At 43.5% G+C, this 243,793-nt stretch overlaps 3 protein-coding genes across 7 annotated transcripts; 2 read left to right on the forward strand and 1 right to left on the reverse strand.

Moving 5' to 3' along the window:
• Positions 1–51,699: 51,699 nt before the first annotated feature.
• HMG20A (high mobility group 20A) lies at positions 51,700–91,609 on the reverse strand. Of its 2 annotated transcripts, none has more exons than XM_063169457.1 (10): positions 91,587–91,609; positions 69,810–69,902; positions 67,572–67,719; positions 66,080–66,295; positions 63,831–63,963; positions 63,415–63,446; positions 59,176–59,251; positions 58,125–58,340; positions 56,729–56,872; positions 51,700–54,440 (listed from the first exon to the last, which is right to left on the reverse strand). In XM_063169457.1, the coding sequence occupies exons 2-9, from the start codon at positions 69,896–69,898 to the stop codon at positions 56,736–56,738; spliced, it is 1,047 nt and encodes a 348-aa protein (XP_063025527.1). In that variant the 5' UTR covers positions 69,899–69,902; positions 91,587–91,609; the 3' UTR covers positions 51,700–54,440; positions 56,729–56,735. The 2 variants fall into 2 exon arrangements, with proteins under 2 accessions (XP_063025527.1, XP_063025526.1); XM_063169456.1 differs by lacking the exon at positions 91,587–91,609 and adding an exon at positions 91,478–91,577.
• A 485-nt stretch (positions 91,610–92,094) lies between these two features.
• On the forward strand, positions 92,095–205,116 carry PEAK1 (pseudopodium enriched atypical kinase 1). Of its 4 annotated transcripts, XM_063169459.1 has the most exons (8): positions 92,095–92,187; positions 140,448–140,617; positions 158,320–158,410; positions 168,181–171,444; positions 177,627–177,743; positions 179,519–179,709; positions 186,820–187,568; positions 197,787–205,116. In XM_063169459.1, exons 4-8 carry the CDS (start codon positions 168,287–168,289, stop codon positions 198,939–198,941), a joined length of 5,370 nt encoding a protein of 1,789 aa, XP_063025529.1. In that variant the 5' UTR covers positions 92,095–92,187; positions 140,448–140,617; positions 158,320–158,410; positions 168,181–168,286; the 3' UTR covers positions 198,942–205,116. The 4 variants fall into 4 exon arrangements, with proteins under 4 accessions (XP_063025529.1, XP_063025528.1, XP_063025531.1 ...); XM_063169458.1 differs by lacking the exon at positions 158,320–158,410; XM_063169460.1 differs by lacking the exons at positions 92,095–92,187; positions 158,320–158,410 and adding an exon at positions 92,740–92,761.
• A 15,829-nt stretch (positions 205,117–220,945) lies between these two features.
• TSPAN3 (tetraspanin 3) lies at positions 220,946–242,582 on the forward strand. The gene is made up of 7 exons (XM_063169463.1): positions 220,946–221,082; positions 231,835–232,026; positions 233,047–233,121; positions 236,525–236,626; positions 236,949–237,101; positions 237,336–237,419; positions 241,634–242,582. The coding sequence occupies exons 1-7, from the start codon at positions 221,020–221,022 to the stop codon at positions 241,724–241,726; spliced, it is 762 nt and encodes a 253-aa protein (XP_063025533.1). The 5' UTR covers positions 220,946–221,019; the 3' UTR covers positions 241,727–242,582.
• The last annotated feature ends 1,211 nt before the right edge of the window (positions 242,583–243,793 follow it).

Consider the following 243,793-nt stretch of genomic DNA (forward strand, 5'->3'; position numbering starts at 1 on the left):
TGCCTCAACTCCTGGGCCCTCCTGTCCTCAGGGTGGTGGGTGAGGATTTAATCCTGGGCCTCTCTTGGGGCAGAAGGACTTGCAAAGGTGAACACAGCTGTTTGCTGACTGCTGGTGCAGTATAGTGTCAGTAAAGGGGACCTTGCCCTTCCCTCACACCAAGCATCACAACACTCAGCACATAGCAGTCCCCCAGGCAGAGCTGCAGCCATGTGATAGCTGAGGATCACTCACCATGTATCCAAACAGGAACCAGAGGCAAGGCAGGCTGAACACGCTGATCAAAGTCTGACTTTCCAGGGGGGTACAGAGCTGGGACAGGAATCTTCAGATCCCTCCTTCCTGTTCCTCACCATCTTAGCTGCCCTCTCACCTTTCACCCAAACCCTCATGCCAATGGCTCAAGTCAGCTTTGCTGTTTTTTGCCAGTCTGTCCTTCAGGCTTACCCATCCTGGGCTTTCACCCCCCAGGCTCCCCAGGATGCTGGTAGGAAAGTTGTACTTCTGTAGCTTTTTCAACTTTGTCACAGCTCAGGTGCAGAGAATAACCAGAACATGTGGTCACACGGGGTTTTCCCTTTGAGCAGCCACTCACAGAAATCCAGGTGAGTATCCAAGCCTAGAGCTGCTCCTTCTCAACCCCTCACACAGGGAGTGTGATCCACTATGACACAGCAACTGGAGATCCCTGACCTGTTTCTCTATCTGCCCTTGAATTACCTGAATGGCTCAGGTAAAAAGAAAGGTGTTCTGCTTTTTTTTTTTTTTTTTTGGAGGTGAGAAAAACTGTGCAATGACTCAGTAGTTCAGCCCAGTGGAACATTCACCTGGGATACAGAAAAGGGTCAGGGTCCTATGGCAGACTCCACTGCTGCTCCCTAAGCCTGTCTGTGACTGCCAGGTGCTACATGAATGCAGAATATTGCTCTCTTACAGATGATTTGGACAGGAACTATGAAGGGAGAAGCAGCAGGGCACAGCTATAAGAGAAGTGAGCACAAGATTAGCAAGTATCCAATTTAGTGACTACCATAAACCAGGCTGTATGAATAAGAGACATTAATGGAGCTCTCACAGGCCTTTGCTATCACTTTTTCACATGAGCATCACAGAAAAAGGAAGTCTTGTAAGTTGAATTCCTTGATTCATTACTCCCTCCAAAGTCCTAAAAGCCCCACAGTGAGACACAAAGCACCAAAACAAACTGCAAGCAGCTTTTCCCTGATCCAGAGGAGTTTTACCCTTTGGGAGGTGGTTGGCCATTTGTACTGATGTCCTCCCTGCCAAATCCACAAGATTTTCTGAAATCCCTCTGCAGAACAGTTGGCTTTCCAACTGTGTTGCCTTCATGCTGAGAGTATCCCTAATTTATCTCTGTGGGGATGAGAGGAGCCAAGAGAAAGGAATCCAGGTCTTGTTCAAAGAAATCCACCTTTGCTTTCAAAGAAAGCCCAGGAATCTCTCAGTTGGCATTTCTGTCCATGGCTAAACACTGGTGGAAGGTGTAATGCGTGGCTTAAAGGAACAGCTCACTATCAATACAAAAAACTGTCAGGCTCACATTGCCTCTGCTTTTCAGGAGGACTCTGGGCTTTGAAAGGCTTTTCCAACTCCCTCTCCTCTGCATAATTAAAGAGTGATTAGTTTTGCAATGCAGGATGGAATCACGTTCAACATCCTGTGGGCAGCAAGAAGCTAAAGCAGGGAGAGAGAGGCACATTCTGCAACCAGAGGAAAAATGGCCTTCAACAAATTGTGGAGGAGGAACAGAAATTGCAAGGAAAAGAGAGGCTGGAAGTGAGAGGAGGAGCCATTCAAGTCCTGTAGGGCGCAAATTTTGGCAAAGTACTTGCTTCAAGATCAGGGTTGAGGTCCATTGAGCAGAGCAGCGGGGGAGAATGAAAACTAAATTAGCAAAGCCAAGGAATTCTGCCCTGTTGCTTGGTGCAGGCTCAGCTCAGCACCTACTGCAGCCACTGGAAATCTTCCAAAGGACTGCACTGACCCTCCAGGCCAGGCCTGGGCTGGGAATCACAAACAGGAGCTGCCCAGGGCCCAGGCAAACCTGCAATCTCTGAAACACACAGGAATGTCTCAGCCCTGTGGGAGAGAGGCCAAAGCCTCTTGCAGTGCAGGTGAAGCTCTGATCAGGACAGGAAACTGAGAGAAGGGGCTGACCCCTGTGGCTGCATGCTCAGTGTCCCTAGGAAGGACAGGAAACAGAGAGAGGGGGCTGAGCCCTGTGGCTGCATGCTCAGTGTCCCTAGGAGGGACAGGACAGGAAACAGAGAGAGGGGGCTGAGCCCTGTGGCTGCAGGCTCAGTGTCCCTAGGAAGGACAGTGCCACATCTGCCTTGCACAGAGGGACAGCAGCGTGCCTGGCAGCTCAGGGAAGGCTGGCAGGGCACAGCACAAGCACAGCTCAGTCTGTCCTGTGCTGCCACCCAGCCAGGCTCACCCTAGCCCAGCATGGTGCTGGTGGAGGCTCAGCAGTGCCTGAGCTGCCCACAGAGCAGGCAGAGCCCACTTGTGCTGCCTGGGAGAGCTCCTGCAGCAGGGCCACTCCTTGCATGTGAAACAGCCAATTTAAATTGGGCCCTTGCCTGTTTGCAAGAACAGCAGCCTCAGAGTGATCACATTGTTCATACAAAAAGTTTTCTTCCTTTTTTTTTTTAATCTTTAAAGCAGCTCTGGCACTGATTTCAAAGGCATGCAGGCAGTGTGGTGCTTTCAAGAATCCCTTGGATTCAAGAATCAAGAACCTGACTGTTTTGGGACACTTAAAGAGCCCACAAAGTGCTTTTGAACAAGGAACTTGGCCCCTTGAAGGCATTTTGTTACTGTGGATCCTAGAGCTGGATGGCTTCAAACTGGTTCCATAACAGAGATTGATCCAACACCTCATGGTATTCACTTCAGACTTTTTTTTCTCATTTTCACAGGCAAAATAACCACTTAAATTTGACTTTGCATCAATAAATTGCCTGAGATAATGGGATAGAAGAAAAGAAAAGCTGACTAGCAGGAAAACACAATAAAAAGGTGCTTGACTGCATGAGTCGGTGCTGGCCTGTGTGTCAGCAGCACAATTAGTCCTCCCCTTGCAGGCCACATGGTTTCATGTTGTATTTGACAGACAAATCAATCCTCCCTTCTTCTAAGCACTGTCTGATGAATAAATCAACAAGGTCACTGGTGCTGCTGCTTTCCCCTTTTGCTGCCAGGCAGCTGGGGCTGGACCTGCTGCCTGCCTCCATCTGCTGTGCTTCCAGCAGGATCCTGGTGTCCTCCTGGGGAGCAAGAGGAGCAGGTAAAGCACACAGCTGGGCAGCACAAGTCCCTGGGTTTGCTCCTGACTGCTGGGTTGTCTTGGACAAGTCACAGCAACCCTTAGGCCAAACAATGCACTCACTCCACAGAGCTTGGCAGGGGAGCCCATGGAGGGAGAGGGGGAAATCAAGGAACAAATACCAAAGGACTTGATGCCACTGGCATGGAGGGAAGGAGGACACACTGCAACCCAGCCCACCTCAACCAGGCCCCTCCTGCCTGGCACAGCCCCTGCAGAGCAGGCCCGGGGCTTTGTGGAGAGCCCTCAATGTGCATAAAGAAAGCAATTGCTGAGATGATCTGGGGCCCTGAGCTATTGATGCAATAACAACAATGGTGGCAGTCATTTACTCAGCACCAAGTATGCTTCAAGTGCTTGCAAAACACACTGGCAGATGAGGCTGCTGTCCCAAAGCACTCCCTGTGAATGGAGAAGGAGAGATTGGAAAACACACACAGGGGGATGGCTGAGAATGGCAGCACATCTGAGACCAGCAAGTGGAGCTTCTGGCAGACCTGTTACAAACCCAGCTGTGCTTGCTTTTTTTGTTTCACCCAAGGCTGTTCCCATGATGAATTTACCTCAGAACTCCATACAAGACCAGCATCCTCTCCACTTCTCCCCCAAGTAAACAATTTCCCACATCTCCTCTAGTTCCTAGTTCACCATTTAGCACCCCTGAAATTCCTGCAGAACAGCATCCAGGACCAAAGTGGTTTTGGGGGCCCAGAGAAGGTGCTTCCCTCAGCCTGAGCCAAACCAGGGGCAAGAGGTGACCATAAGTTCTGTGGCAGCCACAGGAGGGGTTGGGAAAGAAGAAGAGGCAGCTGAGAAGGCAGAGGAGAGGGCTGGAGGGGGAAGGGGTGACCCAAAGCTCTCCAGGCCTGAAGTCAAGCGAGGAGAGTGTCACACTTCTGACCTTGTGGAGAGGATTCCCTGAGAGAAGGGCACATATCCCCTGCCCAGGCATGGGCAGCAGTGCCATACATAGGAGAAGCATGTCTGAGCTGGAAAATGGCTGAGGGCTCCATGTGCCAAAACCCCAACCTCAGAGGGAGGCATTTTCTCATTCATAGCCCCTCCCTCACTGCCCCTGGCACTGCCAGTCCATTCCCTAGCCCACCATGCCCAACACCGGCTGTCCTCCTTCCCAACCTGCTTCTACCCACCCTCCCTTTTCCCTGCCAAGCTGACAGGCTGCTTCCAGCACCCAGGGAGCTTCTCCCCTTTCCTAGGCAGTGAAGTCTCTGGAGAAAGGCCCTTCCCTTCCCTCTGAGAGCCTGTGATGCCGTGGGAGCCAGTGGCTGCTCCATCCCACTGGATGCTTCTCACCCACACATCCATATGATTGGTGGATGTGCTGGCACACAAACACGGAGGAGAGCTGTAGGAAACTCATGCAGGGCTAACCCAGCAGCCTGGCACAGCAGGAGAGCCCTGAATACAAACAGCTGTGAGGGGAAAAAACAGAAGCAGAACAGAAGGGAGAGCAGAGGCAGGAGGAAGAGACAGTGTGGACTTGCAGGAGGAACAGAGGAGTCAAGCAGTGCACCTCAGTGCAGGGCAAAGGATCCAGCAGGGGAAAAGTAAAAGCCTGATGAAGTCCTTGGGGAAATGATCTGTTAAATCAGTCCCTTTTCCTTGATATTAAAATGAGAATAACACCTCAAAGTTAGTGGCACCTACTGCTAACTTTGTCTCCTGGAATGGGCAGGAAACCCTGCTCCTGAGGGAACTTTGTGGCCAGGAGAAGTGTTTGTGTGATCTCCATACCAAGGGGCCACCAAAGGGACAGGAGTTACTCCCAGGAGCAGCAGCAGAACCAACCCTGTGCCTGAGATCAGCCAGAGCAGATCTCTGACATCCTCCCTGAGGCATCCACTGAAAGCTCCATTCAGATACAAAGCAAGAAGAGGAATGCTGCAATGCCTTCTGTGTCATGCAGCAACTGAAACCACTTCTGCTGGAGCCCAAGAGCTCTCAGAACAGCTGGCTGCCCTCACTGGCTGTTAGCCACAACATCAAAGAAAGGCCCTGCCAGCTGCTGAAGAGAGAACGCCCATCCAGTAATGAAAGATGACTAACTGTTAGGCCATTGGTACAGATATTAATTACAAATACAGCTTTCTGCCATGCAGGCATTCTAGTAGTCATGTAAACAACAAGTTCAACTGCCTCTTTCCATCAAATTGATGGAATAAGAAGGCAGTCCTCTGGGCTAGCATGAATCACCAAAATGCAGCCACCCCCAGGGTGGGATGCAACTGTGTGCAGTGACAGCACCTAATCTATAAAGGCAGAAACAAGCATGACTGTACCAGCCACAACAGGAGACAGAAGTGAAATGAGGCAGAGAGCACCAAAATTCCTCCCTGCCACAACTTTCCTGACATGAGAGGAGAGAAACCAAAGGCAGGGCTCCTGTTACTAACCCTGCCCCTGGCCTTGATGCACAGTGACCCTTGCTGGTGACTCCAAGGGCTGAAGGGACCTCAGAGGCTCACACTCCTTGAAGACATCCCCATTACCAACCCTTTGCTCCTTCCTCACAGGTGTAAGTGTGGCAGGGGCTGAGGATGTTGTAAGGACAGAGCAAAGCACCAGGAAGATGCAGAGCCTGTTGGACTTGGCACGAGGCTTTGCTCCACACCCTGCACTTGTACCATCCCTCCCCACACAAGCCTCCCACACCCAGGAGCTCTGTGGGAGCAGAGATGTCTGCCTGCTGCTGCTGCCTTGTTCTGGGCTCCCTGCACTGCCTCCCTGCTCACCCAGCACTGAGGAGCCTCTTGTGTGTCAGCTCCAGCACACCAAGGGCCACAAAAGCTGCAGCCTTCTCTCCTGTGGGTCTGCTTGAGCACTGAACACCTCTTCTTCCCCTCTCTTTTACAGTCTGGGTGTGCAGGTACTCAGCTGTAAATCCAGTTCCAAGACAATAAGTTCAGCTTGCTGAAAACACACACTCATTGCCAGTGAGCACAGGAACCCAGGGTTTTGCAGACAGCAAGGCTATTAAATGCTGCTGTCACAACAGGTTTATTTGAGTGCTTCAGCTTCTGTAGATATAAGCAAAATGGGATTTAGTCCTGCTTGGGATCACCCCCAGCACTGCAGCCTGGGAGTACAGGCAGTGGCCACTGTGCCTGCTCAGGGGCAGAACACACAGCACACTCATCAAGCCATCAACACAAGAGTAAAACCAGGCCCCAGGTCCATGAGCAAGGCTAAGCTTTACAGCTGGTTTCTTTTGTCCATATCTAACTTGAGAGACAGAACTACTCCAAGTTGAAGCTCTCAAAGGAGTGTCAGGAAACAGCAAGGTCCCGCTCCCCCATAAATGCAGACCAGCCTGCAGGCAGAGGTGTGGACAACAACCTCCCCAGCAGGATATGGTCCCACAGCACTTGAGGCAGGCAGTTAAAAACAGCTCTATTAATAAATCATCAGGCAAGAGTAAGATAACAAACCAGGTCTGAGGTCAGTCCAGGAAATCCAAACAAGTCTCAGTTCAGGAAAGGGCTGGAGGCAGATACAGTGAAGCTCAGGAAAGGGCTGAGGCCCAGGGCTGGTGGGTAGAGGTGGATGGAGGGCCCAGGTGAGGGTGATCAGGGCAATTAAAGCCTGTTAGGCACACTGCCCTGCCAGGGAAACACTATGTTCTAGGGCACAGCTCTGCTGCCCTGTTCCTCAGGAAGAGTTTTCTGAAGGGAGAAGGGCTGCTTGAACTTGTTCCCTCCTTCCAGAGCTGCTGTCAAAGAATATTGAGCTGAGCATGATGAGGAAGCTGCAAGAGATGGCAGACTCTGAAGGAGGAAGGGAAGATGAGAGAAGGGAAGAAAAGGGAAACGAAGAGCCAGAGAAGGCAGAGGACAGATTATAGCCAGTAGGCAGATGCAGGAAATCCTTGCTGCTCACTCACACATGTCCCTTCCTCCAGGCCCCACTGAGGTCCCCAGCCAGCCCTGCCATGCCACAAGAGCAGTGTTCCTCTCCAGTGCAGACAGGACAGGCAGGCAGCTGGGACACAGCCCCTCTGTGACCCACTGATCCCATTTCCCACTGCAGCACTGGGATTAAGAAAGGCACAGCTTTCAGCAGGCAGCAGAGTGGGAGCATCTATCTTGGGAGCACAGAGGCAACATCTCCTCTGCTGAGAATCCCTGGAAGAAATTTTGCTGCAGGACATTTAGAGAGGTGACCCAGATCCCACAAGGATGCTGAGCAGATGCCCTGTAACAGTGACCAGCTCTTGCTGCAGATAGCTGAAGTTTATTCCCAGCAACATCCAGGGGAATTTGAAGGAGATTTTCTTGTTTCACACAGCTTGCTTCACTAAACTAGAAATAAATTGGTCCTTGTTTTCCTGGAGCATTCAAAACAAAGTCAAATTCCCCATGTGCCCAATGACCATCACTTCACCTGCTGATCCCCATGCTTAGAGTGAAATTTGGGCTCTCTCTGGAAAAAGGATTTACTTTGCAGAAGCAGCCCAGGATCAGTTTCTATCCCAGTGGAAGCCCTACAAAGCCACATCACTGCTTAGTTACACAGTGATGCAGCCCCATGAGACTCACTGCCAGGTCCTCCCAAGCTGGAAAAGCCAAGAAGTTATATCAGATCTGAGTGCAAGAGGACAATGAGAGCAGCATGAAGCACTGGACAGAAATGAATGACAGGTGAATCAGGCCTTGCATGTGGAGGCATCACAATTTTTAGGGTCTCTGCAGAGCTGCAGGCAATGGAGCTGGGCCCACAGGTAGGGGGCACAGAGAAGAAATCAGAGTCAGAGCAAACACTAAGCAACATGGGCAACCCTTTTGACTTCAGCCAGGTGCCCACCAGACAGCTATCTGGCTAAGCAGGGCACATCCAACAAAATTCCTCATTTCTGCTTTTATGAGATTTCCAAAGTTGCTGGGAGGGGATTTTTAAATTCCACTTTAAATTAATGTGAATCAAGTATTGAAACCCCTATGGTAACTTGGCAAATCTCTGCTTTAATATAGAGTCTGCCTGTAATTAATATCTGATTGTGGAGCTCTGGGAGGTACTGCAAGGAGGTCACTGGAGCGTCTCTGGCATTTTCCTGAAGGCCTCAATTCAGGCTGAACAATAAGGAAATCCCATGGGGCAATCACAGCAGTTTGTGCTTTCCAAAGGACACAGCCCCGCTCCATACCAGCTTACACAAGGAGGGCTCAGCCAATGCTCCTCATGCCCCTGGGAGCCCTGGAATTACTTTGGAATTGTATTAGCAGGCCCACTGTCAGGGTCCAGAACTCATTTTGCAGCATTCAACACCTCACTTAGGAAACCTGACAAGGTGTGCCAATCAAAACTGAGCAGGAAGACATTCTCAGTGCATGCTCCTGTTATTAGCCAGGGCAAGGGCCCAGCCACTGCTGCCCAGCAGAACTGGCTTCGTTTCAGTGTCTCTACACACAGCTATCACAGGTCTGAAGTGCCCCACTGCCCTGGGCACAGTGACCCTGACTCCTCCCCACAGCAGAGCAGCTCTCTGAGCTGCCCTCCCCAGCCAGGGCTCCTGCAGAGAGCAGGGTCCCCCAGAACTGCACTTGGGCCACCCCACAAGTACCAGGGCACAGATCTGGGATATTCCCAGGGGAAATGGAGTGAGCAAGACACTGTCAGGCGTGCTGTGTTACACTCACCCTAACCAATGGCTGCCTTAAATCAACAGCAAATAAGATGCTGAGAAGCAGACAACAAAACAATGAGGAGTGGATGAGGAGAGACCAGGAAGGAGTACTTGGGGCTTCTAAATAAATCTGACAGGGAATATTCGTCTTAAATCAGGGCTGCCACAAGCTAGCTGGAAATCTGCCTGGCCAATTTTCCTGTCATCTTGCCAGTTGCTGGGGAGACAGATGAATTTGCCAAGAGTGGGTTTTTAATATCCAAGACCGGGATTTGTTGCACAAGCCCAGACACACTGTACATGCCCAACTGCAGTGACAGCCTTGGTTCTGCTCATCTTAAACTGCTCTCCCAACAGAGCCACACAGGTGTTACATCAATTCCCAAGATAGGACCAAACTTATTTAAGTGGAGTCAGGAGAGCTGTGCAACTAAAGCATGGACACAGAGCATGCTGCACCCCCTCTGACCCAGGATTTAGAATAAAATCACCACAGACAGCTCTCAACTCCAGTCTGGACACATTTTTGTTGTGGGTGTGAGCAGAGATGAGATGCCATCTATGCCAAATCACTCCCATCTTGGTAGCCTTCCAAAGCCTTTTCATGGTTTCCTTTCAAGAGCCACATTGGCCCACAATTGGCCACAAAGCTCCCACAGCACAGAGAACCATATAAAAACCCTGAATACAACATAGAGCGAGGGAGAGCAAACAGGAAAGACTCAGGATTGCAGGTGGAATTTCTAGGATGGACACTTTTAGCACAGACAGCTTGACCCAGCCTAGGTACTAAGCAGGCTGTGTCTCCCCTCAGACAGATTTTAACACATGTCAATTAAATTTTGGCAATCGTGCATAACCTTGTGAAGCTGAGGCAGCAGGTGCTTTAAGCCAAGAGAATGGGGCTACCAGCACTGACAGCTAATCTGGGAAGAAAAGGATTTTAACTGGTCAGAAACTGATCTTTTTCAAGGAGGAATGAGATTTTTTCCAAGGCATTCTGCTCCAGCTTTATTTAGCCACTGGGAAGCCAAGATTATAAACCAGCTTCAGTAGGACCAAATCCAGACAACCTTAACATATCCAAAAATCCAAGTCCTCCCCAAAAACATGCACAGCTCATGGAGAACAAGGGTTAAGAAGAAACCAGCAATTTTCTGTCTGGCATTTGCATAGTTGGATTCTAGCCTGGAAATAAAGGAATATAGAAAAACACTTGTAAAAATACAAACATGATGTGTTCAAATCATGCTTCCATTGACTTTGAACAGTGTTATGCCTGGAGTGAAATGACTCTGCTGAGCTTAAGCTTGTCCTCAGAAATGCATTCTGAGTTCTCAGCAATGCCATGGGAACCACACGGGCATCTCCAAGGGAAGAATTTGGCCAACTCCATTTAACTATTTAAAATTCCAGGGTTATTTGCAGAATACAGGCCAGAGTCCCATAAAAGCAAAACAATTTGAAGAGAAAGATATTGCAGAATGACTGTGAAATGGCAAACTGCACCCTCTCCTCTCATCAAAAGGCATCCGTTTACAAAGTGATCAGCACGGGTATTGATTCAGGCAAGCAAGAGGCAATATTTACCTAAGCACCTGCACTTATGATGTGTCAACCCACCAAACAGCCTGCAAGCCCAGCAATCATTTACCGTGGGAGAGGAGGCTCTATCATTTCAGCCTTAAAAGAGTCGTGAAGCAGCAGATAGTGTACTCCAAAGTGTGCATTTTGGCAATGTGGGAATAAGTCATTCTGTGCTGGAGCCAGAGCCTTCTGTTCTGGGCCACGTGGACTCAAATGAGCTGCTAACATCCATTCTCATGTGCTCTTCTCCCTCTTGTCACTGCAGTCATCTCTTAAAAATCCCTGTGCCTCCGACTTGAGCAGGAATTTCTCTCCCAACTTTCTCACAGGCAATAAAAAGCAAGCGCAGAGCTCAGCAGAGAAAGCACAAGAACCATTTATGCCTCTTCCCACACTCTTGTCATGTTTCTCCCACTGCCCCCACCTGCTGAAGCCAGCCTGGGTGTTGTGAACAGCAGAAGAGGATGAGCAGAGGGGTTTAAGCTCATCCTGGAGAGTCCCCAGCCCTGCACTCATGTGCTGCTCAGTTCAATCCACCCCTGCTAACTGAATCCCCCTATTCCCACATGCCAACCTTACAACCAGTTGTTTAACAGCTAACTCCAGGCATAAAAGAATTGGACATGTAAGGAATGAGACTGGGGCTCTCAGCAGAGAAATCTGCAATATCAGGGATCAGTTTAAAGGGCCTGAACCACCTCCCAGAGCAGATATTGATGTTTCCAGAACATGGTTTCCTGGGCTGTCTTTAATAGCATTTTCCAGAATAACATCAGTGTGCTCATCAGCCCCAGCATCCTGCACTCCCTGCAAAGGTAAGGAGGGGTGCTGGACTTCAAAAACCATTAACACAGAACAGGGCTCACTTTGGACCAATTTTTTTGGAAATGCTTTTGTGGTGAATGGCATCTCCTCACCACTGAGAAAGCCAATCTGAACCCCAAAGAATTCTCAGCACAAGGCAAGCAGGTTCCAAAAAGCACACACTGCCCAATGGTGATTATTAGGATATTTTATGTGCCACTAGGTAGTGTTTGGATACCAGAAAATGCACACAGGCAATCCACAACCAGCACCTCCAGCCTCTGTGCTGGCAGCAGAGGAAACCCAGGAAAGAAGATAGCAAATGCAGATTTAAAATATTCTCCCCTATTAGCTCCCTCTTGTCAGTGACTGGAGCAGAAAGGACCTCATCCTGAGAGACAAGCAGAACATTTTCCTGCTCTGCTTACACAGAAACTTTTGGATTCAGTCCCACCTCAGTTTTGTCACCATAGCAGGACAGACACACACATTGCAGGACATCCCCAATTTACTCTCCTGTGCCAGGGCTGGCTCCATGACAAGCCCAGCCCAGCAGAACAGGACAGAACCAGGGCACAGCTTGCACTCCTTGACAGGCAGAGAGAGCATTTCAAGGCCCCCCAGAGGAGTCTTACACTTCATCCCCTCTCTCAGCACAAGCCCTTTTCAGGGGAAGCACTGGGTGTTTCTATCCTGCCAGCCCTGAGCTGGGATGGCCAGGCTCCACCAGCCGGGGGACAGCTGGGTCACACACAGTGGCACAGAATGGTACCACAACAATAAACACAGAGTCACCTCCGTGGCATTTGGTGGCAGGGATGTGTGGGATGGCAGCACACCTGTGCCCGTGGCTCCCAGCACATTTGCAGCAGAGTGCAATGCCCAGTGTGCCAGGCTGGAGCTGGCACACCCTCAGCAGGCATGGCCACGAGACACTTCTCATTCCCAGGCCATTCCAGCACACTCCTCAACAGTTCTTTCACAATTTCATGTGTTCCCAGAGCTGCAGAGTTTTGAATCATCTCTGAAAAACCTCTTCAGCTGCTTGTGAGCTACAGAATGATGAAAAGCACACTTTGTGGTGGGAAAAAACCCCCAACAAATCTCAAAAGCCTTGCAGCCAGAAGGTGTGGCTGGTGCTTGAGACCTGACACATGGCACCTCAATGAGGAGCCTCTGCTTCCCTAAATTGGAAAAAGTTGGGCTTTGATTTAACCAAGTTATGAGTGGATGAAAATTGCATACTTGGTATGCAATGTGGGAGAAGCCTTTGTGCAGTCTTAACTCTGCATTAGCATATTCTAAGTCATTTAATTAAGTGTTGCAAATTGTTTTTCTGTTAATTATTTTGGTATTGGACATTATTATTTTCCCTTTTGGAAGACAGAATCTATTTCATGAGGGTTAATAATCCTGCTCTCTCTCTTTCCCTTAACTGTTCATTGCTGCTGATAAGGTTCCATGTGCTTTTGTCAGACTGTAGGCTTCTAGCTCATTTATAATTGGATACATCCTGTACCCAGTATCTCTAGAAGTGCTGATATGATATCCCAGATGGTAATATTCCCTCTTTTCTCTGTGTGTAATTTCACAAAAAGGCCCACTGACAGCTAGTGTTTAAAGGAAATTCGTGTAAGCAGACATGGTAGGTGATCTGATCTGCTTTCTATCAGGGATGGGTAAATCCATTCTGATGAGGGAGAAGGAAAGAAGAGTGAATCAGAGCCAGGGAGAGGCACCTGGGAGTCCTGGGCTTTATTCCCAGCACTGCCACTGATCTGTTACAGAACCATTAAACTGCTCCACCTCAGACTTCCTCATCTAAAATGGGCTTATTATTGACTGTACCTACCTGGTAGGTGCCTAGTGGGGATTAACTAATATTTGGAAACACTTGGAGAACCTCTGAGGGAAGGTACAATATAAATGCAAAGCAGTTGCACTGCTGCTCTATTAACTGTTGACAGCCTGCCCTGCTCCTTTTTAACTGCCTGCCCACAGACCTGAATCAACAATGAGTGCCAAGAATTAAGATGAGGAACAGCCCCAATCAAAAAGTCATCCAGAGGGGAGTCCCCATGTCTTTTCCAAGGAGTGTGTCTCCCATCTGCCTTGCTATTAGTACACAAAAGCAAAGCTCTTCATGCAATAAGGGGCTGCTCAGCAAACCATAAAGAGCTGAAGGCATTATCAGGACTAAACACACATTAAATCCTCCTCCCATAACTTATTCAAACATTTCACATCTGCAAAGCTGAGCTGGGAATCTCAGAAGAAGGATCTCACTCTCTGTCCCATGGTACTCTCATCTACATCATCTCCCAAAAATTTATTTGTGACCTTTTAGCTGGTTTCATATTCCTGCAACCTGAGACCATTCTAAACCTCTGCAGGAAAAAAAGAACAAAAACCCAGTGAGGACAATACTTCTCAACCTTCAGACAGCAACTGGTCCCTTCCTTCTGCAAAATCACCCACATCCCCCATACAAGAGCAACAAAGCACAGGACAGTAAGGCAGTAATTTTTCAGAAGGCCTATAGGCTGGCCCTGCCCTGAGAAAGAATAACAGACATTGCACTAGAAAAACTAATGTATTTTAACCTCAAAGCATCACATAAACATTAACCTCATCAGCCTGAGCTCTAGGATGTGATATTATTCTTTCCATTCTGTAGAACAGTCTAAAAGATTGAGGAGCACCTTGCTCTGAGATGCACTCCAAGCAGCCTGAAAAGGCTCTGCCCCTCTTCAGCCTCCTTCCCTCTCTCTTCACCCAAAGGTGTTTATCTTTCTCTTCAACTCACACACGTCCCAAAGTAAATTAGGAGGCCAGGGCAGCAGGCAGGGCCAAAGGCTAGCACACAAATTTACTGTGCTGTCTCCAGTCTCCCAGCAGCCTTTCCTGAGTCCTAATAAAGATATCTGAAACAAGATGCTAATGCTGGATTATCCAGGTAATCTCCCAGAGTTACTTCCCAGGTTTGCCTGGTTATAAATAATGAATTAGGCCTTCACTTATTATTTCTCCTGCCCTTTGGGGTCGCTGTGAGGCTAGGGAAGGAATGCAAATTTAAGAATATTAGATCCATTTATTAATATCAATTTCTGCCAATCCTGCATGAGAGATGTCCCTCGCCCTGTGTGTGCTACTGATACTCTGAAGGGGCTGGGATGTTAATGGCATGGATCTAATAGCTATGAACTGGCCCAGCCTTACTCACCATGCCCAGAAATTGAATTTTAAAGAGGCAGATGGGTGCTTCATAAGTGGAAACAGAATCATGTGCCAGTTTTCATTTCTTTTCCATTCCTGAGCACTGGTGAAATGAAGTCTCCCCACTAGCTTTGTCCACATAAGCCTGTTGTACCAATTTAGTGCCCATCTTTAGAGCCTCTGTTATTCCCACACTGGATTTCTTAAAGCACCACCTTAACCCTTTCTCTGCTGAAGAGAATTCAGCTGCACCCATTCAGCTGAACACAGCCACAGCAACCACCCAGGCTTCCAAGGATCCTTAGGGTGAGAGAACAACATCTGTCCCACAGCCCCTTCACTTTCTCCCTCTTGCCTTATTCCATCTGCTCTTTGATAGAAATGTAATTAATTCCAGCCATTACTATGAGCATGCCTGCAGCACTCAGTGTGCTGGAAGTCCCAAGCTGAGCCTGTCTCAAGGGACTGGGATTAATTTCACTACAGCCTGAATGCTGCCAGGCTCCTTAGTGCACACAGCTTTTACCTCAGCCTGCCCACGGGTCCTTTGGCAGCACCAGCAATCACCAAGAGCCACAGCAGTGAGCTCACAGGTGTCAGCATTCCCCACAAAATCACACAAAATGCTTCCTGCACCAGTGGGAACATGAGCACTCCTGATAGGCTCCAACCATTTAATTACCTTAATGAGTCTCATAATAACTTCAAAGGCCCCTCACTAAAGGGATCAGTCACCAGCCATCAGCTGAAGGGAGTAGAAGCCATGGAAGCAAGAGTGTTAAAGAGTGTTTAGTTTCTATAATTTGAATGTAGATACATTTTTGAGAACCCAGACCTGCTCAGAGCTGGGCTGGGCAGGACATGGTGGGATCACTGCTGAGCAGTCTGCATGAGCTCTCCTGCCAGGCACAAACTGAGGCTTCATCAGGGCCCTCAGCAGCGTGCACCTCTTTAGCAAGAGGGGCTCAAATATCAGGCCAGGAGCTTCAGGCACAGAGATCACTTCTGTGCTGAGATCTTGGGACAGAATTCCTCTTCATTCCAATCTTCAGGGTTTGTTTCAGCCAGCTCTTGAACTGCCAGGCTGGGTGCAGTCACTGTCCCTGGCTGTTCAGGGAGGGCATCCTTGTGAACACAATTTCCTCTGGGAGCCTCCCCTGCATCTCCCTCCTGCAGCACCCGAGGCTTGCCCAGTGAATGCAGCAGCACACTCCACCACATTCTCTTCAGACTCCAGATTGTGCTCATGTTGCAAAAATAATTGGAAATCTCAGCCAAAATATATGAGGAAAACAGATTTTGCAGTGCAGAGTTTCTCTAGGTTTCAAAATACTTCTGAAATCTTTGTAGAGTCAAGAAATGTGCTGTTTTCTTCCTTTCCCACTTTAATGTCATTTCATCTACACCTTTGAAACATGGATCTCCTTTCTTAAGTATAAACACAGCTCCTCAAAGCCCTCTTATGCTTCAAATGCACTTTTCAATATCAGCCACACATTTGAAACCAAGCAGAGTGTTGAATCACGGGCATTGAAGGTTGCTACATAGCTAAAGGGAACAGGCCTGAGTGATGATGCCCAAGCAATGGGCATTGTCACTGGAGATGTTTCCCTGGAGCACATTTCATGGCCCTAAGGATTTGCAGCTGTTTCCCATTTGCTCATGGACCCTCTGGAAGTCAATGGCAGAAATTAGAGATATCCTCTCCTACAGAGTGCAAGGCTGGCTCATGAGGAAAGAGCAGGCTGCCACAGCCCTTGAATTAGGACTTGACGTTCCCTTTGAAGCACAGACCATTTGCTCCCCTTCTCTCTCAGGTGGCACACCTGAGTCCCTTGGGGAGGGCTGCTAAAGGGAAGTGAGGCTGTGAGCAAACAGAAAAGGCAGATGGGTACAGCTGAGGGCTAAGCCAGATGCACTTCTGAATTCTGCTGCCAACTGAAAGCCCATCCCTTGGAGCCTGGGGGATTTCAGCCATGGCCTCAGTGTGGGGTCATAACAGTGGATATCCTCTCTTTTCCAGGCCTAGGTGATGGCCACAGAGGAGCTGGCTGATCACCACACCTGAGGCATAACCCCCTAGGATATGCTCAGCACCCAACCTGAAGGTTTCCTTATAATGTTGATGTATTTGGGATTCCATCCCCTTGAATTTGCTATGAAATTGTTATCTTGTAGCCTTCAGAATCCCACAGGAAGCTTGAGAAGGATCAGAGGGAAGTGTGGGAAACATGAAAGGCAGAACACTGTGCTGTTCATATCTTGTAGCCCAGAAGAAAGGAAAGTCTCCAGACCAGTTCTACATTTCACTGACAGCCAATATGAACATTTTAAACCTGATGTTGATCAGCCAGAGCTGGAAAACAGTGAGAACACACACACAAATTGCTGCTGCTTCTGGTGAATTTTGTAAAAAATGGGGTGATCTCAGAGGCCTAAGAATGATGTATTCAAAGGGCCAGACCCCAGAAATGCAGGAGCAAGCAGTTAGATGCCCATGCACTTGGGAAAACAGGAGCAGGCTCAGCCTTGCCATGTTTCTGAGGCAACTAAAACAAAACAGGCAAAGGGAGAGAGATATTGAGAGAGAGGGGGCAGGAATTTCCTCATTGCACATTAGAAATACTACAGAAAGGTTCAATTTTAAACCCACACACCACAGTGTTTGCAATCATTCTTTGTGGATCACTTGATACAATCCCACCAGCACAGCATCTGAGATCAGCCTCTGCAGAGCAGCCTGCAGTAACACCAGGCTTCCAGCTTTTCACAGCCCCAGAGGTAAGGATGTGCAGGATCCCTGTCCAGTCCTGGTGGGATGGGCAAGGTGGCAGCTGATTATGCCCCTAATATCACTCATCTGGAGACAGATCTCATGCAGAGGAAAACCCAAAATACAGTTAACTGCATCTTGTCTGCTCCAACTGCTCCTGGAGTAGCTACACTCAGCTCACAGTCACCCTTGTCACCTCAAACTGGCTGCAGCCACTGTTGGCATGGTCTGAGAGTAGGGCCAGCTCCCACCTCCCCCTGCCAGCTGAAGCTAGGGGCATGAGGGGGAAGATTTTCTCCCTTCTGTGCCCTTCAGCCACATCATTCATCTCCTGCCCAACAGTGGCAATAGTGCAGGTTTTCAGGCATGGCCAGAGTTTATCAGTGGCTGCATATGGCTGATGGAGTGATCCCTGCAGTGTAAGGTCTCTGTTCACTTCTGTAATACTGTGTCACACACTCCTCTCCTGAGCACAGGTCAGGTGTTAAACAAGGACAGAGGAAAAGCAAGTTTAGATGCAGAGGATAAGACTGAGGCAGTAGAGATTAGAGCAGGCAGAGGAAAGCTGAAAGTCATTCTGTGGCATCCCATTGCCTTGTATCTGACAGACCTGGCTTTTAAACACCCCTCCCATGTGTCACTTTGGGCAAAGACTGCTCCATGAATTTATTTACCAAGGCAATCCAAGAAGAAAACAAAGGAAAAACAAAACCCACAACAGGAAGTTACTCAGATTACAAGTCTGCACAATTAGAACCTTGATATTTCTGGCACTGTAAGACAGAGGCACATTAATAAATAATACTTTGCTCGTTTACAGCACTTTTTCTCTAATGATCTCCAAGCAATTTACAAGTTTTTGCTAGCTGAGCTTCACCAAACCCCTGCAAGGCAAGGCATAGATAAATTGAGTCCCTTTGCTCCCAGCCAAAGTTAAGATCTCTGGGAAGGAAACTATGTGATCCACCAAAGCAGCTCTGCCAAATGCATACAAGTACAAAAATAAGCCAAGTGCAGCATTTTAAAATGTTCAGCAATATCTAAAACACCGGCTCAAGCTGAGCTTCACCATGCTGGGCACTACCTGACACACAGTAATGAAATTCCTCGAGCCAAGGACACAAGACCTGCAAAGAATAAAAGAATGTGGGGTCAGGACAGATAGGAAAGCACCCAAGCAATGTGTTGCATGCATTGCAGTGCTCTAATCAACACACAGCATGCCCTGGCTGCTGGGGCTGGCACTCTGTGCAGGAAGGATATTTTCTGAACACCTGAGCTGGCAGGGCCCAGGTTTCCCTCAGGAAGGAGTTATGGCAGCATCTCTGGCACCCAGACACAACAGAGGCCCAGGGCAGCAGATGGCAGCAGGGGTGGGTGGCAGCCAGCTGGCTGGGCTACATGGAGCTCTTTGGGCAGCTGACCAAGGCCTCCAGATGACAGGAATGTCACCCAGGTGAGGACTGCAGAGCTGAGCAGATTCACAACTACACAGAGGAGCCTGGAGCTGAAGTGGATGTAGGCTTCAGTCCCTGTATCACTCTGGAGTCCTTCCTTCCACTCTTTTATCCCTGTAAAGTGTGAGATTGTCTCATGCACTCTGACAAAGAAAAGTCCTTCCTCCTGGGAGCAGGAAAGCTGCTGGGTTAGGAGAGGGGGACCCCAAAGGCTGGAGTGCCTTCAGGCCACAACCCCTGGCTGATCCCTGAGGGCCTCACACTAACACCATGATCTCCCTGAGCTCCTGGGAGCTGCAGGGACATTCTCTGCCTGTTTTGCCCTTAAAGCTCAAGAGATTGACCTTTGCTTATTCTTTCCCAAGCTTGTTAGAGCCAGGTGCTGAGAGTTCTGCCTAATGATGGCTGGGTTTAGTGCAGACCAGGCTGTGCTGCAGACAGAACAAAGCCTGATGCCTGTTCTGTGTGAGGAGGGGTGCAAAGGCAGAGGGATCCCTGTGGTTTTTTGCACAGGTTGGTTTCTCCATGCCCAAAACTGCAGGGCAAGCACAGCAGAGGGGCACTGCACAACTGCTGGGTGGGCTTGCTGCTCACTCTCTGGCCTACTGCCAAAACCAGCTGATTTACCACCCTGTCAAGAAGAGAAATTAGATGCCCTGCTTAGAGGTTTATATTTATTGGAATAGAAAAAAAAAACCTCAACAAAGAACCTACTTGGTGACTGCTAGAAATATGTGTAAGCCAGTTAAACACACTTTATAAAACCTTGCAACAATAATACACTTTTACTGAAACAATCACAGGAGCAATTTCACCTGTACTTACTGTCCAGTCATCTGAGCACAAACAGCCCTGAGATTTATGTGCAAGTGGAAACATAATTTCTATTATCTCCCACATTAAACTTGGCAATGGAAAATCCCATGCCTGGAGTGCAAAATCAATTTCAATAACCAGAATAGCAAGAAGTCAAAGGCAGGACTTGGAAAGGACATGAGTTTTTCAAAAAGCCAGCCAGCTTTCTTCATAATGGGAATGCCACTGGGATAGGATGGGATGGGCAGTTGGACATTCTGCCTAGATTTTCTCTCTCAGCATGAAATATTGCTGTAGTTACATGAGGCGGGTTCTGGACCACAGTGGTGGCTCTCAAACTTTGTTTTTCCTGTCAAACCCCACACTTGGGGTGCACATGACAGGAGAGCAATGACTGAGCTGCAGGATTTAAAGCTGCTTTTCACAGCTAGTCCACAATGCTGGCTCTGAGGCAGGGCCAGGTGTGTCAGAGCAAGATGTGCTCATTCCTACAGGAGGTGACCTGTCCCCATCCCAATCCCCTCTGCAGCAAAGGCTGGTGTGAGAGGTTTCCTGGCTGACAGCTTGGGGACAAGGGTGGGGCTGGTCCTGCCTGGGGAGGGCAGATGAGTCAGGGAACCTGCCAAGATCCAGGCCAGGCTGATCTGCTGCAGGCACAAGACATTGCCTTAACCCTGACACACAAACTTTATATCTCTTCCACTCTTGAGGGTTGAAGGTGACAGAGGGGAGTTGCTGTAACAACTCTGCACTCCCTTGTGCCAGTGAAGGACCAGCCCCCCCTGCAAGCTCACCCCAAATTGCCATTTTCTGCTTTAGAGGCAAAATGCTCACAGCTCTCTGAGCCCTGAAGCTGCAGACACCTGAATTCAGGGTTTGCACCAGCTCAGATGTGATGGCAGCAGCTCCAGAGGTTTCTGAAGCCATCATGCCATTCCTAGAAGTACCAGCTGCAGATGGGGAAAGCTGCAATTAATGGGCTTAGAAGTGATGCCTTCCCACACTTACATTTATGCATTCTCTTTTAGGACCTCCTCACTGGGGACTGCTTTACAGAAAGCTGGAGTGACAGTACTGCTAAAGCAAGTGCTCAGATCCTCTCTGCACCCTTGTGCAGACAGCACTTCAGCTGCCCTTTGCCTCACTGCCTGTGCTTTCCAGGCAGTCATGGCAGATTTTAATCCATTTCTCCACCCTCTGGGGACCAGGACAGGCTTGTACTAGGACACCCTTGCCCTGCAAAGGCAAAACTTTTGCCCTCACATTGCAAACACTGTAGGTTCCCCTCTGCAGTAAATTCAAGATTCAAACACAGAGCCAGCATTTAAAGTTTATCAGAAGACATACAGACACAAAAACCTTCTAAAAGAGGCAGTGAAAAATTAAATGCCATCTTCAGTGCAAGAATATTCACAAGCCACAAAGAGCTGAGCCTCTGCCATGAACTACAATCAAGAAATGAACCCAAGGCATGAGCCTCCCTCCCTGCTCCCCTCACTCATGTCTGTGTGATAACCAAGAGCCTGCACTGCAGAAAAGGAGAGAGACTCCTGAGTGATCCTCCCTAATAGATTCGTCTTTTATCATGTTTTCATGACCTTTGTAAAAGGCAGTTTAAATTCTAATTGTCCTGTGAGCACCACAGGAATCAATTAGTGACAAGAGATGTTAATTGTGCAGACTGGGAGGAGGCATTGCTGGGCTGCTCAGCCCCAACACGGGGTTAAGAGCCCAGGGGAATGCTGGGATGGCTGGGGCTTTAATCAGCCCTCCCTTTCTAATAGTTTCCATGTTGTGCTGCAGTTGTCAAGGTCCATTAGTCTTCTGGAGCACTGAAGGAAGCAGTGGCATCCCCTCCACTCCTGCACTCCCCAAGCACATGCACAAAGGATCAGAAGGAACTGCCACTGAGAAAGCAAATCCTAAAACCTCACTCTCCTTTTGTTCTTGCTTCCCCTCTCTACAGACCCGCACAGAAATCAGGTTTGGGCACTGGCAATCACAAAGCAAATGTTTAATGTTGGTGGGTTGTCAGGGAGGTGAGCCTGGTTCTGTCACCTCAAGATCCAGCTTGAGCTGTGTGTGAAAAGGAAACCCTGCTGGTTTTGTACTAGGGCACAGTGCTTCTCCATGAGGAGCCTGGCACCAGTCACACTGACCCCTGAAATGCCAGACAAAGGGCAGGCTGCATGCCCAGCATTTAGACTACACAAGCATGGACAGTGAAAATTTGTCTGAGCCAGAACGAGAACATGCAGCTCAACAGATGCCCAGGCCATCCTGGCACAGGTACCTCTCAGAAAAGGGGACCTGGCCCAAGCACCCTGAGATACAGCATTTGTTATCTCCTCCTCCTCAGGGCAGAGCAGCACCCTCACCTGTCCCCCCTGGTGGCACAGTCACCCAGTGCCTCAGGAGTCCTCAGCATCTCCAAGACATGTAGCATGACTTCATGCCAGGAAAGCTTGTGCTGTGCCAAGTCTGGGATGGTTAAATGCCCCAGAAATAATAACCCAACCCCTGTTTTCTATTAAACACCATCACAGGCCACTATCACCCCCTAAATCCCTCTACATTACCCACTTGGCCAGCCAGCAACCTTGGGAGCTGCCTTGGGTAGATGCTGTGCCTTAAATGCTTCTGTTCTAGCTGGAACAGAGTAAATACTCTTTCTTTCTCAGCAAACGTTGCTCTTGGGGAATGCCCTCCCCATGGACACATATTGATTTGGGTTTTAATTCTATTTTATTTTTTAAATGTATCACTTTCTCTAGCCTCTGGAATAGGTGTTAGGAACCATTTTCTAAGGAGCACTAAACACAATGGGAATGTCCCATATGACACTCCATCACATATCCTGTGACATGATTGACATTTTCTAAACTGAGCTTTAGGCACCCCACCCAGAAGAAATGAGAACAGAGAAGACCTCAGAGTCTGTGAAAGTTTTGGTTCTGCTACTTGGCATCAGAATCTTCCCTTAATTTATGAGCATAAAGCGGAGCATAGCTTTAGCTACCTGTAATTTGGAAGAAATGGTTAACCTGTTTGCCAGGGATCTTACATTTTTATTACAAATCTCACATTGCAGGAAGTTTCCTGAGGGCAGCAAGGCTCAAGCACACTGGGAGGATACTGGATGGAGGATGGCCCAGGTCAGAAAGGTTGCTTAGGGACTAAGTAAGGCACAGGGAGCATGTGGTGTGGCCAGGTTTGATGTGCAAGCCAGAGGGGCAGGAAGGAGCCTGGAATTCGTGTCACACTGAAATTTCTGAGACATATCCTCTGCAGGGGACCCAGAGCTTCACACCAGCACAATGGGCTCCTGTGGTGCAAACAGGAAGAAAACCTGGCAGGTGTGAAGTGCAATCCCCACATGAGGTTCCTCCCAGCCCTTGCAGAAAGTCCTTTCCAGCTGCCACATCCATTTGCCTGAGCAGTGGAACAAAGCTGGTTTCACTTCCAACAGTACAGAATTAGCAATTTCTCTACTCAGCCTCTGCCCAGCGCATCTACAGAGCCTTTTCTGAATTTCCATTAAAAATAATAATGCATTTCGTTCTGCTTCACCAGGCCCATTGGTCACCTGCCTGTATCTCTTTCAGACTCCACTAGTTCCTCCTTTCTTTCACCAGCATAATCATTTTATGCTCTCATCTTTTCCTTCCATTATTTGGGTGAATGTGGACACGTTTTTATTGCTAAGATTTACAAAACAGCTCAGTCAACCCAGCAGAGCTGTCCCTGCTCTAGCAGAGGGAAGCAGTGATTGTGGGAGTTGATCCCCAGGCTCCTGAGGTGCAGCAGCTCAGTCTCACACCTGGGCTTGCCTGAGCCCCCCATGGCAGAGCCCAGGGCTGGCAGGCACAGTGCTGCACACATGGGAGGGGGTTTGTTTGCTTCCTCTGCAAGCTTTGATGCCCTCACACAAAATTAGCAAACAGTGAACCCCATCTTTTAAACCCAAACAAGAAACGAGTGCCTTCTGAAGGGCCATGACAGAACTAAGTAAAACAGGCTCATCCATCACAAGATTCCCTGAGGCACCACTTGCCCGTGCCGAGGGACCAGCTGAGCAGTGAAACTCCCTCTGGAGGCTGCTAATGCCTTCCTCTGCTCTCTGAAAAGGATGACAGAGGCAGGCTTACTCCTTCCTTTCCCACTTTATTCATTCCCCAGCATCTGCATTGCGTGCTAACACAGCCTGCATTATCCCTGAGCATTCAGGGAGGGCAGGAGAGCTCCAGCCAAACCCAGGGCCTCAGCAAGGGCTGCATTCACAGCCCAGCACTCAGCTCGACAGGGAAGCCTCGTGTGGAAGCTGCTCCTGGACAGGAGCTGATGTAAAGAGCTGCCAGAGGAAACCTTTCTCTTGGCACAGAAACCTCTAACACTTCCATAAATCCGAGGAATTAGTCTGCATAACATCTAATCTGCTAATAACATGGATATTGTATATTATATGTGCACATGCCATAGATATTAAATACAGAGGTGTTAATATAAAAAATGATGAAGTGTATCTTACACACCTAATTACCAGTCCTTACTGCAGACAGAGCCAGTTTTGCCTCTGCCTTTATCTTCAGCATGCATTGAGTGTGCCCTAGGGGTCCCAATTTTCCTAATCCTAATCCTAAATGTAATCTTTAACCTTCCTTTTAACCCTCCAAAATTGCTGCCCTGAATGCATCCTGTGATGCTGTTACTTATTCACAGCTAAAGGCAGCATTATTTCAGCAGCCCATCTACCTCTTGCTCTCCTGATTCTCTCTATTCACAGGCAGCTTTGCTTCTTTTCTTTTTCTGTTCACCTGGAATAGCCTGTAATGGCTCCCCCATGGATCCTCAGTACCCACCTGCCTCAGCCCAGGCAGGACAGCTGGAATCAGGGGCCTTGCTGAGAGCAGGCACTGCTGGTTTGCATGAGCTGAACTGTGCCCAAGGCAGGTGTTAAAGCTTCACCAACTTTTGCTTTTTTTTTTCCCCTCTGCTCCTGCAAGACTGGTCCTATACAAAAGGAGAGAGGCCCAAGCACAGGTACCTTCAAAAGCACACCAGATCCTACACCTCAGCAACCAAACATTTCTTCAACCAGACACTAAAAGGAAAGAAAGGGAGTGAAAACAAGTAGCATGAGAATTATGCTACAGTTGCTGGGCTACCCTGAGAACTGGGCTGCAGAGAGTGGCCATCAAGACAGAAATTTCATTTGCCAAATAGGAATTTTAACTGATTGGCTCCTTGTACCACAGAGTGAATGTTGACACTCATTTGACTTAAAAGCCACTATTATTTTTCAAAGCCATTTTCCCCAGCTGCCAGAAAAGACAGCCACATCCAAAAGTTACAAGAAAACATATCAAGTTTCACCAACTGAACTGCAGCCAAGTTCCCATGATGGCACCTGGCATTAAAGTCAAGCCACTGAGTCCAGCAGCAAAAATGCTTCTTGTTTATTTTACTTATTTTATCTTTGTAGCACCAGCCATGCCTGTACCAAGTCCATATAGCCCTGAGGCTACAGATATAACTCAGCCTCCTGCTGCCAAAAATAAAAAAAGAAGAAGAAAATTTGGGTCTCTCAGCACCAACTCAGACCATTTGTGTCTGGGCAGAGACTGCTGATGGAGCCTGGCACAAAGTCTTTGTCTGGCTCTAATACACTCATTCCTGTGTCTGGCCATCAGGATGCTTTGGTGGAGCTGTGTCTGCCTTGCTGGGAAACATTAACATCTCCTCTAGAGCTCTGCTAGAAACTCCTGCCCTTTTGTCTTCACTAGTCTGATGCAGAAGAGAAAGCCATCATGTTCTCTCTATGCTGAGGTGTTTTATTTTTTCCCAATCACAGAATTGTACAGGTTGGAAAAGACCCCTACAGTCATCAAGTCCATCCATTTGCCCAGCACAGCCAAGGCCACCACTAAGCCATGTCCCCAAGTGCCACATCCACACAGCTTTTAAATCCTTCCAGGGATGGTGACTCCACCACTGCCCTGGGCAGCCTGGGCCAGGACTTAACAACCCTTTTAATGAAAAAAATTCCCTAATATCCAATTTAAAGCTCCCTTAGTGAATCCTGAAGCTTTTCCCCCTTCCCTGTTGCTTGTCACCTGGGAAAAGAAACTGATCCCATCTGGCTACAATCTCTCCTCAGGTTCTATCTGATGCAGAGATATTGTAGCTACTGTTCACTTGCTTTTCCCTGTTTCCTGAAACTGAGTTTTCACAAGGAAAACATGACATTGTGGCCAGCAAACAGTACCTGTGCACCATGGGACCTGTCCCAGCTCTGTGTTACACAAGCTGATGGTCCCTGGACAGTGTCTAAAACACCTTTCCCAAAGCTGAGACACCCAACCTTTTTCTGGAATCCAAACTACAAGGAAATGAAAGCACTGGGGGTTGACATGACCACAAACAGCATCTAGCTTTAAAGGTTCCTTTACTTACATTTGCACAAATAAAAGAGCAGAAGGGATTTGTGTAGCTGCTGGTGGTTCACCCCTGCTAATGTTCCTAAAGCTGGCATTCTGTGTCAGTCTGAGAGTCCCACGTTTTGCCAGGCACTGCTGAGCTGGGGAGGAGGGCTGGGGCACAGAGCCCTGGCTGCAGCAGCTCCATGGGGAGGCACAGGGGTGTCTGTCCCACGGCAGTCTGTCCCTCTGTGAGCGAGCCTGCACTGCACTGCCAGGGGCAGAAATCTCTCACTGCAGCCCTGGCTGCTCTCAAAGTCTCCTGTGTCTGTGGGATGAGGGGGACAATGTGCTGGCAGAGCAGGAACATGGGAAGACTGGATGTGAGCTGAAGCTAATGGGAGGAAACAAGATTGTTTTAACAGCGGCAGCCACTGGGTGGTAGAGTCTGCCACCGAGAGAGGTGGCCAAGGAGGTGCTGCTGCTCGGGGCCACGGTGGCCCATGGAGAGGAGGAATTACTAATTCAGGGGTGCCCTAAAAATCCTGGGTCAGCTCCAGCCCAGTGGTCCTGCCAGCCCCACTCTCCCAGGTCACAGCAAATCAAAGCAGAAGGAACATGTCCTTGGGCAAAAGGAGGGCACAGGGTTACACTGAACCCCCCAATTAAACCGAGGCAAGATGGATAACACAAAAGTCAGCTCCAAGATCAATATTTCTATTCATTTACAAGCATAACAAGGTTAGAGAGGTGAGCAGAGTAAATAATTAACTCATTTACAAGATTTTGATTTTTTTTTCAAACAGAGTCACTTTATTCTCCTGGGAGATTAGCTATGCAGTTGACATTAATCACAACTGCAGCAATTATTTGAAGTATTTGATTAATCAATCCAGGAGAAAAAGAGCTAGGCCAAACTAGCCTTGCTGGTCAATCAGTCAATACACAGGTGCTGGCTCTCACAAAGGTGTCACATTTCCTGCAGGCTGTGAGGAGTCCTCTGGCTGGCTGGATCCAGCAGTAAGATGGATATCACACTTCACATGGGGAAGATGCAGACCAAGATGCTTTCCAGCTGAATTAAAGAGTATTTATTAATGCTAGACTTGCTGAATTGGGAATCTCAACCTGGTGCCCTCCAGCTACTCAAAGACAAATCCAATCCAATGCTTGCCCAGACCTGATGATACATGTGAAAATACCATTATAGAGCAGACAACACTGACAAGGGGCAGAAACTCCTAACTCTTTCCTTCTCACCTATAATCTGAGAAGTGATTTTAATTAAGGAATAACAAGAAGCCTAGAAGGTAGTCTGAGCATTATTATTATTATTATTATTATTAAAAGATCAGGTTGGAAAAGATCAGGTGTATACTTTCTTTTTCTTGCTATTTTTCCTTCTAATAAACCATTCCTGGAATTTCTGTTTACGACTCCTACTCCTGGTGGCAGTGATCTTCAAACTGAATTGGAAGAAGCTGCAGACTTGGAAAACCACTGAAATCAAGTTTCAGCACCTTTCTGGCAATTCTCACACCTACTGACAGACAGCTGGTAATGTGCTATATTATAATACATTCTCATCTGCTTTTGCTCTGGATTAGGCTGCTGCTTTCAAAAATGCAAATGTTAACTCCCAGAACAAACTTTGCTTGATGATGTTAAGCTTATGTGTAAACTGAAATGCAGCAGACTTTCATTACAAGAGCTCAACCATTTAAAAAGATGAAAATTACAAGATGGGGCACATTTTTAAAACAAATATTAGAACATTCAACCTGTATTTTATTGATTATGTTTCCCCATCTAACACTTCTACTGCTGCATATAAATGAAACTAATGTTTCTTTAACACAAAAACCATAAAGGATCCAAAATCTTTTGGACTGCTACAACTCCTGGAGGGAATTTGCCTCATGTTCATGGCAATGTGAAGCTCTCCTGTGTGCAAACAGGACACCAGAGTGCCACACTCCCAAAACCTCTGCACACAGATCCTTCATGCACCAAGGCAGGAGGTTCCCACTCCAGGAGGAGAAGCAGGGTCTAGAATAAGCCACTACACACATACATGCTTTTGGTAAGATCAACCACTCCAAGTTTTTTGTCTGCTCCTCAAGCAGCATATTTCTTACATCTGGCGTGCAAAATACTGTAATAGTGAAGAACATCCCATTTTGATTTAAATGAATGCATTTATTTCCAAAAGGGAGACCGTAAGTTAAACAAACACATTTCTCTCTTTGCACATGAAAGCATTGTTTTGTCACAGATGTACAGTATAATACATTTATTTTCTCAATTGTTTTGTATTTGTAAGGCACTGCCAGTTATTTGGATGGGTTTGTAAGGATGAAGCAAATTGCTCTGTGGGGCTCTATTCAGGGAACATAACATTCCCACAAAAGCACCATAATTCTGCATGCAGCAACACAAACTGCCACGACACTGCAGCAGCTGGCAGCGTGGATAGAGTTAGCATTATCAAAACCAGCATGACAACTCCACTCCAAAAGCCCCTTATATGCATAAATTAATGATGAATGTACATTGATTAGCCCCCACCCAGACTCCAAGGAACCCTGCCTTTCTGCAATGTAATTTGGAGCCTCACCACAGTTGCTTTGTCCACTCATGAGGCCTGGGGAGCACTGCAGCTCATCCTTGGATGGCACTGGCCTTGTCCAAAGCTCTGGAGCTCACAGGTGAGCACTGGGGCACATCAGGGACTGTGCTGCAGCCCTGAGCCACAGGGAACAGCCAAGAGCACAGAACAGCATCAGCACCGTGCCAGGAGGGGCATTTTGGGAGCTCTGCCACGCACAAAGCTGAGAGCAAGAACATCCTGCCAGGGATCACCTCTGTGTTCCAGAAGCTGGGTATGAATCCAGCTGTACCTCTCCTTCTGAGAGAGGAACTCCCTTCTCCAGACATGCAGGATGGCAAACAAGCCGTCACACAAACACTTTCCGAGACTGCATTTTTCATCACAACTACAGCAAGCTGGAAACGTGCCCAGTGGACATTGCTGCCCCCAAACTCTCAGGCTTCTCCAGCTATTGGCCAGCTTCCTCCACAGCTCTACCCAGTTCCCACTTGGCACACTCTGGCTTCCTGAAATTTGACCATGGAGGCCTTCCTATCCATCTCTGAGTCCTTCTGGTTACACAAAAATGGCTTTTAAAAACCAAAAAAATATGTGTTCTGAATATAGGCTGACTAACCCACATTACTTAACTCAGGTTAAAGCAGGACTAAGACAAGGCAGGTTAACCTGGAGGCTCAAGCAAAACAATGTGGGAATTCACATTTCAAGTCAACTTGTCTTGTTTGATATTGAATCTGACTGCAAAGCTTTTAGCATGCGCAGGTAAATAGGTTTGTACTGAGTATATAAGACAATAATAATGAAATATAGTCAGAGTGAATACCAGATCCAATAGGGAAGCCTCCTGTTCTGCTGCTACCTCTCTAAAATATCCCTACATTTGCCTATATCAGGTGACCTGACCTTTAGTTAAAGGCACTTCCTTCACCTCCTGACTAGCTTCTATCAAAACCAGCATGACAACTCCACTCCAGTTTCTGTGGGGCTGCTGAAGCCAGGCTGCTCCCTGCATGCTGATGGCTCCTCTCAGCCCAGGAATGTGCTTTTGGGTGCTGCTGCTGTTCCCATACACAAGCTCAGCTTGAGAGAAGCCAGTGCAGCCTAGTTGATATGAGCAGGTGCACTGAAACTGAGCAAGAGAGGAAAATCTGTGTCAGCAGGAAAACAGAGAGGAGCAGTGCAGGGGGGCCTTAAGGAAACAACCACCCCTTGCCTTATTGTCTTCTACAAACAGCAGAGCTGGAAGTTTCATGAAGAGGTCCAATGGTGATTGAGACATTAACTTCAAGGTCCAGTCTCTACTGGAATCCTTTATCCAGAAGTTGTCTGGGATCCCATGGTTCTTCTAAGCCAATCTTTCCATCAGCTCTTTGCACACAACATCATTAGCAGCTTGTAACAGCTCATGACCTCAGAAAATTTACTACTTAGAGCACTGACAGATAATAATAACAATGCAGAAGGGAATTTGGGCAGAAAAGAAATCTCAGCTTTTTGGGTTTTTTGCAGGATAGTGTTAGTTTTGATCAGTCAGCTCTAATGTGGAAGCCAGGAAAGAGCTGACTCAGTGAACACACTAAGTGGTGATTTCACACAGCATCCTAATGATGACAATGATGATGTTGTGGTAACTTGTGCACAGCTACTGAGCAGCACTGGAAGAGAAGGAAGAGCCCTGCAATATATTGCTGTGATTCCTAATAGACCAGTAGAATTCCTGCTGTCTGAGTCCTAAGGGAGGTCTTGAAGCACTGCTGGAGCTGGGAGGTGGCAATAAAAATCAGTGTCAGCAAAAACCAGTGTCAACTGAGTTCTCTAAACTCTCTGCAAAGGTGAGTCAGACCATTATCCCTGTTTTGCACACCTCTGTTATTAGCTCTAAGTGACTTGCCCCAGATGAGCACCCCTCATCCAGCCCATCTCTTCCAATTCCCAGCCCGTCACTCATCAAGCTACAACAACAGATCCCTGGAAGACTACAGTCCCTGACTTCTGAAGTGGCTGTGACTAAATCTCATAAAGAGCATGAGAGCTGAGATGATTTTCCTGCTGCTGGTTGTTACCTAGGAACATTCTAGAGAACACTGCTCTCACAAACAGGACAGAAAGGCAGCGCTGCTGCAGAGCCAGGATGCATCCACTGCATGGGTGGGTTGCTCCCTCTGCCAGCCACAGCAAAGAGAATAACTGCACAGAAATAACTCTGATAGGAGCAAGCAGATTCTCTGTGCATTTTCTAGCAAGGTGAATAAGGGTGTTGCAGCGTCACAGAAGGGTTTGGGTCGGAAGGGACCTCAAACACCAACTCATTCCAAGCCCTGCCACGGGCAAGGACACCTTCCACCAGAGCAGGACAGTCCATGGCCTCCAGCACTGCCAGGAATGGGGCATCCACAGCTTCACAGGGTCTGCAGGACCCCAGTGCCAGAGCCTCACCACCCCATCAGGGAAGAATCAGTTTCATTAATGGCATTCACCAAATTCAACTACACTGGGCTGGTGGGGAGCAAGGGAGAAGAGGAAGCCACTGTGGCTGGATGGATGCACAGTGACAGGTAAAATAAATTTACAAGGAGTTTGAAGTAGGAACTTCTCAGCACAAGGCAGCAGTTGCAACAAAACACACTAATATCACACAGCAATCAATACAGCAATTGAAAATTGTGTCAGCTTTACAAAGCACCTCCCTATTTCCAAGAGGATCATTAAGAAACAAAAAAAAAAAAAGTGCAATTATTCAATGCCGTTTACACAGCTGAATCTGTGTTTTATGTCTAGGGCTGAAGTCATGGCGTGACTTCATGTCTGAACTGAGCGAATGGAAAAGCACGCACGGGAAGCTGGCCGGGCTCGGCGCTGGGCGCGCTGCGTGCCTGCTGCCCGCCAGGGGTCCCCCGCGCCCAGCCCCACCCTCTGCGGGGAATTCTGTCCTGCAGGATGTGTGTCAGCCCAGCCCAGCCCCCGTGCTGCCCAGGATGCCACAGCACCCTGACACCAGGCCACCGACACCTCCCAGCTCCTCACCACGCTGAAACCAGCGGCTAATGACATCTCTGGGGTTTGTGCATGTAATCCCACAGCAGCCATTCCCGGGCAGGAGCCACAGCAATGAATCCACGATTTGTCTGCATGGGTACAACACCTGTACATGCCTGAGATGTGTTCACATGGGCCAAACACCCCTCATCTAGAGGCAAACACATCCTTGCTTCTCAGAGGCTGCAGGCAGTGCAGTGATATCAGATTTCCTGGGATGGATTTGAGCCTTACAAATCCACATGTGAGAGTGCCAGTGGTTACAAAGCATGGACTGTAAGTAACTGCTGGGTAATTATGAAGGGATGTGTCTGTGTGGCTCAGCTCCAACATCAACAGAGGGAAGAGCTCTGCCTATTGAGTCACCCATAGCACTTCCTTCCAGCCCCTGGGTTTCCCGACAGGTCCCCTCTGAGTTGCTGCCCAGACCCACAGTGGCTAAGCTCATAAAAGCTGCTGAGCTCACAGGGAACAGGGCTCCAGGCCCCCACAGCCAGGAGAGCTCTCCTGGCCACCACCATGCTTCTAGGACATGGTGCCTCACCAGCCTCTTCATTACAGCAACTGAACTGAATGGCAATGACATCCCAGTCCCAGCCAGCACAGAAGCTTCAAAGATGCCCTGCAATCCCCAAACAAGGGTTGCAGGAACCACCCCAGAGTTTTAGTGCCCCATCCCTTTGGTTAGCCATGAGTCCCAAACTGAACACAGCCCAAGGGCTGCCATGTAGGAATGAAATCAGCATTTCCTCTGTATTGTCATCTTATTACAAAAGTCCCCTACCTTCTTGGTGATTTCTCATGGTCACCTCCTCACAATGACTCCTTCACAGCACAGCCAACAAACTCCAACTCTCCCCTCACGCAGCCAACCCACTCTTTTGTAGCACTCTTCTTCTTATTGGACACAGCTGAGGCCCATTAAGGGCAGGCCTGTTCCTAATCTTTGGTGATGAGTACAGCTGCAACTCCTCAGGGATGAGACTGCCTCCTGCACTATCTTTATTTTCTTACATTCTATCCCTCCACACCTCCGCAGGAAAATAATTTGGCTAATGAGAGATTATTAAACTAGAGGAAGATGTTTCTTAATCAGAGACCAGATCCCATCAAAGACAGCAGAAGTGTGCCAGACCTTCACATGATCCCAAGGGCAATGAATACACAGGCATTTTTATTTTACCTTTGCGGTGTGCAAGGTTTCCTGAATTCTTCTACACTTTGTTATTTTCTGCTCTTTGGTATAGACTTTTCATTCACTTTCTAGTTTGTCCTAGTACTTCCTTCTGGTTTTCTTCTTTTTCTATTCCTTTCTCAGTTCCACATTTTAGGTTCTGTTTCTTCTATTGTCTCCATCCCTTCCAACAGAGCTGAGCAGTGAACATGTGCTGATATGTCTGCTCCATGTCATTCCCCAGTGTAACTTTCACTTAACAGATTGGTTAGCCCCATAAAATAGCCACTGAAAAGTTTCCAACAATAAGAAGGACTTAGGACTCCAAAAACCTCATCTCAGTGGATCAGGTGCCAGACCACATGAACAAGCTAAAGCAACTGGTTTGATGGAGAGCAGAGGGTGTCTGCCAGGGTTCTGCAGTAAAGCATCTGCTCTGCTGCCTGTGGGCTTTCCTGTGCTACTGCAGCAGCACCTTCACATCTCTACCAGAACACAGTGACTCCCCAGGTCTGCAGGACATCTGAAGACATTTCTGAAGACCAGATAAGAGAAAGCTGAAAAATTCAGCTTCAGAACTCCATGTATCTCTGAAGCAATAAATGTTTTGAGTGATCAGCATTTCTAGGCAGTGAAACAAACGAGTGTTTCCATTCCCCAGGGGAAGTAGGAAGCAAGCAAGCTCCATTCCCCTGTTCTGTAGCGTGCAGGAAATCACAGTGATTGATGGCAGCAGTAGGGAAATGCACATTCAGCTCATATTTCCAATGTAAATGACTTGCCACCTCACCCTCTGCTTCCTGTTCCTTCACGTAGCCCCCACACTCCGGCTGGTAGTTGAAGCATGTGTGAATCAGGGAGGAAAAAGGAAACAGGACTTGTTAGACTGCTTCCCCCCAGCCCAATTGAAATGAGAAAGATAACATGCTAAACCAAGGGGCAAACAGCTGTTCAAGCCTGAGCTCTTCTTGCCCACAGCCCCAGGGTGGTGACATAGGGATGGACTAAGGAATCCTGCAGCATTATTGCCAGACCCCATCTGTGCCAGGTGCAGAAGGCCCCTGCTTACAGAACATCTCCTTGCATTACAAAGGTGAAAGCAGAAGGCAAAGAGGCTTTTTAGGATGCTGCACACCATCTGTGGGATCTGCTTGTCTGGCAGGGATGCTGAGACACAGGAAGGCCAGGGCAGGAGAAGGAGCCATGGGAGGCGTGGCCCTGCTCTTTCCCAGGCAGCTCACTGAGAGGTGCTTATTTGTACAAAGCAGCCTCTGACATCCTAGAGAACCAATGCTGTCCTGGTGCCCTAAACCAATGAGTATGTGACCTACTCGTTCCCAGTATGTCCCTTGACCTTTTCCCATAGCATTCTCCAAAAGCATCACATGAAAAATAGCCCTTCTCAGCTCTCCAGAGGCTTTAGAGACATCATCAAAGCTCTGTGCTTATAAACAATTCCAGCGAGGCCAAAATGCCATTCCAGCATCAGGGGTCCCAGGATTTCTAAGCCTGTCACAAGGAACTGGAGGCAGAGGGGGCAGGGCAGAGCAGCATGTGTTCCAAGGGAAGGGGGAAGCAAGGGCCAAGGCAGCTGCAGTGTGAGCTGCGCTCCAGGGCTTGAACAGGACCTGCACACACACCTGAGGCCACACAGGATCCTTCTGCCTCCTTGCTCATTACAAACAGCTCTCTTAGCAGAGGCTGAAGGATCATTTACCTCATTGATCCTTCAACCTAATGTTCTTTTCCCCCTTCTCTCACCTTGCTCATCCACTAACACTCCAGCGTCCATTCTGGAGAGGAATTCACAGCCAGGCGAAGACACAGAACTCAACAGACTGCAGAGGGACAGTCCTTGAGCATCAAGACCAGTTATTTGTTAACTCTTCAGGCTTTGAATAGCAGCTGTCCAACAGATACAGGAATCCCTGTCAGCTCCCTCTGCTGTCTCACACCATCCTTGGCACACTCCTACCTTTAGCTGAAGAAACTTCAACTCCCAGTTTTTGTGTTTTCTGATAGCTCCAGATCTAACTTCCCCTGGCAAGAGCTGCACACATTCCTTGAACACCCTCTAAAAAGCAAATGCCACAGAAGATGCTCCATAATTGAGTGAGACTTTTTCCTCAACCATCATCCTCTTCCTGTAGCTTCCATTTTTTACCTGTATTTGTTCCTCCACATAATAATAAGAGCTGCAAGGGACACACAAGGATTCTCAGTTCAAACTCTGCAGTGAACAGCCCATCCAGGGTGCAAACCCACAACCCTGGTGTTATTAGCATGCTCTAACCAGCTGAGCTGATGATCTCAGGGGTTTTGTCCTCCTGTTCCTGCCACAGATTACGGGCAAGGCCTTCAGTTGGGCAATCCACAGCAAAGGTTGTTTGAGGACTAATTACAGCTCCCTGTCCCTTGTTCCAGTGCACTACTTTTTGCCAAGAAAAGAGACAAAAAAGGGGTAAGTTTTTGTAACCATCTACCAGAACATCACCAGCTCAGCCAACTGGAGCTTCACCAGTTGAGCGTGGGTCCCACACTCCCAGTGCAACCCAGCAGCCAAGGAAAAACCTTTTTATGTCTGGATACGTGGAGTGCTGCTGGTGGCAGCCAAGCAGGTTTGTGTTTGGGTAGCTCTTACATGGCAATAGGGACACTGCCCTCTTGCAGGGCAATAATTTCAGTCCCAACAAGGAAACTGGATAATTACAGAGAAAAGCAGCAGGCACTTCAATCATTCCTACTGTGCCAGGTCTTTTAAAATGTCATTGAAAAGGAATGGTGGGATAATGAATGCCTTGACTCTCTTTCAAAGCACCTGGCAGGACAGACAGGAGGAAGCAACAAGGTTAGGAGGGCTCCATCATCCTTCCTGGTTCCTGGGGACTGACCCTAGAGGGTGGGAGATCTGGGACAGGATGGTGTGATCATAGGATAGCATAAAAATAGCAATGCAGTCATGTGAGTTCTATTGCTGTAGATGTCTCCGTTTAAGAGCAAACTGCCTGACTTTATTCTGGTTGATCTTGTTCGTTCTGTATTTTAGTTGTGGCCCTTCTTCACCATTTTCCCTTTTATATAGCATCAGAAAAGCATTAACTCATGACTTTGTTTCATTCCACTGACATAACTGCTTAAATATCCTTCCTGATGTTTTGACATACATCACTTGGACAGACATTTAGAAACTTAAACCATGGAATCTCCAGGACATTTTAAAAAATTAGAAAATATGTGAACAGTTCTTCTGTTATTTTAACAATATGAAGACTCAACACTTGTGTAAGTCTGACAGCAAATGCAGGGAAATATGTGCTTACCTGGCATAAATATTAAACTGAGCGCATAGATTTTTAGAGCCATGCATTTACTACACACCCTGCACACATACTCTAACCCCCACATTCACAAAAACAAATTTACAGCACATAAGGCTGGCACAGATAATTTTCAGTGCAAAGCACCTTTTTCTATAGGCAACAGGAGCATATGTACCAAGGGAGCACACATACACTGAGCATGCAGACAAAACATCCATTCATTCCATGTAGCAAAGATTTATGTCTACCAAATGAAGAATTGCACCTGTATATCCATTTAGAATAAATTTAACATTAGCAAATGCACAGTTGCTGTGAAAGGAAATAATACATCTGATGCACTCAAAAAACCACCCTTAATTGTTCAGCCTAGAAAACAGGAAAACAGAACAATCAAATGAAATGCCACACACACAGTGGCTGTGTGTGCACAGAACGTACACTGGGGAAAGCACTCCCCACCATAAACAAACACAGCATTCCCAGAGGACTCCTCCATACACTTCTGTTGTGCTCAAGTGCACACAGGCAGATCCTTAACCGTACACTCACCTGCACAAATATGTCTCAGAAGAACAAAAGCCCATTACACATCATAAGGAGTCAAAAATGCACACTTTAGAAATGAGGAACACACTACACAAATACCCAATTCATGCATGTAAGTGTTATATATGTGCTCCACAGAAAATAATTCCTAAGTCTCCAATGCAGGCTGCAGTTGTTAATCCTCACACACTGGGGGCTGCATTTCACCCTGCAGCTCAGAGCACAGCACTCAGAGCAGTGGGGCTGGGTCACAGCTGGCCCCACACAGCTTCAGTGCCTGCAGTTCATGTGGAGAATTTCATCTTCTCCCAGAGTAAGCACCTGCAATGCTGCTGTAATTCCCCAGAGCCATCTTAGAACTACATAAGCTACTGTGTCTGGACTGCCAAAATCCATTTGGAGATTCATTGGCAATTCTCCCATTTTTCCCCCTGTCTAGGGGGGCCCAAGAATTCGATTTTATAGAGGATAAACTAATGCAGCCCTCACATGGGCATCTCAATCAGCCCTGTGTCCTCTCACCTTACTACCTCTACAGCTGCAGTGGAGGGCAGCCACTGGTTCCACTACAGCACCAGTCACTACCTGAGCAACAAAGCAGCTGCTGGAGGATAAAGGCATTTTACTCCCTTTTATTGCCCAGATAAGACCTCTGATAATTTTACAGTCAGACTATGGAGGACCTAAAGAGAAACAAATGCACATAATCAAACACACCAGTGGGCACTGCCAGAGCAGCCAGCCAGGCAGGACTGGGGCAGGAATCAAAAGCAGGAAGCAGAACAGACTGAAGAGCCTGCTGCCAGCTGAGGCCTGCAGAGAGCCTTGCACACACACAAACACTCCTGTTCCACAGCTTCTGTCCACCACAGAAATCCCAGAGACACACTGGGAGACATTCTGCCTTGCAGCTTGAGCACCAGACTCTGCTCCAGCTGCTCCACATTCCAAACCTACCCCAACTATGGACACACAAAGAAATCCTGTGGCAGGTGATTCCTTTAATCTATTGCACATCATTTAAAAGTACCTGACCTAACCCCATCATAAAGGCTTAGAAACAGCAAGGCACATGCACAGCATGTTGGCTTCTGCTTCCAGAAATGCACATTGCTCTCTGCTGTGATGAAATCTAGACTTAGATACAGCTGTCCATGTTAAGTGAAACAAAATGCCTTCCACATCTCTCCTTTGGTCCTTTGTCAGGGAAGTGGGAATCAGCACTGCTCCCTTAGCTCTGCTGAAAGCTGCAGTCTCTCTAAATGCTATAAACTTGCACAGTCCCCCACATGCAGAAGGATCTCACCCTGCTATCACAGCCTGATGGCACAGCCACAGAGACACTGACACAACCTGGGGTCTGCCTTGTCCCTCCCAAACAACTCTGGCCAAGCAAAGGTTGGAGAAACCCAGAAAAATGGGGAGTATCTTTTCCTCCAGGTGCTCTATGTGGTAAGCAGAACAAAACAAAAGAAAAACAAAACAAATCAGGAGAGACTAATGAATAAAAATAACAGACTCTCTGCTTTTCTCCTTGTAATTTCCCCACCCCAGACAGCTGTAATGTGAAAAGTATTGAAATTTAAATCACACCTCAGCCTAACCTCAGCTGACAGGCTGCCAATGCAATAATCTCAGCCTGGCTATCTTCTCTCAGGGAGAACGACAAACCAACTACAGCAAAGTGATAAATTTTCAATTTTATTTTAAAATATACCAGATGGGAGATTTTAGTGGAGTCATAAATATGTCAAAAGCAATGTTGGCATATGATTGGAGATTGCCCCCTCCAAGGGATCAGCTCTCCTTGTTTAGAAGTGCCATCAGATTCTTAATAAGAGGCTCCAGTTCCACTGCAGCAAAACAGTCCCTGTATTAAGCCAATTGAATGTCTATTTGCCAGACATCTTTCTTCTCTGCCAGCTCCAGCTTCTCAAACAGGAGAAATGAGGGTGCTGAGGTCAGACCCAAGCATCACAAGTTTGAGTTCTCATTTTGTTGTTGGAAAATGGCTGAAAAGTATTTGATTTCTCACCAGTATTTGAAAGCAGAATTTCATGTCAGTCAGTGAAGCTCCCTTTGATTTCCTAGAATCCCAACCAGCAGGTGTCAACCAAGTTCAGCCTCAGATTTAAAGCAAATCGAATTTCAAGCCCTTCATCCTAAACATGGGTCAACCTCAAATTACAGAAATAGCACATGGCCTCAGTCCCAAAATTTCATGTGAGCTAAAACCAGTTCTAAATCCCACCAGCCACTTCCAGAAATATGAGCTGCCTTTTGTAGCCTCTGCACCTCTCCTCCTTCTACCACTGGTGCTGTGACAGATCACAGTAGTCTAACAGGAAGAAGTCTGATATTTATTCCTTTTCATCATTTCAAAGGTTTTACAGACTGGCTCTACCAGCTATGTCTCTGAGCATGATTCCCACCTTCCAGCTTACTCAAGAAATCCTCATATTATTATACCAATAAATTCAAATCAATCAACTCTACCACCACTGATTCCCATCACCACAGAATCTGCCTCACTGAAACTCTGACACTGAAACCTTAATGCAAGGCAAGTGAAAAACAACAATAACCTGTTATTTTATGTTTTTTCATATAAATGCTTTGCAGATTTAATCTTTTAGCCACAAAACTGTAAAAAGAGGATAGAGAATTAGTAAGAGAGCCAATACACAAAATATTACAAAATAATATTCTGCAGTTACAGCCAATCTGGCAGTAACAGCACCAAAGAGGGTAAAGCAAGAAAGAAACTTAAGCCAAAAGTGCCATAACTTTGTACAGGTTAGAGGTCTGGGGTCTTTTAGACATTACTGATTCCTCACAGTCAAAGGAGTGCCAGATGCTCTTTCAGTATTCTCTCTAACAGATTGATCATTTGCTGTAGAAGGCTTTTAAAAAACTTTGTGAACACAAAACACCATCAGGTACATTTATCATAAAATATCATCCTCCTACCCACAGCCTCCAGTCCTGGACATGCCATTCATTGGTCTTGAAGCAGCAGATGCAGCAAGACAAGCTGAAGCTTTTAGCAGCTTTTTAATCTGAAGGAGCAGATTGAAATAGAAGAATCATACCCATCAGTCCCAGGCTTAAAATATTTTGACTTAATGTACTACACAGTGAGGCTGGCATTCCTCTGGCTTCTGCAGTGTTTTTGATGGGCACTTGTACAATTCATCACTGATTGGCACAAGGTCAGGGAAACCTGGTGAAGCACAGACCAGCCAGGAAAGAATTCAGCTCACATTGTAATGCTTTTGACAAAACAGAAACCATGCTGGGGACATGAAAGAGGGTGGCCTGGCTCTACTCTTCCACCCTCAGGAGGACTCAGTGAGAAAGCAGAATTGGCCTGTTCCAAGCACATTTGAAACTCTCATTTCCCAAGATTCTGTCTAACAAGCAGTGATAATGATGGAAGAGCATGGACAAAGCTGAATTCAGGAGCACTGCTGCTTTCACAGGTTAAAAGGTCTGCAAGGCCATTTCCATTACAGAACCTGTGGCACTATTTGGGGCACTAATGCCTCTCAGGGTGCTCTAATGGGCTGATGCACAATAGTACAGCCAAGCTGTGAGTCCTCCAGGACACAGACTGCAGCTCTATGTCTGTGTAATATTTAGCACAATTGAGCTTCAGCTCTAATAGCAGCCTCTGAGTGTAACCATGCTACAACAATGGGCAGTGTTAACTTAGATAATAAAAATAACATAATGCATCAGGAGTATCTATGGCATAATTACAAGGTTTATTCAAAGCACCTAATCAAATTGTTCAGCAGCTTAGCATAAACAGGGACATAGAGGCAGGTACTCCTAGATTAAGGAGCAAATTATGATTAGTGCAGGTAGAATTGCCTTGGAACTCCCCACACTTTCAGTCAGGCCAAGGACTGACTAACAGCATGTTCAGGCAAGCACACATTTCTCCTTGTGGAAGATAAATCCCAAACACCTGTTTAAAGGCAGTCTGAAAATGCAAGGATCCTTGAGTTCTGCACCTCTGAGCCCAGGAGGAACCAACCTCAGGCAGCTTGGTTAGCTTCAGACTTATTTAAGATGTCTTCAGGGCATTCTAGTTAAGGTGGTGCACTAGTAAAGCCTATTTAATGATTTGAATAAACTTTACTATTTAATAAATCACTTAACAAAGGAGTGAACTCATTTAGGTATTGACTGGTTAACCTACCTGGCAAACAAGGAATACCCAGGCAAGTAGGAATGTTTCCAGTCCTTCTAGTGATGGGCAAACCTGCTGTCTCACTGGAAAGCTGTCCCATAAAATCACTGCAGCACACAGGACTACAAAGGTCTCAGGAGATTTTACTGTACTCTCACATTTGGCAGCCATATGACACCAGACCATAGAGAAGGCCCTAATATAATTTCAAGAATATAAAATGCTGACATCCAGCATCACAGGATCCCATCTAGCACAGGACACCCTCCTGTCCAACACACCACTGAACATCCCTCCAGTGCTGTCAGATGTCACACAAACTCACTAGTGCTCCTGCTGCTATGTGTTTGTTCACCTTCAGGAAAAATCCAAGCATCAATTCACATGTAGAGCTGGAGGCCTGCAAACACACAGCCACCTTTAAATGAGGCAGCAGCACCAGGAACAACCCACAGGGGTGGGAAATCAGCAAAAGAACCATCTGCAACCAGGTCAGCTGCCATAGTCCTGCCAGGACCCCTCCTTTTTGTTTCCCTGATCCTGCTCCCATCCTAGCATCACACCAGGACCTGGACACACAAGCAGACACGGCTTCCCTCTGATGCAGCAGCTACCTTATAAATTATATAACAAATTAAAATGACTTTACAGTGATAACACCATCATCTGTGGCGTTCAGGGGTTAATAAATTGTGCCCATGAACGAGCATGTGCTGACTCACTAACTAAGCTGCAAACAAGAGCCGTTCATCTCCTCTGCAGTACCCTGAAAACCAGCATCCCCCCTCTGCCAGGGAATTCATTTTCCTTGCTTTGGAGAGGGGAGAAGGAGGGAATTGCTTCCTCTTGCTGCCTTTCCCGCATTAGGAAAGCCCTGGAGGTTATTTAAATGGGAACTTCAAAAGAGGTGTATGATGGGCTGTTTACTGCTGGAGGAGGCTCATTTTACACTCAGATTTAAAAGCCTCTCTGACTCAGAGGCAAACAGCATCACTTGCAGGCTTTGAGCCCCTCAGATACAGCCAGCTCAGGTGCAGGGGGCCAGCAGGAATGGGACAGACAAAGAAAGGATTTATTTTTTTAAGTGTTGTTCAGGAAGGATTTTTAGGCTCGGTAGGGAGTGATAGGGAATGGTTCTCCATGAATAGAGAGCCTAAATGCTCCAAATGGGGACTAAGAGGCTGTTTGGTCTTTAGGACAGTAAGGGAAGGGAATTATGAAAAGTGGTTCTGAAGCACACAGGCAGTTATAGAGGGGAAAAAAACCATCAGAGATTCTCATGTACTGAGCCTCCTGCACACTTACGCACCATGTCTTTTCATCAGGCCTTGAGGCTACTGTGTATGAGCTGCAATTGGTTCCTTCCATCACTCTTTCCTCCTGGGGATGGCTGGGGGTCAGGCAATGACTTACCTTGGCAAGCCTTATTAAGCAGATTCACTAATACAGAAGGAAGATTAAAAAAAAACCCCTGCTCCTGGCACTTGGAGTGGAAGGGCATTTGTGATGGGTCTTTGTTCTCCTGAGCACTGATTTCCCAGTCTGACATTAGGGTGGATTTGGAAGGGAGATGAGGTTTGGAGATAAGGTAATTCCCCCAGCACCAGATTAGATCCAACCAGCACGATGAGCAGTCCATGTCACATCAAGGCAGCTTAACTCCACCCTTCCACAGTTCCACTCAGCTTTGGCCACTAGAACCTACCCCACACGTGGAATTTGGGTGGATAATTTTAATCATGTTTGTAGGTGTGGAGTTTGGGGTTTTATTCCTGGAAGCAGAGAAAATCTCCTCACCTCCATCTGTTTAGGCAACCAAGCTCATGGAAGAAGCAGGCAAGAACAAAGAAACCATCTTCCCTGGAGAGCCTGTAAGTAGAATTTGTAAATTCAGGAGCTTCTGCAGCTGGGCATAAGGACTTGTCCCTAAAACTCATGCTGGCCAAACCACAGAACTATGAATTTTCAACTAAACCTAAAATTTTTTTTCCCCTCCATGGGCATAACTAAAATGGAATCTTCTGAGAAAAAGCCATTTAGACAAATTTTCTGACACATTCTCCCTAATACTGCCTACAGCAGGAAGCAGCAAGATTAGCATGGTAGAAATACCACCTTGTGGGAGAAATAAGCTCCAGGTAATGCCAGCACTTACATATGGTTGGCTGTAACTGCTCCAAGCATATTTCAACTTCTGTCTCCATCAGGCTGGGAAATTATTGCATATATATTCATTTGATACAAAGAAAGTGGGCCCTTGGAAGAATATTTCTGCCCTGTGAAAAATAAAAAAGGGTTGCTTTAATTAGAATCTACCAGCTAAAAGCCTGGTTTTGGAGCAATTGCATCAATTTTGTTCCATTAGCCACCATATGAAGCCGGATCAGGAAAGAACTTGATATGTAGTTGAAAAAAGAAAGTAAATGAGAACAGAACAACAAAAGCCACAGCCTAGAAGCAATCAAGCACCCAAGAGTATTGGAGAGGATGAGGAATGCATCCCCTTATTGATGTATTTCATGCTTTTTCCCATGCCTGCAGTGCACAGGAGTGACAGCCAGAGATGATGGGCTCAGATGAAGCACAGGTGCAGCTCTGGTGAAAGGCTCCATCCCAGTGATCCCTGCAGCTCCCAGGCAGCCACTCCAGATCCCCACAGATGTGTGACAGATGTGTCTGCTCTCTCCCAGCTTCACCAAAACTGTACTGACAGCACTGCCTGGACTGTTCAGTCTCTTGAGGCAAAACTGTTATGGTTCCACCTGCACCTCCACCAATTACAATGTATTCAAGGGTGCACAGATCAAACTCTCCCTCAAGTTTCAGATTATTCAGGCTTGCATGTGACAATGGCTGTGTCTTCAAAGTGTTCTGAAAGAAACTAGCTGGAAGGCATGGACATGTTAAACAAGGGATTGTTTTTGCAAAAACTTTCTGTCAGTTTATTCAGACAGATGGGAAGGCTGTCCTCTGTGAAAGGCCCTGTTCTAGGAGCTCAGAGATGAAAAACAAAATGTAAATTCAACAAGTGAATATGCATAAGATGAAAACTTCACAAGACTATTTTATATTTAGAAGGCTTTGCTTGAGAACATACCTCCCAACACCAGACATTTAAACTAATGAACCATCCAGACTGACACTACCTCTGAACCTTCTCATCACACCAGCTCAGCAAATTATGTCTCTTGGGAGATCTGGAGTTGACAGGAACCCTTCCCTCTAGGGCAGCAACCTAGCCAGCTCTAGATCTACCAGTGAAGCCCAAATCTGATCTGTTCTCTTCAAACGTCAGACTGGGCTAATAAAACAAGATTTCTGTAGCTGAGCAGCACTCAGTGTTCTTCCTCTCCAGTCAAACCCCTTGGGTCAGCCTGTCATTTGTTCTAAATCTTAAAAAACCCAGTAGAAACACATTTCACACTGACTCAAGTGAGGAACAAGACTGAAGTGCAGGAGAAATTAAGTAGCACACAAAGAGAAAATATAGATTGTGGAGACTGGTGAATTTAGGACCCTGAGAAGCAATTTTTTTGCAATGGTTATTATTTACTATGCATTGTCTTGTCTGTAGACATCAAACCCAGACAGGGCTCATTAGTATGCTAAATAAACAGCTTTTAAACTGATACAGTTAAATTATGTAGCCTATATAGCCACTGATTTTTATATTGGATCATTTTATTAAAGTATCCACACCAAAATTAAGAATTTTGACATAAATGTATGTCCATACAGACTACACCTTTATGGCTAAAGATGGTGTAAAATCCCATTTTCATGGTACTGATAATTTCTGGTGAGGTGAACAAGCCCAGGCAGGAGGTTATTTCTGGCTGCTGCACTCAGTCATGTCATTCATTTTCTCTTATCCACTACTCTTTCCTGATACATTTTCTGACTACTCTGTCATGCAAACAAAACAGGAGTGTTTTCAGAAGGCTACACAAGACCTTTGCCACCTCCTTGTATAGGTACCAGCTCCACTTGTATTCTTAAAGGTCAGAGCTTGAGAAAGAATAATGAAAATAGGATTCAGCTGCAAGAGTTGCACTATTTCAGGCAGTACAGCTCAAGCAGAAAAAAGACATCACAAGTCTACTTTAAATAATAATTAAAAAGCCAACAAGAAATTACTATTTCCAACGCCAAATCCTCTTGATCATATCCAAAACTATCACTGGAGGTTGCTGAATTAACAGAACAAAGCCTATAGATTCCTATGCAGTGGTAGTTCCTGGCTAAGACACAGCCCCCTTTTCAGGCAGCTCTGTCTAAAAGGATAATGTTTACTCTTTTCATTTGCACAATGAAGAACTGAAGCAGACCAAAAACAGCCCACTGCCCAAAAACTCTGTCTCCATCAGTTCTTCTAACATCATCATCACTGAACTGAGTATCTTTCACTAATTTGTTGACTGGACCATGAAGCAGAAATAGAATCTGTCACACAGAGAGAGCCTGAAAAACAAACTCAGATCCTCTGGATCCAGGCTGAGTCCTCCCACCCCACCCTGGGAGCACTTTCATTGCATTTGCCCATGGTAGTGAAATACTGGATTCAGTGAAACTGCTAATGGAGAATTGCTTGGGAATCCAAGTGAAATTTCCTATCATAAAAGAAAAAGTGGCAGCAGTGACAGAAAGTAACAGAAGTGTTTCTTTAAGTGACAGGACTGACATTTTGGTGATGTGAAGCCCTCCCACTGCTAGGATTTTGAAGTGCTGATATTTTATCATCAAATTGGAGCCCAGCTAGTAAGTATCAATAACATGAGAAACTCAGCAGAGAAACAGTGACCCCATTATATGTGAAAGAGCAGTGCTATTTTAGCTGAAGAAACATATGCTTTGTCAGCCTGGTAATGCATTGCAGGAGTTCCTCCTGGATTTTCCTTAGGAAGAGCCCCCACACAGACTCCTCTGTGAAGCTGCAGGATTGCAGACACTTGATGAGTCCAGGAAAAGCTGGAGACAGTTTCAGCTTCCATATGGACTGATAATCCATAACCACACATATAACTGCTGAAGACTGCAGATGAACTCCTGGCTCCAGCAATGTCAATAATTAAATTTTCATTAATTTCATAGAGGCCAAAAATTTTCCACTGAAGCTTTGGCTTTAGAAAACAGTTGATCTGATTGTGAAGTGTTTCCTACTGGATAAGTACGTCAAAACCACATGACAACACACTGAACTGAGACCTGATATTTCATATTAGTTCAGGCAAAGTTGTGCTTTAGAAGAGTCTGCTGAAGTTACAGCAGTCTGTTCTCCAAATCACCAGGTACAGGTGACATTGTGTCTCTCATTCACACTAAACACATGCTGCCCAGTAATTTAACATCCAAATGCTTTTTAATGTTCATGAAACTGTTGTCTGTGCTTTTACCACATAGGAGTTGTAAGACCACCTGTGTAAGAGGACTGAACAATTGAGCTTTGTGTCCTGAGGCATCAATGCTGATCTACACCATCCTCCCTCACCAAACAGCCACAGCTGACAGAAGTCTTTATAAAAGTCTGTCATCCTGCACAGTTTGTCCACTTTAAGATGACATTTTATCTTTGTCTTTGATTTCTCCTCTTTGTTCTGTTAGTGCTTCAGCATTATAAGAACCCATTTCTTTAACTTTATGAATGTCTTATACTGTAATTCACTTTAGATTCTGCTGCAGTATCACTGAACTCAACTACCAAACAGTCTCGTTTGTAAAATCTGACTTCAGAATTCATTCCTCTTATGCTTGCCTGTACTGCCAAGAACATTTGACACAGACTTGGGAACAGACCAGATGCAGTGCCTATGGATCTATTTCCTCAAAGAAGGGAGATAACCCTTAAACTCAAAGCAGAACTACCAGGAAAATGCATGCAAGAGATATGATGAAGAAAACAGAAACCCCAGAATAAGGTAAGTGTGTCCAGGCATCATTGCCAAGCTCAGCAGGTATGGTACAGAGCATACCTTCACTTCATCTGGCTTCAAATTGCTCCTTTTGCAGGCAATAAAATTACTGCAGAAATCCCAGGGAATAAACTGAGTTAACACTCCATTAAATAGAACAGACTTCCAATCCAAGGTAAGGACGTGCCCAGATTAAGCTAGCCCTGTACAAACTGGCCCATGGGTAACATACATCACTTCTGCTGACTTATGGGCTGAAAGACAGAAAGAAAAGAAAAAGCTGAGATGAATTTCTACAAGGTAAGAAAAGATTTGTTCTTTGAAGCATGCCTAAACAGCACAATGTATTCTTCCATAAACATTCTTTCTACAGCTGAATGCACACCCCAAGGGAGAAAGCCTGGAATTTGTTATTTTACATATTTTCTTTTATCAGTAATGTGATCTTGCCCCTCATCCCCCTCCCCCAGATTAAGCAGCATTGATTTTATCCCTTCAGTTTGTTTTGTCAGTATCTGGCTTGGAAACTGGTACCAGAAAGAAGAGCACTGTTGCTGGGCTGATTTGTTGCCCTCATTTCCCAAAAAACAAGACAATTTAAAATACTTATTTCTATAATTTTGCCTTTTCTAAATACTTCAATTGCAGTACTTGTGAGCCCCTCCTAAGTCCACTGGATAGTGACATTCCAGTGACATTCCTAAAAAAGACTTTATAAAAAAAATCTTTCTTGGTGGAGCCACCTAAGTCAATTTTAGCTGGTTTTAAGCTGAAACAGCTCAGCACAAAGGAAGAGGGGAAGAGAGAGAAAGGCAAGACATACAGAAAAACATACAGATAAGGGCAACAGCATGAAGCCAGGAGTTATATTTTGGTTGTCATGTATTTACTGACAGCCCTAGGTGCGGAAAAGGAGATAATTCTCTACAGTCTGTGCTCCCACATCAATTCAGAATGCAGTCTCATGAAACTGGGAGCCAAAAGGCAAGCAGGGTATACCTCCAGAAAGGAGCTCCTGCTTCCCTTCCTCTCCTCTCTGCTCCTCTTGCTCACTTCACAAAAACCCTAGTGCTTGCCAGACTTCTACAGCAGCTCAGCCAGTGCACAAACTACAGACAAGGTTCTATCACAACCAAAAGCTGTGTAGTTTTTTTTAGTATTTTGATGCACTAGTGAAGCCCAGGGTTGGACAGAGGTGCTCCTGGCTGGAGTAAGGCCATAGAGAAGCAGCTGCCACCTTGCTGTACACCTGAGAGCTGGTGGGGCTGATGAAGTGTGAAGCTGCTGCAGGCTTCCAGAACAAAAACCAGCTCTGCAAAGACAGGGAACTGTGTAAATACCAACAGCTGCAAAGCTTCCATTCCATGGATTTATGTATTCATAGCTCCTGCTAGCTCCAAGTCAGGCAGGCTGATTTTGCCAAGACACAGAGACAGCTTTAGCCAACCAGAAATCTTTATCACAGTCAGAATGATGACCTCAAAGACAAGCTAACTCAGGTCATGTTTTCTATGCTGCTGTCCTTGTAACACAGGAATACTTGCTGAACCACTTTAACCCTGACAAGCTCTCAAAGTGTGGTAGGAAAAGAATAATTTATCTGCATGAAACAAAGACCTGAATCTGTTAAAAAAAAAAAAAAAAAAAAAAAAAAAAAACCAGATACCAAAACCTTGAGAAACTGCCATATGCCTAGAACAAAACCAGGGAACTGACTTAAATTTTCACATTCAAAAGCTCTGGCCTTCACTGCCAGGCTTTCTCACTCTCATTCAGAGATACCAAGATGGATCATCAGAGGGCACTGCTCCCCCCAGGAGGAAATCTGTTAACTGGATAGAGATTTCAGAGATCTGGAAATGCACATTTACCACATAACTGTGAAGTCCTGAAACAAGGGTGCAGCTGGAATTTCATTTTATATTTGCTACTCTTCCTCCTCAAAAGCACTTCAAGAATGTATGGAATTTGCAGGTCTGAATTCAAATTTACTGAGGCTGAAAATTCAACCATTTCTGTACTGGCAGTAAGTGAACATTAACCTCAAGAACAAAGGCAAATTCTGTTCTTGTATCCTCTTCTTCAGTCCTTATCCCACCACTTCCCTTAACAGATTTTTAACAGGGTGAAGAAAGAAGGCAATTCTTGCCAACTTCACACAAAAGGAAAAAAAAAAAAGGCTGTAAACAGAATTTGTCTCTGTGTATTTACATATGTGTGAGCCACTCATCATTAATGCCAGTAAGCAAAAGAAAATTTAACCCCTTCCTCCTGCACATCAAGTTCATACATATGCCTAAAAACCACTACACAGAATTACTGGTACAGGAGCAGATGCTTTGCTTGGGTAAAAGCAATTTCAGAGAACTGAAATCATTGGATGACCATGTCAACACTCTCCATAACCAGCTGTTAAACACAACGAATGCAGCCTGTGTTTTGCTGCATGTACAACATTCATCCTAAAAGCACTGCAGTTCTTTCTGGGAAAGGTGTTTGATTAATTTTCCAGAGCTTTTCACTCTCCTGGACTCAGCCACCCTGCTGGCCTGCACTTTTGATAAATTTCCTGCTAATCTGCCCCCAGTCCAAACAGTTTACTTCTCTTCCTTCAATATTCAAGACACAAACCCAACACAGGCAGGAATTTGAAGTGTTACTGAGAAAAAGGAATTTCCTCTGAGAAGAATCCAAATACTGATACAGTTGTTAACACCCACTTTGAAGGGGGAGGGCTTCAAACAGTGTTTGTAGGCCTTGAATTTCAGCTGGGGATTTCTTTGCAAGTGTCTTGGGCTTAAGCAGTATTTCAAATAAATTAGATGAGGGAATTCTCTCTTGATTAACACTAGAATAGATTTAATAAAACTAGAACTGCTGATATGAGATAGAAAGAGAAATCCCACAGGGCTATTGCTTCAAAACAAAAACTAGAACTCTCTCTCTGATTTCCAGCAAGTCAGGTATTCAGTGGGAGTAACATTGTTCCACTCAATTCAAGGAAAACAGATGGTATCTAGCAGCCCAGGATTTGGACAAGTAGAACTCTTTTTCATTAAAGTTTTAGGGTCCAAATCTATAAACAAAAAGATCACATGGACTTCAGTGCACAGACATATTTCTATGGAAAAGTGAGAATGCCTTTTGCCTTCCAGAGCATGCACAACCATTCAGTAAACAGAATATTTAGCAACTTTAGGAGAAGAGCCATTTCATCAACAGGAAGAGACAGCAGAGACCCTTACTATTACCTTACATCTTAGAATAACTTGCATTTTTACATCTTCAGACACACAAACCATTAGTGCTTGCACAGTAAATAGCAAAAACATCCAAACCTCCACAGAATAAGAATTACAGGTTAATTAATAAAACCCATAAATCAGTTAAGTATATATGCTACGCCTTGTATTACATAATGGATGTGGATACTTCACCACACACAAAATGGCATAGTTCACACAAAATCCAGAGATTTTGCAATTAAGATAGCAAATCATTAATATATTAACGTTTTAAAAACCTCAGTACTATCAGCAATGAAGGAGAAAGCAGCAGCAAAACCCTTGATGGATCCCAAGCAGAAAGATGGTATGGTAAAAGTAAAGGAGAGGCATCAGTGTATTCCTGACTCTGAAGGATTCAACTGAAATGAAGCAGAAGGTTAAAAAGGACCCAATTTCAGATTCCAAATGAATCCACATTCCACATTATCAACAGGAAGCTGCCTGAGCAGAGAGGAAGTGATCTCTTCCTCTCAAGAGCCCGAAGGCCTCAGATCCCCCCACTTCCCTTGGATGATAATTAATCCTCAGTCCAATTGCCCAGCTGCAGAGTAAACAGGGGGAACAAACAGGAACAAACAGAGGAAGTATTACACCACATTGCTCAAATTGAGCATGATTTACCACCATCTGCTCCTGGTGCCACAAACAGGAGCACAGGTTACAGAGGAATGAGGTTTTTCTCTCGTTATGAACTCACTGCTGTTCTCCTCTTACTCTTTCCTCTGGGTGTGCACCTGTCTTGCTGTTCCTGTCTCCAGCTCCAAACCAGCCAGTGGCACATGGCAGCTGATTCTCCTGTGCAGCTTTTCCCTACATCCTTTCTACTTTTAGTATCTTTATCATTACACAATTAGTGGTTTAAAAAAATCTCCAAAGCACTCTAAATCTCAGGATGGTCTGTCCCAGGAAGAGGACAGTACCAAGCCTGTTGGTATAGACAGAGCAGGCATTAATCTGTCAACCAAAATAATGAGATGTGACCACAAAAGTAGCATAAAGACATGGCTGCTCACAGCACTGTGACCTCAAAAGAGCATCAGCAGAGACAAAAGTCATGCAAACTCCTCCACAGAGCACCTACACCAAGTACAAATGTCATGAGGCTACAGTTTGCTCCATTCTCGGCCAGCAGGTGGGTAAAGAGAGGATAAAAATCTAGTAGGGGAAAAGAAAAGCAAGTAGGGAGTTATGAATAGTTATCAATAGTTAGGATACAGAAGGTTCTTAAAGAAAATCACTATGATGGTGGGAAATTAGGGAGGATAAAGGAAGACAAAGATGTAAAAAAAGGGATGAATGAGACATTTTTAAAGTTAGTCCAGTTGGGGAAAGACCCTGGCAACCATCAGCTATAACCAAAACCTCTGATGCTTTCACCACTGTAACTAATTACCTAAATTCCTTCAGCTTTTCCAGAGGAAGGTACTTAGGATGGAGAGGTGGAAGAGGCACATTTCTGTTCAAAGGTTAACGTGGAATTGCCAAAATCTCTGACAAGAGGTCAATGTAGTAACAGTTCTTTCATGAAAATGCAGTTAAAATTGAATCAGAATGGATTCAGCGTTGAACAATTTTAATGAAGCAGTGTCAAACAAGCACATCAACTTCTTAGAAACCAAGGAGCTCCAAAGTTTAATTACAAAAACATTGTACAGAAAACTTGGCATTTAAACAATTCCAAACACATTAATCCAGCAAATGGATTCTGCTTTCATATATTTCTCTTAACATTTCTGCAAGTGACAAAATCATTTTATTCTTCTCTTCTCCTTGACACCCACTTCATTTTTTTTTAATCAGTCAACACTGAAAACTGTAAACTGAAGTGACACTCTGAAAACACTGGAAAGACAAAATCCATTTTTATAGGGTTAATAAACATAAATAAGAAGCTTCTTAATGAGACAAAATATCATCTGTCACATCATCAGTGAGCAAGAACTCAGCCTTCTCCCAGCTGCTTCAAGATGGATAACGCACCCCACCTCCTTCCTTGTGGGAAAAGGCAAGAGATTTGTCAGCCCCCAGCTAATAATATCACCTTGAATTTCCTATCCCACAACACTGGCATGCTTCTCAGCAGAGATGGATGAGCAGCATCCATGAGCAGATTTCTGTAAGCAGGCAGCCTGAAGCCATCTGACCCTACTGATGGATTAGATGTGTTACAGCCTGGAACTGCATCCTACATTACATGGAATTTCTGGAGTCATTATGGGATACAACTCCAGGTATTAGGTAGGACGCCACAGACAGAACTTCAGGATTTTGTAAATCGGTTTTTGGCTATGCAGTGCATTTTGGCCACTTCAACAGAGAGTCAAACATCACCAGTTCTAAAAAACCAAGATACATACATGAGATGAAGGTGTAGGTGCTTCTACCGGAGGCATTACCAACCTCTAGGATTTACAACATTCTTTACAGAACACACTAAAAAAGTTCATGGCAGCATCAGTTGGTCTCACCCATGCTAAGGAGAGTGGAAATCAATGCAGCAAACTGAGGTTCCTTTTTGTGAAGTCTTGAAAGCAAAACATAACAAGAGAAAGGAGTTTCCTCCCTGAAGGAAGACTTGATTTACATGGAAATCCTTGCTTCTTGGCTACAGCAATAACCCCAGGAGTAAGCTGAGACCTGGCATAAAGGTACTGACCTGAAGATGGCTCCAGGCCAGCATGAAGTCCATGTGTACAGCACAGGAAAAAAAGAAACTGGTATTTAATCTTCAAAATATTCGTGTCCAGGTACATTAAAATGATGCTGACAGCAACACAAACAACCTCCACATCTCAACAGGGAATCTTAACACATGTCATGAGCTGGAGCAAAGAGATTGTCATGTGGGAGCAAGAGCATTTCAACCACCCCCATAAAGCCCAGAGATGTCCAACAAGTGCTGAGCCAAAGTCAAAACCAACAATTTGACAGGAAGCAAAGGGCAGGGAAAGCTTTGCATAAGCCAATGCAGGCATTGGGTGCCCCAGCTCTGCCAGGAGGTATGGTGTAGCTCTGCAAGATCAGACTCAAACATGCAGAGCTCTACTCAATGCAAGTGAAAGGCCATTTAGGTCAGCTGGAACACAAAATGCTGAATGCCATGGGCAGTACTGGACTGTACAAAAGGTGAGAGCAGAAACAAGCTGCAATGCTGAGTTCTGTGGGCTATGCGGACCTAGTTGCTAATAACCTTCTCTGCTCTAATAATTCATGCAAAAATATATGTGCTCCTTCCAGACACATTGATTCCCAGCACAGCAATTTCAGGAGGGCAGGGAAGGAAAAAAATGCAATCCCTGTGCCCATTTCTCTTTTTACAGAAAACTGCTTTCCCCATGAGATCATTCTCTCAAAAACAAAGCAATAACATTAAATTAGACTGAACAATGTATCAGATGAAGGGCAAGCTTTGTGGGTTTAGTCTAAACTGAAGAATCCCATTTTCCCTGCTGAGAAGAACTAATGTTTCACTTTCTATCTTGATTTTCACTGATCTTTGTGATAGTAAAATGCTCCAGCAAACATTTTCAAGAGATGACAGGAGACCTTCACAGAAGAGCAGGATGCAATGTGCAAGAGAGGTTCTTGAAGAGAGGGGAGAGAAGAAGTCTGTCTCATAGCAGAATCAAGTCACAAAGCATCAACCACAGCCAGCCTCTAGCAGGGGCAAACTCACATTGTAAGAACTGCAGGCTAACACAAAAAAAGCCCCAGGATTTTGCTTAAGAAAAGCTCCTATAAACATAGCAGGAGGACAAGACAGTGCACCAAGGAAAACTCCCTGTTAGAGCAGAGAACACAAGCACTGCTATCCGGTACTGCAAGAATCAGGGAACAAGATCAAAAGAAGAGAACTGAAGGAAGGTAACCCCACAGAATAAACATGAAAACAAAATAAAAGACACTAGAAGACATTAGGCAATATAACACATCAAAGTTATTACTACAACATATACGCTGACTCCATTTCACAAGCTGAGATTTCATCTCCACAGCCAGCCAGTCCACAGAATGCAGGCACCCTCACACCCAGCAAAATCCATAAAAAAATGTAGATTGCACAGAAGTTGCATGCTCTTAAATGGTCACACAGAGGACAGTTCCAAATGCTTAGTGGGCGGTGTCCGTGGCTTCTTAACATCTCTTAATGCATTGATCTGTTTGTCTCCCTGACAAATCACACAGGCAGGGCCCAGCACAACCCTGCCATCCTGCCTCCCACCCCAGGCTTTCCCCCATGGCTTCTTATTCCACACTGGCCAAAAAAACTTTGTAAAGCTTCCCCGGGTCACGAGACCTGCAGACGAAACAGAAAAATAAGGGTTAGAAGGCTACAATCTGCCAGGACCAAACAGGCACCATGACAGGGGTTTGGGTGTTTGATCTGAAAACACAACACTCAGGATAGTAAAGCAGCCTCTAGAGACACAACTAGACTGAGTTCTGTTTCCATCCAGTGCTAAATAACAAAACCCTTCCTCTTCTCCCCATATACTGTTTGCACAAGGAAGTTTTTACCATGCAGTACAGAAAAACCAAAATATTGACCAGTATAATCAAATATCCCTAAACACAATGTACAAAGCCACCAAAACCCACCTCAGATCTGTGAAAGAGTTGTTTTCAAGAGCATTATGGCACAGTTTTCTGTGGTATTGATTTGTGATGTGTCCCAGCCTCAAACAGACCACTTGGTTGACAGAGATTACATCCAGCATTAATATACACATGTGCACATGTGTAACAAAGGGACACTGGTGATGACAGTTTGTTGATGCAGTTCATCATATGCCAGATGAACCTTCAATCCAAAACTTCCCTGTTTTCCAGGGAATCTCTATTTTCTAGGTTTGCATCCAACAACACCCAACCTTCTTCCTTCCAAAATTTAGTCTCAAAATATAATCAGTGCCAAGTGAAAGTCAGTATCATTACAGTCCCAATAATTATTTGATCATTATATTCCATTACATGCATGTCATTATCCAGTGAAACTATGTGATTATTAATCCCATTTTTGACTGCCTCACACTGTTTTGCTGCTGAAAAGAGGGAAGGCATTGGTAGGAAAAGAAAGGAAAGAAGTACTATTTTTCAAGTAGAGGTTAGAAGAAAGAATTTTAAAGGAAGAATTTTAAAGCAAGAATTACTTTTTCTAAATCAATTACAGCCAAATCTAGCCTATCCAAGAAAATTATATGTTTGGGAACACAGGAATTGTCCATCCTTTAGGAAAGATGAAGCCAGCTGGCAAGAGAATGAAAGCCTAGATTTTAGTAGTTTTGTGATATGATTTTTCTAGCAAGGTGCTTAAAGGACAAATATCCATTTCTGGGCCTGGCATACCCTTCTAATAACTGATGGATGAGAAACTGCTCTCCCTGTTAGCCATTCTGTAAACCCTCCCCTCCCAATTCTCCCTCTGAGCCTGAGAACTAACTGAAAACAGTATACAAAAAGGAGGAGGTTGATGAGCTGCTGAAAAATCCCAGACCTGGATCGACAAGCTGTTCCCTTCACAAATAGCAGCAGTAAAGGCACCTCTTTATTCTGCTGGGAGCTCAGTCATCTCTTAGAACTACAGTCCGTTCCATCTGGCTACCCTCCTGAAGGACAATGATCTCCCAGCTAAAGCCACACTATAATGGGAAATGTGTAATTAACTGTTCTACACAGCACCACAAAAGGTCAGAACCAGAAAGGATGAAAAGCCCTGTCTTCATATTTGCAGATGGCACAAGGCAGCTTTATTTGCATTTCTAAACACTATTCAAGACATGTACAGTAGATCTCTACATAATAAATGCCTGAAGAATGAAGGTATGCACTTTGTTAAAATAGAAATAGGCAAACTCCTCATGGCTGCCTAGTGCTGTGCATCATGGGCAAGTGGGGGAGTGAGAGGTGTGGGAAATGCAAAGCAGCACACTAATGCAGAAAGACTGGTATTTACTTCTTTGTTAATTTGTTTTTCTACTCTGTTCTCTATTACAGTTTTCCAAGCTGTTAAACAGCAGCAAAAATACAGAATCATGAGCTCAATAATAATCTACGCACATGCCACATAAACATTAGTCTTAACAAATGCTATGTACAGCTTAAACCATACCTCAGTGTTCCATTTGCATCTAAGCCTTCCTCATTACAACAGCTTGACTACAGGTGCCACTGAGCAGAGGTATTTTCAATTTATAACAGAATTGAGTTCACCTGTAACCTCTTGAGACAAATAGAATTTCCCCATGGCCATCAGTTTCTACAATTACTGCTAAAATCTTCAGATTTACTTCACTCAAGAAAGGAATCTTCTTCTAAATTAGTCACCCTGTTACCATTCTGTCAGAACTCTTACTCACCTTACACAAATACATAAAGATCTTGGAGCTAAAGGGAATTTCAGAGCCCTTTAATGCCGTGGAATCCTTTCAACCCAATTTGACTTTCATTAAGACAACCTGCTCCTGCAGCTTTGAGGAAGAAACCTTTTTGATTGTACAATATGGTGAAGAGCAGAGGCATCAGCAGCAGAACAGGGGCCAAAGGCAGGGAGCAGGCAGCAGGAGCAGCCTGGGAGGGAGCACTCACCCTGTCACTAACGCTCCAGCCTGTTGACCACGTCGCGCACGGTGGCGATGAGGTTCTCGTTCTCCTGGGGGTTGGCCAGGATGATGCTGTGCAGTCTGTTCATGTAGGAATCGATCGTCTCCATCGTCGGGGTTTCCCCGCTGCCTACGGTGAATGAGCCACAAGGTGCTTTGATGACCACAGCAATTCAAAAAAGTTAACACTAAGCTAAGGGTAATTTGTGCCAACACAAACTGCTCTTGTGACAGATTCTGCTAAACAATGTCCTCCTAACTCCACAAAGTGAGTAGTTCCAAGGATACCAGGACTAATGAAGCATGGCTTTCTTTTATTTGGGTCGCATAGTTGATTATAACAAACTCTTTCAGCTGGGCATTCATAGAATCTAAGCAGGTTCCCTGGCAGCTGACAATACAGACACAGCCTTTATTTTAATCAAGGAACTTGCACGTCCTGTCTATTCTATTCAGTAACATTTTCATAAAACAAGTGAAGGAGAGCCAGGACTGAATATGTGTCTCACTTTATTAGGAAGAGTCGGAGCAATAAGAAAATAAATGTCATGTTGAAATAAAGCACTGACTCTACACTTCTCCCTGCATGCATTTTAGTATTTCATTATCCCATGCAACAAAAGCTCAGAAACAGCCAAGAGCACAGAAGTACAAGAGCAGCGTGTGGTGGTGTTCACAGGGGTCTCAGGACAAGGGAAGAGACGAGAATCTTGACTCCATGTTTCAGAAGGCTGATTTATTATTTTATGATATATATTATATTAAAAGAAAATTATATATTGAAGCTTTACTAAAAGAATAGAAGAAAGGATCAATCAGAAGGCTAGCATGGAATAGAAAGGAATGATAATAAAATCTTGTGACTGACCAGAGTGTCCAAGACAGCTGAACTGTGATTGGCCATTAATCAAAAACAACCACATGAGACCAATCACAGATGCACCTGTTGCATTCCACAGCAACAGATAATTATTGTTTACATTTTGTTCTGGCTGGCTCCCTCATTGTGTGATGAGGATGAGGATTAGGGTGGCTTTGAATGCAATGCAGAGGAGCATTAATTCTGAGGCTGAGAAGGTTAGAAGGATGAATAGTTGAGCTAGGATTACTGTGTGGCAAAGATTCGTTTGTGGGTGACGGGTTCTTGTTCTAGGTGATTTTGGCTTGCTATGATTATGAAGGAGAGGAGTCAGCATGAAAGGACTAGCAGCGGGGAGGAGATTCGGTCAATGGATGTTCAGGGGGTTAGGCCTTTGTTTGTGTAATATGTTCTCAGCTTCTCAGGAGAAAAAATCCTAACAAACGGATTTTTCATAAAATATGTCTGTGACAGCAGCCCACAACACAATATAAACACGAGCAGTTTGATGTCCCAGGCCCACCTGGCAGCGGGACTGCAGCGAAGCTGCTGGTGAGGGCCTGCCTCAGGCTCTCCAGGTGCTGCTGCAGCACCGTGTTGCGGCTCCGCTCCTGGATCACGTCCACCTCCAGCTTCTCCACGGCCGTGCGCATGCTCTCCACGTGCTTCTGCAGCGCCGCGTTCCGCTCCTCAAACTCCATGTTGGATTTGCGCAGCTGCCGCAGCTCCGCCTCACGGGCTGCCAACACCAACCCATCCCAGAGAGTCAGAATCTGCTACAAACATCTCTAGGACCAGCAGGCAATGAGACAGAATGTTCTGGAGTGCTCAGCGGATAATTACAAATGGTGCCGTTGTGGTTTATAGATAAAGAGCATCACATCATGGAGTGACAACAGCACCTACAGTGGCACTTCACAGAGATCATTCCTAGAGAGAAAGACAACTAGGAAAACATTCAAAGCATCAGAATGGAAATGAATGGGGGAACTGATCAGGGAGGAAGACTGCAAGGCTGATTTCAAATGCAATCAGCATGACAAAGTTTAGTGGCTAAGAATCCTGCAATCAAGACACCAGTTACAAAAATAATCTTCTGTTGACCATGGAAAGTATCTGAATCTAAATTGTGTTCAGTCAAGAAAGTCTTCAAGAAATCTGGCAAAAAATACTCAACTCTTGAGACACACAGATATGAAAACTAAACAGAGTAACAGAAAATATATCAGTGTAATCTTCCACATATGGGGGGAAATAAAATACTGCTAACCGGCCTCAATCACTAACAGGATACATTTCAAATATTTCTTAGTCCTATAGAACAGTAGACAGTTTGAACTGGCTGGAATAAACATTAGAAACATTCTCAAAAAAGGCTGATTTGGGAAGACAATGCCAGGAAAAACTGCTTTTCAACCATTGTGTATATACAGAGGTAAGGTAATAGCAGAAACTATACCCAAGTCTTTATGTGAGCTGAGATGGGAGGAGTGCAAGGACTCTTCAGCTGGACAGCATTTGCCAAAAATTTTGGAAAAGCAAAGAGGAAAGTATCCTAGAAAAGTTAAAATTACCTTTACTATGATTCAGGAACTCTTCTGTGAAGATTGGGATATCAAAGACAGATCTCTCCTTTGTATCTGCTTCTTTCTACAACAGAACAAGTAATAATGTAGCTAAACAGTTTGTTTTCAGGAATTCATTTAACTGTTTTGATCATGAGAATAAAAGGCCAAGGAGACCAAAACCTGAGGCAGCTAAAAGCTGTATGGATATTAAAGACACTTCCAGCTCCTAGAAGGCCAAAGGAAGTGTCTTAGATTTTCAAGATATAGGTTTAATCAAACCATCATTAAGAAAGAACATACAACGTACTAAAATATACTCTTTCATCCTAATGGCATTATACATGAGAATCATTATTATTTTAAATTATTATTATTTAAACTATCTATCTGAATGCATTCATATTTTCCACCATCAACTAACTGACATATTCTGAAATAGTCTTTACAGGAATATCAACAAACAGGAGACAGAGTGAGCAAAATGCACCATAGGTTTCATGGTTCTTGGCCTTTCAACACTAAAGAGAAAAAACAAAAAACACTTGTAAATCAGGAAATGCTCTATAACTTAGTCAAAAAACTCTACATAATGTGATTTGACTCAAGGCAAAAACCCCCTACTATAACATACTTCAGTCACCACTTCTAAATCAACAGGAATTAATGCTTGTTTTAGCACCTGAATCATTATGGACAAAGCCAATGTAAATTTTGTTTGATAAATTGTAGCAACTACAATCAAGCTGTAACTTAACACAGAAATAAAGTTAAGCAGGAAAGAGTGTGGAGAACAAAAGCTTTTCACAACTCTCAAACACCATGGCTGATAACGAATCAAACTCAACATCCAGAATGGCAGTGTTACACGTGACTGGTGTCCTCCAGCAGACAACCCCAATGTCTGACAGCTGATAAGGGAATTGTGGCCCCTGAGTTCAGGGTACCACGGTGCTGTCTGCCACCGAGGGGTACCTGAATGCCAGCTGACAACCAACCAGGACAGACAGGACTAGATGGAACTACAGCTACTCTGTTTTGCCCTGAGGAGACAGACTGTCCATTGACTGCCTTTAAAGATAAGCTAGCTTTTATTGTGTGGCACAATTACAGCTGAGGAGCTCTGTATTTACTGAGTGAGAATTCAAACCTCACTTGGCCTGAATCAGCTGGAGACACGTGAGAAACAGGGAAGACTGGAGAGAAGGGCAACTCTTCCTAGCTCTGTGATGCACAGTAGGATTTATTTAGGGTTTATGATCACACCTGCTTTTCACTGAAGTTTTTGTACGTGCTGCTACAGGGCAAAGGTCTCAAGAGTATATTTAGAAAGAGAAGACATACACAGAAGTGTGAATAATCCATTTGTTTTGTCTGAACGCTGCCTAGATGGCTAAAGAATTAATTTCACCCCAGAATCCACGATCTCAAAACTAATGTGCACTAAGAAATGTTGGCAGTTATGAAGCTTGGTTAGAACACTTATAAAACATCCATTTTAAACATTCTAATTTGTGCTCACTGTTACTACCTGTGTGCAAAGAGCCACTGGCTGGGATCATCACTGGCTCCTACAGAATAGATGGTGGAGGAGACAGCACTGCCAGGAAAAGATATTCTCTTTGCAGCCCTAGGTTGCAAAGGTTCTTCAGACAAAAACCAAAAATATTAAGGCTTTAGATGTAACTGCCCAGCTTCCAAAAGGCAAGAAATTCTACTAAGCAGAAGAGTGATCATTAAAACCATCAGCACTCTCCCATTACAAAATACATTACCCAGCACATAAAAGATCCTCTTGAGAACCCCAAAGTACTTAAGCCACTCTGAGGTTCACTGAAGATTAAAATCCTCATTTAAAAGGCTTTGATTACCTCCTACTGGAAAGGACCCAGTCTGTTCAGTTCACGAATCATTTAGTCATCCCTCAAACCAAAAGAGAATCAGAATTCTATCATTTACCTTAAATAAGACTGAGATGCTTCAAGAGTCAACAATCTCATCTGGTTATTAAAACTGAGGCTGAACTCTGAAGATTCTGCAATGAATCAGGCTTGAAGTTCTTAGAGACTTGGTGAAGTATGGTAATGAGACAGCTGAGATTTTGGGGGGTTTAAGCTCACTTTTGCTGCCATGGTCAGGCTGCTGACAGTGGAAGGAACAGATACAGCAAATGTACTACCCCATTAAGTGTTTTCAGAGTAGGCACCACCAGGCAACCCCTGCTCTCCTCAGTCTGTGTGCAGACACCTTTGAAAGCTTTCCAGTAACAAGTGTAACTGAGTGCATGATGCCAGACCCACTTGGAATCAAGCAGCTTGAGAAAATAAACAATAACAGAACAATGGAGAACAATTATCCAGGGGTTTAGCCACTGCTGATGACAACAGTTCCACTGTATATTGCTATATGTGATATTTATGAAACTAGAATTTGAAGGAAGAAAAATGTTCTCTTTCATGCATATAGATGAGCTCAGGGACAGCGTGTGCATGTTTTTCAAGGCAATATCTATTATAAGTTCTCTCTCATCCTTTAGTTATTTTTTATTATAATCAGTATTTGAATTGTCCATCATGAAACTCTTTAGAGGTCAACTCTACGTACAATGTTGAAAATATCTTCAACACCGACTCACAGAAACCACGTCAGTAAACACTTAAGTTGAGAAAGGGAAAGAAAAAAGCTTTTTGATCCTATTTTCTTATATTCTCTCAAGAAATAATTTCATCAGCTTGTACCTGCTAATCACAAACACAGCAACAGAAGTCAGTGTGGACAGGAGAAAGCAGCAAGATGACAAAGAGCTTTAGCCTCACTTCCAGTAACAACGTGAGCAGATACTTCTAAAAGCAATCTAAGCTTTTCTGCTTATTCCCCTCCTATACAGGATTATAATACTTGACTTCCCTGCACAAAAGATGCAAAAGCACATCAGGTGATAAGCATGTGGGATATTATAAATATAAAGGTGAAAAACACCAAGTAGTCAAAGGCACAGTTCAGAGTAGGATGTCTGACTGACAGGTTGATGTTCAGCTGTATCTGATGAAGCTTAAATGTCCTGCAGGGTGAGGAGAATTCATTTTTTACTGCATTTATGATGTGAAACATCAGCAATGATAGCTTGAATCAGAAGGGTAAGAGGGAAGACTCCAAATTTGTAGTCTGCCACCTATATAACTTAAACAATATGTAACAGTCACAGCCAACCTAGAACTTGAGGCCTTCAGTTTATGTACAATTAGAGACAAACTTTGATTCAGTGATTGTAGAATCAGAAAACTTGGGGACCATGTACGTCCAAAGGATAACCTCACTGCAAGCACTTCCTTTAGGAGTTAATAAAAGGCATATAAAAAACATGCTACCAAAACATTGTCCTGAAAGTGAAAGGTACTTTCCTTCAAGACCAGTAGCTGCCTCTCAGCAGTGCTCAGCCTTGTCACTATTGTAATGAACACATTAGAAGCAAACTGGATTGCTTTCCCAAGGCAAAAAGCCTCACAAAGAAAAACAGATCTTTCAGAAAGCCCTATTTCTTACAAGTGAAGAGGCTGCGTATAATCAAGATTATTTTCCCTGCTCTTTGTTTGCAATTTATTGGTAACCATTACAGAAGCACTGTGGCCCTAGGTGATACAACTGGAGAAAGCTGCAGTGTTTCAAGGAGAGAGAAATCACAGTCAGCCAGGACACATGAGATTTGTGGTAAGATGCCTGTGCTGTAGCTGATGAGCTCCAGACATTATCACTCTGACATTATATGCAGAGGGCAAGGGAGGGCAGGAGAGGGTTTCAGCCAGAGATTTTCCATTTATTTGGTTGCTTTACCCATTTTCTTCTCAAGGAAGCCACAAGCATTTGTGCTACTGCAAAAAATTAGTACCCGAAAACAGCCACCTAAAGGTGCTGACTTGGCAGGCTTATGGAGGTCTCACACTGTTTTTAAGTTCTTAACATTGCATTACAAAACAGACCAATGTTTTCAGTGTATACTATGCTCCATTCCATCATTTGGACCTGTCCAAGACTCACCAAATTGAGTTTTGTCATACCAATGAGTGTAAGAATACTCAGTCATTTCTAACTTTCCAAAACCTGCATCAGGAAGAGTTCCTTCCTTACTAACCTGCATTAGTAAGGAAGAATTCACACTCAAGTTCTGATATACTGGGTTTTGACTTCACTAAAAGTTTTTTTCACCTGAAAATAATCCACTGATGTAAATGTAGAACTAAAGAGGTTTACCTCATGATCATGAGCTGGCTGTCTTGCTCCATCTGAAAAAGAAAACAAGCAAGAAGTCTCTCAAAATAAACAAAATTTAAGAAAACAAGAAGCAAAGAATTAAGGCAGTTACACAACCCTAATTACACAACAATTCTAGACAGACTTGTGCAGATCTCCTACAAAGCCACAGAGAAGCTGCGCTTAACTTTGATGTTCTTAAAGCATATCCTCCAACACAATCTAGACACAGTTAAATTCACCTAAGTCTAATTCCCTTTACACACAGCTGAGGTAAATGCCACAGAAAGAACATATTTAACCAGCCTTTTTAACCAGCCTTTAAATGCAAGGCTTTTTAGGAGTGTCAGGCTGCGTGGCTGGCAGGGAATCTTCTATTGTTCTAGCCAGGCACATCCTTTTGTCCCATTCAATACCTTGTCTGTGTGATTTGCCTTTTTGTCTGTCCTGTGCTTTCCTGCTGAAGACTTTGTAGGCTTCAGTCTTCTGGTACTGCTCCAGCTCCCTCATGTAGCGCTCCTTGTCCCTGTCTGCTTCGTCCAGGTAGCGCTGAAACAAAAAAGTCCCAGGGTTTCAGGGAGTTCCCTCCCCTTCAGGAGGAAGGGAAGAAAAACAACTTGTCAAATGAAGTGCTGATCCATTTCACCTATGCAAACAGGAGAGGAGTGAAGAAACAATGAAGTGGAACGACAAAAGATCTCTGGATAAATTACTGTATTCTGGTGTCCCATTTTCTCTCTCTTTTTTATAATAACTATTCTCTTAATTTTTTTTTTTGCTAGGCCTAGGAGTAACTTGCTACCCTACTCAACTGAACATTGCCAACATGTTACAGACCAGACACTTCAGAATTCCTGTTCTGTGGCTAGGAGGAAGTGCTGCCAAACAATAACATCTTATCAGATGATAGATGAGATGATGCTTTATGGTTCAGACCTATAACAGCAGACTTCCAAACACACACTTGTTTTCAGGCCCCACAGACAAAAAAGCACCACGAAAAAGTTGGCACAGCTGAGAGGTGAACAAAACATCACGGCTATTGCAAAGAGCAGTGTAAAGATAAAAAAAGCCTGGTTTTAATTGATATAATCTAGCTGCGTTTTGGTTTATAGAAAAATTTTCAATTTATATAATCCATCTGCATTTTGGTTAACAGAAGCCTTTTTTTATTAGCCTGAAGGCATTTCACACATCTGCAAGACAGAATAAGCTTAGCTGGAAAATTCTTTGAGGGAACTGATGAACTGAAAAACATTTAATGAATGGTCACAAGGCTTACTAATGGGATCCTCTCAAGAAAAAGAGTCGCCTTCCCAATTTTTTCTCCAAATGAGTTTAAAATTCAATGAATGTAAGAATTAAATCAGTGAACCTTAGTCACTTGGTATTCTCTAAGTCATCATGGCAATACCTGTAAGTTATGATTTCCATACATTTGCAACACAGTTTTGACCTGGCTGATGACAATAGTAACATTCTGGATTGAGCTGCAAATTTAGTGATGCTTTTGGGTTGGCACTGCTTTTGGACATGTTATTTCTCTGAAAGATATTAAATCTTTTTTTCCACCTCCAGCAATGCGTTGCTGAAAGGGCTCAGCAGTCTTCCCTTGACCTGCTCTGAGTTACAAACTTACAGCTTTACTTGAGGACAGATTCCCTGGGGATTTAAAAAGCAGCATACAGAAGAGAGATTTGAACTAAATTTCCTTTTTCAGGTTAAAAATCTGCCTGAGACATGATAGGAATATGTTAAAGTGCAGGGAACAGAGGGGCAGATGTCTTTTACCATTCTCTCCCAGCAGACATTTTCATCACCACAAGACATCTTCTCCATGGATGCAAATTTCCAACTTTACACAGGAGCAATCCTGACTTTTCTCTAAGCAACATCATGCTCACTATCCCTGTTACCAAATCAATAGCTTTGCCTTGCCACATATTTTCCATTATGGTTCAATCACAGTGCCTATGCACCATTTTATATCATCTCTGTAAGTGGTATTCTACAAGCTTAGTAAAAAGCAACAAAAGGAAATCTTGGTTTTTTGTGTCATCTCATTATCATTACACCCTTAAAACATTTTTTCTAAGTTCAAATATGAAGATTAAATTCATATGAGAGCATTCAGTAGCAGTATGATTTAAAAACTGCTTTGCAGAAATCTCCGACTGGCAATCAGGAGTGGACAGTAAGACAGCAAGACATTAATTAGCAATTAACCCATTAACAAGGTTCTCTCAAGAAGGCCCTTAAAACCAGCCCAAACACAGCCTTGAGCTTCATTCACTTGTCAGATAGTGCAGAATGCCACAGGACTCCCAGTTAGGAGACATCGCATTTCAAGACTTTGGCTTTACATGTGTCAGATGTATCAGAGTTGGTACAGCAGAGTTACATCCAGATGGATCACATGAATGGTGGGATGTCTCATTAGAGCAATGCCTCCATTCTGGATGTATTCTTGCCTTACCTATAGGACACAGCTCTCCTCAAGTCCCCCCTGGAGGAGATGCCACGGCCCTGCCAGGATGCATCATGTGAACCTGTGGCCCTCATTTTGAAATAGCCTCCTAAACACGATTCCAACCACCAGCCCGTGTCACCTTCCTCACTAACAACATTCCCACTCAGCAGCAAGGACAAGGAAGTGCAGTGGTACCCGCTTCTCCTCAGGGGGCAGCTTGCTCCACTCATTGCCCAGCATCCTGGTGATCTCAGGGAAAGGCACCTCCGGCCGCTTCGCCCGCAGCTGCTCCCTGCGCTCGTTCATGAAGCGCACGTACCCGGTCAGGGGCGACTTGGGGGCATTGCTGTCCCGCAGGGGTTTCTTCCTCTTCCTCCCCTTGGCCCAGCCTCCTCGCTTGGTTCTTTGCTGCTGCAAGATGAAAATGAAGGTAATTCAGGCTGAGTGAAAATAACTCCCTCTGGAAGGAATAAACAACTTCATCAGGAGTACACGGCTGCAATCCTCTCCATGGATTTTCAAACCCTACTTTAGTGATATCCTGACTTTTGTCTCCTAGTCCACAGGGACAACAAGATAACATTGGCATCAACTTCTGATTGTAAAATCACAGGGACTGATAATCCACAACATGACCATCTCAACTAATGCAACTGCAAATATTCTTTTATTACTTGTTTGCTTGGTTTTAGTTATTCTCACCCTCACATACCCTCCCCTACAAGTCATTTACTTCAATAGGTTTTTTGGAGAGATTTTGTGTACTAGTTAATAATAGATAAGCAGTCATTTCCAGATCTTTGTCCTTCATGCACAATGTGCCCAAAATGTGGCTGTAAAGACAGTAAACAGGCTTTTCTACTCTCATCTGCTAAGTAGATTGTCTTTCCCAGTAACCACCTCCAATGGAGCAACAAACCAACTCCAAAGGAGGGAATATTGTAAGATGTGTCTGGGGCACACTTGTGAGTTCACAGGAATAACAACATTATCACTCATCCTCTTGGCTTCAAATTATTTCTACAGCAAGCTCTGGACAACACTATTTTCTAGTGCTATGTACATACAATTATTTTCAGCACTTCTAATCTTTCCCCAGATCAACATGTTCCTGCCATCATGTTACTTTTTGTTTCCCTCCTGGAATTTTATTACTCAATTAAAAAAGGACCTCACAGCTGAAAACAAACTACAGGGGAGAATATCAGATACATCTATCAAAAAAAAAAAAAAAAAAAAAACCAAACCAGAAAACCCCAAAACCTCTTCCTAGTGCAACTTCAGGTCCTTCATGATTTAGTCACCAAAAATCAATGTTGGATGGTACACAAGGTATAGTCTAAAGCAGCAAAAACATAATGGTTTTAAAGACCTCAGTTACTACCAGAACATTACAATGGCTCACAAGAGAGAAGATAATTTGTGGCAGTTGAAGATTCAGTCCTGAATGCAGCACCAGCTTGTGGCCCCTCTGGCTAAGCTGAGGCCCATGTGCTGCTCTCTGCACTGCCAGCTATCTGTGTGCAGCTGTGCAACACAGGAGGAAATTAGGCAATCAGAGGATGAACATGGCAAATGGATAAAAATTTGTGATCCTATTAAAAATAAAATCCGAGCAGGTAAGACAATATAATGACAAAATTCTATGCCTTTGCTTCATTGAAAAGTTACTATTATTTCATCTCACCTCCTCCTCAGGCTTCTGCTCAGTGGTTTCAGCAGCATTAGAAGACTCATTTTGCTGCTGCGGAGCCTGTGACAAGTCCTCCACCAAATCTGGGTTATTCACAGGCTGTGAAGCTCCACCACTGAAAGAACTCTCCGAATTAGCTAATCTGAAAAAGCACAGAAGTGGAGAACAAAAACTTTAATCATCATTCCTAAATCACTTCCTCCCTAATCTTCTAAAACATGTAAAAATGTTGCAAATATATTCATTCTCACACTAGCAAGAAAAATGGGATTTAGAAGTGATTTCTGAAGAACTGGCTGTTCCATCCAAGCAACCACTATAACTACCACAGCTCCCATGGACTTTCAGACCAGTTTGATTTTTAAAGTGGTATTTTGTTTCATTTTTAGTGAAGCATTTGATCATACAAACAACTTGCAGGCAAGTGAACGTTTGCATCAGAAACCAGTCAGTGTGAATCTATCCTTCTTCAAAAGTACCATAAGGCATTTGAAATTAAAAGCTTAATCATCAACCAAGATACACCTTTCTGGATGTATTTAATATATTTCTCCACAAACACATGTAGAGATCTGTGATTGAGTATGATCTTGGCTTGAACTTCATTCCACACACTCTCCTGTTCATACACATGGGGATTTAAACACAATTATGACTAGGTCCCAACAGGCTCCAGAATGGCTCTAATTTAATTTTGCTGCAAGAGCTGTATCAATCTACCTTACTCCAAAAAAGGGCAAGATGGCTGCAGGCAAAAAAGAAGAGCAAACGTGCAGAAATACTTCTGAAGGTAGACTGACAGTGCTGAACACATATTTTGGGGCAACAACTCCATGGACATTCTCAGCCCTGTGCTCAGCAGGCAAATTAATGTAAAATTTTTGGACTCATCTCAGATTCTAAACCCTTCTTGAGACTAAAGAATACTTGGCCTTGCCCAGTTACATTCACGAAAATTCCTTTAACAGCAGGATATGCTTCAAGTCTCCTTTGCTCATTTATTCCACTCTAAAGCTACTCATGTCTATGGCAAATTTTAAATATTCAAAATAACTGTTTCTATTAATGTAGACTACAGCTATAAAAAATTGATATATATTAACAGAATTGTTATTTGAATGCCCATGGGAATATCTGTCTTCAGAGAGAACAGCATATTTTCATTACTCACTACAATCAGCAATTGTGACATAATTACTGGTAAAGACAAAAGGGCTGCAGAGATCCATGGCTGACTTTGAGACAGCAGATTGAGCTCACATTACTGACAATTAGAGAGGGACCAAGGGAACAGAGCAGACATCCTCCCTGAAGTTAATTATATTTGCTATGTGTCAGAAAGAATAGGAACAACATAGCTCTGGATTCACGTTAGGGTTTGAAGAGTACTTCAGCTTTCCTCTCCATTCCCCCTTAGCAGAGAAGTTCTTTAAACTTCTCTACAGGAGAAACTTCATGTGATGCAGTTATTTGCAACAAATACTGATGAAAGCTCGGCCAAAATATTAACACCTCTTAAATACAAGCCTCATTTGAACATGGATCTCATTTGGCACCAAGTTTGAAGTCCCAGATAAGTAAATCCAAATTCAGACCTATCTAGAGTGAAAGTGTTCACATTCAATTTTACCTGACTGGAAAATCTGAATTTTACTGTTTAGGGCTTTCCAAAATGGAAAAGAAGCTTTAATTATAAAAATACAGCAAAAATTTCATGTATTCTTAAAAGAAAACTTCTCTTGGCAATGTGATTTTAAGAGGCCATTGTTGCATCCTCTAAAAACAGAGTCAGACTGACAAAAATGACATATCAGTGTCAGTGATCAGTTTTGGACATCAGTTTCAGAGATCCTTGATATACATTGATGATATCCTTAATTGAAATAATTTCCTTAGCAGAGGCCACTACGACCAACAGATACTTCCTCCCTCTCTGTCCCCATAATGTCACTTTCTTAAGACTGAAATCCTAGGGATTTTCCTTTTAAAGCTAAGAGATACTAAAGAACAGTCTGTGACCACTTCCATCAGTTAAGAAGAGCTCTGGTTACTCCTAAACAGAGTCCTGTGATCTTCTATCAAGGCCAAGGGAACGTTGCAAAATGGAATTCTGTCAGGTTTATTTCTCTTATTTTTACAAATTACTCAGAATGCCCTCCTCCACTGAAACAATCTCCCTGACAGGTGCTGAGATAGTATCTACCAGCTGAAGGTGAAAAAGGAGTTACTTACCCAGTTACATTAATTTCAGCACCTTCCTTAGATCCATCCTCATCTGTAAAAAGTGGAGGAAGATTGGAGCCAGCTACCAAGTTCTCCATACCTCTGGGGAAAAAAAACAACGATAAAAAAGGTTAAGTTAACCATGTCATTGTTTCCCTTCAGCAGTCCTTCAAATCAAACATCATAACACAGCAGGAATTTTTTACCCCATGAACCAATTGGCCTGTCCCAGCTGATGGCTTCAGGACAGATCCTGTGCTTAGGGACAGAGAACAAAGACCAGAAGTGACACTTCAGTTCCAGTTGCCATTTTAACTGAGCTCTGTGCCAGTGCCTCAGTGCTGCTGGAAATCCCTGCAGTTGTCTTTTATCCCTCAAGACAAATCCTCATTCACCATCCTCAGCACACAGGTAGGCAGATCCTGCTCCTCCAGTCCACCTGCCTGATCATTCCTCACAGTGCACCCTTCACCAGAGCTTTCTGTTGACCCCAGAAGAAAACTGAAACCAAGGCCCCTCTGAAGTTTCAAATTAAGATTGTACTAATAATTTCTTGTCCAGATTTTCACCATCAATCTAAGTGTGCATAGAACACAGCTATTTAGAGTATTTTATCTTCAATCCCACAGAACTGTTGCTGAAGCAAATGATTTAAGGACTGTGTATTTCTCCTTGAAACTACCTCCAAATTAGAAGTAGTTCCATTTGTAACCCTGTGGCCTGTCATTGCAATTTAATGTGAGACATGAAATCTAAAACTTACTTTATCCCCTTCCTTACTAAAATACAAAAATGTTGTATTTTAGTGAAAACAAAACCAAACAAAACCAAAAAGCCTTAATAAACTCACTCTACAATTATGAGTTGCTAGTTCAGGCCATTTTGAAGGGCCATACTACTCAAATTCCTGTTCCTTCAGTTTCAGAATCACCTTTGATGAGCAGCAGATACTGCACTCAATTCCTGCTGTCCCTTTCACCCATTACACTTGGCTTTAGGCCTGGAGGGACTGAGGAGAGCTATCACCCTGTACTGCTTTCTCCTGGGTTGGTGCTTTCCACCCAGCACTGAAATCCAAGTGATCTAAGAATAAAATCCTGCTCCATGTTTCGAATATTTGATGCTTTCCCACATCCCACCCCAGTTGTAAAGGTAGATGTTTTCTACAGACAGAGGTAGAAATGCTTCTTGCATTTACAGATTTTGCAGATCTCTATCACAAGTACAACATGCCTGATATTCACCCTTTTCTCTCCTGCTTTTGCAGCTGCTGAGATCCTTAGAACCACCCTTAAGCATCCCATCATCCTGACTCCTCATCTGGAAAATAACTAAAGCTAAGCAGACTCCTCCTGGGTGGTACAGGCACTGATCTCCAGCAGAGGAACACCTTTACTTGTGTGCAGGCAAGGTTCATCCAGCAGTGAACAAACTGAATTCCTGCTCTGCCCTACAACCCAGGGACTGGTCCAGTTTTGGGGGCTCACCCTTACAGCTGTGGCACAGCTGGAGACTGAGCAGCCAGGGCTCCCCCAAGATGCTCAGGGCTCTAAGGGATGGTGGGAATGGGCTTGAGCAGCCTGCACAGGGGCCCAACCTGATGGAGCTAAAGGCACTGGGGGGAAGTGGCACAGAGGACAGAACCAAATCCTCCCCAGCTCTATTGGCTTTGCAGGTTCAGGCTGGACACCAGGATGTGTTCCCAGAGAGGGGGAGCCTATCCTGGCAGATTTTAAATGCTGAAAGCTGTAACTGACCTAAGCCAATGTCGGCAACAGTCTTGCTGTGAGTGGGAGGCTGGACTAAGATGACCTCCCTCCAGATGTCCCTTCCAAGCAACATCTGCAGTTATAGGAGTCACAACTCCACATTATGGGGTTTGTTTTTTTTTCAAATACCAGCATCTCTGACAGGAAAAGAAGGACAACTCAAATAATATAATGCTGTGAGAAAAAGTAGTGAGATACTCTGCTGAAACAAATAGGATTTAAATCCTTAAAGAAGGCAAACAATCCTTCCTCACACATGGATAAGAATCTACACACAGAGAAAAGAAACTACATAAAGGCTGGGACTTTATGTATCACAAGAAATCTGAAAATTCCACTGATTTGAAAATTATGCTCTTCACTGCCCAGGAAGCTGTTTAAGCACAGCTTCTAAACACACACCATAGATTGCTTCATGCAGTTATCATCTAAGAGGGAAATTAAGTTCTGCTTCATGGTGCACTATATTCATCAGTCAAAAAATCTAAATTATGATTTTCAAAAAAGGAAGCCAAAGCAATTATGCCCACTGTGACCTTCTCACCAGGTCCTGGTCTGTCTGCTCACATCTGGCCCAAGCTCACTTTCAAACTGCAGGGAGGCAGCTGGACACCAACCTTAACAACACACAAACACAGGAAGCCAGGAGAAGATACTGTCTAAAGCATATGGGTTAAATAAAAAAAGTGTAGCTCTTTCAGAGGATGCTGACCCACATCCTAAAGAAAAAGTAACATCAGTGAATTTACAATGGCTCCTAATCAGTTCCAGAGAGCAAAAAAACAAAACAGCTCCCCTAAAACTCCCCAAGAGCAGGTGGGAACCTACAGAAGCTTTTCAGTCCCATTTCTCAGGGATAACCTCCCATACCCCTGCTCCAAAATCATTACCCACTTCATTTGAGCCCCACTGCAGAGCTCCAAGTTTATTGAAACACATTTAACTGAATTCAAGGCAACAGAAACAATGTACATTTAGTTTTCTAGTGGCTCACACATATACCCTATTTTCATTTTTTAACTACATCTACTCAAATGCAAAACCAAAACAAACTGCAGTTAAACCCTAAACCCTACCAGCCCTACAGTTCAATGCAGGGAAGCCTCTCCTTCAAATAAAATGAATTCCAACTGGAGCAGCTCTGGGTTCACTACTGCTACACTACTGGCTGTGTTGGCTCAAACAAAGCAACCAGCTACACATGAATAGAGAGACTGATTTATTCATTTACAGCAGTATTTGACAGGATTTCAAAGGTTAGCATTAGTTATATGAGTTAACCTCTATATGAGGCTAGAAAAAATCCTACATTATCAAGAAAGTGGCTTAATTTAGCTTTTCCTTTCCCTCTCTTCCCTGAGCAATCATGACTTCCTGACAAAGAAAGTGGACAACAGTATTTTATAACTTTCAGTTTAAATTTTTCAGCTGGACACTTTGGTTGCATGCCACAGAGATCATACTTACACAAAATGGTACAGAGTGTACCAACATGGTCTGACAGAGTTACTCAGGAAATGACAGCAAAACTTCTACAGCATAAAGATCTAAATGCTACTACACACACCAAGGATCAAACAGTGGGTAATTAAACACCATTCAAAACCAGAATATGGTTTAAATAACCTTTCTCAAGTTCTTCTCACATTACCTTTTGTAGGCCACGATATGTAATTATTATTCTAGTAGTAAAGTAGTCGAGTTACATTTTGCATAGACTGAAAGCTACCATGTGATCAAATTTCTAATCACACTGGTACAGCAGAGAGGAAAACTCAGAAGGAGGCAGCTTTAAAATCAGGGTGAGAACAAATCCATGGCTGGAGCTAGACAGAATGACTCACTTTGCCACAACATTACTGTGGCTGCACTGTTCACAGCACTCCTATAGGGCAGCACATGTAAGGACATGAGAAAGTTCAAGGGTCCTTAATACACGCTACAAACGAAGGGTAAAATTTACCCACAGCCAAAGCATCAGGAACAGCAAAAATGCCATTTAAAACGTGCCAAGAATTTTATCCAGCAGAGTCTGGCTGCATTGCTGGGTGTCAGGAGGCAGCTGCAGGGCCACAGGCAGCCCTTTCCTGCCCCTGGGCACTCCCGGTCACCAACAATTCACTGGCATTGCAGGGTGAGCACAGCTCGGGTCACCAACAATTCACTGGCACTGCAGGGGGAGCACAGCCCTGGTCACCAGGGAGTCACTGGCACTGCAGGGGGAGCACAGCCCTGGTCACCAGGGAGTCACTGGCACTGCAGGGGGAGCACAGCCCTGGTCACCAGGGAGTCACTGGCACTGCAGGGGGAGCACAGCCCTGGTCACCAGGGAGTCACTGGCACTGCAGGGTCTCTGCACAGCCATGGCTGTTGTCATCTCATTGCAATGCTCTCGTGCCTTCTCAGTGATTTCTCATGGACAGCTCCTCGCAGCACTGACTCCTTCTTCACAGCTCAGCCAACAAACTCCAACTCCCTCCTCACCCAGCTATCCCACTCTTTTGTAGCACTCCTCTTCTTACTGGACACAGCTGTGGCCCATTAAGGGCCGGCCTGTTCCTAATCTTTGGTGATTAGTACAGCTGCAACTCCTCAGGGCTGAGACTGCCTCCTGCATTATCTTTATTTTTTTACATTCTATCCCTGCACAATTCCCCCTTTTCTTTTAATTACAAAGCCTGGTCACCAGTGAGGCACTGGCACTGCAGGGTGAGCACAGCCCTGGTCAATAACTCACTGGCACATGCACACTGATTTCCTTCTCATCCCAAGGCCAGACCGAGCCTAAGATGCCCCTGAACACTGGGAAAAGGGAGAACAGCCTTAACAATGTTGCCTTTTCAATGGCTACATTACAACAGATAATCTTATGAATAATAAAAAAAATAAATTGCTAAACTCTTTAGCCATCCAATTACATGGTGAGATTATTTATTATGGTTAAGCATATTTGAATATGAAGTCAGCATCAGAAATCCAACTTACAGGCTGATTATAAAACACTGCAGGAGTTCCAATTACCTCATCACCAGCTCTAGTTTTAGAAACGTTACTGCTGAGTGGAGAATTTTTCTCCTCAAGTCTCTCATCTCCCTTTGCCAGAGTAAATATGTCCAAATTTTACCATTCAGAGGCTAACAGATTACAAAAATCCAATCAATCTGCTACATCACAGAGGAGTCACAGTATTCCTTATCTCAGCATCAGAACCCAAGCACTTCAGAATGCAAACAATCTAAATTCAGATGACTGAGAAAAAAAATCAGATTCACTAAGAGAAAAACCAAAAATACTGAGGACTATCACTTCCTCTACCTTTCCACAAGTAACCAGAACATCAGAAAGAAAACTGAACCAAGTCCATCTCCTATTAAAACCACAACACTTTTGGAGCTGCCAGAGGAAGTTCAGATCCCTCTGACAGAGCCTTTTCTTCCATCAAGCTGTAGCACAAGCTCAATATCTAAAATACTTCACTGCAAAAAATCAGATTTTACTTCTCCTCTACAGGCAACTCATGAGACAAAGGTTTTTGTGACTAGGAAAATTGCAAGCTCAACCTAATGAGACGAAGGTTTTTCTGTCAAAAAAAGTTTTTGTCAAAAAATACATACCAGAGAATAGCCAACTGCTTTTATTTTTACTTCTTGCCAGTAAAAACAAAGAAACACCACAGACCAAAATAGAGACTTGTAGGAAAAAATTCCAGAGTTCCACTGCATTTCCAAGCAGCTTAAGGAAAGAAGGGAAAGATGTAAAGCTGAGGTTTATGTTTAGTTTAATTGGGTCTTTGCAGCAAACACTAACAAAGCTACTCATACCCTGACCTTAGAAACAGCTGTCAAACATCTGCAAACATGTATTTTAAAAACACAAGTGTTCAATTCTGCAGTCTACTCTAATTTATATAAAGTTTTAGGATGAGGCACATAGTAAATATATACACATATTACATATAAATATATACACATATTACATATATATATGTGTGTGTGTGTGTAAAACCTTGGTGTTCTCTGGAATGAAAGGAATATGCTCACCTCTCCAGACAAAGGCAAGAACAGTCCCACATTGATTCTCTCCCTTCAAATACATGAGTGAAATTTTGCATTACTAATAAAACAGCTTTTAGATCACTTCAGGGAAAACAAAAGCGCACAAAGAGATGAAAACTAATTGTGCTACAGACCCCTGGATAGCTAAAACCAGTAACTGTGGTTACCTCTGATATCCAGAGGGAATGCTTTGCTATCTAGCCCTTCACTGCAGGTATTACATACCTATGGATTAGGATAGTTCATTTTATTCTGAATTAACTTTGTTCATGATAGCATCAATTGCCATTTAAACTAATACCATTAACAAATACAATTCTGCAAAATTCATTTAATTCTCATGTTACAGATCTCATATGAGAAAACAGAAACCATTCAGATCACAAAAAATAAGTCTCAAAAGAAATCTTGAGAATTTTTTATTTTTCATTAATCACTCTACCTAAAGCAAGTTCAATAGATGATTACCAAGGATGGGAGCAGGTTTTGTAATCTGCACATAAAAATACCTTCTGAATTTCCAGTTATTATAGGCAATTCAGTCTTCTTCACCTGCTCTGCCACTTGAGAACTCCTCTGGCAGCTGAGGACCTTGAATTCCACAGGACAAAGTTGTCCAACAGCTCCTTTCCCGTTAAGGAGGTACAAGGGGCACCCCACAAACCCCAGAGTGTCACAAACAGTGCCTGGAACAGACACTTCCCACAGCCCAGCAGCCAGAAAGCAGCCAGCCCTCCCCAGCAGTGAGCAGAGGTCACTTCCCTTCCAAACTGGAGCTCCATTCCTCTGATCATTTATGTCTGCAAGACTCAATCACTCACTGTTTGTGCAATGCAAACATAAAAGTGCCATAAGCAAAGCAGTTATTAAAAAATGTAAATGAACAGACTGAAGTTTTTCATGGTGTTTACTCAGTTCAAACATTTACCAGCATCACGCCAGTGAAATAAGAAACAGTATTAATTAATGCTTGAGGAATACTTTGATTTAAAATGCCAAACAAGTATTCTGAACTAGAGATAACTGAATGTCAAGGAATTCTGATTGGGATTGGCCAGAGAAATGCAAAGTCACATACTTGAAAATAAAATAATTGAAGACTGCATATACCTGATGAGATTGGAAAGTCATTTTAAAGCTATTTTAGCACTTCTGCTCTTCCTCAAAGCTTTATTCATCACAGAAGTTGTACAGGAGTAGAGCACATACTCCAAGCTCACTTATATTCTGCAAGAGGAAGCTCTGGCTGCTGCCACAGAGGAATACAGATTGGAATTTTTCATGCACATCCCCACCAAAACAAGTCACTATGGCCATTTACAGCATATGGGGTCAAATACTTTGGATGTGAGAATGCACTGAGAAAGAGACTGAGTATCTGCTTACAAGAATGACTCACCACAGGCATCATGACCCAACACAAAAGCATCTACTCTGACCTCAAAAGCCACAAAGACAGCATGGAACTGGATATTTTAAATGCACTGATATGGGGACAGGGACAAAGGTTAGAGGAAATGAAGTGTGGGAAGAGTCAGTGATTCTCACACAAAACAAGCAACTCATTCTGTTTTCAGAGAAGATCCATCTTCAGAAAAAAATATGACATGTCAGCTTCCATACATTTTTGTTCTTATTTTCTTATATTGCCATACAACATAAAACAAGTATGACATTTTATTCCAACATAAAACGAGTTTGAACCCTCAAACCCATCATTGTAGAAAAAAATCACAATTTTTAGATAGCCTTAGTTGGGCAAAAGAACAGGCATACAAATCTGAACAACAGAACTGCTATTAGCAAATACTTTCTAATAGCAAGAATAGTGAACAACTGAGTTGGGCTGTTTGTTTCTAATCTGACCCTAAAACTCTCTGGTACCAGTTTAATATCTATCAGAAATTAAAGTTCGGAGGTACATCACACAAAGTGAACCAAAATCCCTTTTCAGCCAAGGCTCTTCTTGCAATCCCACAGGGTACCATTGATATCACAGGGTAAGATTTGTAAAGGCCTTGGAAACACTCTGATGGAAAAACTAATAAGGAAAGTGAGAACAAAGGAACAGACAAGTGGTTCATGTAAGCATCAATACATCCGTGGACACTGCTTACAAAACCTTGTCTGGATTCCTGAACAGAAAAGAAACAGAAAAGACAGCCCAGTCCTGCCAAAGCACCCTCTCCAGGAACAGCAGTCAGATTCTTTCACCACTGTTAACAAGATCTGAAAGCTGTCTGAGTTCACAGACAAAATGTGTTCAAATGGATACTAGAGGAAAAGACTACACCAATAACAAAAATTCAGGAAAATATAAAAAAGCAAACTTTGTGCTCTAAACTAGGCACATGCCAGCACACCCCTCTCAGCACCAAAGGGAGAGATCACAGAAATTTTAAAATCATGAAAAACCCCGGAACTTCCATGGCTCCATAAAAGAATCAACTTAAATCAACCACAGAATTCAGACAAGTTAGAATAAAGCTTTCCTTATACTCATCTTCATCCAAAAGCAAGAAAAGACAATAGTTAGCATCATGAATGAAAAACAAAGGAAAAAAACAAAATCATAAAGGCACTGGAGTGGTCTGACTGTTCTCCAGTGCTCAGCAATCCATGAGACCCAGAGAAGCACGTGAGGGATGGGAATATTCAGGCAGAGGGCACATTTTAACACCTGTAGCACAGGTAATGAAAACAGCTCATTTTGGAGCTGAAGTAGCATTGAGAAAAAAGCATCCATGCCAGCAGTGTGCCTAAATATCCTAGGCTGAGTGCTTGGAACAACAGCAGCACATTTGTAATACTGCACCTGATCCTCAGACTGTCCTCAGCAGCCCAAACAAACTGCTCTGGGCAGTGGTGAACTTCTCCTGCAGCCTCTTCTCTGTGCATCTCCTGCCACAAAACAGGCAAGAAGGCAAACAAGGTGAGGGAAAACCCAAAAGAGCAGAGTATCACTGCCCAGGGCTTGGAGCCAAAGAGCAAAAAGAACCTGGCAAAAGCAAGACCAAGACTTAATCTACTCTTCCAACTCCCCTCTTCCACAGCTGCTCCTCATATGCTGGAAACAAGAAACTGCAGGTGGGAAACATGCTCCAGCTTTGGAAACTGGAGCTGATCAAAGCACTCAATAAATTTAGCCCTAGAAGAGAATGTAAATCTTTTCCAACAGGTTGATGACTGAACAGGCATGAGGATGGAGGTCTCACACAACACTGTGTCTTCAAGCACTTGCACTTGGAAAGCTTCCTAATTTATGTTTAGTTACAAGTGTTCTGAAAGAAATCTGGCATTCAGGTTTGAGTATTTACCATATTTAGCAAACAGCAGATTTATACTGCTTTTACATTTCCTTTGCATGATTTCATTTCTATATATATTTGTTAAGTAAAAATGGTTCCTCTGAGCTAAAGCAGAAATATTATCCCAATACCCCTATATATGAGTAGAGATGTACAGATGGTTAAAAGGTCATAAAGGAAATCTCCCAAAGCTAAGAATACAACCAAACTTCAGAAAAACTCTGAAGCACTACCAATCTTAACCTTTATTTTGGACAGCTGAACTAATTGTTAGTCTTTGCTTGGATTCTGAGATCTCAAGTTGTGCTGAGACTCTGACCTGAATACACATCATGCAATTCTTACTGCAAAGAGAAATAAGAACTAAAGTCCTTGTGATCCTTGCAAAAGGTCAGCAACACTCTGCTTTACACAGCATTAAACAGTGGGGAAGTGGAAAAACATTTCTATTTTCAAAAGCGCTACAACACGGATTTCACCTCAGTATAATATCATAACCTGAAGTTCATTGCCTTGAGCAGAAACAAAGGCAACTGGTGGAAAACAAGAGTTCAGGCACTACTGTCTTTTTTGATTTGTGGGAGCCTAAACATTTTACAGTTTTTTATTGGTGGAGCCGGAACATTTTACAACAGAAGTGCAAGCACAGAAAAGTTGCATTCTTTGATTACCTTTTGCACTGTTAGAAGTAAGCACACAGATTAGCTGAGGATCAAATACCACATTTAATCTCCAAAGTTAGCTCAAGAGCCTTCTGAGTTAGACAAGTGCCTTCTCAGTCACCAGCACTCCCTTTTCATTTAACAAGACTCCTCTGAAAAAACACTCATTTATATTTTGCTCTTCCCTACATCTCCCTAAACAAAGGCAAAAAGCACGATATTGCTTTTTAAACATTATATTTTTTAAAAGTATAAGGTCTTCATATTTTATGAAAACTTGAATAATATTTGAGCTTATAGATGTCCCAAGATAAAACATTTATTACAGTAATGGAAGCTTGTTTTTCCTGGTCTTTAGCAGTCTCCCAAACCAGCATATTCCCACCCTGGAACTGTTTCCTGACCTACAGAAAGGGTCATCTATGTATAACACAGACAAAATATGGCCACAGCATTCCAAAGCTCCGTGGTAAGAGCACTAAAAAGAACTCAGCAGGTTCAGTTCACATCTGAACCGAGCTTTGTTTTCCATGACAGAACAGTCAGAAGGAAGGTTTGGGTTTGAGTGAAGCCCTCCTGGCTGCTGTAAGGTACATCCCCAGTCCCAGTGCTGCCTGATCAGGAGCAGCAATGAGGAAACCTCAGAGCAGGCTGTACTGTGTAAATAAAGAATCCTGGCAGAGGACACTGCACCAGTCTCTCCTTAACACCTCCCATCCACAGCACAGCAAGCCCAGGTCTTGGAGTTTAGCAGGTAGGAAACAAGCAGTTTATTATTTGAAACTGTGCCAAAAAACCAAGCTGAATAGGAAATCCTGTCTGAAATTTCAGTTTGTAAAAATTGTGGCTTTTGACAATTGAAGTGTATTTCATTTACAGCTAACAGTTCAATTAGCAAGAAGCAAAAACATTCACTCACTTCATGATTAAATTTTCTTCTACTCAAGTATCCATGTCTTAATCAGCATGAACTCATTTGTGTTCCTGTTTAAAATGCCTTTCTCAATAACACTTGCTGACATCACCCAATAGCTACACATTTTATACACAAGTATCCCCTAAGCATACAAAAAAAACCCTGAAGATTCCAACTAGCTTTGCTGGTTAAGATCCACCCAGCCAAGCACATACCTAGCCACCACAGCTTCTTTGTCAGCTGAAGGGGAAAAAATGGAAACAATGTGAGAAAGGTCCACATACTGAATTAAACCTACTTCCAGAAATCAAGGAATACATCTCCTGACTGATTCAAATTTAGTGATTCCAAGTTTTAGTCTAAAGTGGCTTCTAGAGGTCCTTTGATCCCAACACCCACACAAAACCAAGGTGAAGTCATCTTCATGGCAGACACCACGCTACACTGTCTGACTCAAATCCTGATCAACACTGATTTAAATCATCAAATGCCCTCAACTGCTTTGGCTTTTTTGCTAGGAAGGTTACCAAGAGCTGAAGAAATAAGCACTGCTTATTTTCAGGACACAGACAGTGATGGATGGAAGACAGGACAAAAGCAGTTGGAAAAGCCCTTAGAGTGGCCATAGGAACACAGGTGTATCACACAACACCTCCCCCAGTCCTGACAAAGCTGGAGGGACAAGAGAATAAAACAGCACAGGAACAGAGAGAAGGTTTTCACTGTGTTCATCTATTAACCAGAAAATCCATCAAGAACAACCTTAGCAAGGAATCCAGGATCTTCCCTCTATGAAGCTAGAGCTGGACTTCCAACACTGACCCTAATTCAAGACTCCCTCAGCCTCTGAGTCAAGCTCAGGTTTACTCTCAATTCTGAGTACAATAAGCAGTATTTACCCCAATTTACTCAAACCATTTCAACAAACTGTAAAAAACAATGAGGAGCTGCCATTTCCAAGAAAGTCCCACATTAGGCTCACCTCACAGAACCCAACTTCCAGTGATTTCAAGTAGGTTTAACTCAGTAGCAGCTTTAAACAGGCTCTTTTTCTTTTCTTCAAATGGAGAGCTTAGCTCAGGGCTGCTGTGTTTGCTACTCCACTTGTTCAATCTGTCCTTCAAGTGGAAGGCACAGCAAAATGAGCTGCACACACTTTCACAAGATGAAGGGACAGATGACTGAGGCACCAACAGGATACTGTAACATCAAGCCCTTCATTGCCTATGAGCAAAGGAAGTTCTCATTCCTAGCCTGACAGAGGATATATTGTTATCTGCATGACAAAAGGGCTTTAAATCTTAAAAGAAACAGTCAGCACTATATGAAAAATTGAAGAGACATTCTGTGCCAAAGCTGGATTATGAATCACCAACTAACACTCCTGCCACCAGCAGCATGAACCCATCTCTGCAGTGATACTCAAGCCCTACCTGAATAACTGCTGCAGTAATTAACACATTGTAACCCCCTCTACATTCAACACCCAAAAAGCAACTGATTTGTCAACTGTTTCACTGATTTGACACTTCTCTATTCTTTCAATAAATTGCCATCCTAAGTCTTGTCTGGTTTTGTTGATGCTGTTGAGCTTCTTTGCACTTCATTCACCTTTTAAATGCTAAATTATTTAGCAGTCTCAAGTCACAGCAAATGCCAGGAAACTCCTTTATTTGATCTGCAAAACCTCCAATCGCTCAAATTTCTGTATTTTTAGTTACAATGGTATACAAACACATCCACAGACCTGAGATGCTACAAAGCAGTTCAGAAGCAGAGACACTCAAGTCTCAAAACTACAAATATGACAGACACAATTCCTATTACAGACTGAAAACTGATTTGAGTAAAATTTATCCACAAGACAGACCTTTTCTAGGTTAGAATGTATTGCTGCCCTACCACAATCCTGACTCATCACTTGCCCAGAATCTTCTACTGATCAGTCACTGAAAACACCCAACCAGGCACCAGAGCTAGAGAGCAGCATTTATAGAGCATCACTCAAATGTCTCCAGGAAAATACAGACACTGAGCTGACAAACGTTAATGATCTCAGACTTGTGAATAAGAAATTATCTCAATAAAGAAATTGTATCAATAGAGAAAACACACTTTTCTAATGTAATTCCCAGAAGTCTACAGTATAAAGACACTAAGATAAAAGCTGAAGGCTATCTTTTTTTAAAACATATCCAGCCTTTAGTATGCAATTTGAAATGTCTTCCCACTCTTCCTCAGTATAAAAATGCAAACCCTTTGTATGTGGTTATTTGAATATAGTACTTTTCCATGTAACAGCAATGTGAGAACAAAAACTTGAAGAACGTGCTGAAAAGTTCCTTGTGATCAGTTATTTTCTGCATGCCTTGCAAATCCTTCCTGATAAATGTCTGCTTTGTAATTCCCTTGAGAAATACTTTGTTGAAATGACTTTGGGACAGAATGCATGTTTTTACAAGTGGCAATAAAATGATATAAATAACTTGCCTAAAAAAATCCGAACATGTAAAGTGTATTTCTAATAGAGAAAACTGAAGTAAGCCATCTGTAACAGAGTTCACAGCTTTTCATACTTGCAATGAACTTTAGGTTTTTTAAGGTTAAAATAATATTAACAGAAAAGATTTCTCAAGTAAGAAAAGTATCTTTGATATTTGGAAAATTTTCACATCACTACACATTCAAAACAATTCACATAAAGTCTCACAGTCTAAGTTTAATATGCAATTAATAATGCTACAGGCTTTTATATCCAAATATAAACAGAAGAACAATCTTATGTCAAGACAAAGACCACTTGGGTAAGTTTAATACAAATACCTGCAGAGTTTTTGTACTTCCCAAAAATTTCCTGGGCTGGAATTAGAAAGCTTATTTCCTTATAGAAAATCTGCAGTAGAGCCACAGGAACAGGCCAGAGGGGATGAGTGTGATCACTGTGACCCATTTAACACCGGGCACTACCCTCTGCTAAAAAACAGAAACACAGAGGAATTCCAACCTTCATCGTGGTTTTAAAAGAAGCATCACTACAGCAGCTGCCCCACGTGGCACTTATGCACACAGTAAATTTGTACAACTTCTCACTGCAGCAATGGAGATTTTGTTATCATTTCACAGGTTAGACCCTATAAGCTAAGAGCCTGTATCAATAAACTCTGATTAAGTTATTTGATAAATGTATCATTTCAAGAAGTTAAAGCTGTACCTGCCTGTATTTTTAGGAGTTAAAATATGCCTTAAACTCACGTTCAAACTGATCTTTCTCCAGTGTGCTAGCAACCCTTTCTGAATTCCAAAGCAGCTGTAGCAGTGCCAGCTGCAGCAGACACGTGTTCCACCTTGCCTGCTCAGATTCTTCTGTTCTCTTATTTATACCCAAGGCTTAGCTGCTCAAGCTTCACTAAATGCTAATGTTCCCAAGCTGGATTGTCCTGTCACCTCCAGTTGTAGTCATATTGCAAAAGTTCTATTGTCATTCCATTGCAAGGGTTCCATATTGCTGGAGTTTTGTACCTCCTTGATGTTTCTTGTAGTCAGCTCCTCCAGGCACTGACTCTTCCATGTCCCCACAGCAGCCAGCTGACTCCAGCTCCCCTCACCCAACCAATCCACTCCTTTATAACACTCTGCTGATTGGCTACAGCTGTGGCCTGTTAAAGTCAGGCCTGCTCCTAATCTTTAATAATTAACCCAGCTGCAGCTCTTTAGGGGATAAGATTACATTCTACACCACCTTCATTTACCCATCCTGTATCCCCCTACAACCTCCTCATGTCAATGCTGTCAAGGAAACTTTCCCAGCCCACACCTGTCCAGAGCTGTGCTTGTTCTAATGGTACCAAATATCAAGTCTGGTTTGCTTGAGTACATTCTTTAAAAACAGAAAGCTGAACCAGGTTAGTCAACCACAACTACTGAAAAAGCACTTGTCACATTACCTCTCCACAAATAACCCACAAGTTTTAAATTGATGGCATTTTGTTCAAAACCATCAGCAAGCAGCATGAATCACGCACTATCTGTTACTTGAAATTGACATTTAGAAAGCAGGGATCAAACTAATATGATTCAGAAGCTTTTCTCTCACCTTTTTCCTATATTTGGAGCTTGAAGAAAAAATATTTGTGCTTCTACATTACAAGTACATGTTTGGCGTTAGTGAACAATTTACAGAATCCTGATGATGTCACACAATTTATACACAGCTATCAACTGACACAGAATGGGAAACCAGCAAAATACTGGTGGCCTGAAAATTGTATTTCTCTAAGGCTCAAGCTTTGCATATTTTGATACAACCTAGATTTTGATAGTTTACAAAGCAGTAACTTGCTGCTGCAAAGAGGAAGGTCTTGCCCTCTCCCCCCTCTCTCAGCTGGTTACAGCTTATTGGACATTTTACAGAGCTACTGAACTCCCTAACCCTTCCCTTTGGGAGAATCCCAGGGAAGTGAGGAGGCTCAGCATCTCCAGCTAGGCACAGTGGAAAGGAAGGGCTCAAAGAAATACCAGAGCTAACTGAAAAAGAATGTGCATGGGAACTCCCACTGCCATGCGTGGTGAAGTCATATCAAGCTTGAAGAGCCACCTCCAATCACCCAAGATAACTTTTTGGATTTTTCTGCCAGCAGTGGGCTGCAGTTCTCACAAGACATCAAGAGAAGCATCCAGAAAGATCCTCTGGCTGCATGAAGACAAGCCAGGGGCTGGAAGGTGCAGACACCAGCTGTCCACTGCCTAAGGCTATGGTTTCACTGCAGCCTAAGCCTGCTGAGCTACCAACTCCTCCTAGAGCATCATCTTTCAGTCTGGCACCTGTTCCCTGGACAAATCACATGGTGGTTCAGCCTGCTGAAGAAACAGAGGAGCATTTAGTTCATTTACCAAATTAGCTGATGCCAAATGAAAGGGTGAAATGGCTCAGCAAAGGATCCAACAAGCAGCTGGCAGGAGAAAAAGCGATGTGAGTAACACAGCCAGGAGTTAGGGATGTACATTGCTGTAACTCCACAGGCTGCGATTCAGCTCTCCCTAAAATTCCACTGCTGCCAGAAACAAAGAACATTTGAAACTATTCCAGTAACAGAGGGCCCCAAAATAGTCTTAAGTGGGACAAAATATGATTACCAAAAAAAAAATTAGGGCTATATCATAAACTCACATGTCTTTTTTCCCCCTTTCCAATCTAAAGCAAACATTTATTCTCCAGATGAAAGATGAGATTCTTCCCCATAAGTCTGGAAAAAGAACTTCAATTCTACAATTGTGATTAATTTCTTCTTATTATTTATTATACTGGCTTGTCATATCTTACATGAATTTCAGCAATTTCTTATCTTAAGCTCAGCAAAGAGTAGTTGGAGTCTATTCTGTCTTGTTTCCCACATATTGATACAGTGAGGATTAAGTCAAATATTGGTTATCTCAATTTCATTTCAGCAGCAGCATGAGTCATGTGCAATAGCAGCTACAGAATACCGCAGTAAATGCACCCAGAGCCAGCACTCTGCTCCAAAAGATTTTAGGAGGTTACCTATGATAGTTACTGACTAGTTGTCAGGGTTGGAAAAAAATGCATTCCAATATGCCAATATTTCAGGACTTTTGGAGACTGAACATTTGTTCCTCTGCTCTAGAAATCCCCCAGAATTTGTCATTATTGAGATATTCCAACAAGATGTTTGTATATTTGAAGAGATGGTAGCATTAAACTGAATATCCTACTTCAGTAAATCTTACTTTTTTATCCTTTAGGTATCAGAAGGTGTCTTTGTCAATGTCCTGGATAAGTGAAAATTCAACCAAGGCAGACTGTTCTTAAAGTAAGACGGGGAAAACTGGGGCAGAGGAGCAGCACCATACCCAGAATACAAGTAAGGAAACAACACCCCTAAAATGACAAACTACAAAGCTTGTACTCCAAGCTTTCTTCTCTCACTTCCCTGTGCCACTACCCAGCACTGGGAACACCCTCCTGGCTCCCCAGTTTTCCTGGCAGAAATGCAGTGTTAGCAAACTCCACATTGGAAGTGTGACAGAAGATTCACACTTTTCTGTTTCCAGCACTTTGCTCTGTGTTGATCTGTTTTCTGTCCTGTACAGTCTCATATATTCCCAGAACTTGTTTTGCCACAGCTCTCTCTCCACTGCTTTCCCGGCTATGGAGACTGACACTTCCCATATATTGTTAGGCACAGCACATCCTCCATACTGCTAAGGGACACTAATTCTGTTCCATCAGAAACTCAGCCTTTCTGAACATGTAATTATGGCATGGACACCAGCCTGAGATTACTGACTCTATCCATTCTCCCCAAATCTCTTTCATTTCCATTACTAAATGTTTTGCCAATTACTGGATTTCAGCAAACAATACTCCAAAGTTGAGAAGAAACAAACCACCTTATATCCAAGGCTTTAAAACAGCAGCCAAGGGAATTCCAAGAGGAACAAATAGTTTATTTCTTAAGTAACAAACACAAAAATTCACAAAAAATTCATGCCATACTACTTACCTGAAATAATAGGAACTACAGAACAGACCCAGCCAAGTCAGACTTGCTTTAACCACAATTTGGTTAAGACTGAGAACACCTCCAAACAAAGCTTGGCAAGTTCTACAGATGACATTTTGAAGGGCAGTTGAAAACTGCTGAATTTCTTTTGGCTGCAAACAATCCCTCAGACACCACCGTATAATTAAAGCTATGAATTTATCATCTTTTCATACTTGAACACAATAATAAAACAAAAGTAGACTTTTCCCCTGTTAATTCACTAAATTGCTGAGAAATCCTCTGTGTTTTGCACTTGTTAGGGGAAGAAAAAAAATGGAAAAAAGGATCCAGAAATAAATCCTGTCAGTCTTAAGCCTCTTGAAGTCAATAACCAACACTGACTACCCTCACTCTCTTATGCACTTCACACATTTTTGTTGTCAGCAACAAAACCTTCTGCCACTCAATCTTGTGACCAAACCATCCTTTGCCATTTTCATGCTACCCCAGCATCCTGAACTGCAGGCTAAGGGTGCCCACTGCTCACCTCATTACTTATCCCAGCCATGATGCACAAAAGGCACATTCCAATGTCTTAGATTTCCATTCCTTTTACATGAAGAAACAGTATAAACAATCCAAGTCACAGGAATTTCAGAAATAGTGAAATATGAGGTTTATTTTGCAATTCACTGTATGCCAGGAGAGATGCATGGTCCAAAAGACTGAAATCAATCAGCCAAAGTCAGCTCTTGCCTCAGTCTCCTGCAAAACAGTGCAGGATTATTTCTTTCTAGGATTAAAATCATTAATGAAGGCAACACAGCACAGGCTCTTTTTAGCATATTTGCTGTTAAAACCCTCTAGCCAATGGGTTTTTTTCCAAGTACATCAGAACTTGCAAAAGTAAGGTCTAGGAACAAAAAAGATTTCCTAAAACATTTAGAACTTGGAAGAAACTTGGAAGGTATTTCACAGTTAAATGGTTTTGTTTCCCAGTAACACAGAATGAAGATTTCTCACAAATAAACACACTCAAAAGTAGGTGTAGCTGCAATTCATCAAAAGCTGTCCTTGTCAAAGTGGTACCAAGCAGACCTTCAGAAATCAAATGTCAGTCTCAGCTTTGCCCCTAGCAGCTATGAACAATGCAAGTTATTCCTTTAACAAGAAGTAGTCATCTGTGGGATTAATGTGCATACAAATAGCTTTACCATATCCATCCCAACAATCCCATTATGCAAGAGATTAAAACAGACAAGTCTGCTAATGAAATGCTGATCACCAGACCTGTCCCACTGGCAGTGCATGCACAAACCCACATCTGGCTGCTCTGCCCTCACAATTCCAGGTCCAGCACCAGACCACAGGTCTGCACCACAGAACACAGAACATCTGATTTGGAAGGGACCCACAAGGACCACAGGTCCAACTCCAGCAGAAACCAGCAGCTGCCATCAGAGCCAGCAGTGCTGCTGGTGGCACTGACAGGAGGGAGCCACATCCCCACAGTTTGGTCAACACTGCCCACCCTGCCAGGGAGCCTGACCTACAGAAATAAAGCTGATTTTTAACTTGACCATGTATTGCAAATAACCATCAACCAGCCTTACCTGCCTCCATAAACCAATCCTCTGGAAAAACCAGTGGCTTCTGAAAACAAACTACATCAGTAATTCATACCTTGTGAACACCTAATGTGTGTTTATTGATCGCTCCTCTTGTCTTAAAAATAGCAGAAGCTTAACAGCTTCCATGAACATAAAAAACATTTTCCCTCTCTTTCTAAGGGAAATCATTGAAGTAAAAAACAAAAAAAAAGCTAGAAGGAATGCAGAAAGCAACTTCATTTTGGGACTCCCGAGCCACTCACATTATAGATTGAAACAGAATTTTATTAAAAGGTACATGAACAACTGGGGAAAAAAAAAAAAAAAGACAACTTTGCTGTATTCACCTACTGCCCTCAAAATTGTAAAGGCATATTCCCTTGAGTCACCCCTCTCTCCCATAGATCATTATCAAGAGTGTCTCCATTATTTTATTCTCTAACAATTCCTCACAGCACATGCCACAACACTCAAAAAATCCAAGCACAGCTCTGTGTGCACTGCAGCCATGGTGAGCAGGAATATTTAAATTTTCCACCCACAGCCTGGAGAGGGCAAGAATTACAGCAAGAATTCAGAAACTTGGATGAGCCAGTAAGCTTGAGAGAAATTCCACTGAATAACTGGTCCTAAAACACTTCCAATTTAGTCAAGGAGCAGCAATTAGCATGGAAGGCTGAGCCACTGTGGCAGGTGAGGAGACACACGGGGATACTGAGTGACCCTTCACTGAACTTCACTGGAAACAGACACCACCAAAGGTTACAAAGCCAGCCCCGACACATCCGTGCACAATTTTCCCCATTCCTGTGCCCTGACGGTAACACCGAGGCCACACAAGCAAAAGCACAGCTCACAGTCGGGGCTGGCAGCAGCAGCACAGTGAGCTCAGCTCTGGGGCAGGGCTGACATACCCTGCAAGCCGGAGCTGGGCCAGGGAAATCCCCTGCCACGGGGGATTGTCACGGTGTAAACACTGAGATTCTCTCTCCTTGTGGTTGCTTTACAGCACAGCACCACAAATCCTTACAGTCACCTTCTAACAGCCAGGTACAGCAGCTGGAGCCAAGCCCCCGGACTAGAGGAACACGATTCTCTCCTCCCTTTTCTGAGCCATGAAAGGTCATCACCACACACCTGTCGCAGACATTTTTCCACAGAAATCCTTTCTTTCAGATTTCTGTGTCTTCTGGAAGGCAGAGGCCTCAGAAGGGAAGGTAAACAATTGTTATCAGCTGCTGTGGAATGCAATAGGATTCACCTTGATTGGCTCATTTTCTATGTTTATAATTAAGGGCCAATCACCAGTGCAAGCTAGGGGACTGAGTCCCCGGACACAACTTTGTTTTAGATTCTTTTCTATCTATTCTTAGCCTAGCCTAGCTGCTCTGCAAACCTCTCTCTATATTCTATTTAGTATAGTAATAATGTATTATATATAATATCTTAATAAATCCAGCCTTCTGATCAAGATACAAGATTCACCGTCTCTCTCTCACCAGCTGCGACCCACTCAGGCACGGTAATACACACCCTCTGTGTGCCCCACCAGCGGCAACCAAAGGAACAAAAATCCACTTATAACCAGGACAGTGTGGTCAGATCACGCAATCTCTCACTTTTCTAACATTTCTGGGATCCTATATAAGAGTTAACTTAGGATTTCAAAGACTAACTCAAATAATTTAGGCACCATTTCTAAGCCAAACTTATCACCAGACCTGTCCCAAACTTCTCAACTTCTATGTCAAGACATGCCAGATTTCTAAGGACAGGGGAAAAAAATTACCAGTTTCCCTCAATTTCCTGAACTCTGAAGTTACAGTATCTGCCACCAAGAGATATAGTTCTAGAAATACTGAATATCTCATCCCTTCTAACAAGCATATGATACAGGTGTGAAAAGCCAAGAGAAGGTAAAACAGCATTTCAGTATCATTTCACTATCTTCAAATAGGTTGTGTCCCTACACATGTGGCCAGGATTAAAAAATTTATGAAAAATAAATTCTTTGTTTCCATCAGCAGTTTATGTTTACACTCCTCAGAAGTTAAGAATGGTCACTTCAGAACAACATACATGTGCTCTAAAAGTGGTCAAGGGGGTCACATACAAGGCAAATAAAGCTACATTACCTGCAGCTTTATGAATTAATGTCGTAAAATACTGTCTATTTCACTTTTGTCTTTATCCTTTCAATTTCTATGTCTGAGTATGTTTCATAACGTATCTATCCGCACAGTACTACGTGTAGATAACTGATACACCAATAAATTTACATACATGAGAGACGCATGATACAAAGTGTTCTTTATTGACAGCCAGAATAGCTGGAGGCCACTACTCTAGAGAGCAGGAGCTCTTTTATTTCTATTTCCCCTGCCCTTGCTCCTGGCCCTAGCGCTGGTTTTCCAGAGGATTGGAATGAATGGCGCCTCGCAAGGCACGAGGCCTCGGTGTCCCCAACCCCAAGGTCGGGCTTCTTTCTACCACCTCAAAATAAGAGACTCGGTTCCCCAGGAACGGGAAACTGAATGTGGGAACCTGGACAGAAGTATGGGAAACCCCCGCCATAATAAATCACCTGCTTGACAAGGCAACGTTAAGTGGGACCTACAGAAAGGACTAATAAATAGAACTAAGGGAGCCATGAAATATCGCTTTGGCGGAACCGTGGAAAGATAAATAATGGAGAACACCAAAAGCCAAGCACTTAGACCCTCATCCGGTTCTTCCCCCTCACCCCCCGGCGGATCCCCCAGCCCCCCTCACGGCGGGCCACGGCACCCGCGGCCGCCCGCCGGCTCCGTGCCCGCCGCGGCCGAGGAGGGGCGGCGGGCCCGTCCCTACTGACCTGCCGGCGGCTCTCGGCCAGGGCCGGGGTCGCCGGGGGTGGCCGCGTCCCCTCAGCCGGGTCCCCTCAGCCCGCGCAGCCGCCGCGCCTCCCGCACGCGCACGGCCACCTTACAGCCCCGCCTGCTGGGATCTCTCCGCTCCCGCCTCAGCGCGGCCCTCTCGCCTCCCCCACAGGAGCCCCTCGGGAAAAGGCCCAGCTAAGTCAGGAGCGCTCCCGACCCGGCGTTCGGCGCCCCGCTCCCCTCAGCGGCCCAGCGCGGGGCTGGTACTCAAACCACGCAGCGGGACTACTTCACCACCGCAGGCGGAAGCACATGCTTTCTGCACACGCACGCGCGCGAACTGACGGGACGCATTTAAAGGCCCGCGCGCGGTGCACGCCGGGAGTTGTAGTCTTCTCGCGGCGGCTCTCCTGGCCGCCCCAAGGCCACGCACCGCCCCGCGGTGGCGCCACGCCCGCTCGCCGCCGACAGCCAATGAGAGAGCGAGGGGCGGGGCTTCCCGCCGCGGTGCGCGCGCGGGGGGCGGCGCCCGGAGTTGGTTGTTGCGCGCGGGCGCGGCGGTCGCAGCCCCGTCCCGGGAGCCGCGTCCTCGCCGGGGCCCGGCGGGAACGGAGCCCCAGCCTGAACCTGAGCCCGTACGGAGCCTCCGGGGCGCAGCCGCCGCCTCCCCGCGGGAGGCGCCGCGGGGCCGGGGAGCCCCTGCCAGGTGAGGGGGATGAGGGACGGGAGGGGGGTGACGGCCCCTCATGCCGTGAGGGGAGGCCGGGGGGCGGCGGCGGTCAGCTTTCCTCAGCGGGGCCGCGGCGGGGGCAGCGAGCAGGGCTCCGGCGGGGCGCGGCCGCCGCCTGCCCGTCACTCCCTCCCCTCGGCTCCCCCGGCTCCCCTCGCCCCGCCGCGGTCCCGGTCGCAGCGGCGCCCGCAGAGCCCGTCTGGCGCCGGCAGCCGCGCCGGGGCCCCCACGGGGCCGAGCGGCGCCCTCGCCCCCGGGCGCGGCGCGGGGCCCCCGGGTGCTCGGCGGCAGCCCCGGGCGCTGGCCGAGCCCGCGGCGCGGCCGGGAGCGTGCGGCGCCATCCCGCGCCCCGCTGGGGAGCGCCTCCGCCGCGCTGACACCTTCGAGGAATTGCCCGGGACGGAGCTGCTGTGGGTGCCGGGTGCGTGCTGCTCCTGCCGGGGCTCTGACCCTGCTCTGTTATTATTACGAATTACTGACTCGAAAAGCTTTACGTGTTAGCGCGTACGTGTGTAGCTGCATTCCATCCTCTCGGTCCTTTCTCTCGAAGGTAGTTTTGGATTTGTAGGTGGGTCGGTCTGTTTGGCAGTTTTTGTTGAGGGTGAAGTTGGGGCTGGGCTGGGAAGGCTGGGATTCGCGTGGGACAGCGAGTGAAGCGATGTGAATACTTTGCAGTTGTCTGCTACTTGTGGAGCAGCTGGTACCTCATGCAGAATGGCCAGGCTGCTCCGAGGTGAGCACAGGGGCAAGGGGGAATGTCGTCTGGTGGATCTCTGACCTCGGATTTAATAGGGGCTCCTCCTCAGATAGCCTAATTTCTGTTTACTTTAGGTCTTTGCCATTTACTTTTGTAGAGCTCGTTCTTCTTTAACTGCTTTGTAAGTGCCTCCAAAGTTTTTCCCCTTACTTGCTCTGGCCTAAAGGCTGTCTAATGTCTGCTAAAGCATTTTATTCTCAGGTATTTACAGAAAAAATAACATATGGAGATATATGGGCATGAAGGAAAGAACACACAGTTGTTTTAGGAACCAAGACTTTATGGAATTCCAATAATTAGGTTCTATAGTTAGAAAGTTTACTTTAACTTGCTTAAAATTGCCAGCTGAACAACTGCCTTTGTGACAGACTGGATCTACTTCCTTCTGTGTGACTTTTGTTTGACTTACAGCCTCCTCTAGACAGTCTGAATCAAGGGGTATAGCAAGAGTGGCAGATAGTTGTGGAAATTTTATTTGGTTGTTTGGACTTGTTAGAGCTCTTACTCTCTCTAGCTTCATACAGGCTTAAAAGGTTGTGTCTGTAAAGTAGCTAAGTTGTTTTATCCAGATGAAGCATCTTCCTGGCAGAGTTACTGCTTAGTGTGTTTTCAGGAAAACTTTGTTTTATTCTCTAAAAGACAGAACTATGCAAGAAGGATTTACCAGTTTTTCCGTGAGTAACTTTCCATGATTAATCTTCTGTATTCATTTCCTGATGGCTTTACCGTGCTGCTAGGATATCCCATGTAGATGATTCACTCACAGATTTCCTAAATTACCTTTTTGGACAGATCTCTTTGGCTCAACTGCACTTCCCTCACCTGAGCAGGGGCAGGTGGGGCTCAGGTGATTCCCGAGCCTGGGCAGGAGGTCCAGCTGCAGAACAAGGAGCCAGCAGGCTTTGCTGCCTGGCCTGGCTGCAGGCAGGCACTCTCACTCAGCTGCAGTTCATAATAGATGCAATTTTTGCATTTCCTTCTGCTTTAGAGCATACAGTTTGTTTGAAGGAACAGCATTTCCTATGAATCTGCAGGTCTTATGGCTCTTTCAGTGAAAGAGAGCAAAGAGACAAAATACCATTCCCTCTTCTTGGGTAATTTGTGTTTCTGACTTTTCAGTTTTTCAGAAAATCCATTTCCAGGCATGCTTACTAATATATGTATTATTTCCTGTTTACTTTCCAAGTAAAGGAATTGCTTGGAATCAGTCATTTAAAGAAAAATAAAGGGGAGGATGCTGTTTGGCTAAATGACTTCTAAATGTTGACTAATTTAGTAAAATATTATGATAAGTATTGTAATCTATTGATAAGGGTCATAATATTGACAGTTACTGTATCATGCTAGTGATAACCATTCGTGCTACTGTTCTGTATCGTGCTAGGAAAAATACATATGTGAAAAACTTACTCTAAGTTAACTTGTGAGATGTTTTCTCTACCTTGTTCCTGAATTTACACTCCTGTGTGTCTCCTTTCCTTTTCCTGTTTAGTCTTTGCTCTTAGGCTCCCTTTTCCCTGCAGCTGCCTCTCCGCCCGGTTTAGGATCGCACTGTCCCATGCCCGCTAGTGGCCCGTGTTTTATCTGCCCTTCTCTCTGAAGGGATCTGCAGCTTTCCTCCTTTTTTCTGATGGCTCTCTGATGAGGTTGTGTTTCAGGCAGTGCTAATAGTCCTTTCTCTTTTATTTTTGGGTTGTGAGGCTGCTGGAGCAGAGCCCCCAAGGACTGCCAGGTGGGCTCCGAGGTGAGGCGCGCTGTCCCCCGCAGCCCCGCGCTGTCCCCATCGCTGCGCTGCTGCAGCTGCCGGGGATCCTGCCGGGAATCCTGCCGGGCTGCTCCTCCCGTGCAGTCGGTGTGTCAGAGCTGACATTCGGGTACGGGCAGCGCATTGAAATGCAAATGCCTCGGCTCTGACGGGGAGATGGTGCTGAGCTGGCGGAAAGCGCCGGGAAGGTTGGGGAGTACCAGTGGTGTGCAAGGAAACAACTGACAGGGGAACTAAAAATGTAACTTTCTTATCTTTCTGCTTGTTAACACCTCCAGATGTTTTTAACCTACTTTGAGTACAAAAATAATAACTTGTAGAACATGTTTTTGTTTAATAATTGAGGCAAAGTTGAAAGAGAGAATGTCAAGTTATTTGCAGCCATATATAGAATTTACTGGCTGTTAGAGGCAGCCAAAAATCACCAGTGAGGGAAATTCCACTCTCCATGTACGTAAAGTCCCCTGGATTTTGGAGGAGGAGCTGTGGAGCCCCAGACCCACGGGAAAAGGCTTTGGGTTCTCCATGCAGGTACCTGCAGGGGTGGATGGAGCACGTTCTGTGAGTGCATTACTTGGGACAGGCTGCTGCAGGGACCTTATCTGCAGAGCCTTGCTTGGCATTACCAGTCTTCCCACCTTCCTGTGCTCCCACACAGCTCCTGTGTGAGGACCAGGAGTTGCACTGGGATTTACATTGGCCTAAGGCTGAAATAATTCCATTGTTTCATATGGATCAGCACAATAATGCAGAATTTCCATTACCATACAGTTTTAAATCGAGAGTGGAAAAATACAGGCTGCAAACTGGAAGAAGAGTTGCTAGAGTTGACTTTCACTGTTTTAAAGCAGGATGAAGTGGAGCAAGTCAACACTGAGGAGAATGTGACAGCTTTAGAATCTCTGCAACATCAGTGACAAGGATAAATGGCTTGTTTTTACTTGGTAATAATTCTAACTAGTCCAATATTTGAGCTGCAGTTTCCATAAATTGTGGTTTAGCGCTGTGGGCTCTGTGTTTTCCAAATCAAAAGCAGAAATTATCAACTGTGTAAGAAATTTCCAGTTTTCCTTTTGCCTGAGATAGATAAGTAGCTGAGTGACTCAAGCAATTTCTTTTCCTATATCTCTTTAAGTGGACTGGGTTGATTTGAGATTGCCTGATAGTGCAAAATGTGGATAGAGGAAAACTACACAGTGGGTGTAACTCTGAGGTCACCTTCTTTGAATTGAATTTCTTTTGGGATGCATTCAGCTATTATAAAAGTTATCATGTTAGCTCACCAAGTTAGAAAATGGATTTACCACAAATGTTTTTGAGTTTGTCTGTTCAGATGACAACAAGAACAACAGGATTTCAGAACCCCTGGCATCCTCAGTCATCATTTATCTCCTCCTAGTAATCACATATTGCTGTGCAGGATGAAGACAAACTCAGTTTTCAGCCATACCTCTTAGAGAAGTGTTTTGTAATCAATCTGTAATGAATTTCCTTTTGTAAGTCTTTGGTTCTGGGGAAGTGGGGGAGGGGGGGGGGGAAGTATTTTATCTACATCAAGTGTAAAAAAATATAAATATTGTCTGGGAAAGGCATTTTAAAATCTTTCCATTTGTGGACTTTATCCCATATTTTCCTTAAGAGTAATATTTCAGTTAAAAAGCCTTACATGTGCTTAAATATAAATGCTGAAAAATGCTCAACTGTCTTAATGCAGTCACTGTTGACTGCAGGAGACATTTTTAGCAAAGTTTTTGAAATCACAGTAAACAAATGGATAAAAATCATGCCAGGCTAAACATTGTAGGCTTCTAGCAATACTTGTTTTAGTAACATCTTGTCTGAGATGCCAGTTCAGTGTGGTGCTAAAAAGTAAGATCACTGACTTGATAAAGTCAGTGCTATTTCAGAAAATACTGCTACTAGCACAGAATTTGCCAAAGCAACCTTATTGGTGTTCAGGCAGATTTGGGTTATTGTATTGTTGGCTACAGGTTCTGTAGGAAGCTGTTTAGTGTTCACAGTTTGACCTTCCATGTTTTTGTAGAACTGATCTCAATCCTAAAATGTTCCCTCTTGGATGCATGCCTGTATTTACACAGGCCTCCCTGCAAAGCTCCCCAGAGGAGGAAGACAGTCTGTAATGCAGGAGATGTAAGTTCTGCATGGATGTATTTATATCCAGTCTTCCAGCTCCCAGGGTCTTGCTGTCAGAAAAGCCTTCAAACACATTTAAAAGACATTTAAATCTTGCAGTATAAACATGAACAAATATAGACATCCTTCCATGCTGGCTTCATGTATATTCCCTCTTAGCATAAGTCTCTGTACATATCACAGATGCTCTTATTGTTGTCTCAGCTGCCAAATTTCCTCATAGTGAGTGTCATTGTTCTGCTTTTATACTTGTTGGTGTCCTTTCTTGGGGCTTCTGTGGTGCAGCAAGAAGGAAGAGCAATTTTAAAAATGCATAATCTTCCCCCCAAAGTGGCCAGGACATTCAGAAATGTGTGTGAAGGTAATAGAGACATTGCAAATTTCAGTGCCTCTGGAGCTGAAGTTGTCCTTGGGTAACTGTTTAGTCTTTTTGCACCTTTTTCTTCCCCCCAGTTCTGCCTTTCTCTCTACCTTGTTTTAGCCCTGAGTAGCCTTCTGCAGAGTGCCCTTTTAGCCTGTTTGGCATCCTATTAAAATCTCTCTGTAAAGGCTCAGAATTACATCCATGTTGCTTTAACAAAGTTTGAAGTTTAATGCAAATATATACAAGCTCAGAGAGAATAAATATTAGTCCAGGAGTTTTCCACGGGGGAGTAAGTCATGTTGTGTAATTGTTTTTCCATTTGCTTTAAACCTTGCTAATTGTCCTTCTGGGCCTTCCTCATCCAGATTGGGTAGTTTTCCTTAAAAACAGGTTGCACAATATTCCCCAGTCTGAGACTAAGGCTGTAACTATATGGTTAAGGAGTGTGACTCCTGCCATTTGGAATGATCTTTGGAGGAGCTAGTTTATTTAATGACTTCTGTTCTGTAAACTGTAGACATTGTCAGGTTTTAGAAGCAGGGAGACAGCTCCCAGTAAAGATGTAGAGAGTGGGGGGCACAGGAGAGCTGCCAGTGTGATCATTTACACATGCTGTGATTGTGCAACAGCTTGTGCTGTGTTGTAGTCAGTGGAAGAATTCACTGAACTTGGTGTTAAACACGCATCCAACACAAAAATGCTGACTATTTTAGAGCTTTATAGATGTAAAGTTGCGTTTTCATGCTGTGATTTTTTTTTAATTTTTACATTTGGAATATCAGGTTATTAGCAATAATTCTCAAATCTGCTCTGCTGCTAATGAAGTTGTCAATAACATACATTTCAATTGTAACAACAGAAATTGGGAAGTGTTATTGCAGGCCTTGAAGTGAGACAGGTTCAGGTTTAAGGACAGTGTTTTTGGCTAGAGAAGTTTCCTTGGGAAGCACAGAAAACCAAGGCATGTTAGGGCAAAGCTCACTGAGGCTCCTGCTCCTCTGAATTTTGCCTTGTAAGTGTTTCATGTGCAGCAAAGGCAGCATCCCTGTGACAGAAAATGTCAGCAGAAGCAGAGCTCAGAGCTTCCCCTGTATTTCACTTTGCTGTGATTCTGGCAGTCCCGTGCCATTTCCTCATTGGCATCTTGCTCCATGAGCCTGTTGGCTGGCAGGGTGCTGGGTCATGGCTCCTTACAAGTTACCCCACTTATCCTCTCAGAGCAGCAGCAATCTCTTCCAAAGGTGGTTCTTTTAGTGAGGTGTTCAGTGACTGCTGCATCAGGAGGAGTGTTGCACTCTGGTACATAAAGTACCTGTTTTTAGCAGCTGGGAGAGACACACTGTTAGTAACAGTTGCCATGAAAAACCTCCTGCAGCAGCATAAAGGAGAGATTGCAGAGTGGTCTAGATGGAGATTCCTCAGCCTCACTGGAGCTTTAGTTATGGTGAGTTCTCCTGTGTTCTGCATAATTCTCTGTTGTTCTGCTTCTTGGAGTGTGGGAAGTGTTTGATTGTTGCTTTCAGAGAGAAGCTGAATCAGGTTCCCTTCTGATGGTATTGCCATCAGCATCACAAGGGCATTCAGCAAATAGATTCTTTACATACACAACTGCAAATCATACTGCATTGCATAATGTTGTAAACAGCAGGAGTGCTGCATTAAAAAAGGTGCCCAGTTCTCACCCTTCATCTTTTTTTTTCCACAAGGCTGTAATTTTTCTCTGTAGTACTTGGTAGTGATAACATTGGAGGCTTTTTTTCCCACTGAGTCCTTTGCAAATTGACTTCACTGCTTATGGTTGTACATTATCTTTGTTTATCAGTGTAAATCAACAGTGCTATTCCTGAACAATGGAGATAGCAACAGACAGACCTTTTGAAGCCAAATTTGCTGAGTGAGAAGCAGTGTTGTACAGAAACATGGTGGAAAAGATAAACCAGCACAGGTTATCAGGGAGTTCTGCTCAGTCCCCCAGAGGGGATGATGGAAATGCTGTGGAATAATGGTATTTTCTGAAGTATTCCTGCACAATTCCTGGGGCAGCTGGAAGGTTCATGCATACACTAATAATTCTTAGGAGAAATAAAAGCCAACAGGTGATATACCAAAGCAACAGCATTTAAAAAGTGGGAATTAGATTTAATAGATCAAATGTTACATAATTAGGTTTTCCCCCTGGAGTTCAGTTTCTGCAGTTCAATATTGGTCTGTCTACACAGAGAGTTAACTTGGGGTGCTTTCATTAAAAAGTATTTAAACACCCAAACAGAGTGAGCTCTGTAGAACACAGGAGGAAATACAAATCCATACAATGAATATTGTTGCTTCCAGCAGCAAGCACAGCTTACTGAGGGGGTTAGAAGTTCAGTCAATAGTCACTAAATTGTATTGCACAGATAACACATTGAATTTTTTTGTGTTCTGCTGACTAAAAGAGTTGGTGTATATTTCCAATCAAATAATCACAATAGAAGTTTGAAAATATATTGGAAAAATAAGCAGCCAGTACTCAGTGATTGTGCTGCATGCGAATATCTGAACTATGGATAAGAAATTACTGAACAAGTGAAATAATTGAAAATCAGTATCAGTTTCTAAACCAAGGTAGGCTCTGCTTTTCCAAAAACAAAGCTTGTTGAGTGTAGCCACTGTAGAGGAGCACAGTCCCACCCTCCATCTCTCTGCAGCAGATGGATGAGGCTTCTTGGGTTTCTCTTGCTGATAATGACTGAGAGATGATTGTCCATTCAAGCTGGTGTTTCAAATGAAATGGGAACAGTTATAATTTAAAAACTTTGTTTCTTTCCTGTTGTGAATATGAGGCAAGAGCTGGGGGTTTTTTTTGTAATTTTTTTTGGCTTTCAGTTGCCAGTTACAAATGTCTGTAACTTAGGGTATTTTAAAATCCATAGATTTCAGCTCCTAAAGCTGACTTTGCCACATGGATCAAGGTTTCTTTTCCATCACTGTTTTCCCATGACTACTTGGAGTCATTGTTCTGCAGGCAAGGTAAATGTGTATCAGACATAGAAATGTTCACTTCATGACACATGGTCAAATACCTGTCTCAGCTGCATTATCTGCTACAGAGTTCTGAAAAATGACAGCTAGAGGACAGCTCAAAGGCTGGGCAGCTCCTGGATCCTTCATGGGACACGTGGGAGGGGATATGTGGTCTCGGGTGCACTTGCACTCATCAGCCTGCACATGTAAGTTTTTCTTGAACTTTCTTGTTGTTTTCTTGGCAGTGGCTTTGTGATGGAGCTTAGAAAGGAGAGGTGTCACAGCACCCAAAAGGCACTCTTCTTGTTAATTTGAGAGATGAACTAGAGACCAATTGTATTGTGACAGCTTAAAGATAGGAGAATGGGCAGTCCTGTCTTCCTGAGGCTGATAAGGAGCCCCCAAACCACAGGAGCTGCTCAGTGCTGTGCTCTGGGTGCACAGAGCATCATTCAGGAACAGAATATACAGGGAACAAAAGGGGTGGCAGTCTCAAACTTAACTGTGCTCCACCTGAAAAATCAGCACTCTGGCCTTTAGATAAGGAAAAAATATTGAAATCCAAGTCTGCCTTCTTTATTTTTACTGAGAGAGGAAAGTGAAGGTGTCTTGTGATGAAGACAGCTCTTTGTGGGTGCTGCTTTGCTGCTTGGTGCCCCTCCTGTGCCTGCACTGCTTCACAGCGTGTGCTGGGACCTGGCATAAACAATTCCCTTTGCAAGAGCTGTACTCAATGGTCTCTTCTGCCTCTCTAAGATGTGCTGGAATAAATACATTGTTTTGAAAGGGTTTTTTAAATATTTTTCAGATGAGCAACTCTCTTGAGCTTTGTGCTTTTTATTACATAACATGTAAGATTTTTAAGTTCGGAGCGTGGCCACAAGTTTTTATTTTGTGTTCATAAAGTATTTACTGCTTGTAGCCATGTAAAAATGGATACCTTTCCCTTTATTCTAGCTCTGTAACACCTCTGATGCTCCACAGTTTGTTTGGCACCTTTAACTCTGCAGTGTTTTGAGTAGAAAATATTTTATTTAACACTTATAGAATTCAAAATCATTAGAACTTGCTTTGTACAAAATTATGACTTAATGAAGAAATATTGGCACAAACTGTGGAAGCTGTTAGATTTTGGAACTTGTATTCAAATTACTCATTTTCTCTGCTTTATTCTTTCACCTCATAATTAAGGGCTGGTGGACAAAGCAAACTCAGGGCTGAAGGGTCTGCTCTGGAATCTGACAAAAGGGCAGTCACTTGGAAAAGAGAGTATGTCTTTTGGGTGGAGAAAAAAGAAGTGCCTGAATTGAAGAAACAATTTTAGGTGCTGTGGCTTATTTTGCTCTTTGGCTCTGCAGACCAGTCAGTTCTGGCATTTCTGTGCACCACCTTCTGTGATTTCATATCTTATTTATACAAATAAGTTTAGAGTTATTGACTGATCCATTTTAGTGTTTGTGGAAGTTAAGCTCTAAATTTTCTGTCAATAGTTCAAGAGGCCTCTCTCTAAATATCTTTGGCCATGAAGATTTGGACAAATGTGATCATCCTACACTATGTTGCTCTGAAATGTACAGCTTAAAAATATTTATATCTCAAAATCAAAATGTTGTACAGACTTTCATTCAAAGAGAAGACATTTCTTGTTTTCATCCTGAGCATGGTGTGTGTCTTTGCTCAGATTTATCTGGATTTGGATATGTATATCTTGCATATATATTTGTTTGAAGTGACTATTAATGCTGGCTTAGGAAGTGGTGTTCTGCTATATTCATGTTTTGGGAAGAGCCCATTTTTATCTTCAGAGTAGTACAATAGGGGTGATGTAAAAACATTTCACTGTCTGGAGAGTGTGACTGAAGTGCTCATCTTTCCAGAAATTTGCTGGGACTTTGGTTTGCTGAAGTTTTTTTTCCTTTAAAGTGCTGTTGAGGAGATTTCTAATGAGCATCCCAGCTGCCTGTGTGCTGGAAGCAGGGAGGCAGCAGAGTGAAATGGCTTTTTAAGTCAGCTCTTCTCAAAACCCAGAACTCCATAATTTACTGATTTTACAAATAAGAGAGCTAAAAGCTTGGCTTGCCTCGAGTCAATTATTCTAGTGTTTAAAAGAGGACCCAGAGCACTCTCATGGTCTTGCTCAGTTTGCTCACCCAGCCTTTTGAAAAGAGCCATGGTAAATATTTATTTAGTTGCCATAATAGAGTATGGGAATGTCTTCTAACCTTAGCAATGAGGCTGCTGCTTCTAAAAGCTTCGAGTCTTTAGTTCAAATGTTAAAGATTTATGGCTTTACATCACAAATTGTGTTTCCAAAGGCTTCTCCTAGCACTGCTGTATTTTGTTTTTGTAACTCCGTTGTATTGTCATCTTTCTTGAATAACTTGCTGTCAAAGCTCATGCCAGGTCATGTGTTACAGTCAGTTCAGAGCAAGCACACATTTTGCCAGTTAAATATTTCTCTCTGGGAGCTACAAGAGCTGCCTTGCATATCAGAAGCTTGCAGTCCAGCCTGCTGATGAGGATTTGCTTTGCTTGTGGCTGAATACTTGATATGTGATTTGGGAGTTTGTCTTGAGAATTAATTTCTGTATTGTTCAGCAATTGGAAAAACTTGGAAACTGGGATGATGCTTGGTTTGTTGCTCAGTTTTCAGATTATTTAATCTAGGTGCTCTTTTCCCATCCAAAAATTGAAATTTTGGATTAAAACAGATTTTTGCTATTTTTAGAGCATGAAAGGTCCTGCCTTTAAACTCCCAAGTCAGAGACTGAATAAATACTTGTAAGTAAGGAAGCCTCATTTTTACAATTTCCCTTGTTGACCCCAGGATCACATTTTCCATCATTTATGACAAGAGAGAAAGCAGTCTGCTTGCAAAACAGTAAAATGCATTCAAGTCTTTTGGTATTGTCAGGCCATGACAAAAGCTTAATAAGATGAGAATGACTGGCAGAATGACATGCTCCCTCTATTTCTTTAACTCTTCTGGAAAATAAATCTGAAATGGGGCATAGTGTTCTCAACAAAATGCTGACAGTGACAAAAACTTTGACAATGCAAACATTCTCACTTGTGGAGCTAAATCAGTTGGAAAGAGCAGCGAAAAAGGCAAAGTGGAAATTCAGTTAAGTTGTCTGAAACATTTAGTAGCAATGACCTGCATTAAAATAATTTGTTGCAATTAATTAATGCTGTGCCATTTATTTTGCACAGCAGATTTCACATGTGTACCAGAGTCTTATCTTGAAGCAAGAAAATCAGGATGTTTCTGGGCTGGCTAATGCTTTATTGCAGAGATTTACTTCTTAATCTTCATTGGAGATTTTGAAGTACTGGCTGGTTTTTAGCAGGCTGATTTAGTTCTTGTTTGATTTGACAATGTACAAAATAGGACTGCTGCAATTAAAGCTTGGTGGAAGCTTTTGGCAAGTCCTGAGTTATTTGTGCAGTAGCATTGTGCTGAGGACACGATGCATTTTAGGGAGGGGAAATCAGAACAATGTGCTGATTTACTTGTGTGGGCTAATATGACTCATTTAGAATGAACTCCTTTAAAAGTTTGAGGGTTTTTTTTAGGAAAAACTGACAGGCTAACCTCAGGTTTCAAATCAGTTTTAAACTGAAAGTCTCCCTTCAATCTGCAAGGCCCTAGCAATTCTCCATGGTTGGGGTCAGCAGTTTACAAACACTGCCTGGACCAATGATCTGTGAAATCAATCTTTGAGTCTTCCTGCTGCTGCCTTTGAACAGTTTCATTGATGGCAAAGTAGAAATGACTCAGGCTTTGGGATGTGATTATAAAAATTCTAAAGCTTAAAACATACAGAAGACAAAATGTTGATGCTTGGAAAGTTTCTTTACAATTGGAATGAGAGAGTTTTAGTCCTGACACTTTCTGGAGGTTTGTCACAAGATCCTGAACAGGATTACTTTGGTATTGTTGTTATTGCATAAATATATTGGAGACATTTTGCCCACCTTTCAAATTGAAACCATGGTATGAATGAGTCAGCTGGCTGGCTGCTTGCATGCTAAAGCTAACATTCTGTGGGTTCAGATACTTAATAGCTTTTTTTCTGTGAATGAATGAGATGGATTAATTGATATACCACACATCCTAGTCACAAGTCAGCAGTTTGAAAGCCCAGTGAAGCAGTGGTTCTGGATGCCACACAATCTGCTCCTCTTGTTGAAGACAGTTCTCTAAAGCTGGGCTGTGGTGGCTCCTTCACCTGGAGCTCAGTGCCTCTGTTAATCACACATGCTTTCTGCTGTTGCTGCAAGCATCTGTGACAGCTGCCTTATTGTCCCACCCAGAGCCCAGGGTGTCTCTCATGAAGTCATTCTTTTCCAAAGCAATTGTTTTGAGTGAAGGTTCTTGCATGCTGACTCCAGCCAGCATTCTTCACTCTGGCAGTGGGTTTGGATATCCCTCTGAAGGGTTCACATCTTTGATTCATCTCTCATCTTTTGCATTTGTGTTTTCTTTATTCTTTCTTTCAACACAGCATATCTCTAAAATACTGTGTGTGTTCTGGCTTGTAGGACTCACCTCAGTGTAGGTGAAAACAAAAGTGTTACGAAAATCCCAGTCCTGTTGGAAAATTGCTGGAACCTGCTGCAGAATTTGGTGTTGTTGGCTCTTTGCCAGTGCCAGAGGAAGTGATGCTGTCAGGTCTGGGAGGCACAGGGCTGCCTCCCCTGGAGCTGGAGCTGTGTCAGAGCCCAAGCAGCTGCTGGCCGTGTCCCAGGCTCGGGGCTGTGGCCATACAAGGAGCTGCTCTGTGTGATCCCTGTGCTCCATGTGTGCTAAAGTTCATGGGGCTCTGCTCCGGGGGTCAGCCTCGGGTGCCTCTCAGCCCTGAGGTGCTGCAGCCATCTCTCCGTGTTATTGGAGTGGGAGAAAGGAAGTGGAAGAGAGGGAAAACAGACTGACTGAATATTGCAGCGGGGCTTTGCCAAATCGCATTTTGGGATTCATTTCTATTTTAAATGCTGCAGTGGCTGCCAAAGCTGGCAAACTGTGATCCCCTTTGGAAGGGGGAGGAGACTCCATGGCTTCTCTGCCAGAGGAGGAACATCACTTCATTTTCCTGTTGCTTTGTTTTTCCTTTTGTAAGGAACAAAGAAATTCTGGGAGAGAAAAGCAGAAAAAGCCATTTTTCAAAGCTTTTCCAGAAATTCTACAAAAGAATGGATTTGATTTACACTTTAAATGTGGTTTCCTGTCTTCTCTCACGTCATTTGCATACCTTTAAAAAATAGCTTGGTTTAACTTTATTTTGTAGGAATGGGTCTTCCTCTGCTAGTGCTGGTCAGGGTATTGTTTCCTTGATTATTTCTATGCATAAAACAAGAAGTGATCAAATTTAGTCACCAAACAATTGGCCAGATTTGCAGAGAGAAAAACTGATTAGAATCACCAAGAACACAGGCTGAACATAGAATAATATCTATGCTAAAATAACTAAATCCCAGAGTTTAGGAAGAGAAGATGACTGAGCAGCAAGAAAAAAAGAAAAAACTGAGAGCCAAAAAATATCTGGGTTTTCTTCCTGCCTTTGTCATGCCTCACTTGTAGCCTTGGAAACTGAGACAAAGAGGTTAAGAAACTTGCTCATTCTTAAAATGGAGATAAGATACAGCACTTTGCAGAAGAATAAGTGAGACTAAAATAAGCTGTACACTGTAAGTGAACAGTGCTGGATTTACAGCAGTAGATATCTATACCATGAGCGTGTTTGTTTAGGACCTGAGCCAATGACTCAGGTTTAGTTGTGTTTCCTGTGCATGCCTGTTAGTGATCCCTTGTTTGGATCTGTCAGTCTGTGCCGGTTGTTTCATCCCCTCTGTCTGGAGATTTTGGTGAAGCCAGGCAGTTCTGCTGCCCCAGCACCTGGGCATGATGCAGGCTGGCTCCACACTTCTCAAACCAGCTCTGGTTTTCCCTCCAGCTATCTAACCCAGGGATTCAAAATTGTGGGATCAAAACATTGGAAAGGGTTCTTTGGCAAATTGATCAACAGTGAAACAGTTACAAGCTCTTATTTTTTAAATCTGAGAATGGCACTTTTTAGTGAAGGTCTGTTCCTAGGGCTTTTGTTTTATAGGCTCTCTGGACATTCACATGCTGTTTATATTAATGCAGCTCATTTGTAGGCAGTGCAGACACTTTTAGGAATTGTAAGACTGTGGAGACATTTAATGGCTGAGGATAAATTGCACAGCTGTGGACACTATTTATACTTTCCTGTATAGAAAAGAGTCTGTGTCATGAAATAAGCATAGCTCAATGTTGTGAGTTATTTTTCATGGGGTTTTTTCATCTGGGGGAGGGCTTGCCAGCTTTTGGGTTTGCATGTTTAAAAGTGTTAGCATGTCCATATTCTAAAAAGATAAAGTTCATGCTTTACCCATTAAGAAAATAGATACTGAAGAAAAGAAAATAGGTAAAATGTTTAAAAATCTTAGTAAGGAATTCTAGAAACACTGCATAAAATTTCTGGGCTGAGCAGTTCCTAAATATGCAGAGGGAAACTAAATATGATTGAAAATAGCCAGGACTTGATAGAAGGCCAAGTGAACAGTAACTCATGCAACAAGTTAATTTACAGGTTAAGGATCTGAAACTTCTGCAAAGCACACATCCCTTCCTAAAGAAAGAAATGTCCAAGCCCACACTTTCAGTAAAAGAACAATTTAAAGCCAGTTCCAACTTATTAAAATCTGTAAGGAGAAATAATTATAACTTTAATAATTAGATCTCAACCAAAGAACACAGAGAGCAAGTTGTTTGTTCCTGGTAGATGTGTTAATGATGGGAATCTTTAGAAGTCAACTTTAAAGGACAAAAGGACAAACACAATTATAGGATGTGTAAAATGGAAATTAGGCACTGAGACAGAAACTGAATTGCTTCAAAGATAAGAGGCTGGGATAAATTAAGAACTAGTAGATACCATCTTCGAAATACTGGAATCTAATATCTTTGACAGTTACTTTGAAAAAAGTTTGCTGAAAGAAACCATAGGAAACTGCAGACACTGTATATAGTTCTGGGCTCCTAGTTTTCATGTCCACACATGGACTGTGGCTAATTTCAAGTTGTCCCCATATTTTATATCTGCAAGGTTCTGTAAAATTATTCTGCCATGTAAAATAGCTTGGAGTGCTTCTACATCCTCAGGAGATTCAGCTGCAGCACTGTAGTTTGTTCCCTTCTCTCCCTTAATGCTCCAAAATCCACAGGCTTGTTCTGTCTCAGATTGCTGTCTGTTATGGGAACCAGGGGATAGGGTTAGTGGGTGAATTATGAAGTAATTTGATCAAGGGCTCAGGAGATAGGATCTTTCCTCTTTCCTCTCTTTTCTTCCCTTGTAATGTCAACACTGTGGTTTTTAGAAAATAATAACTTGCACGTATGCTCTGAAATTCCAGCTTTGGCTCTGACTTGTCCTAAGCTGTTACTGCTTTGTTTGGGTCAATCTGATTTGACAGCTCTTGTCCCTCTAAGAAACTCATTTCCAAATTATGTACTACAAAAGTTTGATCAAAAGCTCAAGCTTGAACTAATAAGATGAATAACTTACTGACATCAAAGAGGAAATGGAATGGGCAGAGCTGAGAGCCTGGAACACTGATGTGTTCCCAAAATATTTCTTGTGGAGTTCTGCTGACCGTTGTGTGTGTCTCATTGCCACTACTCTTTCTGAAAATGAGGCTATGTACTTGCAAAAAAAAAAAAATTGTTAACAAATATTTTTTCAGAGCATTTTGTACATTGATAATTTTATTTTTGATTCAGAAACTGATGGAGTCCTTAGGCCTGCCAGCTGTGTTCCTGCAGTTCTGTCAGTGCTCTGTTGATGCAGACTGATAAATTCTTTCTGGGTCAAGTTGGAATCCATAAGGGGACATTGTCCCTCACCTGGCAGTCATCCCTCAGCTACAGGTTACTGCTGCTGCTCCACAGTGCAGGACAGAGCTGTAACACCTCCTGCTGCATTTCAGCGCAAAGTGAGGTCGATTTGTTTACTCAGAGATTGAAACATCTTAAATCTAAGTTGTTTTCCTTTGCACTGCAGTGAGCTTGCACAGGCATTCTCCGTATCCTTGCTGAGAGACAGCAGCTTGATCAATCACTCCATCTGACAAGAGCAACTTTTTACTTCTTGACTGGTACCTTCAGCCCACTCACAAATGAGGTGGGTTTTTTTCCATTCTTCAGATGTCTGGTTATGTGAGAAAAGAATGTGTATGTGCAGTGGCAGAATGTGTCATCCCCCCTCCTTAGGGCAGCAGTTGTGAGGCTGAGGGAGCAGCAGCTGGCTGTGCCCCCCTGGGGGACAGAACCTCTGCTGAGGGACCTCTGGGCTGCTTCCCTGCCATCCTTTGGGAAGAACCACTTTGGTGTCATCCCTCCATTTGACTGACACTTACAGGAGAGATTTCTCTGAAAAACATAGATGTGTTTATACATGTGTCTCTTTCTTTGCCTGTTTAGCTTTTTCCATTCTGTGCATTTCAGTCCAGAGCTGCATGTTCAGGGAGATCAGGGCAGATTGCTGGCTGGCTCCACAGCCTGATGGGGCCCTGCTGTGGAAAACCTGCATCCCCTGGATCCTTCTGAAATTGCACAGCGCTAAGTGATTTGTGATTCCAGGCTGAAAAGTCTTACTGCTACTTAAGACTTGTGGAAAGGGAGGCAAACTCATGTTGTTCTTATTGCTGCCAAGTTGGAGAGCCAGTGTATGAGCTGTGCTGCAAATGCAGCTTGTGACTTGAGAGCAGCAGCTCTTGAGCCTGTGTCCTTCAGACACAGGGAGCTGTGGCAGGGCTCAGTGCAGGAGCAGTGCTTCTCCCTCCTGAGGTGACAGAGGACAGAAGATGCACCAATGCCACAGCACAAGGTAATTAATTTTTCTTTAGATGTCTTTCATACATAAATTGTCAGCATTACCATGGTGTCTGCACACATACATCAACAGAATAATGCAGCTGTGCTTGTGAGGATCTGTGTTATCACACTGCAGTCTGGGCAGCTCTGGCATGCAGAACCTTTCATGATGAGCTCCTGTTTCTTGATTTACTTGCTCTGAAGCAGCAAGTGGGAATACTTGGTTCAGACTTGGAGGTTTTTAAAACATGAGAGGTTTTTATTGAATGTATAGAAAGTTACTCACTGTGAAAAGACTGTAATACCAAGTGTTCAAGAACTGAGTGAGGGAATTTAATACAACTTGGCACTTGCTAGCAAAGGAAGGGATATCACCTCATACTGCACTGGTTTCCCAATCTTAAGGAAGCTGGGTGTGATGTAGCACCAGTTAAATGCAGACTGCAGCCTTTCAAATACAGCCATAAGCTGGGCAGTCAGACTTCTGCATTCTGAAGGCTCTTCTTCAAAGGTTCTACAGATCATTTGGCTTGTAAGAACACCTGATCAATCTCTCTTGAGGACAAAATAACTTGGACGTGTTTGGGAGAAAATAACTTCTTCATAAAAATATTTTTCATAACCTTTTATTAAATTAGGGAAAATAGAAGTATAGTTGTAAAGAGGTTTTTTAAATGGGAACTTTAAAAGGAATTTAAATTAAGAAAGGATATCACTAGTTGCATAAAAGTGTCATTAAACATTTATGATACTGCAAAATCATACTTTCCATGTGCCTTCACGAAGCCAAGCATTCTTTTTGTGTTCCTCTTGTTTCTGTTCTGGGGTTTGGGGTCGGGGTAAATGAATGACTCTCATGTGTGTCCAAGCTCTCAAGCTCTGCTTTACCCTCTTGCTGTTGTGCAATCTGTTTTCCCAGGAGTCTGTCAGTCACAGTGGAGTAATGCATTGACTGCCTGGGCCTGGCTGAGCCAGGACTCTCAGGGTATTTCATGCCTCCCTTCTGGAAGGTGCCTGGAGTGTGATCACATGCAGCCCATCAGAATTTCTTGCAATCTCTGATATCCAAGGTAAAAGGCAGTGCAAGACTCATTTTGAAGAACACATCATGAGGAAAAAAACATATTTTTCTCGAGAAGGATTGTGTAGGCGTTTAATACCATCTCAGCTTAATGATGTTCATAGGGAAAAATGTTAAAGCTGCAGATCTGAAGGAATGGGATCTATACTTGGATTATTACACTAATATTTGCCATTAGGCTGCCAGACTGGCTAAATGTAGCTCAGGAGCCAAGCCCTTCAGCTTGGCTTGATTATCCCTCTGTGGTGGGTTTCACCTGGGAATGAAAGCCCTGCTGAAGTCCAACCAGCCTTTTTACCTGTCTATAGAAGTAATAAATTATGTTAGGAGTTAGATTAAGAAGAGCTTCAGTGTGTTACAGTCTGAAGAATCCATAAAAGTCAATTTGCAAGATGGCAGTAAAACTTCCTTACTGCCTTCATGCTGAGCTCCTGCAAGCAGATGCAAAATCAGAGGGGGAGGATTGTGTTTATGGCTTGTGACTGTTGCCATGAGATTCTTGGTTGCCATCAGAAAGGTAATTTTGCTAAATGGCTGTGATCAGCAACCAATTGAGACATAGAAAAGTGCTGCATTAAAATAGCATTCCATCAGTGGCTGTGCACCTCTCACCTTCTATCCCAAAGAGCTGTTCAGCTACCCAGAGCTCAGAAGCAAGAAAGCAGGGCCTTTCAAGGTTAGGGCTTGTCATGCTTGGGTAATGCAATTCAGAAGAGCCTAAACACAACAAATCAAAATCTGTGAAGTGATGCGTGGCTTCATGCTGCTGTAATTTTGAAAAAGTATGTACAGATTTCCATTCTTCCATTCCAAAGGGCCCCTGAAGTATGTCAAGTATTTATAGCTTTGGATGTCTCACTTGTACATGGAGAGTTAATGACTCACACCTTTCCCAAACAATTGAAGTGCTTCCTGAGTAGCAGAGAAAACATTCCCTCCTCTGCTCCAGTACTGATTCACATTCTGATTCACATTTGTTTGTTGTGTGGCAAACACCATTTGGCATGTTTACTCCTAGGTCTTAATTAACCAGCAGCAGTACTTTGCTCTTTATAGGTCTTATTTCCTTTTCCTCTCCCAACTGTAGCATGAAACAGCCCCTAAATTAATCCCAAAATAATGTCTTAGTTCTTCCTCCTATCTTTCCTCCTCTCCCCAGCTGCCTCTGCTTGTTCCCCTGCCACCAGCACCTGTGGGCCCTCCACTGAACTTGAGTCAGCTTGTTAAAGCAGCAGGGAGTTACTGCAGTGGGGAAAAGAGAGTTTTAGCACTAGGTTTGCAATTCAGATGGGCTCAGTGATGATGCTCACAAACATCAGGAGCAGCACACAGGAGGGAGCCACACTGGCACCAGGAACATGATAAGGGAGAGGGACCTGTGCAAAATCTGTATTTAACACAGTGAAATTAATGAAATTCTTCATTCTGCTTACCCATGACTTTTGTCAAAGATCTATGTTGCTTTTTGTCCCTGAAAGAGCTTATCCTGAGGCATGTAAAAGGAAACAGAGCCTGCTGTGGGGCCAGCAGAGGAGGGAATGGCTCTGGGATCCCTCCCCTGTAATCCCTGGTGGTTACCCCAGCCCTCAGACCAGAGCAGTGTTTTGGCCACGTTGAAGAGCTGCTTGCACCTCCTGTCCTGTCCCTTGGTTAGCCCATGTACTCATGTACCTGTGTCCAGAGATGGATCCCAGAAAAAATGGGCATGAGTCAAGTGCTTGTTTGGCTGAGTTGCTGTTTACCCAGATGAGTTCAACCTGTGGCCTTGCAGAAGGATGTCAGCATCACCAGGAATGAGTTATGTCAGATTTTTTTTTTTTTCATCCCCTTGGCCATATTGCATTCCATCTGCTTATCCCAGATCTGTTGCTCTCTCGTTTGTGCAGAGAACAGGTTCAGAGGGCTGTGCTGGAAAGCAGGCCATGGAAACCTTGTGGGCTCAGCACCTGGAGAGGGGAGGTGCCTGTGGAGCAGCACATCTGCAGAACAGCAGCAGCAAGATTTGGGAGAGCTGGGTGGGGAGGTGCCAACTTTCAGATTCGAGCTTGTCACAAAAAGTAAATATTCACTACCCATACTCTCACATTGTGTACATTTCTGATGCTTTTATTCAAAAACGTTGGAAGTATAGCCAGTAACTGGTTGTTGAAAAATGCAATGAAACATTTGTGGGCTAAACATAGCCTATAGGATGTGGTTAAAATAAAGTTATTTGTAGGACTTGGGCTTTGTGATGCAGCATGCTTTGAATTTTAGGTCCTGTGGACTCTTGTAAAGGCTGTCTGTGCTCTGCAGAGGAATCTGTAGCAGCTAGATCAGATCTCTCCAAGATGGTCCTCTCTGCATGGGTTGTTACTCAACCACCCTTCATTCTCTTCATTCCTCTGCCCTTCACGCTTCTGCCTGGTCTTCCTCCTCCTCTTACATGCTTGATGGCATTTATGTTTCCCTCAATGTATCTCTGCTATTTAAATGTACCAGTGCTACTTGTTGTTCTCCCACTCCCAAACACAGATTTCTTTCCCTTTTGATAATTTTTGCTGTTGACCAGTTAGCAGGCTCTGTGATTTGTTTCATTAATTGCACAAGTTAAGTATTTTAGCAGGTAATCAGTACTACAGAGAGTTTAGCAAAGCAATTTAGCAAAAACACTGGTAGGAAACCAGCAATCATCCTGTGCCCAAATAAACTAATATATAAACCCAAAGTTTCCCCTCCACATCCCACACAAATGTCTATCTTCACACACAAATAAAAATATTTGGAATGTTACGAGATTCCTGTGGGTTCTTTAAATGAAATGACCTTCTCTTGCTATCCCAGGTTTTAAAAAAATAATCATTGGCAACCCAAAATGCTTTCCCTGAGCTATTCTCTGAGTAGACCACACAGATTGCAGTTTGTGTGTCGTGAGGACAGGGCAGGGTTGTGCTGTAATGGAGTTTATTATGGAAATCTGGACTCAGGGCATCCATGGACCAGACAGATTAGAGAATCACAACTGGAAGCTTGCTTTCTGTCATCCTTCTCTGCAGCATTTGAAAAAGAAATTGAGCTAATAGCCCTCATACCTCGAAGCTGTGCCTTCAGGGAGCCATTATGTTCACTCCTCTTTGCACAGAGGATAAATTTATCTTATAATCAAGTGTTGTTAATGCACAGAACATCTGCTTTTTAATGCTGGAAAATGAGCAGAATTTGTCTTCTGAGTATATTGCAAGTGGTGCTGCAGTTCTGGAAAAATAATTTTTGTTCAGGTTTTGGAAGTTTATAATAATTCAGAATTTTAGGAGCTTCATGAAATTAGGGATGCAACAGACAATATGTGTTTATTTTTAGAAACTTAGAAAGCTGCTTCTTGGGGTACTTTTGACTTGTTCTCCTGTACTGTCTTCAAAAAAAAGTGAAACGTGTCTTGAAATCCCTGTCTTGAAAACCACTCTTTGTCCCAGGCTGCATTGTCCATCAGATGATTCTGATTATCTTTGTAGCCTTGGTAATGGTCCATTGTGACAAGTGAGGCTGTAACTTGTTGCAGTATCTGGTTGATCTTGTTGGGCTTGCATGTTAATGAAAAGCAGAATAAAAAGGCTGTCTGCTTTTCCACCAGGTTCTCTTAGAAGGAGTTTTGTTTCCAGAACATTTTGGCAGGATTATTTAGTGATTTCATTCTGATGTGTCAAATACATTCACATATTAACAAATAAATTTGGCTAGGATTGCAGGTATTTGTTTATATAATGTATTGCAGCAGTTGTATTTTGGTAACTTGCTATTCTTTTTCTTCCTTTCCTTGGTTTTTAGACATAAATAGAAATGGGTTGTCCTTTATCCATATATTGAGAAATTCAGTTTGCACCTGCCTCCAGGTGCTAAATTGTCCTTTTCCAGCAAGTTCAGCTTGGCTAATCTGGGGGATGGATTTCGTGAGTTCCTTACTCTGATAACTCAGTCCAGCCTCAGAGCCACATAAAAAAACCCAGTCTGGAACCCTGAGTGTGGCAGTGACTGCATCCTGCTTGTGAGAGGCTCAGGGAAAAGGGGACAAGAACTCTCCCCAAAAGAAGAAACTTTCTTTAGGGACCAGCTGCTGATTTTTGGATTTTGTTCAGAGAACTAATCAAATTGGATCTTCAAAACTGAAAGACAACTATTAATGTGGATTCAAGAGACAAGCTGTTGCCAATCTGAGGAAATTACTTCCATTTTTCTATTCAGGATGGAAAAAACCCAAAACAAAGCTGAAGTGACCAGTTTTAAACACTGTGAGCATTTTTCTCCTGTGATTTTACTCTGTGTGGGTAGGGGGGAGGAATTAATGAGGTAATTCTGTCAGAATTTTTGATTAGGTGATCTGCCAATTAACCAATTCTTTTTCTACAGATTGATTATATTCTAAATAAGCTGTGGTGATTGAAAACACACCCCCAACTTCTTGTGAAATCTTAGAATAATTCTTGCAAGAAATGTGTCCTTGCACCAAACTGCCTAATGAACTTGATGGTGTTTGATAGCCACATGCCAAATGTAGATAAATATTTTATAGTTATGGATCAGTTATCCAATCCATTTAGAGTAATGGATCTGGGCTCTGCTCAGCTGCAGCTTTTATGCTGCTGATTGTTCTTTTGGGACTCAGAGGAACCAAAAGCACTTGAGGTCAGTGGAAAATTTTCAGTGTCAGGGTGGAAAGATTAGATTTAGGGTGGAAATACAAGTCTGTTCATGTTTGGAAAAGGTGGATGAACAGTTTTTAAGTGAGAAGTGTCATTTTTATGACAAAAACAATGCACAGAAGTGCATTAATTGTCCTGAGCTACTTTATGCTGGTTTTCCCTTTTTTCTCCAAAGAGTTGAAATACATTTTGTTGAACCTGTTAACTTTGGATTGTTTTGTGTGGTGATATCACTTTGTGTATGCACAACACCAAAAAAAAAAAAGCTGTGGAATATCTAATTTCCATGAAAAAATGTTTTTACTCCTCTCAGTTTGGAGCAAAAAACATGTTCTTGGAAACCTGGGATTTATGGAGGTTTTTTAACCATCTCTAAGTACAGGAGAGAGCTGAGGTTCCAATCCACTTTCCCTGTGGTGCCTCATTTTCCTGTCCTGTTTTGTTCCATCACCACCACCCCTTGTGACCCCCAGTGCATCCCCCAGGCCTTTTTGTCAGCTCTGCCAAGGACAGAATTTGAACTGTCAAGCCTTCCTCAGCAGACTTTGTTTACTGCATGGTACTTTTCCCCCCTGAATTTTGCAGATTTTAAGACCCAGTAGTTCTAACACTCTTTTTATTTGCCTGGCAGTTGTTAAAGGAGGGCACATAGCAATAAAACTTCATTTTCTTAGTATACCAACATGGACATGCAATTTATAGAAAATTAGTCCAGTGGAATAAATGTTAGAGTTTATTGAGGATGTTATTATATCATGTCCAACTCAAGTTTTTGCCTAAGAATTACCACAGTTCTGTAAGAGCATTTCTAAATGTATTTCCATGAAATAACTTTAAAAAAAATTGCAATGACATGGTAGGAAATTAGAGTTGCCTCTTGTAAATAATCTTGACCTGAAGTAATATGAAAAGCACGAAGCTGAAGTTTTCTTGTGTGTGGGATTAGTTTCCAGCCAGATTAGGGAGCACATCTATCAGGCTGATTACACAACCCTCAAGCACTTTCAGCAGCTCCAGCTGCCAGAGGAGTGCAGGGATAGTCCCTTGGACCAAAAGTGCAGATTTTTATCTTCTTACACAGATTGTAAATCCCTACCTTAAGAAATGGTTTGTTAACATGCAGATGGGCTCAGGGTGGCTCAGCTGCTTCCTTGCACTTTAAAGAGAAAAACAAAGCTCCAGAAGCTTTGCTTTAAATGGAGTTGTGTGGGGAGTAATCGATCATTCTGTGAGTAAACTTCTTACTGATTAAATTTGGATGTTTGGAGCAGAATGCCCTGTAAACAGATCCTGTTCCTTACCAAAGTAAAAGGGTTCTTCATAAAGTCTGCTACACTGCTGTGTTCCTACTGCATCAGTTTTGCCAGATTTTAGCTTCAGATCCAAAGTTCCAGACAGATGTCTAGACTTGTAAGATACTGGAATTAGAGGTGTCAGTGTCACACAGGGAGCTGAAATGTGCTGGATTCAATTGTGATTTTGTTTTCAAGCTTCCTTTTTTTTTTTTTTTTTTTTTTTTGCTTTTTAACCTAAAATAATTATACCTTAAGATCTAGTCTGTCGTTCCAGATTCTTCACTTGCATTTCAGTTGATTTTCCAGGTTCGTTTTGGAGGATGTATCTTCCAGGGCATGGGGGGGGAGGTGACAAGATGCTGGTGATAGTGGCACCACTCCAAGAGCTGTGAGTCTCTTTCCTGCTTGGTAAATGTTCAGGATCAGTTTTTAAAAAGTGCACTGGTTTCTGTTCCTCCTTCCTGAGGAAAGCACTGCTTAGGCTGGACTGGCACAGAGTTCTTTTGGCTCAGCTCTTTTCACTGCTTGGCATTTCATCGTGCCAAGGCATGCTCCAGGCTCAGCATTCATCTGCTGCACTGAATAACTGAGCTGATAAAGGTACTGAGCACTTGCTCCATCAGGCAGGGGCAGGACTGTGTGCTCATTGCTGAATGGCTGATAAAAAAATGTTTAAATGGAGAGATTATGTGCCTCTGTTTCTCAGTGCCTTACTTCTTGTTCCCTGTGTAATGAACTTGTCTCATTTCCATGTGTGAAACGCTGTCTTGTCCTGTTGGATGTCAGTCTGTTTTTCACTCGGGATTACTGCAAAGACATTTTTTAAATGTTTAGCTTACAACAGGTAATTGATCTTTCCTCAGTAATACTGTTTGTATTCTCCAGGCCCCTTGAGAAAAGGTGTATCATGAGTCTTGAGTGGATGATAAAGCAGTGATAATGAATAGTTTGCTTTTATGGACCTAATTGAGAAATAAATTTTGCTCTCTGACATCCAGTAGACTTTACCCTGTAGTTAGTTGCACTTCAAGATGATTTATTTTTTCCTTGCTTGAGATAGACTTGTGGTGAAAAGTGTCCTGTGGACCATGTCCATGCACAATCTGCATTGCCATCAGCTGCCATCCTCCTCATCCAGCAAGTCACACTTGAGGGAGCTCATTTGAGATAATAACTAATGCAGAGAGTCTCCAGCCTGTGCTCAGCTTGGAGCTGGAACACAGTAATTACACACATTTTTAGCCTCTAGCGAGCATTTGCACTAGGAGAGGAACAGATCAGAGCTGTGGGAGCAGGCAGATCGAAACTGAGCATCCTGCTTAGGTAAAGTACTTGTAAATTTTTCATCTTGCAGGAATGATCATTTAGGTGAATGTTTGAACACTTGGGAGAGGTGTGTGGCTCAGGGCTGTGCAGGAAGGTGGGGATGCCGTGTGCTTTTCCTTCCCCCAAAAATATCAGTCCAGAATTTCCCTGGGAGCCTGTGCAAATTCCATTTCCACAGAGAAATAAGTGACTGCTGTGTGGAGGGATGGGGATTTCAACAAAGCATTAGTAGCTTATTAAAAATCTCCTCTGCAGAGGGGAGAAATGTTATGTTTCAGTAAGGTTTTTAGGTTGTTGGCTGCTGCAGTACTTCTTGTTCTTACCCTGGAAGTCCAAAGAAAATGATGCTGAGTTGTGACAGTGTAGCCCAGTTTTTTAAGGATGCCCTGCTTAAGGGAATATTCATAGGGCTTAATAATGTATTATTCAGCTTTAAGATTTATTTGTGCAGATTTGAATTCAGGAAATGGCATTGTTATGCAAGAACTGGAGCAGCTAAAAGGAAAGGAGATTAATATGCTCAGATTTGGAAGGGGAAGCTGGGGCTGGAGGATTATGTTAGCTCAGGCACTGATTTTCATATTTAACTGTGAAACTTTCTCCTAAACTTATTTTTCTTCAGAGCTGAATTGGGATTCAGGATCAAAAATATGTTACTGATGCATAGAAGCTGAAGATATTTCTAATCTTTGTGCAGAACTTTTCCCACTGATTCAGGAGATCTGGGCGTGCTTCACTGTAGGCATTTCTTTCCAGGGACTCATTAAAATGAATGCACAAGTAGCATCAGATCATTTTTATTCAACTATGTTATTAACAAAATGGAAAGTTGAAGTGATTAAGGCATGAAACTGTAACTGTCCCTTGGGAACAGCTCAACAATTGTGCTTCAGAATGTTTCCTATTTTAATTCAGTGCTTACTTCAACAGAGGAGAGAGGCAGCAGTAGAGGGATGAGCTTGTGTGTCTACAGATCGACAGCCTGGCATTTGCAGAGGAGTTTACATTGTGTTATGTTGAAAATTGGGAATTTAACATCATAATTTTTTACCAAGTTGGTGTATATTTTATATATTTCATTTTGTTGCTGTGTACAGTAACTGCAAGTCATAAAAAATACAAAATTTCAAAGTTCTGTAAGGTTTCATGTCATAAATTCTGTCACAAGATACCGTTCAAAATTCCAGTGTAAGAAATTTGGTATCTCACATATCGCTTTCTCTTACTTCTGGGAAAAGCACAGCCTTGCAGCTTTGATGTTATGTTAGTTTTTCATGGGGAAAGAAAATCTCTTTGAACAGAGGAATGAGCTATAAAGGAGTAAGATTAGAGAAAATTAATCTATAGCAATGAAGTAACTTAAGATCCTCAGGGAATGCATACCTTGTACTGTTAAGGAAAAATAAATTAAATCTCTGCAGTTTCGAAAAGGAAAATAAAGATTGTCAATAACTTAATGAAGTATCTAATAAAAAGTTAGTATTGAAAGCTACTGACCTGAAGGGCAGTTGAAAGAGTAATTTGTCCATGTAATCTTTCTCTCCTGTCTATAGGAAGGCCTGGGGCTCTTCAGGCATAACTTGTGCCCTGTGTTCTGTGTGCACCTTGTAAGGTCCTGTGTCCATGCTGTGACTTTCAGGACAATAAATGTGCATTGGGAGCCTTCTTTCCCACTGCAGCTGGGCTGAGAGGGGATTCTGGGCAGCTCCTGGGGGGGCTGGAAGTGCCATGGCCTTTGTAATTTATCCTGCATCATTTCAGCAGCCTCCAAACACCCACACTGTCACATTTGTGTGTGGTCTGCAGGCAAAATGTTCTGTTATGAATGAGAAAGTTGTTCTAAAACTTTTAGTGCCTGAGGAGAGAGAGGAGTGTGTGTGAAAAATCAGGTTCTCAAGTGCAGAAATCCCTGCTGAGCAGTGTGCAGGCTGGGCAGAGGCAGGGTGAGAGGCTCTGGTGCATAATTCCACCCATTCTCAATAAGTGTAGGTGGTGTGTGCATTTCTTCAACAGTACCTGGTGTTTATGGCCCACCACTGTGTTAGGAAATGCCTCACATGACTGTGTTGCCTTACAATTTTAAATTAAAAACTTTGTCATGGGATGTGGAAATAAAATTTACTGAGGACTGAGACTTTGAGGCAGAAACCTCAAAACTTTGGGAGACAGTGATTTAGAAAATTGTAGATAACATTTGCCTGTACAAATATGAATATTTAAAGTGTTAACATAGATAATCTCTCACTTGCAGGTAGGAAATCCTTAAAGATCTGTGACAAAAAACAAATGGAGAAAGGCAGCAAATCTTAGTATCCTAATTTATATATTTTTTTTAAGGCATTTCTGGGCTAAACCTTTGGTAATTGTCATTCCAGAGAAAGCAACAATAATTTTCACTTGGTTCAAACTTCACTGCCATTAAAGAATAGCTTTTGGTTTTCTGCTGTTCCTCCTTTAGAAGTGTTTGTTGCTTTTGGCAGGTGAGGACACGAGAAAGCTCAGGATGGTTTGGTTATTTTGGAGGAGCTGGAGCTGTTTGAGAAGATAGGAATTTCTGTTTAGAATGGAAAACTGACTCTAATGGTCTCTTTGGAGACAGAATGGTCTTTCAAAAATTCTTTTACTTCTGGATATTAGAAAAGCACTTTTCTGTGGAAGAAAGGTATGTTGGGACTGAAATATGACACCACTGAACATGTGTCCAGGTAAATTCCACCAATTACTAGTTTTAATTTTGATTAAAAGTAACCTGTTCACAACAGCAGTGCTGTTCGGGCAGTACTTGCTTTTCTTGCAGTATTTATATATACCTCATCCACTGTTCACCCTCACTCTGTGCTCATCCCATGGGGTGTGGCAGGGTGAGTGCTGCCTGTGAGCAGTCAGGAATTCTGACTGGCCCCATCACCCTGCAGGTCATCCAGAGCTGGAGCTTTTCCTTGGAAAACAGGATAATGTTTATTTAGCCACAACTGTGTGGGGTCAGGGAGTGCTATTTATAGGCTGAGACAATGTTGTGTTGGCCTGACAAGTTGATACATACAGATTTTTATTTTGAAGTATTTAAGTTTTTATATATCATGAACTTGATGTAACTTCATGAAAGCCATTAGGAAAAACTGTATTTGTTAATATGCCATCTTTTTATTTTCCTTCCATGAACATATGCTGCTAATATTTAATCTTCAGCATGTCCCAGATCATGCACTGAAATAATAATTTTGCCCTATCTGATCATCTTCTGTCTAAGATGGGTTTTTTTACTAACCTTGAATTAGTTGTTCTGAGTTTAATTAGGTTTAAGCATTAAGGATACACTCTAATTGTGAAAGAAAGTTTGAAAAGATATCACTTTTTCCTTTATCTTCATGTCCTGTTTCAAAAGAATATGCAATATGAAACCTCAGTAAAAACTCTCTTTACAGGAAGATAGAAATTATCAAAAGAATAATGGTTATCAGCACTCTTTATGGAATATATAGTTACCTTGTTATTCCTTGTTTCTATTAATTCAGGATTCTTCTGTTGTATTTTAAGTGCTGTTTTTTCTCCTTGTAGCCCCAAAATGTCATCAAGCAGTTGAACAGTCCCTGTGCCATGGCCCACCTTGGAAAAGCCTTCAGGGGTGGCTGTTGGTGTGGAAAGGCAGAGCTTAGGAAAGAACAGGAGTCACACACACTTGGCTTTGGCAAGGGCTGTGCTTCAGTGCCTGCCATAGAAGCTGCTGGGAGTAAAGGGGCTTTGGTGAAAAGGAAATTGTAATTAGGGAAATAGCATGTTCCTTAATTGCTGCCATTTCAGAATGATCGACAGTAAAATGGGGCTTTGTGTCCTGCCTTTGGAAGGAGTGGGATAGGATGGGCTCTGAGAAGCACATCTGGGTTTTAAGTGCTTTTAGCCTCTATCATGTAGCAGTTCTGCATGCTGATTTTGTAGCTGGGAGGGAGAGTTCACTGGGCATGTGGAGAGGGAAAGGAAGATACAGCAGCTCATACACAATGTCTGGAAAAAATCCCTGGAAAAAACCCACATGATCCCTGTAAATGGAGTGAGAAACAAGGTGGAGCACCTAAAGCTTCCCAGCTCCTGTTCCTACACCTGCGTAGCAGAGCCAGGGAAGAACACAGGGCCTCCTCCTTTCCCACAGAGGGTGACTGGGTGTTCCAGCCAGCTCCTCCAGCATTTAGATTATCTCCTTCAGGAAGACTTCAAAGCAGGCACAGGAATATGATAACTGAGTGTGGGATCTGATAGAAGAGGAGATGTAAGTGGAGAGCTTCCCTCTGGAGGCAAACCCTCGTGGCTGCTGGGTGTTTGTGCAGAGAGAAAAGCAGTTTTCTAGCAGTAAGGTGTGTGTTTGTAGCAGGAGACACCACCAAAACCAAGCAATTTGTGTTAGGCTTGTTTCTGTTGGTTTTCATGAACTGCAGACCAAACTGCATCATTAGAATTCCTTCCCAGATACTCATACCAGTCCCTGTGTGAGGGATGTTTGTGGGAATAGGGATGCCCTGCTTGGCCAGGTACAGAACTGAGTGTTTAGTCCCAGGACAAGACCCTGGGCTGTCTTTTCCCCCACTCCTGGTTCTGTGTTGTGCTGCCAAAGTGAGTATTTGATGTTGGATGCGAGTTCTGTCCCTGGGCACACCTGACATTTGTAGAGGGCTGGTATTTATTCTATGCAGAACCAGACTGGACTGGTTTTGTCTACTTAAAATAGCAAATTCAAAATATCTTTTAGCATTTGCCATATTGAATAATTTTTCGAACCTTTTCAATCTCATTTTCAGCAGTGCAAGTTTCTGAAGGTTCCTGATGTTGTGTCTCTAATAATACAGGCTTTTAGAGATGGATGGTTCTTTGGCTGCCAGGGTATTCCACAGAAGAACATTTGCAGAGTATTTATTGACTGATACATCCTAATGGCCTCTGAAACACTCTATCTTGGTTTGCTCTGGAAATCTGAGTAGATGCCCCATTCTTTTTGTTTGTCTTATGGGATAAGGTTAATGAGCCTTGTAAATTATTAAGGGCTATGCTCTCATCTTCCAGGCCTGATTTCTCTGGATGGGTGCTGTGTGCTAGAAGTGCTCATTAGCAGGTGGACTGATGGCTGCCTGGATGGATTATTGATGATTTAGTGGGAATCTCCCTGTCTGGAAGAGGGTGGTAGGCCAGCAGAAATGCTTTACATAGAAAGGTGATATTAAAATATCTGACACTTAGTGCATTTGTTTCTGGAGGTGTGTTTGGCCTCATGCCATGGGTACCCAGCATGAACAGTTGTCCTGGGAGGCAGATGGAATCCTGTCTTGCAGTTCTCTCACTGTTCTTACAGACACACAGGGTTTTTGTTGTAACTTTGGTATAATCTATTGCTTTTCCTTGTAAAAGCAATACAATTTTATTTAGCGTGTCTTCATAAATATATTGCCATTTCTGCTCCTGTTTTACCACTCAAAAATGGGCTGTTAAAGCTGAAGCAATGAAGCAGAAAAGATTCCTAGAGTTGAGTGTGGCTACTGTGGTATCCTACCTATTATCAAAAGCAGCTTCCAAGTGTTGCTGGCAGCCATCAGGGCATTATCCTGCCTGAACTCATAATCCTTGAAGTTTGAATCTGCTCTTAAAGATCTAGTGAGACAAAATTTCATTGCTATGTATCCCATTAAGAGAATATATTACCAGTATATGTAGGATAACTTTTCTGCTAATGTACAGGTTTAAAATGTTTTAGGGACATAAATCAATACCTTAAAATGAAACCCAAAGCTCAGGATGCCCATTTCCTTTAAGACATGGCTCATTCAGGATGATTAATAACTCTTTAGTGGTAGACCTCCACTTAGATTTGTCTAAATCTGGATTGCCACAACTTTATCTTGTGACATGTCCTCCATCACTGCCACTCCGTGTGGCTCCTCGTGGTGGCACTGCCCTGGTTTCCAGCTGAGTCACAGAATTAAGAAGGAAGTATTTTACAGAAAGAGTGGTCAGATACTGGAATCATCTACCCAGTGAGGTGGTGGAGTCATCATCCCTCGAAGAGTTTAAAAAAAGACTGGATGTGGCACTTGGTGCCATGATCTAGTTGAATTGTTAGAACATGGGTTGGACTTGATGATCTTACAGATCTCTTCCAGCCTTGAATTTCTGTGATTCTGTGATCTGCTCTCTGTGGGGCCATGAAAGCATGGGAAGGAGCAGAGGCCAGTGACACGGGCAGGGCAGTGCCAGCCCAGATTTAGATTGATTTCAAGGGTTGTAGATCCACACCCTTCTGAAGCATCACTTGTTTGGAATATATTATCTTCAAGTTTCCACCGAGCCTGGAAGTTTCTAGTTGAAATGGATTTTAGATTAAGCATAGAATTTGCAAAACAATAGGAGAGAGAAAAATGGTAGCATGAGTCATGAGCATGGGACCTTCCCCCACTGTCTGCTTGGAGCTGCTGAGATCCCCAGGATTAGCTCACACAAGAGCTGTAGTTTCCAGCATCCAATCAGCCACTATGGCCATTGTACTTTCAGCTTGCTGGAATGAAAGAACCAGATTAGTCATCAGAACTTAGGGTTAGCATAAAACTCAGTAGTTTATGGCCACTTTTTTGGACAACACAGCTTAGATGGTGTGCTAAATGGTGATATTTATTCAATGTTTATTGGTTTGATGTGTTGGCAAAGTGGCTGAAAGTGCCTGATGGATGTGGGGCATTGGGGTTGATCTGTCTCTGTATTTATCATTGCACAGCTCAGCAGTCAAATGTGTTCTGCAAAGCTGCCAGATTGCCACGATATCCAAATGTCTCATTGGAGTCCCTTTAATGCTGAACTTTAGATGAGACCATGAAGGATTTCTGCCCAGGTTTATTGCTAGATCATTTCCTAAGCCTAACTAACTCCTACCTGTGGGCTGTGGGCCACAGCCTTTTTGAGAAGCAGGGAATTATGGAAATGTTTGGCTGCTGAGCTAATGGGCATTTGAGGACTCAGAAGGGCTTCCAGGCAGCTGGCTGTGCCCATCCCCTTCCTGGGGGACGGCAGCAGTCCCTGGAAATTGGGAAACCCTTCCCTTTGCAGGCTGCTGCTGTGTAACAGCCTCGATGGGCATCCCCTGCTCCTGGAGCATCTGCCAGGGTGGTGCTCAGCTCTGCTGGCACTCAGCCAGCACTCTGGCATCTCTCAGAATGTTCTTGCAAACACCAAAGCATATTGTCTCCAAAAATACAAAATACTCAATTCTGCACCCATCCCTGTCTTCCAAAGCTGCTTTTTATTGTAAATTAAGGCATTTTCTTGAACTCTGGTGTTTAACCAAGCTGATATTTCTTTGCATGGATTTCTGGAATTATACTGTTCAGTGATGGCAGTATTGACAAAAGAGATTTCTTTCTGTACATTTGGGAGGATAATGTGGCCAAACTTGGAATTACAAAGCCTAGAAATATTTTTGAGCATTGAGTAGTAAATAATTCATTTGGGCAACTTTGTATGGCCCTGTTCTGAAGACTGATATCAAATAGTATATTTGCATTGGCAGAGTGAAGTGTGTTTAAATTTTCTATGGAACTTAGAATTTGTGTGACTTGTGGGATGATTAAAAGATGTCCTCTCAAGATTTAACCATTTAAATGCTGCTATTCTGAATCTGCTCCCTACTCTGCCAAATCCCTCCCTTATCCTTAGTTTAACATCACTCTTCCCCTCTCTTAATGTTTCTGTAGCTCATCTCAGGTGAGGAACAGGAAGCTAATTAAATGGGATTGTGTCTGTGGTGGCCCTGCAGCCCAGTAAAACTTGACTTCTGTTTTTTCCTGGCCATTCCTTTCCTCTCTGTGCTGTCTCCTGTGCTGTGCCAGCACATGTTGGTGAACCCAGCCAGGGAAATGATTCAGCTGGGGAAGGAGAATCCTGCCAAAAAGACCAACTGCCAGCATAAACCCATGTGGTCTTGGGTGGCTGGGCTGGCATGGGAACAAACAGCTGGGGGAGAAAAGGTAGGAGTTGTGGAAGTTGGTTCTCCTGCTGATAAAGTTATATGGAGCCACAGCCTAAAAGTGAAGGTTTTGCCTAAAAATAAGTGATCCTTAAATGGGACACACACAACAAAAGAGACAACAAACACCACCAGGATCTCTTTTTTCAGATCTCTGTGCTGATTTAGGTCAGGTCCTTACTAAGATGAATTAAATCAAAGCATACTCAGATGAGTGATGCTGATGAGGCTCAGGCACAGTGTTTGATTGCTGGAGTTCCATGCAATGAGGTTTGTCTGGTGCAGCTTTTGTGGGCCAGGCTTGCAGGTTGCAGCCTCTTTGAGGAGCACTGCAGGTGTTGGTCACTGGTGCCCTTTGTGCAGCCCCTGCAGACCAGGACCAGCCCCCTGCCCCACAGCAGCAGCTCCTGTGTCCATGTGCACATTGCTCCACTGACCCAGCTTTGGGTCTCTTAGGGCAAATGAGGAAGATGAGGATTCCTCGTGGATCAGGCATTCCACCTGGTTTTCCCTTTGTTTTTCTCCAGGCTAGAGCCAGGCTGGCAGCTCTGCAGTTGGTGTGTGTGTACCACTGTGTGCCCTGTACAGTGATCAGTCAGAGCCAACAGTGGGGACAGCACGCTCAGAGTCTCTAAGGACACACTCCAGTGCAGGCCCTGCTGCTGGGGCAGCTCTGAGCGCTCTGCCCTTGCCCCTCCTCCCAGCCGTGGTGGTGCTGCCCCCTCGGGTCTCCGCAGGAGCTCAGCACAGAGCTTGGCAAGGGCACAGAGCTCCCGCTGTGAGGAGTGGGTGGGCATGGAGGAGGAAGCAGAGTGGCTTGGCTGACAGCACAGGCAGGGAAAGGGCTGAATCCTGCCTTTCATCTGTCAGGACAGCCTGTGTGACTTCACTCAGTGCCACAGGTGGTGCAGATAAGGAGCATTGCCTGTGGCACCAGGGCTGTGTGTCACACCTTCACTGCTCTGTGTGTGTCAGCTCTCAGCTCAGTGAAACCCAAGCCAAGCTGCAGCACTGCCACGGGCTTGTGCATAGTTCAGAATCCAAAAAAGAAAAATTACTTTCCCTTTAGCTTGCAAACCCACAGCTAAGGGCACTTTGCTACAAGCAGGAGAACCCTGATGCATGCACTGGGTGGTTTTGGTGTTTGGTTTTTGTGGTTAATTGTGAACTTGTAGTTTAAGTGTAACTTCTGAAACTCACAAATAGGCGTTTGCAATGAGCACTGAAGTACAGCCACCTGATGCTTTGGTTAGGTGGCTTTGTCCCAGTGCTCCAAAGGTGTTTTCTTAGGGAAACATGTTGTGATAGCATTGGCCATCATGCTGCTCTCACCTGCCTGTCTTCCATCACACATACAAGAAAAAATAAGCTATGTTAACCTTCATTATTTTCAAGCCCCATCACAGCCAACAGTTTTCCATTGTCTTCTATTCTGTTGGCTTCCTACAAGAGATTCTCAAGCTGCAATCTGCAGAAATACATCTCTCTACAGCTTCTTATTGAACAGCTGCTTTTTGGCTGCAGAGTCTGAGTGTGTGTGGCAGCCTGTGAGAAGCAGCCTGTCTGCACAGGACCCTGTTAGATCACTTCAAATGCAGGCTTTAGGAAGCAATCCCATCCAGGTCATGCTCCCTCTCAGCCCTCTGGCATGGAGGTAAGTGCTGGCAAGTGTGAGGCTTTCATTCACAGTGCTGTCTGGTAGAGGAAAAAGCTTCAGTTCAAAATGCATATCCAGAATTTTAACTCTTAAGTATCTCCTTCCTCAAAGATCAGGGAATAATCAGTTTACTTCCCTTATATAAGGAAAATCACCTCAAAATTTCTTAAATTATAAAGGGAAAGAGGATTTACCTTAGTATACATTTCTAAATATTTTTACTTGTTATATAGCTATTTTCACACTAGTACATGCTTTTCTGTCCATAGTAAATTTGTGTAATGCTCCAAATTCTGTGTGGAAAGAGGTCTGAGCCTAAAAAGGAATAAAGGCAATGACTCTCTGAGCCACACTTGGGCTCCCAGGATGCTAATGCCTGTGTCAGAGGAGATAAAGTGAAGGGAGACTGCATGAAACCCATCAGAGCTGTTAAACTGTAGCAGAGCAAAGCTGCTGGTGTTTTAAATAATGGTTAAAATAAATTCCTGTCGGTTAGTGCTGGACTATTTGAAATTCCCCTAGGTTTAAATAAAAAGGGAGAAGGAATTTTAACCAGCTCATTTGATAGAAAAATGACCTGCAGATGGGGTTTGAGAGAATAATAGGCAGCAGATTACAGTGGGGAAATCATGGCAGAGCATCAGACTTTGATGGGTTTATGCAGAATGGGCAGTGGGGAGCTGGCAAGAATTCCCACTGCAAACCAGCACAGCGCTCATTTTATTTCCATTGCCTGTAGCTCTTCATAGCAGCATCAAGTTTATGAAGTCATATATGCTGAAAAGTTTTAAAATATCAGAAGTGTTACGTGATTTGCAGATATCAGTGGGTTTTCTCCTGTTACTGTGCCTATTTTCAAGGACAGTCTTATGTGGAAAACATGTTTCTTCCAATCTTGACCTGCTATGATCAAGGGCAAATACCCCTTCCCTAGTTCCCAATGTCCTGAAATGTATTTAGTAAATACTGAATTTTATCAACACTTAAGATTATGTGCAGAAAATATAAGCCTAGTTGGTTTTTTTTCTTCAAACCATCATAACTCTGCCAAATTAGAAGGATTTTACAAAGAAGGCAAAAATCTTACACCTGCCAAAATTCAATTCTAAAGTGAATTTCTAAGTGGGAAAGCTCTCAAGTACATACACAGAGTAGCACTTGAATATCTTTTTTTCCTTTCCTCTGTCTTACTCTTGGGAAAAATCTAAAATATACTTGGTGTAACTTAACAACAAAAAATTGAGATTGCTCTCAATTTTTTTTTTTGTAGCGGCAGACTACAAAAATTTAAATATTCTCATGAATGACACCTGCTGGGATTTTTTGTTAAATAATGGAAGCCAACATTTTTAAGGCAATTCACAGCATGTACAAGAACATTTGTGATCTGAAAAAATATAGTGTAAAATTCCTGTGTGGGTTTCTGCAGCCCAGGGATGCAATAGCATGGAATGTTTTGCGTGGAATTTTACTCTTTTTTTTTTTTTTTTTTTAATAATATAGTTTTGGGTATTTGAGATGCTTACCAGAGATTAGAAGTGGGATGTTCCTCAAAAATGTTAATAGGATATTTTTTGTGGCACCAAATGAACAACGTCCATGTCTGGGCTGTCCAAAGCTTCGGAGCAGATCCAGAGAGGAGCAGGGCCTGCCGTGGGTGTGGTTTGCAGCAGTTTTTAATCCAAGATGTTTTCCCTAAGGGAGACTCTACTTGCAGTGACCTTACCTGCCCTCAGCTGGGCTTCTCTGAGGGCTCCTTTAGTAAAGAAATGCTGCCAGGAGCTGTGTCCTGCTGTGCCCACCTCCAGCCAGTGTGATAAGGTGAGAAAAGCAACTTTACCTGGAACAGCAGCTCCAAAGTGCTTCAGTGGGACCTGAGGGGAGCCTGACCTGGGTGCTAGATCACAGTGCTGCTCCAGACTTTCAGGAATATTTTGTATACTTTTTGTAATTTTTGTACTTTTGGAAGTGAGTGATAAAGATCCCAGTTGGCTTTTAATACTGGAAAAGTTGAGTTCCATTGTTCCAATGTTGTATTGCTCCTACAACATTAAAAGTGTACAATGACCAGTAATTCATTTTCAGCCTCCTTTTTACCAGCACTCTCTGTCCAGTTCTTTGCAGTCTGTTTCACTGCCTTTATTTCTATTCTTTCAGTATATTCATGCAATGAGAATACAGAGGCTCATTAGTGTCTGCCTCTAGCACTGGTGCCCCTTTTGAGATGAGCTGGGAAGTTACAAACTGAGGTGAAATGCTCATTTGAAGGGGAAACAGAGCACACTGAAATTATTTCAGCTCTGTAAAGCATGAAGGCATAGAAAAATAAGCTGATTTCTATTACAAATCTTGCAGTTTATTCCCTATTTCATATCTTTTAATAATGCTTGAACGATTCTGCTTGCAAACATGTAGAATCACAGTGAAACTTTTTATTTCCTGTGTTTTTTCCCTAAATAAGTTTTCTCTCCCTTCAAACACGCCTCTTTGTTCTCACTGCTCTAGAATTCTTTCATCCTCTTCTCAAAAGCTTCTGAATATGACACACAGCCTCACTTGAAAAGAATGCAGCAGAGGAATGCAGGGTGGGGAGCTGGAGGTATGGAGCAGCATCCACTCAGCACAAAAACACACAACAGGACACTTCCACTGCAGGGCAGGCTGAGGGGGCCTGGGAAAGAAATCACAGATCATTATGGATGGCATGGGAAAAATAAATAGAGGTAATAAAGGAACCAAGTTTCTTATCTGCTTTCTTTTTTGTTTTCTGACAAGAACCTGGCAGCTCAAAACAAACGCACAAAACCGAGAAGCTGTGGAATGTCCTTCCACAGGATGTTGTGGATATAGGACTGTAAATGGGTTCAAAAGGTAATTGGATGAATTTCTGAAGGAAAATTCCATGCAAAAATATGAAGTACAGAGACCCCAGTTCTGTCACAGAAGTCTCTGAGCTGCTGGTGGAGGTGGCAGTGAGTTTGGGGAAGGTGGTGCTGTTGGCTGCTGGCATCCTGTAACCACACTTGTCCTTTCTGGGGCTCTACTTGGGATATTTGTGATTCTTCTGATCTTCTTCTCAACATTTTTGATATTTGGCAGCTTTGCTAAATCTGCAGTTTGTTACCTCTGTTGTTTCAAATGTCAGCTGCTGAATTTTGTCCTCCCTTCTAGTCCATAATTTATCCTGCACAGATGGAGCATTCCTGCTTTTCCATTTCTCTGTCCTTGAATTTGTGTTTAGGAGTAAAATGCTTGAAAAAGTAACTTGCTGCTTCAACTTTTCCAATTTGGAATTTTATTCTGAACTAATATATAAAATCATTTTCTAGAGGAGCATTTAAAAGATTCCTCTGTAGCTCTGGTAACTGTTTTATTGCAGTATAACACTCACTGAGGTCACCTCACCCTGGGCAGTTGCTTTAGCACACTGAACCACGTTCCTTTGGCCCTGTGGTCTGCACCAACCTGGCAAATGATTTCTGTTCACCAGCAGTTCTTCCTTGTGATCCAGGATCCCCCCTTACTGCTGATACCTGTTCCTCCTTTCTGTGTATTCCCAGTGAACTGTGTCAGCTGTGGATGTTCTCAAGTGTCACCATTTGCATTACTCTTCTGATAGTCCTTTACTACCCTCTTTGGATTTTTGCCTCATTTTTCTTTAACTGCAGGATTCAAACAACCACTTTTCTGTGCCAAGTGAGTTTAGAATTAAAGCTTCTCAGAGTCTCCCTTTCCATAACAATACTTATCAATGCAAGTGCATAACTCTTCTATTGATCTTGATACTAAATTTCAGTGTATTTTTTTATTCTTTTTTTAGCAAATGCTGTTGGAGAAGTGAGGCTGCAGAAGCTCTCCTGTGTGTAATGACAAGCCAGAACGGGAGCAATACTTGCAGTGTATTGTCCTCTGTCCTTGCCTGTTTCCGATTGCTCAGCACCAATTGTTTCCAGCTGCAGCTGTTTTATACAGCTGCCAAAACCACTAATGCCCAACCTGTCTCTACCAAGAGAGAGTTTAAAGAAATAATCTTGCTTTTCTGTTTTTCAGTGTTTGAAAGCTGGCAGTGCTTTGGGTGATGATGTGGTTTGCCTGGTGCATTCAGTCCTAGGCTGTGGTGCAGTGGGTGAGCAGGGCAGTGTGGGTGCAGCTCTGTATGCAGCTCAGGCAAGAGCATTTCACATAACTGGGCAAAAAATCTGGAGCCACTGCACACTTGCTGCATTTTGTGCTATTTAAATGCATACTCTGTATCTTAATACTTCAGAAATATTAAGTGCTACTTGAAGTTCCCTGTTACAACTGTAGTTGTTTTCCATCAGTATTTTTAAACTGCAGTCAGAACAAGGGAAAATGCCTTAAGTACTTGAGGGAGAGAAATAGCCCAGGAAGGACTGACAGAGCCTTTCCCATGCCCTCAGGCCTGTGCAGGGAGCACTGCTGTCACCCAGTGCTGTTTGCCTTAAGGAGGCTTTGCAGCAAGTAGAGCTGGTTCTGTTCAATTTGCCAGTGTTCACTCAGGTTTTATATTCAGTGAACTGTATCTTCTGACCTGTCTTCAAACTCTGCTTGTTCTGCTGCCTGACTCTACAGTTCTGGCCCTTTCCCTGAGCTGCTGTTCGATTTCTGATGTTCTCTCTCACCTTCACCACTTGTTGCCTTTTTCTGCCTTCTGGCTCTTTCAACCAATTGAGTTCACTTTTTGATGTATTTTCTTCCTTTAGATTTACATAGTATATGAGTGCCTTTCTCATTGCAAGGTCAAATGGTACTTCACTGAGAAGTCAAAATGTGTGGATTGGCTCTTGTCACAAGCTTAATTTAACCATCATTTATGTTCCTGGAAGTATTCCATTTTTGATCCATTTCATTTATCTTAATACCTGCTTTTAAGCAAAACTTTGACAAATGATAGCAATATGGGGAAGATATTTTAGCATAGTCTTTTGAAAATCATTTTCCTAATATTTGAATTCTAGTCCAGACCAGACTTAAAATAATAGCGTTACAAAATGTCAAACCTGGTAAAGCTATTAAAAAAAGAACAGGAACTTTGACTAATGGCCCATGTATATGGCTTAACATTTAAGTAAAGATTGCATTTCTGACTTGAGCAATGAGAAGAATTCAGCTAAAGCATTTCTCTCCAGCTTCCTGCTGCACTGAGTGTTCTTAGTCTGCCTGTAGCTGTGGGAAGAGCTCGGTGCCACACGTCTGGAATGTTCCAGCTCTGTGTGAGCTGCTGTTCCTGCTCTGCCTGGGGCCACCAGCCCTCTGTGCTGGGCACGCTGGCTCGGGGCTCCAGAGGGGGCTTGTGCTCCAGCTGAGCTGGCTCTGGGCTCCAGAGGGGGTTTGTGCTCAAGCTGAGCTGGGCTCTGGGCTCCAGAGGGGGTTTGTGCTCCAGCTGAGCTGGCTCTGGGCTCCAGAGGGGGTTTGTGCTCAAGCTGAGCTGGCTCTGGGCTCCAGAGGGGGTTTGTGCTCCAGCTGAGCTGGGCTCTGGGCTCCAGAGGGGGCTTGTGCTCCAGCTGAGCTGGGCTCTGGGCTCCAGAGGGGGTTTGTGCTCCAGCTGAGCTGGCTCTGGGCTCCAGAGGGGGCTTGTGCTCAAGCTGAGCTGGGCTCTGGGCTCCAGAGGGGGCTTGTGCTCCAGCTGAGCTGGCTCTGGGCTCCAGAGGGGGTTTGTGCTCCAGCTGAGCTGGCTCTGGGCTCCAGAGGGGGTTTGTGCTCCAGCTGAGCTGGCTCTGGGCTCCAGAGGGGGCTTGTGCTCAAGCTGAGCTGGCTCTGGGCTCCAGAGGGGGCTTGTGCTCAAGCTGAGCTGCCCCCCTGGTCTGAGCACTTGTGTTTTGGGAGGGCTGGTGTTGGACAGGGCAGGATTGTTCTGACAGGGCCATGGAGGGCACTGCTCCTAACTGAGAGTACAGAACTGGGCATCAAGAGATGGATCCTCTGCCTTAGCCCAGCAAAGGAGGAGCTGTGGCTGCATTCCCAGGACAGAGGTGCTGCCCATGGTTCCAGGGCTGCAGAGGCTGCACTCACCAATCCCCTGCCCTTTGGCAGCTGCTGTGCCAGGAAAGGGAGGTGCCATTGGCTTTGTCCTGGGGCTCCTGTGGCAGCTGTGCAGAGTTCTGCAGTGCCTCTGATGCTGGGCACTCTGCATTTGCCCTTGTCCGTGGCATGAAGCTTTCAGTAGAATCTGCCCAGATTTGCCCTTGTCCATGGCATGATGCTCTCAGCAGGATTTGCCCAGATTTTCCCTTGTCCATGGCATGAAGCTTTCAGCAGGCCCACAGCAGCCTCTGCTCTCAGGAACTTCATTCTGTAGGAGCAGACTCCACAAGGAGAATGCCCTGCACACATTCAATCTGCCACTTTCTCCTCTAACCCAATTCAGTAAAATTTTCTGATAACCTCTGTGGTACATCCAGGAGTGGTTTTTCCTGTGGGAGGGAATATTTGAGGCTGGCAGCCACAGTTTTAATGTTAGATTTGTTTGGATGTGGGCCTGCACTTGGAGCAGAAAATCCACTGCCATTTCACAGCTTTATTTGCTGAATGGAAACCAGGGAATCGACATCACCTATTCAAGAGCAAGAAAAATGGCATTAACAGCAGGGTGTAATTTTTTTTTATAGTCCCAAGCCTTCCTTTGTTTGCAATTTTAGCCTAATATATTCATGATACCTTGAAACAGGGGTATGTATTGAGATGGGGGTTTGAAATTGCTTTTGTGGTTGTTTCTGGCTTATATAAATGTATATATTCTCTAAAGATCAAAAGTGGCTGGAAAAGAGGATTTGGAAGAGATTATTCATCAAAATGGTCCTTTTTTTGAATACATTTGTGGGGGGGGGTGGGAAGAGAAATTTCAAGCTTGGTGTCTCAGACTTTGCTTTTGTTCAGCTTTCTTGGACAAAGAGTATCTCGTTTTAACCAAAACTCATAAGCCACTGGAGTGAATATATGCTAACAAAAGTAATGTTAAGTGTTTCAATAAAAGTCTGTCCTGCTAGTTGATCACAGAAGCACAAACTCTGTGGTTATTCCATTAATTCCCCTGGGAGATTCCAGGATACTTTTTCAAGAGCAGATCTACTTTTTTTATACTATTCATTGAAATATATGGATTTTGTTAAATATTTTCAGGTCTGTGTTTTTAATTTCTTATTTGCATATAAAATTTATAAAGTTAGATTATGATAATGCTGTTTCCAGTGTTTCTGAACATACTTTAAAGTCTGCCTTGCATGATGTGTCAACTCAAATTATTACATTTGCATCTTTTTTTCTAGAGCCTGTGCAATTAAAAGCACTTAAATTGTGTTTTATGATAAAGTTCAAGGGAGAAGATAAGCCAGTTTGTTCGTGGCAATTTTGAAATCCTGCTTAATACTTTTATTTAAACCCAAAAATGTTCTGTTAGGATTGAAAGGAAAGTGTGGGAAGAAAACGGCAAATCCCAGTGTAGAAGCTATAGAAATCTTGTCAGAGTGCTTGAGAACCTTTAAATGGTCTTGTTTAGTTAAACAAGGAATTAGGAATTTGCTTAGGGAAGAGGTGGGCTGGGGGTTGTATAAAGCAGAATCAGAGAGGTCAGGGGAGATGACAGCAGGGCTGGGATGTGATGGAGAGTTCAAGGATTGAGCTTCTGGTGGAAACATGGAGAAAGTTATTTCCAGCATTGCTGGGACTCTGGGAGACTTGAAATAGTTCAGTTCATGTCACAGATTCCTCAAATTTACACATGTACAAGCAAGGTTTGGTGGCAGGTGAATATTGTCTGTAGTTCTGTTACCTTTTAAACAGCAAGAACAGAAGAAAAAAGAAAATGCTTTTGTGTTCATACTTGAAGTGAATTTGCTTTATTAAGAATGTTTTATGAGAAGATTTGGAGGAATCTGGAAGAGAATTCCCTGTTAATCCCCAAGTGAAGGTTGTGCCATTCTTCTGGAGAAACAATCTGGAGTAGAAAAATACCCAAATAGAACAATGCCCAAAGCAGTGAAAGGCCCAGGATTTGTGCCATTTCTCAGCTGTGCCCTGCCCTGTGCTGCAGCAGGAGCTGTCCCATCAGCTTGTCCCAGCTTGGTGGCAGCAGGGATATCTGTCCCCAGAAGGGAACAAGGATCCTTAGCAGGGTAACAGTGAAAGATGGAAGCTTAAGCAGCACCATGCACCAGCTAATGGAAGGGATTGAAAAGCATGTTGTATTCAAAAACTTGTAACACTTGTATCATGTTTAAAGAAAATGATTCAAACCCTATAACTTCACCAACATTCCTCCTTCCCTTTGCACTCCCCTCACTGATCTTTTGCCAGGAGCTGCTGTAAGGAAATACTTCTCTGCATTTCTCTTGTTCTGTCAGTAATAATGGTGAGCCTGAAACCCTTTCTGCAGTGGCAACTTGCAGTACTTCAGTAAATTGTGGCTTTTGGCAGATAGAGTTGGTAAAATTTTTTTTGATCCCCAAAACCCTCATTTATCTTCCCATTAAAAAAACCCCATATATATAGATATATGTATATATTCCAGCTTCCATTCTTCCCCTTCAATCTGTAAAAAACAGCATCTGATGTGGTTTCTGTGTTGATTTTCATGATGATTTTTAGCCTGTCAAAGACCTTCTGTCTCAACAACTTTGAAACAAAGATTTTTTGAATAGATGAGAAAGTGCAGCTGTCAGATGAACCGACACAAGGAACTGGAAGGGGAGGATCTTGCAGATGGTTCTAATAAAACTGGGCAAACAGCAAACGGGGGCGGGGGGAGAGTGGGCTGAAATGCAAATTGCAATCCCAGTGCAAGTTTTGGGGTTAGTTTGTGAAGGAAAGTTGCATAAACAGCCATTTGAGGCTTTGGCACTGGGGGCAGTGTATTATTGCTCTCAGTTTTTCCTGTTGCCACAGTGCTGCCAGCTTCTCCTTGTCCCCGTGTCCGTGCTGCTACCTGAGCTGGGGTGGCTGTGCCAAGAGCCCTCCTCTGGAAAGCCCCATTCAGCGATTCACAGGGCTTTCAGCAACATGAAGTACCAATAACAGGCTAGGTTTTCAGGAGCTGCTGAGAGAGGAAATTGTGCTTGTTGGAGCACAGAGCAGTAAAAATGGAGCAGAGGCTTGTGTTGCTTCATTGTTCCTGCCTGCTATCCCAGAGCCAAAACTGCATTTTGGCCAAGCCTTGATAAACCCTGTGTTTGGAGTTTGTATTGCATGATTCATTCATAAGGATGGAGGGTGACTAGTTGTCATTTCTGTCTTTTCTGCTAATTTTCTTCTCTTATTCAGTGGTATTGGGTCTGTAATATTAGGCCAACAATTAATGAATAAAATTACAGTAGGAGAGATGCAGATGAGGGCCTGGATAGCCTCTGGTGGTCTCAAATTCAATCACTACTTCTTGTCATGATAATTTGGGGTTCTTTGGTGGTTCTTCAGGCTAGAAAATCTTACTGACACCTCATTTCCAAAGCCAAAACAACTAAGTCTTTATTTTTTTTTCTTCCTCGTGCTAATCTTTCCCTTCTTGAATGAAAGCAAGAGTGTTTGAGAGCACACAGGCTTTCAGCTCACACAGCAGCCCTTGGGGATGTGTCTTCATCTTGCTGTGTCAAAAGCTTTTCAAATCAGTAGTTCGGGAGCAGCAAATCCTTCCAAGGCATGACTAACAGATACTTGTTTTATTTAAGAGTCCTTAAGCATGAGCAAGTCATTAAGTACTTCCTTTCTCCCCATGAATCAGTTCTATTTTAAACAGTCATCATGTATTTAATATTTTTTTAAAGTATCAGAAGTTCTGACTTTTAAACTTTTCTGGAGTCTCTCGTGTACCTCTGTGAATTTGTATTAAAAACAAATCTGTCAGGAGCTGTACTGATGCATTCCCTTTCCCTTTCTCCTCCAAGAGTGGAAATGTTGTGTGTGCAGCATTTCTTTGCCCAAAGGGACAATTTGGAAGTGAAGAAATTATTGCTGTGAAAGCAGAGCTCATCTCTCCTGGTCAAAGGCTGTGTAATGCCACCCCCTGAGTGGCCCCAGGAGCTCAGCAGCAGCCCCCAGCAATGTCCCCCTGGGGGCTGGGAGTTCCTGGGGCAGAGTTTGCTGTGCCAGGGGGTCCCTGCAGCCTCCTGGGCAAAGCTGCCCTGCTCAGGGTGTGCGTGGGACTCCGCTGAGGGGATCCCATGGTTTAATGGAATGCTTTGCTCGTGGATATTGACCCTGTGATGTTGTCATGCTTCTCTGATTCAGTCCATTTGGAAAGAATCTGTTTCCCCTCTCTGGACTGTATCATGCAAAAAGGATAACAAACATAAATATTTATAGTTGGGTATTTTTGCAGGGGTTTGTGTCCAAGATACAACATGCTGAGACATTAAACAGCACAAGTGTTGCCAGAATCCTACCAGCCTGGCAAATCTGACAGCCAGCTGAAGGCCAGGGTAAGCTTTTATGATAAAATCAGGCCATGTACTGAATGCTAAAGCATCACCAGTTGTTCACAGCTCAGGAAGAATTCACTTGCAATCATCGTGAATAGGAAAAACCTTTCCAAATGAAGCTTTGTTTCCTTGTGGGTTGTGACAGTGCTCACAAGGATCTGACTCTGTGTTTCTGAAGGCTTGGTTTATTATTTTATGATATATTATATTATATTAAAACTATACTAAAAGAATAGAAGAAAGGATTTCATCGGAAGGCCAGCTAAGAATAGAAAAAGAGAGAATGGTTGTGGCTTGTGGCTCAGAGAGAGAGTCTGAGCTAGCTGGCTGTGATTGGCCATTTATTACAAACAACCCCATGAGACCAATCACAGATGCACCTGTTGCATTCCACAGCAGCAGATAATCAATGTTTACATTTTGTCCCTGAGGCTTCTCAGCTTCTCAGGAGAAAAAATCCTAAGGAAAGGATTTTTCATAAAAGATGTCTGTGACAGTGGGTTTACTTCCATTTTTGCCTCCTTACACAGTCAGCAATCATAATTCATATGGAGGGGTTTGAAACAGCCTTCCTGTTCCTAATCTTGTGAGAAGGTGCCCCTTTACCCCTGGCTGTCACTCAGCCTGACTGGCCAGGAGCTGCTCCAGCCCTGGCACCCTCTTGGGATGGGTGCAGGGATTCTCTGTGAGGTGTGTGCAGGAGTGGTTTGTGAGGTGTTTGCAGGAATGGGCTGTGAGATGTTTGCAGGAGCAGTCTGTGATTCATTTGTTGAACATCCCTGCCCTTTGCCTGCAAGGACAGCAGAGGGGACCGAGGCACATGGCAGCTCTTCACAGGGGGCTTCTCGTGCCCCAGCCCCCAGGGAAAGCCAAGGGAGATGCAGAGGGACTCATCTGCAGCATCATTCACCCATGGAATTGCCTCTTTGGAGCAGCTGCTAAAAAGGATTGCACATCATCTTTATTGATTAACTTCAAATGTTTTAAATGAATCTGTAGTACTGGGCACTGGAACAGAAGTGAATATAGAGTGGCTTGAGTCCTTTCTTTTTGAGTGGTAGGTTGTGTTTTTCAAGTCCCTGTGCTGCTTGTGAGTACAATGACAACTGTATCTGTGATCTCTGTGCCACCTGTTGCCTTAGCTACCATTCAGTGTGCACTGTGCTGGTGTTGGAGATAAAATGTTTTCTGTGGCACCTATAAAACACCTCAGTGATCCTCACAGGAACACCAGATTTATATCCAGCTGTGGCAGTGAGTCTGCTATATCCAGCTGTGCAGCTCCACAGGTGAAGGCAAATGGCAAGGACAGCCCTTTGTGCTGCTGGGCAAAGCCTGCAGAATTTTAGGACAGAAGTACAAACACCTGCATGCAACTAAAATTTAAAAATGCATGTAACTGTTGATACTTTATTATATAGCTACAGCTCTGGCAGTGTTTCCTGGCTTGGAGCTCCCTATAGAGATGTGCCCAGAGGTGCCCACAGCTTGGGAACAGGTTCTGCAGGCTGGTGGGCACTAAAGGAGGAGAAATCCATCTCCCTCCTTCCCCAGCCAGCTCCTTGAACTGCAGCATCCTGCCTGAATCCACAAAGTTCCCAGTCTCTTGTTCTTCTTGCCAACAAAAAAACATTTTGGAAGGGGTTAAAATTTTGCACAATTGTTGCACAACATTTCCTTACCCGGAGACTTTAAATAGTCTTTCATTGTAGCCATTCCATGCCACAAAGTGTTGGCTGATTTCTCTTTTCTTCAGGGCTCTTTATTTCAAAGAACTTGATAATATGCAAAGAAAAAGTTTGCTGCTGTGTGAGGATCTCAGAACTATGAAGGATTGTGGTGTTCCCTTAACATTCCTTCTGGAGGCTTTGCAGGGCTCAGTTCTCATTCCTGTTCTTCTCCTGCATCCTATTTCTGGCTAATCCCATCTGCAAAAGTAAATTGGTTGGTAACACTGGAGTTAGGAGAAGATTCAATCTTCTCCATCCACAGGAAATTTTTTCCTCATCTCTAATATCTCTATTTAGACAATGAGCCACAAATTGAAGTCTTATTTAGGGGTGATTCCCTTACCTGCCTTCAATTCCAGGATGTTCACCCTTCTAAGTCCATTGTCAAGCACATAATGTGTGTTTTCTCTTTGGATAATTCTTATTCATCTCACTTGTTGCTGCTCATCTGCAGGGCTATTTCAGAATCTTCCTTTCAAATGTCCTAAAAAGTCCTTTTGTGGTGATAATTGTTGTCCAGGATTTCTGGGTGTGCTGCTCAGTCTGTGCCCTCACCAGGCTGGGTTTGCTTTGCACACAAGTTTAAGTGCTTTGCTCCTTGTTATTTGTGGCTTCCCTTACACAGATTATTTGTGTTTGCTTTTTTTCTGCCAACTTTGTCACCCACAAATGTGTTCACACTCGGAGTCACAAGAAGCAGAATACCAGAGGAGGGGAAAAAAAAACCAACCCCACAAACAAAACCCCAGGAGAACTGGACAGAGCTCTTTCCTTGAATAACTCCAAAGAGCTCTGCTCCTTTTCCCAGGAAAAGTCCTTCATTCTTCCAGTGGGTTCTAGAGGCTGTTCCTCAGCCTGTGCCTGCAATCTGCCCTCCTTGCAGAGCTGCAGCAGTGTGCTCCTGGGGAGTGGGAAACAAATGGGAACGTTAAGGACAAAAGTCTGGGGTGCCAGCTCTGCAGCCAGAATTCTGAAAAGAATTCAAATGTGTTTTTTGTAAAAAAAATGCTCTCACAGCATTTAAGAGATCAGGAGGTCACTCAAGGAAAATTTACAATAAATCAGATTTGAAATTTGTTTGAATTAATCTTCTTGTCTGTCTTTCACAGAAAATGTTGCTGCCCTGACCAGCAGTAATGAAGAGAAGGGCGTGAAGCGAATTTGTCTGGACAAGTGGGAAGTTTGAAATTTTCAGCAGGATTTATTAGCAGTGGCTGCAGGAGGTTTTGCCAAGCCAACCATTGACATGAGAATGGATTCAGTGCCTCAGACTTAAGTGGTAACTCATTTTTCTGCCATTTTCTGATTTCCAATACAGTACAGCAGGATAACTTATATTATAGATGATATTGTTTTATTACTACTACCAGAGTTTAAATAGAGAATCTTACAAGAACCAAACGTGATTTTGTCAGCTTCATTCATTAGCAAAAAGTTGAAATTTTAGTATCTGGTACTTTATTCAGTAGTTGAAATTTCTTCCTGTGGTTTCATCCCATGTCTTCATCTTTGAAAAACAAAAAGAGTTTTATCCATTACTGGCTGTCTTCCTACCTAATGCCCAGCAAAATGCAGTTTGGAACAGGGGTAGGAGTAGCTCTGTCCCTGTTTTTTTGTTATATTTTAAGTACTTTGTGTGACTCCTGAAACCTGTGGAAAGGTACATTAATTTGGCACACTAGGAAGTTTGCTTTTTTTCTGCTGACATTCAATATTTCCTCAAAAATCTTTTTCCATTTGCTTCTTTTCTTTGCTCTTCGTATTTACTTACCTTTTCCTCTGCCATTCATAGCTGGGTATTAAACATCTGAATACTTCTATGCCTGTTCTCCTGAGGTCAGTTTACTAGTCAGGAATACAAAACTGTGCTACTTTTTGAAGTTTAATTGGGAGCAGAAAGAGCCCCCAGCTCTGTTTTGCTGTCCCATTTTGGGCTCTGTGCCTTTGTAACAATGTAGAACTGGCCACTAAAAACAGAAGCTTTTAAAAGGGTAAGGGGAATTACCATATCTTTAATACCACACCAAGATGATGTTTCCATGTCTTTTGAGGCAAGAGAGTGAAAGGAGGTGTTTGTGCTCTCCTCAAAGCCTCACTAAACCCCAGCTCAGTAGGATCTGCCTTAGTTTGAAAACTGTGATGTAACTGCATATGTCAAAAATGACATCTCACCACATTCCTTTCATTTGTCATGAACAAAACAAAGGAAATCTGTTATGTGCTGTGGTTTTGTTTGAAATGCTTATCTCTTATTCTACGCTCTTTTATTTAGAGGGAGAGTGAACAGATCTGACAGTAGTTCTATGTGACTGATGGTAGAAAAATTAGACCAGCATTTCTGAACCTCACAAATATAGCTGTTCTTATTTACCAATCCAGGTGAGGTGTTCACTCCACCCCTGTATCACAGTCTGTGTTAGAACTTCAATGGGAGAGCAGTCAGTGCCCCAGGAGGATTCTGTGAGGTCATGGGTGGGATTTCAGGAAATGGTCAGCATTAATGTAGCAGTTCTTTCTGAAATCCACACTGCTCCTGTGGCTGCTGTGAGAGCTCAGTCAGGGCAGCACTTAGGAGCCTCCCAACCAAGAGCTCAGAGCCCAGCCAGTGCACCAGGTGCTCAGGAGGCTGCCAGGTTCCTCTCTCACTGAGTTCCCCTCTTTAGGAGCTGTCTGGTTTGTTGCCAGAGTTGTTTCTATACTGTGTCAGTGTCTTCTGCTGCATTGGCAGGAAGGGAGGGCTTGCAGATTCCATCTGTCTGCAGTGGTGACAAATGAAGCTCAAAAAGAACTTAAAAGAAAAATGTTTTTCTTCTTTCAAGTTTTCAGATTTACTGTGCTCTCCTTAGTGCCTTTTCTCTGTTGTTCCCTGTAGCCCTGCAGTCCTTTCTCTTTGAAGGTGTGCACAGATCCTCAGATCTGATTCACTCACGTGTCCAATAAGAACAAGAAAAAGACAGTTCCAGCTCTCGTGTCTGTTTTGGAAAAGTTTTGGAGCTGGGATGTTTGGTTTCTGTAGGTCACTTTAGAGCCACAAATATGAGCAGCACAAGTTACAAAGCAGTCCTAGTCACAAACTCTTGCCCATTCTTACAAAGGAAAATGCACCACCTTGGCTTGTCTGGATGCAGGCAGTCAGGAGGGGACACAAACAGGTTCCAACCACCATCATTAGAGGAAACATTCCTAGGAAGCTGAAAGGTGATGTTTTTTCTGCTCCCTTGTACATCCCTGCCTGGCAGAGCAACTTCTTTGTGCATTCAGCCTTTGACAAAACAGCACTAACTGTAAATCTGCTGGGGACAAGGACTTCAGCTGAGCAAATAGGTTCCCATAATTGTTTCTGCACTCAAATTACTATTATTTAGCTGATAAAAGTGACAATCAGAGGCCCAGAAACAGGGAGAACAATGCTATGGATAGATTCCTCTGCTGGCACAGGAAGATGTTCCTCAGCTGAACACCAAAGGGTTTTTGCAGTTGAGGGAAGAGCTGGGTGGGATGAGCCTGGGAAGAGCCAGGGATTGCTGCTCTGGGCAGACAGATCTCCTTCCTGCACCTCCTTCCTGCAGGAGGGCTCTGGAGTGGCCTAGGTGGGAACTGATGGAGTGCACAAATTCTTTCTGTCTCTGAGAGCAGCTGGAGGATGTTGCCTGGGAGGTGCTCTTGGCTCAGGCATTTTACATGGGAGGGTTTTCTCTCAGCTTGAGAACACATTTTTTCCGCTTGACTCACTGACTGAAATCTGAATGAGTGATAAAATTTCTAAAAGTAATGTTGAATTGGTTGGAAAAATGAAAACTGCATTTATCATCAGGAAGGAAGGACAAAGTAAGGGGAAAGATTCAATGAAGAGGAAGTCACCACCTTCCCAGGAACAATGGGAGGCTGTGGGCAGCTCACACACCTCAGCCTGCCTGGCTCTGCAGCCACGCTGAGGATTCTTCTGAGGCCCTGTCAGGCTCCTGTCCCACACACAGGACCCACACACCCTCTGTGGGATGCTTTCATTGAGGAGGCTGCACCAGGAACGTGCTTGCAGAGCTTCCCTCACTGTACAGAGCTCGAGCCCCATGAAAGAAGGCTGCCCACTGACTCCTGCAGGAGCCATTCCTTTCCAGGAACAACACCAGCCTTTGTTGCTTCTCTTTGCCTTGGCACAAAGAACAAGGAAGGAGCAGAAAATGCTGGCACTGAAGAGGAGCCATGTGAGCTGCAGATAAAGTGAGGTATCTGCAGGGACAGGCAGGGGCTACTGGCTTAGATGGATTTTTAGGATAATAATTACCATAATAACATTCTTTTAATGATCTTACGTTTCTATAGTGCATTTCCTGTGTGCATTCCTGAACAGTTTTCCAGCCTCCAAGTGCTGTATCATTTCTGTGTGCTTGCAGTTTGGAGGAGCTCTGGGCACAGAGCTGGGTGTGCTCCCCTGCAGAACAGGCCAGCTGCTTCCCTCTCAGGGCAAAACAGGGAACACACAGGGGAACATTTGAACTGCAATTATACATGCACAAAAGAAAGATGCAAAACTGAGGATATTGACCTCAAAAGAAGCTGAAGATACTGAAGGCAGGATCCGTTTGAGTTGGGGGTTAAGGAAAAATTACTTTTTTTTTCTTCCAGAGACCAGGCTTGTTCATTTGTCAAGTTCAACCAGGCTTTTCCAGCTGAGGTTTTAATGTCTGAAGGCTGATTCCCAATGGAAACATTGACAGACTAAGCAACAATAACTTAATAATATTTTTTCCATGTCCCTATATGCACTTCTTTCCAGAGGGCAGTTCAGATTTTTCACGCTTGCAGGAATCTCTGTTTTCACTTGGACTTATCTCTGAAATGTGCCCATCACAGGTGTGTTAAAAATTCTGTCCTTGTCAGTTTAGCTGATAGAAGGCAGCTGAGGCTGTGTTTGCTTGGATTCATGCTGGTGTGATCGCTGGAATTTTCAAACAAACAGGACAAAATGGAAAAATTATCTTGTAATTGTGTGGGACTCCTGATCTTCATTTTGGCCATGGCCCTGTAAGTTCCATCCAAGCAGATCTGCTGCTGGGGGTCTTGTAGCTCCTTTTGAGATGGGAGGGCAGAGGAGGGAATTTTCAGTGGCTGGGAGGTGAGAGGCCTTGCTTATGGTGGGGTCTCCTCCTTTCATTTGCTCCATATTTGTAACAAATTCACTTTCCCTGAATTTCCATCATGTGAAACTTGTGTCTTTTACTCCGTCATTTCTTTTATCAGCTGCTCAGTTGGTGATAATTGCATTGTGTTTTTCATACTGGGTCCTTTCATTTTTCTCTAGTCTGTTATTATGTGATGTGGCCTTGGCAAGAAACACATTGCCATTCTTCCAAACAAAAAAAAAAAAAAAAAGAAACCTGCATACAGTTCAGACCCTGCTAATTAAGAAAAGTATGAACTTCTAGGTGAAAAAGGTAATTATCACATTTGAACCTGCTGCAGGCAATAATAATTTCCATGGACTGCAGGTAGTGCCACTGTGCCAGGGTTCTGGGCAGTGCTGGTACTACAGCACCCACCTCATCCAGGGAGCTGCTGCAGCAGCACTTTTTATGCCCCCTTTAACACAAAACAATTGGAGTTTTGGAGGCTTCTCAGATTCCAAAGGTTTCTTCACTTTATCCAGAATGCAGCTTTTCCTCTCAAACATGCATTTCCCTGGAGCTGGACTAGATGACCTCCAGCCACCCCCTCACCCCTAATGATCCTGTGATTCCTTAACCCTCCCCAGGAAAAGTCTGAAAATGCTCTCAGAACCAGCTGCTGATGATGCACAGTCTTTGTTCCTTTGCTCTTCCAAAGAGGAGTTCTTTCAGCCCAATCATCTCTATCTTAAATATGAACATTAGCATATCTATATTTTAAGCAGAAATACTTCACAGGCAAATAGGCAGGGCTTTAAAGAGAGTTCAAAATATTTCCAAAAATAGTTACCTTGCTTTCTTCTTCAGCCTTGTCTTATGTATCATTCTCTATATGAGTTAACCTACTTTTTTTGCTAAGCTTTTATTTTTGTTCTGTTGCTTTCCTTTTCTGGTAATATAAATTCTGTGTATTCTCTTGGGGAGAACTGCAGGTTACACTTTAACTTGCACTGTGGTGGCAGTGCTTTGTGATTTACATTACAGTGGCATTCCAAAGATATTTCACAAAATTCAGACTTTTCCTGCTGAAGGAGCATGGTAGGCCATGTGCAAACATAACTGGGATTGTTTATTTTCCCATTAGTAGATAAGAAGGTGCGAGGATAAATAAAATACAAAATGAAAAGAATCCCTATTGCGGATTCTTTGGATTCCTGCCTCCCCACCCAGATGTTTGGAGAGCAGTGCAGGCTGCTGAGGTGCATGCTGGTTATCTGCTGCACAGCCCTACCCAAGCTCTGACAATTCCTGAATAGTTCTGTTCCTCTTTTACTGTGGCTTTGCTGTTCTTATGAACATCTTTGCCAGGTTAAAATACTTCAGATTTTTCACAGTGATTTCTTGAATTAGTAACTAGGAATAAAAGTATCACTTGATAAGCAGGAGTGACACCTTGTTTTCTCCTATCAGTGCAGCTGTAAACCAGTCAGAGGGACTGAACCTGTCCAAAAATCCCTGTTTGCAGGGAAAGCACTGCTGAAAGTGGAACTGAGACAGACAACTTTCTCTTGTTGGGACTGACTTCCTCTTTCAGTTTTTTGCTGAGAGCACAGTTCAGGTACCTCACAATCTAAACATGTATTGTTCCATGCAGGAGGAGAAGTGCATCAGCAATTCTGACTTACAGACATTTCAGACTTCTTGAGCACCATCTCTGCTGTCCCCTCCTGTAATTGTTTCAGATACGTGCACAGTCAAATCAGGATATTTGGTTTTCAGCATAGAACTCTTTGCTTTCAACATACATATAAAGCTTACTGAGGAGGGTACACACATCCACCAATTTAAAGATGCCATACTCTGAGAAATAAACAGGTATTACTCCAGTAATGCCCACTGGAGCAGTCTGGGGTGTATTTTATTACATTACTGTTGTGATTTCAGTGTATTTAAGTTTAGAGCTTTAAGTGAGTGAATTTACAGGTATGAAATGCATCAAAATTTGAGTTTGCCTTGTTAATGTAAAAGACATTTCTTCTGCAGCTGAAGAAAGATGGCACCAAGCTCACTGAAGGAAAAATAGTCCTTGCCTGACTAGGAGCCTGTGTTACTGATCTTCAAGAGTTTAGCTGATAATATCCATTAAGCTTGATGCTGGTGATGGATACAAAAATTAACCTTGAATATCTGGTAGTGACATACTTGAATCTTGCATCAGTCAGTATTCAGTTAATTATCTAAGTATCAGTGCAAAGAGAGCAGGCTCCAGCTGGCTGTAATTAGGGCTGGATTGTTCCATGCCTTCAAGACAATTTTTACATTCATGGGATCTGCAGCTTTCTGTTGTCCTCATTTCCTGCAACATAAAAGCACTTGTGTGTCAAAGAATGAAAGGGGGCAGAGAGTGAGAGAGGCTGTGCAGATAAATCTCATTAACATCCCTGACAGTTTGGCTGAGAAATAGGCATTGCAAGATCTAAATAATTTTTTTTTAAAAATAAAGATGGAAAACAACCCCCAGGAGCCATAGACAGAAGATGTTATTTCCCTTGCCTGGAAGACAAGGTGGATCTTCAGAAAGCACAGTGGGTTTTATAAAAGCTGAAATCTGCTCTGTGCATTTTGGTCTTAATGAGAGACCACCAGGCTGTGCAGGAAGAAGGTTGGATGGCAGATAGGAGTGGGTGAGGTGCCCTGGGATGCAGCACTGCCAGTGCCAGAGGTGCCAGCCCCTGGGTGCAGTGCAGGCTCTGGGGTTTGCCCTGTGCTGCTGAGCTCCCAGCTCTGCAGGGCTGCACTGGCTCCCAGGGATGTTCTGCCTTGGGGAGACACTCCTCAGCTCCCTTCAGGTCATCATGACCTGTGCAGCCTCTATTTCAGCTCATGAGCAACACTGGCAAGTTTTCAGATTGTTCCTCTATTTGGGGAAGAAACAGCGTTTTGTGTAGTTTGCATGTAAAATTGCATGTTGGTATTTCAGTGGGATCCAATGGGGAAGGTTTGTGCCCGCAAATGGGGGGGAAAAGTGCAGTCAGTGTGAGCCCAAGGACTTCAGGACAGGATCTGTTCAGGCCATGATGCTGCACAGAACCTGCTGAAACCTCCCCTGGCACTTCTGGGGAGCAGAGGGCGGCAGAGGCCCAGCAGCCTCCCATGCTGGTGCTCACTGCTGATGTCCTTCGCTCCCTGACCTGACAGAAATCCACCCTCCCTCCTCACCCTCAGTGCAGCTGCTGCAGTTTGAAAGCTGGGGCTGTTCACAGGTGTCATGGAGGTGAGCATGGCCATCTCATTTAGGTTAAGGAAGGTAACAAAACCAGTTAAATTCCTTCCTTATTTGATGCAGATTAAATACTGTCACAAGCAGTAATAGTTGCATGTGTGTTTCTGCTCAGGTTGGCTCTGTGCAGGCATCCCCAGCAGTGCTGTGCAGGGACCTGAGCTGCATTTAGCAAATGCTTTTGCCATGTGGTCACAGAACTGCAATACTGAGCTGTGTCTGAGCCATCATCCTGCAGTGCCGTGGCACTGGCTGAACACAGACAATCTGTGTGTCACAGCATGTCAGTGGGGCAAGGCTGAAGTGTGGAATATACACCCAAGAAAATAATTTTTTTTGTGTGTGCTGAAAAGAAACTTGTAAATTTTCTTTTGTGCACTTGATTATTAATAGAGAATTAATGTTTTGCTGCTTGGACAAGAATGCTTTACTTACTGACCTGCTTCTGTGAAAGTTTCTATTCTCTGAGTATAGAATTTAGAATCACAGATTCTGCTGATTGACTGAAACAAAGTCTCTCAATCCTCAGTATCTCATTAATTTCCTTGAAATGTTCCTATGACAGCTGTGCAAAAGCAGCTGGAGATAAGAAAGTGATCCCAGTGTGTAAGTACAGCCCTGCTCAGCTCAGCCATACAGCAGAGCCGTGGTTTGATGTTATTCAGCCTAGGGATGAGCTGTGAGCAAGGGCACTTGGTGAGCTGTTCTGCCCCATTACAGAATCAGGGAATTGTTAAGGTTGAAAAAGACCCTGATGATCATTGTGTCCAACCACTGACACAGCACTGCCAGCTGCACCACTGACCTGTGTCCCCAAATGTAGGAGGACACAGTATGGGTAATGTAGAATGTAATCTTATCCCTCAACGAGTTGCAGCTGGACCCTATTACTAAAGATTAGGAGCAGGCCAGATGATAACAGCCAACACCTGTAGCCAATAAGAACTAGTGGTATAAAAGAGTGGGTTGGTGGGAACTGAAGTCAGAGGAGTCAAGTGGCTGCTGCAAGGACAGGAACAGTCAGTGCTCAAGGAGATGCCTATGAGAAATATCAAGGAGGTATGAAGCTCTGGTGATATGAAATCCTTGCACCATAATGATAATAGAACTGTTGTGATATACAAGACAACACCCAAATCCACATCCACAAGGTTTTTACATCCCCCATATATGGTGACTGCACCACTGACCTGGGCAGCCTCTGCCAGGCTGGGCAGCCCTTTCAAAGAAAACATTTTTCCTGAATTTCCAACCTAAAGCTCCTCTGCACTCCGTGTCTTCCTCGTTGTGAGGGGCTCCCATGTGAGCCCAGGGTGTGAGGTGTGGCCTCAGCCGTGCCCAGCACAGGGGGATGGATGGTCACTGCCCTGCTCCTGCTGCCACAGCACTGCTGGCACTGCCCAGGGGCCATTGGCCTTGTGGCACACCTGGGCTCGTGTTCAGCTGTGCCCAGTCCTTCCTGCTGGGGAGCTTTCCAGTCCCTCTGGCCCAGCCTGTAGCACTGCAGGGAGTTGTGAGCCAAGGACAGGACCCAGCTCTTCACCCTGCTAAACCTCATAGAATTGGATTTGGCCCATGCATCTGGCCTGTCCTGGTCCCTGTGCAGAGCCCTCCATCAGGGGAATGTTCCCACCCCACTCAGTGCTTCTGCCACGTGGCTGAGGGTGCCCTCAATCCCCTCAGGCCAGCCCTTCTCCTTCCCTTTAGCCTGGGTTAGCACTTGGTAGCCAAAGGACAGGGAGGCACAGGGGAAGTGCCTGAAGTCCTTTCCTCCCCACAGAAACTCCCTTTCCTCAGTTTGATTTCCAGCAGGGGACTTGGCTGCAGGGCCCCACAGGCACCAATGCTGGCAGCACAGCTGGGCAGTGCTCCAAGGTTAAACAAACGAGCAGTGGGACTGTGACAGGTTGCACTGTGTTTGCAGGACACACAGCCACAGGCTCCATTTTGCATGTCTGTATTTCAGTGGTTTCCCAGAAAATCTAAAGATATATTTTCCAGGAAAATAAGAGCATTTGGTTATGATGGCAAAATGTTCAAGGTACAACTTGCAGCAAAATCCAGGAGCTCTTGAGAAGCTCCTCCACTCTGTTTTGTGGTTCATGAGGTGATTCATCCCAGAGACCCTGCCTTCCCAACTGCCTCAGCTCATACAGAAGTTTAAGCCTGTCAATGTTGCAACTTCAGCATAAGGGATAATGGTTCCTAATTGTTGAGTAGCACATTGAGTGCAGTAAGTGCTGACCTCTCTCTGCAGCACTGTGCCACAGAAGGAATGGCTTTCGTGTTGAAACCCAATTGGAGAGGCTGTAATGCTTCATGCATCATTTTAATGGCACTCTCAAAAAGCCTGGTATCTCGGTATGTCATTATCTCAGACTCTGCAGTTGTTGTTTCTTATTTAAATGTCCTATCTCACTTGAGATTTAATGTAATTAGAACCAGCCTGTGGAAAAATCTTTTTCTATTATGTCTTAGCTATTGTTCCAGTCAAGATGGTAAAGCAAATCAAACAGGATATAATGAAAATGATAAAACCATTTGCAAGAGGCAGTTTTCCTGAGGGAAGCAAAAGGCAGCACCACTTTTCATTTTGCTTTGTAATTCTAAACATGGCATGGGCCTGGAGTGACTCCACAGAGACCTGTCCAATCCACCTGAGAGCACAGACAGGTACAGCTGGCAGCAATCTGCCTTGGCTGATCCAGCAGGGAACCAGAGCAGCACAGCAATAAGCTTCTTCCACTGTTACTGCTGCTGTCCCAGCCTGTTCTGCCAGCACTGGGTCTGCTTGCCAGCCAAGGTGTGTGTGAAGGAGCTGGGCCTGCAGTAATAAACATCTGAGATTGTTATTTTTTCCTTGAGCTGCAGCATCCTGGCTGGGGAGGGTCATCCAGACTGTGGGGTCTGCAAAGGCACTGGTACCCACAGCTTCAGTGTCACACATCTGCTGCAGGAACTGATGTTCTGCTGTGGAAGGAGAGGAAAAAGTGGCCAAGGCTTTCTTGGTCTGCCTTGGAGGCCACATCACAGCAAGGCAGGAGCCCTGACTGCTGTCTCTGCTGGGTGATTTCTGAGCAGTTCAGGTGTTACTGTTCCACATCTCTTGGCTTTTCTATCAGGTTTATCCTTTGACATCAAAGCTGTTTTACAATGTATTTTCTCTTTTGTGCACAAGCCACTTGTGAGCAGGCTTTTGTATTGTCAGCACGTGTTACAGAAATCCATATTCATTCCCAGCAGTATTGATAAATTCAGCTGAGAGAGGCTTTGATGCAGGGCTGTGTGCCAAGGCCAGAGCTGGACAGGCAGTGCCTGCACGGAGGCTGGCAGGGCTCTCAGCCCTGCTGGGTCAGAGGGGATGTGTGGGATTCACATTCTCTGAACCTGAGAGAAGCAGAGAACAGAATGATCAAAACAGTTCTTATCTCATTGGCTGCTCCTGTGTTGTGCCAGAGTAGAAAGCAGTATGGAGATTGTTCACCCAGTGATGGTGGTTTGGTTCCTTGTCCTGTCGGTCAGCAGCCAGTCACAAGATTCTGTGCAGATTCAGTTTAGTTGTAGTGCAATATAGTATAGAATAATATAGCATAATAAAGAAATTAATTAGCCTTCTGCTGTCCATGGAGCCCTCCTTGTCTTTCTCTGTGGGATCTCAGCACCTCAGGATGAAGGTGCAGAGTGACCGAGACCACCCTTGGGGGGCTCGGGAGTCCTAGAATGTTGCCAGAAGTGTCTGGTGGCTAGACTTTGATCCTACACAAGAGATGACATCTGTATGAGGACTGGGAAGATTTTACTGAATGAATAGTGAAGAGATAAGTTAGTTAGAGTATAAAACACAGGGTTTAAGATTTCTGTACAAGGAGGTCTAGAGAAGTAAGATGGAAGAATTGGAGCGTGTCCTGTCCTTCTTCTTCTTCTTCTTAGCATCCATCTTCTGTAGTGATGGTGGCACTTTGAGATTGGTCTTTACTAGAAGTGCACCGGTTAATAAGGGTAGAAAGTATTAGAGAAAAATTATAAATATTGTACACGTAACTTTGGGTATAAAGATAAGTGACCGCCCCAGGAGTTGCAGAGTGTGCCCATGGCTGACTTGCTGTGCAGACCTCTGTCAAGCTGAAAGAAAATCTTTTAGATAAACAATTAATAAACACCAAGACCGAAACAAAATCAGAAGTCTCTCCTCGTCCTTTAAAACGCCAGGCTGTCCAAAGCCACTCTGAGCCTTTCCAAGTCTTCGAAACAGCCGAGAAACCGAGCAAGTAGCATCCCTGAACTATCACCAATAATAAATCAGCAAAGAGAAACACTGAAAACCGACATTTCTCCCCCTTTGTTGGGGTTGCCTTGTTTCCCACAGGGATGGACCCAGTGCCCCTGGCACAAAGCCCCTGCTCCAGGCAGTGCTGCTGCTCTGGTCCTGGCCTTACCTGGGACCATGGGCTTTGGAGTGCAGAGTGCAGCCAGCTCAATCTGTCTTCACACCAATGTCAGAAGCAACAGATCAGGCTTGTTTTTCAAAAGCCAATGATGTAAAAATTCAAAGGATCAAAATGCAGGTAATTTAAATGATCAAAGAAATCATTGGGTTAATACCTGCAAACTATTGTTTGAAATGAAAACAGAAAATCTACCTGAAAAAATAATCTTTTTTTTTTGTAGGTTTCTGGGTTTGGTGCTGACTAATTTATAGATCACCTGTGCACAAGTGTGCCTCTTCTGTTATCTTGATCTCTTTGGAATTCGAGAAACAGTAGTTTCTTCCTCTCCCCTTCTCCCTGCTCCTTTCTTGTAAAGAAATGATTAAATACTCAGAGTACAAATGCTGCACATGAATATTTATAAGAACTTTTATAACATTTAGCAAGGCAATGCTTCATGGCTGTCTCTTTCTGAATGCACATAAGAAAGTGCCATAATTTCTTCGAAGCTGCACTGATCCTTATTTGCTACTGGGTTGGCAGGAGCTGGAGGCTCCTCAGGGCTGCAGTCACTGATGATGACAAAACACAGAGATCATTGGGGTGTTTCCTGCTTTTCTGTTAAAGCACTTGGCTCATATTTAATATCTCATAAGAACACATTTTTCATGCATCATTTACATTTAAGTTGCAGAAAATTGCTAGGTAGAAATCTTGTTACTGGCATTGGGTAAATACCCGATTCCTGTGTTGATCCTTTGGTCTGGGAAGAAACAGAGTTCAATGTCTTCTGCTGGAATACTGACACAGTGGGACAATTGAGTGGCCATGGAGCACACTGTGCAAAGCACTTGGAGGGTCCTCCTGTTAATGCAGAAGTGCTTTAGCCTCCACTTCTCTGCATATTGTCTCTCTGGAGTAGGGCATCCTGTGCATACCTAATTGCCTGTGTAATGCCTCAGAGTGTTGTCACACACCCACTTGTAAAAAGCAAATGGAAACTAGTAGCTCTTAATAGCAGATTTATCCCCTTGACATCCTGAAAGAATTTAGATCAGATTAAGCACAAGAGGAGAAAGAAGAAAGGCTTTAGGAATAAGTAAAAAGGAGAGGGGGTTAGAGTTGTGATTTGTTAAAGCTGAAGATAATTTTACAATTGGGTTTGGAAGTCCCTTGCTCATAATCCTATTGTAACCTCTCCCCTTCTCCCTTATAAAATAATTGCCATAAATTGCATGTTCTCATGTTCACAAGGTTACTATAGGAATTGAAGACTTGCAGTGTTTTTTAAAGCTGGACTGCATGATGTGGGCTGGAAGTTACTGCTGGAGCTTGGCACAGCATTTGTGGGTCTGTGTGAGGGGCTGCTGAAATGCTCCCCGTGCTGCAGACCCACTGGGGGCAGAGTGGGAACCAGCCCCAAGCCAGGGCTGTGACAGCCAGAGCTGTGACCAGAGCTGTGACCTCCTCTGGGTCTGCTCCAGCAGGGCCTGCCTGGGTGTTACTCCTGGGTGACACTCACCTTCCCCACTGGCTACTCACAGGCTGCTCTCTGTGGGGTGGCCTTTAAACCATCCCCACTTTAACATCTTTCAGTGGATCAACTGGCTAAGTTAATTCTTCCTGGAATTCATTAATAGTATATTATTTCTGGTTTTTAATCATATTTTCTCAGATTTAAGTCCCCTTTTATCTGGTCACACTTCTTTAGCTTTCTGCCTGGGATGTGTCTTCTGTAGAACTCAATCTGAAGATGTCAGAATCCCAATGGATCTCATACTTGTGATTTCTTACCTTTTGTGTGTGTGTTTATAAATATGTGTAATTTATACTTCTCTGCTACAGCACTGTGCAAACTATAGAGATGGATTTTTAAAGAAGGCACCATTTATGTGGCTTTAAGCCCTGAACTACTACTTAATTTTCAGATAGTGATTTTCATCTCCTTCCCAGATGTTTTGGGCATAGTAATTATTAGAATTATTTTCATCATTAGCAAAGGACAGTTGCAGTTTTGTTTACATTTCAATTACAGCTGTACACTTGTGGCATTACATTTTTCACCAGAGATTACAATAATAATATTGAAAGACAATAATGCTCTCAGGCTTTACTTGTGGAAAACTTTTGAATCTGATGCATGACCTCTGAGCGTGTCAGAACTTGGTTACTTCTGTAAGAAAAGGATGTACTCACCTCAGAACTCCTGGAGTGTGTGTTTTGCAGCAGGCATAATTCAGGATCTTGGGAAGATGTTCCCATGTTTGCATCTACAAGGAAACAAAGGTGTGGAGCAGCTCATCAAATCCAACCAACCAGATTAAAAAACCCATAGTCCTTGGATACTAATATCTACAAGAGTTTTCAAATCACATTTTTCATAGGGAAGATTGAAATTGCATTTCCAAAAAAAATTAGTATGACAGCTCTTCCTAATTTATTTCTTTGCAGTGAATTTTCAGTGAAAATGAAGCGTGCACCAGGGAATGCATAGGCATAGCAAGTGGTAAAATTCCAGGGACCTTTAGAGACTTTCATCTGTCTCTGGTAACTGGCATATTACAGGTTTGTGGAGATTTGAGGCAGAATTTATTTTATTACTTCTACAGAGCTTCTTGGGAAGATTACTTCCAAATCTTCTTGGAAGATTCAGACTGAAATCTTCCATCATAGCCTATGAGACAAAGGCCTTGACTCAAGCAGGGAACTTGCTGCTGGAGCTTGGTGTGTGGCTGCAGAGCAGGGGCTGCAGGATGTCCTGGAGTTTGGTGTGTGGCTGCAGAGCAGGGGCTGCAGGATGTCCTGGAGTTTGGTGTGTGACTGCAGAATGTCCTGGAGCTTGGTGTGTGACTGCAGAGCAGGGGCTGCAGGATGTCCTGGAGCTTGGTGTGTGGCTGCAGAATGTCCTGGAGCTTGGTGTGTGACTGCAGAGCAGGGTCTGCAGAATGTCCTGGAGCTTGGTGTGTGGCTGCAGAATGTTCTGGAGCTTGGTGTGTGGCTGCAGGATGTCCTGGAGCTTGGTGTGTGGGTGCAGAATGTCCTGGAGTTTGGTGTGTGGCTGCAGGATGTCCTGGAGTTTGGTGTGTGGCTGCAGAGCAGGGGCTGCAGGAATTGCTGCCACGAGGGGATGGGAGGGATCTGCCTGCCCCTCCTTCAGCCCAGGCATTAATGATGCCTCACTTCAGCAGGCAGCCATCTCATTATCTCTGTCAAGTCTCCTCTGCCCTTTTCCTTTCCCATTCTTCTTTCTCCAAGTTTAGCAAGTAATTAAAAGAGTACAGTGGCTGAGGAGTGAAAAGGGAATTTTTCCAAATGCTGTTCCTTGTAAAGTGTAATACATCGCCCACACCTCCCAGGGCAGTGATTGAAGATCTCCTCACATTTGTCTTACTTGAGATTTAAGCAAAATCATCTGCTGAGCATTTCAGTCTATCCATGTGCATTACAATCCATCCAGGCTCCCTGAAAAGAAAAATGGGAAAATAAGATGTGGTTAATGTCCCGGGCTTTATGTGGAGAGCAGAGATTTCACATTGGGCATTAGAGGCAGAGGCTCCAGTCCATCTCCTGACTACACAGAGCTAATTAGCATTGAGAGCCCGTCCTTCTGCTGGATTAGCTCAGCCTTGGAGGAGCTCTGGGCTGGAGCAGCAGTGCAGGGAGCTGGGGCTGCCTGGCTGTGGCACTGCACTGTGTCCTGGCAGGGCAGGGGCTCCTCTTGGAAGCCCCCCAGAAGCCCAGCCTTGCTTTGGCACAGCCACGGGTGAACAGAAGTTGTGCAGAGCTGCTCCTCACAACCACTGTCTCTCCACTTTTCTCTTTACTCTTCCTGTTCCTGCAGTACCATATGGAAGCAAGGAAATTACTTTGCTCTCTAAAGAAAGGAAGAAGAAACAAGTATTTTTATGTAGCAAAAATTTTTGTATTAACATGTAGTTTGAAGACCTGCACAGCACAGAGCAGATCTGCTTCAGTTTCTCAGCTCTGCTGTATGAAGCAATCACGAGGCCAATCCTACACCTGTATCCAGGCAGCTGATAAATCTCCTATTATTAACTTCACCTTTTTGATTTTCTTTTACATACATAATTCTGGCATCTAAACAACTCCTCTGCCTTTATTGAGTTTGACATACTGCAATTTCTCTCAAAATTAAGGCTTTGGGATCCCTGTTCACATACCAGGTTTCAACAAAAGGCTTTATAAAACAGCTGGCTTTAAAAGCTGAGTGATTGTCAGATGAGAAATGATTTGTACTTGAAACAGTCGTAGAAGGTGAAGTTAGTAGTGACTCATTTTCTGGTTATGCCAAAAAATATTTCTGCAAATCACTGAAATAAAAAAAAATTAGCATTTAATCTTTATTCACATTACTGAGATTATTCTGTTGAATAACTGCTGGATACTATTGCAAACAAAAGACTTGCTTTTTAAAACAGCTTTAACATAAAATACAAATTCCTTGTGTTTGAAAAACCATGTTTCCTGTCTTCCTTGTGCCTCTGTATCTTTGCAGATACTGGATTTTAGTGAGGGATAACCTGATAAACAAGTATACAAAAGGCTACACTAACTTTTAAATCTAGTATATTTTAATTTTCTTTTTCTATGTTGTTACTAAGAAACCAAAATGATGAAAATGCAGTGGATGTTCTGTGGGTTAGGCCTGGCTATAGGTGACAGGTCTGAAACTGGGTGTAGGTAGGAGGTGCTACTGAGCAGGATGCTTTGTATTAATCTTTGTCCTAAAATTAGTCAGGGGTTTTTATGAGCAGTCTGAAAGAAAAGGTAAATAGGGAGAGAGGGAGATTTGAAAGCAGAGATATGGACTGGAAAAAAAAAGATGGAGGAAATACATTTTATTCATTATGTACAGTTGTAAACTAGGAATAAAATATTTTAGGCCAGGCTTGCCTGAATGCACTAAAAGAAGTGAAGCTGCTGAAAAGCTTGTGGAAGGCACGAGCACATCATCATCATCCTCATGAGTTCTGGCTAACAGTCTGGGCTGCAGAGGACAGTGCCTGGCCTCCAGGTGTGCAGGGCTGTTCTGGTGGCTGTCCCCAGGGTGGAACACTGCACTGTGCCCAAGGGTGCTGCTCACAGCTCACAAGTGGCACTGGGGGTCACAGCTTTGGGCAGCTTCATTCCCAGAGAAGGCCAGAGAGCTCCAGTTATTCATGTTTGTGTTTGAAAATAGCAAAGTAGAAGCAGAAGTGCTGCTGGAGTCGGGGGAAAGCGATGAGTAAGGCAGCGTTGATGGCTGTCACAGTTACCATGGCAACCCCTCGGCCACCGGTCGGGATGCCATCCCTGTTTATGTAACCATCACAGAACATATGCCACCACCACTAATTAAGCCAAGGTTGAGCCCAGAACCTCGAGATCTGCCATACCTCTTTTTTTCTGTATAAATAGCAGGGTTAAGCACTACAGGGAGCGTGGGGTCTGCTGTGTGACCATCCTGGGGACACCTGGCATCACCCTCCCCTCCTGGGCAGGAGGTGGCAGCAGGGCCAGGCTGTGCTCCTGAGCAATTCCCTCAGGCACTGGAATGTGTTGGTGTCTCCTGGGCAGCCCCTGGAGACAGAGCCCAGGAGCTCAGAGGGAGCAGGGACAGAGTTTCCCTGCTGCCGTGCAGCTTGATGCTGCTGCTGTGGCTGTTGTCTCACACTGGTTCTTGTTATAAACAATTTACTTCCAAATGCCACAGCGTTGCACATGGCAGGAATAAACCTCCCTCAAGACCCTGCAAGAGAGCAGGTAATAGCAGCCTGTCCCATTTCACTGCAATGGCAGTGACAAGAGGTAATTGTCCTGGGCTTGGTGTGGTTCCTGGTTGGGCTTGCAGCAGCCCAGTTTGCTAATAAAGTATTCTGTCATAAAAATCTCGTTTGAAAGGCAAGGAATTCAGATGAGTGTGGTTCTGCTTTTACCTTCAGACCCCTGTGGACTGGTATTGAGTCATCTCAGCAGTACAAGAGTAGAAAATTCACATTGTTTTTTCTGGCTACAAAAGGCTTTGGATTCTCAGGATTCTGTCAAGCACAAGTAGCAAAATTTGTGTCTGGCAATCAACTCCTTTAGGAAAACATTTCTATCTATAAAGAAGAACTAAAGAAAGAGAATTGAATGTTGGTGGTGATTTTCTTTCTCTTTCCTTTGCTAGAGCTCGTTTGCTGTGCTTCAGCTCTGTTGTTTCCTGCTGTGTCCTGCTCCAGGAGCGAGCGCTGGCCGGGCTGCGAGCTCGGCATCCCCAGGTACGATCAGCAGCGGCTGCGGGCCGGCCCGGCCGGGCAGGGGCTGCAGGGCCGGGCTGAGCCGGGCTGGGCTCAGCCCTGCGGCTCTGCTGGGCCTCCTGCTGCTGGGCTGGGCCAGGCTCAGCCCTGCGGCTCCGAGGAGCTGCCTCTGGGGCTGGGCTGGGCCGGGCTCAGCCCTGCGGCCCTGAGGAGCTGCCTCTGGGGCTGGGCTCAGCCCTGCGGCTCCGCTGGGCCACCTCTGGTGCCGGGCTGGGCTGGGCTGAATCCTGCGGCTCCTCGGGGCCACCTCTGGTCCGGGGCTGGGTTGGGCTCAGCCCTGCGGCTCTGCTGGGCCACCTCTGGTGCGGCCTGGGCTGGGCTGAACCCTGTGGCTCCTCGGGGCCACCTCTGGTGCGGGCTGGGCTGGGCTGGGCTGGGCTCAGCCCTGCGGCTCCGAGGAGCCACTTCCTGGTGTTGGGCTGGGCTCAGCCCTGAGGAGCCGCCTCTGGTGCCGGGCTGGGCTGGGCTGAACCCTGCGGCTCTGAGGAGCCACCTCTGGGGCTGGACCGGGCTCAGCCCTGTGGCCCTGAGCCCAGCTCTGGTGTTGGGCTGGGCTCAGCCCTGTGGCCCTGAGAGCCGCCTGTGGTGCTGGGCTGGCCGCATGCAGCTGCCTGCTCTGCCGGCTCTGCTGTCCCGGAGCGCACGGGCAGCGATTTCCCGCCTGGAGCAACCCGCTCAGGTTCGTGCTTCCCCTTACTCCTCCTTCAGCACTGGCTAAAAATTAGAGTGCTTTACACACTTGATAGGTATAAACATCTGTCTGTGAAAATGCAGGCTGTTTCTTTTCTCATGGAGTAAATTGAGCAAATTCCCCAGCTGCAAAAACCAGTGATTGACTGTAGAGATAAAAACTAACACAGGAATTCTGTTGCATTTCCTTTCTGATTCTGTCCTTGATTGTATGTAATGACACCTTCACTGCATAGTTTTCCATGTGTGGATTATTTTAAAGTATGGAATCAGATTTTGGGAAACTAAAATAAATCACTGGGGTTTTGGTGGGGTTTTTTCCTGCCCTACATCTTGTCTCTTTTGGTAGGCTAAAAAGCCGATTACTGACTGTGGGACACCCCGGGTTTGGCTGTTAGTCCTTTTCTGTCCCCATGGAGGGAAAGGGCTGCCCACAGAGCCCCCACAATGTGCCTGGAACACTGGGGTGTTGTGGGCTGGCAGGCACACCACTTAATCATCAGAATAAGGAAAAAGTCAATTCTTATTATGTATGCTAAAAGCATCCAATGCCAGTACCTCCTAATTCCTTTTCTGAATTTCATCTATGCTGGTGCTTTTTATCCCTAATAACATTCTTATCAGTGGTGGCTTGCCATTTTATGGGAATGGATTTTAGGCAAAGCATAAGTAGAATAAGCAAAGAAATTATCTGTTGTAAACTTCAACACTAGTAAACATTAATATCTTTAACCTTTTGACTTGGAGCTCATCATTCATTTCATTGCTCTGGCTTACGACTGCAGATTAAAATTTCTTGCATTCATCTTGCTTGGTGAAGTAGCTTATTGGGATGAATAAATGACACCCTAATTAGAAGAGTAGCCTGAGTGAGAGTAAGCTGCTGGAACCAGCTTTGATGGTCAAAAAATTACCTGTAGCTAGTTTCTCAAGATTATCAAAGAGGCCCTCAAATTAGAATGTCTGTCTTTGATCATAGATGTGAGGAATGAGGCAAAATGAGTGCACCAAGCAGATGGCAGGGGGAGGAGATGGTTGCTGTGGAATGGAAAACTGGAGGAGTTTCTACAAAGATTCAGGCCCTTTCCAGGCATTGCTCTACCACATAGTGAATGAGACAGCAGTATAGGGCTCATTTTTATTTCTGTTTTCCACCATAAAATAGTAATGTATGTGTCTTCAAAAGTTAAATTGATTAGGTTATTTTTAAAGAAAAATCCTTCTTCTATCATTCCTCTGTAACCTTACCCTGATTTTTCTAGCCTGTAGTGTGCCAAGCTTCAAACAGTACTAACCTCTAGTAATCTCTTTCCACCTGGCCTCCTCACCTGGCTGATTCCCACTCCTGGCCTGGCTGTGGGTTTGTCCTGCAGGACCTGTGGGTGTGGCACAGCCCCTTGGCCCAGGCACTGGCAGAGTCAAACATGAAGGCACAAAAGGTACAAATGGGGTGGCCCAGGACTGAGTGACAAAGTGTGGGAGGAGAGGAAGGCCTGACCCTACCTGGGAGAGGGTGGCATCTCAGTGCTCCTGCACCCTGGGGTGATTTTGCTGGCTCAAGCTGAAAGCACAGGAAAGCAGGGTCTGGTAAGAGGAGCAGCAGTCAGGTCCAGCCCCCAGCAGTGCCTGCCCTCACCTGCCCAGGCTGCTCCAGTGGCCAGCACAGGAACCATCTGCTAATGAGCAAATCCTCTTCTCCACTGAAAGGGTTAATGCAGCTTTCAGACTCTGAAATTGGGAGCTTTGGGTTCACCCCACCTTGTACAACTGTCATGGCTCAGCCCATGCACAAATGTCTGCTTGTTCCTCTGAATCCACTGACCCCTTGATCTCAGTGCCAGCTTCTTTCAGGAAGTGTTTTATGTGGAATAATTTTCTTTTTGGAGATGTAAATATGCTGCATTGGGTTTATTGCCTTTTTTTTTTGAGATAGACACTAAATGGGAACACCCAGTCTGTCTTCTTTATGTGACAGATCATTTAATATACCATTACATTATTTTATTTGTCTCAATTCTGAACTAAACTATCCTAATCTTTTTGTTTCACTGAAGGGATGAAAAGCTTTCCATATTAAAATATTTTTGTGGCTCTGTTTTATGCAGCATTTCTTCCTGAGAAGTCATAAATAGAACTGAGTGCAATACTCAGTAAATCATGTCATTGATTTTCTCACACAGAAAGCATGTAATCTGCTGCTTGCCTGGCCTTTGCTGTGACACCATTTGCATGCCCAGCCATTAGGAATTGGAGAGAACTTCTTAAAAGCTTAAAATAAAATTGTGGCATTTCTCTTTTGCCCATTGGTTTGTGGTTTGGTAGGAAGAGCAGGTTTCCTTCCCAGAAGTGATGATGAAGAGCAGGTGCCTTCACCATGTGCTGTACTGATGCCTGGTCCTGATAAGGGGCTGTAATTTTGCACAGCTCAGCCACCTGGTTCCTGAATTTCTCCACAATTTTTGGCTGTGCACAGTCCAGCCCTGCTGTGCTGTTGCTGTAATTTATGGGTTATTTTTAATACCTCATTTTTTTGTAACGGCTCGTGGCGATTTATTTTTAAACTTAATCCTGGCAAGTCTTTATTTAATGACTCCTGAGGTTCCCAGGGGGGACTGGGACCACTGGAGGGTGCCCCCTGTGCTGCAGCCTTGGTGTTGTAGCTGATCCTGCCCGGGCTGTGAGCCAGCCCCTCCCTCCTCAGTTACCTGCCCTGACCCTTCCCTGGGGCTTTGCTTCCTCTTCAGTCACTTCTTGCCCATCCTTTCCAATGCTGGTTTGTATTTTGCTATCCACAAGTGATTTGCTAGACTGAAATGGGGGTTTGGGGGCGTTTTGGGGTTGGCACTTGAGGGTTTTGCTGCCTCAGGTGTTCAGCACTCAGATCTTTGGAGCCTTGCAGGAGTGCAAGGGAGAGAGGCTGAAGCAAACAGAAGTTGCAGAATTGCTGGACTCCACAATCCTGGAGTGATCCACCCTGCTTTCCTTCTCCACCTCTGCTCAGCACAGGATAACCACAGCTGTTCCCAGGTCTCTGACTGTGAGAGCACTATAATGTTTCTCAGGTATTGCTTTTTTTGTTTATTGTGAGCAGCCTCTGGAGACGTTTGGTAAAGTTCATTCTTCTCCACGAGTGTTTGCATGTGCTTAAACAAAAGGAAAAAGATCAAAGGGCAGAATTTCAAGTGAGCCCAGGAAAGGTAAATCAAAGATAATTAGATTGGTCAAGATACACTCATACAGGTGCACTTCTAAAATGCTGTGAAGGGCTTAATTCTCATAGTTTTCCTAAAATAAAATATGGAGAAACTGAAATGCACTGGAATTGAGGATACTTTTTTGAAATTATAATTATTGTGCTTTTTTCCTGTCAGCTGATATATACACCCATAATTTGCTGCGAAATCTTAGAACGTTGTACAGCCATTTTCAGAAAGCAAACAATTTATAGTTTGGCTTACCAGACTTTTTTAAAAGTAGAAAATAAAATCAATTTTCCATGTAAATAAAAAAGTATTCCCAAAGAATATACTGTACTGCTGTGTCTGAGTGATCATCATTATAAGAATTTATATATGTCTAAATGGACCAAATAAATTTAAATTTTTATTAATGCTAAATTATGATTTCTTTTTCCAAAAGGAAAAAAAATCTCCAGTTTAGAATGTCAAGAATTCTTATTATTGGAACACATAAGAGTTCCTTCTCAAATACCTGCCTTGGCTGGCCCCTCAGCACCAAAGGGCAGAGCTTGGCCTTATTACAGCTCTGTGTGTTCCAGTGTGGTGATGCAGAATCCATTCAGAGTACCTGGGCACATCCTGAGGATATTCCTTGCCTTTTCCTTGCTCTGTGGCATTATCTCTTTGGGTTAGGTAAATTGCAAAGAAATGCCTGTTTTCTTCTGAAGCATCACAGATTGTCTAGCCCTGGGCAGGTTTTTTCTCCACTTCGTTGGTTATTTCCATGTCAGGTTTTATCCTTGCAAGTTTTAGGGAGGAAAAAAAATCACATTTATGGTTTTCCTTCACTTACTTAGTATTTTGAAATACTTATGTCATTTGAGCTCTTTTTAAAGGAGAGGAAATACAGTGGGAAACATTAAAACAGGAAAAAAAAACCCTGTCTGCAGCAAGATAAAACTTCTTTTTTAACAAAAGTGGTAGTGCCCAACATTTATGGAAATGTCCATCTGTGCTCTCTGCCAGAGTCAGAGCTCTGGCTTGGTACTGCAGTGAGCTGATATTTAGCAAATATCCTTCACTTTGGGGAAAAGTAGTGCCAGCCCATGGTGCTTCTTGCATTCTTTAGTTCCATGGCTTTTCCTGGCACAGGCTGAGTGAGAGGGAAGTGCTGGACACTCCCTGGGAGCCTCCCCACAGCCACTGCCCTCCAGGCAGGACCTGCACAAGGATCAGCTTTTAAAACAGTCTCTTAAAATGTTTATGATTGCATTAAAATTTAAAAGAAACAGAAATGAAATCCTGGCAGAGAATAGCCATCCCTTTTCCCTGCTGTGTGAGACCTGCACTGTTGTTTATGATGATCAGTGACTGTCCAGATGCCTTTAAGTGGTTCAGACAAACCACAAAGCCATGGTGGTTTTGTGGCCTTTGGGCACTCCCATATAGGAAGCCCAGGTTGAATTTCCACTGCTGATTTTTTCAGTCTGAGGACAGGCCTGGCAGTGGGGAGAGGTTTGTGGTTGTGCAGCAGCCCTGACTGGACTGGTGCCCAAGAATGCTGATCAATGCAGTTTATTCTGCAGCATAAAAATTGCAGCCCCATTGTCAGGGCCAGCCGCACTAAAGGTAAATGGGTTTTCCCTGGAGGAGGACAAACCAAAGGAACCCTGGTGATCCCAGAGGAGAGCAGAGGGTGCTGGTCCCAGCTCAGGAGAGCCCCAGCCTGTCAGTGGGGGGAGATCTCTGCAGCACACAGCATTGCAAGCACATGTCTAATAGGTGCATTCATTTTCATATGCTCTTCATTGAGCAGGCCTGATTAATTAGTGCGTGTCACCATCTGGTACTTACAGAGACTATTCATTTTTAAAATGTTGAAATTGTAGGGAATGTTGCACACCAATTAAGTTCTTTTTAATTGGATTATTTTAGTATAAAGTATTACTGGAGAAGGCCTTCATTGTGATTCAGCCAGCATGCATCCAAAGGAGACCTGCCAGCCTGAAATTACCTAGAACAAAGGCAAAATGCCTGAAATGCATGTTTTTTACTATCTTCATGCACTCAGCAAAGATGATGTCAACAAATAAAAGCTCCACAGAGACATTTCTGCAAGGCTCTGCAAGGTTCCTGACACGAGGGTATCTCAGCTGATCCCTGCTTCATCTTTGCACTGCAACTCCAGATCTGTCATCTTCTCCCTCTGACCTGAAAACTGAAATATGCTTTTGCCTTCCTGACTGCTTGATACCAACTCAGCAGGGCCAGGCTGAGCCCTCCTGTGCACAGCTGTGTACCTGCTGGAATGAGGGGCATTAGTCTCACATACACAAAGAATGATTTGGCCTTTAAGGTTGATAAATAATCTGTGCTGACTCAAGCATTTAGTGAATGAAGTGTCACGATCTGCTGTTGGGAGCAGAAGTTGTCTGTCTGTGCCTGCTCCTGACACTGACTCACTGCGTGAATTTTAGTTCCTGAACGTCACTGCACTGCAGTGGTTCCCTCTATAAATTGTGAATAGTTCTGTTTACCAACTTACATAAAAGGCTTTGAGATACAGGGATGAAATGCAGACTGTTGATGTCACATATTTGCTATTAATACTTTGTTTACAAGTCTGATGCTGTTTTGTAAGTAACATCTTGTCATTGCCTTGATTTTGCGTGGATTGAGCATCTTTAAATAAGTTTTGTCATCTGAACTACTGATTTCAATAGAGCCAGGAGCTCTGCAGGGTGCACATTCCTGTTCCTTAGCAGGCACATGGAGTGTCAGTGGAAGCAGGGAGGGTAGGGAAGAAAAGACATCTGGAAGAAAAGACACCAGGTCACCTGCAGCTGGAGAGATCTGAGGTGTGACTCCCTGGATCTCTCATTGCCCAGCTTTGTTTTAGAGGCAGTGTAGGAATCCAGCAATGTCAGGGTGATTTTTTCCTTGTCTTTGTGTGTATTTTCAGTGCCTTCAATGGCCTCTGCTGCCCCCTGCCAAGCTGCAGCTGGTGACAGCCATGGAAGCAGCAGCCTACTGAAAGATTTCATTTCTCTTATCACTCCTAATTACTCTCACCATAATTACCACGCATGATAGAGAATCTGTAGTTGAAAAAGGAATTCTTTTTAAAGGAGGGAAAAGCAGCAGAATGATTGCTTTTAGTTGTCCAGCAAGGAAGAAACTGACTTTTTTTTAGAATGCAAATGCTTGCTTCAGCGTATAAAGGTCACTGTGGATTTAATTTGAAATAGCGTAGGAGTGCTTCTGATTTCAAAGTACAAAAGTAGCACAGTGTTGGAATTGTTTTGGTTGTTTTCTTAAGATCCATTTCCTCTGGTTGGAAGGTGGCTGTTTCCTCTGTGGTGCAGCTGCAGGCAGTGTCAGGGCCTGGGACAGGAACTGCTCGTCCTGCTGTGCCCGAGCCAGTTGCAAACCCAGCTGGGGTTCACAGACCTGCAGTCAGTGGCTCTTCTGTTCCAGACTGTCACAAATCATCCTGGGGTCAGGGCTGTGTTCAAGCCACTTCTGTTGGCTGTTGGAGACAGCCAGAAGAGCTGGGACATCTACCCATGGCTTGTATACAGTGTGCCCAGGTTCCGCAGCTGCACTTCCACAATCCCCAGGTGTGATTGCTGAGGTGAACTGCTGCAGGCAGCTCTGCTGGCACACAGAGGGGGTTCTGGGATGAAGGACAGGGCTGTAGTTGTTACTCTCTCTGGAGAACTGTGGTTCTGCTGAGTTTCCTGTAGTTCCCATTCTCTGGCTTAGAGGAAGTGCCAGCATCAGTGTCAGGGCAAAGGAGAGTGACAGTTGTGACACAGGCAGTGGTGTCATCAAGTCAGGATGTAGCCCCAGGCAGGTGGGCACTGCAGAGCTTCCTCAGTGCCCCCCTGTTCCTGGCAGGAAATGCCTGGAACACCCTAAAGCTGCTGCCTTGTGATGGAATTCTAGAGCAAGTGCAGCTCATGCAATTTCAGAATCACATGGGTAAATTTTAAAACCCATACACAAGCACTAACCTTTTGTTTAAATCGGTTGTTCAAAGCTTTTATGTGATGGAGAAATATATTTTTCAAGAAATCATTTCGTTAGATTCCCATTAGTGTAACTTTACTCCTTCTGCTTGTTAAACACATGAAAAGAGGGAGCTAACCAGAGTATAAAAATCTTGTATGTGCTCTTTCTCTGGTTCTAGGAGAACTATTTCTTAATGTAATTTTTCTGCTTACAATATATGGCCTTGCAAAGTGTTGAAGCAACAAAACTTGAGAGAGATTAAGAAACATACAAAGGCATTTTACTCTGATATGTAAGATAAAGTCTGAAAGTTTGGGCAGATCTCAGTCTGGCAGAGTTTCTATCTCTTAGGTCATACAGAGAAAGCTTTTGGCAGTGGCTTTTTGGCAAAAAGCTTTGTCTGGAAATATATTTAGTCAGCATATGAAATGTGATAGCCCTGGTAGCACGGCTGTGTCTGCAGGCACTAATAGAGTTAGGCTTCAGCCCCATCTGCTGTTGGATCAGGATTGCTCTGTTGCTTTGCCAGCACAGGCCAGCCCTTGCCAAAACACAGAGCAGGACGTGAGGAGACTGACAAACCCGTCGTGGTGTCACTCTGCTCATGATGCTGTGTTTGCCACGCTGATGAAAGGCAGTGGTGCCCTGAGAGTTCCAGCACAGCCCCGCTGGTGCTGCTCCCAGCCCAGCTGTGTGGGGGCTGCAGCTGGACCTGCAGGGGCTCAGCCCTGCCCTCTCGGTGTGCCTGGGCAGCAGCAGGGCTATCTGCACCCCAAGGCCTGTAAGGATAGAGCATTATTGATTCCCAGTGCCTGTGCTTACAGGAGTAGCAGTGGACATAGAGAGCCTTTCCCCTCGGTGAAATGTCTCCGATAATTTGAGTTATGCAACAGTGACGAAGAGAACAGACTTGCGGATTTGGCTCAGAAGGCTTAAAATCTTCAGGCATTAATTCATGAAACTCTCAAATCCTGGATACTCTGGTGGCTATAAAGCACAGCAGATTCGTGTTTGATTTTTACTTAAGGCTGATTGTTTCAGGAAATAAAAAGATTCACTTTGAAAGGGATTTTCAGTTCTTCTTCAGTTGTTATTTTTGGAGGGGTTAGGTAGAAAAGCTACATGTGAAATAAATCAGGGACTAAAAATCCTTAGCTTTGTTTTGAGGATATCAGAATGGTTTATTGCCATTGTGGTAAGCAAAAGGAGAAAAAACAGTGACTTTCTAGAAAGATTTCCACTGTATTGTTATCTGACTTTTCCAGGACATCAGAACAGCCTGTCTGTTCAGCCAAAATATCTCTCCAGTTATCATTTGACTCTGATGAAAAAAAGTGCTAAAATGGCAGAGTTTGGGATTGCTTGAACACATTTTCTCACTTAAGCTGAGCTTGTTCACATTCAAAGCTAGAACAAATTATCTCAATTGCATTTAGGAGAGTAAACATACTCTTGCTCTTTTCTCTCATGTTTGAGTAGTTATGGTGAAAGCGTAATGTGCGGTAATCTTTGCGTTTATATCCTCTTCCTGCATTTGTTTTATTGGACAAAATTAAAGGTCAATGGTCCTGAACTAGTCAAGAGAATTACTCTAAATTCTCAGTCATTGCCATTTTTCCCTCCCTCTGCTTTAAGTAGCATAGGACTTAGCTGCCAAAGTTTTAATTCTTTATGTATGAGAAGAATGATAGTTGCAATTTGATTTTGCATTTCAGTTATATAGTTTTGTAAATGAAGACGTCAGCAAAAGGCTACTTACCCCTTCCACATTATCCCTAGTGTGAAAAATATAATGATCAAGCAGATTTTCCCCCATTCTCATCCTCTCTGTGTTTTGTGCTCTTTCAGCATGATCACTGCTCCGGGAAGCGTCGGTGCTGGGTGAGCAGAGCCCATGGAGGAGACTCCTGCCATGCACTGAGCAGCAGGGCTTCAGGCACAGGGCTCTGGGAAAATGTCTGCTTGCAACACTTTCACTGAGCACGTCTGGAAACCCGGTGAATGTAAGAACTGCTTCAAGCCCAAGAGCTTGCACCAGTTGCCCCCGGTGTCGGAGAAGAAGCCGCTCTCCCATGCCAACCTGAAAGCCAATGCGAGCCAGAGCGGCGGGCAGCGCCCGGGCAGGGGCAGCGGCAGCTTCCGCCCGCCCGTGGCCAAGAAGCCGACGATAGCGGTGAAACCCACCATGATGGTGGCAGAGGGGCTCTGCGGGGAGCTGGCCACGCTGGAGCAGGTCGAGAACAAACCCCTGCCCGCGGGCTGGAACCGCAACAAGGCGGTGCTGAGCAAAAAACCACTGAACAATAACAATGAGGAGGAGATCGAAGGTTACAGCCATGTTCCCAGGCCGTATGGCAGCAGCGAGGGCGTGGGGAAGGTGCCCAATAACAATAATAATAATGGGCTGACAGAAGTTCTGAAGGAGATTGCAGGTTTGGATACCACACCTCAGCTCGCTGGGAATGAAACAAACGCGAGAGAAACCTTCTTGGGAAGGATAAATAGTTGTTACAAGAGATCCTTAGAAAGGAAGATCCCTCCGAGCTGCATGGTGGGTGGAATGAAGGACTCACAGAGTAAGCATGTTATTCTGAGTGGAAGCACTGAAGTCATAAGTAATGAAGGTGGACGTTTCTGTTATCCAGAGTTGTCTAGTGGGGATGAGAGTGAGGATGACACGTTTTTTGGCAGCATGCAGGAAGAGCACGAGAGCTGGGATGAAAGTGATGAAGAGTTGTTAGCAATGGAAATCCGCATGAGGGGCCAGCCTCGCTTTGCTAATTTCAGAGCTAACACCCTGTCTCCTGTTCCGTTCTGTGTTGACAAAAAATGGAATACTGTGCCCCTTCGGAACAAGTCTCTGCAGCGGATCTGTGCCGTGGACTATGACGACAGTTACGATGAAATTTTAAATGGTTATGGGGAAGAGACTGTGATTCTTTATGGGCAAGAGAGCATGCAGAGCATGGCATCTTCTGATTCTACATCTCCTGATTCTTCTTTGACAGAAGAGTCTCGTTCTGGGACAACCAGCAGTTCTTCCCAGAAGCTCTGTAATGGAGGGTTATCTCCTAGCACTCCTCAGGAACTCAAAGTGATTGAACCAGAATATGAAAGTCTTTGTGACAATCAACAAGTGAAGGACGTGCCAAAAGCACCCAGAACTGCTCTGAAAAGTCAGGAAACTCACAAGGCAGTCCTTGCGCTTCGCCTGGAGGAGAAGGATGGCAAAATTGCTGTGCAGACTGATATGCAGGAGAATAAAAGTTCTTCAGATGTTGCTGGTCAAGCCGTGACTATTAATTTGGTGCCTGTGGAGGAGCAAGCTAAACCTTACAGGGTGGTGAACATGGAACAGCCAGTGTGCAAGCCATACACAGTAGTGGATGTATCAGCTGCCATGACCAGTGAATGTAAAGAGAACCAGACTGAAACCTCAGAAACCAAAAAGGCATCATCTAACCCAAGCTCACCAGTAACCCCAGGCACACCTACTGCATCCTCTGCAGCATCACCTGTGCGTGTACACACCAACCTGAAAAAATCCAGCGCAATCAGATACCAGGAAGTGTGGACTTCCAGCACTAGTCCAAGACAGAAGATACCTAAGGTGGAACTGATTGGAAACGGCTCAGGACCTTCTGTTCCTCCCAGGAAGACAAGCCACAAGTCAGCTCCTACTTCACCTACAGCTACAAACGTTTCTTCGAAAACCATCCCAGTTAAGTCTCCCAATTTGTCTGAGATAAAATTCAACAGTTACAACAATGCTGGCATGCCTCCTTTCCCTATTATCATTCATGATGAGCCCACTTATGCTAAGAGCTCTAAAAATGCTATTAAAGTTCCCATTGTAATCAATCCAAATGCCTATGATAACTTGGCAATCTATAAAAGTTTTCTAGGGACAACTGGGGAGCTGTCTGTCAAAGATAAAACTACAAGTGTGATAAGCCATACCTATGAAGAAATAGAAACTGAAAGTAAAGGCACCGAAGCCATAGGCAGCAAATCCACTGAGCTGCCCCAAGCAAAGGGGGCGGCCAGTAGCCCTGAGTGCAGGCTGGGCTCTGTGGCTCAGAAGGTCCAGGAGTTCAACAGCTGCCTCAGTAAAAGCCAGAAATCCCCGCAGAGAAGTCACAGTGCTGACCACAGCTCCCCCTCCAGAGTTCAAAAGGCAATGCAAGAGCCTGCAGCAAAGGCAGACGTGACCCCGGAGGGTTCTGTGGGCAGCAGCAGTGGCAGAGAGAACGCGAGCACGGTGCTCTCACAGATTGTGGCTTCTATCCAGCCTCCACAGTCTCCTCCAGAGACACCTCAGTCTGCTCCCAAGTCCTGCAGTGTAGAAGAACTGTATTCCTTACCCCCTGAGGGAGATGCTGGTAAAAACACCCTGGTACGACCCAAGTCTCTGTTTACATCGCAGCCTGAGGTGGAGTCCTCCAAGGTGGAAAGCACTGCCGTTAAAGTGCAGAAGGATCCGCTGTCACAGCCAGCTGCCACTCCCTCTCCAAAGGCAGCGCGAGCCACCCCGGGCGCCGCCAGTCCCCAGGCAGAGCAGGCCCCGCCATTCCCCCCTCCACGCTCCACCTCCTCTCCCTACCACGCCAGTAACCTGCTGCAGAGGCATTTCAGCAACTGGGCCAAGCCCAACGGCCCCCCCAGGTCCACAGAAGCCGAGTCCATCCTGCACTCGGAGGGGCGGCGCCCCGACGCCAAACCCAAGCGCTGGATCTCGTTCAAGAGCTTCTTCCGCCGCAGGAAAGCCGACGATGAGGAGGAGAGGGAGAAGGACAGGGAGAAGGGGAAGCTGGTGGGTCTGGATGGAACTGTGATCCACATGCTGCCCCCGCCCCCGGTGCAGCGGCACCACTGGTTCAGCGAGGCCAAGTCGGAGTCGAGCGAGAAGCCCTCGATCGTGTTCATGTACAGGTGTGACCCCGCACAGACCGAGCCCCGCGCTGAGCTCCCAGCCCAGCCTGGCCTGGACTCTGCCATCGCAGAGGCACTGGCCAAGGACAAGGGGGAAACACAGGAAAAGCCTCCAGAGAGCTCGGAACAAAGCACAGCCAGCCACTCCTCACCACCTCAGGCTCCCAAGAAAATCCCCAGGTACCACTCAGCTGTTTTAGTCACTTACTCTGTTGTGAGCTGTCCTGTATATGCTGCTGAAAAGGGAGACACTAAAGAGTTTTATTACATTAATGCCATTTTTTCAAAGTATATTTATTTTAGGTAACTTAGAGGGTATTTTAAAATCTTTCTGCTATGTTAGATACCAAAAACAATGTAAAGCATTTACTAGAAGCAGTACCTGATATTTAGAGTTTGTCTTGCAGGCTCACTTATGTGTCACAATAGTCATGTTCCATTGGATCAGATCCATTCTCTTGAATTTCTGCTTTAAGAAATGTTTCTGTGTTATGGGAGACTTGAGAATTTCTCAGCAGAAATAGGAGGCTACTATTGAGAAGTACAATAGAAATGAAAAGATCTGTGACTCATGGAAGCTGTTGTGCTAACTTTACCTCACATGCCCAAGAATTCAACAGATGCTAATTAACCACACTGCAGCATCACTGCAGCACTCTCAAAATGAACCTTGTAAAAAGGTAGTAACAGAATTAGGGTGCCTACAAAATAGTTTTATGTCTGTCTTGCAAGGCCTTCAGCAGTGACTGTGCTTTGTCCCCTGGCACAGTATTAGATCCAGCAAGAGCTGGTCACATCAGTTGCAGTCAGTCATGTGGGCAGAGTAGAATTCCCTGAGTGCTGGACCACAGCTGTGGATGTGTTAGAATTTGTCTTCCAGTGTTATTACACAAACCAATTCCAAAGTAGGCTCAAACTTGAATTATTTATTTCATTATAACACAACCAAAATTTTTGTGAACTATGAGCCCCAGAAAATGTATCATGACAGTTTTTGTTTTCTTTCTCCATGTTCTGTACAAGAAAACTGCTGTGTTTTTTAGCTAAAAACAATTTTAACCTAATAGAAATCTCTGTATGAGCATAGTTAGAGCTTACCATAAACTGACTGCCACTTGTCCTAAAGCAAAATCACTTGGTTTTCTTCCTCTATACAAGACAAGTGCCAGAATAGTGCAGTCTCTGGATTTGCCCTAAATGAATTGGTGAGAAGCAGCTGCCTTTAGAGGGCAAGTTAAAGGATTGCCAGAGATTGTTCCTTTACAGGAACCTGGTTTCTCTCTCCTGTCCCTGGGACAAGCCAGGGAAAGTGAGGTTGATTTTGGTTCCAGTGCCATCAGGAGCTCGCCTTGCCCCAGCTCTCAGTGCCCAGGTCCTGTGCTCTGGTGAGCCAGGGCAGAGATCCAGGAGAGAAGGAGCTTGGCAGTCACTGCTGAGGCACAGCAGCTGGCTGATGGGCAGGGCATGGGCAGGAGGCAGCAGCTCCTCTGTGGGTGGTGAGAGGAGCAGCCTGCCAGGGATCCTGGCACTGCCCTGGAGATGGTGCTCTTGGGATGTGTCCCGTTCTCCTCCTGCCCTTCCTCTTGGAGGCAGTGGGCCACTGATCTCTCATTCACTCATTCCAAAAAGCGTGTTTACTCTTCAGTTCTCTTCAAGTCACAAGGATGTTGGTCAAAACCATATCTCAGAATTTTCCCCAGTGAAAACTGAAATTTTCCACATGTTAGATTTGGAATTTCTTCTTTCTGACAGTATTGTTCCCTGGTGTTCTACAGATTTCAAAGAAAGTACACTGAGGTGCTGAGTTGTGGGTAGCTTTATGCTTCAGTTCTTATATTCTTGGTGCCTTGAGTTATTTAGGGTTTTTTAATACTTTTTAATGTTGTTAATGACACCAAGTGAAGCCTTATAATGCCACGTAATGAAGGGTTTTATTGTTGTTTGAGGGGTTTGGCTTTCGTTTTTAATATCCTGGTGGGTGAGAATCAGGATTTCTAAATGCCATTTTTGCTCAAGCAGGAGGCATAACCCATGAGAAGCTTTGCTTGTTTTGTGTTAACCCTCCAGGTATTAGTAGAAGGTTAGCTGTAATTCAGGCTAAAATATGTGCATGAAAAAGATGTTTAGAATGTTCAGTTAAGCCTGCAGAGGCTTAGAGGAGAATGGATGACCTGAAGATAGCCATCAGTGAACAGGACACTTCCCTAACTCAGAACACCAAGAACAGCAAGCTCTCTGAAAAAACAAACTGATGCCCTGGAAAATAAGATAAGCTTTAAAAATGTCAGATTACTGGGGGATCTTGAAAGCAAATTTAATGAAGATCCAGTATTTCCTTACTTTGCAATGGATTACAGAGCTGCTAAAGATTGATAACACAACTACAAAACAGCTGAAGGTATTTCAAGCTATCACTAGAAAGGTCAGTTTTCCTTTGAACAGCACTTGCAAAACTGTCAGTTTTTCAGAAACCTGAAAATTATCTCTCATACAAAGGAACTTGGTTTGGATTTGTCAGTGTGGTTGTTTCTGTTTGATGGCAGGATGCACAAATACTGGTTCAAAAGAAGCTTGCAAATAATGATATACTAAATTTACTGAAAACTTGTAGATAGATAATTTTTTTGCTAAAAATCAGCAGTCATGCCATTTTTCTTATTAATTAGAATGAGAACACCTTTAGTTCATGAGCCAGCAGTTGTTCTCAGTGCAAAACCTAAAACTGACCAAAGATACCATGGTGTTTCTGGCCTGAGTCACTGTAATTGATGAAGGTGGGACAGCACAGCTGCAATCCACTCATCACAGGCTGAACAAAAAGATCCTTCAAAGGCTTTGTTATCTTATGGATCAGAGTGTTCCTAGTGGAGTTTCACAAGGTAAAGGCTTCTCTCCTTCATTGAGACATCACTGCTCATACCCAGCAGCAACTTGTTAGATTGAGACATTTCCTCAAAGCAAAGTGCAGCCCAGTCCTGCTGCTGCCTTGGCTGTTCTCAGAAAGCACATCAGAGCTGAACTAATCTGAGCTGGGCACAGCCATCTCCATTTCAGTTACAGGCTCAACTCAGGAGTTTCCTTTCACAGCTGCAAGTCAGCCATAACTTTACTTTATGGGATCTTTGGGCCAGTCTTGGATGAAGTGAAGGTAAAACTCTGTTTTTCCTGAAATACTTCCTTCAGGTAGTGAGCTCTGTATTTGATTTTGTTCTGGTTCACATAAGGAAGCTTTTCTTCATAGCTAAATTTGTGATCACCAATCTAATTCCTAAGATTGTGTTAATTTTTGTGAAGGGATTTGATCTCATAACTGATAGATCTGAGCTCTGTACAGAGGAGTATGAGTGTTGTGACAGATCACTCAGTGGAAACAATGGGAATCACTGTTCTACAACAATGTAGCCATACATTAAGATCAGAATTTCATCCAGAGACAGGCAGGAATAACCACCACTACCACATTCCACTTTCACACTGTGTCTGATCCAGTCCTGCAGATTCCACAGCTGCTTCAGAAACTGCTTGGGAAGATAAGAAAATCTGTGAAATCACAGTAGGGCTCTGTTTAAAACAAAGTCCTTCCCTGTTTGGAGGGCTTCTGGTATAACTCCTAGGGTGAGGGTCTCACATGAACCCAGAACCTTTTAGGTACAGCCCAAGTAAATTGATGAACATTTTCAAGGATGTTGTAGATGAAAAGAAATTCCTTGCTTGAGCAAGTCTACTGAAACGGGAGGAATTCTCCCTGAAAATTTAAGGTGGATCAGCTCTTCCTTCTTGTCAAATCCATGTTAGGGCTTTTCTTATCTTGGTGTCAGCAAGCTTTATCTACCTTACTCAGCAGTACTTAGCTGTGCTTTTAAAAGTATTAACTAGCTTTCTTCAACCATTTCAGAAGTTAAAAACTTGTGAAGTTTTTCTCTAGAACATTTTCCAGTTCTAACACAATTGGAAATTCTGCATGTGCATTAAGCAATAAGTTTGGTAACGTTTTATGTGAGAACTTGTAAACACCAAGGACTGTTAAAGATCCAAACAGAGGGGACTTTACCATTTATTATTTTATAAATTTAGATTAGGAAATGGAAAATCATGTATTGTTCTTAACTCCTCTAATACAGTCTGTAAAATGGAAAGACCGAGAACCTAAAATGGATAAAGAAAAATATCTTCTTTATAATGCACAGTTAATCTGTGCAAGTCATTACCATTAAGTTTCAGTGACACTAAAGAGCTTAGCAGGATGTCTTTACTGGATTATCGAGTGTACTCCCTTTATCCGTGCAAACATCGCATTATACAAGATCTAAAAAAAAAAAAACATTCTCAAGCTTCAGGACTAAGCCAGCTGCTCAAGAATCAGAATTAAGAATGAACTTCATGGCTTAGTAGTTTCAGGTTGTCATTTGAGAAGTTTGTATCACTTTCCTCTTCAGTGGCTATTGGTGGTGGTGAGGAGGGACTGAGCTGCAGGAGCTGCTGGGATGTTCTGTGTATGCACAGTGCCCTGTGACTGAGACCTGGGCACTGCCTCTCTGTGCCCAGGGCTCTGCAGGAACAGAGTGGGCAGTGGTCTGAGGAGAACTTCTGGGTAGGGTGGCCTCTGACCTCCCTCCAGCCATTCACCTCTGCATTTTCCCTCAAGCATCATTCAGTCAGTTTAGGCTTTATGTTTGCTTTATTAGCTTAAAAGTGCAGGGCCTGAGGGCATCTCAGAGCGCTCTCTTTGAAACTAATATAGCTGCAAATTACACAGTTGGGTTTTTGTGTGTGCAAAGCAAAGTCCTCTCTCTTCCTTGCCATCTCCAACTGTACAGCTGCCATTGATGGCTGCTGTGCTGATGTCCACTCAGGGAGGAGATCAGAGTCTGTGCTGGCCCCAAGGCCACATCTGCTTCTCTCTGTCTCTGTCACTAATTCCTGCCACTGGGATTTGTGTGCTGTTATGTACAGAGCTGTGTTCCCTCACCTTTACCTCTGGATCTGACCCTATTTCAGGATACACTCTCACAATCACTTCTTATGAGCGTTCCACTTTATCTCCCTCGTATTCATTGCTGTTTATTAATCTCCCTAATTGAGCAGGCGTGCTCTGAATAGAGGAGAACACAGGTCACACAAGAGCTGTGATTCCAGTGTCCTCACCAAAATTAACACCCTACACAGGCAGCTTTCTGCATCCTGCTGTTCCCAAAAGACTGAGGCGAGTTAGACCACATCATCTTCTGGCTGGCCTCCAAAATCCATGCAGGAGGAGAGCCTGAAGGAAAGAGAGGCATTTGTCCCTGCAGAAAAATAACACTTTTAAGACAGTTTTGAGCCTGTGCACACGTGAATGACAAGTATATGAATTCAGTGGGGTGTTGTCTGAAGGACAGTCATTTTTATGGCAAGTTTTTTTGCTTCACATAATCTCAGCTACTTAGGAAAACAGACACATTCTCTGCATGCAGAGGACTGCTTCCTCCACTAACTGAATAATTTTTTAGCTTCAGCCACTTGTGCCTGAGGAGCAGAGTTCTCTAAGATAATTAATTTCTATGAAGTTTGTTTTTGAAATAAAAAAGAGAAGAGAAAAAAACTTGGACAGAGGAGGCTGCGCCCACTGTGCTAGATGCTAAATATGTGCTCTTATGCAAGGCATCAAAGAATCCATCCTGGCAAAATATCTATAAATATCCCAAATAAGGAGATAGCTGTAAGTATGACTTGTTACCAGTAAGCAGATAGAAAGTTACACTAAATCAGGTTCTAATGGTTCTAATCTGAGAGAACTGCCTGTTTATCAGCTGCTCCTCTTTCCTCAAAACACCAGCTATTTTAACTGTTTAGTTCTTGAAGCAGCTGGGGATGTGGTTCCTGGAGCTCCCTGAGTGAGGATGGTTCCCCTTTTACTCCTGCTGTGTCCTGCCAGCACCACCGAAGGGCTGACATTTGCACTGTGTACACAAGCTTGATCTCTCTGTTCTCAGCGTTAAGATACTGGGAAGCATTTCCCCATGGATTTCATGACCTGACCTCTAATTGCTGTGGTTTAAAATGTATTCTTTTGAGGCCCTGAATACAGATTTGAGATACTCTCTAACTCTTAACAATAGGTTAGTGTCACTTGCCGAAGCTCCCGATGAGAGCTGAGCCGTGCTTTTCCCGGAGCAGTGGCACGAGTGAGGCCATAGCCCATTCCAGAGCAGTGATGCAGCCGAGCCCCGGCCCTGCAGGGAGGCAGGGCAGGAGTTAAGGAGGCAGGGCTGCTGTGCTGGCTCTGGCAGGGCCCAGCCCCCGAAGGTAAACACTAAGGTGCAGTAGGTGTATCACTCTGTGCAGAGTTCAGCCCTCTTGCTCACAGCTTGCACAACTTGTAGCACACCAGAACACTGTGGAATCAATGGCTCGCCAGAGTTTCAAGACATGATTAAAAGACTCAAGAAGGCCCTGAAAGAATTTCCTTTAATGGGGAATTGTGTGAGTGAGTACAGTGGGTGAGTTGGTATTTTTTTTTTTCTTTCTTCCTTTCTAGCTGTTGGTTTACTTTGGCAAAATGCTTCTGAGCTTAGGTTTAGTGTATGTGCATGCATGTGTCTGGTTTGGAGAATGAGTATGTTCTTACCTCACCAAGTGATACTAAAAAGTTACTTTGAGATGTGATAATTCCTGGTTTGTGGCAATGACAGAACTGTGAAGCTATTAGAACCTATTTCTTCTTAAAACATTCCTGTTGAGGAATGCAGGTATGTACATTATTTACAGCAACTACAAGCCTTCAGTTCAATTATCCTGAGAGCCTTGTTACTGCTTTAATTTTATGTCTGCTTTACTCTGAAATTACTGAGGTTAACTCTTTAATGTGGATATATTTATGGCACATGGAATGTTCTTCACACCATTCCTATGCATGGTACTAAAATGGAACAAAAACTGGTACGCTGATTAAAGATTACATCTTTTTGAACTGATGCCATTTTTTCTCTTTTACTAACAAGTTCTAATGAGTTTGGTTTGTGTCAGCCTGCAGTTAAAATTCATGAGTCTGAGCAGAAACAGCATGTGCTCACTGCACTGTCCTGGGTCTTGTCATGCAGAGCATTGGCATGTTGGAACCTTTTACTGGGGATTGCTACGAGATTGTGTCCCAGGATTTTCAGGGGTTTGCCTTTGCCATAGACAAATACCTGTCATTTACTGTGTTAACTCTTTGTGGAAGTTTGAAATCCTTATCACAAAAAATAAGTATCTCTGCAGATACATGATGTGCTGGTTGTTTTTTGATGGAAGTGTGTTACTCATGTCCCTAATGGAAGTCACAAGTAGTTCAAATTCTTCCTGTTGTATTTGATCAGGCTGTAGTAATGAGAGCTAGCAAACAGCACATATGCTCTTGAGATTTGGCCTGTAACGAGTATTTGTTCCTGCAAGTGAGAGAACATAAAGGCATGGAAATATTTTTGCTCTGACATGTTTTTGTGCCATATTATTGATAATTGCTGTTATATTTTCAGTATGATTGTGGGGTTTTATTAAATCTCGACTTTTTTTCATGCATATAATGCATCATTTTTAAATTATACTGCAATAAATATATCCATGGAAACCAAGTAAATGCACAATTTTCAGAGTTCTGTGCTGTAAGTCATCTCAGTGTGATTAAAACTTCACAGCTAAGAGCAGGCACAGAGGAATGTCTTCAGTGCCTTCTGCAGTTGGCCTAATGCAGATGGATTTTAACGGTGGAGAATTTTATATGGGAAAGAGATTATTGGCCTAAATGAGGTCTGTTTCCCAGAGTGTCGGTTCCCAAAATCCTACCAGGATATGAAAATGTATCCTTGAAGTTTTATGCATTTATTGGGACTTAATCCTACTTCCTATACCCTGTTATATTTGTTTGAGGCACTATTGCTTGCACTGGCAAAAAGCACCCTAAACTCTGCTGCTGTCCTGAGTCCCACTCACTTTACCCAGAATCATGCCTGCACATTTATGAGTATGGATGTTGATGGTAGTCAAGCTGTAAAACATTTTATTGTAGCTTTTATATCGAAGGCACGAACTCTCATATGCTATATATTATTATAATCACGATAATAGTAACTAACATGTTACTATTTCAATCACGAGTTGTTCCTTCTCACTAAGGAAAAGCAAAACTGTAGATAGTTAGGAAAGGAGGGTGCAAGAGCTTGCTCCTTTCCCATCTGACCCCCTTGCCGCAGTGTGGCGGGCCGGCAGTGCAGGTGACGCCGTGTGTCTGTTTCAGTCAGGTGCCCGAGGAGCCGGCCCTGGAGGAGCTGTCCCCGCGTGTCCCCAGGGCGGTGTTTGTGAAGCAGGACAATGGGGGCAGCGCCTCCGTCATCCCCGCCTCCCGCGGCGCCCCGGGCCCGGAGGAGAAAGAAGCAGCTCCGAACTCTCCTGATCTGAGCACCTGCAGCGCTACCTACAGCAACCTAGGTGAGTGCACGGGAACTGGATGGCATTTTGGAGACCTTGCCAGGGTGTGAAGAGCCTTTTCTTCTGAACAGCTCAATACGTCTTCATAATGGTAACTTTTAACTGCTTAATATTGATTTACAGAAAATAAAGATATATGGTCTCATTCAGAGGTCATAACCAAGAAAGTGAAGATTCAACAAACTCAAAGGTTTGTTTTCCTGTAATTTAAAACAGTCTTTTAATTGCCCTTAGTGATGAACATCTCAGATGATTTTTTAAAATCAACATTCTTTTATCTCTTTGGAGGAATTTTTGTCAAAGATGTTTAAAATACAGAGCAAATTACCTAATTTCTTTAGAAGGAATAAATAAAATTCAATATTTTCCTAAACTAGATCAAAAGATAGGGCTTTGTATTTTAGAGCATCAATAACTGCTAAAATATTTGTACCCATCTCTTGTTGGCTGAAACTGTTCTTATCCTGGTCAGAGAGTTCACTTTTAGTCCTTCCCAATGAGATACAAATGTCCTGAAGGTGCTACTCAAAGATTACTGAATTCCTGACTTGTTAAGAGGTCCATGGATGCAGGGCTTCTCTGGAAGATAAGGGAGCAAGGTAAAGCAGCATCTCCCAGTGCACAGTGTCAATATTATCAGCCTGATTTTCTAAAGCATTTTGATTTGCAGCACTGTGAATTCAGGGATACCTACAGCCAGGTTTTCTAGAACAACAAAATCTCTCATTTATTTACATTCCAGGATATCCCAGTACATGTTTTTTGAACATCCCAATCCTGTACACAGCAACTCATTAAGCATTTGGCCAAGAGTGAAGTGATTTTGTAGAGATGGCTCACGAGTACAGGGAGTTTGGCATGTCCACACAGGTTTCAGGGATCAAGGACTGAACTTTAAACCCTCAGGTGCCCACATTCCTTAGACATTCAGTGAAAGTGTTGCATTTTTTTACTTAAATGTGAATTAGTGGCCAGCTTATTAGTGCACTCTGCTATTAAAACATTAATTAGGTATTGTTGATAAAGCATAAGGAGGAAAAATATCCTATCCAAGTGTGATGGTAACAAATACCAAGAAATTCCTCCTCTAAGGGGGAAAACTAAAATCTGTATCTTTATGGTGAATTACCCATAGATATAATGAATTATTTTCAATTTAGTGAGGTATGTATCTGTATCTATATTTGCTGTATTTAGAAGACAGGGACATTGCAGGCAGAATCCAGGCAGTTGAGGTCTGGCTGCATCAGTACTGCCTGTACCATGTTTATCCTGTGCAGCAAAATACCATCAACACTGGAACAGCTTGCTCAGAGGAGTTTTGGAATCTCTGCCTGTGGAGATATTCACAAGTTCCAGCCCAGCTGGAGAGGATCTGGACAACCTGCTCCAGCTGACCCTGCCTGCCTGTCCCAAGAGATCCCTTCCATCAGTCCTGGCCTGTATTAGTGCTGCTCCTAAGTTTGAATGTTTCTTTTTAAAGCCATAAAAAAGTCAACCCCTTAGCAATTTATTCAAAACCTTCTCCTCACCGTGGGTTCACTTGGAGCTGTGCTGTCTCCAAAGTACCTTTGGTGTGAAAGGGTTAATTAGCTGTGGGGCTTGCCTGGCTCCGGCTGGGAGAGCTGCCTGCTGCTAGGAGCAATGCTTCCCTAAATGGCACTGAGCTCCCTGGCTGCCCTTCAAAGGCTTCCTGCTTTATTCAGCCAGCCTCACTCTCTAGTTCAGATGGCAACAGAGAGATTTCTAGGTAGGGACAGAGAATAATCCCTACTTGTTTTCACATCTTGCATCACCTGGGCAGCAAAACCTTATCTTTTGTAGAATTAACAAATCCTGGTATGTGAAACTGGAAGAAAGGATAATATGAGAAGTTACATCACATTTGACTCTTGCCTCAGCTGCAGTTAGAGCTGCATGCTGCAGTTTGTAGTTTGTAAAATGCATCACGTGCACATCTCAATTTGCAGCATAATGCACAAGGTTCACCTTTTAAACTGATCTGATACATATTCTGTGGTTTTTATTAAAAAGCAGATAATATGTCTCTACGCTGATAAATGGCTAATCTTCAGTTCTGACACTTCATGATGCCTTAGCACTCATGAAGTGTCATGAACAGAAATAATTGCAAGCCTTGGTGAATTTTCATCTGCAGTCAGGTAACAGTTTATGTCAGGTACTGCCCTCAAATATATTTGGTTTGGCCTTCCAAGAGACAAACCTTACAAAACAGAGGATTCTCCTCCAGGAGTCAGGTACAACATAAAAGAGTTGGACCTTTTATGATGATAGGATAAGGTGTGTTCCTGGCTGTGGAAATGAAAGGAAACTTGAGTAGGAGGAGAGAGGTTCTTGACTGCCGTGGTCACAGTGAGGCTCTGTTGCCCACAGTTTAAGAAGAATGTTTTAAAAATTGCACAGGCTCTAAAGAAAAGCTTTGCAAATGCCTGGTATTGAGGCAAGCACTTCATAGGGACTAATTCAGAATCTGAATTCATTCAGTTTATCAAAGTAAGAGTTTGGCTTGATCATGGTGGGGGTGCTCATGTGGTGGGCAGAACTGCAATGGGGGACCTGTGGTATCAACAATTTAACAAAATCCAGAGGCTGCCACTTGAATCAAGATGAAGAAACAAATGTTCAGCTGTGTAAGGGAGGGCCTGGATGTTTCTTTTGTAAGGGGTTCTTTTATTGTTACAGAAGTTAATTCAGGTAAGCCCTGTAACTGATGATAAGGAAGACAAAGCCTTTCCTTTACAAATCTTTAAATTGTTCTGTCTTTGTGTGAATTTGTTGGGGAAATTGACTTGATTGAATTTGCATGGCTGTAAGTAGATTAAGGTATTCTCAGTATACTCAGGATAGTTTTTCTGCCATTGGAAAAAAAATAGGTTATTTCATTATCAGCTGTTTTTCTCTTTACACCTAAAGAAATGGGGGAAAAAGGAGGCTGAGTTTCTAGGCTTTGTGACTGCTGACACTGGAAAAAAAATTCCAATCACAGTGTCTGCTATGGGACATTGCCTCAGTCAGTCAGTTGGACCAGGGCAGAAAACAGTGCTTTAGCCAGGCTGGAAATAAAGTAATGAGATCATTGTTGATGAAAACTGACAGTTCAGTGACAGACAGTGATTATAGCATCAGTCTGGTGCATTTTGTGTAGTGCATAATTAGCACAGGTAATGTCTGAGGTGGTGCAATGGAGGGTGGGCAGCAAGACATGACAAGTCACCAAGCAAACAAAGTGAGATTCTCTTCCTGCATCTCCCAGGAGACCTGTGCCAGCCTCAGGTTACTGCTGAGACACTGCACATGCACCACCAGTGTTACTTAACAAAGGTTAGCTTCCATTTCTCTAACATCTATCATCATTCTGGTAAGATTTGAACTATTCAATGGACACTACATGTGTAAACAGTGGAGGATTTAGTGCAAATCTGTACAGGACAGGTTCATAGCAGGGTGGTGTACCTGCACAGCATTTATTGGAGCTGGGGCTGTGAGGCATACTGGTAGCTTTTGCTGTGGCATTTGTGGGTTTGTTTCATGGTTTGGTTATTTTTATCAGCCAGGGTAAGTGTTTATTAAGGAGTGATGTCAGATTTGATAGTTTCAGCAGCTAACATAAATAGGCTGCAGTGCAAAGTCTGATGATAAATCAGTTACCCAGAAAAATTAAACTTGAATGCCTTTCTCAGATGTCTTTCAGAGTTTCAGAACTCTGCATGGTGTCTGGAGACTTAAGCATTAATATTTAAATAGTGTATTGAGATTCTATAATGGAAGATCTTTTTGAGCTGTAGAATTATTTAAAGCTCTGTAGAAATCTGCTGTCTGTAAAGAGTTAAATTTTTTTCTGTCATTGAGCAGTCTGGAATCCACTTCAAAGATCTCTCCAAGTGGTAGCCTAATATTGTCCCTGTTCTTCCTTTTCATTTTGCCTCCCAAGAGTGTGGCTCAGGCTGAACTTGCAGTGTTGGAGAGTCTGTGCAGTAGGTAAGGAAATGATGAGTTTAAGCATGCAAGGGGAGAAGGAAAGGATAGGCAAGAAAAAGAAATTAATGCTCTGCTGGTATTTCTATGCAAAAGGACATTTTTGTGCCTTTGACAGGGACAACATTTAAGACAATATTTTTCTTGCTGGGCAATGACTTTATAAAAATTGGCCCTGTAGTTTCCTGCCATGCTGGGGGAAAGCTAAACTGGAGACTGGCCCAATAGCAGTGAAAGAAATGTACAGTGCTGGAACTCAGCATAGAGACAGTGCAGACATGAAACTTTTCAACTGGATAATACAGATGGTTAGATTTCAGTATGGAAAACTTGTTCTTGTGGGAAGAAACCACACTGTAACATAGCATTTTATACAAACTCATTTTTTCTCAGCTGAGAGTACTTGAAACAGTAACTACAGAATGACTTGTACATTCAGTTCTCTGGAACCTGCCACCCCCTCCAGACATCTGAAAAAACAACTTCTGGTTATGAAAACTTTCTCCAATTCTGTTTGGATGTCACAGTGCCAGTAGCTGTGCAAAAGCAGCCGTGGTTGCAGTCCCAACACTCTCCTCTGTGTGAGTGACTTTTGGAGGACAGAGTCATTACAGCAGACAAAAAACAAGAGAATGGGAGCAGTAACACTTATAAATCTTACCTTTCCTGGAGAGAGCTGCTGCTGCTGCTGCTGCTGCTGCTGCTGCTGCTGCTCAGGATGTGCATCTGGCTCTGATTTGTTTCTGATTTGCAAGTCCCAGAGCAAGGCCCCTTAGCAGAGTGCCTCCTGAGCAGTGTCTGTAAAACCCAGCAGCCAGGCTGTCCCAGCAGAGAGGGGAGCAGGGTGAGGAGGAGAAAACAGGCAAGTGCTCTTTAGCACAGAGCGTTGCTGGGGAGAAGTACATAGGTCACAGATTTTGTAAGAATGAGCAGTTGTGGAAGAGGACACATGTTTGCATGAGTAAGAGAATTGGGTATCAAGTAGAAATGAACTTGTCTCAGGATTAAGCAGAAGGCATCTGGATGTGTGTCTGGCACACAGACATCAATTCTGCTCTTGACTTGGACTCATCCCACACTTCACCTCTGCAAAAGGAACTTCAGGACAGAGCTCCTGTAGTGCCCAGCTGGCAGCAGCATTCAATGCTGCAGCACAGCAAACACTCACTGCAATACAAAGGAACAGTCGGGTCCCTCCAGCCCTCCACGAGTTACATTTTTATCAGCAACCTTTACAATGATTTGCAGTCTTCCCTGAATATCAGGTATGTACAAAACTGATAGATAGTTTTCCTGCTCAAAACTTGGTTTTTTTAAACATTGGAATAGCCAGACTTACATTAAATCCATAAGGCTTTTCTGAGGGTTTCTGGAGCTTAAACAAAAGATGGGGATAGAACTTTCATTTGGGATGCTGTCTCCTTGGAGTGACTGACAAGAGAACAATTGCTAAGAAAGGGTGTAAGGTTGTTTTGTTTGTGGATACATATAGAAATATGATCCTCTCTGATCTTCTGAAATTAGGAGGTGTATTTCAGCATTCTATCCAGCATTGCAGGGTTTGGTACATCCTGGCCATGTGGATTTCGGGTTCTGTAGTGTTCATAAAAACTGTAACAACCTACCTTAAGAAGCAGAGGAAGCTAATATTTCTTTTTGCAAACTGCAAAGTCATTAATTATTAATTATGGGTTGAAGTGATGTAATTTAGATCTGGATCTTAGATCCTCCTAGATTTCCAGTTTAGTCCTCTCTTTACAAGGATTTTGTGGGCTTGGCAGTGTTAGGTTAACAGCTGGACTCTGATCTTAATAAAGGACTTTTCAGCCAAAATGATTTTATGATTCAGCACATTATATTCAAATAGTTATAGTGTCTGTTCCCTTACTAGAAAAGATGCTCAGCTGCAGTTATTCAGAGCATCCATTTCAGGTCTGCTGTTTTCAACTGTCAGAGCTGGCTTCCTACCTTACCATGACAGTCAGTGAACCTCCCAGGAGAAGTAGAAAACTTATAAAATAATTTCTCTGAAAGCAGCAGTTAATTGGAAGGATCACAAATTGATATGAGTACCAACAGTTTAATTGTCCCAGAGCAGTGAGCTGGTCTTTTGTATTTTGTGTTTATTAGTTTTTATTCTCCATTATATTATTGTCATTTATTTATTCTCCATTTCCAAGGACTCTGGCACTTATGAAACATAAATGTCCTTGATAAAAGCCATCCACAACACATGACAGGAAGTTTATCTTCCCTGGATTCACACAAATGTCTGAAACTAGAAAATCCCAGCCTGTGTGTACATACTTGCCATTTGGGATCTCTTGGGTAAAGCCAGGTCTGGTTATCTCTGAATGTAACATTGCCAGCAAAAGTACCTGTGGCAAAGGGAGGGCACAACAGTTTTAAGTGCAGGGTAGAAACTATTTCTGTCAAATTATGATCCTGCTCTTGATGGCAACACACTTGTCAACTTGAGTGGAAGTTGGCTTGACTTCCTTGATTTCACTGTGTGAATCTGCTGGGGCAATCCTGACTGCCTGATGTGACCTCCAGAGTATCTAAACTGTTATTTGTGTCTGGCAGTTTCTGGATTTCATTCTGAAATAGGATTTTCAGCCTGTCTAGTGCATTTCCCAATTGTTTTATGGACTGTTATCCACCCTTAGTTTTAGCACATTTGAGTAGAAAATAAGAAATAATATTACATTCAGTTGACTGCAGAAGAAATTATAGGACACTGGGTGTAATTGCTGAAACTGGACTTGGCCAAAGTGTCAAATGGAGGTTTGGTTTTGCTTGCAGTTCTTGTCATTGGTCTGCTGGATGTAAAATGGCAGCTCTGCTAGCACTGAAGCCGATTTCAATATATATGCCAAGGTGAAATCAAGACTGGCTGGATGTAATTAGATATATATGATGCTGATTTGGTCATTGACTTGCTAATTAATTCATCTTTTCATGTATGTATCTAGGGGTTTTTGAAATGTTGGGGGGGGCAGGTCCTAGTCAGGGTTTTGGGGGTTTTTTGCCTTAAACTTCTTTTCAGAGTGCGAACATGAGCAGCACATATGAAGTACTTTAATCTTCTCTCACTATTACCTTATTCCACAGGGCAGTCCAGAGCAGCTATGATCCCTCCAAAACAGCCCAGGCAACCCAAAGGAGCTTTGGATGATGCCATTGCCTTTGTAGGGCTGGCAGACCAGGAGACAGTGAACAACTTGCAGCCAACACCGCCTCCACTGCCAAAGAAAACAATTCTGAGAGCGAACACAGAGCCAACTCCCCGAGACCTCCAGAAGCAGGCTCTGGAGAACAACCTGTGCATCATGGCCAACCCCACCTACGACATTGACACCAACTGGGAAGCGAGCAGCGCCTGCTCCTCGGTCAGCCTGGAGCTCAAGGTCCTGGACAACGAGTCGGGAGATTCCCTGGGCAGGCCCTCAGAGAAGCTGAGAGCGGCCGCCTCGGCCACGAGCAGCGTTTCCAGCCTGGCCACGGGCAGCATCAAGGAGCGCTGCTCCACCAGCATGGAGTCGCTGAGCGGGCGGCGCCTGCCGCAGGCCAGGCAGGCCCGGGGCGTGCAGAAGCCGCAGAGACAGGCGCTCTACCGGGGCATCGAGAACAGGGACGAGGTGGTGGGCAAGATCCGCGGCCTGCACGCCGACTCGCTCAAGAAGCTGGCGCTGAAGTGCGAGGATCTGTTCATGGCGGGCCAGAAGGACCAGCTGCGCTTCGGCGTGGACAGCTGGTCGGATTTCCGCCTCACCAGCGACAAGCCCTGCTGCGAGGCGGGGGACGCCGTGTACTACCCTGCCTCCTACGCCAAGGACCCCCTCAACAACTACGCTGTCAAGGTAGGGGGATTGGAGTAATGCTGACCTGCTGTCAGTGCAGGGGGGCTGGAGCAATGCTAACCCACTGTCAGGGTAGGGGGGCTGGAGCAATGCTGTCATGGTAGAGGGGCTGGAGTGTTGGGGAAGATGAAACAGGAAAGCCTTATAAATATGATTGCCTGGCAAAAGGTTTTGAGAATATGGAACTGTAAGTGAGATGGAAATGAAAGCAAGCTTTGAGATACCTCAGTTACTGAACAACAGGAAAACAACGGTGTGGCCGGCTGAAGGTGATCCCCTTTTGATGGAACAGCACCCTCTGCAAGCAGGCAGGTCCAAGGGTCCAGCAGACCCTGCCAGCTTGGCAGAAGGGGCCCAAAGAGGAGTTTTTAGGGTTTAAAATGTAACACAGTATGGTAATGTAGTGATTCTTATAGGCTGTATGGAAATGCTATAGGATTTGTATATTGTACTAGATTGGTTAGTGAGAATCAGAATATTCAACACAGAAGATGATTTATTGTATGGGAACGGGAACTTCGCCCTCTTGCCTCCTACCCCTTCTACTCTCTTACCCCTTTCACTCTCTTATGCTTTTGCTCTCTTGCCCTTTTACACTCTTACCCTCTCATCCTCTCTACCCCTCTTGGGCTGCTCTGAGCTGTGGCTGGCAGCTCCCAGCAGGGCCCTGCACCCAGGCCCTTTGCAATAAACCCCAAGTTCCACGACCTGGCTGCAGAGATCTCTGTCTCCGTCCATCCCGATGGTGCGACCCCCCGATGCTCCTACACTGGAGCACTGCTAACCCCTGTCAGGGTAGGGGCTGGAGCACTGCTAACCCACTGTCAGGGTAGGGGCTGCAGCAATGCTAACCCCTGTCAGGGTAGGGGCTGGAGCACTGCTAACCCACTGTCAGGGTAGGGGCTGCAGCAATGCTAACCCCTGTCAGGGTAGGGACTGGAGCACTGCTAACCCACTGTCAGGGTAGGGACTGCAGCAATGCTAACCCCTGTCAGGGTAGGGGGGCTGCAGCAATGCTAACCCACTGTCAGGGTAGGGGCTGGAGCACTGCTAACCCCTGTCAGGGTAGGGACTGCAGCAATGCTAACCCCTGTCAGGGTAGGGACTGGAGCAATGCTAACCCACTGTCAGGGTAGGGCCTGCAGCAATGCTAACCCCTGTCAGGGTAGGGACTGGAGCACTGCTAACCCCTGTCAGGGCAGGGGCTGCAGCAATGCTAACCCCTGTCAGGGTAGGGGGGCTGCAGCAATGCTAACCCACTGTCAGGGTAGGGACTGGAGCACTGCTAACCCACTGTCAGGGTAGGGGGGCTGGAGCAATGCTAACCCACTGTCAGGGTAGGGACTGGAGCACTGCTAACCCACTGTCAGGGTAGGGGGGCTGGAGCAATGCTGACCCCTGTCAGGGTAGGGGCTGGATCAATGCTAACCCCTGTCAGGGTAGGGACTGCAGCAATGCTAACCCCAGGCATCAGTGGCAAACTGTGACAGCAGCCACTCTGCTCCACGTCCCATAGTGATAGGGCTGCTGCTGGCAGAGGTGAGAAGGAAGGTTCCCAAGATAGAGGCTCTTCCTCCTGTCCACACCCATCTGTGCCATTGGTACCTGCCGTTTAATTCCATGTTTTTGTTGCAGCTCCAAAATGACTGAAAGAGAAATCAACACATCTTAGTCTTTACTGTGGTCACTGCTTAATGACATTTTGAAAGAAAAGCTGTGCTCTTTTAACATGTGTCGGCAGTTTTTTGCAAACTCACAATAACAAAATCCTTTGATTCACCTGCATGCAGAGGAAATTAAATCATCACTCTTAGCTAGGAAAGGTTTCCTAAAAATTTGAAAAGTTCTTCATTTTCAGAGCCATGTATTTTTAAATGTAAATTCTAGGGCAATAGACCTTTCTGTTCCCATATAGGGTCTTAGATTTTCACCAGTGCTCATTACCAGCCTTTCAGAAGCTCTGCCTAGCCATCAGTGTTTGCCTTATAAATTCTTCAGCTAACACATTAAAGAAATAAGATTTACTAGATTTACTACTAATATATGAGTGCTTAGCTGGCAGCTATCTCAGAAGATATTGTTATTTCATGGGCTTTTATATAGGTAGTTCTTTCTGAGTGCTGTAACTCTGCATTTCTCATTCCTTATCTGGTAGGAAGATAGTGAGGAGGACAGCTGAGACTCATAGCACTGTCAGGCTTCCTGTGTGACCTTGAGTAAATCACTGAACTTCTGACTCCTCCTTGTTGAAACTGAGATAAAACATTTATTGCCTGACCCAGATGTGTGAGGCCTGAGCTGTTATTCCTTTTATTTTACATACTCACAAGGGTGGTGCTTTACAGGAATTAAACATTGTTACCACTCCTGCATGACTGTTTACAAGATATAAAAAACTGAAAGGTAAGATTGGTGCAGCTAATATTTTTCTGAGACCTGAAGAGGCATATTTTTAATGCAGATATCTGGGTCTAACCATTTCTATTGTGTTAATTATTAAGGACTTCTTATTGGAAAAGATGTGAAATGAGATGTAGATGTGTTGGAGCTGCCATGAGCAGTGGTACAGAGCAGGCAAGGAGAGCCAGCCCATGAGCCTGCCTGCAGTCAGCTGTGCTTCAGAATCAGCACTGGCATTGCTCATGGCTGGTTTGGAAGGTTTTGCTTTAATACAGTGGTGCAAAATGATTCCTTCTAGGGCCCAAAGGGGTATTTTTCTCTATTGGCAGGTTTGAGTTATCACTAATGTGGTATCTCTTTGCACATCACAGATGTGCCTGTACAATATTCCCTGTGCCATTGGTCTGTTATCTCCTGTCCTCCACAATACATTTCCCTTGTAGAAAGCCAGAGAGAAGAAAGAAAGCAGGGCAACATGGTCAAATAGGTGCTACATTTTTTTTCATAATTCAGATTTCTTAAAAATAGTTCTCTGACTAACAAGGGCTGTTGCCTGGTAATAGATGTGAGTGAAGTATGCACAAAATACCCTTGAGGCAGAGGTCTCCAGGAGCTGTTGTGCTGTTAGGATGAGGGGAAAAGTTCCTCTTGAAAATACCCCCCTGGCACTTACTGTGCTAGAGGAAGGTGTTGGCCCCAAGCTGATCTTTGGCTTATAAACCATCAGTCCAGGATCAGATTTGTCCAAAAGCTCATAACCACAGATTGCTGTTTCATTACACAGAGATTTGGGGAATTCAGCTTTAACAAATATGCTGGTTTTTACTACCATGGGTGTATTTTGTGTGAGCCAAATTACAATAATCTACCTTCAACAAATAACCTATGTCTTCCTGCCACTTTAAATCCCTTATCCCCAAAATAGGGTAGAAAAAGCAGTGAAATGAAAATTGCTGGTGTGCCAATTGAATCCAAAACAGTCTTCCTGTTATTTTGGATCAAGTCTTAGAAATACTCTTTGAAAGTGGAGCCACATCTCTGGATGGTGTAAATTAATGTAGCTCTTTTGAGTTTTACAGAACTACCCAAGCAACACTGCCTAACAATTCAGACGGTTCCCAAATTTTATGATTTTAATATTAGATCTGAGAAACAATGTCATAATGAGATTTTTAAAATTATTATTCTCTTTGTAGAAAATCAGAGATTCACCCCCAAACAATGCTAATACTCTTGATACCTAAAATTTGCATTTTAATATTCTATTTCCAAAAATATAGTTACAAAAGCATTGTTAAAAATTCATCTGTGACCATTTAACTACTGCTGAATCAAATTTAGAACAATGAATGATTTGTAGAGGTGAATGTACCAGTGCACTTTTCCATTCTGGTGGTTTCACCAGTAAAAGTTGCTCTGATAAATTTGGTGGAGAACGAGCACAACTTGTTCTGTTGGGGTGGATATGAGAGTAAACATTCATAGGGGGTGTTGTTTCCCAGCACTTTATTTTGCTTTTTACTTCAACTCTCACCTAATCTGCTAGTAAACACCCAGTGCAAAAATAGCTGCAGGAGGCCATGTGGAAATTATTTTGACTGAAACATTAGAAATAAAACCAGTACATAAGTCATGATCAGAAAAGTAGTTTTTCAAATGGAAAAATAAAAGTTCCCTTTCAAGAAAGGTTGCCATAAAATTCCAGCCCCTGAGGTGTTTTTCTTTCACCTAAGTGCAGTACCACCTTCTAAGCTGTTGGTAGATCTGGGGCAATATGGATGAACATTCCCCTGAAACCACAGTGTTATCAGTAATTCCAAATATGTGGTGAAAAGGTTACACCAAAGTAAAAGCAGCACAGAGCACCAGCAGATTGGATGAGTTCTGTTCTCAGTGTCCTGACATGAATTGAATAAAGCACTGATGTGGTAGGGACATCTTTTATTAAAAGATAAATAAATAAATTCGATTACTCAGAAGGAATAACAGACACTATGACTACTGTGTCAGTGCCATAAACTGGTTCCACTTTCAGAATTAAACTCTCAAAGCAGACCTGTCCAGTGTCACAGCTGACTCACAGAAGCCATGATTCAGAGTGCAGACAGAACAACAGCCATAAAAGCCAGCTGGCTGTGGCCACAGCACGTGTGGCAGTGCTGCTCAGGAGGGTAACGGCAACTGCAGGGGTGCAGACAGCTCACAAGCAGCAGTTCAGATTTATTGCTTTGATTGCTGCAGGGCAGCAGAAGTTCTAGCAGTAAAACCTGAGGATTCCTGGTAATGTTTGTGTTTGTGTCCCAGGTATAGAACACAGGAATGCAGAAGTAAGCAGCACTGGGCTGAACTTGGCAGGTTCATACTGCAGCTGACAATTACATCCTAGTCATGTGTAGTTTGTCTCAGTGTGCTAAGGTGGTTTTATTTGGTAATTCAGGTTCCTAGTGGAGCTTCCTGTCAGAAGGATTGTTAAAGGCTGTCCCAGAACTCTGTGCTTCAGATCAAAACAAAGCAATGTACGTTCAACTTCCAGCCCATTCCCAGTTCAGTCACAGCAAAACAGAATTCTGTGTTTTGGCACATCATTAAAAAGTCAAAGCTCTATTCCAAGGCCAGATCAAGAAAATGAGGTCAATCAGAGATCAAACTGGCCTCCTTGGGAAACAAGGTTGTGCCAAGAACAAGCTATCAATTTGGGATTAGCAAGCTTTCATTCTACACAGAATTTCATTTGCAGTTGTCCCTCTGTGCAATACAACAAAGTGGCACAGATGGTGCAGTCTTTGTGATCTTCTGTGTTTCTCATTTTCAGTGCTTGTAAATTCATTTCCCACAATCCTGGTGGTGCTGTGAGTTCACTGCTGCTGTGTGAAATGCACAGGACAGAGTGGGAATGAGATTCCCTGCTGGGGAAGGGAGAGGCAGCTGATGGCACTGTGAGCCACAGCACTCATAAAGGAAGAAGAAAGGTAACACAGAACATTTTGTAGAAGCTCTGAAATGTTCAAATCCTGCTTCTTGGGCTGGGAGCACTGAGGAAAACTGAAATGGCAGGGTATAAGGAAACCTGTCCTGTCCCTATAAACATGACAGATGTTTAGTTCATGTGGATGCAATAAGGAAAAGATACATGATGACAATGCATTCCAGTGAAAAGGAAGTTGGATACTTTGCATTCCTTCCTACTTGTACTCTCCTTTTTTCTCATTGCTTTCTTGCGTCATATGGAAGGGTTTTTCATCAACATTGCTTCATCTTTTGAGCAACCAGCTCTTTATCAGCTCATGAAATAAGGCTGGCCAAGCTCTTATCAACACCTTCCTTTCAGCTGTTATCACATACCATATCTTCATAGCTCAGCTGGATGTATTTCATTAAAGCAAGTAGCAAATGACTCATTGATCCTACTTTCTGTGTTAGTGTTTTAGTCAAAGTGTTTTCACCTTTTCTTCCTGTGCCAAAAAAACAGGTATTCAGCATGTTCTACATGTAAAAGGCTACAGGATTTCCATCTTTTTGAGTTGATGACTGGAACAGAAAAAAGCTTTAAAAATGCAAAGGAAAATAGGCTATATATTTTTTTCCCAGCTTTGACACAGAATTAACCATCACAAGCAGAAAAGCAGGTCTGTGTGCACTCCTTTAGCAATTCGTCACCAGCAGCTGAAAATACTTGCTAGGGAGGCCAATAAATTTCACTTTTTTTCCCTAATTGTTTTCAAATGTGAATACTGACTCCAACTCAAACCATTTTGAAAGTTTAAAATCTTTGTCATTCAGATGGTAGTTTTAGGTGATAGTGGAGTTATTCCAGTACAAAAGGCTTGGGTGAGAATAATTACCCATTGATGGTATTAGAGCAGTATTTACTGTTCTATTGCAAAATCATAATATAAAGTAGACTTCTGAGTAGAACCTGCAATGTAAAAGAATCTGAATAGTGCAATGCCAAACCCCAAGACTTACCTGAAGAGAAGCCAGACACTTACAGGAGCATCAGATAACTGCAGGTCTGTCTTCTAGAAACTGCTTTATGAATTCAGACAGGTGTCTGATTTGTTATCACACTCTGAGTTTGGGTGCTGCCTGCAGAAAGCCCAGCTTTCCCTTCCTCCTGACAATTGCAGGGTGCCCAGTGTACAGATTTTAGTGTTTGTGTAGTCAGCAGTTTAATCAGCCTGAAATAACCCAGCTGCCTCTTCCACTTCTCACTTCATGGTGTTTGTAAACAAAAAGCAAGAAGCAGAAAATACATCTCAAATCAGATCTCAGCTCTCCTGTCTTTGCAGATACTGAATGCAGGTTCATGTACCCTTCTACTTCTCTGTATTAAACAAGAGGGCTGGAAGTGTCCAAAAGCCATCAATGTTGGCCCTTTGTGGGATTGGAGATTTTTTCCCTATATTGGTTGGATTCCTTAACAGCACAATAAGGAGGGAAAATCTTTTTTAATGAGTGCAGTCATTTTAGTATCAGTTTTAATCATTATTCTGTTTAGTATTTAATGTTTGTTGATAACTTAAATTCTGTTTTATTGCTATAGAGAGGAGTCTGAAGCAAGACCTCATGAAATTTAAGAACTGATTTTCGGGAAAGTTTGGCCCTGCTGTGGTTTCCTGCTTTAGAGTGGACAGTGCTCTGAATGTTTTCAAGAACACATGGAGTTAGTAATGTAACTTATTCTTCCTGCAAAGTGTTCTTGGACACTTGGACACAATGATCCTGCAAAGAGGATCATTGGACACAAAGCTTTGTTCTGCTGAATGCTGGAGCTGCAATTCTGAATTCATTATAGGTACCACTCTTGAGAAAGATCTCATACATGGGGAGAATCCAGAAAGAGCAACACAAATCAGAGGATTAGGAACAAAGATAGGAGAAGTAAGGGCTGGGTATTTTCAAAAATAAGCAAAGATGGGGAAAGTTATATTTTCCCCAGTTGTAAAGGTATCATATTCAAGGATGGGAATCAGGAATCAATTTTTAGCCAATCAGCAAGGAGAAGGGCTGTCACTTCATTGTGAAGTTGATATAGGATTGAATAGTGGAAAGAAAAATAGAGAAGATAGAGAACTGCTTTGGGGTGGGTTTAGTAGGCTAGAGAGGTCATCTCAGGGATGACCAGACAGAGGAGACTGGCCTTGCAGGCCCCTGGCTCAGGAAAAACACCCTCTGCACCAACAGCTGGATGCCTTTGGATGCAGATGTGCATGGCCAGCCATTTCTAAAAGAGAAGAAAGCACCAGCACATCCATAAAGCATGGATCAAGTGTGCTTCTCTACTCTCACAGAAGCTTGGCCCTGCTCACTAAGATGAGGGAACCAAAGCTGATTTTGAGAGGTGCAGATCCTATCTCCAACTTCACCTGAAATAGTAGTAAATCTGAGAGCATTCTCTGAAGTAGGAAAAAGAGGCTGCCTAGGGCTAAAATTAGAAACTAGGTGAAAGTCTTGATTCCTTAGCTTTTCTTTTCTTGTTGGCAAGGAAAAATCCTTTCCATAAGCTTTTTAAAAAGCCTTATATTCACCAAACTGAGATGTGTATATTGTTTTCAGAGCACATACTTTGTGGATTGTATATTCCTAGCAGAGTATCAGTTTTAGCTGACTGGTGGCACTGGAAATCCTCTGTGGATTAAGAAATAGAGTGCAGTACCTAAGGCCAAGTGTAGTTCTCAACATTTTTTTATCAGCAAGTAAACTTGACTTAAAAATTAAACTCTTTCAGAATGAGGTTTTTTGTTGATTTTTTCTTATTAGGTCACTTAAGTATTTTTTAAAACTAAAGGCTGAATTACAACATGCTGAACCTTTTCTGCAGTTGGAATTGAGTATTCCCATGGCTGGCTGTGCAACAAAAAGGCCATGGACTTGAAGGGCATAGAAGATGGAACAATTTTGTTTTCCTTAATAGCTCTTCTCCCAGTCAGATTTGATACACACCATGTGTGTACATTCAACACATATATATGAGTCTGTCTGTACAGCTTTTCTAGTTCTGGCTTCTGTGCAGTATTAAGTATTTAATCAATCTGGGGACTTCAGTCTCAAAGACAATCAGCTAGCATTTTCTTTTTCTATATAATTCAAAGGTTATTCCTATATTTTTGCCTCTATAACCCTTGAGAGTAGAGACTGGGGGCACACATACCATTGAGAACTCACTTCACCTCTAACAGGGTAAAATACATTTGGAAATCTAAGTGAGCAAAAGCCACTGTATAAACAGGGTATGGATCAACATTTCCTCTCATAAATAAAACAAAATTGACTAGAAAATGGATTTTTCAAATCAGTTTTGTGGGTTTGTGGCAGTTACAAACAGGCAGTTTTAGTGTACATAATGAGTAGGGAAATGTGAGTGCTTGTGAAGTATGGCAATATGCAGAGTCTCAAAGATAAGAGGACAATCAGAATGTTGGTACAAATTTTGTGTGAGTTCCTGTGGTTATCTGACAATGCAGTTTTCTGATCAACTACCATAAAAGATTAAATCTTGCATTTATATTTCTTAACCACACAAGCATGTAAAGTATGAAAAATTTATGTGTGTGTTACTGAAAGGCAGGTTTATAACTTAGCTGCAGAAGTTCTGAGAGGGGGAAAATGAGAAACAGGAAGAAAAATCACCTAATGCTTCCATTTGGGGCTGGGATGAGATCTGGATTTCTTGGTGGTGGTGACTGTGTAGAACAAGTGCTGACCTTGGTATTTGGCTTTCCTTGGTTCCAGAGATGAGCTAAGGGAAGCTGTAGCTTCATCTGGAGAGAAATTATGGCCTCTTTTTTCTTCTCTGAGCTTTGCACTTAAAACCTGTTGGTGCATTACAGCAAGTGAATATTTAGACTCTAACCATGTAAAAGATCAAAACATACACCTAACCTTACATGCTGTGAATGTTCTCTCTGAATTTAGTAGAACTAAGGTTAATATGCAAAGGTCAAGACAGCTGAGTCTTTGTAATTTTAATCAGTTAATGCCTTAAAAACAGAGGCACTAGCAGGGCTTGTCCAGTGACTTTTGTCAGAGGTTGGAGCTGCCAGTTGTTATGGGAGTGCAAACAAATAAGGATAATTACTATGTTGATAATGTATATATCAATAAGATACTTCTGGACATAAATACAGTACATATGGCAAAAAAGCAAACCATAATTTGGATCTTGATAATTGGTTGAAAGCAGTTAAGGTACCATGTTGTACTGATTGTCCATTCATCACCTGAGCCAAGTCTGCCTGGCAGCAGCCTGTGCATGCACACATGCACCCCTCAGTGCAGACACACTGCACTGCTGCAGCTCATGGATTTCAGTTCCACTTACCGTGGGCAAGGAGCAAACATCAGTCACCCAGCTGACAGGGCTTGACTTGTTATGCCATGCTCACTCAGCCATGTGCAAGTGTTTGGTCAAATGCTTTATGCATATTTCTTTGTATCCCCTATTGCTGTTGATTATTTTTGTCTTGTTCAAGCTTCACACAAAGCTGAGAGAACTTGCAATAAAATGATACAGCTAAAGAAGTGACTGTAAAAAAGCTTTGCTGTGCATTTACCATGTTCTGATTAAAAACCAGAATTGTATTTTGCATTGGATCATCTGTGCAGATGCCTGCATGTATTGCTCTGCAGTTGCTTACTAGCCAGTGGGAGCTGTTTGGGTGCCTTAAGACAGTCTGCCAAGGTCAGTTCATTAAAAAAATGTTCATTGCTCATGTTTAGGCCTAGACTGGAGATCCCGTCAGCAAAGTACATATTAAAAAATATATATATAGAATTTAGGAATTAAAGAATGATGTCTGTTGTGTTTGTTTCCCCCAGATCTGTAAGAGCAAGGCCAAGGAGTCCCAGCAGTATTACCACAGCCTGTCCATCCGGCAGAGCCTGGCTATCAACTTCAACATCCAGCAGGACTGTGGCCATTTCCTGGCCGAGGTGCCCATGCGCCTCCTTCCCTGGGAGGATGACGACGCAGCGGACGTGGAAGAAGAGCGGGAAGAAGAGGAGAAAGAGGCTGAGCAGAAGAACAAGGACAGTGCCTGCAGCCCAGAGGGCTCGTGCAGGGACAGCCCCAGCAGGCAGGGCACCCTGAGCAAGCCCCGCAGCCGCGTGGTGGTGATCACGCGCGAGGTGCCGCAGCTCACTGTGGCCGACTTCGTGCGCGACTCCGCGGCCCGGCACAGCAAGAGCCCCGACCTGTACGAGAGACAGGTGTGCCTGCTGCTCCTGCAGCTGTGCCTGGGCCTCGAGCACCTGAAGCCCTACCACATCACCCACTGTGACCTGCGCCTGGAGAACCTGCTGCTGGTTCACTCCAGGCCGGGAGGCAGCCCCCTGAGCCCCGAGGCCACGGAGCCCAATCCCAACACTGCCTGCCCGGCCAGGTTAATTGTGAGCAACTTCTCGCAGGCCAAGCAGAAGAGTCACATGGTGGACCCTGAGGTCCTGCGGGATCAGTCCCGCCTGGCGCCAGAAATCATCACTGCAACGCAGTACAAGAAGTGTGATGAGTTCCAGACTGGCATCCTCATCTATGAAATGCTGCACTTACCCAACCCCTTTGATGAGAATCCAGAGCTGAAAGAGAAGGAGTACACTTGTGCCGATCTCCCCAAGATTCCTTGCCGTTCCCTCTACTCGCAAGGGCTTCAACAACTCGCCAGCTGCCTGCTGAATCCCAACCCTTCAGAGAGGATCTTGATATCAGAAGCCAAAGGAATCCTTCAGTGTCTGCTCTGGGGCCCACGTGAGGACTTGTTCCATGCTCTCAGTACATCTTCCAACCCCTCACGGAGAGATGCCATACTTCAGAACTGGCTCGATATAAAAAGGACGCTGCTGATGATCAAGTTTGCAGAGAAGTCCTTGGAGAGGGACTGTGGAATTATTCTGGAAGACTGGCTTTGTTGTCAGTATCTGGCTTTTGCCACTACAGACTCACTTCATCGCATTGTGAGACTCATGAAGCAGCACTAGTTGTAGAGCCTGTTGCTTTTCGTGAAGCATCCCCACCTCTGCCCAGCCCTCACTCCAGCCTGCACTAGGGCTCACACTTTGTACAGTGGTTACCCAACAGCCTAGACAATGAAGCCAGCAACTCTGAGCAAATAGGTTCTAATTGGAGAAATTGCATCCTGTACCAAGTATGACAGAAACTTTACTTTTTTGCCAGGCCTGCTAGGGATTGATCACATACACAACTGCATTTGGATCAGACAGTATGTAACTTGATTCATATCTGGCTGAAAAGGAGAGCAAGCTTTGATACCACTATTTCTACCACTACAGTAAACAAATTGCCCTCCTCTTCTGGGTAGTTTCTGTCATTTCCTACATAGCATTGATTAGTGAATAGCAGTGACCATAAGCAGAGATGGATTAGTGGTGAATGTGAGATGAATTATCCACCATGCCACAGAACGCTCATTTGCTTTCACTCCACGTACCGCACATTTCCTCTCAGTTTGGTCAGTCCCCCACAGCAGGCTGTGCTCCTCTTTCCTTTGGTCTCAACCTAACAGGTTCTGATCTTTCTCTTACACTTTACACCACCTGTACTTTCCTCCCCAGATGTGGTTTTCTCACTGAGCATGGCAAGTGTCAGTGAGCAGTAAGCACCTGTGTTCAGTCCTCTTCCCTCCTCCTCTGCCTCATTGCCTACCCATATCCTTTCCAACCATGGATCCACAATTTCATCAATGCTGCCTTAATCACACCATTACCCTTAGCTTGAGACCTGTGCATTAAAAAGCAGCTTATGCACACTTTATACTATTTTGTAGGCAACTTTCACCAGTCTGAACTGTTGATGTACTGTAACCATAACCACATTTATACAAGAACAATACAATACATGGTGGACCCTTGAAATTCCCCTTCCATTGCAAAAAGCACTAAAGCCTGATTTGAAATGGATGGGACGTACCTAACCTTCTCTGACAATCACTGCTATGAATCAGGGACGAAAATTAAAGCCACCTCTTCTGTTTTGGTTTGGTCTGCTCTTGTCACTTATGCCATACTGCAAAGTGAGACTGAAATTGGCTCTGCAGGTTTGTTGGCAGGAGATAGAAATGTTTAGAGCTTGTCTGTGTGTAGCTAACAGGCAACATGGAGATACTTGTACTGCAGACACAGTTCTCTGAAGGGTAAGAGCAAGGGTGCAAAAACACTGTTGTTTAATTATGGAGGGAGCTGTTAAGTTTGGCAGCCACAACCAACAGCGCATCATGATCCACATTTCCTGCAGCAGTGCTTGGCTGCCCATCTCTTGTCTGCTGTAACCAGTGTTTTCTCATGTTGCTATGGTCAACACCCTAAACATGGAATGTTGTCAGAAGAGCTCAAAGAGCATCACAGACAAAGTTTTGGACTAGAGCAGGAATTAGTGAGGATTGAAGAGTCAGAATTTTTAAAACCTCAACTTGAAGGAGCTTTTTCACTTTTCAAGGCCACTGCTGACTTCCTTCTGTGCCCTAAGAGCCATTTCCCATGGAACCTCTGTACAGACAATATCTTTGCTCAGTCTTGGTAGGCTAGGAGTTGTTTTCCAAGTTGCTCTGAAGAATGGATCTGGATGCAGAGGGAAAAGCAATCCTGAATATTGTGACCCGGGTGATGGAAAGCAGACAGCCGTAGTTATGAGCCTGTGCTTCTCTCCTATGGATCTATGTGCAATTCTTGTATTATTTTTTAAAGCTGTACATTACAGTGTTCACTTTACACACCAGCCTTTACCTGATGCTAGATCTGCAGCCCCTTCCTTTACTTCCCTGGCACATAAATGCACAGATATCCATGTGTTCTTTTTATGGATTGATGTTCCATTGTAATTGTTAAAACTGTGAGGAATCAATTCACTTCAGCCTTGAAACAAATAGCCACTTTATACAACATATGCATTCTTGGACCACATGCATGGAAGCTGAACAAACAGTCCTGCAGGCTCAAAGTCAGCGAGAGTAGCTCTGGATGCACGGCGTTCATCGAGGGCTGACGTGTCTGTGATTCTGCTCTGGCACCTCTCAGAGCTCAGCTCAATGGCCTGTGGAACCTACATTGATTGTGCCCTAGTATAGACTGTCTTCGTTACCTTTCTCAAGATTTTTTTGAAACTTCTGATTGTTCTTTTGTTTGATTCACCTGTATCAGTGAAGGATCAGGCAAGGATGAGGATAATATATTTTAATGTGATATGTATGTTTTTCTTTCTCTTTTTGGCAAGAAGGTTAGGATGGTGGCATTGATGCAGAAAAACAGGACAGTGCATTAAAAGCCCAAGTGCAATGTATGTAGTTGAAGTACTTCCTCTACATCAGGAAAGAAGGTTTCTGCACTACTGCTGAGCAGCTTGTAGAAGAACCTTTACAAAGAAACTCCTGTTCAGTGCAGCCCTGCTTTATCTGGACACAGGAGGGCAATGCTCCCATAGTTCACATCCACCGAGCATGGCAAGTCACTTGTGTGCTACCTGCTAGCTATTAGTGCCAGTGTGCTGAGCTGCCAGTGGGGCTTCTTGTTCTCTGTGGTCTGGTTTTGTGTCTGTTCTGTGGTGTGTGTGCACCTGACTTCCCAGCTAGCTCACATAGGCATAGGAGTAACTCTTGGACCACCTGGCATTGCAGTGGGGCAGTCCCTGGATCCTCTGGGTGTTGCCATGTTTAGGGACAGGTGTTCCCTCTGTCACTGTGATGTCAACACGCACATGCAGAGTTGGATTTTGAATGTTGTACAAGCATAGGTATTAATGCAGCTGGTCCAAGGCCTTTGTATCTCTAGCTATCTAACTTCAGTTTGTATCTTTTGTGATGCACCAATACTCATTTTAGCTCTGCAGTATAACCAAGCATGGATAGATGTTCACTACCAACCTCTTTCTTGTGCAGCACTGGGTAAACTTTAGCAATTTGTAATGTTGTGTGGTTTTTTTCTTTAAAAAAGAAAGAATGGCCAATGTAATCGGACCCTATCTGGCCTGAGTTCTTCCTTGAGGAGCTTGAGGCTGACTTTGCAGATCTGCCCATAACTGATGATTGCAACTGTGTTTGTGGTGGTTCTCCATCCTGGCACCAGATTGTGCCACATAAATACACAAGAATGTATGCATTAAACTGATTGTAAACAAATCCTAAGAATGCTACAGCATAATTGCTAAGCAAAAGGAAAAAAACCCGCTCTGTTTGTAACAGGATCCTGTGTATGGCAGGAACAAAACCCCTGGCTGTGCATGTTAGAACATACTTGAATATGTGCACAGATCTTGAATTTTTTTTTAGCAATGTCGCACTTTCAGTTGAGCTCAAGAAATAGGAAGAGCTGCAAATCTAAGATAACAGTATTGACTGTAAATATATATTTTTCTATTAATAAAAGCTGTCATTCAAATATTTTTAAAATGAACTCTAAAGATTTTTCCAGTGGAAACTAATTTCTGGAAAAATCAAATGCTTGTTTGAAGATTATGATGAGTGGTTTCTGATCCTTTTAGAGCCATTTAAACCCTCTCTAATATTACAGAGAGAGCACAGTGATTGGATTCACAATATTTAGTGCCTTGTCAAAAACCTGAAATGTAGCTGGTCAGTGGGTGGAAATCTTATTCTTTTCATAACAGCCCTAGAAATAATACTGCCCATGTAAAGATGCAAAAGACTTACAAAATTAAATGCTGTACTTTGTATGATACTGGGTTGATCTATTCCATAGGATTTGTGTGAACGGGTTCCTTTAAGTTGCTTGTAGTACAGCATAAACCTGAAGTAACAAAACTGTGGTGTTTCACATTTGGGATCTGGAACAGGGAGAATAGCAGTGGATGCCAAGGCAGCTGTTGCAGCCTGACCAGGCACAGGAGAAGCCTCTTACTCTGACAATCTCTGCAGCCACTCGGTGCTGTGCTGGCCACGGGGGCTGGCTGGGGCAGCAGGGAGGGGGGAATGTGCTGCTCCTGCTGCACTGCACCCTGGGCTGTGCTGGGAAATGCAAACCTCTGTTCCAACAGGAGTGCTGCAAGATCTGCTCCTGAGGTGATATGGAAAGTGGCTTCGTTTTGTATTTCTTAAATGGGAATTACTTCTTACTAATTGTCTGTCAAGCCTCAGATCTGATCCAGTCAATATGCATAACCAGGTGAATTTAAAGAGACTCTACTGGTAAAAGCTTGCCTATAAACTTGTAGGAATGAGGGAATCCAGAATTTTCTTCTGGAGCCCCTGGAATGTCCAAATACAGAAGCCTGGTCTCACTTCAGTGTTCACACTGATGAAATCAGTAACTCCAGCCAGGATACCATTGCTGCCCCACAGAGAAGAGTGCAGGTAGCATTTACAAAAATGTTCCACCTTAAATCTTTTATGCTCCACACATCCTACCCACAAAGTATGAATGGATCATCTTGATGTGTTAATACAAGAGAATTCCTACATATTATAGAGAAAAATATATTATTTAAATAAAATATGTATGTTAGGGTTCAGCTACCTGCAGAATGTATTCAGTAGCTTCATACTGTAGGTCCTTAATTTTAATGTGTATTTGCTGCTGAAATAAAATGTATCTGGTTCTGAATTCTTGTGCTGAGATTCCCATCTAAATTAATTTTTTTTTGTAATAACAAATCCTTATGTAAATATAAAATAAATGATCCTGTTTTTATTTAAATCAGTTCTAAGTTTTCTGAGGGATACAGTTGAAACTGAGTCAGACCTTTTAATGCACTTTCTTTTCCCCCTTTCTCTAAATTGATTGTTTCTCAGTACAACCAGGACTTTACTGCATGACTAGACTGTCAGTTTTACTCAGGTTTTGCAGAGGTGGTGCTGGTTCTGCTGAAACTCCTGTAAGACCTGGAGCACAATCAGAGCCCTCCAGCCAGCACAGAGATGTGATTGTGATCTAGTTATGCAGTAAGATAACATCAAAGTACAGAATAGAATTTTAAATACCTCTATAAAAATACACCTGTGGAAATATTCTGTAAACACTCATGCGGATTACAAAGACTTCAAGCAAAGAATACACAAAAAAAAAAATACTTTTCAAAACACTGGGGAGAAATTTCATAAGGGCACCCTCAACTCCAAAAGAAGGAGCAAGTCTTTTTCCCTGCTGTGCTGCAGAGAATTTCTGGTAGACATTTGTATGGATGTTCTTACTCACCTGGATGCAGTGTTAGAAGGATGGTGATTTTGAGTAGGTGTAGAATGTAATTTAAATCATTTCCTGTAAGTCTCCTTGCATTGGTGCTCCACTCAGAATTTACCTGGAAACCACAGAATGCTTTCAGATCAAGCAGAGTTGTCAGTGAGAAATTAAATACTCAACTTACCTGTACATAAGCATTTTACCACTCTACAGAATTTGAGAATTTGGTTTTTACTTCAGACTATACAGATTTTTTTTTCCATAAATTTAAGGGGAAGATTTCAGGGATTTAGAAGAGGTTGGACCTTTTTTTAAATATGGAAGAAATATTTGTTCATAAATATATATACATACATATATATATATGAGTGCATGTGGGCATGTTTTAATATATATGTATGTATATGAATTTTTTATCCCAAAAGTATTCTTTGCCCCTTTTTGCTTGAAAAAAATATATATATTATATATTGTATATATAATATATATTTTAAGAGTGTGTAAATTTTAATATAGTAATTTCATAAATAACACCTCTTCAAAAACTACTCTAAACTTCTGTTTCCTTGTCCTTTGGATTGTTGGTATTAGAAAGTTTTGCAGTTGAAATCCTTGGGTTTTTTTCTTTTAAAACTTAATTATGCTGAGCATTTAAGAATATGTTCTTGTTTTTAGTAAAAGGGGGAAATTTATTTTTAAATTGGGGATTCCAAAATCAGTGAACTTTTATAAATGGGATTTCTTTAAATGCCTTGAATAAGGGAATTTCTTTTAATTTCTTTTTTCAGTTCCATTCTTGTGGGTAATTTGTATTTGGAATTCCTGGTTGCATTGCTTTATCTGGTGCTTCATATTGATATTTACACATTTTTATATAAATAAGCATATAAACTTCAAGCCTTCCTTTGTGATCAGGGGCAGTTACACTCTGGTTTGCTGTGGTACTTTGCTGTGTACTCCGTGGCATTCATGTTACTGTGTAAATAAACTAGTTTTATTACACTCCAAATCAAACTTGCCATTGCCTGATTTTCCCCCTTCCTAGGTAATGAAACAAAACTGTGTATTTCTGAGGCAAATGCACGTGGCCAGTGCAGCTGAGGGTTTATCCACAAGCAGCTGGGTTGGCAGCAGCAGTGCAGGTGTGGCAGGTGCCCACCAGGCCACACGTCCCAGCTGCAGGAGCTGCCAGTGCTGGGACACTGCCCCAGCTCCCACCTCTGGCATTGCCCCAGGAGCCTCACCATGGCTGGCACCATTTCAGCTCCATCTGGCAAGTGGCAGCAACAGCCCAGAAATAAACTGGCCACCAGTGGCTGCTGTTGATTGAGCCAGTGTCTTGTAAGGCCTGCTTGCAGAGAAGTGACTTGGCATGTTAATGACAGCGGCCACACTGGGGACAACCCTTGGCATGTGAGGAGCTGAGCCAAAGTTAGAGATTTCCCTAGAGTGGACAGGGTTTAAGTGACCTGCTGTGAAGGAATAAAAATACTCTTAAGTCAAATTTTTATGTGCAGGGACAAAGCAGGAGGATGCCTCCAAGGCAGTCTGCGGTGGAATTCATTGTGTCTGATCTGTTACCTTGAAGCATCCAACCTGATGGAGAGTCTGTGGGAAACAGATGGGATAATGTGCATCTTCTGCAGTGTGCAGACACACTTCAGTGGCACTGAGATCAAACAGCTCAATTTTGTACCCACATTTGACAGGCAGCAATGGTAGCTGCAGATGCTAATTTATTAGCATAGAGCAGATGACACCATAGACGTCAGAGCAGCGCCGTGCCTCTGCATGACAATCACACTGCTCACAAATACTCTTGAAAGAAAAATAAAAACAACCCAAAAAACCAGCCTGCAGGCTCTATTGTCCCCACAGTCACGGGGGCTTTGCACAGGTATGTCATCATTTCAATGATCAGAATTAGTTGAAGTGTAACTACTACCTGCCCTTCACATTTATTCCTTAGACACTGTATGAAAGCCTTTCAAAACCAGTTTAAGCTATTGTCCTCATCCTTTTGAAAGTACAAAGCTAGCTGACTCCAAAGGTGTCACACATAAATACAGAGCACATTTCACAGCCTGACAGATACTTTGGCTTTGCCAGAGTAATCCCTGCTCACTTCAACAAAGTGCCATGGACTTCAGCTAAATGCTTCGATTATGCCATTTATGTCAGTGGCAATCAGCACTCTGCAGGGAAAAGATACACAAAAATAGACTGAACCTTTGTCAAGACATGATAATTATACTAGTTTAACTAAAATCTGTTTGAAATTAATTTAGTTCTGTTAGTGCAAACTCTCTTGTGGGTGTCCTTAAGCAGTTGCAGTCTGGCGTTCTCGTTTCAGCTTGTGCCAGACATGAACACAAGTGGAACAGATGCCTGGTTTCAGCTGATGCAAAAATGTCTGTATCAGATTCTTCACCAACTCAGAAACACACCCAATAGTAGAGCTGTGTTCTACTTGATAAACCTTTGTTTTGCAGAAAGCCTCCCTGCATGACTGGAGCTCTGCAGGCTGCTGCTTTTGCCCCAGTTCATGAGCTTCTGTGGTGCCCCACAGGAATCACAGCATCCTCCTTGCCCAGAGGTGCTTTTAACCAGGCCTGGTGGAAGCAGTTCCCAAGGGAAACAGCTCTGCAGAGGGAGGCTGGAGGTTCAGCCTTCAAATCTGCTGCCCTTGGTGCTGCTGCTGCTGTCTCAGGAGGCAGCACTACAGCCTGGTGGTTAGCTCATCCCCAAGGAAGATGGGGGCAGGCTCCTTGCCATCAGCTCAGGCCTTCCAGATGAGCAGAAAGTCATTGTCTGGCTAACAGACACCAGGGGAGTCACTGGGAGAGCAGCTCAGAGGCTCTGAAGCAGATTTGCTTGTGTAAAATCAGAGAACTCAGAGTAATAGCTACTAAAGGTGTATTTTCTATTACAGCTCCTGTTTTCACCTTTTGTTTTGTTGTCATTGGAGTGTTCTTTTTGTTACACTGCAGCTGGCCGACTCAGAACATGCACAGAAGGAAGCACTGGGAGTAACAGACAGTAATTTAAGGTAAAATCACAAAACTCTGTTTCTTATCCTCTGAAAAGAGAAGGATCGGGAATGGGGAGGTTTCTTGCTCAGGTAATTATCTGTCTGCTCTACCAAGAGATCCTTCTCCAGGAAAGCTCCTTCTCCAGTTGTTTCCTGGTGTTTTACAGGTGCTGGGAGGAGCCCATGCTCCCCTGCACAGCCCAGTGAGACAGGACAGCCCCAGGGACAGAACTGGTGTGCAGTGGGGCTGGGGGCACTCACAGATCTCATGTCAGATGCCAGGTTTTGCCTGACTTCACTGGAGTCTTAATGGTCCAGATAAACTGCAGTGAATAGCAGATTACCCTTAAAAACATGAAATCCCTGCAGTGTATCTACAAGAAGCAAGCTATTAACTTTGCACCTCTCCAAAGTGCAGAAGGACATAAATGTTCTTGTAAAGAAAATGAAGAATTAAATCAAGGTAATAAAATTCTCCTGGTTCCTACATGGGCACTAAATTTGAATCAAGTTACTGTTGGAAATGGGCCAGAGGTCTGCCCATGTACAGCCACCATTGCAACCATCAAAAGAAAAGAACTTCCCATAACCTGTGAGCCACTCATGCACCTTCTCTTGGCCAGGGAAGAAAGTCTCCTTTGAAACTTCTTTCCATTTTCATTACTGGGAAAAAAAGTTTTATATGCTCGGCTACACTAGTCCTTCACCTTGTGTATTTGTGTTTGTACAGGAGTAATTGCTAAAGCTGCAATCACAGGACACCAGGGTGTGCTTCAGCTTCAAACAAGACACAATAGCAAGTCAGAAGAGGTTGTCAGATACTACATGACAAATGTTGAATGGCTTTGGTTACAAATGTTAAAATACCACCCAGACCCAGAGCTTCACCATCCCTGGCCCTTTTGCAGCAGTGAACTGTTCAAATCATGTCCCTGTGGCATGGAGCATTGCTCCCTCTACCTTGGAGCCTCAACATCTCCTTCCACAGCAGCACAGTCCTGATCTCTTCCTTGCTGTGAGACCTTTTTTTGTTGTAGGTTTTAGAGGTGTTTGGGTGTCAGTATTCTGCAGAAATGGCAGAATGCATTTCATCCACAGCCCATCAGCACCCTATTTGTTTGTGCTGGACAGACATGTCCATGCCTAGAGTCTTGAAAATTCTGGATGTTCACATAAAAATATTTTGTTCCTTTTTTCCTAGGAATTATTCTGTGTTCATTCAACTCAACATTCCCTTTGGTGTTTTTGTCTGGTTTTTTTCAAATAATTCAAATCCATCTGGAGTCTTTTACAATTTTCTGCAATTTATGCTAATCTTGAACAGATTTCACTTTGTGATTAATTACTTCTTCCTGCAAATCAGCAACTGGAAACACTGAGCTAAGACTAGTTCTTAGGCACAGTTGTCTGTCTTCCCTAAGGAATTTGTACTTGTTGCATTGGTTTTGTTCTGTCACAATTAAAAGGGCTTCCTTTTTCTTCACTTACCAAAAGTACCATAAAAATACAGTGTGAGTTTTGTGTTGATCTTAAATCACTTTGCAAGAAGAGATTAACTGCTATGCTACAGAACCAGGAACTGATGGACAGCATGGCAAAGGAGTGTATAAAAAAGACACAGCAAGCCATTGGGAGCAATTGTATGCAGGAATCCAGGGCCTGTTCAACTAAACCATCTCCTGCAGCATTTCTGTTTGCATTCTATTCACCACTGACTCACAACTATCCATTATGACTTGACAGCCTCCTTCAATTAAATCTATTGCAGAATGATTTTCATAGACTTAGCAATTTGTTTTGTTGATTTTAATAACGGTTGCTTGAACACAAAAGTAACAAGATTACAGTCCCAAAAGAAAGGGGTTCAAAGCTACAGCACTGGAGTAGCAGGTGAAGCTGCTCTACCATTTCACTCCAGTACACATCCAGACTGACACTAGTGTCCTCTGTCACTTCAGCATCCTCTTCTGCCTCCCAGGGAGGTGTCAATGCCTCTGGTTTGCAGAGACAACTCTGCTTTGGAGCAGCTTTCCCACTTGGACCAGCCTAATTCCCAGGTACTGCTGAGCAGCCTTCCTTACAAAGAGGTCATTAGGAATGAGCCTCATTAACACAAATTGGAGTCCAGTAAGAGAGGGTTGCAAATGGTGTAGCCAGAGCTCAGTGGAGCTGTGCCTGCCTAATAACTCTAAGCATCTAACCTCCAAATCCCATTAGTAAGTTTAAATAAGTCTCAGGAGAAAAGGAGTCAGATTTACCACAGACCTGACTCTGGAGTACTCTCCCTGCTGGCCTGAGCCTGTCACCATGGCTGACACCACTGGCTGTGCATCTTTCAGGCTTGTACCAATAACAATCACCAGCAAAAATAACTTTTCCATAATACTTTCTTTAATGTTGCATGCCTTTGTAAGGCTCTCTTCTCTTATCCCTCTTCCTCTTTTTATTTTTTTCTCCTTTGATTGTTTTCCAAATTTTCCCTCTTAGTTATTAAGTAAATGCCAACTCACTGTGTATTTAGTAATCAGATTATCTGCTAATACCTGCCTTAAGCAGTCACCATTGATTAAAAGAAAGAGTGGTCATTATGTTATTTTTGATACAAATTATTTACATCCTGAGGCCAAGACTGAATTAAAGGAGAGATCAAATTAATGAGGGATTGAATTAAATTAGAAACATCTGATTGCAATATTTCCTACATCTCCAAACTGCCAGAAGAAGACAGTGGTATGGCTGTGAATTTATGTTATTTCATGAAAAAGCATGAACAGCTTGTTTTAACTGCATCTGAGAAGTGTGCCTTACCATGGATACAGCTGGGTAAGTGCCCAAAATCCACAGCAATTTTGAAAGAAGATATAATGCAAAAGATGTAATCAGAACATGAGCCACAAAGTCTCTGCTAATTTCTTGTTTCACACAATGTAGGCCAATTTCCAGGCACTCTGTTCACCCACTGCCTCCCCCACAGCCATGGGTGCACACAGCCCCTGAAAGCAAAGCTCTGGGCCACCCTTTGGATGCAGGCAAATTTAATACATTCCTTCAGTTAATAAGATTGCTTTTGAATAATTTTATCTTTTCTACCCTCCCCAAAATGTCTTAATGAGGGATATGATGTGAAAACACTTTCCTAGCTTCTAATTTGGACATATTTATTAGTTCTAAATAGCACAGGGAATGAAGATTTCAAGTTTGCTCTCTACAGGGAGCAATCAGTGGGCTCAGGACGTTGTCTGAACTGAACTGAGCTCCTCAGTTTTAAAAGTGGTCTTTCTAATCCTGCTTCTCATCCTACTAATCATCAACAATCCCATTGCTATTCCTGCCCTGAGTCTGACTTCATCACAGCAGTACTTGTGTTGTCCTGCATTTCAGTCACTTTAGTGAGACTCTGAACTGCTTGTGAGAAATGCTTTAAGTGGCTTGATTGATTGTTTATCTCCCAATCATAAATGCTAATTACAGAGCTGAGAAGATTGCTTTGTCTTTATTGCCATACTTCCACACAGAAATATAGAAAATTACATTTTTTATGATTTCAGTGAATTCCCTTTATACTTTGATCCAGTGAGTGCAGAGGACAGATTATTCCTTCCAATGTGAGACACTGCTTTACAGAAGCAGTAAGCCAATCAAGAGAAAAATCTTGGCAGATTTTGGAAGTTGTGACCTAATTCTATCCTTCACTGCATTTCCTCTTCTCTCCAAAACATCCAAAGTTCAAAACAGCTGCCCTTATACAGAACAGTTCTTCTCTCTACTGAAATAGGTCACTTACAGAATAAAGGCCATAACTGCACATAACCCCCTCAAACACAGCCCAGAGTGCTCCCTCATGCATGGCTGGGCTCTGGGATGCTCCACATCTCTGGAACAGCCCTTCCTTGTGGGAAATGCAGCTGGGTTTTACATCCAAGGCAGAATGACTTTTCCCTGCTGATTTTAAGAATCAATTGCAATTCCAGTCAGGACAAATGCCCAAGTCCATTGTGCAACTCCCCAGATCCCAGAGTCACAGAATGCCCCTGGCTAGGGCAGATCCCTGCACAGAGAGGCTCCATTTGGGATGGAGATGTGCATTTTGCAAAGGGACATCTTTTGCTCTGTGGAGGTCTGAGTGGAATTTAAGAAAGCTCCACTGCAGGCCCCAGAGCTAGGCTGGCTCAGAACAGCTGAGCCCTGCTGGTGGCAAATTTGCCCGAAAGCAGCACAGGCAACAGCAGCCAAAGCCCGGGCACATGAAAGCACAATTGTGAGGGAGTTGTATCTGGCAGGGAGGACAACAGGAGCAGCTCTGCTGGGGGATGTCGGCTGCCCGCTGTCTGTATGTAAATCCCTGCCTCGGGATCCTGCTGTGCACGAGTCACCAGATGGTGCTCTACATACAGACTTGAAAGTTCTTTATCTTAATGTGGGAACTTCTATGGCCTTTGAGGAAATAACGATGTTATTTTTGTGAAGCCTTTCCTTTAAAGTTTAATTTGCATCTTAGTCGTTTCATCTCCAATAGGTTTTTTGTTAAGCTGTTTATTCAGAACAGCTTTGATGCTGGGATTTTTGAGACAGAATTTACAGGCATGAGACCATCCAGGTCTGCTGAAAATATGGGAGTAAAATATAAGCTGCAATAAGAAAATGTTTAGTCATATAATTTTTATGTCACTTATTTTGCCACAATGGGAAATAAATGTAAAGAATCTTCTGCACCACAGTGGATATGACATCACAGAAGTGGTACCATGTAAGAAAAGAAATCTGAGGATGTGGTGAGGATTAAATAGTAGGTGGAAAACTTTTCAGACTAAAATAGCTACAGCATAGTAGAGCATTCTTATCCTCTAGACATACAATGCCAAGTGTATCCAAATCCTACTCATCTTCCCTCTGAAATCCTATACTCATCCTGCTTCAACTAATAGTTTTAAGACAATTAATAGAAATACTGAAAATATGGATGACTCTTTTTCTTTTTCATCACCTCTTAAAAGAGGATTCATCTCATTAAAGTATCTTTTAGAAGTCACGTGCACTACGACTCTGACGATCAGGACATCAGCAATTTATCAGAGCATCCATTTGATTTTCTCCCTGAAATGTTGGGAACCGCCCAGGAGATGGCAGCAAATGAAACTCCGGGGGCAGGAGCTCCGGGTGAGCCTGCGAGATGCTCAAACCAGCGCCCCATTCCCAATTACAGCGGGTTTATCTTCTACCCAGCACGAACTCAGCTCATTAATTTTGTTCTTTGCAGAACGGCAGAGAGAACAAAGCCGCATGAGACTTTCACAATGTTGCATTCAATCGGTGTGTAACATTGTAAAAATATAGTAGCACTTTAAAGTAACTTGTCATTTTCATAAAATTTATAATTACTCGAATCATTTATTTCCCTACATGAACACTATTAAAAATAGTTTCACGGGGAGCACAATTTGTTATGAAGGGAAGGTCAATCTCATTAGATCACCGTAGCAGGGATCCTAATAACATCCTGGCAGAAATGAGGTATCTCATTACAGAAGTTGTATTTTGTTTGAAATATTAGGTCGTCATTAACTGAGCACTAAAATACACATAATATTGGATGACATCTATTTTTCCCCTGAAGAACTGCCACACACAGAGGTGGTAAAACAATGATGAGAGTACAGCACAAAGCTTAACATTTTCTACCTTTTCTAGCTGGATTCACCTGCTGAATATCAGCTTGGTTTGCTGCTGCTTCTGGGTACTGAGCCACAGCTGGGTTGCTGGAATTATACAGAGAGCTGGTTTCAGACTGTGACACTGCAAACTACAAGCAGTAAGAAAGATGTTTAATTTTCCTTGTAACAGCTGAGTAAGCTGCCATCCAGGAAATAACAAAATTTAAAAGGAAAAACTATTCAAAACAGAGAGAGTACAGAAGTAAACATTGCTTTTAGAAATACAAGAGGAGGAGCTACTTTCCTTTAATTATCTTTACTCATTTGGAAAGTTACCAATTGGTTTTTCTAGGCCTTTCATTCTACTGGAACCACAGCTGAAGGTATGGATGTGTTTGAGTGCTTCTCTGGAGCTGTATCACAGCACTTAACACCTGGCAGGATCATGCTGGGCATCTGCTCCGAGCCAGTCAACAGTACCCAGAAAGGGATCACAGATGATCCATGGGATGGAGCTCAACAGTTCCAGGAACCCTCCAGAGGCTTCAGACCTCCATGGGATCAACTAAAGACCACAACACACCTGTGAGGCACAGCAGCAGCCTCAGGAAACCGTGGGGAAAGCAGAAAAATAGGTTATGCTGATTTCCCAGCACCATGAAGTGCATCCAGGAAAGGTTCTGCCCCATGGACTGCATGCTGTAACAGCAACACCCCCTTTCCCTTCAGCAGAACAGGTTTAACCACGGGTGCTCTGCAGAGGTTGTGGTCAGGAGGTGTGTGCAAACACACACTCGACCTGGAGCAGCTCACAGCAGCTACAGATGGCACTGAGACAACACTTTGGTGTTTCTGTTTTGTAGAAGCAAAGACAGCTCTGCTGGTTTGTGATTATAGCTTGGGCTTTTTTTAAATTTCCAACTGGAAGTTGAGATTTTTTTTTCTTAATATTGATCAAATTTCCAGATAGAAAAATGCTAGTTATGAGAATGAAATATTTTAATTATATTTTCAGCTGCAGATTATGTAATGAACTCAGACACTAGTGCTTAGCATCTGAGGCAGAGGGCCCACAACATCTTACAGAGACACCCCACACCCCTGTGCCCCCCAAGCCATGTCCCCAGGGTGTGCCACACATCACCAAAATGAACTCCTACCCATCATGTAACAGGGACACAGGGACAGGCGTGTTGGATGATGAGCCCATCATGCACTGCTTACAAAGAAAGTCTATTATTTTTTATTTTACGTTCTGCCTGTCACTGACTTACTATATTTATATCAGCTTTAAAATTTTCTTTTTCATCAGTTTTCTTTGTGAAACACTTTCTTAGTAGGTAAAACACAAACATAAATAGCTACAGTGAGAGAATTGTGAATTGGCTTGAAGAGGGTGCTGCAAAAGGGAAAAGTCAATGCAGGAATACAGATCATGTGCAAGAACAGGCACGTGCTGCCCGAAGAGCACAAAAGCTTATGGAAAATGACCTTAACAGCTGAATTTAGAACAAAAAACCAGCAAACAACAGCAAATGATGATCAGATAAGATGAAACACTCAAAGGTTCTTGGAGGGTTTTGTCTGAAGAGCATTTCTGCTGAAAGCAAGTAAAAGTCCACACCTGCCCACTGTTCACTTCTGCCTGTGCATGGCCTTGAGAGGTTGGCTGGTGCACTTTCTGCTGAGGACCATCCAGTGAACAGAGTGGATAAAAATACAACCTTCTTTTGCCTGAGTTATTTTTTCCCTCAATCTGCTGCCTCCACTTGGTCTCCATGGTTACACAAATACTTCTAGTGGTACCTTTGCTCCTGCAATGCAAAGAAGGGTTAGGGAGAATGGAGAAGCCAGGAGAGGGCTGCTGAAGCTGCCACTGCTGCAGAAAGGGAAAGCTCATCACAGGATGCTCTGAGATTTCACAAGCCTTGCCTTTCCAGCAGTGTGATTAAAGCAGTGCCCAGCCCAGTGCCCTGTGCAGCAGTGGCAGCTGTTTGTGATGGAGCAGTGTCACTCTCTCCTCCAGCAGTGCCCCAGTGCAGTGCAGAGGATGCAGGGCAGGGCAGACAGGAGGGATTTGGCTCTGCTGCCAGGGAAAAGCCATGGAACACTGAGGCCATTTTCCAGGAGACAGACCCTGAAAACTGAGCTGACTGGAGCTGGCAGGGAGCTCATGCAGAAAATGTAATGATGGGGCGGCCAGGAGGGAGAAGGTGCTACTTGTAGTTGGTGCAAAAGACTCCAAAGAACAGAATGGACAGGGCCATGATTTCTCACGTTTTCTTATAGTAAAAAATGGATGAACTACACAGATTCAGCTCCTCTCCAGCACCAGAGTGCACCTGGAGGCCAATCTACACCTATTTCTTAACAAAAACAATGCTAATGTACCTCTGGGGAAACTGCCAATGCCAGTGACATGCTTCTAAGCAGAACCTCTCATCTCTTGTTTTTTGAACTATTATAGCAGTCCTTTGGACCTATATGCTTCAGAGTTTGTCTAACTCTGAATTGCTTCAGAGTTTGTCTAACATCAGACTTTTAGCTCCAGACTGGTTTTCTGTGACACTTCTCAAATCTGAAAGGTCTCCCTGCAGCATGCCAACACTTAGCATGACACAATGACTGCTATCAAATATAAATAAGTAGAGATTAGAGCACACAAACATCCTTTATGTATTTGAACAAGGATACGGTATTATATCAATTCATGAAAATTGTATTTAAATGCAATGTATATATGTATTTATTATTAAAAATTGTATTTCATGTAGGTTAATAGATGAAAAAGATATAAAGAAAAGATAATGAACTAATGTCAACCTATTTTTATGAAGAGTGCTCCTCATTCCTTTAGCATCGCTTCAGTGGCAATAAAAAGGACCTTGCTTCCAATATTTGATCATTACTGAGAAGTCCCCAGTGCTCAAGCCCATCAAAAAGTGAAGAAATGCCCAGAGTGACTCCTATGAGATAATGTACTCCCAGTGAAGAGCAATTAATGGATTGCAAGTCATGACTGGCATTCCTGGGAACCACAAAATCCAAGTGGTAAGAAATCTCTTGTGCTCCAGAGCACAGGAAAGACTGGATTTAACCACTGCTGCCCTCTCTATCTCACACTGACAGTCCCACTGCTCCCCTCTATTGACTGCTTTATAATACTGTGATATGGGTGCTCTCATTTTCCAACTGTACTTCCAAATACTGAAAAGATTGACTGGGAAAACATTTGTCAGGTAATCAGTCATTTTTACTATGCCTCCTTCAGTGTTCATGGACCTTTCCAGGCTATTACACACTTCAAAGAAGCTTATGATTACCTCCTCAGGAGCTGGAGAAAAAGCATGAGATCATTCTCTGCTACCTAATTCATTCAAATGGAGTTAACTCATTTTTATAACATTTGCTAAATTGTTTGTCCCAAAAGCAGGAATACACTTTTACTTTTGCAATGCATGCCTGCAAATGAAAATTACTTCTGCTATGGAACTTTCTACAGGCCTTGCTAGATGAGTGATTTATGACAATCCAGACCCAACTGCACCAATGCAACGTTCACTGTGCCCACAGAATGTAACTCCTGGTGTTTAAAAATTCTGAGAGTTGAATCGGGCATCATTAAACTGGAGGTCAAACTACACCATTATTGTATTTTCTTGCACATTTGTCTGCAAAGCAGCTTCTGCAGCCACTTACCTAAATGAGGCACTCAGGCAAGCTGCCCAGTGTGTGCCACTGGGAGCAGAGACTGAGCCCTGGTGAGGTGACCACGGGCACCTTTGGGCCACTCTTGCCCTGCACCCATCCAGCCTCTGATCCTCTCCCTCTCTCAGAGGCTGTGGAAGTGCAGGATATCCTTGTAGTCATTTCTTTATCTGAAAATACTGCTATGATGACAGTCACAAGTGGTGGAATGCTGAATAAACATTCTCTGAGGAATTTTAAAGAGGTTTAAATGCATTAAAAGCAAAAGCATATCTTGGCAGTCAAGCTACCTGTCCACACAAGAAAGGTGGAGATCTAAGCAGCAAAGCTGTGCTGGAGACAGATCAATCCAACTCAGTTAAGCCAGATACTGAAACTGCAGCCAGTGTTCACAGTGCTTGTTCCAACCTGCTTTCCAGCAAGCCTTGCTGCCTGCTCTCCTGGGAATTGCCTTGCCCCACCTCACTTCAGCAAGCCATCCACCCTTCCTCCTCTCTGCAGAGAGCTGGAATTCCCTGCCTACACTCCCATGTATGGAGGAGGGGCAATTTCTGGTGGCATCTTACTATTCACCCCATTTTCCCCTAAATGTCACTTGGCTGGAGTGCCACGCTTGGCATGAGATGCCAGCACAAGCCCACACCTTATCCCAGACAAAGCCTGTGGATTTGAAGTCTCAGACTGACAAAACCCAAAAGTTTTGCATGTGTTCTCCAAAGCAGCAAGAGCATTTCCCTGCACAGGAGCCTGCAAAGACCCCAGGGTGGGGTGCATGAGAGCAGCAAGGCAGCACTGCAAAGCAGAGCGCCAGGCACTGTTGTGTTGATGTGTTTTTCAGGAGCCATGCTTAGAGGAACACTTGGCATTTATCTTTGAGGCAGTGTGAGCCCAGCCCACACTAATCCTGTGCCAGCTCAAGGCACTGCAGTCTCCCCACTCCTCCTCTCTCCCCAAGAGTGCCTGGTGTTCCCTGGGTGCAGAACCTGCAGCCCCACCACAGCCCCCTGGCTCCCCTCCAGGCACGAAATCCTGGCCCTGCCTTGCCAGCTCTCAATCTCAAATGCAAAATAAGAACCCCAGGAGTCTCCATTGAACACCAGTTCCTACAAATCTATAAAAATTTATGTGAGATGTATCTATCAATCTAATCTATCTTTCTCTACCTGTGAAGGCAGAGGGAATTAATACAGGAAATCAGATAAGACTGTTAATTTCAACATTGAAATTGTGTAACAGCATTGTACTACAATCTTTCTGTGAGTTTTTAAATATCATTGATGCTCTCCCTATCAAGTCCCTCTTTAAAAGGCTTTCTTTCTATCAACTTTTAATGGCTTTTTTGATAGTATCGTCTATATAGGCTTTTAAAAATACCATATGTCACAGGATTGTAATATAAAGCACGTATAAACAGCACATAAAAAGCAGAAATTAGAAGACAATCACACTCTAAAAGCCATAAATTCAGTGTAAAACCTCATTAATTGTGCAACCAACTTTAAGCATATCTTCTGGGTATATAAATTAATTCTTAGTGTCAGAAAATGGTCTGATAACACTTGCAAGATTGGGAAGTTTCATCCATGAACATATAAGGACTTGAAATGAAAGCTGAAAAAAGACTTAGTATCTCCATGGTATCCAGAACTGGGTCTGGATATAACTTCCCAAACTGTAGGAGGAAAAAGAACAAACTTTGCTACCATGGAAACAGAACAGTGCAATATAACTGGTTGTTACTTGTCTGCCTTTACAAGACCAATTGCTAAAATGTTAAGGCCTTCAATAACATGGGTAGTCTTGTTTCCACCTGAGAAGTAAATCTGCAGGAAAGGACCAAGAACAAGCTCACCAAACAAGGGGGAGCAGCCCAGGAATGACAGGCATTTCTAGGAAAAGCAGGGGATTAGAAAGGAGAAAGAAAGAGGAAGATGGAGAAGGAAGATATCCTGGTGCATGAAGGAAGAGGGGAGGAAGGGTTTGGTTTGATTAGTGGGATAGAAAAAAAAGGCCCTTAAAATGAAGGGCTGGATCTTGGCCATGTTAAAATAAACTTCATGTATAAAGTGGGCAGCAAATCCTGGATTTGTGTTACCACTTCTAGAAACCATGCACTTCTTTAATTTCTTAATTTACTTTTCCTTTGCTCTTCGCTGGAAAACGCCGCCCTCTTTGGATGTGTCCAAAGCACCCAACAATTACCAACACCTGCATTTCCCTGGTAGTTTGTGAGGTTCTGAGCCACAGTTTTTTACTTTACTGGGAGCATTCCTTCTCCACACCAGACAAACGTCCAGGCTGCAAAATGCTGGGTGTTGTCCTCAGGGAACTGCTGCCCTCCCCATCTGCCCTCACAGCTCTGCTGCCCTCACGGCCCCTGAGGGCACAGGCAGCCATCAAACCTCCCCTCAGGCGGCCATCGGGCCTCTCATTTCCCTCAGGAGCCGAAGGTCTCCACAGGATGTCACCGGTGTTACGGTGCAGCTTTTTGAGGGAGGATGTGAATGTTCAGAGTTCTTTACTGTGAAAAATGCGTATTTTGTGATCGGCTTTTCGCAAATATTAAAATGAATATTATATGTGTTGTGTTAGAAAGTAATGCTGTATTAATTCTCTTAAGTAATGTGTTAAATATAGTTTCAGGTTATAAAAAATGTTAAAATAGAAACTGTGCTATGTAGGATTTTTTTTTAAAGAAAGGACTTGCAGCAAGATAGCAGCCACAGGACACCTAAATCTTTCAGAGAAAAATAATTTATTGCCCTCTTATCAGAAGAAATTAACTTCTTCCTGCCTCGAAGGCGCTGCTAGGATTCAGAGGAAGAAGCTGATGATGACCAGACAGAATCCTGTATTTGAATGGAATTTATGTATCATGTATGAAGTGTATGAATATGCAACAGGCTGTTGTTTTTAAGGGTTAATCCTGTTAATGTGTGTCCTTTTTCAGGCTTATGCTGCCCAGAAAAAGGTACTCGGACGTCCGTAACTCTTTGTCCTAATTCAATTTGTCCAAATTATTATTACTCCAATTGTATTACTATTTTTATAACCATTTTATTACTATTAAACTTTTAAAATTTTAAAAATAAGTAATTGGCATTTCTCACACATGCACTTTAATTTCTTAACTTACTTCTCCTTTGCTCTTCACTGGAAAACGCCACCCTCTTTGGATGTGTCCAAAGCACCCAACAATTACCAACACCTGCATTTTCCTGGCAGTTTGTGAGGTTCTGAGCCACAGTTTTTTACTTTACTGGGAGCATTCCTTCTCCACACTAGACGAATGTCCAGGCTGTAAAAGGCCGGGTGTTCCCCTCAGGGAACACCTGCCCTCCCCGCCTGCTGCCCAGCTCTGCTGCCCTCACGGCCCCTGAGGGCACAGGCCCGGCCATCAAACCTACCCTCAGGGACAATCGGGCATTGTGAGACACAACGCTGTTTTCTTGTCAGGTACATACAGGCAATGTGTGTATTTGTGATTGCCATACGTGTGGAGACCGACCATGGGTATAATTTTAGAATATTGCTTGTATCTTTGAAACTATAGCTTTGGAATATATATAAAGGAAACATGCTTATCTCACGCCTTAACAAAACAGAGAAAAGCAGCTTGAGAAAGGAAGATGAACATCAACTCAAGGATTTATAGTTTCGACCAAGGGAAGCTGGACATCACTGTAATGAGATTTATAGTCCTTGCAATTAAAAGATGGACCCACATCTGGGAAGCTGGACTTCGCCAGATGGGATTCGTCTTTCTTCCTTTGGAAACTAGACCACCACCATCTGGGGATACTCCTTTTTGGGATACATCCCGAGAAAAACTAAATAACAATAACATATAGAATTGTGATGTAAAAATTGGGAATAGAACCTGCTGATGAGTAAAAATTGGAATAGAAACTGCTGAGAAAGCTGATGAGTACCCCTATAAATACCTGTAAGCCTCAACTATTGGTGTGCAGTTGGAAGGAAAACTTCCCCCACTGTACCCAGCGCTGTATTGCTCATACTTTACCATATTAATTAATAAATTGATTGCTGCTTGAATATTTGCCTAGTCAAACTTCTTATTTATAACAGCATCTTATTTCCCTCAGGAGCCAAAGGTCTCCAGAAGATGTCACCGGCTTTACGGTGCAGGTTTTTGAGGGAGGATGTGAATGTTCAGAGTTCTTTGTCACCTGCTTTAGGACCGTAAGGTAGTCGGAAAATTATCGCTTCAGGCGCTGAACGAGCAGAGGCTGTGTTTGTTACACTCTGCTGCCTGGGTTCCGAGCCTGGAGGACAGCACTGACGTCCCCCTCACGATAAGGCGCTATCGGGGCTGCCCAAGCGGTGGCTCCGGGGGGCGGGACCGCTTTAAGGGGGAGCGGTTCGCCATCTTAGGTGCCCCCGCCCCCTGGCGCCACGTGACGCGAGCGGCCGCCATCTTAGGCTGCCCGCGCGGCCGGGCGGTCACGTGCGGCGGCGCTGAGGGGAGCGGGGCCGAGCCGGGCCGGGGCTCTGCGGCGCCATGGGGCAGTGCGGCATCACCTCCTCCAAGACCGTCCTCGTCTTCCTCAACCTCATCTTCTGGGTGAGTCCGGCCGCGCCTCGCCAGAGACGGCGGCTCCGGGGTTCCGGGTAGGAGCCTGGCTCCGAGAGCGCTGCGGCCCTCGCTCGGGAGCCGGGAAACCTCCCTCCCTTCCCCGCACCGGCCCGCACGGGCTCGGTTCGTATTTAAGTTCTTGATGTTTAGCGGGCGTTCCGAGCCCCTTCGCGGGCTGAGGGGGTTCGGGGCTGGGCGCTGCCCTTCCCTCACAGTCCTCCTGCCGAGTTCCAGCCTGGGGGGAGCTGAACCTGGCCTTGAAGGTTTAACGAGCATTAGGGATCCTGGGGTAGAGGCTGTTGTGTAAGCGCATGTAGCTTTTCTCTCTTGCATTATTGAGCTTCTCAGGTCTCTGGCAGTTTAATTTGTGTAGCCACTTTGGTTTTTGTAGCGCTCTTTTGGCCAACTCGGGTTGGGCTGTCCGCGGCGGGACATCCCGAGCGCTCAGTGTGGGCACCGATGTCTTCTGAGGCTGTAACACAAAATCAGCTCTTTATCTATTTATACTTAACGTATTCCACTAGCCACGGTAGCATTGTAGTGTGTATGCATCGCTGAAACTTGCCACGGCTACAGTGACAGTAAGACAAAAGCTTACAAAAGAGGGACAGACAGTAGGTTGCTGTAAATGACCTTTTTCAGGATGGACAAACAGGCTGGCGTTGTATTCACTGTAATAATTGGCTTGTTAGAACAGTAACTTGTAACAGAACAGGCTTGTAACTCTCAAATCATAATTAAGAACAGTTTGTAGTTTTTTAAGGATTCCCTTTGTGCATTTAGGTACTGCATTTTTTCCTGCTCTAATCCCAGCTCCAGGAACAGAGTATCTGTTGTCCCAACTGTTCGAGATTACATCTTCAAAAACGTAATAGTGGGTAACAAGCTGTTGGACCATAGAAGTGTAGCTATATATAGCTGCTTCATTTACTATTGAAAGTCATGAGATATCTTACTAGCGTTATAGGATGACTGTTCTTGTCTGAATTTTTACAAAGGAATGCTCCTTAAGGGTGCCTGGAAATGATTCATGGTCAAGGAAAGTGCATATCTGTGCATTCTTACCGGCGTTTGCCTATACAGCTCTTCTGGGAGAGGAGCAGGGAAGGTGAGGCATATTTGGCCTTAAGTGGTGCAGATTAGAAGTTTGTAATTCTGGCTGAGGTGCTCAGGCTCCATTCTTCATCTTTAAAGTAATGACATCAATCTCTTAGTGCAGCAGTAAGGTTGGAATCTGCGTTGTTGGGTGTGGCTTTTTGTTACATGCATTCTTGCAAGTGACATTTTAAAAGCTCTTTGACGACTCCTACGTCGTACTTAAAAGTTTTTGACTGGACACAGTTTTTGTGGGTTGCCTTCTTGAGGGCACCTTGAAGCAGATTTTTGTGTAGTTGCTGATATAAACGAGGCTCTGTTTGGAGTAAATGAGCACAAGTTCCGTGTGCAGTTTCTCCTCTGCTCCAGAAGCTTAGTGATGGGTATTGTTCGTTGTCTGCTGCATTTGGTGATTTAGCTGCATGTTGGAATTTGCAGTTACTCATCTCATACAGTGGTGGGGTTAAAGGTATTTTGTGTAATGCTGAACTTCGTGCTTTACAATTTTTGGTTACTTTTGAGACAAACTTGACTTAATTTAAAATGGGCAGACTGTATTTAGATGAGATGTACTTCACGTCAAATTAAAATGTCATCAATCTTGTGTTCTGTAAACCACCTCCAGCCTACGAAGTCAGCAAGTGCTGATAGGTTTTTGGCACATCAGTGGCTGGGTTGCTTGTGTTGGAACAACCTTGCAGCTCATCAGCTGCACGTAGAAAGGAAGGCTTTCTGAAAGTGAGTTACAGAAAGCAGTGGTGTTCCTTTCTTTCACAAGGCTAGAGTCAATAGCTCATTTGTTGACTGAGCTGTGTATGTCAACATTTGGTGCTCTTCTGGTTGGCAGTGTAAGTGCTTCTGTGCTGTTACAGAAATCTTGTGCTTGTTGTGCTGTAGTTCCAATGTTGATAATTAGATCATTGGGATTTCCCGAGACTTGGCAGTTAGACAAATGCTTAGAATTGGTCAAGTAACTATGAAATCTCCTTTAGCTGCTTTTGTAAATTTACTCTCTCTCTTTAAGGTTTCATATATCAGTCCTGTGTGCTATCAGTATCTTCATGGTCACCTGTAGGAGCAGCAAGTTGTGATACACAGTGGGTTATAACTTCCCCCCTCACCCCGTGGGCCTCTTTCTTGTGGGAGGATGTGAATGTTCTGAGAGATTTGATATCTGTCTTATGACTGAGATATTTAGAAAATTATCAGTGCTGTGAAGAAATAGAGATATGCTTGTTATACTTTGAAGTCTTGGTTCTAACTTTTACAAATTTCTTTCAAGTCTGAAAGTGGCAGATCAGACCTTGCCGACAGGTGACAACCACTTGCCACCTACAGCTACTGATTGCAACTCTCCAAGTTCATCTCACTTTGAAGAGTCTTGTGCTGCTTGTTAAATTTTCGTTGACACTATAAAAAGTCATTTATTGTCTTGTGAAGCATCTTTCTACTGTGTAAAATTCTTAGATTAACTATACTTTCCTACATGTTGGTAATACTGCAGGATTTTTATTTCTTAATGCAGATAGGCTGTGGAATCTGTCTAAAAGGGCAGGTACCAGTTTATCATGCAGAAAGCTGAATGGACCTTACTCACCTTTCCACATTTTTGGTGTGGTATTTTGAGTTGTATTTGCAGGGGTGTTGAGCATTGAGTGCATCTCCTGTAGGTGCCTTTTAAATACAGTTCTGTAAGAAAACAGCCTCATGACTGTAGTCATAAAGAGTAGCAGAGTGTAAATTTTGTGTGGCACACATGCTTGAGTTTGGGTGATTGTCAGAGAGTGTTGAAGGTCAAAAATACTTGACCAAGAAATGCATGGATGCAAAGGATCAGTTAAAAGTGGCCCTCCTTAGACCAGGGAGTACTGATCTGATTAGTAGTTTCTTAGTGTCTCATTTCTAAGAGTTAATTTTTGGGTAGATGTGATTAATGGCAAAGGAAAGCCAGTCCTTCAGCTGACCTTTGCCTTAAGTTTGCCCAAGATTTATTTGCTCAGCTGGTGACTTCATTTAGGGGATGCTGAGCCCTTTAAGGAGGGGTATTGCATAGGAAGTCATTGTGATGTGAAAGACTATGCAGCTTAGAAATAAAGTAATCTAACTTCTAGTGCATATATCTTCCTAATCAGCAAGATTTTTTTGTTACCTTGATGAAATGTAGATAATAACTAATTGCAAAAAAATTATAGTAAGGTATTTGAGAAGAGCATGTTCTTCAGGGCACCTCCTAAGGTCTGCATAATTTTGAAAGAGGAAGAAATGTATTTACCTGGAACAAATACCTAAAGACTGCTATCAAATGTGTTTATTTTTGTGCACTTAATTTAAGGCTTCATGGTGTGACTTGCATAATTCAGTTGAAACCAGTGTGAAGAGGAGATGAAGACAAAAATACTAAGGAAATGTTTTCAGTCTTAGTTTAGTTCCTAGGAAAGAATGATAAAATATTCAGAGTTCCATGTAGTCTTGCTTCAGAAAAGGGAATCTATTTTATATTCCCAAGGAATCTATGTGCTTTGACAGCCTGCTCTGCTAAAATAGTGCCAGATATCCTGGGCTTGCTGAGGTTTTTATCTCTCACCTCTGTGTCCTTCTTGAGAAAAGGAATGAGCTCTGCTTCTACAATACTTGCAACTCTCAGTAGTTGCAAACTGTTTAAGTTCTTGTAGTATTTAGCTGGCTTGAAATCATGACTTTGACAGTTCATTTGACTAAGCTGGTATAAAACATTCTTGGTACGATTGTTTAGAGAGATTGTAGAGCAGAAATACTTTCTAGATCTGTGCTCACCACAATGCAGTGGCCAAAGTATGGGGAAATGGAGGATTTTCTTAGAGGAGCTGCAGCAGTCAATGTGTATGTAATATGTTTAGGGATTTCTGGTAGAAAAAAAATAACAAAATGAAGCTATGGGAAAATTCATTCAAATTTCGTAGTAGAAAGGAAGATTAAAGTTCACTTTCTTACACATAGCAATAAGCCCAGTAATTTCTACAGTTCGTTGTGAGCTTGAAAATAGTAACTGCTCTGGACTTCAAAACAAATTTCTTGAGAGTTCTTTGGTGATCAAAGACTGTAATTGATGGATAATCCAGAAGGTAACTTCACAGGGATTACTTGTCCAAAGGCCTTTTGTTTTGAAAAAACAGTTTACATCCAGTTGCTTGTGGATGTAAGTTTACATCCAGTTGCTTGTGGATGTAAGTTTACATCCAGTTGCTTGTGGATGTAAGTTTACATCCAGTTGCTTGTGGATGTAACAATGTAACATTTTCTGCTTCTGCCACTATGGTAGTATGAAGAGAGTGTGTTCTTCAGGATTGTATAATGGTTTGGAATCCTGTGCTTTAAAAAAAAAAAAGTTATTTTAATTAAGAAAATAAATATTTAAAACTCTCAAGTGTTGTGCCCTCTGAGTAATTTTTCTTACGATATTTGAATATGGATTTTCAGATAACAAACATGGGCCAGGTCCTGAATTTTAGTAATAAATACTTTGATTTGCTTTTAAGCAACATGGTAGTGTCATTCATGTTTCTTTACAGAATGAGTTTCAGGTCTTTGCCTGAGATTTTTCAGGATTTTTGGCATCTGGACTTGAGCTGAAAAGGTCTAATACCTAACAAAACCCAAGTTGCAAAGCTAAATGTGATACCTCTGAATAGTACAAGGAAACTGCAATATCACTTTACCTGAACTTTGACGCACAGAGTGATCATCATTGTTCTCCTGCAGAGCAAGGAACCTGGGAACAGTAGAGCACCAGCTCAGGTTACAGCCCTGGTGACTAAATGGGTGTAAAAGAATGGCTGTGTTGTTACCTTGGCTTCTAAAGAGGTAAAATACTCAGATGCTGCACATCTTGCACTTGGAATATGGAATGCTGAATGCAAAAGCAGCCTAGCTCAGCCTTTTGCTTTAGCCTGAAAAGCCTTGGAATGTGAGGTGTTCAGGAGCTGCAGAATTGAGTGTGGCTAGCACAGACAGAGCAGTCTGGCTTGCTTGGATTTTACAGGGCTTGCTTGTTTTCTAAGCCTTTAAGATAGCTTTGACTGTGTTACAGAGCTGAATGGAATTGCTGTCTTTCTTCTCCCAAAAGATTTTGTAAGACAGAGCTCAGTGTTGAAGTTAAATTCCTACTGTTGAGAACAAAGATAAGAGTGTCAGGAAACCATTGGGTTCTAAACTGGTTATGCATCACTTTCAGGAACCAGAGGAAATATCAAGTATGGGTGTGGGTTTGTTTGGGAGAGGGGAGTGGAGAGAGATACACAGCAGTCAAGTGCTGAAAGGACTATAAGAGAAATAAACCCCAGAGAGATCCTCTTGGGCCTCTGAGGTTAAGGAAATAAATTTTGAAGAACAGGAAGCTAAAAGGAAGACTTAAAAATTTTTGTCATCCCATTCTTTTCATGACAGTAATCAGGTTATGAGTACTCTAGTGTTGGAAAGAACCAAAAATGTCTGAAATACCCTAGAAGTCAAATAATGGAGAAATGTGGAAAAACCCCACTTATTAAGGTACTGTTCTAAGAAGCACAGAAATCTGGAGACAGACCACAATACCAGTGTTCTGCTTGTGGGTAGGAAATGTTCAGGAGTTGCTATGCATTGACAAAAGCAACATTAGAAAGGATGAAACTGATATAACTGTAGACTCTCAAAAATCTGTCCTGGAGTAGACATGTGCTTTGTTTTTTACAAAACGTGTTAGAAAGGCAGTGAGAACAAAGACACACCCACATTTAACATGAGGAAAGCAATAAATGTGTTGGGAAAATTGTCCTAGGACAGGATCCAGGCAGAAAAGCTGAGGGTTTGTTAGTGTAAAAAGCTTTTTTCTCACTTTATCCTTAGGTTCTTTTTATCAAGGATGATGCAGATGGTCTGTCAGAATATATCAATGGATGCAGTTAACAATCCCATGCTTGAAAGAAAATTCCATAGTGAAATGAATAATTGGTTTGGAGTGATGTCTGTGTTGCTATCAACATTTACCAATCAGCAATGGCAAAGCTGGCAGCAGTAGGAAAGACACCTTTATAGGAAATGTGAAATACTGTTCTTGCCTAAGAGGAGCATTCACACCTTGAATATCAGGTGTGTTTTCTCCTAAAATACAGTACTTTGCTGCTACCTTCGTTTTCTTGTTCAGAGAGTGTGTTTTTTCTTAAAACAGTGGATAGAACATAGACTCTGAAGGGACAAATACCATTCTTTGGCCGAGTTAATTGAAATAGTACCACAGAAGAAATGCAGAACTTGTGCTGTGTGTTCTGTTAGGGTCCCAAAATGAAGAAAATGCCATAGCAAGGTGAAGAGTAAAAGTATGAACATGTAAGTAGTGTTGATCAGATCTCTTTGGCAGTAACAATATTAGAGTAGTGTAAGGAAGAATTTGCTTGTAAATGATGCTGCAGTGGTTGATAAATAAATGATCAGTGGAACAAGTTTAAATATCTTGCACTCATTATCCTGGGTAGCCACAGGTTTGGCTTTCAAATTGCTGCAGTGTGTGAGCATTACTGAAAACATGAAAGCAGTTCTTGGTGTGTGTTTGCAGCCTACTTGGAAAACAAACTAAACCCTTGAAACTGTTTCAAGGTGCAGCTGGCCAGTGTACAGCCCCGTACGCCTCAGGGCTTGTGGGAGGTGAAAGTTGACTTTGAGGAGTGGCCATGAGCTTAAGAGGCTGTGTCACAGCAGCCCAAAGGCTGCTCAAAGAACCTCCACTTTTAACTGAGCTTTCCCAGAATGTGTTGAGTGATGCTTATCATTGTGTCCTTGGATCTTCCAGTTTTCCCTCCAGTTCTGTGCATAATTGTTGAGCTTTTAATAACTCCATAGAGGTTCCAGCCAAAGCAGTAAAATCAATCCTTTTCCTAACTGTGAGAGGTCTGTGTGTCTGTAAAACAACTTTTTTTGCAATGAGCTGTGTTCATTGACTGTACTTTTATATCAGTGTTTTTAAAGGTTAATTCATCCCAAAATAAGGCTGTGCTGCTTTAGGCTGAGAACCATGAGTTAGATGCAGACAACTGTAAAAGGATGTGTGAATGCTGAATAACCAGTCATGTCCCTGGAGCGTGCATGTTACCTGGCACAGATTCAGCAACTGCTGCCATCTATTCAGAGCATTGAGCAGATTAAGTTGGAGAATTCTTCCTTCAAGCCCTGTTTATCAAAGACTTGTTTGAACTGTGTGCAGTTCATATATTTGGCTTCCATTTAGTGATAGGAAGTACATGATTGCAAACACAGTAGCTTTATATTAATTTGTCTTTGACTTGAGCAAGGTTGGACTTTGCAGATTTTCTATTTACTCTGCAGGATGGTAAGCATTGAGATCTAGGTTATTTGATGATTTTTTTTTTAAGTTATCCTTGTGTCTATATAGACTTTGAGTTCCTTAGGTGATTCCTATTTTGAGATGGATGGCTTCAGCACATGGTACTATTTTGGCTGGTTTGAGGTGGGTTGTTTGGTTTTAGGTGGGGACAGTCAGTTAGTTTGGGTTTTGTTTTTTTTTTTTCTTTAAGAAACACATGTATTCAACTTTGTACTTGGTTTGCAAGAGGTAATAAATGTGCATTTAACTGGTGCAGCCCTGGTCAACATAAACTGCACACTTTGTGTGGTTAGAACTGTCTGCTCTGTCACAGTGTTTGTTATTTGTATCAGTGGATGGCACTGTACTGTGTGCTCAGACCTCCTGTTGGAGCTGCTGAGCTCTGAGGAGGGAGGGACCTCGGGCCTGTGCAGTGCCGTTGACTGAACACCTCTGAGCAGTCAGCACAGGGACTGTACCTGTCCTGGCTTGGTTTCACTCCCAGTCACTCCTCTTGCACACTCCAGTGATGCAAGCCAGAGGTAGTAGGAGAAATTCATCAAAAAGTGAGCAAAAAGGATTGCTTCAAAAGCACTTTTCTCATCCCAGCTAAGGCACTTGAGATCTCTCCCGTGCTGGGGTAGAGCAGGCTGAAATAAACAGTCCCGTGGTTGTGATGTGAAAGGAAAAGGGAAGGGAGGTCATCTCCATCTTGTTTATGTGTAAGTAACCTGGTAGTGTTGCTGTTTTCATTGTGCTGTGGCAGACTGTCTCGCACCTGTTCAAAAACAGTGTTCAGCTGTGATACATGGGGAAGGAGTTCTAATCTTCATGGCTTTTAAACCTTGTGCAAGCTCCAGCAGGCACCTCTGCTCTCAGGACCTTTTCCCCCTGCAGATTACTTGTTGAAGAGGTAGCAGCAGTAGCTCTGAGGAGTATGGTCACTTTATCACAGAGGCAGTGTCTGTTTCACAAACACCAGTTCCTTGACTTTGTTCAGAAGTAAAGCATAAGTGCTGTCATGGATGATTAGTCATTCTTGTACCATGTGTGGAAAGGATTTAATGAAGTATTCAAAGCAGGCAGCTTTTAATCTGTCTGCAGGCTGCAAAAGCAATGTCTGTTAAAATGCATGTGCTTCTTGAAGTAGGGAAGGAAAGATAACACCTGTAGACAGATTTGATTTTTTTTTTTTTTTTTTAGGCTAATCTCCTTTTACTTCAGATACATGCATTCTTCAAATGCATGTGCTTATGCAGTTTATGATCCAGATTTTTCTTAAACAAAGAGGAAGGCAATTAAATAACAGCAAAAGAAGGACAAAGGAGTTAACAAATGGTTCTGATTTCAGCTTTGTGGTATATATTCTTTGCCTGATGCCATCCACAGCTGTGGGTTTTCATCAGCTACCTTGTAACATAGCATATTTCTATCAAGCATTTTAGTTCTTAGAAATAGGGGATTACATCACTGGCCTGCCATTCACAGGCTTCATTGCTAGGCAACAGTTAATGTAATTCCATTGTTCAGTGACACTACTTTGAATCTTTGCTTTGTGTACAGAAAGTGTGTGTCTGCATTTTGCCATGTTGTACCTAATATGGCAGGGTTTGTACAGATGGATTAGCATTTCAGCATCTTCTGTGCAAGGGGGTGATTCTGCAATAGCTTGTTCACTCTTGTCTGGAAAAGATGTCTTGCACTTGGTCTTTGTTACTGAATTTTCAGTTTTCCCTCTCCTTATATGTACATAGCACCTTTTATTGGATGAATGTGAGCCTCCTGGGTGCCTTTGAGATTCCTGCAGAGTACACAATTCTGCTGCAGAAAGAGAGGTGCAGAGGTCAAATGTATTGCTCAGATCCATGCAGATGATGATGCTTTTGAGCTGGCTCTTAATATCTTTTTCTTTGACATAGTGTTTCTGTAGCAAAGTGCTGCAGGGAATATTCCATACATGAAGTAATGTTCTGGTAGTGGTTGTGTGCTATTGTTTTATAGAAAGGAGTTGCAGTAATGTTGCAATACATCTGGTATGTAGTGGCAAACAGGGCTAAAATCCTGGATACCTTTTGTCTTGGGGCTTGTCTTGTTCTGTGCCACACTGAATAGGCTTCCCAAGGAGGGCTTCCAGGACTTGTGACAAAGTCTTGAGCAGCCTGGTCTCAATTCATTGTCGAGCCTGCTTTGTGCAGGCAGCTGGGCTAGATTATGTCCTCCTAGACTGAAATATGGAGTGAGTCTGATTGTACACCAGCACAATGCAGCCTTGCAGTGTTACAGCTCCTGGAAGCTGCTGTATGTGTGCCTGCCCTCCTCTTCACTTCAGGGAGGGGGTAGGTGTGAGGCAGTGAGTGGGAGCACTGGCTGGGGGCAGCCTGCAGTGTTCTCCCTCAGACTGGAGCTGCACTGTGTCCCCTGCCAGCTGAGGGAGCTCTCGTGTCCAGGGTATGGATTGGTTTGTAACAGGGACACCACCATCACAGCAGAATGAAATTCCCCAGCTCATAGCTGAGCCATTGCATCTGCTGGGTGCATTGTTCTAGCTCAGCCTTCTGCTGGGACATTGGAAAAGCCTGTCATGACACATTCAGATTATATTGTCCACCACTGCAAATTGATATTTCGTTCTGCAGCAAGTGTGAGGGTGGTTAGGAAAGACATTTGTACAGCACAAACTGATAAGGCCCTTGTATTAAAAAATAAATGTGTGTTAGTTGGCTCCTCAAGCAACAGTTGTCTCTCTTTCACTGGCTCTGCTCAGCCAAAAGATAGGGAAGGCATTGATGTGTTGGGATCCTTGTAACTGTAAGGGAGGCAAGGTCATGGCAGGTGGATGTGAGAGCTGTGTCTTACTGTTCAAATGTGTGTAGTTGCAGTTTCATCCTACAGGGCTTATTTGCAGTAACTTTCAGTTGACTTTTTGTTTGTTCAAAAAGGACCATTTTGTACAACAATCCTTCTGAGAACATTGATTTTACAGGTTTATGGCACATTTCTGTAGATAGTTGCTTCTGCCTTTTAGTAGTTGGTGGTTTGCATTTGTTTCTGCCTGCTTTCTGGTTGGAACCAGATTTTTCCAGTTCTATGAACCCTTCAGAAATGCTCTTGTTTCTAGCAGTTCATCTTTCCCTAGCAGAGGTCAAAGTTCACAATGTGTATGTCCAGTTTACTGTACCAGTAAGTCACAGATAGTAACTGGGCAAAATTTCTGAGGAACGCTATTTTATGGTGTTTGTTAAAATAATTGTTACCTTACTGAAGGAAGAGCTTGGTGTTCCAAGGAACTGACCACGTTTTTGTGCCTGTTGTAGGCAGCAGCAGGCATCCTGTGCTACGTTGGAGCCTATGTGTTCATCACATATGATGACTATGATCACTTCTTTGAAGATGTGTACACACTAATCCCAGCTGTTATCATCATCGCCGTGGGGACGCTGCTGTTCATCATTGGCCTGATCGGCTGCTGCGCCACCATCCGAGAGAGCCGCTGTGGCCTGGCCACGGTGAGTGCACAGAGTCTGGGCCTGCTGGGTGCTTGCCTGCCTTCTCTCTTAATAAACTCCTAAAATACTACTTGAAGTTTTCACTTTATGGCCTTAAAAGTTATCTGCTTCATTTTTTAAGGAATGTCTTATTTCAATTTTCTGTTCTGAATAAAGGTGTTAAATGAAACAGTTGTAGCAGCAGAAGGCGTCTCAGTTTTACCTTTTTTAGAACTGTGGTAAATCTCATTAAAAAAGTGTAAAACCGTATGATTAAGTCATAACAGTTTTTAAATCTCACTTTTATCTGTTGTGGTTGAAAAGCTGAATTGGAGGGAGAGAAGTGATTCAGGAGCCTTCTTGCTTCAAGTGTCTTGCATCAGGGTAACTGAGGGTTGTCATAAGGCCTGATTATTTTCTTAATGGTTTACTTGGGACACTTGGTTGGCAGTATTTTATGTCCTGTGTTTCCAGGTATTTCAATTGTAATTTTGGCTTGAAAACCAGGTAGGGAAGAGGAGAGGCTGTATTCGAATTGTCCCCACAGGAGGGTTTGGGGCTTCTTTTGTTGAGTACTGTGTAGACTTCTTTAAAAGTGCTCTTAAATACAGCAAGACAAATGCATAGCTTGCTGTCTTTTCCAGTTGTCACAGAGCTTAATCTGAAGAAACATTCCCTTAGTCCATCTACCACTCTAAGTAACTGCCTGGGTAGCCTCTCTGATGAGACATTCCTGTTTATCTAACAAAGAAAATTGAAAGAACCACTTGATTAAAGACCTGCAGTATGATATTTTCAGTACTAATGACAGCTGGACTTGCCTGATTGGGCAGCTTCCTATTGCTTGGTGAAGCTGTGAGCACTAAAGTTTCTTGAATGAATTCTGGGCTCATTTGGTCAATTTAAGTGCCTGCATTAAATTAGCTGTTAAATCAAAACCTTGCAGCAAAAGTAACTTTAAATAGAAAAATCTACATGGAGCCTTTCATTAGGCAAAAGAATGAAACTGTTTGTACAAGCACTTTTAATTGTGTTTTGCAGTTTGTGATCATCTTGCTCCTGGTTTTTATCACCGAAGTTGTGGTCGTGGTTCTTGGATACATTTATAGAGCAAAGGTAAGAACTTCTCAGCTTCAGTAATGTTTTGTTGTGAATTCTGACCACAATACAGAAGTGTAATCTTTACTGTTTGATTCTGTAGAACTGGTAATGGGTGTTTAAGGGATTAAAATCAGACATCTGAGTGGATTAATTTGTGATACCAGTACCTTAAAATTTAGAACATGAATGCAGAGAGCTATCTTTAGGGCAAGAAATTACCTACATCATTAACAATTAAACAGGAGAAGGGAGTCACAGTACTTCATACCTTTACATTTTTCCAGATGGACTTCTAATTTGTTTATGCTTTGACTTTGTGAAGGACTGAGGCTATGCAATATTTGAACATGAGGCATATTTTTTTTGATATGCAGCAACTTCAGTGTTGTCATGTGTTTTGGTGTGCAAACTAATGCTGCATAATAATAAAATGAAATAGATTGAATGTGGTAATGTATACTTCCTAGCGTTACTCAGGTTGTTGACAGGGATTATAGCTAAACAAATTACAACTTTCCCCACTGTCTGTTTATGGAATTAAGAAACGGGACCAGAAAAAATGAAATTAGATGTTTTTCTTCTAGCATAATACATGATGGGGAAAAAAAAAAGACCAGAGAAGGCATTTTAGCTGTGACATGGAGCATGTTTGCAGTGTAGCACACTCAGGGATATTTTACCAGCAAGCTGAACTACACTACCATTTCTCTTTCTTTGGCCTTTTGTGAGCAACTCAGGTTCAGCATTCTCTCCTCCTTGCATTCTCCTGCTGTCCTGGAACAAATTGGGAAACAGCTTGGAAGTAAAAGTGGTGGTTTTGCTTGGGCCCCAGGGAAGGCTGCTTGGAGCAAGCAATGACCAGACAACCTTGAAGTGTTTGTGTTACAGACCTGGTGCATGACACTTAGAACAGGCTGCTTCAACAGAAGTGCTCTACTGGCCATGCTGGAACTCAAAATATTTTGCATTTGATTTCTGGTATCTTGGCAGTGAACTGAGATGATCACTGGGGATTCTTAAGTTTATACTGGAAGTAGGCCTTAGAAGGCACTGAGGAAAGCACTGCAGTTCCAGGGGGTAGGAGGTGGGCTCTTACATGTTGATCTGAATGGCTTCCTTCTGTTTCAGTACTTGCAGAGGAATACTTTAATATGTGCAGGAATTACCATGGATGTGATCTGGACTAAGCAGTAGTCATCTTACTGTCTTCCATGGTCCCATCTTGAAGGGACTTGCTGTTTTTCAGTGAGCAGTATTCACAGCAGATGCATGGATCTGCCTTGCCCAGCTGTGTGTTCCTGTTGTTTCTCTTTTTTTGGTTTGCTCTCATGCAGTTTTCACTGCAGTGGGTAATGCAGGGCCAGAGCTTGGGAGAAGAGGGAAGGTTGTCTGGTTTTGGTGGCAGTCTGTTAAGCTGTTTGTGGAAGTCAGTATTTGAAAACTGAGCCTTAAATCTTTGGAAAGGACAGACAGGTTTTGTTACTAAAGATGGCAATTTTCTAGTACCCTACAGTATCTAGCATCTTAAACTAATGTTTTAAGTGCAACAGAAATAAACAGAAATAAATTTATTACCAGTGAGCTGGAAGGGGAAGTCTGCTTAGCCTTCTGATTATTTTTGCAGGATAAATAAGTCAGCTTTGTGCTTTGTTAATTTTGGTCTGGTTTTTTTTTGACATGGTGTGTACACATCTGTGGGAGCCTTGTTTTTCTAAAGGTAGCTGAATCGTGTTAGAAGTACTTTGTGTTCACCTTACAAACTTGCAAGATTAAAGTCATAGCAGTTGTTACATTGGGCATAATGCCTCAAGGAACTGGCACTGTGCTCTTTTAAGATCCCATTATTGATCTTAAAATTGTTTAATTTTCCAGCATGCCTATGTAGACCTGTGTGCTGATCCTATTCCAACTTTCAGAACTGTGTGAAACGTGCCCAGGCCCTGCTGAGATGGGCTGAGCTGCTGCAGAGCCTTCCAGCATTGGTCCTTAGCTGGAAAAGCCAGACTTTTTGGAAGTGCCAGTAGGGATTAAACAGGCTTGGTTGCTTGAGGACCTGCAGTTTTTTTTCCTCTGGGTGGAGGGGTTCACTCTCTTCATTGTTCACTAAACCTGCCAGTTAACTAGAGCTCGTGATTTCTCTTTGGATCTTAAGGAATTTGCAGGGTTTTCAGGCATGATGTTGCCCTGATTGAACTGCAAGCCAAATGATGCACAAACAAGCACTGAAATAGATTGTTTTAAAATGTAAATGACAAATTGAACAGCTGTTTTGTTATGAGTTGGAGTTGTAAATCAAATTAGTTAAATCATTAAACAATTGATTTTGAACTGGTCTGAAATGAGTTGCCTGTGCAAGCTAAATTGGCATTTCTGCATACCTATCTTGAAATAGGCAGCATTCTTGAGGAGGAGGTGGTGCTGGAATTCAGCTTGTGCTACTGCTGCATCAAAATCTTCCATTGAAGTATTTAAAGAAATGATGTGTTGACAAGACCTTCCTACTGTAGCTTGCAAATCTGAAGAATATGCATGCCTAGTGCTCAGTCCTAAAATTGCATTCCTTGCACATAATTCCTGTCGAATGTGATAGAAAAAATCAAATCAGAACTAATCTTAAAATTGCAGAAATGTTTATCTATGCTAAACTGTGTATTATTTAAGTAATATTTTACAGTAATTTATAGTATTTTAAAGGTTCTAGTAAGATTTTCTTCAAACCAGGCATCACAGAATGCCTTTAGGGGGGACAAGTGATGGTTCTTGAGTGGCATCCATTTCTAACACATGTACTTGACAGCATCCTGACTCAGAGTAGGTCTAACACCTATTGCAGTAAATGTTGCTATACACAATGAATGTACTGCTCCTTGGGAAGCCCTGGAGACTGGGGCTGAACAGGGAGCCTGGTCACTGTAGGGTCAGCCAGAAGGCATCTTTGAGCATTTATTTACCTGTGCTTCAGCCCAAAGAGTGGGTGATATGACTTAGTAACTTTTGATCCCAATATCCTCATAATCCCAAGGGGAATGAGTTAGCCCAGATGGTGATAATGGTTTTGGTTTGGGACCTTGAAGTAGAGAGGTGAGTGCATGTTCTTATGGACAGCCTTTAACTTCATGAAATCTGTTCTACAGTGTCACAGGAAAAGTTGTTCCTGTTCTGAGAGACAATGCAAAGCTACTTTGCCTAAAATCTGAAAATCCAAGCTGTGCCTGGATTTTCCTTCTCGTGTAGCTGCAAGCTGGCAACATCTTAGCAAAAGTCAGGGTGGAACTTGAGGAAGCTGTACCTCTGAATTATGCTGATTTCAGATGATGGGGAGTTACCTTGGTTTCCTGAAGTGCTGTAGCTGGAAGCAAAATGATGTTCCCTAACCTGTGCTGGTGAGCTCATGCAGCTGCTTTCCTGCCCCTGCTAGGTGGAGGATGAAGTTGATCACAGCATTCGGAAAGTGTACAACCGATACAACGGCACCAACCCCGACGCCGCCAGCCGTGCTATTGACTATGTACAGAGGCAGGTGAGACAGCAACACACGGGCCAGTGTTCCACTCCCTCCTGTCCTTAAAACACAGATGCTGTTCCTCTGCTGCTGGTGCAGATGTCCTTCCTCCACTCTGACAAGTCTAGGAAATTGCTGAATGGACAACAAATACTTCAGCTTTGTTAAAATTAATATTACTGCTGGGAGGGAGATGTATTTTTACATCATTAGGTATCTCTCACTCTCTGCTTGTATTCAAATGTGTAGTACTTAAGTGTTTTTCTGCAATGGAACATAATATACTTCTCCTCCTGGTATTGCAGTTAGAATTGAATTCTTTACCTGTCTGATTTTCCAGCTGCGCTGCTGTGGCATCCATAACTATTCAGACTGGGAGAATACTATCTGGTTCAAACAAACTAAAAACAACAGTGTGCCCCTCAGCTGTTGCAAAGCAGCCCTCAGCAATTGCACTGGCAGTTTGACCCGCCCCATGGACCTTTATTCAGAGGTAAGGCAGCCACAATTCATTTTCCTTGGGAGAAATCAAATCTTGGGTGTATTTGCTTTAACAGAAAGTAGATGTAATTAATTCTCTGTCTCTTTTAATCTGTAAGTAATTTTCATGTAATTCCTTTTTTTTAGTATTAACATTATCTTTCTGCCCTGTGTGATGCTTTTGGGGGTTTTTGGTGTGTCTAAATATGGTTGCCAGATTGATACATAAGAAGCCTGCTTGTTGCAGGGGTGTGAAGCTCTGGTTGTCAAGAAGCTTCAGGAGATCATGATGTATGTCATCTGGGCAGCACTAGCATTTGCTGCTATTCAGGTAAGGGAATGTCCTTTATTTGTTAACTTCTTTCAGATTAGATCTAAACTGCAGTACAGATAACTACAGGTATGCACACACAGATATTACCCTTTAACACAGAACTTCCTGCTGCTAGGGGATATATATTCTGTTAGAGCTGAACAGTCAGTGTTATATGCAGTAACCCACTCTGATGGAAATGATAAATTACTTTTATCTAGGTATTAAGTATCATAAATGTCCTCTGATAGCATTTAACACTCAACAATTTCCAGCTTTTAAACAGCTCATTTTTCATGCTGTTTTAGAGGTACATTATCTTAACTGTGGCTCATGGTGTATAAATAATGTCAGGACCACCCAGAGATACACCAGGGTTTTTGATAGTGTGCTCTGCTCGTGTGCAACTGAGCTTTGCTGTGTGTCTTGAAGATTTCTTGGGTTTTGGGCTTGAACAGAGAGGCTCTAAACTGCACACTCTTCCATGAATCTTTTTACAGTTTCCTTGGTCATAAAAAGGTAACTGAGGAAATCAACTAATGTGTATATTAGTATTCACTACATTTTAAGGAAGAAAATGAAGACTAGAACTGTCTCCCAAACATATTTGTAAAATTGAAATTTTGAATGCTCATCAACTGGCACACTTAGTACATTAATAACATTCTTTTCAGACTGTGCCTATGTTATGGTCTCTGAGCAATGTAGTACATGTGCTGAATCCCAGGAGACATAAAAACTAATTTCAAAGTTACTTTAGTGCTCTTAATAGCATTTGAATTCAGAAAACATACCTGTCAAGTCTGACAATGTAAGCACTTTGTTTTCAAAAGCAGCATTTGAGCTGGGTTGTATGTTTGAAGGTAAATAATCATTTGCAAACAGTCTTGTGAAAAGAGGGTTCCCTCTGTGCCTCAATGTTACAAGGATGTACACATAGTACTGTATACAGTCATGTTGAATTGTTCAGACCCAGACTACTTCAGCTGTGGAACTTCAAAGTTGATGAGATCTGTGCTCAGTCTCCTGAAGGGAAGGTATAGTTTTAATTGTCTTCCTTAAAACTTTAGTTGTTAAAGCAATACTTGGTCTGCTTGAACAATGAAATGTGTTTGTGTACTGAAAATTGTCTTACCACAGCCATAGTTACTCTGACAAAATTTTATGTCAGGAAAAAAGTGTATCTGATGAATCTGGCTGAGGAGAATCCCAAGAGGAGGCATTATTATTAATTCTGGAGTTTGCAGGTTGATGAACAGGCCTGCCCCAAAATGCAGCACAGTTAGGATCCTTTCTGGCCCTGGCCCAGAGTTTGACATGCTTGCAGTGGCCTCTTGCACCCTTCTGTTCAAAATGTTCTATTATTTATCTCCTGAAATTTGAAACATAAGTTCTGACATCTTTGTCTTTGCCATACAGAATTCAGGTATGTACTTGGCTCAGTTCTCAGCAGAATGGTCTGTGGGCTAAGAAAGGGAGACAGAATGTAAACTTCAGCACATGGCTGCAACTTGGGTCATACCCTGTGAACTTAGAGGAATGATTGTTTTTCTTACATTTGTCAATTTTGCTACCTTCCCTTTGCTGGCTGCACAGTCCCCTCTGAACAGATTATTTTGTTATGCAATGAGGCTGTTCAAAGTTCATTACTTCTGGTAGCCTATAGTCAACAAATTTAACCTTCAGTAATTGCTTTAAAATTAAAAGACTGAGAGGAGTATTTTTGCAAGGCTTGAAATTTATTAACAACTTAGTCTTTTCTGCATAGAAGCAATTTTTGGTATGTTCATGTTTCAGTTACCATGGGGATCTTCCAGTGTGCAATAATTCCCTGGTCCCAGCCACAGTGACAGCACAGAACTATTAATAGCTAGGAGGCAAACTGAAGGGAGTGGAGACACAGCTTTTGTGGCTGGTGATCATTTACAAAGGGCACCTGTATATACAGCTAGGGAGGTTTTGTACAAAATTAGTTTGGGGAAAGATTGAATGTAGTTATTGCTAGCAGGGAAATTAAAGCCAAAATTAATAAAAAACTAAACAAACCTCCTGAATGCAGGAGGTGTTTAAACTTCCCTGAATGCTGTTGAAGAGGAGGATGGATGCATGGATCCTTCCTCAGCACAGATGTCTAAAATAGCAGTTCACAATATTAAATAGCAACCAAAGAAACAGACTCAAATGCCTTGAAATGTTTAGAGGTGCTAGCATTTTTTAAATGACATAATAAATAATGTCTGTAGAGTGCACTGATATGAGTCACTTTGTTTATAGTGAATTCTAGGAATATGCTCAGAGACCTCCTAAAGGATAGAAATGGTTTAAATAGTAACTCAGATGTAAATTGCATGGGGTTTTACTGTAGTACCTGAATGTTTGAGCTTTCACACAACTGTATAAATTAAATATCTCGAGGGAGTCATTGAACAGGGTTGTCCTTGTGCAAATAGCTGCAAATGTGCTGGATCTACTTTTATTCACTTGATGTACATGGCTAGAATGAATTCTAGCAAAGGACTGAGGGAGGTGTTGCTCTGCATCACACTTCTCATTTTACCCTGGCTTTGAACAGCAGAGAAGTTCTTGTACTGGCAGGCTGTGAGCTTCTTGAGAGTTCTGTAGCCCCTGGCAGCTCCCATAACTCTCCATTTTACAAGTGTAACTGAAGTGGGTTTCATTGTAGATATTCCCTCCTCACTGAGAAAGGCTGTGTCCATGACCAGTCCTTCTCCCATGTGACTTGTTCCTTTTGCTCTGACACAAGTTTGAGCCTGAGCACCCTGATGATGTCCCTGCTTGTTGCAGAAAGGCTTGAATGGATGGCCCTTAAAGGTCTGTCCCAGCCCAAACCATTTCATGATTCTATGATAATATATTTAGGAGTCAGTCTTTGAGCTGGAACCACCTGAGTGAAGAAAGGTGCTGTTTTTAACAACAGCTCAAGTACCATACTGTGTTACTCTCCATAATGCTTTTTAAACCTGAGCTGGTTTCTGCTATAGATCCAAAGCAGATAATGCACTGCCGACAAAGAAGAGCATTGATCTTTACAGCTTGTTCCTTTCCAGGAAATTAAAAAGCTCATACTGGAATTTCATCATGCCTCTTCCTAATCACTGCATATTTAGATTTAGGATTCTTCAACATTCTGTTTTCAGTCTTTCAGCAGACTGGAGTACTATAATGTGTGTACCATCATTTAGTTTTAAAACATGTTACACATCTGATGTTTGCACTGGCCTGTGCTTTTAAAAGGTCAGTAATTCTCCTTTTGTCCCAGTACTACTTTCACTGGGCTTTTGCTTTATCAGAGAGGAAATTCTACACTTGTCTGCTCACCCATTTCATTCTAGTTTGCTTTCTGTCCAAGGGGATTTTTTGTGGTGTTTTTGGAGTGGATTCCTTTTTAAGAAATGAAGTTGTGTTCAGAGTGGTGCTTTACAATCCAGAGATACTTCAGGAGGCTTCTGTCCTATTTGTGAATAAACTTCCATGCATACAACTAAATCAATACAATCTCACACTTTACTAGAAGCTATTGCCAGTTATTGTAAACCAGAGAACATTACCAACACTATACCTGCTATTTTTCAGTTGGTACAATCTTATTCTACCTTCAGTATGCATGCAACTTCTTTAAAATACCATGCCCTGTATCCCTGATTATTCACATGGTTTAAGTCTTGTAAGTGGACACAGGGTGATCATACTCTGAATCATGGGAAGCATGCCAGCACAGTTGTGGTACTGTGAATTTTAACATGTCTAAAAGTGAATTATTTGCCTTAGATCTAAGCCTTCTAGTTAGTATGACATGTTCACAGAGAGATAGTTCTATGAAATCTCTTTCTAAAGCCCATTGTCATCATAGCAGTTAACCTGATGCATTTGAGTTGCACTTGAGTTTTCCATACCAGATATGGTACCTAAACATCTGTACCTTTCATTGAAAACATCAGGAGTTTCTTCCATCTGAATCTGAATTACTGAGGCAGAATGCAGGTGGCTGACAAAAAAAAGTCTTGTTTTAGATGTCCAGGGTAATCTTGTAAGAAAATGAAGCTGAAGCTTGTGACCCTAGGAGTTCCCAGCAGGAGTGGAGGCTCTTTCAGGAAGGGTGGTTTGTTGCCATTTGTTGGTTCCAGTCTTGAAACATGCTGGCAGTCTGTGCTGAGGCTGAGTCTTGAAGATTTCCCTTGTTCTCAAGCTTGTTCTCTGTTTTTTCTCCCCAGCTTCTGGGCATGTTGTGTGCCTGTATAGTTCTATGTAGGAGGAGTCGGGATCCTGCCTACGAGCTGCTCATTGCTGGTGGAACCTATGCCTAGAAGAGAATTCCAACATGCAGTTCAATCTTCCCCCTGTTCCCTGGAGGGTGAATGGGCCAGGTTTTCTTCCATAGCTTTCTTGCCCCAGCTTATTCCAAGCACACCTTTCAAACACGAGGGCAGCCGCACTGTGCACTGGTGATGGGCAACAACAGCTTTACACAACCCATAGAATTACCTGTGACTTTCACTGTTTTAGCCAGCTATTCATGTATCTAAATGTTTTAGTATGCTAGTAAACTTTCTAATTTCAGAACCATTTGCAAGTTAAGTGTAATTTGGTTGATATGAAAGTCAAAGGATGTGTGCCTACTTTGGTAGATTACCTCTAAGCATTAACTGGCTGATTCTTGCATATATAGAGAGAGGAAGTCTTAAACCTTCACTACATGGAACTTTTCTGGCCAAAGTTGTACAAAGGAAGCCAGCTGTATTTAATTTGAGAAGAAAAAAATGTTTTAATCTTGCCCCTCACCAGTGTCACTTTTAAAAAAGAGAAAAACACTTAAGTCCAGTATACTTTATATATTAAGAAATTGTAGGGAAAAAAACCTAACCAATTTTAGGATTATGTGACTGCAATTTTGACCTTCAGAGATCCAGTCTTTCAAACATTAGTGGTTTAAAATACAAGCTGGCTTTTCAGGAGTATAATGTATGCACTACTGTTCTATAATGAAATATTTCATTTTTCTATGAAGAGCGTTTTATGTGTTGAGTGAACTGTTAGACTGTAGACCTTCAATTGGTTTGGAAACAATGTAGCCATGTAGAGTAGCCAAGTAGTATGTGAAAGTGATCTCAACTGTAAATAATAAACCTGATTAAATAAATCTCTGTATATCCTCCCTATAAACATGTCTTGTTTTCTGTTTAAGATTCCAATGTGTTTGGTCCAATGGAGTCTGGGTGTGCTGGATACACAAACTGTGTGAAAACAACAGTTTTGGGTGGCTTCACTTCAATAGATCTGTATTTATTGTTTGCTGGAAACCTGATTGTATTGTTTGTTCTTTTTATTTGAAACAATAGCAGTGAAACACAGAACAACAAACTTCACTGAACTTGATGGAAAGTTAACATCTTGTGCATACAATTAAGGAAGAATCTGTTGCCTCCAAACAGTGGGTAATGAATAGCTTTACTGTAACTGCTGTATGTTAATTATGTTTTACTGTGTCTGGCATTATTCAGGTACTTAGTCACTGCCCTACTTTCAGTGTCTTCAGGTTCTTCCTCCTTTGCAGAAGCCAGGAATGCTCAGAATTTTTACCAGTTGCTTATGTACAAAGCAGACATGCTAAGCTGAAGTGACCTCAAGATAATCTCAAGTAACTGAAGAAACATCACTCAGAAAAGGAAAATTCTAATGTGTACACACTGCTGAGACCAGTGTGGTTTATTGGAGGATTTTTCTCAGTGCTGTTGCACTGCTGTAGAAGTGTACCTGTGGAACTCTGTTAACTTCTAAAGGTGGGTTTCAATGATACTCCCTTGGGACTTAGATTTTCATTCTTAGTACAGCATGTGCCTCAAACCAGAGACCTCCTGACTGTGGCATCACATTTCCCAGATGTGACAGCAAGCCTGCTCACTGCATTTGATTATCTTCATATTGTACTGCAGATTGTAAATGTGGAACTAATAAGATTGAGATCACCCTGGCTTGTAAAAGCCAGTGTGGAGAGGTTGTATGACAGACCTGTGTTGCACAGAATAAGGCTAAGGATGCTTAAAAAGGTGGTCAGCTCTTAGCAGCTGCAAGGCAGAAGGAAACTCCAGTCTTGAGCCTGCATATGCCCCTTTGAAATGAGGATAACTTGGGGGAGATAACAGTGCTTGTTAATCTGGCTGGGAGACATGGATTTGAAGTGCAGATGACTTGACAGTACTTGCATGTAAATGAAGGATGTCTGTTTCCTCTTTAAAAAGCAGAATATTTGTCTGGAATGTGGAAATGACTCAATATTTTACAACTTTTTATAGTCTATACAAAGCCCAACTTTTAACTGCTGTGAATCAGTTTTTTCTAGAAACCTTCAATTCAAGTGACCTTTTTGAATTGCA

Source organism: Melospiza melodia, chromosome 15 (genome assembly GCF_035770615.1).
Source record: "Melospiza melodia melodia isolate bMelMel2 chromosome 15, bMelMel2.pri, whole genome shotgun sequence".
Classification (NCBI taxonomy): domain Eukaryota; kingdom Metazoa; phylum Chordata; class Aves; order Passeriformes; family Passerellidae; genus Melospiza; species Melospiza melodia.

Coding starts and splice junctions, on each gene's coding strand:
- TSPAN3 (XM_063169463.1), top strand. CDS start 221,020: ATGGGGCAGTGCGGCATCACCTCCTCCAAGACCGTCCTCGTCTTCCTC. Junction 232,027..233,046: donor GCCGCTGTGGCCTGGCCACG/GTGAGTGCACAG, acceptor TGTGTTTTGCAG/TTTGTGATCATCTTGCTCCT. Junction 236,627..236,948: donor TTGACTATGTACAGAGGCAG/GTGAGACAGCAA, acceptor CTGATTTTCCAG/CTGCGCTGCTGTGGCATCCA.
- PEAK1 (XM_063169459.1), top strand. CDS start 168,287: ATGTCTGCTTGCAACACTTTCACTGAGCACGTCTGGAAACCCGGTGAA. Junction 171,445..177,626: donor GCTCCCAAGAAAATCCCCAG/GTACCACTCAGC, acceptor CACAACTTGTAG/CACACCAGAACACTGTGGAA. Junction 187,569..197,786: donor TCAACAACTACGCTGTCAAG/GTAGGGGGATTG, acceptor TGTTTCCCCCAG/ATCTGTAAGAGCAAGGCCAA.
- HMG20A (XM_063169457.1), bottom strand. CDS start 69,898: ATGGAGAACTTGGTAGCTGGCTCCAATCTTCCTCCACTTTTTACAGAT. Junction 66,296..67,571: donor AGCAGAAGCCTGAGGAGGAG/GTGAGATGAAAT, acceptor TTCATCTTGCAG/CAGCAAAGAACCAAGCGAGG. Junction 56,873..58,124: donor CGCTGCAGTCCCGCTGCCAG/GTGGGCCTGGGA, acceptor CATTCACCGTAG/GCAGCGGGGAAACCCCGACG.